Raw genomic sequence first — 241,550 nt, forward strand, 5'->3', positions numbered from 1 at the left:
AAAGACGATGACGATCTTGGAGACGATGACCAAAGGCCCACCACAGTGATTCCCATAGCGATAACATAGAAAAGATATCGAATTGGTACAAACAACGTGTATGACTTTGCCACGGTTACTTTCTACATATTTTCGTCCTGCCAACATCCTACGTCACTGTTCAAAGTATGTTAAAATGCATTTCAGGCGGAGCTTTTAATAGTGACAACTGTTGCTGTTATCACTGACAATCATCATTGAGAATTTCACGAACATGGTTTGACCCAATCGCATTGTTTTCTATATTATAATAGTAAAGTTGGGCCTCTGGAGTGGGAAAAGGGGGTGGAAGGGTTCAAGTAAGTCAGACGCCAGCCTTGATAAGCATTAAATGTTTATGAACACAAAGGTTGACGAACACTGTCTGGTGGTCGCTGCAAATTGGAAAAAAAAGTTATGTTTTTCAAAGGTAGAATAAATCTAGACGCAATCAGATGACTAAATGCTGTTTTACAACGACTTTATTTAGCAATCGATTTCGTGAAACAAAATATTTCCCAAAGGGGCAAATAATTTGGAATATAGTACTGACATTAACATGTGAACTATTCAGTTCACGATTGGCAAGCCGGTGCAAATACTACAGACTGAAATAGAATGAAGTTGCCATTGACGACGCAGTTCCCACTAACATGTGTATTAAAGGCATACAGTCACCTGTAATCTAAGTATGCCTATATATGGTCAAAGGGGCGTTCCTTGGTATTCAAAATACCCATGCGAGGGCGCTGTTTTTAAAAAGCGGCCACCCGCTTAAAATCTGTGATTGGTTAGATTTTCTCTTTCCATGGTAACTGTGGCAAAATTGGAACAGGTGACAGTATACCTTTAAGATAATACGGGTCTCCAAACTGCAGCTGAGTGTTTACACTCTTGCCCATTCTTTGAGAAAAGTTCGAGCAAAAGTTTAAATCAAAGTTTTCAGGCGAGTACTGTCTTCATCGGTGACCATGTTCTTGTTAATTTCATAAGTAACATTCGCTGAAAACAACCCAATATAATGTTATACCTTCTATATTTTTTCTATCTATTTCTTTGAGACTGAGTTTTCTTTCTCGTGATATTTTTTTATGATGACATGCATTTATTGTGACATAAAAAATATAGGGGAGTCTACTAATGTGCAAGAGAATGACAAAGATGTTCGGTCTCACCGAGACAATACCCCCCCCCCCCACTAAATCTTCTTCAGTCTCTACACGCACAACTGTAGAACCCATTAATATTCACACAATACTGTGTAAAAATTATTAACTCTCAACGGGAGAAGCGAATAAACAGGTAAATCTACAGTCGATGGATCATCTGTTATGCACATTTCAGCGATACAAATTAAAGAAAGACTGGTCCATGGGGGAATCGTTCAAATAACAGACCTGTGACGATTAGCACATTAAGCTCTCAATGTGCTTGCCATTATTTTTGTTCCGTTTGTCAAAAAAAAGTTTGTAAAAGGGACAGTAGCTATCACTTTTGATGATTTTTTCCCTGTTTTTGTAATTTCTTGTTCTACTCCCTAAAGCATGTTGAAACAACTATTATTTAGCTCGTCAACACAGCGTCTACATGTGTAAAATGAACAGTAGCTGTTTAAATTCAAATTCCAGTCTGGACCAGAATTCACTTGTCAACAATATAACAATGTAGTTTACACATGCACCGGCTGTGTATTGAGTATTTCAACATGGTTCGGGGGGTAAAATAAGAAATTGTTGTCGACATAAAAAACAAAAAAAATAGAGAAATAAATCATTAGAAGTTACAGCTATTGCCCCTTTAGCAGAGTCCACGGTCAAGTTGTAATGGCAGGCAATTATCTACATTACTACATGTGTGTAATGCAAACTGTCATTGTTAGGATGTAATGTTTTCCAGACTAGAATTCATTTGCCAACAATAATACTGCATGTTGTACGCAATGTCTGGTGTTTACAAGGCCGATAGCGTTGCATTTGAACATCAGAAGGAATGTGTTTGATTTGGCGTTTCAAAGACAAGAAATTGACCTTTCTAAGCTAACAATTCACTAGTGCTTAAGAAGCTCAGAACCCCCATGAATTATATAGTTTCGGAAAGCCTATAGGGAAACATTTTGGTTACCATAGTGTCACCATTGTTTACATAACTATCATGTGACAGGTAATTTGCATAACCTTTCAAAAATCGGTTTTCCCTATGTTTTGTTTCAATGCTTTGAGATATGTGGCTGAAATTTGTGTGAGTGCAAGCTGTCCTAAGGATCTTCCAAAGTGTGTCTCAGAATTTTTTAAAACTTTTTAAACAATTTTTATGCCAGATAAACTTCCAAAGCGGTGAATTCTACCCTAGTTGATTTCTTTAAAATTGTGCTCCAAAAAAATCTAAGCAAGATATAAAAAATCTGAGACATACTTTAGAAGAGCGTTGTAACAGCTTGCATTCCAGCAACTTTGAGTCAGATATTTAGAAGTATTGAGACAAAAGATAGGAAAACCTGATTTTTGAAAGGTTATACAAATTACCTGTCACGTGATAGTTATGTAAAGAATGGTGACACTGTGGTAACCAAAATTTTCCCCTATATGTGGGCTTTCAGAAAATGTATAATTTACGGGGGTTCTTATCTTATTAACTACCAGAGAATTGTTAGATTAAAAAGGTCAATTTCTTGTCTTGGAACCTTAATGAAAATACTATCAAAAGTTACCGTCAACGATATATCTGTGACGGTTTACATGGAAATGGTGACCTTTGACATACTGGCACGCAAAGCGCACACTAACACGTGACCCTGTGGCAGCCTATGCCTTCTTAGGCTTCACGTTCCAGTAATAAAGAATCTGGAAAGTTATGATTCCACTGCATGTGCTGGATACAGAGTTCGAAGCTATCAGGAAAGGGTCTCCGGTTTCCTGGATGGACGTGAATATCCTGGCAACCGATCCAAGGAACAGCATCAGGAATGTGGCAAAGGATAGCTGCCCAGTGTGTCCGTTACTGTAGTTGGCATACGCTTGAGTCATCTATAAAACAAACAAAACAAAACAAACAAACAACGTACATTAAATTTATACCAATGGCATTCAATGGGAGAATGCATCCTTATTCTAGGCGATCATCCCATCTAAACTGGTCTCATTTCCAATAAGATTTTGTTAAAATCATTAACACACTACAAGGCATCATTCAATGTCACGGTAGACCACTTCTTGAAACATTGTTAGAATGGAGTTCATGTCTTCTGTACATGTAATCCACAGGTTCTCGAAACGCTGCCTTGATAAGGTATCGGCGACGCCAAGCATTTAGTGTGCAGTAAAAGCTCACCAGTGATTTTTTGTGTATCACTGAACTAGCTGTTACTGCCAATACACCAAATACAAGGCCTCGTCCAGGACAGCTTATCTACTGAGGCAACGTTTAGAGAGCCTGTGCTGTAACCCAGGCGAATAAAGCACTGTATTACTTACGCATATGACGTCATGCAGTTAAATTTTATAACATAAATAAGTGGTTGATTCTTAATGCAGTACAATATGTCATATCATATATCATATCATATAGTTTCGTATTGTGCGTCAGGCTACATCACACAACGCCAAATCTTATAACATCACATAAAATCACATCATATCATATCACATAATATAGTATAATTGTACTGTGTATAGTGCCACATCACATCATATCAGCGTAGCACAGGACACGTGATGACGTCATAACACATATAATATAACATCTCAGGGCCTGTGCATCATATCAATATGTCGCTGCACAAATACACCAAAGGTGACTGTTATTCATGCTTGAAACAATGATTTCCTTACGCTGAATGATGGCTTGAAATAAAGATGACATCGTTTTTAATTACGGAGAGGGTAAGCATGCACCGAGCAGGCTGTTTCATGGTGATACAGTTTCTAGAGCTACTTACTCTTCCGCTGATGACAAACAATATATTCATTGATTGGAGGAACGCTAGTACTTCCAAAGGAACAAATCCGGACAGTAGAATATACATCGCAGACACGTACGTCAGAAGGAACGCCAGAGCTTTCGTGGATTTCCCGGCAAAAACCAAACACAGGACACCTACTAGGCAGGTCTGGATGGCCAAGAAACAACTTTCACCCCATGCTCTGGAAAAATTTAATAATAAGGAAAATTGTTCAATTATAAATCTACAGTACAGTTGAAGTAAATGCCAAATGATATATCCGACAGAAGGACAAGGCTTAAGTAAAAAAACAAAGTCTCCGCACAAAATTGAGGTAGAGGGCGCTGTTGATAGTTTCGGCTTTTAAAGGTCTGGCACAGTCCCTCTACACTCCTGTATATTGCCCTCCTTTGTTATGAACTCTCTCGGTAAGCCTTCACTGACATGTCAAGCATTTCGTTATTGATACTATAGGCATATAATCCATCTGAATTGCCGAACAACATATTACCGCGGGAACAATTTTGACAACTTCAGATCGGTTAAGTTCGTTTTATTGCACAACGAAAGTCTAACTTACACAAACGGGAAGCCGTTGGCAAAGCTGTAGGACCATAGTATGGAACTCGCTGATAACTCTAAGATGATACTGACCAGACTGATGCCAAGACCACTCTTGGCTGATAAAACTTTCAAAATCTGTGGAAGCTTTACTGAAAGAAGTGAACAGAAAAAAGATACTTCACAACCCATTTTCAGTGTCAGCTAGCATAAACTATTTGGATCTCTGCGTAAAAACCCATGCATCGCTAGGAAGAGTTGAAACTTTATACATTAAAAAGCATTTAAAGTCGAGTAGCATTTTAACTTTATTGTTCGGATATAAAATACATCACGCTTGTAACAAGAACTCACAGCGTCGTCACACAGGAAATCCGTTGAGAGTGGTTAAGTTGTGGAACGCTATGACGTAAAGAACTTATCTTAAGTTGGTATCTACGCAAAAGTACAGAAATCGTCATTTTAATTATGTTGCATAACTTCTAGGTACTGTGAAAAGACAAGGAATGTGAGGAGAAAAAGTCGTATTCTCGTTTTACTTTTCAGATACATTGAATAAAAATACACCATAGCCATTCAGTGACTTTGTGCAGTTCACAATACTCTATAACAAATGCCAGTCCTCAAACATGTAGGGAGCTTACTGTGGTATTGATATTTCATGTAGCATAGCCCTCTAAAACATTCCTTAACAAATAAATTTTGGATTACAAGTTTGCGTTGCTGACCAAGATAAAGAATGATATATTTATCAACAGCAAAGGAATTAGAACTTCTGAGTCAGCATTTTTCGCCGCTTCTTTTGTACGGGAATGAAAACTCTTACTATTAGTTACAAGATTAGAACTGAATTTAGGATAATTGGATTTTCAGATTTCTCAAAAGTGTTAGGTGCCGTATAGCTGAATGTTGCAATATTACAAATTACTCATAAAAACAAGTGTGTAGCTTGAAAAGGAAAGTAGATGAGAGTAAATCGACATTACTTCATCATCCAATTATCCAAAATTAGTTCCAATCTTCTTTATTTTGCATTCACTCACTGCGCATGTCAACTTACCAATTAGTGATCCGACGATGATAAGACTTCCAAGAGTTTTACTCAGGGCAGATTTCAGACAGGGAACTGTAAAAATAAATACCCACGAAAAGCGACGATCTTTTAGCGTAATCATATTTGTTTCGTTAAATTATTTTGAATTTAATGTTGTTATGATTTCTTTCTATATTTTTATGTCCCTATTTAATATGTTCGACATATCCTGGTAACCATTGCATGACAACTGAGCTCATGGTTTCACTAAAGACCGTGTTTCTCTTGGGTCTATAGTTTCATGTGGAGCTTATACGCGAGGGACAAAAGTTTGTTAATATTAGAGCAAGTTGAAATTCAACAAAAGAGATAAGAAATCATCTACTCTATTTCCATTTTCTGTCCTCTCAACGATAGCTCAAATATTTTGTCTGCCCTTACGTCTGACAGCCTTAATGTCAATCTTGAGTGCACCCTTCGCACTATCAAAACTTTGGACATTTCGCCCTGATGAAATCATTCGTGGACAGCGCCGTCTATGATCCATGGCCATATCCGATTCAGAAACGTAAACCTGGTTTAAAACATCGACCCTGGAACTACAGATCAACCTTTCACCTGTTCAATACTTTAATGCAGTTCTGCTGACCTTTTGGTGACAGACAACAAGTGCCTAAAATTTCAGAGACATTTTGTCCTATTGAACGCCATACGGGTGTTTAGTATAGAACACGAGGCTAGGATGACCCAGCTACTGTCGACATGATTCGGAGTGCACTGACCCCTTTAAGAAACACAGGTATTTTTGCATATTTGATAACCCGGACGGTTGTGCAGTAATATTTACACGGTATGCTGTCCACAACTATGAAAATATATTACAGCCAGTATCTGAGTATTTGCTGACTGGCATGTAGATAAATATGGGTACCTTCTTCTCTTGTAAAACGCAGGGCCGAGATGCTACATTTACTGTCATACAACCATACTAATGAATGCAATGCTAAAACTGAGTGCAACGTCCTTTGGGTCAAACTGGTGAGAAAATGTTACCCTGTTGGATTTATAGACTGACATATATCTACACAGTTCATCTATCGTCGTGCCCGGCTATATAGCTCATTTATGGTGGCGCCCAACGTCACTCGATTGATATGAAGAGTTAATATGGGCATCCCCCTGTTTATTCGAGCCTGAATAACTATAATGCTAACGTAAACGCACAGTCGCGAAGGCCCCTGTGTAGAATATTTCCCTTTTTCTATGCTACAAAGGGGCCTTCGCCGTGTACACGTGTACTAAGCGCCATGCACTGAGTCGATATACATAGGATTTGCCTCCACAAGCCCTCCACAAGTTGTTTACACTTTGTTTACACTTTTATTGAGCGGCCGAGTTACTTTACAGTAATTTTCATCGGGGCTCATTCAGAAATAAAATTTGAAATAACTACAGATCACAGAAATACGTACAAGAAGAGAGAAACTACAGGGAAACATTCATTCTGGTATAGTCTTTCAAGTTACATTTGAAGGTATAAACACTAGTACTTAATTTGATATCTATAGGTAAGGCATTCCATACTTTAGACCCTCGGAAGTGAAACCTACGTTGACTAGCTTTTGAAATACACCTTGGTACGCAACAGTCCTGGCGATATGCAGACCATGTATCATAGTCATGTATATGGCAGTTGAGATTTAATAAGCTGGTGTGTCGCTAATAGGCTCACCTTAAACATAAATATGACAAACTATGTATTTTTCCATCAAAAACGTAGAGCAGCGTATTTATATGGTAATCTGTGTGTGAAAAATCAACCTCTAGTTCAGAGTCACCAAACGTCATTTGTCGTGGTAATTATTGATGAGCATCTTACATGGAAACAACACATTACAGAGGTAAACGCGATGATAAGAAAGAAGGCCGGAACATTATTTAGACCATAAAGTATTCTCATTTTGCTCTCGTAATATATCATTATTCAACCCCATGTAACATAGAAGTATGGGGAATACATTTGCATCGTATCTTAATCCAATTTATGTCACTCAGAAAATGTGTATTCGCAGTATAACATTCTCTTAATTTAGAGAGCCATCTTCATTTTGTTCTAAAATCTACGTATTCTGAATGTTCATAAGCTCTACAAGTTGCTAGTCTGTACTTTCATGTTTTATTTACTCCATCAAAATGTTCCTTACTACTTATCGGATTATTGTCATATTGTAGAACATTGCTACGATACCCGCCGAAAGATGGACATGAATTTAGTATTGCGCAAAATGTATACATCTGCAGGTCAATCTTCAATCTCTTACACAGACGCAAAACTATGGAAACATTGCTGAATTCTAATAAAAATCAAACGTCTATTTTTTTTCTGTTGCATTACCCAATACTATGCAGCAATAGTCAAGAGCGCTCTGGAACAGTCCAAAATATAATACCATACGATACTCATAAGGGATATATGATCGCAATCTACGTAAAAGACCTATACACATACTTAAATTCTTACACAAAGTTTCGATATGTATGTCCCATAACAAAGTTCATCAACTTGGGTCAGCCCTAATTTTTTTTCCAGATTGAACTTGGAGAATCAAAATGTCAGAATATGTAACGACAACTGGTTATCAGTCCAATTCATGAGACTCAACCTGTAAGGGGTTGTAATAAAGACACTTTGTTTTACTAATATTTATGCGCATACGATTCGCCGTCATCCAATTTGAGATCGGACGAATGTCACTACTTATGGCCTCATTAACCTCGCCAATGCATTTACTCCTTGTAAGCAGTGTTTGATCGTCGGCGTACATATGTAAGGAAGAGGAGTCGACAAATAACGGAAGATCATTAATAAAAGCATAAATAGTAAAGGTCCAAAAATAGAACCTTCGTATGATCACAAGAAATCCTTGCAATGTGAGTGTTTTGTTTTGCTTTCTTTTGTTGTTCAGTTTGTTTTAATTGAAAAGATCAACAAGAACAACTTGAAGCTATCTGTGGAAGTAAACAAGAAGCTGTGAACAACAACATGGACTGACTAGAGAATCAAAACAAACAACCTATACATGTCCTCTACCATTATATGGCTAAGATATACTTCGCATATCTTTGCATTTGGATATACAATATCGAGCAACACCGTTGTTCGCTAAACAAGAAAGGGTTCGTCGACAATATATTAAGCGGGCAGGCGGGAAAGTCCACCAATTTTGCTTCGCGGACTACGGGGAACTCAATCAGTCTCCGATGATTTCTCGTTGTTTGTTTTTTTGTTTGTTGACACACAGAGGGCATAACACTCAAACATGAAGATGTATGTTTCATACTATGTTGCCATATATCTACTCTATGTAGATAATTTGTCAACAAGCAAACAATGGACGATATTGGAGACAGAGTTCCACGTGGGCGGACAACTTGCGAGAAAACCATTGTTGTTTCTCAAGGTGTCTTGCACTGTTGATATGTATCTTTCGTTTATAGAAACCATGATTTCTGGTGTCTAAGTAGGCTTTGCTGCGAAAAAGAGAAATGGGCGTCTTCCTTTACTTTTTACAGGCAAATCAGTCTCCAAAGATTCCATTTCTATATCTGTGGTTTATTTCTATGGTATTTAGGGAGGCACTAAATACTTTTAGTCATGGATGATCTATAAGCAGGGTAGGCCTATCGCATGATAATGTCCCCCTTGTCATGGGTATGTCCTGGGTTGTACGCTCCTCTAGTAAGCTTAGCATGTGAGCGGAACATACGGGCCCATTGACACAATGGACAATGACTGGCATTAAAAGTGAACTGTCTGCCAGGGCTGTGTTAATACTATTCTAGTTATCGTGGAGGTAGAAGCGGATCATCATGAGAATCTCGGTTACTAGGCAACTGCATGACTAAGGCCTCAACTTTTAATATTTTAAAGCTACACCCATCGATTTACCGCCATGAGCATGCATACACGGGGATCTGTCGTCCACAGTCGATAGCAGTCGTGTATCGGTTCACAAGTGACCGTGCTGTCGTACATGACTGCAGACCACGCACCCCTGAAGACAGACATGAATAACAGAACCTTGAGCTATAATATGGGCAATGCTCCATAGCCTATGGTTGATGCAAACCTACGGGACAAAGTCTAGAAATTTAGAATGATGCCCTACAACGTCCTAAATTACTTGGTTAGATTTTAGCTGGAGAAGGACCGTTGAGCCTAACAGGCAGCTACCACTGACCATAAGCCTGGGGATATTAGACCCACGTATGGAACCAGTGTGGAACGTCGGAACGTAGCATAAACCCACAGCATATCTCCACACTATTAAAATTGTACATCCATTACGCCTGTGATATCACCAGACACAGACCATGGATGGTCTGATTGCTACCGCTCCATCTGCTCAACAAAGGTGATCACCACACAGTCGAATGCATTACATTTCAAGTGCATGCAGAGGCGTTCACTGCCTTGTATCGAGCCACACGCGACTGTGACCCTTGCCGGGCGCTCGAGCTCAGAGACCCCGTCAGAGACAAAGGGTATAGAGTTGACGGGGTCAACCAACGACAAGCGCATCTACAACGCCTGATCATCATATTACAAACATGACTAAATAAACGCACGTGTTGTCTTGTCTATACCCTGATCAGCTCATTAGCGAACAGCCCTCTTCCCCTCGGGCACTTGCTGGTAATCATCTTTAAGATATAACCTTCGACCTTTGACCTTTGAATACATGCGGTGATGACAATGATATGTTATGCGTCGTGACAAAGTACATAAACAGAGATTTTGCCAGTCTCAAGTTATTTTGAATTATAAAAGATGGCTAAAATAAACTGTAAATACTAACCGTGCAGGAGATTATATTTGACGAAAAATTCATCGTAGCAGTTCTCTGGGAGAACCGAAAGAACAGCCGTCCGAAACCAACCGTTACTGGTGGCCGCCATTTTGTTGAAAAACGTACAGTTCAAAGGTCACAGTACAGCCTGTAAGTTAATGACAAATTTACCCTATTAAAGAACAATATTTTATATTAACTAAACCTTTGACGACGTCACATACTGGCTCAGTCTTTACTATTTGATCGTAAATTGCAGGTCAGGTTGTGCTAAAACAAGGGATGGACCACTCAACAAAGGGGGGGCAGAAAAACAGACTGCACTGTTCAACTAGAAGTTGCTCTGTCGGGCAGAAAATATTGTCAAGCCAGAGAAAATTCAAAGTTTTACAATGTCTCTTCTCATGAGGAGCTGTGACTTTCAGGCTTGTTAAGGGAAATTCCCCTTTAAGGGAGAACCATTTGATTTCTGGGGAGGGGTATGAAGGAAGTGGGTATGGGAACACATTTTTTTCCAGTCAGAGTGACAGCAAGTTTTTTTCTTCGGTCAGACCTGCATCAATTTTTTTTAATAGAGTAGCAGTGAAATTTTTATTAAATTGTTCATCAAGTTTGTAATGTGTTGTTCATAACATATGACCTCATCACTGGTTCACAACTGTACCTATAAAACAACTTGTTCTGTGCATGGTCCCTCCACGTGGAGGGACCGTGTTCTGTGGAAGTAGAAAGAACTAGCAGTTTGTATGAAAGATGTCTACCAACCATACTTCTGCTACTTAAATTTTTATGTACAAGAGGTAACTGGTAAAATATCCCTGAGGGCTAGGGAGTGGCACCTGACCCCTGTGAATTGCTTTCCTTTAAGCCATTATATCATGGTAGTACCAGGAACCAGAAGAAAATATCTAGCATGTGTCCCCTTTAGATATTGCCTATGCCATTGAGATATTGCAACAGAAATCCTGAAAATGATTTCTTGGGTCAGAAGAGGGAAGGAAAACATTGAGTGCACTGAGGAGCAAAGTAGACCTATATAGTGCATGCTTATATCATAAAGTGCTAAAAAACCCATAAGAATTGCTTGTGGTAAAACATTTGTGCCACCCATGGCGGCGCACCGGCAAAGAATATATAAGAATAAGGTTTCCAAATTTTGCTCACTTCAGGTGCATAGTGAATTTTTTTTTCACTTCTGTCTGTTATGACAATTCTTTTTTCTCAAGCCACTTCAGGATCATTTTTTTTCTTCTATTTCATCTGGTGACAATGTTTTTTTATCAACATATGGAGTGTACAGCAATTAAGCAGCTATTAAAAATGTTCTTCATCAGAACCAATTAGACAAATGGACAACTATATGCCATCAAAATTTCTTGCAAAATATTTCAGATGACAGCTTCCATGACCTTTAACCTACTTACAGGTAACAAAGAACTACAAGGGTTAGTTTTTATTGGATATTAAACAGAATGTTGGGAACAAACTTTTTTCTCCACAATGTAGGATGACCTTTCACCTACTTTCCTGTATCTCAGTAATTATAAAAGTCAGTAGTTTTTCTTTTGCATAGTGACCATTATGCAATAGAAACTTTTTTCGATACTGCTGGGATGACCTCAGATGACATTTGACCCAATTTAACATATATTTGCTACTATTAGGGCTAGAGATTTGGTTTATGTTGGATGATGACCGGTATGAGACAATCTTTTTATCTACAAGTGGAATGACCTGGGATGACTTTAGAGCTATTTTCATGTATCTCAGCTAGTAACTACTAGAAATTTGATATCTGTTGCGAATTAATATGACTAAATTTTTCCCACAAATTTTCTGAGACCTTTGACCTACTTTCCTGCATCTCGGAAACTGCAACAATTACAGGTATAGTATTACTATAAGGTACCTACGCTTGCTAATCACTTTCAGAACAAGTACATCTCATTAATTATGTGCATACCTGATTTGAGGCTGACAAATATACTAAGGTCTGAACAGTTTGTTATAATGTGTATGAAGCTGTGATAATAATTGCTTTGTTGTTGTCCCCGTTTAGGCCACACAACAGGAAAACTTATCACGACAGAAGAGAGAGAAGGAGAGTCCGTTTCAATGTCTTGTTTCATGTTGAGCAGTACAGGCCAAACATTCTCAGCTAACAAACTGGACTAAAACTTGCATTTGTTGCAAATTACCATCACACTTTGGCCCCAGTAATGCTGCTTGCAGCTTTAATTTTCGTCTATTTTTGTTTTGTATGCCAATTGCAAATTCTCCCCACAGCATTTTACAACACTAACTTGCTCACTTGTCAGCACAACATCTACACGTGTAAAAGCAGGGCTAATGTTTACATTTTAATCCTAATTTAGATCAAAATTCCATGTCAACAATAACAATGCAGTCTACACATGTACAGGCTGTGTTGACAAGCTGAATACTGTGTATCTCAACATGCTTTGGGGAGACGAACAAAAAATGTGATTGCTATGAACGAATGAAAATTGTGACAAAAATCACCAAAAGTTACGGCTACTGGCCTTTTAATGGTGAACAGAAGTCTTTCTAGATTAGTATTCTTTCTTTGTTTTCCTGTTTGTTTTTTTCAAACTCCTTAGTTTACCCTTGTATTGTTTATGATAAGTTTCTTCTATTCTGCAGTGTTGCAGCCAGGAACTTTAAGTCAGGGGACACTGTGTCCCACTACAGTTTATTTTTGGGGACATTCTGCACATTTTGGGGACAACAAGCGTCAGTTATCAATCAAATTTTGCATTATTTTACAACAAATTAGTTTCACTGAACAAATTTCAAGCTACTAGGACCGCGTCAGGCGATTGTAGCAGTCTACCGTATCTCCGTATCTGTCGCCAATCAGAACTCAGACGGACTACGGTCAAGCAAATTATGATATCAAGTGCAACGTTTTAATAACTTTTAACCATGGCTAGCTCCGAAAGTACGTATTTACTGTGCAAACCTGGAAATAATTATGCAAAACAAAGGTCATCGTTTAGTAACAGATATTACTTGTAGACTACATTCAACACAGTCGACTCACGAATGCGCCCGAGGTGACCCGTAGTACGCAAGAATGCGGGACAACGGGTTCCGTTTTGGGGACATTGTCGCAAGGGCACGTCCTGGCGGCAACACTGATTCTGTGTAACAATCGACTAGTACATAGAGATGTGTAAATTTCTGGTGAAATGGGTATGAAAATGAACAAGCAACAAACGTGAGTTCAAAATTCCAAAACCATTTTATTCCATCTGTCATAAACACTTAAAAAATTCTTTTGTTTCTGTGTTGTAATGACACAACAACACAGATAAAGACAATTAACAATCCCTGTGAAACAAATTCACAGATGTCAAATGAACGTGTACAGTATTCACCGCTCCAAACACTCTATCAACAGAAAAGCTTATTGTCAAAAAATAACATATGTACTTCAGTTTGCAGAATACTAAAACGAGCCATTATACTTGATGTTGTATTCATTGAAATAATAAAAGACTGACCGAAAAATTGGTGTCAAACATAAATGTTTATCGAAAAAAGTGTTCTTAGATTGGTTTGAAAAATATTTGCATGGTCCAGATGAACTGCCTTGTGTAGATAAATGTGAGTAGTAGTGTGTGTCCATCAATACTGAGTTTCTTTCAAACCATTACCCTGCAATATTTCTGGTTTGTAAGGTCAATCAAGATAAAAAAACAAAACTAACATTCTCTGAGAGTACTGTAATGTATATGTTATCAAAGAATCACTAGAAAACGTAATAAAAGTCAAAAATTTCATTTCTATTACTAAGGGTGACCTCCTGTGAACCCTGACCCTTGACCTTGTTACAAAGGTGAATTGTTTTACTGCTGTTTGGTTTTGACCCCTGAGTAGTACCAGATCTGGCCTAAGATGATTCCGTTGCATGTGGTGGATATGGCATACGTGGCAACCATGAACAGATCACCAGTTTCCTGAATTGAGGTGAATATCCTAGCTATGGACCCGAGGAAGAGCATCAGGAAAGTTATGGAAGACAGCTGTCCGGTGTTGCCTGCACTGTAGTTAGAATACACCTGAGTCATCTGTTCAGAGAGAAAGAAAAATTATTAAGGAAAGTTCAAATGAGGACAAAATATACTTTAAAACTTAAAATTTTCCCATCTAATTGCAGACATATTTCTATTTATCTATTGTTATTTCAATTCTTATGGGACTGCAAAAAAAAAAGGTTCTTGTGTATTTGTGTCCACATTGTCATCATGTGTGGACAAAGTATACCTCTTTTGTATATGTATAACAAATCACTGAATCACTGACAATTTTAACCCGTTCACCCCCAAATTCCCTGTGAACAGTTCCATGGTCACTACTGATACCAGTGGGTTTGGGTCAAACCATAGTAGTGAAAGGGTAAAGGGCCAGTAGCTGTAACTTTCAATGATTTATTTTTCGCCATTTTTAAAAATCTCAAGTACAGTTTCTTGCTCTACTCTCCAACACATGCTGATATACACAGTATTCGGCTTGTCAACTCAGTCTGTACATGTGTAGACTGCATTGTTATTGTTGACAAGTGAATTCTGGTCTGGACTAGAATTCAAATGTAAACAATGACAGTGCATTTTACACATATCAACAATGTGTTGACAAGCTGAATAGTGAGTGTTGAATTGTTGGTTCTCTAACATGCTTTGGGGACTGGAACAAGAACTTAATATTCACAAACAAAACAAAAAAGAAATCGAAATTCATGCAAAATTATAACCGCTGGCCAATTACATGGTCAAATGATATCTGCAAACATCACACAATGTATAGAGCAAAGGCAGAGGCAACAAATCTTACTTAGAGATCTACAAACCCACAGGCAATTCAGAGACAAAGAGAGATCATTCTCTGAGCCTCACTTTCTACATACCCACTACTCAACATTTTATTATCAGCTGGATGATTAACTTGTAGTGAAAACGGAAAAAAATATTGGCCCAGTCATAACAATTACCAGTAGTCAATGAGAATGGCCTTATGGATTTATTTCACCCTAAAAATGTTTTTATAACTACACTACAGTGTAGTTTTAATTGGACTTTGTTTATGCTGTATTTTCCTTAACAACCAATTTATGGGTTCAAAGTGATCTTTATGTTCAATTTTCTACAAGTGGAGGCTTCCATGAATTAGATAAATATATGATGAAAATAAGCAATCCATGGCTTGTTGTCAAGGTTACCAGTGCTGGCAGATTCCCTGTAGAGGCATAATGAATCAACGTTCACGTGTATTTGAGACTTTGCAGAATTATGTCATTTCCCATTTTCAGATCAAGTCGTCCAAAATCCACATGAAAATTCAAGTACCAACACAATCACTGTGACTGTGTCTCCTCTTGAAGTTGTAATAATGATCATTGATTTTATTTTATTAGAGTTGATAAATTGTTGTCAGTAAGACACCAATTTTCAACTATGTGTCCATGGTGATTTTTAAAGACTTGATATCAATATGACAGTGTATGTCACAGCAATGTTTGTCACAGCAGTGTGTGTCCTGTATGTCACAGCAGTGTGTGTTGTGTTGTGTGGTACACGACACACACTGCTGTGACAAACACTGCTGTGACATATATACACTGCTGTGACATACACTGTCATATTCAGATCAAGTCTTTAAAAATCACCATGGACACATCAATGATCATTATTACAACTTCCAAGAAGAGACAGCACATTGACGATGAAAGCTTTAATCTCATTTCAGCTGATAAAATCACTGATGCAGTCTCATCACAAGGTTAACCAGGGTTCACCATTTCTAACAACCTAGACTTGTCTGAACATATTTCAACCATTGAAAACAAAATCAATTCCAAATTGTTTCTATCGGCACACATCAAAAAATTTCTTCCTCTCCACTCACGCAAGCTTTTCTCTTATTCTTTCATCTCACCACACATCAATTACTGTTCTAATGTTTGGAGCTTTACTTCTAGTAGCAATATCTATGCATTGGAGCGTCTACAGAGACGTGCAATGAGACTTATTCTTGACACTGTTCCGCCTCTTTCCACTCATCAGATGTATACTCAGCTTCATTGGTTACCGATAAATTTGAAACTCTATCCAAACCGCATGGCCAAAACTTACAAAGCAACTCACAATCTAACCCCTGACTATATAACTAGTATGTTCAACACCTATATGTGTATATCCCTTCCAGATCACTGCATTCTTCCAATCAGAACCTCCTTAAAATTCCCAGAGCACGTACAACACTTTATCAAAACACTTTGGCTGTTGCAGGTGTGGATGAATATAACAATCGCCCAAAGCCATCAGCTACTCCGAGTCACTAACTAGTTTTAAGAAGTCTTGTAATAACTTTCTGTATTCTATTTACTTGTCTGTTGCCTCTTCCTAGTATTTTGCTTGTAGTTCAGTTTTTCATGTGTTTTCAAGTTTTATGCACCTATTCATATTTTTTTTCCTTTTATCTATTCGACGTCCATGAAAAGATGTGTTACACCTATGGAGTTATCGAGTTTAAATAAAGATTAATAATAATAACAATATCTAAAAACAACATGGTGAGAATCAAGTTTGTATGTGATCTTGGGGATTTGCACAAGGTCAAAAGTGTTCAAATACCGGTTATTGGACATATGCTTCACTGGTTTATGGTAAAATGTGCCTTGAGGACATATATTCAGACTCTCAAACTTTGACAACACTCCTTTAGTCTAACCATAGACAGTAGAGAGTGTCTCTGCTGTCTATGGTCTAACACTTGTAAGGTTCATTTTGAAGGTCAAGGAGTAAGCTAAGTTTTCAAAGGTTCATTTTTGTGAAAATCTAAAATTTAATTTTTCCCTGGGATGTCAGCCATTTTGACTTTAATGTGCCATTATTACGTACTTTGTTTCATTAGTACCAAAATTTGTACCGTGGCCCTTATTTTTATTTTTGATTTCGAAAGGGAGTGGTTTAAAAATTCCTTAGTTTGAGCAAAAGTTGAAGCTTTCAATTTAGAGCTACGTACTACCTCAAACTGACTTGACATGATAGCAACAGATGAACATACATGTAGCAAGAGAAAGGTTCAATGTGTACAGATTAAGTAACTGGTGACACTGACTGATATCAGCTAGTTGACAGACAAGAGAAGACATCATGAAAAGTAAAAGTTCCGCTAACTCTCTTTGATGACATGAAAAGAACACTTCCCTGATGTGTGCAAAGTCACATGATATTATTTGAATGTAAGGAATCCGATATTTGGTTTATCATGACAAGTGTTTTCATTTCATTTTAATAATCCAATGTGATTTTAAACTGGTTTTCTCTTTCCACTTTCTGAATTTTATGTTTCAAAACGTGTCCTGTATCATATTCGTGTACATGATCACGTAACAAGCTCTGCAATGTTCGAAGTTAATACTTTGTCGGAAAATTCACTGACAAAGTATATTACGTGGGTGTATGTTGACATCTATTGTGTACACAATGTGTATCAGTAAGTATACTGTGGCATGTATTGTTGTCATCAATTATCAAAACCATTGATTTCCTTGAGAAAATTACATACCGCTCACACAGTTTGGATATAATTTGAGATGCAATACTATAAAACAAACACGCACACAAAAATCCTTACCCTGCTTATAATTATCATGAGTATGTTCATTGATTGTAGAAATGCTATGAATTGGAATGGTACAATGCCGCTGAGTAGAAGGTACATGATACCACTGTATCCAACTGTGAATGCCCCTGCTTTGCCAGAACTGCCGCCGAAGTGTAGACACATAGCGCCGATGAGACAGGTCTGAACTGCTAGGAAGAAACTCTCTCCCCATGCCCTGCAAGATGACAACAACATTTGAAATAATTTCACTTTTTATCCTCCCAAGGGGGAGGGGTTAACTGAATTTCGTTGAAAGTATGCTCAATTTTTGGGGGACTTGAAGATTTTTAAGTACCTTCCACAAAATTCATTCAATTTGGTGAGTAATCTACTAAATGCCCATCAACAGTCTTAATACAGATGTTTACTTTTGAAATATCAGATTAAACAAGTTTGTTTAGCAGCAGTTTTGAACATTATCATTTTTTCAAGATGTTATGGGGTGAAACAAAACTTTTCCACAAACTTCAAGTACTGGATTAGTTAAAAACAGGACAAATATGTAGATAGCTCTAGAACATGCTATGAATTCTGTAGAGTCTTTCCATGAATTTCTCATGGCAGTTGTTGTGCCATTCTGACCAAGTGAAACAAGATGTGCATTGGTATGACAGAATAAGTATCATTTTGTATTGACTACACTCACCATTGGATTAGACTTGGTTACATAATTGAAAACTGTGATTTCATTACTTTTTGCATGGATGTAAAATACTATGTATAGGCAGTACTACAGAGGGCCTTCTCTTGGAATTGAATAGAAAGTTCCTGTGACTGGCAATGAGATTATCATGTAAGGTTTTTATCCTGGAACGTCCTGCTAAGGCTGAATATATATATATGGCAAAACGGGAACATGTACAATTAATCAGTGAACCACATCAGGCCTTCAAGGGTCAGCAACTTTTGATGACTTTTCTGCTATTTTTGTTTTGTGTGTCAATTGAAAGTTTTTTCCCACACCCCAAAAAATGTTGAAACATCCACAATTTAGCTTGTCAACACAGCATCATATGAGTAAAATCAACTGTCAATGCTTAGATTTGAATTCTACAAACAATGCAGTCTACACACGCACAGGCTGAGTTGACATGCTGAATACTGTGTATCTCAACATGCTTCGGGGCCGTGAACAAGAAACTGTAGTTGACATTAAAGACAAAAGTAGTGAAAAAAATCCTCATAAGTTACAACTACTGGCCCTTTAAGTTATGAAATCATAGAGCCCTCCAATCACAGTACGTGTTACTTGTGTCTATGAATCTTGCTCACCCAATCATCATGAGTGGACTTACGTGAATGGATATCCATTGGCAACACTGTAGGACCATGTTGCTGATATGGCAACCAGTTCAAAGATGACACTGATTATACTAATGCCCTCGCCACTCTTTGCTCCAAGTATCTTCAGAATCTGTGGCAGTTTTACTGCAAGAAGACAGAACATGGATTTTCAAGTTAGTAGCACTCAGTGATCAATACATCAATACTTAGCACACTTGCTTGTTTCCACTGCAATAATACATTACTCTGTTGCAAAGTTGTCATTTTTTCATTGTCTCTTTGTTTTTTTATTCATTTTCATACTCTTGCCGTGCTGTATTTCACATGAAATGATTGCATGTTGAAGCAGTAGCCAGTGTGTCAGGTGATCGAGTGAAACATGACAGAGGCAGAGCAACAGATACAAATCTGGAAATTGGGAAACACTGCTGTCTTGGATGCCAAATTTTAAGCCCAGGACAATAGCTGTAACTTTTGGTAACATTTTCATTAGTTTTATTGTAAAATACATTTTCTTGCTCCCCTTGCTTTCCCTAAAGTATGTTTATACCAATATTTAAGTGTTTTCCACAGCTTCGAAAAATAATTTGCATATTCTTTGGTTGTGAAAATGTATTGTTTTGTACATTTATTAACATATGACCAGACTGCTCTACAAACAGTGGGGTAGTCTACCCATGATTATTCCCTTGTGGAAAACCCTGATTAGCACTGACAACATGAAAAAGTATGTGACTATGAAATGTTATTGTTGATAAATGAGTTCTTGTACGGACTAGAATTCAGTTTTAAATCATGATGTTCAGTGTTACCAACGTGGTGTGATCTGTAAAGTTGATGTATTTTCAAGTATTTTTGTTCTGTTTGTTAAATGCTGTCTCTTATCCTACAGGTAAAAATATCTCAAAATACCCAGTATTCAACTTGTCAAGACAGTCTGTCTGTCTCTGATCTTAAATGTTCTTGTTGAAAAATGACTTATTCTCCTGACTAAAATTCATTAAAGCCCCATTAGCTATATCATTTGCATTTTGGCGTAACAAAAATATCATCCAATGTTCCGAGATATTTTGAATTCCCATTATTAAACCATATTGTCTAAAACAATGGAACTGTTTCAATCCTTTGTAACAGATTTGGTCTATTAAAATCAGGCACTGAACATAAGTATATTTGCGGCAGCCATATTGAGTTGCAACTAAACAATTGTTTAATTGGTGAAATCTAAGTTTGAAGAACATTCTGTGGTCACACATAGTAAAGTATTTTAAAATAAGTTATGTTTGGTTTCAAACCATCTTATTGAAAAAATGCAAAAAAATACAGCTAATGGTAGGATAACACTGCATACAGTACACTGTGCATTCTGTTGTCAAGGTTACACTGTGTATTTGAAACATATTTCATACAGGACAATAAGTAAATGTACTTGTTTGATGGCACAAAAACAAAGGAAATATTGAACAAAGTTAACCCTTTGAGCGCCAAAGTCTATTTTTGTCCCCTTTATAAAATAAACCCAAGTCAATTTTTCTCAGATTTTTGCCAGAATTTTGAGAAAAAACTGTAGCAAATGAAATGTGATGTCCATTTGGTCCAAAATTATCAAAAAATTACAGAAAAATTCATAAAGATTGGTAAAATTTTGCACTAAAATTTTGGCGGGAGAAAATAACAGCGCTCAAAGGGTTAAAGCTACTGTTCCTTGAACATTTGACTGTTGTGATGAATAAGATGAACACTTACCTATCACTGATCCAAGGATGATAGCCATGCCAAGTGCTTTGCTGACTGCCGCCTTGAGGCATGGTACTACCAACAAAACAAGAAAGAAATTTCACAAATGTTAATCACTGTGTAGAAACTTTTCAAGACAGCAACACAGCTAGTGTTCGGCCATCATAGAAGGGAGGGGTTCACAGGTGTTTCCTCCTTCATGGATGAGGAAATTTGTTAGGGAGGATGGCGTGAGGGAGGGAGGATACCCAGACAAAATGAACACTTGGTCAATTTATCAGTACTTGGTTGGAATAGAACACTCTGATTAATGCACAGAAAACATGTTTGACATTGAACTAATTCTGTCATCTTTATCTCTGATGTACTGGCACTGCCCCAGCATTGGCAAAGATGGTATTTTAAAAGAATTAAAGGGGTAGCAGCTGTAATTGTAGATGTTTTCACTATTTTTGATTTTAATATCAACCACAGTTTGTTGCTCCACAACCCAAAACATGTTGAGATGCACAGTGTTCAGCTTGTCAACTCAGCCTGTACATGTGAAGACTGCATTGTTATTGTTGACAAGTGAACTCTGATCTGGACCAGAAATCACATGTAAGCAATGATGCATTTTACACACATAGATGCTGTGTTGACATAGTCGGTGTTTCAAAATGCTATAGGAGTAGAACAAGAAATGGCACATGACATACAAAAAAAAAATTGCAAACAAATATCATCAAAGACAACAGTTACTGCTGCTGGCCATTTAGCCAGGTGTGTTGAAGTCTGCTCATAGAACATATCAACAACTGTTGTTGAAGCTGAAATTTTGATGAATGTCCTTGTGTACTGTTTTCCTGCCGAGGCCTAGACAGATGTTTACTTGAAGAGAAGCTCCTCGCAGCAGTTGGACAGATCAAACAGTGAAATAATTCATCTGCACTATGAATATTTAAAAAACACCTCTTGTGACATTTTAGCCAGTATCAACTTTTATAAAACTATATGCTGCTAGTCAATCCCTCTTGTAGTTGCATGGACGTCAGATCCGTCATGTTCAGCATCTGATGACCTGAGACCTTTAACTTTTCCCCAACCCTAAGGTATCCAATGATGTGATTGCCAACCTGCGATGACAGAAATAGGGGGGGGGGGAGGGGGAGGGCATATAGTGGATTTTGATGGCTGAATGCAGAATAAAGTAGTGCAGGTAGATAATCACACACATTAACAAGACATCACCTGCCTACAGAAGCCTTGAAAAAGCACTAAGACCTTTAACACTATAAAATAGAAATAGGAGACTAGCACCCCTAGTGGCCAAACTGTACAAATCTTTCATTTTTTCAACAATATCAGTACAAGAATTATTTTCAAAAGAAGGCTATTATTAGATTTAGTCATGGCTAATTATTGTTTGACAGTACAATCAAATAATTTCATTGCCAATTACAAACAATAACGTACTACATTGTACATTTTGATAATCATGTTCACACTTGTACACGGCCACTGCAGACAACAACCATGCCATTGGTACTTAATATGCTATGACATGTTGAGGGTGAGCTATTAAAATTAATCAAAACATGGAGAGAATATAAAAAACGATATCTAGGTAGGACTGCCGATGTGTTGAAAAACATAAAATTTTATGAAGGCATGTCAAGACTTATCAACGATGGTCAGGTTTATTTTAGGATTGGGTCGTGATTGTGATGAATATAATAGACAGACCTGACACTGAAAGTGCTAAGGGTATGTACGGATACTACTTTGCAGCAAAAACTTGAACCCCGCTGTGAACTGTAGGGTATTGCACCTGGCTGGCAATAAACATCGAAAGTAGAAATGTGAGTACATTTGCCAATCATGCAAATACTGTATGGCCTGTGTTTATTATGTTTAATCTGCTGGTAGACAGTCGGCAGGTTGTTTTGCATTGTAGCACAGCATCCTGACCCTGAATATAAACACATATCCATATGGGAGAAACAAAAACCATTTGTTTTAGAAGGTAGGGGTTTGGCTACACCAAACAAATAACAGTTTGTTTGATGGGAGGGGCGAAAGAACAATCAATGATAGAAATAGATATCTTTTCACTCAGACTGTGAGAACTAAACCGACAAAGACATAAATGAAAAAAACAAAATCTAATATAAATCAGATATTATATGAATAAATTTTGAAGCATTCAAACCAGTTTTGATGAGAATAAAGCATACAAATGTGGATGGTGTTATGAAAAGTGTATCTGTCTGGAGGTACGGGACCACTGTTTAAAGTAGTGATTTGTACTGGTAAACCTTTCTGTATGTTATGCTGGCAGACCAGCAGATTGCCATGACTCAGTTGGGATGGAAGACTCCCAGACAAGGCTGCAGGAAAGCTGCAATTACCTTGGTACAAATTTGCACGAAAGATTCCCTCCAAAAACCACATTCCCCTACAGTGAGAAGGCATGAAAATAATGGGCCAGGGCTCGAAATATTTTTTTCCAACCACTTGCCCACTGGACAAGTCAAATAAAAAGTGCCTGTCCCAGTGAGAAAAAGTACCTGTCCAGCATGGCATAATTTATTCTACGAAACTATACTAATTTCAACTCACCTGAGACAATGTCCAGAGAAATTGAATGTCATTTTTAATTAGTTTGATAGGAAGTTTTTGACAGAACACAACGAGTGAATCTGGGAAAGTTCAACAAACTCACGTCTGTAATTTATGCAAAATGGCGTAACAACGCCATCCCTGCCGAGATGGCTCTGAGAATCTCCTAATCTAAGAGATTTGAGACATGACCTTAGGTAAATTAACATGGCTGACTCCTGTAAACAGTGATTAGATATTATCGAACTTTCTTTTACTTTTTTCTGACAGGTAAATATCCAAACAATGATTTTCAAAATTTTAAAAGGTACATAAATTTAAACTTATGAATATTTGCCGTAGTCAATAGGTTGAAATACTGGTTGCAACTTGCAGGCTGAAAAAATCTACCTGTCAACTTGGACAAGTACTTTTCAAAACTACTTGTCCTAGGCCAAAATTTCACTTGTCTGGGACAGGCAGACAGGTATTACTAGTATTTCCAGCCCTGCCTGGGCTTTGGTATTTCTAAAGTCAGTGTCGCTAAGAGAACTTCTGATTAGTCATGATGGGATGTACTTAAAAAAAAACATGAATTCAAGTTGGGCCACAAAAACCTCAATGTTCAGAACATTTGTAGTCATGTAATGAACGCCTTTTGTGCAACATCAGTGAAGAACATAATTGCCCATAACTTGCCAATGTATGAATTAATGTTGAAAAATGTCCACGGTAAAAATATAACACATCCGATCAAGGCTACCATGATAAAATTGGCCAGAGTAAGAATGCTGAAACATGCGTTCTGATTAGGGATAGCCCCCCCCCCCACACCGTTGACCTTTGATGACCCGCACAGACGCAGCCTAACCCACTATCTGGGTTGACCTTTTGACAACCCGCATAGACACTGTCTACCCCACCACAGATAGCTGTGTTTCCACAGCTATCATCAAAATCGCCGTTTAGAGAACTCTGTGAGTTGGTGGGGCATGTACACAGTGTGTGCAGCAGACTAGCTGAGATTTGCAATGCTACAGGCCTAGCAAAAGTACCAACCAGAAATGCAGATGAAGAAATCAATACCTTGCTGTGAGATTAATTTGCCTATTTATTAGATAATTCATACCTGGTGTCTGCTGAGGTGGCTGGCCCTTGACCCTTTGCCTTTGACCTCAATAGCACAGTATTGGGATCCTGCATTACCTTAGAAAACAAAATTTTGGTGCCCAAAGAGTAAATTCATTAGAGGCCAGGCCAGCTGTGATTATGGACGTCTTGGAAACACGTACCTCAATGCTGTGATTAATCATGATAGCCTTGAAGCTAATGGCTTCAATGACTATTGTTAGTATCAAGTAAAGAAGAATATGCCAGCAATATTAAGTTTGATCTGGGTGGAGGGGCTGTTGATAAATCAAGTCCTTGATTGTCAAGTTTAGTTTTGAAGTATTGAAAAAAAGACTAGAATGGCATCATCCTCTTGAATCAAAACGTTTTCTGATGTTCAATCACACTTTGCATGCTTGGCTGGGCGTATAGTATTCTGCGCAATCTGTGGCACAATCACGCAATATGCAACATTGCATCAATGGAATCTAGAGATCCTGCTTGATACACTGTGCATGTTACACAATGGAGCATGCACATCAACTTTAAAATGATGCCGTCACGACAGTCGAATCCCATCTTGGCGCAAAAAACTAAAATTATCAACCAATAATATTTTACTTTGTCTTATCAGCACTGACTATGAGTGTGAATTGCTTTGGACTTAGATATTGTATGATTGGACAGCGTATCCACATGTCCCTATCCGTACCAAACTTGTCTATCAACATGCTGGTAATGAAAACGATAACCGACACCCTTTCCCCAATATCACTTATGATTTAAGTTTTTTGCAAAGATGCAAAGTTTTTGAACCAAGTGTAACATTTTCCTGTTCTTTCAATGCGTATAAAGTTTGAAGTTTGAAATTAAACCACAGACGTCATGCCTGATATTTTTATTCTCGTTATGTGGTATAATGTACAATGATAACGATATATTTACTTTAATGCGATAGAGTTAATACTCTTGAGAGGTCATTGAAAGTTCTGGGTCCATAGGACTGAGATTGTTGGATGTCACTTCTCTATAATCACTGAATGCAGGGCAGACCAGAAATGGTTCACTTTAAATACAGAGACCACTGAGCGCTGATTGTCCTAAAATTGATTACATAAACTTCATTTCTATTCATAATTTGAACTTATTTCACATTCAGCTTACCCCATCACAGCTTTTTTTCTGTCAAGTTGACAAGTACTTTGGTAGTAATTCTGTGCTACAATGACAAAAATTGTGATGGACTGCCAAGCTGAAAACCCTATTATTCATAGTATCACCCAACTTCGTTTGGCGCTGTGGTACAGAGCAAAATTATGGCATCCATAATTGACACAATGTTCTGTATTGCTTTATTGCCCCACAGATTGCGCCCAATACTACGAGCCAGTAGCTGGTCTATTGTAATAGCGCTTGACAAAGTGTCACGAAGCACTTGGCCACCTATTTGTAATTTTTACGGTGAAAACGGAGTCAGCAGCCACAGACGTGTTTTACAGACAGAACACTCAAACTAAATGTCATCAAAGGCACACTGCCTATTCAATCAATCCAACAAATCAAATATCCTGCATTTGCATCTACACAAACTTCCTTGGTCAATTGAGGTGGTAGCTACAGCATCAACCAAACAAACACAGCATCAAGCAGCTCAATATAGATTGCTGCCATCGAAATGCCAGTATTATACACCTTAACTATATCATACGATGCAATCTTCATCACTGTACGTCTATTATAAACGTCCAGATGAAATTTCGACGACAGCGAGCACACTGTTGACTGTTTGACCAACGGACATCTCTACCCCCACCCACTTACTACTCATACTAGTGTCAGGTGCGTAGTGTGCTTTTCCATTGACGCTATCCGCTTTTAGCATCAGTTGTTCTTCCTAAAGATGGAAAACTCTTGCTTCAGTTTGTAAGTTGGATAAAATCATCAATAATATTGAAATTTGGATTTATTCAATATTTTGGTTCGAAACTTGTCCTGGGTAGCTGAAATGCTACATATTTACTGCATCACGTTCCAAATTATTGAGCGTGGGGCATCCTAGCTGCAAAATTGTAGCTCTACGGTGAGGCGGTCGGTGAGTTTTGGTTTTTGCGACATCGCTCACCAGTAGAGCTACAATGCCGAAGGCCCTGTAGCATACAAAATAAGCGCGCCACACATGGCGCGGCATTTTCATGTAAAATCCCGCATATTTACTGCATTTTGTCGTACCAATTTATCAGTACTGAAGACTAAACACTATACTACAATAACCTTGTCGTTTATGGGTTTGGTATTAGCACAGACACGTCGATCGCGTTCCATAAACGTTAAGCGTGTTTCTGGGAGCCGCCATTACCGGAAGTTGGTAATGGCGGCTCCAAGAAATGTTTTTGGAACGCGATCGACGTATTTGAACAAATACCAAACCCCATACACGACCAGGTTAGTGTAGTATAGTGTTTTAGTCTTCAGTACTGATAAATCGGTACGACAAAATGCAGTAAATATGTGGGAGTTTTACATGAAATGCCGCGTCATGTGTGGCACGCTTATTTTGTATGCTACAGGGCCTTCGGCATTGTAGCTCTACAGGTGAGCGATGTCGCAAAAACCAAAACTCACCGACTGCCTCACCGTAGAGCTACAATTTTGCAGCTAGGGGCATCCGTGTTTCTGGGAGCCGCCATTACCGGAAGTTGGTAAAGGCGGCTCCCAGAAATGTTTTCGGAACGCGATCGACGTGTTTATACAAATTCTAAACCCCATAAACGACAAGGTTAGTGTAGTATAGTGTTTAGTCTTCAGTAGTGATAAATTGGTAAGACTAAATGCAGTAAATATGTAGCAATTCACATCAACACGCCTCACCCAGTGCGATACGCTGATTTTGAATTCACTCGTGCTCTCTATAGGGTCATCGGCATTGTAGCGCTACTGGTGAGCGAGGTCAACTAACCGACCGCCTCACCGTGGTATGGTGCGACGTGTTTTTGGTGTGAAGTGTCTGGGAACCCAAACAACGACTGTCGGTGACTATCAAACTCAAAGGCGCAAGACACGTCGCTTGGCGAGGCCCCTGGTGATCTGCAGAAGCGACTTGGCGACTTGTTTTGCGCCTGAGCACACGACACCGACCGCTCTGTATGTAAGGCGAACAAACAAATGTGAAAATAAAACGTAAGAATAGAAGGAGGCATTTCACTTACCATCTAAGAAATTAAACTCGACGAAAAATTCATCGTAACAGTGTTCGGTGAGAAAGACGAGGACAAGGCTTTTAAACAAGCTGGGAGCCGCCATTTTGAGAAGAGGGCAAAGGTCAGAAGCCTCGCTTTTGTCAAGAAGATCCAAAAGAACTGTGGACTGGACTAATAGCAAAGTATGAGCAAAGGAGCTCAGTTCAAAACAGAACATAGTGTGGGTGTATTTTATGTGAATTAGTCAGGTAAATATAGCAGCACGGTCGGAGATGTTTCTCTCTCATAAATTTTCGTGGGCTTTGAGCTGAAGAAAACACCATTACCAGAAAATAAAAACAGGTTTAGGGTCGGCGTGTAAAACAGTCGTACCCGGAACGTATACATTTTTGTATTCCTTAGTAACATGTTTGTTCATTAATAGGTTACTCTGTTCAACAGGATGTTGTGTGTGTGTTTTTTTTATCTGATTTGTGATTCCGGGATTTATTTAAAAATAAACGCCGTATTTCCAAAAGACTAACCTTGTGGCCGAAAGACCAATTCAAGCTGAGTCTTTGTCTATGAACGGTCCCTCCACAAAATCGTTTTGTCGAGGGACCGTGGTCTATGTAATAAGCTCTTGAGAACTTATCAGTGCTTAATAATAAGACTGCATATCAGGTTTATGAATCACATGAAAGAATGGATAGAAAAAGTCCCAAACAATCGAGGTGTATTCATTGAAATAATTATTTGTGGAAAAATTCGGACGATCGTTTATTCACCCAAAGAAAAGTTCACCATATACATAATACAGTAAAACAAGCGTTTCGAAATGTAGCTAGGATTTTATCGTCTGAAGGCGTATTTGGAAGTAGTGTAGAAGGGTTTGTTCTCCGAAATTCCACAATGAAAAGTTAGAGTGATTATCGCCGACAAAGTGGGTTTACTCCACATGTAAGACTTACGTCATCTGAGTATCTCTCTCTCTCTCTCTCTCTCTCTCTCTCTCTCTCTCTCTCTCTCTCTCTCTCTCTCTCTCTCTCTCTCTCTCTCTCTCTCTCTCTCTCTCTCTCTCTCTCTCTCTCTCTCTCTCTCTCTCTCAATCGCTCTAACCCTAGCTGCAACCTGCCAGTGGCTGTCGAAGAGCGAGGTGGTGGGTTTTGTGTCTCAAAATTACAAACATCTCCCTTAGCAGAGACGCGATAAGTGATTTCGTCTCTTTCAATATCACAAAATCTTTCAACCATGGGATGTGAATAAATACCCGCATCTTTTAAGCATAACAAGCTTCTCATAGGAAGTTTTTTGGACTCCGCAACCATGTTAGACTGTCGTGGTCGGCAATGACAAGGGTCATTGACCTCGAGTAACAAAAGCCGGAGACCTTTTTGCAGGTAATATAGTCTAGAGCTCATTATAAACTCACACACCTATTTCCTTAAGCTTATTCGTATTTGCCCTGGAGTACGTTGGATTTTTCAGGCAACGACTGGTAAACATGTTATTCAACGCAAGGCCTCCCACGCTAATGTTTCGGTCTTTCTCGATATCATTAGCAAACGATAACCTTTCGAGCAGTTGGTTTTACTCATCACTTAAAATAGAACGGAAAAAAACTGGGTCAATACTTTGATTTCATCCTGTAGCTGGCCAAACTCATGTTAACGAAAGTAAACGTTTTTGATTCTAGAACAACTGTAACACACGGCCTAACAGAGCGTTTCCTCGAAATTCTTCATGCGTACAATCATTGTTTAAGTCGTTTGTTTTTCCAGTCTATAGGCTATTCTGCAAATTTTCTCGTTCATTGACATTGTGTTTTACCGAATACACATTTGTAAATTATTAAGCTCATAAATTGTAATGAGTGCCCGTATTTGTTCGTCAGTTTTAATGACTTTCCATTTTTCCGTCAAAAGACAATCCGCACAGTTAGTCACTAGTCAATGTTTACGCATGAATTCCAAAGGCTCACTGGTTCTACACTTTCAAAAATGAGGAGTTTTCATGACCCTTGTTAATTACCCTACTTTGCGGTGATGTTTTATTTGGAAAAAAAGTAAAGCAAATGACACCAGTGCCAGTGTACCTGCTTCAAGGCCGGACATACTTGAATTATAGTATTTACCGAAAGCAATATGGCCTCCGCTTTAAGGCACATGTCAATTGCAGAGTCGGCGCTCTCGCTGACAAGTAAATTGGCGGGAAATAATGACTTCAATACATATCTAGATTAGAACAGATATGACAGAACATGCTGTAATCCGTGGCGTGAATTAAACCTTCACTGCACTTAATGTTTAAAAGTCAAAGATTACAGAGAGTAAAGCATATATTGCAGGCCTGCACGGCCGACAATATTGGGTTTTGGGATGAAAACAAGTATATCTCTCGGTTTAATAGCATACGACTGATTGCAGAGCTGAGTGCGATCAGCGCACCTGTTGTCGGTGTTTTTTTAAATGGCTAAATGTAAACTTCGATTTTTTTCACATCTTTGGATCAAGACTACATCTTTCTTTCGCCCGCTATCTTTGCCGGAGTGAAATGATACAATATTGTTTGGGGTCAAATGCAAATTTCTGGGATCTAGTTACCATAGAGACTAAATTCATAATTATGGTGAAATGGTTGAACCTATCACCATTTTCTTAATTTCTGTCATGAAGTGTTTTTCTGAAACATATATTGATATTCCTCAATCTTTATACTCAAAGAAAGTTTCAGAGTCCACATTCTGCCGAGTGAAGCATTTCAGATACTGGGGACTATCATCTGTTATGTAAATGTGTCCTTGACTACTCATCCGATATAAGACTTAAATCGTTTTTTCCCCGAGTGATATTGGAATTTGAGGTCAAAGTTCAATGGGTAATCAAGGGCTCTCCATGAGTGAAAGCACGTGATTATGACAGCACCAGAACAGTAAGGCACATTCTCTCCGTCCTTTTCTTCTTCAGATTTGAGTACGTGTACATTAAGTCCCCGTTTAATGGTTTCTTAACATTAAAAAGTATAACCACTCTCCCGTATAGATTTCAGGCTGACATTGGCGCAGTGTGCAGCAATCGTTATACACTTGAAAAGTGCGTGTTTTGGATTGTTCAGTCTGTAGGGGTTAATTGCTTATGTGGCGCAATGTCCTTCTGAGCAAATAATTTTATTGCAAAAAAAACATATTACAACTTATAACTTAGTGAAAAGAAAAGAAAGTGGGCGGCAATGTGGAAAAAGGTGAGATAAATTGTTGCTGATAACTAAAAAACCATCTAAACTTTGTCAAGATGATGAGTGATGTCAAGATCCAACTAGGAATGCATAGGACACAAACGAAGGCAAAGTCACAGGCATGCTTAATCCAAAGGACTGGACTTTTAAACCTTTTGAAAAACTGATGTCCCTTAGAGTTGACGGTGACTCTTAGATGAAAAATGGTATATGTCACAGCCGTCCGATAGTATGGTGGATGACAGAACAGTATGTAGCAACAATGGCGGTGGCCAATGAATCGGAGTGCAATCGGAATCCAATGAGCAGTACATTACAACAAGGGTGTCTCTCCATGCAGGGATGACACTGACGGGAAAATACCGGCATATCATTATCTGCATTGCGTGTAAAATCAGGGTGAGAGAGAGAGAGAGAGAGAGAGAGAGAGAGAGAGAGAGAGAGAGAGAGAGAGAGAGAGAGAGAGAGAGAGAGAGAGAGAGAGAGAGAGAGAGAGAGCACATATAGCTATACATAGGTATATGTGCAGATATAGGTTATTATATCATACCAGTATATTGAGGGCGCAAATGCAGCTATCTGATTGGTCGAGACGTGAAAATAACCGTGCTATATTCGCGATATAGCACGGTTGGCACACGCGCGAGCTCTCAACAAGAGCAAAAATGCTTTTTTGACGTTCCATGCCGGAATTTCAATGTACAGTTATGATAAGCAATAAACCCACACCCAGCAACGGTATACCACTCGGTTTTGACCAATTCAATTCATCGCTCGTGCATATATGTCGGAAACTTGTCCAAATCTTGTGGTACACCGTGGCTCTGGGTGGTTTAATACTGAAATATTATGTTATATTGCAGTGTATCGTAATGTATTACGTTACATTATAGGCCTACATAAAATCTACAAGCGTATTGAAAAGTGTTATATGCATAAAAGCGATCATTAAACAGATGAACCAACTACCCTGCTTCATTTTCCGTACAAAACGCTTGCCAGCAGAGACGCACCAACTCTTGACCTTGGGAAGGCTAGTCTTACTGGGTCTGCTTTGATGAAAATTGTTATTTTCAAATAGCTATAAAGGGCACAAGGTATGAATTTAAGATACTAAGCTTATACATATTCAGTCAGTGACCACTCGAAAATATGTCAAATCTACTTCGGATGAAAAAATATATCCCCACTCTGATCCACCTCTCCTACCGAAAGCCCTTAATATCGCAGCTCTTGTTTACCTGCTACACCCAGTGGTGGCACTGTCATTGAAAACGGTTCGTATGGGTGTTTCTGAAATCATGGAAAGGCGTGGTTTTTGTTCCTCATCACGGTCCGTGAAAACAATATAAAAAGATCACTTGTCCAAAAACTTGGCCCCTGAAAGAATTAGAATACCTAAGAAAATACACCAATTTCACAGAAATACAAACGTTTAAAACCATCAAATAGCTGCGAATTTTATGCATTATTTTCATGATTTTATTTTGAAGCCAAAGTTGGTTCGTGTTAATGTGCTAACTGAAGGACATGTATAAGTCTCACTACTCGCTGATCTGGACCATGCCTACACGTGTTTTTTTATTTTTTAGGTTAAATAATAAACGGGTGCAGCACTCATAAAATGGCGCCCCACGTAAAAGTACACAAAATGCAGTATTTCCTGCACATACACGTGAACATAAAGGAAACAAACGTGATGCCCTTTACTTGAATGCACAACACACGATGGCCAACATTTTGTTGTTGTCACATGATTAGTTTTTGAAAATGGCGGGAAATCTAAAATGATGTTAAAACGTTTGAATTTACATACCATTTTCGACAACTAATGACGGCGTGTTAAACTTTTTCAGTCTTTAATGGGTCTCATTCAGAGAAAACTTTTGGAAAACTGAGGATATTTTGAGATCGGTTTAATACACATTCGCAGCTTTAAGGGCTTTAAGTCACCTATTTTCAGAAGTGATTGACATCGGGGTTTCAAATGCAGTAAGCTCTAAAGACAAGAATAGCAACTACCATGATCTGTTAATATTGAACATTATCCTATAGCTCTGTTCTGCGTTGCCATTACTGTGATAGTGAATTTCTCTCCACGCTCCTAGAATTCTTTAATAAAGGGGTGTTTTTGGTATAACTTTCCCCAATATTTCTCAAAAAGGGCGCCTCTTTTGTTGCAAAAGTCCTGGAGTAGAAATCATCTTGAAATTTGTCAGGACAGCCATCCTTGGAGTGCTATCGCCAGGCGGTCACCTCAAATTCATGATTTGCATCATTTGAAAGAGCAGATGTGATATAATTGGGCAAGAGTGGCACTGATTGATACACGATTGCAATAAAAGTGCTGTTTACCACAGCATGTTGATATATTAGCCCATCAGACAGACATTTCGACTTCAGAAACAAATTGCACAGATTGTTTCCATCGATTTTTTCAATGCCTAAGTGCTTCCTGAAGGCTTACCTTATTTTGGCGCGTAAGGGCAAACATATGTGCGCCCAAACAGCGGACTGCATTAATGCGTTTTTTCACTGACAAATTCACATTCCGATACCACGTGATTTGTCAAATTGAACACTATCCTGATGGTGCAAACATAATCACTGACATATTTCCTGTAATTGCAGTTTTAAGTGACAAAGTATCAACTTCAGCTAAATTTTCGACCTCTATTCATTCATCTAAGTCTGGCCGTCCGTTCGCGCAGAGTACATTTTGGCACATTTTATGCAAGGTCAAATTTATTGCCTCAATTAAATTCTTCTACAAACCGGCTGAACCGACTTGAATGCGATGTAATTTCGTCAGTAAAATTTTAACTGTGATCCAATGGAGATCCTGGAGTCTTTGCTGTTAGTAGAGTGACCGCTGCAAATTATTTTATGCATTGCCGAAACGAAAACGAAAGTTCATTTCTAGCATATGCTCGTCCGCTGTGTGTCATGCGATATGTTTGTACACGTGCTCGAAGCGAAACTTCAGGTGTCTGTCACGGGATTATGGCATTAGCATTGTTAAAAACTGTTTACATGTGTAAAAGGCAGATAAGGTTCTAATCGCTACATTATGTTCGAAGTTATTCTCCGGGGAATATCAACTGTTGGTTATGTGATGAGGAAAAAAGGACTACGTAATGAAGCAAATGCATAGCGACGCAAACTATGAATGTCGCTCGTCTTTTTTCCTTTTACTTTAAAAAGTGAATGTTGTAATTCAGATCCCTGAAATTTCCCGCGCCAACCAGTGTATAATGTCCAACTCCGGTACAAGTTAAGAGTAAACTCGCGCAGCCCAATTTAACCACAGGCACCACCGTAGATGATAGCGCTACACTAAAAGCGTTATCGACTATACGGTGGTGCCTGTGAATTTAACTAACAGACGACAAGTATCTCCCGCCAAAATTTATGCGCGCAACCGACCTTCGCCGTTCAGTACGCGGGGTTCCTGGTTAGAATCACAGAAGAACATCGTGGGCGAGTTATTATTATTCTGATAACGAAAATTGATAATCACCGAAGGACATCAATAACCCGTTAAACGCTAATCAAATGAACAGGACCACTCAAACTTGTCGGGTTCAAAATATGATCGATGGCCAATGTGCAGTATGGTAAAATTAAAAAGCACATAAATATCGCAGATATATTGAGAAAGGCACCCTCGAACCAAACGGTTTGATGTGACCTCCGATCTCAAAGTGTTTTGTTATTCAAAACTGTGAACTTAGAGGACCCGGGCACCGTATGTGAGCTAATAAAACTCGCCACCCTATAAATTTTCTTATTGAAGAAACACGGCGATTTATTTGCCGAGATGTTCCTACAAAACGATAAATGTTAGTGTTTTGGGGTTTGGGTAATACTTATCTTCCTTTCATATGCAATAAGGAAATCAGCACATCGTAACGATGATCACCGCCATTTTTATTGCATATTGCCTGCGTCTCATAAAGTCTGACTACGTAATAGGCGTGGATCACACAGCTACAATATTTTAGTGTATTACTAATCAGCTTAATAACACAAGATTTACAAATTCTGTTGTATGAAACTCGGCTGGTTTGTTGAGTCATCACTGTTAAGAAGATGCATTGTTACCAAAACAGAAAGAAACACTTGACAAACTTGAACGGATAAACACGGCCAAGGCAAACTCAGATACAGACAAACGGGCAGGCGATAGATCGGTCGAGATTTTGGAAATTCATACCTGAAGACAGTCAGAAAACCCAATTTTGCTATAAGGAGTCTTGGCGACGTGCAGCTTAACTGTAATTTCGACAGCTCTTGTTTGTATCGCGTGACATTAAGCGACCCTGCCGATAACTTTCTTAGCAATGATTGATTAACCAGAGTTCGACAGTGATGTATAATGTTCTTAATAAACGAACTAATGCAGCATAGAATGTTTTGTAAGAGTTAATTTTGTCGTTGTTTGAATTAAGCTGTCAATAGTAAACATTCTTAATCATAGTCTCAATCTGCCAGAGGAAAGCTGGACGTTTCAGTATAGTGTAGGTGGCTTCAAGTAGATATCGTGTCATACGGTTAAAAAAGTGACAAGACGATCTTACAAAACTTCAGTTTTTGTCCATTGACATACACACACACACACACACACTCTCTCTCTCTCTCTCTCTCCTCTCTCTCTCTCTCTCTCTCTCTCTCTCTCTCTCTCTCTCTCTCTCTCTCTCTCTCTCTCTCTCTCTCTCTCTCTCTCTCTCTCTCTCTCTCTCTCTCTCTCTCTCTCTTAATGTGCGCGTTTCTGTCCCCCACAAAACACCGTACTGTATCTCTTATTTGAACCTGATCCGGCAGTGCATCATGGGTCCTGCATAACAAAGTATGCCAATATCAGTGATAAGTTACTTGACCACGCCCCTTTCTTGAGAACATTCAGTAGAAACAGCGATCATGTACCATGTGGCATTATCTTTTTCGCTCTCGAATGAGCTGCACCACCGCTATTCTAACGTGAGAGCAATGTACAGGGCATCGTCAGATCGATGTACGATACTCTGGAAAGCACTCTTCGAAACTGTACGTCTGGGTTTAGTGTTAATGACCTTGGGATGTGGTCGCCGCGGCTGGCACTGAGTAAATATTGAGTCTTGCAACTTGTAATAGCTGGTCGTAAGTGAAAATGGAGTACGAGGTAAAGTCTTTTCTACAGCAATAACAATGAGGGAGCTTTCAAAAATTTCGTCGGGAGGGCAAGAAGTACTTATAGTTTGGAGAATTGCATTTCATGCGTGGTGACCTTTCGCTATCAGGATATGTATCAGGCTGGCTGTTAGGGATTTCTTTGTTATTCAAGTGATCATTATCATTCAGTGAGAGGGAACCACTTAAATAATCTCGGTTGTTGTCATTTTCAATGTTGAAGGTCTGTGATTTGTTCAGTAAAATCATGAGGGGAACTTATCAGTTGCAGTTGAGGACCTAAAACGGACAATGACTGTCACTCTTGCATTGTGGATATTTTAAGGTTTTTCGAGGAATGTTTTGTACCAATATATCGACAACGATCGAAGATGAAGCCCCTTTGATAATAAAAGCAATATGTGCCATTGAGCAAAGAATGAAATGCATGACCCATTTACATTTCATGGAGCCCTGTTTGGCTTGTCAATCTCGTCTTCAGACAATTCATAAACAAACTTGATTCATTCTTTAAAAGTGACAATCACATTCCCAAGAATGCTAACAAGTTTGTGTAGCTCATCTGAAATGAAATGGGGCATCAAATGAATGGAGTGCGTTTTGAGGCCAAAATTACCCCCACCCAAATTACGACCGTGACATTATTTTTGAAGTCGGTACTGAAATGATTTGTAAATTTAGTTTTTCGCTTGTGTACTTGTTTGTTTGTTTATTCAATCTTCACTCATGGATCAAACCAACAGACTGTTTCAAGGCTATTTACCAATACAATAAATGAAACAGTACTCTAAAAGATTAATAATCAAATATATATGCAGATCACAAACCTGGTACATAAGCCCCATAAAAAGAATATACGTGTTTTCTGTAACTCCACAGAATTACCCTATCTAAAACCTTCCGACCCTAAACTTTTTTCTCAATTTAAAAAATCACGCACGATTTTGCTGTATTTTGATGGGTCGCAGTGAAAAAAGTTCCAATCGGCATACTCTATTTCCTGCGGGCTTTTAAACGGAAACGCACAATTGTTTTCTAACGCCGAATAAAACACGGTGAAAACCAGGAAGAGAAGAGAGAGAAATTTTTTTGAAAAGTCAATAAAAATCTTTATTTCAGTTGCCCATTTCGTGCTTGTTACAATCACTAGACACGGACGTATTCTGGGAAGAGAATGTGTGATTTTATTTTATTTTATGAGCATTCAAACAAGATCATCTGTCAATTGGATAAAAATTATTCACACGATTATGTCGAGGTCTAAAACCGTAAAAGCAGGCTAGGTGTTTAACTTAAAAGTTTATTGAAAGGCGGAACATTCACAGAGAATTTGATGAAATGGAGGAAAGGTTCCAAAATAGTTTTCAAAATTAAATGAAAATGTACTGTTTCATATAAATTTAGATGCTGATTTCACCAATGGTCGTAAAGATATTGTTTTATAAGCAGAAAAAGGTGAAAATTTATGCCAAAAACTCCGGTTTTCTGACAGTTATGATGATAGTCAACATAGAAACTAACACGACTTACATTGTATTGTACAGAACAAACTTAATGAATAATCTACGAATCACGTGCACATTGAATATTAAAGGGATACAGTCGTCGGAACTGCGCTCAAAGGTCGTATGGGACCCATACGACCAATGTAAACACTGTATCCAAAGTATGATGGTGATTGATGAAAGTTAAAACATGTCTGTCGCTATAATCTACATCGTATAAATTTAAATGTTGCAGCTATGATGCTGAGGTGCATCTAGATATCACGCACGAAATAAATTGTTTGTAAACAAGAAACTCGCACAGGCGTAGTTACGACGACGGTTTCCCTTTAAAGAAGACGATTATCTCCAATCAAGAGAAGATGTACAGAAGACGTTCACTGTGTTTGCTTTGTGCATGTAATTCTGTCGTTTTGGAAATAGACAGCGGACCAGGAGGAATTTAGGAATCGCGCCACGAAATCGTTGAGTCTGGCCACTGTTGTCGATATTTTGACTCTTTGGAAATGCGGTAAAATCAGCTGCAAATTTCTCCGCATCACAGTTCTCGTGTTCTTTATGTTTTTTTACTTGATGATTATTTTGGAAGAAATTCTTTGCTCTTGTGTCTGCCTTGATTCAAGTCTCCAAACATTGTGTGACATGATGTCATACAACCTTCGCCGCCGCAGTTGTCATGTTAACAATTTCGCAAAACAGTAATTTTTCTCTCTAGCCTTAAAATTTAAACGATGAACGGTATTTACAGGACAACATTTACACGTACACACATACAAAGACACGCACATACAAAAACACGCACATACAAAGACACGCACGTATGTAGACACACTCACATGAAAAAACAGGACATTTTGCAAAGCTACTTATCAGAATCAAATCGAACATATCAACCAGTGAATGTTAAAGCATGTTAAATAAATGTATAACATGTAAACAGAATTCCATCTAAGGACTCCACTTATACTTCCATCAGCTGTAACTTTTTGTCTACTTTTAGGATTTTGTTCTACTTGCTAAAAGTCCACTTAACGAACAAAAAGTATGTTTGCATCACGATAATTACACATGTGAAAAACAGGGATATATATATATATATATATATATATATATATATATATAATATATATATACGTATACTTGAGATGTACAGATAGCTCCCAGTGTTGTTCGTAGCGTGGTTTGTAATAGTAAATATACAAGCAGATCAGTAGACGTGTGCAATTTTATTCATCTACTATATATATATATATATATATATATATATATATATATATATATATATATATGATGTTATTTCTTTGCTGTATATTAATTGTTATAAACTAATCCTGCTGATGTCATATCTTCATCATTCATATGACACAATCATAGAGAACCCATAATGATCTATTGCTTGCACTTGCATGACGTTACTTTACATCATTGCTGTATTTATTTCCATCCGAGTGAATTTAAAGTGTTTAACTACTTTTGACTATATATATATATATATATATATATATATATATATATATATATATATATATATATATATATATATATATATATATATATATATATATATATATATAATACACACGCAATTTACATATAACCCCGGGCCGATCGCCTTCGTTGCATCACTGCGTTTATGTGACGCGTAACTCAACATGATCTTTCTATTTTCAGGTGAGGAGGAACCCAGCCGGAAATCGACTAGAGGAAGAGATCGGAAAACCGACGGGTGGGAGAGACGGGAGGAAGGAAGACGGAAGAGCGAGCCACGGTGCATTCTGAAAGGAAGGAAGGATGAGAGGCGCTTGGAGAACAGAAAGATACATGCATGAAGGAAAGGAGTTCGGCGAGGTTGAAAGAAACGAAGTAATGAAGGAAGGAAGCCTGAACCAGGCGAAGGAGAGGACAATTCGTGATGTGATTTCAAGAAAACGAAGAAATTATAGTCCAGCTTTCGTAGCTGCGAAAATTTCATAGACACGAGAACAAATTTATGTGCTGACTTTTATCAGTTAAATTGCAAAAGTGTAGTGCATATGACGATCCGATAGCCCAGTCTGTATGGGACAGATCCGTTAAACAATACTATGAAAGAGCGCATGCGTCAATGTTATTTTCCTTCATCAATGGCGGAGGAAAGTTGTCGTTTAGTACTATTAAGGCTTGAACGATGATTTGTGGCACCGTCTTATTTAATCTCAGAAAGAAACAGCGACTCCGAGGAAAAGGGCCCCCGCCTAAATTACAATAATAACGACACATAGGTCGCTCCGTCTTTGTGGCGATCTAGGGAATGAACGAGGGGTGTGAAGTAGAACTGTTTAATTCAAAAAATTACTACATGCTTACGGGAGCACAAAGAATCCCGATAACATAGGTGTTATTACCGCGGTGGTATTAATGGATTGGTAACGAATATTAGCTGTCACCAACGGGCGGCCTGATGTGCTCTGACAAGCCCGTCATTACTGGTTGTACGAATCCACCAGATGAATGATCACGCCTGCGGCGGCGGCTGTTCTAATCGCTTAACAGTTGGCGCGAAAAAGTAAAAAGAAAAAAAAGAGCGCCAATGATCACAAGAGGTGTGTCGTCTGCTCGACTGGCGCGGCTCACACAAACTCTTTTCACTTTCTTTTTTTTCAGAAAAAGTGGGGGGTTAGGAACGACAAGCTAGACGGATTCTTGCGAGATTGATGTGATACAGTCTCCCGAGACACAGGAAATATCAGTTTGATACGCCGCTTTAGCGTGATAAGTTTTGCTGATTGCAATATGGGCCAAGCGCGCAGACGTCTCGATTATGTTTTCTGCCCGGGGCAGAACGCCGCCAGCGGTTGATGGCTGTTAATGATTAATACTTAATATGCAAACATTTCTGTTACCGGGGAAACACTATAAATAAAATATACGCGGCAGTAATTTTGATGAATCCCGACCTACCTGTCTCTTTCTTCCTGGGAAAAAACTAATGAATCCTCGCCGATGATGAATTTCTTTTAAAATATGCCGAATGTTCTCCGACAGAAGGTCGAGCAAATAATTGCCTCATCGAAATTATAACACAGCTATGATGCTGCTCCAGTTGGAGTATACAAGTAAACGAGTAAAATATTTAGGTGACCTTTAGGGAAAGAATGTGAAGAGGAAATAAGGCGACGGCGAGAGAAGTACTCGTGTTCCTTCCTGAAATATCATGATTTTTCAAAATAAAGGAATAGGGCATGCTTTACTTGCGCTCTGTAACGTGTTGATAGAATTAATTCTCTTGTCAAAGTGATATACTCAAAGTAATCGTTGTTTGAATTTTTCGACACAGGATAGGACCGACTCGACTTAAGTAAGAGCCCTCATGCGTGCAATTTCCCGCGGCTCAGCAACACTCCTTCTCGCGGCGGCTGACTCGAGCCCTGGCGGAGATTGTCATTCGGCCCGAGAGTCCCTGAAATAATCAAATTAGAACGAGTGGCTACCGGGTACAGCTCAAACGCTGATGAGGACTTCTCTATTAAGTGTAGTGCGCCCAGAGTGCTCTTTCCAGACGAATGCATGGCGCCGAAATTAACAACGTATGCCCGGTTCCGACTCCGAATTTTGACAGACTGGCCAAATTAATTTGCGCCCCCTGTTTAAAGCCCGGGAGAGCTATGAATAATATTGTTTCCGCGGAAGTGCAATTTACAAAATCGTCAAAGTATAGCCGGGTAGAAAAAGATTGAAATAAACGAGATTTCGATAGCCAAAGAAATTGTAATTTGCATCCTTTTTATGTACACTTTGTACACTTCTTTCATATTTTGTTTTTAATTCGACGACGTTTTGATAAATTCCTTTGGTAAATTGTAATAATCCCTGTAGCTTCATCGAAAGTAACGAAGGTTCTCATGCACGGAAGATCCACCACAAGTATTCAGTTAATTGTAATCATGCGTAAAGCACATGTGTGTTCCCTACTGTCATATTTGTTGCAAAATAAACTGTTACGTTCGCAAACCCAGAGGGAGGATTTCTTAAACTTCAAGCAGGTAGTATCTACTTGAATTTGTTGTACTATGACACAAAGCACATGAACTCCATCTGTTAACATGAGTTGCAAACTATCATTATCCGTATCAATATTTTGCTTGTTTTGTGTTTGATCAGTACGATAAACCAAATAATCTTTCCCGCGATTTGTTGCAGAAAGCCAATACATAGATCCATTCATCCATCCAACCGTGCATGCATATATGTATGTATCATGCATACATACATACATACATACATACATACATACATACATACATACATACATACATACATACATACATACATACATACATACATACATACATACATACATACATACATACATACATACATACATACATACATACATACATACATACATACATACATACATACATACATACATACATACATACATACATACATACATACATACATACATACATACATACATACATACATACATACATACATACATACATACATACATACATACATACATACATACATACATACATACATACATACATACAAAAGTAGAGGTATACTTGCTAAGTAATTATATATGCTACTTAAGACAGATCTGCATGGCATTGATTACGACTTGTTATTTATTACTACAATGGTTGCATATTTCGATTAGTGAACGTCAATTCAAGTATTTGGTCGCAGAATAATAAGCTTTAAACTAGTTTCCTTGAAATACCTCTTTGCTTAACATAGAAAGAGTAATTTTTTAAAGAAAATAGCGAAAGCCGGAGTATATATATGTTTCTTCTGATATGTCGCTGTCGATAAAATGTGCATGACCAAAGTTCAGGAAGGAAAAAAGAGAGATCATGAATTATAATGAAGAAAATCGTATTCTAAGCTGTGCGACTTCCGTTGCCTTGTGTTGAAACCTCATCAGTGTCAACCTCGATGATCGATCCGACAAATTTCACCACTCAGTCAGGTGTTATTAGGGTTCCAACTCCAAACCACAGGCAAAACCCACAGTCTGTGGTAGCGGGTACCGGACTAACCCTCTATCCACTCAGTTCGAGTGTTTATTTTCGGCCGAGGTCGCGCGGCCAGGAAGCATGTCCACGTGCCAGAAACGCCATAGATGGAGCAAATAGTGGAGTCGAGCCAACAGGTGCAAACAGCAAAGTGATTAAAAACTACCTCCGAGCGTTTCCTGTTGCTCTGTCGCCTTGATCACATCTCTCTCGTCGTCACGAGCATTTTTTTGCATCTCGGTTGAATTTGTTATTGTCTATCTATAGTTCGGCAGGCGATTTGGAGGAATAGATATTTGTTAGCCAGGGTTTTTCGTGAGTAATTAAAGGAAATTACAAGATAGTTTCCGCATGACAAATGCAATATCCATAGCGGAGATACATCAAGCCAATATTATGACCCTCCATTATCTAGCTATTTCGGCACGAGTTCTTGATTTTGCTCGCCAACAGAAACGTACGTGCAAAGAGCTCTTCAGCCGGGCTCATACCCATGATATTTATTTCAGCACTTTTTTTCTGAACTCTGAAAACTTTGCATTTAATGGCACAAGTAGCCGGTGAAAATGAATCCTTTTCTTGAAAATATGTGACGTCGAAGCACGAAAGTTTCAAAATGTTTGCTGTGCTCTGTGATAAAGAAAATGTCGTGCGACCACTGAACCATTAACTTGTATGTCAGCCGACATTAAATAAACCTGCGCTTTTATTCCATTCGTTCAACTATAATATACTAAATGAGTCTCCGCTCTCATAGACCTCTGATTTGATATTGAACTTGACTTAGATTTTTATCACCCTTGCCATAGTTAATATCATTACGAGGTAATTTTTGTCGACTCACTGTGTACAACCAGCGTCAAGGTCGACTCTGACCGCAAAAAAATTGCATTGTGCGGACTCCCGCCTGATTTCGCCGTTCGCGTCAAATTAATCATTTTGACGGTATTGTCACCGCAGACGGAGCGTCGAGTTACAGGGTCGGTACCGACGATATGATTGAGTCGACGACAGCGTGACAATTCCGCTGTTATTTACAGAACCGATCTAACGATTTATCTCGTCAGCATTATCGACGGATGTCGGACTCAGGGACTAAAATCAAATTCCGGTAATTCGGGTTACAGAAACCGTCCCCGCTATACAGGCCCGCTAGCCTTTACATTAATTGGCAAGGATCAGTTTTGGAGAAAAGTAACAGAACCTTTCTTTAAAGGAAAGCTTTGAAAAATCTGGAAAAAAATATTCAATGGACACGTCAAGTCATTGAAACATGATTTTACATCCATTCAACGTATTGGTGGTTCGTGGAATTTGGTAAAATTGTACCAAATTTAGCAATTTTTTGCCATAAAGAGATCATTTCTTTGCTTTACGGCCTCAAACTCGGCGAGCTCGAGAAACGACATCAGGGTTTCCATGGAAACGAATAACGAGACTTCCAATTTTCCCTTTAATAGTCTAATTTTGGCAATTTTACTTGTACGTGAGTGAGAGAGACCAGTCCAAATATTTCACATCTTCAAGGATTCGTTGTCGGTCAATTCCTACATTCGAACTTGACATTTTCTATCACTTTTCTTGTCTTTAAGCCATACGCCATGCCTGTTTTCAGTGTTGTGGTTTATTCATCATCAACTCTATTTTTGTGCCGATTTTATTGCCAGCCTACCAATATGGAACCATGTGGAAATTTTATGGCAGCGAATTGATTCTGGCGCAAAAAAACGTTACATCTAGTTTACAGAGAGCGTATGGTTTAGTAATTGGCGACCGGCAAACGTGTAAAAATTTACTTCCAAACTCCATGCGGACATTCTCTATTTTTCAAGCGCTCTTTTTACTTTTAAGGAAAGATGGGCCATATTGATTGGATGTTTGTTTCACGGATACTAAAAAATTCACGACCAGGAAAAATGCGTAATTCCAGAAGCTGGTTTGAATACCCCGTCATTGATTTCGGATTTCGTGTTTTTTTTTACAATTAGTTCAATAGTTTGGAAAGAAACTTGAGAAAGAAAATTGTATATATCATCTATGTATGTATGATATATGTATACATACTTACGTAAAATTACATGTATGAATGATACTGTATATTTGCTTGTGATGTATATATACACATATAATACTTCTTTAGTATTATATAATATATATATATATAATTTTTAGTATATATATATATATATATATATATATTATATATATATATATATATATATATAATATATATATATATATATATATAAATATATATTTGAGTATGACACATCTGCCACTGCGACGTCGACTAGTCATCGTTCTGATGGCTTTGAAAAGATGAGGGTTGAAGCGATGGGTTGCATGTTTAGTTTTGTTATATTGTTTTCAGAATACAGCGAGTCATTACTCTGTTTCAACGGTCGAGTACCAGAGATTGAAATTAGTTTGGTTTGTTATCCGCCTCGGGGAAATTAATTAATATGCATGGGGCTTGTCGTCGCCATAACGTGGTGGTACAGCCAGTAATTTAGACATATAAACGACTGTTAATTATAAATGGTTAGAGCTTAAGTGAAACTGATAGCAAAACCAATATAGGCAAATGTTTTAAGACACACAGTAAATTGCACTAGCCACGGGGGGTAAATACAGTTTGATCTGTGTAACTTTTATTACAGACAAACCACGTTTCATGGACTCTCCGATTGTTCAGCCCTTCTGTATTTCTGTGTGTGTATCCCTTTTTTCTTGCGAAGCGCACACCGTTCTAGTCGCTATGAAATGAACATCCTATAGATTAACCCAGACGCCTGTATTTATTGGAGATTTTGTGGCATTGGTAATATACATTTACGGTTGTACCGCGGATTGTACGTAAGTGATTTTAAGTCTGATCTCCGGAACGGGTTTTTTTTGATTGGCATTTTGTCGCGTTAATTGATAAGAACGCATTGATGAATATAGCTAAGGCGGGGACCTAATCGCGCCGCACAATAGTTTTATTTGTAAGTCAATAAGCCCGAGTCGGTCGTAAGCAGACTGCAGGGCCCGGGGTCAGCTCACCCGAACTCGCTTTAATCCAATAGTGCTATGGAGCTCGCGATGAAATGAATGACTTCGCCGCGACCCAGAGCTATTGCGCTGTTAGAATACGCAACGCTTTGCATCAGTTGAAATGATATCGCCGCCATTGAATGCCATGATTGACGTTGTCACATCAGAATGCATGACAGATAGACGAAACACAGTCACGGACTACTTCAACAAAACTGATGAACCGAATTAGGGGATTGGTAACGAGGCTGCCTTAATTGGATGGCGGAAGACTGCAAGATTACATATCCCCTGTTATAAAAAATTCTTTCTTTAATCAGGGAAAACAGATTTCTTCTCAATTTTATCATTAAAGACATATTTTCTATTTAAAACAGAGATTTTTCGTTTGGGTAATTGGGCTGGGCTAAAGGAGCGGGCGCTTGAAGCCACGTTGAGTTCGCTGAATGAATGAAACTCAGCCAGTATCACTGGCGCCGTGTCAACCGATGGGAAGCCTGTATTTGAACGCGTACACTTTTTCCATATTATTTTTATTTGTTGTAAAACCTAAAGGTTAAATCTGGGTCATCTTCGGAAAATGGATTCGGCATTTAATGGATTTCGTCGATCTTTTTAATCAGTCGAAGCGTGTTCTTGTTGGAAGAATACCATCCAGTGTTCCGAATGTCGGTGGTAGTTATTTTTCAGACGTTGATTTGCGCCTATCTTGCAACAGGTCGTCGACTTCTGGGCCCCTGTTGAGCATCTCACTTTTTCCGTCGTTCGCGCTGTTTTGATCAGTTCAGTTGCCGTGGCGACCTCCGCTATGGATGCGTGGTCGCAAGGTGTTCTGGGGAGGGGCATGGGTCGGGGTTAATTGAAAAATGAACCCAGAATTCACGCAACAATGCCGGTTGGAAGACGATCGCTGATTGATTCATTAACCGAGGTGGCATGATTCCCTCCCCGGGGTATTGCATCCAGCCCCGATGAGATGGCACCGAACAAGACCCCAACAATCAAACGCGGAGACGAACATTTGCCCATCTCCGATTTCAGCCAACAAATCCATTAATAAAAAAAAGATACCGACGAAAGAGCAAGAGTTGTCTATTAGCGCTGTAAATCTTACGCTTAGAAATATGAAACACTGTAATAGCTACTATTAAACCCGTCCTCTGCTATCGCGATATTAAAAAATGCGGTCGTATAACTTTTAATTGGTCTTTGATCCCTTGGTGAAACGGAATTAGGACGAAAATATGACAAAACCGCATGAAATATACATATCTGAAAACAGTACTCCCTGAGTCGCTTCTTTTGAAATATCCGTATAATTCCCAGTAGTGGTCATATGTGTGTTATTTTTATACTTGGTTGTCAGTTTCCTTGATGCCCTTCACTGATAAGGTCTGTTATCAGTTATCAGTTTGGTCGGTCCGCTGACCACCTGTATCGTGTGCATAGCATCGGGAAGTCCCACAATTTATGCCGGCGTGATCGACTATAGCTAGCTGATGTCATTGAACGACAGGGAGATGTGGGCAGGGGTGGGGTGGGGGTGATATCACTTATTTGGTCTGGTATTTGGTGTAGCTTCTTCCATGGTGTTTACATGGCCGGTGTAGATGATTTAAGGCGAGCGGGAAAGTGATGATCACTGAATCGACTTTTGGTAGTATTATCTCAGCCATGATGGCAGTGATGCAGTGAGGAAGGCTGTTGGCTAGTATCATGAAGGTCTAGCTTCTACTTCCTCGGCTAGATTGGAGTGCGGTCCACAAGGCTGTGGATTCGCCATATTTCGCTTTGCTTGCAGGTGTGTTGACAACACTAACAAGCGGATCAGAGAAGTAAATCCTCGCTCTAATCCCCAGATTACTTATAATGACCATATCAGTCATCGGCTCCCGTAGCGTCGTTGTTTTATTTAATGGCCATTATCCCTCGAAAAATGGCCTTTTAAGTAAAAAGGGGGAGGGAAAATATCGGTTGAAACTGTCGCCAAGCGACCCGCCTGAGGTGCTGAAATCAAACGCGCTCGATGAACACCGGACCAGTATTTTTATCGGTACCGGCGAATGTCAGGTGTTGCCATTAAAATTTATGCACCTCATTTTTCATTTACTTAAACACCTCCGGTTGCTTGTTTTATATATGCCATTTTTCTCGCTGAATTGAGACGGTTTTGGGGGAAAACGCGGTATGCACCCTGGCAAACGGGCAGCCAACGTCTACCTGTTGTTTTATTGACTTTTAAGGAAGGACTACAATGGGCAACCCGCTGACATAGGAATTTACACCATTTAATATATTAAAATGCAAAAAAGATTTAATGCGCAAATTAAAAGACGAAATGATTATCCAAAATGTCAACCTCCGATTATTAAGTTTATGGGGAGACAATAACCATTGGGAGGTTATAGATGAGCTAGATCGAATATCTGTGGTCAGGCTTTTGTACGAGATGGCCGTCATGTCCCAGCCAAAACCGCTCTGTTAATAAGTTAAATTGTGTCGTAATTTTCTTTTATTTTTTGAATACCGGACCAGAGTTTCTGATGCCGCTGATAACGCGGATCGCTAGCACACGCACCGAGAGTCATCTGAACCCCTGCGTAATAAAACTTTAAATAGCTCCAAGAACGACAAGATCATCGTAGCCCGTGGTCAGCCACCCCGTCCACAACACTCACGTAACTCCCAGGCCTTCTTAAAATTAATTTTTCAGATTGAGTCTTATTACTCTTTCATCGATCTCAGGGAAATCTTCATCTTTTCCCCGTTGCCATGGTGACAACCCGCTTTAGTGATAATGCTCGGAATGTCACTCACTCACGAAGAGGATTCGACTCGCGCGAAACCCGTGATATAATCTTTAAAGCCCCAAAGGGGCACAAAACGACTTTAAGTTGAAATCGACTCAAAATTAAGCAGAGGACACGAAATTCGAGAACATTTAAACGGCAGTTGGGTCGAGAAGGGCTGTGCAAAAGAAAATGTTCCTGTATGTAAGAACAAGCAAAGGGTCACAGGGATATTGATGTGACATGCGGGCGCGAATTAAATTTTGCAATGAAATTTAAACTGTTCCTCAGATCGGATTTGCTTCAACAAAACACTAGCTCAAAGCAAGATTATCGCTTCTCCGAAGAGTGCATACTGCATGCAACGAATCTGGTGCCCGGCTGAGCAACTTATCCATCGAAAAAGAAGGAGGGTTAAATAGTCATTCAGGAGGTCAGGGACTTATGGGTCGAGGGTTCTTTTCGAAAGGTCAACGCGCATCTTGATGGTGATCTCTCCAGGGTCGATATACTTGCTAAAACAGAAAAGATGGCTTATGTGCAAGAAGGCAATGTGAATCTTTATTTTTTTTATTCCCACATTTTCCAATCCGTTCATTTAAAATTACATTTTCGCTGAAAATATTGACCGATTGGTCAATGACAATGCACTGACATGCTTTGTGAGTCATTCTTGCTTGCAGCTCATCCGTTATCCTGCATGATTTACATATTCCGGGAAATGTATCGCAAGTCTTTATTAAAGGCCCAGTATAGCAGTGATTGTTGGCGAATTTTTCAATATTTTTTCAATGTCAACAACCCTTTGTTGTTCTACTCCCTAAAGCATGTTGACATACACAATATTCAGTTTATCAACTCAGCCTGTACATGTGTAGACTGCATTGTTACTGTTGACAAGTGAATTCAGGCCCGGACTAGAATTCAAGTGTAAACAATAACAGTGAATTGTAATGTAAACACGCTGCGTTGACACGCTGAATAGTAGGCGCGTAACAACATTGAGCATTAGAACAAATATAGCGGCAAAAATGATCAAATGTTACAGCTGCCCTTAAACATAACTTGTTTTCGGTACGGAACTTCTATGCTGCAAGGGTATATCATATAGCATACATCCAAATCGAACACACATGCACATATACATGCACACTGAAAAAGCTGACAAACCATAAGAAGTCAGCTAGTCAGGAAAACCTGTTTGTTAAAAGGAAGCTATAACTTTCGATAACTGACATTTTCACTATTTTTTTCCACAAAGCAAATACATTTTCTCAGTCTTCTCCCCAGCGTATTTCGAAATGCAATCTATAAGCCTCGCAGACAAGATACATTGCGTTTTGTATGCTACGACATTGTTTAGTTTTAATTCTGTTGTCAACAACAACATTGGACATTCCTCAAGTAAAGGCTGTGTTGAGCAATGGGCATTAGGGCATGATGTGGAACAGAAACTGTATTTTAGAGACAGAACAAAGGCTATAGAAAGTACACCAATTTTAAAGTTTCAGTCAAGAGCTACATTATGCACTGTGTTGTTGTTTATATTGAAGAGACTAAGTATGCAAAGACAGTAAGTGTATCCAAAGTACAGCTTATCTATTTAATACATAAAAAAACGGGACAAAATCAAAAAAATAGGTACACGTTTCATGTATTTAGAAGATACTATAGCAATGACTCATTTTAGTGTATGGAACCATGTCAATTAATACCCTACCTCGCTCAATATCTATTACGACGTTTACGAGGTACACCAGCTATATTTAATTTCCAATTTCAGCTTACTTTGATAAGTAAATGCTTGCTCTCTTCTGCGTTGCAATTGTAAACAGCAAGAATACACGCGTTAAATATAATCTTACCGCCTTTCAAACAATTCATCCACCCACCAATCAAAACAGACAGAAATACACACAAACACACAGACACAAACCTACAAAGACACCGACACAGACAAGCATAAATGTATGTCTGTCTGCCTTTCTGTGCCTGTGTCCTCGAAATGGCGCTTTAACAGTAAAAATGCATTTATTAATATTTCAGTATTATACATACATACATACATACATACATACATACATTATATATATATATATATATATATATATATATATATATATATATATATATATATATATATATATATATATAGACATACACACACACGCTGAGCTAAAAATCCCAATTGTCATCTCGACTGTAACGCATGCATGAAGCGATCGAAGCCAGCGAAGTCAGTCATAGACCGGAAAATATCTCTTTATGATCAGCATTGGCGGTCGAATCACCATCGCCCCGAAACCATTTTTCGATTTTTTTCACCCTGCAATATTAATAATACGTTTTTACTGTCAAAGCATCATTTCGAGGCATAAAACGATATCTCTCGGCGATATCAGTTTAATATACACAAACTAATGAAGGTCCCTGCATATTAAGCTTGTAAATCGAGCCACACACTAATCTCTCTTCGTTTACGTTTCACGGCCGAAGATACACTCGGTATTAATTAAGCGGTTATTAATGACGCACGCGAATTCTCGATATTGTCGTCTGCGCCGTGTATGACACTCTGTGCATCGACATCGGATATTGTGGGCAGGGTCTTGCTGATTGGAACCCGTCACGCACGAATGTGTGTCAACCAACGAATTGTTATAAACTGTTTTATGCACAGTAACACTACCAGGCACAAAAGGGGACAAAAAACACGAAAAGTTGCGGCTAATGGTTCCTGAACTGGGCTTTGTGTCTACAATTACGCTCTGGTCATGGATCGCATGATCCTTGCTAAAAAGAAAAGGCTGATATGTAGCCGTTTTTTGTGTTGTGTCCCCATTTGCGGTCACCTATTATGTTATAACAAGTGTAACAAATACCACTATTGACTGAAATCTTTTCACATTGCGACAATGAACAAAATGAAGATGGCTTTTTACCATTCATTTCTCCATAATGAAAGCAGACAATCGAATTCCTTTCACGACAAAACAAACGATGCTCGCAAACCCGCCGATGATGGCGTTGCACGTAAACATTGTCTATTGATCGACGACAGTTCAGCTGTAGTTTTACGGGCTGTTTTCTGTGTCGACTCTAATCTCACTCAGTCGATACACAGGAACGCAAAATATCGATTTTCCCTGATGTGTCATAAATAAGCCAGTGCTTGGCTTTCACTTTGATTCTTATTGACCGACAAACGTAAAGCGTAGAGTTTATTCTTCCTAAAAGTGACACATGTGCTAATTAGGGGCCAAGCTACCGGCTGGGCCCTATTGGTTTCGTAGGAATTCAACTTCTTCTTCTTCTACTTCTTCTTCTTCTTCGCTCTTTTTTGTCGACCTAGAACTCTAACACCGCTTACCGCAAACTTCTAAAACTTGGAGGGCTAATAGGTACCTATGAGATCTCGTGCACCTGGGTATACAAATTTTGATTGGTCACGTGACCTGGCGGCCATATTGGATTTTCCAAAAATCTAAAAATGGCTTCTCCAGAATACCTAGGGGTCTAGTCGATTTGAAATTTTTTGTATAGCAAGCATGGCCTAAGGTCTTAAAAATTTGCCAATAAAATCGCATGCGGTCACGTGACCTTGGCCGCCATATTGGATTTTTGAAAAATACCAATTTAATCTTTAAAAATCTTCTTCTCCAGAACCAAAACACCGATTCGACTAAAATTTCACATGTAACATCTTAAGTGTGATCTCTTTCAAGTTTGCGAAAGGCGTTTTGATCGGTCGCGTGGTTTGGCCGCCATATTGGATTTTGCGAAAATCTTGATTTATCTTCAAAAATCTTCTTCTGCAGAACCAACACAATGATTCTACTGAAATTTGATATGTAACATCTTAAGTGTGATCTCTTTTAAGTTTGCGAAAGGCGTTTTGATCGGTCACGGGTTTGGCCGCCATATTGGATTTTTGCAAAAATCATGATTTAATCTTTAAAAATCTTCTTCTCCACAACCAACACACCGATTTGACTTAAATTTGACATGTAACATCTTAAGTGTGATCTCTTTCAAGTTTGCTAAAGGCGTTTTGATCGGTCACGTGGTTTGGCCGCCATATTGGATTTTGTGAAAATCGTGATTAAATCTTTAAAAATCTTCTTCTCCAGAACCAACACACCGATTTGACTTAAATTTGACATGTAACATCTTAAGTGTGATCTCTTTCAAGTTGCGAAAGGCGTTTTGATCGGTCACGTGGTTTGGCCGCCATATTGGATTTTTGCGAAAATCATGATTTAATCTTTAAAAATCTTCTTCTCCACAACTAACACACCGATTTGACTTAAATTTGACATGTAACATCTTAAGTGTGATCTCTTTCAAGTTTGCGAAAGGCGTTTTGATCGGCCACGTGGTTTGGCCGCCATATTGGATTTTTGCGAAAATCATGATTTAATCTTTAAAAATCTTCTTCTCCACAACCAACACATTGATTTCACTTAAATTTGACATGTAACATCTTAAGTGTGATCTCTTTCAAGTGACCTTGGCCGCCATATTGGATTTTGCAAAAATCGTGATTTAATCTTCAAAAATCTTCTCTCCAGAACCAAAACACCGATTTGACTGAAATTTCACATGTAACATCTTAAGTGTGATCTCTTTCAAGTTTGCGAAAGGCGTTTTGATCGGTCACGTGGTTTGGCCGCCATATTGGATTTTGCAAAAATCGTGATTTAATCTTCAAAAATCTTCTTCTCCAGAACGAACACACCGATTCAACTGAAATTTGACATGTAGCATCTTAAGTGTGATCTCTTTCAAGTTTGCGAAAGGCGTTTTAATCGGTCACGTGGTCTGGCCGCCATATTGGATTTTGCGAAAATCCTCATTTAATCTTTAAAAATCTTCTTCTCCACAACCAACACACCGATTTGACTTAAATTTGACATGTAACATCTTAAGTGTGATCTCTTTCAAGTTTGCGAAAGGCGTTTTGATCAGTCACATGGTTTGGCCGCCATATTGGATTTTTGCAAAAATCATGATTTAATCTTTAAAAATCTTCTTCTCCACAACCAACACACCGATTGACTTAAATTTGACATGTAACATCTTAAGTGTGATCTCTTTCAAGTTTGCTAAAGGCGTTTTGATCGGTCACGTGGTTTGGCCGCCATATTGGATTTTGTGAAAATCGTGATTAAATCTTTAAAATCTTCTTCTCCAGAACAACACACCGATTCGACTGAAATTTGACATGTAACATCTTAAGTGTGATCTCTTTCAAGTTTGCGAAAGGCGTTTTGATCGGTCACGTGGTTTGGCCGCCATATTGGATTTTGCGAAAATCATGATTTAATCTTTAAAAATCTTCTTCTCCACAACTAACACACCGATTTGACTTAAATTTGACATGTAACATCTTAAGTGTGATCTCTTTCAAGTTTGCGAAAGGCGTTTTGATCGGCCACGTGGTTGGCCGCCATATTGGATTTTTGCGAAAATCATGATTTAATCTTTAAAAATCTTCTTCTCAACAACCAACACATTGATTTCACTTAAATTTGACATGTAACATCTTAAGTGTGATCTCTTTCAAGTGACCTTGGCCGCCATATTGGATTTTGCAAAAATCGTGATTTAATCTTCAAAAATCTTCTTCTCCAGAACCAAAACACCGATTTGACTGAAATTTCACATGTAACATCTTAAGTGTGATCTCTTTCAAGTTGCGAAAGGCGTTTTGATCGGTCACGTGGTTTGGCCGCCATATTGGATTTTGCAAAAATCGTGATTTAATCTTCAAAAATCTTCTTCTCCAGAACGAACACACCGATTCAACTGAAATTTGACATGTAGCATCTTAAGTGTGATCTCTTTCAAGTTTGCTAAAGGCGTTTTAATCGGTCACGTGGTCTGGCCGCCATATTGGATTTTGCGAAAATCCTCATTTAATCTTTAAAAATCTTCTTCTCCACAACCAACACACCGATTTGACTTAAATTTGACATGTAACATCTTAAGTGTGATCTCTTTCAAGTTTGCGAAAGGCGTTTTGATCAGTCACATGGTTTGGCCGCCATATTGGATTTTGCGAAAATCGTGATTTAATCTTTAAAAATCTTCTACTCCAGAACCAATACACAGATTCGATTGAAATTTGACATGTAACATCTTTAGTGTGATCTCTTTCAAGTTTGCGAAAGGCCTTTTAATCGGTCACGTGGTTTGGCCGCCATATTGGATTTTTCGAAAATCGTGATTTAATCTTTAAAAATCTTCTTCTCCCGAACAAACATCTCATTGACTGAAATTTTGCATATACCATCTTTAAAGTGATGTGTTTCAAGTTTGTGAAATAGGTTTTGATCGGTCTCGTGGTTTGGCCGCCATATTGGATTTTCCGTAAAATATTAAATTCCAAGTGAAACGTACAGTAACTATTAGATGATGTTCAAAATCCTACTTTTTCAAGCTCGAATTTTGCACATAATATCATTATTGCAAGATTTTTCAACCATGTTCACCGCTTGGGCCCGCCAACGCTGCTTGCAGCTTTAATTCAAAATTGGATTTGTCATGATCATAAGCAGAGCAAGCAATAATGGCCGATGATGTATTCCCAAGTCGGTTTTTTATCTCTCTCATATTCCTCATTCTTCTTTTTTCAATTTTACTGCGATGGTTGATTGAAAATGACAAAATCTCTCGCCTTGGTGTGAAAAGAGAACTGGACAGAGATTAATTTTTTCCCCAAATTCGAAAATATCCGCGCAGTGTCGTCTTGGCGCGAAAACCCGCAACAGATCGTTTTATGCATACACGGTTTGATGTTAGAATTCACACTTGCCTTGCTTGCACAGCTACTACATAGTGCATTGAAAACCACTTTAAGTCGCGAATGATTTCGAGAAGAAAGAAGAACCCCGAGTGTTTATCCAAGGATAATTTGGTTTACAGTGTTACACATCGGTGCTGGATTATTCAGCAGTTGTAGGTTTTTACTTTCAGAATAGGGTATTTACACTGATAATGCGCCACTGTGGATAAAATCCCCCTTCTTTCTCTTTGATTATATAATGTTCACCTTATTCGTATCTTGTCATGGGTATACGCCAGTGTGTATTTAGTCGGATATGTTGTATTTATACACCAAACAAAATTACAATGCTTTTCAAGTGGATCTGCATTCTATGCTGTTTAGTTCGGAATGTTTACCGGGCAGCTGTGTGTATAATAATAATGGCGCCAGAACGACACATTTTATTGTTTCACAGAACTAGAAAATATGTTGATTTCAGCGCCGTGCGAGCGGGAAGCGCCAGTGCCGTGGCCATCGTTGTGCAACTTGCTCGGAATGGAAGAATATTCGATCTTTCCACCGTAGTAGAAGTAGTGAACTGTTTAGAATTGATGTACCGAATCCAAAGCACGTTTTAAAACCATGATGTCAATTTCAGAAAAAAATGACCCATTCTAGCAGCGATTTTAAAAAAAAGTCTGGTCGATTCTGTAACCTTGATTTTTTTCAAGTCGATAAACAAACAAGACGATACGTATAAAAGACACAACCTTATAAATCGAAACAGGATGCAATTTTTATCTTGCCCTAAAATAAGTCTGCATGTCAAACACGGCTCGGGGTTTCCATTATATCTACGAGTAAAGTAACCGAAATTCTTCATAATTCTGACCCTTCTCCACGACATGAAAGGCTGCAGTAAGCTTTACACCGAATGTAACATTTTCCGATGCAAGCGTAAAATCAATAGTGGATTTTCTATTCTTGAATGAGAGGGGCTAAGCCGATCGAACTTCGCATATAATTAACGCGGACTACAACATACAGTAATTCCTGCCCCTACATTTACCCATTTTAAAAATCAGCGGGTTGTTCTTGGACTGGTGGAGGTTTGTGATTCCGAGAATTGTGTCGGTTTTCTCCCTCCGTGACACCATCGTAACCTATACCGGACAGCACTACGCACACACACACACACACACACACACACACACAAAGAATTTAACAACGGTAGAAAATTCCGCGTGTTACACAGTACGGTGGAGTTCAATATGTAAGCAGTGAGGTCTGACGCTCCGATATACACACAGTAGCACATGTGGATATCTTAAACGCTATAGTCCCAGTGAGAGACTAAAGACTTTACCTCTATGGTTGTGAAGACTCATTTTCTGTAGACAATCTCAATGTATCGCAGTAATGTATAACAATGACACACTGCGCCCCTAAAGAAGATTTGGCATTATTTTCAGTGTCCCTTTTTGTCTTCCGGAGCTTTTCTTAGTTTGTTGTTGTATATAGGGGTATTGTTGTTTTTTAATTATTATTATTGCCACCATCATACGTTCCGCAACTTACCGTGCGGACACGTGGAGTAAAGCCGAGAACCTCAAAGCTGTAAAAAGTGAATGGAGGCTTGGTCCAAGCAAAACTGCCCGCGGTCAGAGAACATTAAAACGGAGCTTAAAGTCGGTTTCCAATTGAATTTCTAAAGCGCTATGGTATTAAGCAAATCTTTACCGGCGAGCAGCTGAAATTGTTTGGGGCGTTAATAAGACCCAGTGTGCAAAGTCGTAGTTTGGCGACACGAAACCATAACCGCCCTATTCAACTAGCATATCTTTCGCCCTCAGCACCGCTGATTAAAAGTAATTATCGTTTGCCTTCAGCGCTGCGACTCTCGACAGACAACGGGCAACTTTGTCTGGAGCTGGACTCTACCCCTGTACGAGCTACGTGTGTCTCCGATTTTATACCAGCTCCTACCCCAGCAAGGGAGAGGGCGACTGGGAAAGAGGGGAGTTTAAAGTTCAGAAGCTATTTTTTTCCAGAGATGTGTGTTTTGTTAGATAAGAGAAAAGGCAAAAGAACTGTGCGCTAACCTCGATAGTTCCAGCTCACAGTAATTGTTTGAAGTAAAATGGGAGAGAACACATACACCAATTGTTACCTTGTCAAGATGTGTACATTTCATCAAGTGTTACATTGTAGTTTCCTTTAACGACCATATCGAGAGCTGCAACCGGAATTACACACAGATACATGCATACACACATACACATGCAAACTCTGACAAAGCGTATCAAACATCAGAGGGCAGCGAGACCCAGCGCAAGTTAATTATAAACAGTAACATGTCGACTTTGACATACACAGACAAAACTATCAGAAACGACAACGCACCAAGGAAGATAAAAATAATAAAAACACGCAAGGAAGACACCACGTCGGAAATCGACAACTAGATAAAATATCGCGAATTAGATATAATGGTCCCAAAACGGGTTTTGCTAATAAAGTGAAAAATAGTCGTAAGCTCTCCCCCGGTGACAATAATCGCCGAGTGGCAATTTATCTTGTTGAGCGAAATGGGGTATCACGCAATGATTTAATTGTGCTTGCGATAGAGCGGCCATGAAATGCAGGGAGCCCAACCTCTGATCCGGAACAAGTTCGTTTTAAATGACATATAGATAAGTTATTACGAGGGGGAAAGTTAGCCGAGCAGAACCGATGTGAAAGAAGTAATGGATAGACGGCCAGTCTTTTTATGGGCGAACTACCGCAGTCCCCGTCCCGTCGACCTCCAGTTGCTCACCGATGATATATTTATTTCCGTGCGTAAAACCTTGCTGGCGTTGCCTTTATGGCTTGGTCGGTACTCTTAAAAGGGTAAACAGGTATGACGCAGAATGGGTTCGGGGCCACTCATGCTTCTCCCCTAAATGTTTACCACAAATATCACTCTGTTTCTGCGGAGATGAACTGCACAGTCCAGCTGTCGCTATACCAGGTGATCACAAGTTTACAACTTTTAATAGTAACAGTATCTCTCTCTCTCTCTCTCTCTCTCTCTCTCTCTCTCTCTCTCTCTCTCTCTCTCTCTCTCTCTCTCTCTCTCTCTCTCTCTCTCTCTCTCTCTCTGCTCAGAATAAAATTTCCTTTCGTGTGCTTAGTTCTATCTCCCCCGCGTTACATCTACCACAACAAATCTACCTTGTCGTTCAAATAAGCTAGTGCCGCCTGGAAATATGCTCGGACTAAAATTCGATAAAAATCTTGACTGATAGATAGATCACTAGCATTGTTGCCATGCCGTCACTATAAAAATCCTTGCCTAGAGAAAGCAATCTTGGCTTACAGCGGATTCACTTCTATTTAAATAATCGTTGCCGTATATACAGCCACTCATGTCGTGCATTTGTTTGTGCTCGACTTTTAACGAAGAGGGTCCTCAAAGTTTCAAATACTCCTACCACGGTTCCTTTCCTGGACACGGACTTACGAAGCAAGATGTATAAATCAAAAATCTCCACAATATATTACTGTATCCCGACTGCCTGACAAGACTCTCTTTAGATAAAAAAGTCCGTATCTCGAACACGTCAAACGCTAGTGATACAGGCCAAACTGATGTGTATCTATGTTTAATGGGGGATGGGTTGCCCGGCAACCGCTTGTTGAGCCTCAGTTATGCCCACCAGTTTACGGTCGCGCACAGCTGCAAAAGTTGGATTTTTTGACTTTAAGTAAAGACCGTGTGTGATTTTTAAGTGTGGGTGCGTGTGTTTGTGTGTGTATGTATGTTGTTGTTTGGGGGCAAAGATATCGTCACTCGGCGGTTCGCGGTGATGACCTTCGATGGGTTTTTCTGATCGGCGAAATTCGGGCATGCGGATCAACAAGAAGGGGGGGGGGGGTTAACAACACTTGAGAATAACCCAGTGTTAAAAACAATAAATGCAGTTCGGGCGAGTTTTATCGTTCATACATCGCCTCAACCCAGCGATAAAGCGAATTCTCCAGGCTCTTGTTCATCGATTTCCATCACAACATCGCGGGAACACGTTCCGCATAGTCCGCGAATAAAATCATAAAATGACACCCTTCTTTCTTTATAACAGTCGGTTGGAAAATCCTCCATCGTCAGAATCCTTTATATTTTTGTTCTAATTCCCGTCAATTACAGGCCTACTAGGGAACAATGTGTTCGTTTCCGGCAAATCAGTGAGATCATATGACAACATAGCGGACAAATAATTCTCAATTATACTCTCGTGTGTACAGGTCGAGACTTGGCGAGATCTGACGGGAAATCAACTTTAACACGTATAAAAAAATCGCGACAACAAAGAAAGATGGAACGATACAACTACACGGGTCAGTTAGACGTGTTTTATTTGACAGCATTGAAAACACAAAATAGCTAAAAATTGATGTTAATAGGAATGGAAGTGTTTATAGAAGTAAACTACCACGTTGATTGGAGGACAGCGTGCAAAACTCACCGTTTCTATTGTCTGTTTTTATTACTCCCCGCAGACATCGACTCTTACTTCTGTTTAATCAACTTTAGTCTTTCCATAAAAATTTATCGATCAGCTGGGTGATTTTTTATAAGCAACTAACACATTTTCAGAATGGACATCACATCGACGTCGTGTCTGAAAAGATTGATTTTTTTAACACCCGCTGAATAAAACCACAATTGGGGTTTTGTTCAGCGCCGCTGTAGCATTCTTCCTAAAATCATCACTGGGCATTGTGCTCAGCCTCTGAGCTGAATTAACTTCCCCTTTCGTCGGAGCTTCCGCGTTCTTCTTGACTTCCTCCTATGGAATCTGTGGAGAGAGAGAGAGAGAGAGAGAGAGAGAGAGAGAGAGAGAGAGAGAGAGAGAGAGAGAGAGAGAGAGAGAGAGAGAGAGAGAGAGAGAGAGAATTTCCCCTGCAAGCAAACTTATCCGAATCTTTTTAAGTTGGCGTGACGTCGAAAGATGCAATCTGTTTCACCAATCAAAATAAGAATAACATGCGCACACTTTCTTCTCATAGTATGCTGAACTTTGAACACTGGGCTGTGGCCAGTGATTTTCAGGCGCAATAAACTGACTAGTTTGTTGGTTTGTCTATTTATTTCCTTTGTCATTGCGACATCTAAAATATTGTGCTGTAGACAAAATAGGATGTTTTCGTTCGCGCAACGCGTCATATGTTTTCAGAATTTTGGTGTTTTTGTGGCCATTGAAGCCGCAAACTTCAACATTCAACCAAGTCGGTTTGGAAAAATCAACGACAACAAGGGCAAAGTCACGCAAATATGCACCTACTACCTCCTCCATTGAGTGATTAGGAGTTTTTTTGTACCATGGATTTCCACGAAGATAATGGCAACGTGGCAAGAAAGCCAAACGGAAACGACTAACAGTGATTTTATTTATTACTGGTTGGGGATGTCAGGGAGTTTTATGAGCCCAGGCGAGCGCCTACAGGCCGACTACTTATTGTAAATATTCCTCGGATCAGCATTTTAATAATGGTTTATTAGCTGCGCTGAAACTGAGAGCCCGGAGAGGGTTCAGGCAAATGCAGACATCTGAAGAGAGCGAGCCGCGTGGAAGCAGCTCAAACAGGGAAAACTGTTCGCTTGAAGCGTGCTGAAGCAAATTGATGGCAAATGGAGTTTTGTTTTCTTCATTCTCGTCCTTTATGACATTCTGGTTGAGTTGTGAACCAGACGAGAAATTTGTAAATGGATGTCAAAACGGATCTCTGCTCTCGTTACCAACTACCTAAGAATTACTCCCTAGGGACGCCCCAGTGAATCCAACAAGTGGTTCTCCTTGCTCACTATCAATTATACTGGCGCAGAGAAAACTGCCTATTTATATTGAGATAGAGGGTGTGGTTTGTTTAACTCCCAAAAGACACTGCAAAGTATTGAGTTGTACAGCACATCTGAATTCTACAGATATTTCAAATTGTTAATCCTCGACGTTAATTTCTCTTCGAAAGCAAAACGGTTGTTTACCAGTCTAACTTAAATCAAAATTGATGCCTCGAACTCAATTAATGCCGTCGTACACTGCGGATGAGAAATATAAAATATCGGTGCGTTCTGACGTCGCCATCTTGTCTGTATGTCTCCGTCTGCCATTAAGGAACCATCCATCTTCGAGCGGCTGACGTGACTGTACTTAAACGCACATGTTGATGACCGTTTGATATTATGTGCAGGGTTCGACATTCCTTGTCGACCCCTTTGGCGACATGCTGGTTATGTCTGAAATTCTTCTCGGGAGCCCAGCCGGTCGGGACCGTGGACTTTTTTACTGAAGGGATACCAGGAGGACTCGAACGGTTGCCTTAGGAACGTGGAGTTTAACATATACACCCTTGCGTGGTCGGTGCCAGTTGTGACGGGTCGTCACGGAGCGGTCAGCCATGTTGACAAATAGTGTCGATAGCATCCATTTGTAGTTCAAACACCCCAGACAAGTTGTATTAGGTTAGGTCTGCAAAATACGAATACAAAAATATCGAGCTGAGGAGAGAACAACAAAAACGAGCTTTTAGTTATAGTCGAAGAGGTGGAAAAAAGTTGTGAACATTGATTGATTTGGCGGGAAACGATATTCAGGGTACGACACAGCTGAGGTGACGTCATCGTTGAACACCTGTCATGCTAGAGGTCAACCTATCACGGTGAAACTTATTACACAGTGCGGGTCCAATTTAGCGAAGGCACGATAAATCATGTACAATTGTTGTTTTTTTAAATGCCCCGTTCCCATGACAACAACTCCACAAAATCACTGCAACCCCAGGGGAGGCAGCGCGAGGACGAGCCTGGAATCGTGTTGTCTTATTTTACGACCCTTTGAATCTCGCTGACTCTAGTTGTGTTGTGTCTCCTCTCAGAAGAAGACCACTGGAAAGAAAGCCGTTGTCCAACCTTAAACCCAGAACTTCGCTACAGAAGAACCGTTAGAGCGATTAGCGACGAAAGTGTATGGATTACGATCACTGAATTATAATTATGCGGGCATTGAGTGCTTTCAAAATCCGGAGAATCCAAGAGACGTAAATTCCCATACACACATCACTAACATTGCTGTAATGAAAGTGGGAAAGACGTCAATATTCAAAAAATAACTTCAAAACTTTGGGGGAAATTACTCGCGCTTTTCTTAGAATCAGAATTGGAAATATTCGCAAAAATGGTCAGGCCAGCCGATTATCTAAATCGCTATGATCAAATTCGACACTTGTTATCCCTGAAGTTGTTGTTTCTGTCTACTTTGGTGAGAATCTTAAATATATACACATAGATTGCGTTTTTCTCTCCTTCAACTTTCTCACACGATGATCTGTTGAGTTCACGCTTGAGTGAGCATCTAGCGCATTGTTTTCACTGAGGGCTATCAAAACGAACAGAAATAAATATTTATTGGGGGGTAATTCGGGTGCTCTGCTTTCAAAAACACGCAGTCCGAAAATTTGATGGAACAAGACAATAGTTCTTAACGACCGTGTGAGGAAGCTCTCTAAAATATGAGGCGGGCGCAAGAAAGTTTATTAGCACGCTAAGAAGACGGGTTCTGTGATTGACTGTCTTCAACGGTTTTGAACTTTTTTGGCCGTTGGGAGGGATGGTCGCGACAGTGGAAGTTCTCTCTTTGGGTAGGTTGTCAGCTGATAGAAAAAAAAATCGGTGTTTGAGTCGGCGCTGACAAATCTCCGCAGAAGGTGATTAAAGTTAGGTGGGGGCAGATCCACTCTCCCTGCAGCTGGCTCGGAACCAAGACTGCTCATAAGGCGTGACTCAACTGAATGGATTGGGTTCAGCCAGGCGAAACAAATAGCTACCCCTACATACCAAACAGCGCTTCTACCTATTCCCACGGGCTTAAAAAAACCGGACCCCTATTTGCATGCTGTTTTGGTGGAACTCAGCCGGGGCCACCCAACGGAGTTAGCACTTTTCAAGGTGGGTTCCAGAGGCCATCTTGAATCGAGAGAAGAGTGAGAAGCAGAGAAAAAATGGCGACCTCTTTTTGCGACGGCGATGGAACTTCTCTAAGTCTTCGCCACCGCGCTCTGCTCCCGACACTGCAATCCAGGGTGAATAAAGAAAGTAACCTCACCAAATCAAACAGAGCACATTGAGGGAAAAGCCGGTTTCTTTGTTCAACATTTCACCAAATTTCTATGGTGGCTTTGTCAGGTAAACACAGGCGTATTAGTGCTATGCTTGGTCGGTTTGAATGGACTCTTTTCAAATCTTTTCAGTATTAATAGCCGAAAGGTGCAAGAGACTGGCTTTGTTCTACCATTGACTATCGCTGACACGCTGTTGGGATTTACAAATTGCAAAACCAATGAACGCTTCTGAAGTTCCGTTATGTTTCCGCCGAAAACTTTTGGTCGAAATTTCGCCGCTTTTTTTACCCCGAGTCGTTGTTTTCGGCCACACCTGCGCCGCGTCCCGCGCTAATACATGCATGCCATTTTCGCTTGATTTGGTGCCAGGTAGAAAGTTGTCCACTCTAGATGTCGTCCTGTGTGTGTGCAGGCTGCTCACTCGAGCGTGAAAAACAACCCCACTTGCGATAGGTCAGTGCCTTCCCACAATGCAACGCTTTGCGTCAACTGGTGAAAAAAACGAGACCACGCCTCGGTATGGGCGGGGCTTAGCAGCCTGTTGAATTGTGTTCATGTCCCAACGCGTAGAAACATCATCACGAAAAAATGCGACTATTCCACAAGTTTCGAAGTAGAAGTGGTTTATTAAAACAGCACAGTTCCCATTCGGTTGGAAGATAAACGGCCGAAAGGAAATTGGAAAACGCAAAATTTTGAACAACACCCCACGACCTTTCAATCCTCCCACGTTCCCATACTTTATCCCCAACCCCTTTTTACATCCCACAAAATGGACGAAACTTTATCTATTTTGAAAAAAATGTTGAAATGTTAACTGTAGTACTAGCGTTACATTGCCGCACATTTTAAGGATGTTTCTTTCCACTCGCGCTAAAATTCAAAACTTTCTCCGTACAACAAATTTGATATAGTCATTATCCCGCTAAACGACAAAAATAATTCACTGCATCGTATTCATGAGGTAGATTAATGAGAACTAGTCCCGCGCCTGACAGCCAGTTTCTGGTATGTGTCGCCATGAGTCGACACTCCCGCCCTCCCGATAAGATGCATAGCCCGTTTCTCAGTGATGGGACGATCCAAACTGACGGTGACTGATCTTTCTGTAACGGCTGGCGACGGCGACACAGGGGCAGTAAAAAACGTTAAAATCCTGCGCAGGGCACACTCAAAATATATTTTATATCTTCGTAATATATATACACCGATTAAAATTGTTTGTTTGGGTGCCCCGTAGTCATGGCAGCGTCACCCTAGCGAACCGGGGGCAAAAAGTTTTCGCAAATGAAAAAAACAACAGTTATAACGAAGAAGACCTTGTTTCTCGCCGTCCACTATTTCGTTCAAAAAGAGAGAAAAAATTTAATAAGTGCAATAAAAAGGCCAGCCCGCGGGGGTACTGGGTGTTGGCAAAGATGCTATGACCTTTGACATTGCGGTCGTTCTTAAGCAGGATGGAGTATGTGGCGGCAGCGTTTCGCCTAACGCGTCGCTGCCTTGTAGGACTGCACCCTTGAGGCAATATTGACGAATCCGTGGCGTGAACTCATGCTATTTAACATAGTTTGATGTCACCTTTTCGATGGTCGGCTGTTCATTCCGTAGACAACGTCAGTTGTCCATTATGGGGGAAATCTTTATAAAAATAAAAGTCCTGCGTGTTGTAAAGTGAGCCGGTGCAAAATCGGATGGATCCCGTTGCGCAGCAGACCCTGCAGTTATCGAAATAACACCCGATGCAAATTATGATATTTTCGGCTGGATTCACGTGCTACTGACACATGGAAGACATAAAGCCGTCTATGATCAAGTACAAAACAAAATTTTAAAAAATCAATTTAAGGTCTTGGCTTGATGAGGAGGAGTTTTACCTCATTTTCTATCATTTTTGCTGAAGTGTTGAATCACACGTTTCTCCTTCAGCCCATCGTCTGTCGTTGAAAGCCGTTTTTTCATCATTTTCAAAAAAGTGAAGCAAATCGTTCTATGCGTCATATTATGTAGGCCTCCGGGGAAACAGCTAACACAAATGGACTGTCAAAAACGGAGATTAAAACACATAGTAAGCCGACTACACATAGTTAGCTGACTTTGGCTGAGTTATTAAAACTCACTACCAGGAGAATTTCGCAACACAGATCCCTGTCAGAACAGAAATTGGGTTGGATTTTTAATGGACTGGTTTGATAGCCTCTAAATCGCGTGATGATATCTATATGAGGGGGGAAAGTCACCCCCGCGTGGGGAATAGTCGTCCAAAGCAATCACTTTGCTATAATAGAAATCTTCTCAATCACTCACCGAAATTTCACAAAACGACATCATCTTGTCAATCGGCGCTAAAATTTCACCTAAACGATATCATCTTGTCAATTTCGCGCGAAAACATTAACGAACGACGCCGTTTGTCAATCGCCCGCCAAAATATTTCGAACGACAATTTTTATTGCCTTCAAATTTTCTTTAAATTTAAGTAATTTTCCGGCGAGCTAACGACGGTACACCTTGACCAATAAGTAGGTGTGCTTCGTCTTCGTTTGTTTTAATTAACCTTTTATTTTAAACGATAATTAGTTTCTGATCCCTGACTCACCCTGTAAAGATCACGAATCGGAGTAACCGTCTGTTCCGAGCGTGTAAGACAAGACCGCAAATAATTCATTTCACCGAATACATCGCACGTAAATATCGCGCAATTGTTGCGTGTTGGCCTGTCAAACACCAACCGAAGGAGAGTCAAGCGCCTTTGTTAGGAAAATGAAGAGTGCACCGTAGTGTAATGTGAGATACGACAGATGAAGTCGCCTGTTTCAGTTTCAGAATAAGTGCCATCACTCTAATGGTATTCATGAGTAGCTTCGGAGCAGCAGATTTGACATTTTTCATTAAAACTGCAAGTTTCTTACCAGCAATAGTCAATACATTCTGACTAAAACATTGCCTTAAAGCAAGAAATCACAGATTCTTGCATTGTTCATCCGATCAATCATATATGTTCCGCATCGCCCCTGAACTTATGGAAGGTGATATTTTTATCGTTTCATTTTCTCGTCACTCAAAGTCATACTTGTGAAAAGGTCGCCAGTTGTATTCATATAGGTGGATATAGATGTCTCCTCTCTTTGCTTTTGTTTTGTTTTAGGCAAGTGGTACCCCGGGGTTGATGGTCGGCGGTCACTCCATTCGGTTTTGTGGCCTGCTATAGCAATTGTTGGCAGATCAGCGACCTGTCCAATGGAGCTGACATGAAAGAATTTTAGACATTTATTGTCCGTGCTTGAAGGGGTTCAATGATTCAGGATTGTTGCTTGTGTGAAATGTTTTCGCACGAGCTTGTTGTTTGGCCTGTTTCAACAGCCTAAACCCAACCGGTTGACTGGTCACAGATATGTGGATGTCATTCGTGGGTGTTCAACTAGGTCCGCAGCCGGGAGGGAAGATGTGGGTAGAAGAGGTTACGGAACTTCAAATCCGATTTTTTTGTAAGGCTACGATGAAGAAGGTCTTGTTGAGAGATTGAACTTTTTATGGAACGCCTGAGGGAAAGCAGGAGAGTGCAGGAAGGAACGAGTGACGTCAACTTTATTTCACCACGGAATAGGTTCCTAAAGACCAGATATTGTGTATGAGAAGGGGGCGCGGGTGGTAGGTCAAGACTGGTTAATAGAACGAGTGAAAAATAATGCTACCATGGCCGAGATTGAGGGGGAAAGAGAAGAGGGTTTTATGTCGTTATGTCTGAAAGAGGCTAGTGATGCCATTGGACCGCAGACAGGTGTGCTGGGAGTTTAAGACGTAGACCAAAGGATAGGGCAGGATACCGGATGTTTTGTCAGAAGATAGATCAGACAGGTGTCGTTGACCGGCGACGGGTTTCATTTACAGACCTGAGAATGGGGGATTGGGGGAGATAGGCGAGTGAGGTTGGATATAAAGGGGTTGGGTCACGCGTTCACGATGAAATTAAGGTTATAAGTGTTGGCGGCCAAGGAAGGAAGGAACTTTAGATCACTAATTCAAAGCTAGGTGTCCGCAACACTATTGGTGATTCGTTCGGTGTTGGGTGATTCATCTAGCCTTTAGGTCAAATCTGATGCGTTTGAAGGTCTTAGACATGACTTCAGAAGACATGGTTTGATATGCGCTATTTATTTTGTAGGAGACGGAGGGTCCGGTGACATGTCTTCAGGCTTCCAAGGTTGAGAAACTTTTGTGTGAACGATGTTAGGCGAAACGAAAATGATTTTTGGTTTGGTATGTCATCGATCATACCCGAAGAACTGTGGGTATATGCACACAGACACAAATGAAGCAAAAGACAACTTTACTCTTTCTTTGCAGGATCAAGGTCATGAGAAATCAAAAGCAAAATATATTAACGAACTTCTTCGAAATGTATTTTTGTTGAATCTTTCAGATACATGAGTTGAAAGAAATATCTGCGTTACATGCATACAAGGGAAGGTCTCTCGGTTGACATGACGTCACTGATGCTTCTCGATTTCTATGGCAACGTGAAATCAACACGTTGCCGAATGCACAAAATCCCGTTAATTCTCGCGGGAGCCCCGTACAATGCGTTGCAAGCCAGCCGGATGCACACCGAAACATTTTGATTGTTCTACGGTCATTCGTATTTTCCATGCTTCACAGAGGGGCCTTCAAATGCGATGGCCTTCCCAAAACGGATGCCAGTTCGAATTAGCCAGGCGGCGACAATTTCTCTCCCCTTGTAGTAATGACAGCCATTTCCAAGGAATGATTGCGAAATTGTTTGATAACAAAATTACGCGGGTGCAAATTGTGGGAAAAATGATTGCAACAGTCGGGGAAATTTGTGTCATTTGGAGATGAAATTATCACAGATAATAACTCACAATCATCGTGCCAGTATGCAGAGTCCATCTTGTTTCCGGTGACCTTTGACCCCCTGTTCGCTGCGTCAAAATTCAATAATTTTATTTTCGTGGTACGTGGAATACTGAAGATTCGCGAAAGAACAGAAGACTGGTTGTCAGAGCGGAGTTTGAAATACAACGGAAAGCTTTCTCGGAAAAGCTGCGTTCGGTGAGAACGAACTATTCCGATACGATTTTTACTTCCTCGAATGGAATTATTCCTCATTGGAGTTTGCTGATGACGAACATTCGGATAACTTAGCGTTGTTTGATGTCTGAGTTTGCGTGCTTCGAAAAAAGTGCGCTAATTAAAATACATACGATGGAAAGGATTGCGACAGAGAGTGATGAATGTCACCTCGATGTCCGTTGTTAACCTTCAAAATTCATCTTTCACTGACATATATCTCTCGCTCCTTATTGTGTTTTGACGGATCGTTCTCTTTGCTACACCTTCACAACGAGCAACACGTCATTGTCAAAACAACAGACTGTCCTGCGAATTTTCTGACACATTGAAGAAAGTTTTCCGCTCGTTTCAGAATATTTGGTGTGTCTGCGCGCGTGATTATGGCGGGAAATGACCCACAACGTTTTTGAGTCATCCATCGTAGCGTAGCAGACCTCCTAGAGTGTCCGAACTTTTACTGTGACGGTTGAGCGGGAAAAGGCCTTGGCCCGCCCGCCGCCGTACAGTACGCGACCAAAAAAAACTACAAGCTCCAGGTTCTGGCGTGCAGTCGGGTGACCGAAGACAAGAAAATATGTGTTATTTGCACATGCCAGGTGCAACCAGAGTTCAATGTGATGAATCGAGAGATAGTGATATTCGTCCTAATTAGTATGCGCACCAGCTTGTTGTGCTGTTGTTGACAGCTGATCGCGGTCGTTACTCACACACGCGGTAGGCAAATCGGCAAATTTATAGTTGGCGGAGTCCCTTCACATTCAAATTAGTGTCGACCATGCCATTAATTTCCCCATAAATAATAAAATCATTACTTCTCGATATAAACTCGCCCCATACGGTTTCCTTTTTGTTTTAAACTAAGAAAACTGGGCCAGAAATTAATTACGGGGCCATCATTTCCAGCTCAGGAGAACAATGTCCGTTAGGAGACACATTTATATGTAATAATTCGGCGTTGTTTTTTGTTATTTTTATGGGTAGGAATCAGCTGTCTAAAACGGAAAGCATGGGACGTCTAACAGAGCGCTCTAGATTTATTAAAAGAGGACTACACCGATCATAAATATGATCAAAATGCAGTCTTTTAATCACAATGATATATTGTACAGATCGTCCACTCTGTCTGTATTAAATGAACTCGTTTCCAACGGCATTATGACTGATTGTCGTGGTCCCCTTATGCCTACACAGAAAGCCCTTCTTTTCACAAGTTTAAAAAAAGGCAAGGGTGCCTTTATAAACGCCAGTGTAAATAGAAAAATCCACGTCCGCATACAAAGGCTTGGGGATACCCCTCTATTTTTGTACTTCCAATCAATGACGGAGCTTTTATTACGTCTCGCCGGTACTGCGCAGATACCGTTACCGGAGCAATTGTGTGTCGGCCACCGTTGCACAATCGACGACCCCACCAACAAACAAGCGATTCCATACCACAATGCACCATTTATTGGAAGACAATCGCCGATATTTACACTAACCACTCACCGCAGATCGCTCAGCTATTTTTATTTTCTTTGATGGTTTTATAGCATATTATCGGATAATTGCAGCATTTCGACGCCTTGTTTACAGTGCGGTGGCCCGGGGTATCTTCGTCATTCACGTTTGCCAATACGAAAGAAGTGACCTGTATCGCCCAGTAGTGAACAGCATTTCGACGTTTCTTATCCGCATTGTTTACCTTAAATACACTCAACAACAGGCGTCATCGTTGACTGATCACACGAACAAAAAAATTAAACCACCGGTTTTTTCCCCTTGTACACGATGTGATTGCACGTGAAGGGTTCTTCATCAGACGAGCGGGAACCACAGACACTGCACTCAACCTAGTGTCGTTTGGAACAGTCACACATGCTGAAACGTATTCATTTTCTAAAACTCGGGTGTCTCTCCTTTTCTGTCGCCAGGACCGTGATGTCAACGAGCTGCACCGAGAAGATGGATGACACTGTCATCGAGAAATCCCGTAGTTATGGTGACAATATTTGAGTTGTGCATGTAGTGTTTGGACTGTTACCGAAAGGGCACAGGCAGGATTTTCTCCGGCCACTCGCAAACTTCCATCAACGCATTTTGTCCGGGAGGGAAAGAGCCGTAAAAGTCAGGACCAAAACCTACCCAGTACCTTCTCTGCCAATTATAGATAAGCCGCTGGGAGTTAACGTTTAATGGCTGCTTTTTATGACTCCGATTATCCGCCATACCCCTATCTAAAAGGAGTTACGGGCCATGCGGGCCCGAACATACACCCACGAAATAAAAAAAAAAACGCGCCTCGTCACCCAGCCCTCTGAACAAATTTGGAGAGGCACGGTAAACGACCGACAGCTTGTAGTCGTGCTATTTCTCCAACATCTGTAAGTTGCCCGTAAATAACACAAAATCACCATAACCAAAATCGATAACCGTTCCAACAATGAGAAAATGTAAAATCTGGCGTATGTTGTAGCGCATATTTTCGTTTCGTCCAGCTGAAGTGGGCCTGGTTGGTTCGGAGCACATCGTAAACACAGCCTCGTTGGCTAATAAACTGAGCGACTTTTCGCCTGAGCGGCCGTTAATTTTATTCCTGTCATTAAAAAGAAGACAAAAAGTTCGATGACTCGCAAGCAGGTCGCCGCCATTGTAGGGGTATGGCATCAGCGCAGCGCGCCGGCTAAAACCAAGAAGATAGCTTATTGTATTGAACGTGTGCCGTTGTAGTGAATGTCGAAGTGTCACGAGGGATCACTCAATGTGATAATAAATCGGGGTTACCTCCACTTCGATTGATCAAAGTAGCTCAAGGTAGCTGCTGTTGAAAATCGCCGAGATCCGAATGTGCACGTCATCGGGGGTTTTACAGAAAGTGGTACAACAACCTCTATACACTGGCGATAACAAGACGATCGTGATTGTTGAGTTCGAGGTGGCAGGCGTGTGATTGACAGCCACGGTGTGGTACCCACACTAGAAAAAAAACGATAATAAAAGGAATATGATCACATATGCTGACGATACGTAGAACCGGAAATCGAACAAAATATCAAATGGCGGGCGATGTTTTACCCGCGCTTATTAACAGCCACACCAAATGACACGGAAGAGTCTTATAATTAAACACGGCACATGTCTAAAAAGCAGAAATCGCTCCGAAATAAAAACCCGGCTAAAATATGAATAAAAGGTATTTTAACAAGCGATATTGTCAGCGTATATGACCAGGCATTGGAAAATTTGACGTGCTCGTAATTGCTTATTAGTTACTAACAAAGGGAAGTACATCAGATTTACCCGTAACCCGAACAAACTCAAATTGATAATGGGCAATTCCATCTGCCGAGTGCATCCCCTCCGGCAACCAAACTTCCGCTCATGATCAGAACGTAGAGAGACAGGAAATGTCTTCATTCAGAGTGGATTATTATTTTTAACGTGAATTGGTCTGTTTTCAGCCTTTTTCTACCGTTTCTGTTCTGCTGTTTATGTAGTGCAGCCAGGCGAGCACTGAAAAACGATTTTTCGAACACGTGTCCTTGAAAGGGGTGTGTTCTCTTGGAGGAAGTGTCAATCACCCGTATGTGGTGGACTCATCAGAAGGTAAAAGAAACCTTGAACAAAACCGGAAGTTACTTGAAAGGTCCCGATAAATAGAAAAATTAAATTCGTCGACAGATTTCCCGAGGGATGTGGCTGCTGGTTTTTACTTCTGACATATTCGAAGTGCCGTTTGCAACAGTAAAATACCCGGAATAACAAAAACACAACAATAAAAGTTCATGTCTAATTTTCTAAATCTTTAGAAAAAGGCAGACGACAACCTTACCTTTATTCGTCATTAATTCTTTGTGACGTCATATGGGTTTTCTCTGTCTTTCATAAGTGATGCTATGAGACACTCAACCCTACAAAGCGGAAATTGTGATGGAAAACGGTTTTTCTTATTTCACTGGGTTCAATGCCGTGACCCCGGTTTCTAGTCACCTCTGTTTAAATTGTTCTGTTAACTGCTCCGATGCGATGACCTTGCCAATAAAGTTTTTTTTCTTTTTTTATTCAATAAACTGTAGCTCACAGAGATAATAATGTTGTATGGACTGGCATTGGTAACTCAGGTGTGCTGCAAAGTCATGGCAAGCTATTTTGTATTGCGTGTGACGACACCAGATTGTCTTCGGGTCAGGATTTGTATTACTTACACTGCTCTCTAGCTGTTAAAAATGACGCTTTCTGTTTTCAAGTAGTGTCAAACTTTTGCGTCGCTTCAATTCTTTTAGGTCATAGGTCATTTCATTTTAGAATGAAGCAGCAGTCGGGCATGCAATTCATATTCTATTGTCCTCTCTCAGTCCGAGTCAATGCCAACTGCGAAAGAAAGGAATAAATATATCACGTGATGCGGCTGCCTTTGACCAGTTTATAAAAAAAGGCTTCTGTCTATCCTTTTCATAAAATCAGGTTGTGTTTGGTCGTATGTGGCCGGTAATATCGTGGTCTGTGATACATTCTCGATGCTGTGAATCACGCGACCCTCACATGCCGCCCCCGCCCCGCCCAGCCTCAGTGAAAATCCGCGATTACTACTTTACGCTTTTAACGTGTATTGTTCTGTTTTCAGCCTTTTTCTATCGTTTGTGTCCCTAATAACTTGATTTGGTCTGGTTATTTCTGTTTGTTTTGTCCTTTTGGACGTCAGAACTTATTTCGAAGGTAAAGCAAAAAACAAAAATATAGGCCTATAAGAATGTGCAATGCAAGTTTCCACCAAACATTCTTTCGGATACTCGGTGACTTGTTCCGCTTGAAAACAATAAATTTATATCTCCGAGTCTACAAACATCCACCCTTCTGTGCATTCACCCATCGTTATATCTATCTATATGAATATACATATATGCAGGTATGCACAAAGATATACATACATACATACATACATACATACATACATACATACATACATACATACATACATACATACATACATACATACATACATACATACATACATACATACATACATACATACATACATACATACATACATACATACATACATACATACATACATACATACATACATACATACATACATACATACATACATACATACATACATACATACATACATACATACATACATACATACATACATACATACATACATACGCGGCTCTAAAATAATTTTTTTATTTAAAATTTGTCAGGAAGATTCACATCGGTCAAGTAAGCTTTTATAAATCAAATACTCTTGCAATAAACAAAAATAAAAAATACAAATTAACTTAAAGTTGTTGTCTTTTCAAAAGCTTCTATAAATTGAGTTCTATTCCGTAATGTCATCTCTACATTATATCTTGTAACCAACTCGTGTCAGAACAGTACATTGATGAGTACTTTCCTAACACCGAGTTAATATTTATGAATTGACCATTTCCCAGGAAAATCAGTAATTCGATCACTTCTCCATCTTGTTTCCTAAAACATTTTTTTCTGAATTACAATTATAAATACGTCAATATTTGTTAAAGTTACATTTCTACGCAAAAAATTGCAAATAATCCATGTAATTCTTCCCCTTCCCTGACATTCCATAAACTTGCGTTCTAGAGAATCTTGTATCTGTCAAAGGTTGGCTCTTAAATAACTTTGTTCTGATGTCGTTTCTCTGTGTAATATGATCATGAGCTTCTGAATTCGCAGAATATTCAAAAAATTTTTTCGCAAATAAGTTCGAAAAAAGAAAGTCTTAATCACAGTTCTGTAAAATATTAGACTTTCATTGAATAAATTTGATCATTCTATGACAACTTTGAGATCGATGGTCAAGAAGTAGCCTGGCAATTACTATTTTGTGAGCATTTTTTTTTCCAGTGTGCATATTTTAGTTTACTTTTCGAGGACAACCTGGCTTATAATTGTCAAAAATAAAATCCTATCAATTGGTGAGAGGGCATGGAAGACCACTGGTAAAGTCAGAGAGGCACACGAGGAACAGTCGCCGACAGAATCAACAGGTGTCAGCATCCGGTCCAACAAGGCCCATGGACGCCATATAGGCGGCCTGTTGGCTTATAATTACGCTTAAAAGTACAAATTGAACAAATCTATGGGAACCATAGACCCTCGAGGGTCTATGGGGGAACTGACCAAACTTAATTGATATCTACGAGGAAATATTGAGCGAATTTAGGGGTTTTCCATTTACTTTCAGGTAGCACTAGACATGATGACAATTTTTGACCAGATGAGAAAGACCGTATACCCGTCACTATGAGTATAGACCCTCGAGAAAAAGTTTTTCTCTATGCTATGAGGCACCGTGATAAAGGCAGTAAAGTCTTGTAAAGTCAAAAATTAAAAATGCCTCGTCAAAAGGTTTGCATATATACATGCATGCATCTATCAGCCTATATGTGTGTATTCATAGATTCAGAGATTGATGGTTGTAATGGACGTGTCTTTGTCTTCGTGTAGGCTATGTGTGAAAAGTGAATAGATAGATAGATAGATAGATAGATAGATAGATAGATAGATAGATAGATAGATAGATGGATGGATGGATGGATGGATGGATGGATGGATGGATGGATGGATGGATGGATGGATGGATGGATGGATGGATGGATGATGGATGGATGGATGGATGGATGGATGGATGGATGGATGGATGGATGGATGGATGGATGGATGGATGGATGGATGGATGGATGTGGATGGATGGATGGATGGGTGGGTAGGTAGGTAGGTAGGAAGGTAGATAGATAGATAGATAGATAGATAGATAGATAGATAGATAGATAGATAGATAGATAGATAGATAGATAGATAGATAGATAGATAGATAGATAGAGATAGATAGATAGATAGATAGATAGATAGATAGATAGATAGATAGATAGATAGATAGATAGATAGATAGATAGATAGATACACATTACCCCTGATTTTCAAATTGATTTTTTTAAAAATGCCTTATTTGTGTTGACATGGCTTTTGATGAGATCAGGTATGCTCTACAAAACAAGGTCACGCTTTTCTAATTTCCTCGCTATTGTCATCTACATGCACGGAACCGCCGCCGCGATGTAGTGGGTAAATACGCACTCCGCACTCGGCTTCTGACACGATGTTAATTGAAACAGACATGATCTCAACATCGCACCGCGGGAAAGTTACGAAGCTTAATAGAAATCGATCGACGGGGATGAGCGGTGTGCGCCACGCTGAAATTACTCAGAACTTCGCCTTTGAAAACGACTTTGAGTTCGGTTTAGCACACTGTGACGCGCTGAAATCGGTGGGGGACACAACCAGTGGAGCTGTTGAAAGTATAGGACAGCGTGTGAGAATGAGTCCTTGAATTAAGTAACAACTTAACTCCTGCATCAAATTATTGTTCGCGCCATGTGACACGGTACCGGAGGCTTCCTTGACAAAAGTGTACTTGCATAATGAAACGGTGACAGAAGCAGCAGAATCCGTTACCTGCGTGCAAATTGTCAGTTTCTTCTATCCCATAGCAAGGAAACGTCGGTTTTCCAATCTCAAAGAATTCTGCTTCTGCTACGAGTGATTGGCGTTTCCAAGGGCCAGATATTTGTCCAGCGCATAAAGCGTCCCTGTCCCAATCTCTCAGATGTATTTTGGACCTTCGTTAGTTTGCAACTTACATAGATCCCATATTTCACCCTTAACACTTCGCATCCTTCATCGCTTGCTCTCTGTTCTCATTAAATCACCAAGCAACCCTGTCTCCATTCATTTCTCCTTTCTTGGGATGTCATCTCTGACATCCGCTTCGTTTCCGCTTCTTCCGTTTTCCAGTTCTGCCTCTCAAAATTACGCTCATTACAAAATTGTCACCTGTCGGCCACTCTACCCTCGTCCCGTATATTTTTTATCTTTCTCTCTTGAAGTTTAACCCGTTATCCTCCTTCAGATATCACCTTTGACCTTTGCAGCGAGATCGAGCGAGAGAGAGAGAACACTCATTGTACCCGACAGCGCACGATAATCGTCGACAAGTTTTCCCGCCCATTTCTACGCAAAAAAGATCGACTTCAATGTTGTGCCCCGCAAGGCTTTTCCCGCGCTTATTATTCTAAACATGACCCACTTTCCTCGTCGTTAATCGAAGATGAAATTTGGCTAAAAAAGTAAACACTGTTGACTATTTTTTTTATATCCTTGTCGGTCGACTTTCTTGAGTCGGCGATTCCTTGTCGGTGTTGGCCGACTTGATGAACGTTTTGCCGATTAGCACGTTTTATGGGGTATAACCGAGACAAACACGGTCTTTATTAATGTCAGTTATCAATCACAAAGAGCTCAATAAAATAAGGAAAAAATTAATAACGAATAAGGCATAGATGAATAGGATGTCAATTAGGCAGGTCCGTCGACTACGACTTCTGATGTCAATATCTAGGGATTCCGGGCGTAATGTCAAAAAACGGCCGTCAAAACACTGCAATGTAAATTCATCTTGGGAGACCTAAATTACTCTGGTGTATATGGATATATACTTTTATGTGTGCATGTCTAACATTGTGCCTCGCGCGCTCAGCAAAATTAAATTCACGTATCTCGTTTTTCTGGAGTTCATTTCCAGTGTGAACAAGCATATTTCTCCAAAATTCGGAAAAGAGTGGGCTTATTTAACATACGCGCTGGGGATGTGTTGATTTTAGTAATTTTCGACATCACATCCGCAGTACCTTTTAAAGACTTCTGAAAACCAGAAACGCAGGCATCAAATATTGGCCTTAGGTTTTACTTCCACTTAAAGTATTTTGGGTTTGTCCCAGCCTTTTCGGTTTGTCCTCTTTTCTCTCGTTTGTTACCTGCCGACAATTTTTTTCTCACTTTTACTTCCATAGCTGAGGTCACGTTCTCTCGCGATTTCAAACTTTCAAGTTTAGAAGGGATAACAGAGGGAGAATTCCCCGATGGACTCAAAATACTAATCGAAAGCTGTTTTTAACATTATTAAATCGTATCGGAAGATAAGCAATTCACATGGGAATGCACTAGACATAATGCCTGGAAAACTCTTTTTTACACTTTAAACTCCTGTAATACGTGATTCTCGATTTGGCTATTACTTTGAAAGGTCAGCAAGCGTGACTTCTAGATGATAATTTACTCGATATATATATATATTATATATATATATATATATATATATATATATATATATATATATATATATATATATCAGTTATATTTAATATATAACAGTTATATTTAACATATATATAACAGTTATATTTAAACATATATATTTATTATATATATAACAGTTATATACAATTATATATATATATATACACAACACACATATAAACATATACTATATAAGCGTACATTTAACAACTTTCGTTCATTTGCGATTTCCTCATATATATATATATATATATATATATATATATATATATATATATATATATATATATATATATATATTTACCCTAGAAATAAGATACCAAATTATTATACTAAATGTTGTACATATATGTATGATCTCCTTTACAAACTCTACGCTATGTGGAAGACGAAACTTGTTATTTTTGCTCAAAAGTACACGTTATATATGAGTACAAAGCATACCGAGTGTACCCTTACAAAAGCGATAAATTTTCTGCCGTCGACGCGAAAACAAACATGGAAACCACAAACAATAAAATTTGCAAAATGATTATCCTCAGTGCCACTATACTTTGTTGTGTTTTAATCGTTTAACATCCGTATGCATGACAATAATGATATTGTAACATGTAAATTTTATATTATATTGTTTTGTTTTAATCCTATTTCTTATTTCAATCAATATAACGGGAACTGGCTAGAGTAAAAGTCTTGCCGGGACTTGTTTATCATTTTTCCTTGGGGACCGGTAATATTAAAGAATTTATCAACAAAGGCATTGTACATCACTTTTGTTAGGACAAATGCTTACGACTCGGCGAGAGGTCATAATAACCCAGCGTGACGTCGTTACGCCATTGATTGACGTGTAAGTGTCCATTTCTACAAATTATCTTTATCCGTATTGTCCAATCCCAGAAGACTCCCATGCTGGGGCCAATCCAAATTAATTTCAAAAAAACGCGTCCCTTAAAATTAATTAATTAGACACGGGAACATTAAAGCGGTGGTATGAAAATTATTTATAGTCATTCATTTGTTAATTGTCTTGTCCGATGGCCTCCCTCCCATCTTGTACACGATTTTTCAAGTGGCAATTTCTCAATTTCATTTCACAGATGATCACAATTATTTTTCATATATATGATTAATACTGGTGCACCTTTCCTTATTATTTTGTTTGGTTCAGTTACAGCAAGACTGCATTCGGCCATAACGCCATATTCTCTCTAGAAAAAAAATCAGGTTTTAATGTGAGCAAAATGCGATTCAGGAAATATGAAAAAATGCGCGCAGATTAATTGAACCAGTTTGGAGACAAGTACATACACCCCGAGGTGTCTCTTCTAGCGACAAATTTGATCGTCTGTAGACGACAGAACGCCCCTTCGTCCCGATACAAGTTTTTATAAACCTCGAAAGAAGTGGCATCTTAATTGACTTAGACACTTGCTGTTTGACCATCATAATATATAATTATCCTTTGTGAATCATCGATATTATTATTTCTATCGTTTTTTAATTATAAATGCTGTGACAAGTTTACACTTCTTTGAAATACGGAACTTCTCGGCAAAATCTTGAAAGCCCGAATGACATTTTTTTCTTTTCCGAAAGGGAACTTACGTTCTTGAAAACTGCTTCCACTTTGTGGAAATTTGTTTTCGAAGAAAAACAGAGCAAACATGCCTGAGGATCACTGATTTCGTCACCATGGATACCGTGAATTGTTGGCTACAACAACAACATATATTGACATCATCATCAGTCAATCAAATATAGAAAGAAAAAGGTTATCTGGTCAACTGCTGGACAAAACTGAGATAGCGTTGTGTGCTTCCGCTTTTTCTTTTCAAAAAACATCCAAGATTTTGTGATGCAAGGCTCTCAACAACCTACAGCTTGAACCTTTAAAGAGTGGATAACATGAAGGGATCGCGTTTTTTTCCTTTGGCGCGACCAGAAAAGAAAATTGATAACTATCTGTCTTTGCCATTGATGACATCTATAGTTGAAATCATAAAATATGCCAATTGACCCATACGATGACCTTTAAATGAAATGACACTGCCCATGAATTCCAATTTTTTTAGGAAGTGACTGGGGGTTTGCTGTCGCATGCGACTTTTTTGTCAAGCGAATGTGAAGTGTGATGTGAAAACGGAGATGTTGGTGCACTCCATCAGGTCCTCAGCAGCTTTCACAATTGTCTTCTTCCCCAATGGAAAGTGTGTGTATTTTTTTTGTTATGACTGCGACGGTTCAGTGGTTGTCGTTATGCATTTCTTTGGCGTTGAGGCTTTTGTGTCTTTCGCCTGGAGTGCCCGCTCCTTCTCACCAATATTGTGTAGAAATACGACAAATTTTCCACTCCGTTGGGCACATTTTTCTCGCGGAGCACAGAAGAACGACCAATTTGCAGAAGTGAATAAACTGAGAGCAGCCATGCCTATCTCACCTTACCTCGAGAGCGTGCGACAAAGATGTGGCGACGAAGGGGGAGCTGAAGAGAGCCGGGGGCTTTAAACATCTATAGCCGTGGCAGAATTTCAACGACAACTTATAACAAAAAAGAAGTGAAATAAAATCTCCAGCACTCTAAGACATGCTTGAGTTATTCAACACAGGAAAATCACTTGACAGCGTTTATTTGCCCCGTATTGCCCTCATTGCGCTCCTTGGCACTTACCAAATTAAAACCTTTTCATGGGATCGTTACATATCTTTGATTCTATAATTCACGGGGCGTCCAATAGGTCACACATTGATAACTTTGGACTAAGCCCCTCGATTGAAATCGACACAGAACGCACACCCATACACTCACACATCACCGTGTTGAGAAAACAGCTATGGAAGTGTCGATGCGGAGATAATTGCGCCATCCTAGATTCTTTTAATTGGAATCAGTGAGTTCATACAAGAGGGCGATAAGTTGACAAAGATACTTGGACTGTGTCAAGTATTCTCTATTGTCTAACGGTGACTTAACTGGTTCATATACTCGTGGAGATCTGCACATTTTCTACGGCGGCGACTAATAACGGCAGAGTATATACTTATGCATCTCCGTCGCTTTTTGAAGAAAAAATAATAAAAAAACTACAACAAAACAAAAGTTGACGTTTGTTGCTCAATAATATCTGTAGATCTAGGCAACAGATCATGTCTTATCGCGCTTTGTACTACACGTTTTGAAAGTTTCTATCCATGTACGCGAGTTTTATCAGCACCACTCTATCATAAAACCACATCTCATCTCGCCTTTAACATTTCATCGTGTGCCGTTGCAAATTTCATCACGCAGGGAAAAAATATAGCCGACTTCTTTGAAGATAGGATGTACACAGTTCTCTTTTACGAAGCGCCGGGCGGGTAGAGAGATGTCATCGGCTATAATGGACGATACCGCGGGGAAATCAGCGAAGAGAGCCAGTTCGAAATTCATGTTAATTTGCTCGCCTATGAAACGCAATGCTTCTAATTGCACGTTAATGCGCGAGAACCCGCCACACTATGCCGGTCCCTTTTCCATAAAACTCGGGCGGCTTCTTAAAACAAAGGACATACTGGGCGTTAGTGGAAAAGCCGCTCTTTACCGTTCAGCACAGTGCAACTCTATTATTTTTCCCTTTATGCCAATCATAAACGTTGCTTGACACATCAAGCCAGCTAATTCAACTCTGCCCAAAGTTAGATATGGAGCGAGGAGAACTCACTAAAACCCCGGCTATAAATTATGCAGAAATAGGCAATTGCGAGACATACTCATTTATCCAATGTGTTTCTATATTTTACCGTAAATTTTGGTTTTCCGGACGGCCCATCAAAAATTTATACGGAAAACAGAGATAGAGCGGGATGGGTGAATTAAGAGCCGGTTTAATTGGCAAAACAATCGTCGGCGACATTTCCCTGGAGTCCACTATCTCCCATGTCATGTGCTCTTGTTGTTGGTGTATGAAATAAACATGAGACAGCAAGATTAGTGTTTCTCTACCCAGAGTAATTTGGATTACCCCATCTTCAACTCATCGCATCCAATACTTTCTGTGCATATATACTTGATCAATAATTTAAAAAAAACGCGCACTAGTCAAATCTTGCGAGGAGGGTCTCATCTTAATTCGTAGAGATATTTGGGAGGGATTTCCGAAAGAGCCGATCGCGTGGTTCGCTTTTTTCGGAAACCGTTGAGAGATGTTCATGAGCTCGGATGATTTCATCTTTGGCAACTTTTTGCTCGCCTGCATGTTGCCTAGCAACGGTTGGCGGGTTCTTAGCAACCGTTTCCGGGCCCGTAGCACTGTCTGCATCACTCTCATTTGTTCTGTAAAATACTATCATTATGGCGCACTGTCGATTCCCCGATTTTCATTTTTGTTCCCGCCATGCTTCCATTGTTTCGCGACTTTTGGTCGCCTCATCATTGGCACTTATTTGCCCTCATTAGCTTCGATTTTTCGCACTCTAGCGCGATTTTCCCCTTCCAGACCGTCCAACCACTGTCCATCTCGCCAGAGTTCAAAGGAAACCGCCAAAATTTCTGCCACTGCGACAAAAACCGGTATAGCCCTCTTTCAGAGAATTTGCGGCAATTTGCGACAGCCTCAACGCCCCAACTGTTAACCCCAGCTCCTTAAAAGCCTTCTCGTCATTGGTTCAAACTCAAAGGCAACGAAAGAAAGTATTGATATGAGCCTTCATCTCCTGTCTGGATAGTTCCCGCCACCATTTCGTCCCTTTTTGACATCATCATGATAACGTAATAGCAGAAGTCAAGCGCACTTAATTTATGCATGCTTTTGAAAAGCCGTATATTTTGTTTAAATATGTTATTTACGTTTAATGGACCATATTGGACGCTATTTCAAGCATATTGCGTTCCATATTTGAAAGCACGTTTGGAGGAAAGAAGTACAGAGTTTAGGCGGGAAAATCCATTCATATCGTTCTGACGACAAGGTCTTCCCAATCGTTAAAGCCGCGTCACTTTTAACGCGGGAATTAGATAAATAGATGTATATTTGGGTTCATTTGTGTGAAAAAGTTATGAAGCCATGGCCGTGTGGAAATCTGCTGGGGGGGGGGGCTGATAAAAAAACGAGATCGATTCGTGTAGACGGCCCATCTGCTAGAGGTATGTTGTCGTAAAACTACGGCGGTATTTTAGCGGCGTTCTATGTCGCTATAGCAGAGACACACGAACGGCCCCGAGCGGTTCGCAATCTCTGATCTCCATAACCACCGTCGTCGTCGTCATCATCATCATCGTCGTCGTCAATACCATTACGGTCGCCACCATTATAACCATACGGCAAAATACAAAAATACAAGACCGCATTTCTCGCTGAAGTGATCAAAGCTCTGTACAGACAACGAATGTAGAAATTTGTGGTTTTGAATCTGTCCGGATAGATTAAAGGATGACAGTCCAATTCATGTTTCTTTTTCGAGAACGAACACATTTTTCGAAACTCCTAGCCTTGCAGAGTCATGACCAGCCTTATAATTAGGGGCAACTTAGGGGAAAAATCCGCTTGCCTGTAGATGCATTTGAACAGAACCGCAGCAGGGTGGTTAATTATTTTGGAATATATTAATAAGCGTTATTTTGCTGATGTAAGTGTTCCTATTGCTAGGGTGTGATGGTTGCAAGGTAAGTGGAAAGGGAGAGATCGGCGCCCCGCCGGTCTACCTTCTGGCTACAGTCTATTTCACAATTGAGAGCCAACATCACTGAAATCGGACGCCAAGTCGACTTTCATTAAGAGCGAAAACTGGAGCGTGTGTCTCGCCTTTCAGAAGCTTAAAATGACTTGAAAATGAAGACTTGATGCGCTCTCGCCTCCGAGCAATATGACATTTTAAGCGACTTGTCTCAGTTCTTCTTACTTTGCCAGCGGGGCCAAAAAAATGAAACTTAAAACGAACTTGTTTTTTTTCCCTGCACAAAGGCTTGCATTTTCAGGAGGGCAGATAGGAATAGTCTGTGCTATATTTTGTCTCATTATAATTTCTACTGCAGATACCAGTTAATTTTAACTTTGGAGAGTGGTGATGGAAAATACACCGTTGAACGGAAAGGAGCATTTATTCATGCAGTTGGTGCAACTTTTTTTATTCATTCCAGTGACGCTTAATATCTACTTAAATCTTGAGGTACCTGTGTAGCTTGCTAAGACCCAACCGGTGTAGCGTGGGGCACGTACAGTACATAACACACACACCTAAAACGCCATATACCACCAATGTCAATATTAGCCGACGTGTGGTTACCAGGGCAACAAGTGTTTGAACATACGAAGGTGTGTTTGGAGTAGAGGAGTAGCGCGTCAAATGTCGCTGGGCGCCGGACCATGTGGCGTTGAGAGGGCCTTCAGCCAGCCGCTGGTGCTGACGACAAGCACGGTCAAAACACGCTCACAGTGCGTTGACGTTCTCCTTTCTAACCTTTCGGTTGAGTATTGCCATTTTTTTCACACCTAGTCATACCTGGAATTCTTTAAAAGGTTAAAACCGTTGCGCCGTCACCGGGTTTCCAAATCGGTAACACAGTCAGGATGAGCACCTATGTAAAACTCAGACAAGATCAGATGGGTTGCGTTTCGGCCCTTCAACAGATATGGAGGTTCTGACAGCCAAGTCAACACTACCCAATCTGGGCGTTGCGCTCTATCTTATTTGCCACAATGTATGGAAAAGAAAAGTAAATTGATGAGTATTGTCGATCAATTGAACGCCGGTATTACTTGATTATTTATATCTGTCTTTCCACAACGAACAATGGCAGCTTTGAAAATCGTCATTGTTGGAAGTGTATCGGCCTAGACTCTTGTATTTCCCTTTTGTTGGCATTATAAATTTTAACCGGCATACAATAAACAACCCGCTATTTAATCAATGTCTGGGTCGTCGGCCGCATTATGTTCGTTTCATTGAAATATGGCAACTTCATACCGAAGTAAAGGGAATTTTCTCTTTTCTCTTTTTTCGACCTTCTATATAAATACTGCTTTCCAATTTTTTGCCGGAGCTTGGAGAGCAATACACTCGTTGAGCGAACGTGTCCTATGAATGGGCGCTGGATAGTTGTGCATCGGTGGATGTTTTCGCCGAGTGAAAACATAGCACCCTCGCCTGTCACGAGATGGTTGTGGAAACTCGCCGCAATGTCACGTTTCGGCGACTGATTATCACCGCACCCGTACCTGACTCAATCAAAAGAGGCGTACGAGAGCCCCATTAGAGTCAGCGAAAGCTCGCAACTCTTAGACAAGGGTCAGGACCCTGCCCATATCGCGCCGCCGAAAAAGCGACGAGCACAACGCTCTGTTTACAGGTTTACGTGCCGGGATGTGCAGTTTGGAGGTGTCTCGTCGGTGGCTTAAAGGACAGTGGAACAAGAGCATCGCATCTTCAGAGGCTCGAGCAGCGCAGTTTTGTTAGAACACAGAGCCATCACTTCTATGCAGAGCTACGCCGCCAGGATAAACATAAGTGTACTGTTGAGTTGTTTTTTACCTTTCTGTTCATATGTGGCTTATATAAACTCCCGTTCAGGAATCGAGGAACCCAAGTATACGAAAAGGAGAGAGAGAGAGAGAGAGAGAGAGAGAGAGAGAGAGAGAGAGAGAGAGAGGAGAGAGAGAGAGAGAGAGAGAGAGAGAGAGAGAGAGAGAGAGAGGAGAGAGAGAGAGAGAGAGAGAGAGAGACAGAGAGAGAGAGAGAGAGAGAGAGAGAGAGAGAGAGAGAGAGATAAACGGAGCTGGACAGCATAATATCGATTGTAGTTGTCGAGATAGTCTTTATTACCGTTAAAAATAGATTGATATGAAATACTACATGCACGCCACGTTTAATTAATTAACCTATCTATCACTCATCTTCATATTGGCAGAAATGGTGGTCTGCTCATGTAATGGCAGCAACGAAGTACAGAAGTTGATTTCCCTTGACACTAACGACTTTTTGCTTCGGAACATGAAGACAGCATCTTTCAGATCTTCTGAATCGCGAGCTACTTCTCCCCTCCCCTTCCTACTTCCGCTGCCTCGCCCCACCAGCTTCCAACTGCACCAATTACACACTGCCAACATCAACGTTCTCTAGTCTGCGTGATTGGCGTGATAAGTAATAATAACCGATCGCCAAACAGAAAGTGAATAAGCCCAACCCTGTAGCAGCTGATACACCACGCTGTGCGTAACACGGTAGCTGCAATTGACTTGACCTCTAACCCCTACCCACTCAGCCTGTGTCATTATATGCAGGTGTGTGCATTGTCAGCGCTCTTTACGTAATCATACCGCTAGGCGAACACACTGTGCACGCTTTCAGTGCAAATAAATTTCTGCGTATCGCAAGGTCCATCAGCTTTTCAGTCTTCGTATGGTGACCCCATCATTTGTAGGAATCGAAGACGATCTAAAAAAAAATGAAACAGAGGAAGACTCAAAATAAAAGAAATGCAAGAGAGTGGTTTAAAAAACGAATTTACGGGTGTTTTTGTTTTGATCAGGTATCTTTTGTGTCATTCCGTTTCAATAGTAAAAGTCAAATTGTAACGGGAGGAACCCCTCCATGCGTCCTACTGGACTAGTGACTGGCAGCTTTCGAAGACGAAGACGCCGTTGCCACATTGGGGTCGACAATCATCGTATTCTCACCCCCACCACCACCACCATTCTTATGCACATATATACGAATACCTTTCGTCGGTGCTTTTGTGTTTGAATAAGACCCCTTCACTGGATTACCACAATTAAATTTAACTGAGCGAGACTGGCCAAATGATGTCGCATGCAATCAAGCACGGCATGAGAATACACACTCAATAAGTTCGAAACAAAAGTTAAGAAAATAAAAAAATACCGAATAGTAATAACAATAATAATGATAATAATAATAATAATAATAATAATAATACAGCAATTTGCCGTAACTGGTGTAATTGTACTAATTTTGTGCATTAACTTGACAAGACATCTTGTTATCCTACAAGCCGATTGTATACGCAGCATCGCTTCAGAAACCGATTAAAACTATATTGTAGGCTGGGGGTGTTTCATCCCCGTTGAAAAGTAAATCAATAGTTACCGTGGCAAAGGGGTCAAAGTTTACCACCTGTATGCCGGTGTATCAAATGAGCTCCATGAAAGCAAAAACGTTTATCTCGCGACCGCGATCCGGATCTAGGCCCTGCTACATGTTTTGCATGTGTGTATATATTTATCACTTTTTAATCGACTCTGGGCTGTTAAAATTAGGTGCGCCGTTTAAGCGAAACATAAAAGTTTGATACCCTGTGCCGTCGCATTTACAAAGCGTCAAAAAAAAACATGTGTAGACATGATACCATTTAAAATTAGCTTGACTTTAGTGAATAATAAATGAACTGCTGTAGGTGGGGGCATCGAATAAAACAAAATAAACTTGACATTTATGGTAGCCGTATTTTGGTGTGAAGTTTAGGCCCACTGTAAGGTGACTCCAGTTGGAGCAGAATCGCAATTTTGCAAATTGAAATATCATAGTGCGGGGTTGTTATCGCGATTGAGAGAAAAAAATACATATATTAAAGTCTCTGCGAGGTGACTCCAGTCGCAAACATGAATTAATAACTATCATTTATGGCCTTCAAATAAAAACCATATTACATCTATGAAACTGTTGGTCGGGTATGTTTATTGTTTCTCTATATAAATTATTCTTATTATTAATTTTAGAAAAAACTCCAAAAACACCAATTTGCACACTCTCACTCGACGAAGCTTGGTGTTTACTTGTACAGGCCGTTTTCCACTTCAAAGCCATTATTTTGAAAACTACCAAGCTAGCCCGTCAGAATGTTTTGCCTCGGGCCAATAGCAATCGCCCTGTCCGCGATTTACATACGTCACAAATTACGGCTTGGTTTTTGGCAAGTATACGATGGCCTCCAAGCCATAAGTGTAATTAACTTCAAATGCAAACCAAAGCACCCGTGAAGTATCCTGGGTGTGAAAGTAATATGGGGGGACCTCGCTCCGAGCTGGAAGTTTTTGATGTTGCTTGCAACATTTCATTCGTCTCATCCGATCTGCGCTGATCTATCCACACGTAATGGGAAAGGAGCCAGCGGTATAGCCCACTCGGTCGAGTCTGTTTTACAGCGATGTGACAGGGATATGCTTTATCGTCGGCTCAGGTCGATGACAAATTACTTTTTTATCTCTGAGAGGAGGCGGCAAGGCGTGGGCAACAAAGTCCTGGCAGTCTGAATCAGAGCTTTGATTGTGTGCGTAATACATATTTTGCTGTCTGTCCGCTACTCGAACAAAAAAACCTTCAGCCACGTACACCTGGTGTTAATATTAACCGACAAAGTGTGCCAGGTGCACCGTGAAGTTAGGGTTAGGGATTTCGTCCGGTAAACACTGCCTTCGCTGAACGAGTCACTGTATGGTGACTGACACAATATACCGCAGCAGATAGGCCACGTTGTGTTAATTCAACCCCGCTTTCTAGTACAGTATTCTTTGGTGTCGATTTTTTTTTCGAGAGAGGCTTACGTAACACGCCATTTTGGGTTTCCAACTTAAGGCCTCAGCAACATTACGAACAGTGCTTTTGTCTGTCATTCATTTGTTTTACCTCGATGGCGATGACAAATGCCGCGGCCGGTGTAAAGAAAACCTTTCTTGAAGCGCGTAACATTTTCAGGAAAAATGAAAGAATCTGCGGATCAGTGAACGAAAAACTGAGTCAACTGGAAGATTTTTTTTCTCCAAAACTCGCACCGGGCTTTTATGGATGAACTTGAAAGGTGAAGTCGACACCCATCACTCATACGTATTTCTCCGCTTGGGTTGCCGTCTGCAATATGCCGCGATGTGTACTGAACTGTCCGGTAAAGGGAAATGGAGCGAGATCGATCTTGCTTGAGCAAATGACCGGGGGGCGAAAGCGGCATCAACTACGCGTACAAACGAAGCAGCTCCGACTTACGTGCGCCCGGGCTTGCGCGAGAATTGTCATGTTGACCAGCGGAAGGGGAGAAAACACACCATTACGCTATTAAGAAAGGCAAACACCTGGTTCATCGAGCGCTATTAATTCACACATTTCACAAAAATACCAGCGGAGATGAAAATTTCGGCGAAGTTCACATTCTCTGGGCTCCTAAGTGCTACCAATATTACGCAGACAAGACCCCACTGGCTGGCTTACATTATACCTCCATTAACAGGGACCATTGCGTGAGTGTTTTCGCTGAGCAAACTTCATGCGATCGATTGGTGTCGGGCGCGTTTTGAAGTTCGCCGACACAATTTCCTCCGCTATGTTATTTTGTATGTTAGCAAACAGACGTTCAGAAATTGTTTTTACCCCAGCAGTTTGTGTGTACACGCTCACCTTGGACAGGAAGTAACATGAAAACATCAGCGGCGTGACTGTTTTTATTATAAAAAAATAATAATTATAATAAAATAATGGGAATGGGAAACAAAACATACACGTGCGTTGGTTATGCATTGTCGATAAGTTTTGCCGCGTTTGAAATCTCCGACAGTGTATAAACTGATATATTTCAAACGAACTTAATGATACATTTAAGATCGACTTGATTAAATGCTGGTACTCTTTATACATGCAAACATGTATGTATGTATATGTGTGTGTGTGTGTGTGTGTGTGTGTGTGTGTGTGTGCAGACGTATGAACCTATATACAGAGATTTTATATACATACACGTACACATATACTCGCATATATATATATATATATATATATATATATATATATATATATATATATATATATATATATATATATATATATATATAATACGCAAAGTACCATAGCTTTGAGTTACAAATAGTGACTTTTTACATTCATATTGCTCTCTCAAAGGCATTTTCGGTCGCTAAGCCATGACAAGCACCCCCTTACAGAGCTAAGTTTGACAATACTTTAATATCCGATAGGGTTATTAACCATTTAAATATTAAATGAGCTCGATCGTTGAAATTCCACTTAGCGCAGAAATTCGATAAAAACAATTGCAAATTAGTAGTATGTCATCCCGGACCCGCTTTTAGAAGGAGTAATTTTCTCTTCACTATGTAGACGTGATTCAGCGGCATAACTTGGTTCATTATGATTCGTCCCCGTCTCTTCTTTGGCCCGGGGTATTTTTTTTCTAGGTGTGGAAAGGAGAAACGCCATTGGAATAGGTATGGGGAATGGACAAGACCCCCAATGAAGAAAGGTATTGCCGTTGGAAGATGCGTATGGATTTGCAATGCGTGTGGCAGACACCTATACGGTTTTAAATATTCATCGAACTTCTCAGAGATCGAATTTTGCCATCGAGATTATGGTGTCTTCCCCTTCTTATTCTTTTTGTTATGTTTGTCGCGCTTGTCACAGTCTCTGTCATCGGTCATCGAGAATCGAGACCTCTGTTCTGAAAAACGAGACGAAAAGCGAACCCTTAGAATCCAATCATCCACGACCAGGCGTGCAGTCATATACCGGGACTTTCTGCAACCCGACACCGGCTTTAAAGTGAATTTTCCCCTATGTTTCAAGTTTCAGCGGCAAGTTTTGTCACATGGTGACAACCGAACCGGTGACTTTTAAAGCGTCAGTTTTTACCTCTGTGCGGATTACACGGCAGATGAACGAACTGCGATTTTTTTACATTCATTTTGAACATGACAAGTTTTGTTGAAGTCCCGTCCCCGATAATTCGAGTGTTCCCAAGGGCGGACGGTCAACTTTCCTTTAATCATTGGCGGTAGGTAATCGAGCATCGAGCTGGAATCACCGCTTCAGGGTCGTTATCCAAAACATTTTACGACAATCCAAAATCCTTATGCCTGCCCGTGTTTCATCAGATCAACAGGGGCGACTTGAAGGCCGCTGCAACTACGCTGGCGATATAACAGCCCTGTCTGTCTCGAGACATTTAAAAGTTGGCGCTTTTGAGCGCGGCCCTTCAACTTATTCAGGTTTCTTTAATCCCCTTTGTGAGAATTCGTTTGTTAAGATTTTCACACTCGTTCAGAGTAGTTGTTGAGTTTAGGCCAGTGAGTAATAAGACGATCTTTTTTACTTCTTCACTGAAGACAACCCTCCTTTTATTCACTGTATGCAAATGAAGCCCTGTTGCATCAACTCACAATATTAGCGAGGATGGGCTTCGCATTCTCTGGTCGCCGTAATCCGGTCGATTTTGTCTTATCGGGGCAAATCTGCAAGAAAATTCCGTGCTAACACCATCTCAATACCTTCAAACAAGAACAATGGCCGCCAAGTTTTCCGCTTCGCTGAGTCTGGAAGTTTACTCCCCAATAAACCCAATGACGTCACGAGATCGAAAGTTGAAAAAAATAAGACCAAATCGAGCGAGGTTGGACTTGTTTTACGGGAGTGCATCGTTTATTGGTGGAGCTGAGCAGTTTGTGGTCGGTTAGATGCTACCAGTCCACCTGGTACATACGCTATTGGAACGCGGAGCCCAATTTTTTTTTCTTTCTCCAAACTTACGCGTAATGAGCTTTTCGCATTCTATTGTGCTGTAAGAACCGCCAACACAAGTCTGTGTATAGATCCGGTCGGGGTTGCAGGGGCCACCGAATAAGAAAACTAATTAGCGTGCCTGCGCGTCAACATTTTTGGGCGGGAAACAGGGCGGAGTCTAAGCCCAACAAGCTTAGTGGGCGATAATTACAGATTTCCAAAAAAGAAAGAAAAAACCTATATCGCCAATTTTCTCTCGACTTGGGCATTTTTGTGCATTATTCATGAAATACCTGCGAAGCTTCCTAATTAAAGTACCTTGGCGCGTACCCAAAACGACAGACAGACATCCTTGTACAGAGAGGGGCAGACTCCTCCCAAATTGTTTGAATCCTTGCTGAGATCAATCGCATGACCAGCGTCTTTTCATTTGCCGTTGTTTCCCCACACAAAAGTTTTCCTCTTGTCCCTCTGAGATTGCGAATAGTTTTATATAAAGGTGCGGTTCTCTCTTTAAAGCCAAAACAATTAGGCCTCGAAAACCCTGGATGATAAAAAAAAAATCAGTCAACTACTGAAGGACTGAAGGTTTTTGCCCACTTAGGTCCGTTCTTTCGAGCACTTTCCCGTCCCAAATTGGTATTTGATCAACTTTAACAGAGCTTAGGTTGGACTAGCCACAAAGCGATAAAACGGAAGTGAACCGATTCGGAAAGGGCGCGGAAAAAGTTGTCTGTACAAATGTGGCGACCCTCTCACCTTGGGTAGGACGATGCAGTGCGAAGACTGTGAATCAGAGGTAAAATACGCTTAGAGAAAACAAACGAAGCACGTTGCTGGCTCAGACACTTAGGAACATCGCAAATAGCACCCAAAACGGGCAAAAAATCAGCTGTCTTCCCATGTCGTATCCACTTCCCTACATGAATTTGTTTAGCCGTTTGATAACACGCGAGGAAAAAAGATCGTTCCACTTAACAAGTCTAATTGCGCGGGAACGCGAGTGACATACTAAATTGCGGAACAAACCAGGAGGAACTTGTGAAGTGAGACTGGGGTAAATAGAAGCATGGAACAGGCCAGTGAAAAATGACACACGTGTGTTTTTCAGCACATTTAGTCCTTGCCGTACTACCGAATAAAGGCGAGTCGCTTATATCAGCACAAACCGCAGCGGACCTTTGTGTGAAAGTGTTGAAGTCGACGTTGTTGACAATTCTCCGTATTGTATGGAGCAGACTGCCCCGGTAATTCTCCTTTCAAGAACCGTTCTGAAAGCAAATACGGGACCACATCGATTCTTTCTATTTTTCAACACTCGTAGGCATTATCTCTCAGAGCCTGCACGCACACTGTTCTTTGAGGAAAGAAAGAACAAAAAAAACAACAACAACAACAGGCTCCAATGGCAGCATTGTAAAATGGACAAAACAAACTCCTCGCCTTTGGTTCGCGGTTATTGTTGGTTAGCAGAAAAGAAACAAACCAAACGTGTCCCGAGAAAAAGCCCCCCCCCCCCTCCAACTCGAAACAGTTACAGTGTACAAGTGAGTGCGATAAAAGGCTGGACGGAGCTTGGGGATGAAACTATGACATTCCGGAAGCGTATCTCACTGATAAGACTACGCGCGCGAACACGTGACCTACCATCACTTTTTCCGGTTTCTTATCTGATGGTTCAAATTTATCTTTCCTTGACCCCAAATCAGAGCAAATTCTGTGAGTTGACGTTGGGGAATAAGCAGGAAATGTTGATGATGGGTACGACCAAACAAGAAATAACACCTTTGTGGATTTCAAATGAATGGCATATAAAAATAAGATGTCATTGTTTTTAAACTTAAAATATTCAGGGGTAATTGATTTTAAAAGAAAGAAAGTACTGACAAGGTCAAAAGGAAAATAAACGCTTGCTTAGTGACGTATTAACCCCAACAGCTCATTTTTAGCAGTTTTGACCAGAAAATATACCCATATTAATGTGGAAGTCGTGAAGGTGAGCATTTTAATTAACTAACTACAACGTAAACCGAAATTGCTGTGTGGTTTGTCAATGAAATGAATCATTAATATCGTCGCGAAAAAGTAAAACAATTGATGAAATCAAGGTACTATTGACTGCTGTAGATAGTTATTAATAACAGGTAAACAAACGGTCAATGATAATGATAATGAAGACGACGACGGCGACGACCACGACCACGACCACGACGACGATGATGACGATGATGATGACGATGATGATGATGATGATGATGATGATGATGATGATGATGATGATGATGATGATGATGATGATGATGATTATTATTATTATTATTATTATTATTATTTTATACGATGTGTTGTCACCAGGCATACTATTATTTTAGAAAGGCAATTTCATACACACATGTTCCTTTCTCACTTCAATAGTTTAATTTTTCTTGTGAGATGGGTCGCGTTATCCATTATATTGACATTTTTACACGCATCAAAGATGCAACAGACCCGCAGTGATAACTCAATCAGGGTTGAAAAGCTCAGTCCATTCTTAACAGTTATCTCGTTAATATGCATTAATAACTGTGAGAAATTCACGGGTATGTTCAACTCTTGGCCAGTTAGAGAAATCAACTTCCAATATAATTTGTAGGGTTTGCGCAAAAGTTTGGCAACCATCGAGAAAGGAGAAAAGAGAAAGAAGTGGATCAATTATAAATGCCGAAAAAAGATGCTGTTCGAAAAAAGAGTTGGACCACGATGCGAAAAAGAGTGATTTTAATATTCATTTCATTCATTCATCCGTATCAAATGAATTTTATTTCATTTTGAGTAGAAGTGCTGTCCACTACCAGTAGCGTTGGCTAACATTCCACCAGCTAGCTGGTCATTGAAAATTGGTAATTCTTGCAGCGAGGGGATGACCGGTCCGGTTTAGGATAAACATCATTTATCTTACAATGCAGACTGTCGAATGGCAGGCGTGAGTTTTTTACCCTTTCATGAATTCTCGTTACTCAATTCGTATGACTGTCATGCCAAATCTTCTGCGAGTTTTTTTTATTTGCTCCCTTCGCTTTTAACACAGGTGTAGACAGACGCGCTTCGGTTTCAGCGCTCTCAAGAAATGTGCGCGATTTGCGTATCAGTCTGTAGGTCAGTATTTATCGAGCTTTTTACACTCAAAGGTCGCCCAGGAAGACAGTTTAAGGGAAAAGAGGCGGTATGGTTCTCACTGTATGCATCAAATCCAAACACCGATCGAAGTAGACATTCTGCGCCTACGAGCAATGACCAAGATTTTTTATCTATTTTAGTCAAAAAGCACAAAACCGGCGTAATCCTATGATCGGAAGTTAATTGATAACACTTTTACACCGAAACTAGAACGATCGAAAGGACAGCCCTAACCTTCTGTCCAAATATCCGCTCCTCGATCGTCATTAATCCACCGATAAAGACAAGTTTAAAAACTCCCAAAACCTGCCATAAAGGCGTTTGAGAGAGATGTTAGCCGAACATAAGACGTTTATTGGTGTTTCCCTTCACCGCTAGTCACACGTCAGATTCCAGTAATTAGGAGAACGTCGAAGACAGCTGGCGGAGACGAGTCGGCAAAAAATCGATCACTGAATTGGAGTAGTTTGTGAGGTTCGTCCTGGATGTCATCGATTACTTTCTACGTGCAATTACAACCGACAAATTTGACATCGAGGTATTCATTCAACAACACTGACTTATGATTTTCAACCAGACTGTCTCTTTCTGGCCCGCCGGCACCCTATCATCGCCCTGCTCTGAACACCTCTTTGCGTCTCCCGTGTTTTTTTAGTGTTCCGACGGTTAACACGTTTCCCCCTATCAACACTGGCAGAACACTTCAAGAGGCTAGGATCTTAACTAGCGTTTACCTCAATATTTGAGTATTTGAGTATTGGTCAACAGGGGAGGGGGACGAACACTTCGTCAACAAACCGAGAGAGAAAAAAGAGAACTGGAAATGCGAAAGGGAATAGTTTTCCCTTTAGAGTGCAAGCAAACATCCTCGACTGAAGCACCTTGGTTGGGCGTTGTACAGTCCATATCAAATTTCGCGACGGAGGTTGAGTTTTTTGTTTTCCAACAAAAAATAAACGCGAGGAGCGCGTTTTGAATTGTTTTGTCCTACGGCAACCAGGAATAGGGTTTCGAAGCCATTGGTACACGCGATAGTATGTTTTTCTCAGAGAGAGAGAGAGAGAGAGAGAGAGAGACAGAGAGAGAGAGAGAGAGAGAGAGAGAGAGAGAGAGAGAGAGAGAGGATATTTCGCAGGAGTGTGAACAAAAATAATACATTACTCGAGAAGGTGGTGAAAACGACACGAATCTAGTTAGGTTTAAGGAGTGGGTATCTTGCACATGCAGTATTTGGTAGCCGTCAAAATAGCGACCGCTGGTGATGGTGGAAATCATGGAAGCGCGCTGGCGACTCCTGACTTCAGCGAAACAGAACTTGGGATACACTATGGAGAAGGGAAAGTGGACACTGATGGAACACGAGGGGAACAGGGAGGAGAACAGAGAGGGGGTATGAAGAAGGATAGTAATATAGGGGATTATTAAAGCATCAGAAAGATTTGAATTGTCTTTTTCAGTGTATTTCATGAAGTCGAGGTCACGTGAATAAAAATCAGTGACAAGATACATCCGAGGTTAGGAAGATACTGCTGTGAATCAGAGAAGCGCGAATCTTCTTTCAATGAATCCATCTTTTGTCTATGTGACCGAGGGGCAAAGATGGTTCATGTATTTAACCATTGTGTGGCCACAATCCTAAAAATAATGGTCGTTGTCTACATGAAAGGAAAATTGCCAACGATCGGGTTTGGAGAATATGAACACAAATATGAGAGTAATTATTGACGCCTGTGTGTTTGTACTGCCATGTTTAGCACACTACCTCAATGGCAAACAATGACATAATGAAAAGCGGACCGAAAATATTACATTGTGTTTGCCGTCGAATTTGTTTCAAACGAGAAATCTTCAGTATTGATGGGCAGTTAATTAAAGCGGGTTGAATGCTGTGGAAACTCGATCTATGAGCAAACACACATTTCAATGGAACAACCGGATTTTGAGTAAATATAGCACACGGATAATAACACCTTATCGTAGGGGCGGGTATCCATTCTCCCCTCCCCTTTTCTAAGATGAGATGACGGTGTTCTGGTGCTGACTGCTCACGTAGTATTTTCTCTTTTTTCTATACTTTTTTTATTTGTTTCGTGTGTTGTCAGAGGCGACGGTAGATGTGGAAGGAGTTCATTTGTTGGGATGCTAAGCAGATCCATCGAAGCATTCACTATGAAGTGGCCCACGGTGAATGATGGGTGTGGAATGGCCAGGCAATGAGGCATGTCACGGACCCATCAACGCCAAAAGTGATAGAATCGCGAGCTCTTGTTTAAATATCAGGCCAAACACGAACCGCAAGGAGGCGGAAAGCGCGGGAAAATCTTAAAGATGAACTCAGGAACCTGCCCTCCCACTCGCATCATTTTCACACCGACCATCATTGGTCTTGACAGGCGGCGCACGTGAGGCAGCTCGGCTCGCCGCGTGGAAACTAGAAAAAAAATCGTGAAAACAATTGAATTCCAATCGTAAGTGACACTCTGAGGGGAGAGCGGAAAGATGATACCAACGGGCAGTTGAAAAATGTTTACCTGACGACATCGATGACACTACCGCCAGCGAAACTGATATATTCGCGCCCGAGAACTCCTCCTTGACATGAAAAACGTTCACTGCACACTGAAATCGGAGAGAACGCCTCTCGTGGTCTGATTCTTTTACACTTCCCCGTGATTAGAGAATAGCTGTAACCGCCGTTCAGGTAGTGTTACGTTACATTGCATGGTCTACGTGTAGTCTTCTTTCAGGGTATATTATGTTTGCCTCTACATGTCAAAAAAATCCCTTACCGGAGAGATACTACTTTTCCAAGTATTAAAATGTACTGATACTATTTCACCGACGAACGAGAACTAATATTGCTTGGGGTGAGATTTTCTTTGAGAGATTCTCCTGTTTTGGAATCGAAAACTTTGGTGACAGCGAGAAACGAGGGATATACAACTAAATGGGCCTGACTTGACTTTCTGAAGCCCGGGTGCAAAGCGCTGTTGTTCGACTCATAATTTTATTTGTACGGATGATGGAAAATGCGAATTATTGTCATAGTACCTTGATCTTGTGTTCTTGAGAATTCGTTCTGATACTTTTTTGAGAGCGCGTGTGTGTCGTCTTCAATCGCTAACATACAATACGTGTTTTCGACTCCCTCCCCGTGACGTTAACAGGGTCTTCTCTACTCTCAACTATCCCCATACCTTGCCCAATGGCATCGCAAAACTCAAGTTCAAAGTCGACTATTTGAGTCAGTGTAAAAAATGTATACGAATTTGCAGCGGGAAATGAAATAGACAACTGTACTCGTCGCATTTTTTTCACACACAAGCGATTAAAAATCAGTCAAACCTGTGTAAATATATTCAAATCCCTAACAAAAACACATTTGCTGCATTTGTCGACGCAAAAAAGAATATGTCTTTTTCGCGGTGGAAAGTGTGCTAAAACGATTGAAAAATGTGCTCAAACAGTGAAATGTAGCGGGATTTAGGTATTTTTCAGAGGTCAAAACCGCAAGTGGGTACTTTCCCTAGAAATCGCCTCGTTATTCGGCGCTAAAAAAACACCAACCAAAATCTATCATCTCATGGTATTTTGATGCGTGGGAACTCAATTGAACCACCTCTCGGGGCATGCCATTAATTAGAAACTGCTATTGTCTCTGGGAAAGGGTTAAGACAATGGACGAAAACCCATCATCACTGCGTCAGCGTCAAAAAAAGAGCCGTTAACGAGGGCTTTATGGCCGCTGTCGACATGGGCAACCACAGCGCGACACAGCGACAATGTAGCGATTTTCCCTTGTACCTCCTTTTTTGAGAGGGGGGGGATTCTACTTGTACCCGATTGATGGTGTACGCGCCCAAAACGTGTAATCCTCATTCTGCTTTGAAACAACACTCCTTTGAATACATGTAGTATACCTTTGGTTTGGTTTAGTCGTCTTGTTTATTTCTCCCTTGTAGTCTGTTTCAATGCGCTCTTTTCACCGGCAGAATCGAAGTGGAAGTTTCATTCATTGGCTATGAAGACCTGGTACAATTCTTTTCATCGGGGCTTGTATCTTTAAGCTTTTAAGCAACACTACACCACCCCTATCTTATATTTCTAAACCCTATATTAAACATTGATCCCTGGTTATACGGCCTTCCTATTCGACGAGCGGTGTACTCTTTTACCTTCGCGTGTATGTATGTTTTCTTTTTAATCGTAATGATTTTTTATGTCATTTAGGGGTATACAAGATCTAGGTATACAGATATTTTCTTCTGTTCTGCGTACAGACATTTCAAGTGAAACGTTGGTTTACTGTAGTTTCTGACGGTTGGTGGGCAAGACTTCGGAAGAGCCGTGGTTTCTTGCTTAAACTGAAGTGGTAAAGAAAGCGTCCGCCAAACCAACACGCGCTCAGATTTCGGTCGGGATTGGTAAACCGTATTGCTCGTCTGGCAAGCCTGCAGAAACGACTCGATGTTTTGTAATCAAACCTATATTTTCCACCAATGTTATTACACTGCAACGTAATGCACAATCTTCACGTTTCGAAAGCTTGGTTGCATTATATATATATATATATATATATATATATATATATATATATATATATATATATATATATATATATATATATATATATATATATATATATATAATTTGGTATAAAATGAATTCTATATAACAAGATAACACGAGAAAAACAAAAATTGAAATTTTATTCAAACATTATTTTTTTATGAATTTATATGAATTTATGTCTAGCATCTTGACAGAACAATCGTGCGACAGATGTTATAAAAAATAAAATGTGCTTTATTTTTACGAGGCTTGTTCATTTCAAATTGTCGAGGTACACAAGCACGTGACCAGGAAATCACTATCTGTTGCGGCTTAATTAATGCAGAACAGATTATGGCATTGCGTAATTATTTCTGATTATTAACGGTCAAATCTTTTCTTTTAAGAAGGAAAATGAACGATATTTGGCATTCTTCTGTTTAGCTTGATTTTGTTTCTTTCTCCTTTTTTGGCAAATACGTTTCACCACATTGCTGTCGGCGAGGCTAACTTGTCAAATGCAGAACAACTGTCACCATAACATATGTCCATGTGAGTCGCGGCGGGGAACAATAGCCTCATTAATATCCCATTTGCGTTAATTGTCTTAGAAAATATCTCCAACAAATTAAAAAACGTTTGTCAGGTAAAATTAGAAAGAGTAGATGATTGCGTAAATAACAAGGCGGCCTGAGAGGGAACATATTTCCCGCGTTTTCACTGGTTGGTAGCGGCGATATGCGACGTTCCGCTGATTTGGCTACCCGAATTACGCGTCCTGGCTACTGTGTTACGCGGGAGACAACCGCAACGCGATATATTGAATATCGGAATAGGTTTCCTCATTTTCCTTTCCTTTCAAAGTTTAACTCGAAATATTGCGCAAACACTGGAGTAAAGCGTGTTGATTTTTCGAGCTACTTGAAGTGTTTAAATGTTAAATTTAGAATAAAATGTGTTTTAAACAGTGACTAATGTAGGGACACTAAATTGCACATAAATCAAGCAGTGGATGACAGCTCGATACAGACCACACACACATATACCTACACCCGACTCAAAACCACGTTATTTATTTTTTCGTGATTTTATTATTGCTCAGGCCCTCGTCGCTTTCCCCTGTTCCTACTACAGGGTCGGAAATGCAGTAGCGATGAAATTAGTAAAACCTAATAAATTACCGATGAAAAGGAAGGGTTTCTAATTCAATCCTTTTGGAAAATCCACAGTGAAATGGTTGCATTCAATTCTGGCATTTACATGTTGGCAATCATCAAAATTCTCGGGAATCAGACCCGGTTCTTTTATCAACAAAAATATATTTAAACGCGACTTGCATTCTCTCCCCTGTACACACGTCTTCACATTATAAAGAACGTTATTAGGAATCGATCTTTTCTCTCTCTCTCTCTTTCCACTTCTCCGAAATTTCAACATAAAGCCGGGGCTCGGCTTTCCAAGGACATTATAATCTCGTCGGGTATTTTGGACGCGTCAATTTAGGTCGGACGTTTCGAGTGACGTATACATCCATATATGATACTTTCATCGGGTTGAACTATCCTCTAGTCAGCTTAACTCATCGCTGTAATACTCTTTGCCAAGATGTGATTTCCATTTTCAGATAAGCCAAAAATTTAATTCCCGGGCTTAATAATGTGATTCAAGTCTTAAGTGAATTTCCTGAACTAATGCGGGCAAGGGGCTTACACCGAGATACGCCATGCTCAAGACTGAGCTATCGCTCCCGTTCGGCGAACCCCCGCCTTTTCCCACTTCGCCGAGGCATAGCTGAACTCGACACGCTTCCCCGGGTGCAGCTGAGCGCGCTCGGCGTCGACAGCTCGCGTCAACGGGCGGGAAATATCACGTATCCGCACGTATACTAAGAAGGGGGAGAATGAGGGGACCTAAAGTCATCAATATTTTGCTAGGGGTCACATTTAGATTGTTTAATAGGAATATCGCATCAATTTATCCTCGGTGCTTCTACTTCAACGGGAGTTATTTCCTATAGCCGACCATCGTAGTCATTAAGCAGCGTGATTGCTGGACGTTTCTGAGTAAAATATTGCAATTACAGTTAACTAGTCTAACAAGCTGGCAATGTAGTTCGGCCAGAGACATCCTAAAAATTACCGATCGTGATTTACCGTCGTAATTGCGCTCTGCCGTGATCATTTCAGTCGACAACACGTCTGATTGATTCGGACCTGCGTCCTTCTCAATTTTGCCATGTAAATCTCCGTGACTAAAGAGCACACCCCGATTCATTTTCGTGTTGTAACAAATTTATCGGATGGGATTTTTCTCTCTTTTTTATATTTATTCTACTCCCTCCATGCCTTTCCTGAGAGAGGGATGACAACGTGCAATTGCAAAAGTGCTATTTATGACTTCCATCGGCGCACATATACCCATGCAGTTTATGCTCTCTGGTTTCCTATCTATTTCCAGGTATACGATGAACTTCACTATGCCGTTTGGTGTAATCGCGAGTAAAGCGCTGGCATATGTTGATGAGACGATGAAATCCACAGTATCACAAAAGCGTAAAAACTGTAAGCCGACTCATAAATCCAAAAGGTCATAAAACTGTGAAATATCGATGCTGAAACTAGTGAGAGTTTCAGCTGGTGCCTAACACACCCATTTTAAATGATCAAACGCGGTATTCTGTGTCGGCCGACGATCTATCTTCCTTTTTTTCGTCCTTCAGTCTGAAGGTTATATCCATCTCCATCATCGCGGCTTAAACTTTTCCCTGCGTGTGTGTGTGTGTGTGTCTGTCTGTCTGTCTGTCAGTCAGTCCCTGTGTGTCTACCTCTCCTTGTCTGTCTGTCCCTGTCATAGTTGTGCATGTCTGTCTGTGTCTGTGTGTGCATGTGTATGTGAGTGAGTGAGTTAGTGAGGAAGTATACATGTGGTGTGGCTGTACTCGAGTAACATGGAAATAAACATGACTATTGAGCCACAAGCTCTTTTACAAGATTAAGTGAATAGGACATGGCAAAACAAGAGAGAAACAAAGACTTTTTCTGAAGTGGCCTGAAGGTTGGCATTTAAGTTGCAGGAGCTGCGGGTCTTCACCGCGCATTTTTAAAGTTTTTTTTAAATAACAATAAACAAGCACACAATCGAGGCATGAATACCGCTGAGGTCTTCACGTACTTTGAACATACACTTGAATTTGATTTCAGCCGTACGATGTAGTAGGGGCATCAGAGTGTCAGAAACTCTGGAGCCGTGAGTGTGTCTTTGCGGGGAGTTGGAGGGGGGGCATCGGGGTGACCTAAGCGTGTGTTGAACTCTTGCAGCTATATTTGGACTGGTATGACTCAGAAGTTGGGTATGTCATGAGCCTTCCTGTTTCAAAAAGATGTGACAAAACGCGACCTCGAGGTTACAGCTCCAACGCCCTACCATTAATTTATCTATTTCCTGCGCTTTGGCGAAACTTAAAGGTGCTTGAACGAGATGCGGACGGTTTTACCATCACTGCAGGAAGCCACGATAAGACACTCCGTCTGGACATTTTCTGTCATCGAAACAGGGAGACTGGCAAGATATCTAGGGTTCATTTTAATCGTCCCGAAACTGTCCCAGTCCTGGCAGCGCGCATGGTGTCGCCAAAAGTACACGGAAATTCTTTGTTTTTGACAATGTTTTCCTCTCGAGAGGGAAAAGTATCCCTGATTTAACCAAACATTCAACAAAAGTTGCACAGAAACAAGAAATCCGGTGTCAAAGTTCACACACACAGATCAAAAGGATGTTGCTTTTTACTTTATCGAGCGTTCCTCTATTAAAGAAAATTATGATTTGTACCACGTGACGAGGAACCTTATGATTGTACTTAACTAAAGTATCCGAAAAATAATGTACAATGTTATCACTTGATAAGTATGTATGTATGAATGTATGTAATATATATATATATATATATATATATATATATATATATATATATATATATATATATATATATATATATATATATATATATATATATATATATATATATATATATATATATGGTTCTGCCATTCAGAACGTTGATACTACATACACAGGACTCATTTTAAGGTGACCTAAGGTTTACGATGAAGTAATATTTTTATATTATTAGTTTCTATGACTGTTTCACACTATGCGTTGAAGCCTAGTCTTGTTGTGTATTTGTTCGGCTTTCAAACTTTATTCTTTTCAAAGATGTAATTTCGAGGTGTTTTTCGCCGGTCGAGTTTCTAACTGGCTGGAACACTGCTCCCTCCATATATTCTGGTGCGATGACAACAAATGCAGAAAAGATGGGATGGGATCAGCAGTGACAGTACAGAGATTTCTAATGTTCCTTTTAACAAGGATTCATCGATTCGACACCGACCTCGTGGTAAGCGGTTTAGTATGTGGATATTGGAACAAAAAAAGGCAGTGAAGTTTCAATGGAAAATTTTGAGCTGCAAGGATTTTGCCCATTGTGCGTGCAATTAGCCTTAATTCACCGAAAATACATCGGAGAAAGAGAAAGGGGAAGAAACATGTCCGTGCCTGCATCGAAATTGGGCGTCAAATCACTCTCCATGCTGAGTCTTTGTTCTAATGAGTCTTGCATTAATGTAAACAGGTTATGAAAATTACAAACAATACAAACTTGGTAGAACATGTTTTTCATGTCTCGCTTCCGGAATTTCGCATGAGCTCGCTAACTTTCTGTCTCTCAACCAGAGCACGCTTTCCCACAAATTCATGGCGAAACCAAAAAACCCAAACCACTGTAGTTTGCTAAATCACTCGGGAAATACACCGTTGCGAGTTCGGAATTATACAGAGGTGAAAAAAATACCGTGAGCAACGACCAAGTTGTGCCAGCCTATCTAAATCATTTTGGAGAGCAAAAGGGGAGGGGAGCCACGGACAAAACAGTTAAAGGAAAGCGTCTGTTTTCATTAAAATCTGAAATTATACCCAAAGTACAGCCTGCGATATTATAACGCTAAAGGTGATTGGTAGTTAATAGCGAGGGGGAAAAAGTCGCATCCTGGACTGCCTGTCAAAGGTATCGTGTTACCATGGCTATTGTAGACATTTATTAAGAACAGTGTGTATCGATAAATCAGATGGTAATAGCTGGGGAGGAGAATATTGATCAAACAACCAGACGAATCTACTCCGCCGAGTATTCTCAAAGCCTCTGACACTCAGCTTTCACAAGTGATCGACTTTTTTGTTTACCCGTCTGTGCGTCCACTGTCTGTGCTATGGCTAGAATTGGCGTACCTTCGTACGCTTCAGCGCAGACGACACAAAACTCACTGACCCAACAAACAACAAATAAAAAAAAGCTCGATTCTTTGGTGATTAAGCATGCAAGGCCCGTCGCAGCCCAGCTTGTCATCACCGGAAGGGGTAAACTTTACCGAGTTTTCGACAATATTTTTACCACCTCAGTTATGGGACAGGTAAAAGAAACCGCTGTGAAGATTCAGCATTACTCGCGACTCAATGATAAAATAAATATAGGCTTTGTGAAAACACATGCCATCGGCACCTGATGAAACATTCCATGGTGTTGTTTTCCCACAAACTAACCCAAATACACAGTCGCCATCTTGGTTGCTACCTCGGCGAGTTCCCGTTGAAGGTGTCCGTGGATTGTGCTCTGAAAACTCGAATCCCCTGCCACGCGCGTCGCCTACTTACCGGTCCCTCATGACGAGGTTGTCCGTCGGCTTCAAAATTCGTTCGCTATCCCCAGTTTCACTGAGACGGGGCGAGAATTTCGTTTCGTCGGCCAAGCCCCGACCGCCTTGCACAGAACCCTTGTAACTGTATCCACTGTCAGGCGAGGTTGGCATTGACAAAACAGAAGTACACGCTTTACATCTTGTCGCCGAGTTTAGCTTTGACTTTTCGCGTAGCATGACACAACCAGACTGACACAAAAAGAGGGAAAAGAAAACCCTTTTCAACATCTCCCCGGCTTTACATCCTACATTGGGTGGCCACTATACGCAGCGCTCAGCAAGGCACAATGTCTGTGAGCCGCACTGCTTGAATGAAGTTATATTGACGGGGAATTTCCATGAAAATGCACTATTATGGGCCGTGTATAGCAAGCAACAATATGAGATCTACCTATACAAGTGTAACCAATCATGGATTTTAAACATGTTATACAAAATACTGATTTCAGAATAAAGACTTTGTGTACGTACAGTGGCGAGATGAAAACTGGCCCTTTCTAATTGGGTCGGGACACTTCGTTGAGCGTACAATTCAACTTTCCTTTCGTTTATTATATCACGACTTTCCCCTCATTAAGTGAGATTCTTGGTCAAACACAGGCAAGCCACCTGGCAGAATTTCACTCTCAGTTTTAACAATTTCTTTTTTCTGACGGCCAATCACAACAAGGGGAGTACACCACCGGGTGCAGGCGAGGCAATTAAATGTATAATTAAGAGATCGATATTTGTACGCTTATCAATATCCAAACTGTTATTTCTACGGGATTGAACTTTATTAACCACGGCTGGCAAAATAATATTCATTGGGCCCTGTACCTTAAACTCTGTATTTCGTCAACTTTGAAACAACATGATAGGCTCTACAAATGGAGTAGGCTTTCATTATTCGAAATCAAAGAATATTAATTCCACGCTTACACCCACTTCTATATTTTGGTTCCCTCTCAGAAGGCAATTGATACAAACCGCCATTTTACCTTGCGTTCGCATGTTCAAATTTAGCCTGAATGCATGTGCATAAAGTCGATAATTTAGGGTGTACAATTTTAGTAATCTCTTGCAAAAAATGATAAGCGCGAAGAACACAGCGAGAAGTACTGGTCGGTACTTTTGCGCAGACGATAATTTTGGCATTCTAGGGAGAGAGTGGCGGGTCAACTTTTAGCTACCACCCTTTTCATAAAATAATCAGTTAATTGCCTTCCCAGCCGATTTCTCATCAAACTCAAGAAACAGGTCACAACTAAAGGAAAACAATCTTAATGAATTAAGAGATCGGGATAGAAATACAGGTACCCTCTAACTCCATGAAGATTTTTTTATGTTCCGCCCTATAGATTTTTAGCAGAAATGGTGGTTGTTGGACAACTTCACCAAAGGGTGCCATATTGGGGTTTTTGAGTCTGAGCTCTGGGTGGTTCATGTTGTCCCAGCCCTCCTAGTGCGTTTCTGCTTGTTAATACCATACACAGTATTCATGAAGTAACAATACACTGACTAATAGAGAAAGTCTCCCGTTATCATATCCAAACGACAACTGTTCACATTTTCCCGCGCATTTACCACGATTGTGACCTTTTCAAACCTTGTCAGACGACAAGCACACCAATAACGGCCTCGACGCCAGCTGATCAGTTTTAGTCGGCGTTGTGGAGAAAAAAAATGTTGGAAAGGATCACCAAAACTCGGAAATACGAAATAACCAAGATGTAGAAATACGTAATTGGGAGTAATTCCACAAAAACCGTGCCATAGTCGACAAAGATGACACCATTATAATCGCAAGGGTGGAATATTCTTACTGTTAGAGGACAATGCACATAGATGTCCACAACAACGCTCTCATGGCAATAATGTTGTAATTTTTATTAAAGCCCCCCGGGCAATTGTGATGGGAGGAAAATCTATGCTCCCCAATTACAGGAGAAATTTTTCACAATTTAGATTGACTTGCACGGAGCTGATTACACTTGTGTCCAGCTATCAACATGGTTGTATATTAAGAACGAATGTTGTAGGTTGTAGAAAGTCTGTGTCCAGTTTCGAATCCTTTTCTGTTATTTTTCCAGAGAAGAAAGAAAGAAAAAAGAAGAGCGCGAAGTTAGACGCGCTATTCGCATGGGGGCACATTTGCTCTAAAGAAGTCGGCCCGGGACGCCGTCATAGATGTCAACAAGGGAACTGAGATACGACCAAGATCGCCTAAAAATGTGACCTCTTGAAGCTGCGGTCTACCAACTTAAACCACAAAACTAAAAAAAAGGGAATATAATCATTTGCTTTGATTTCCTGACAGCGTTTTACAGCGAAAAGCACACACGAAAACGGAACACGGACTTTCCGTCTGCACCGAAACTAAAGGATTTAAACTTTCGATAGTTTCTCTCATTGGAATGACGTCATACTTCTAGAGGTCACGTGACAAGAATAACACATGCAAGCAGAAGTTTCCTTGCTTTCAAGGTCTCACACCAATAAAAATGAAAGTGTCTCTTTACTCAAAACTTCCAGAAATATACAAATCAAAAATCCAATTCACATGGTAAATAAAAATATTCTCAGCCTGTCGTCTAACAAGTCTAAACTGTTTATTTTAAAAAACTAAAACATGTTGTTTTGTTTTCCTTAAAGATTGTGGACAGGCTTCGTCTAAAAAAGGAAACATAAAACAAAGATTTATATTTTTTTCAAAACTGAAATCTAAAATGTCAATTCTCCGCTACAAAAGAGTAATTGCTTTTGATACATTTTTTTCTTAAAAAGGTTCCCAGAAAATGGGACATATTTGTTTTCAATAATTTCTGTTCTTACGAAAATATTACAAAAAGAAAGACATTGAGCTTGAAGTGAATATTTTCGCCTAAAATTGTTGAAAGGAAATGTCTAGACAAATAGGCACTAGGAGACTCTGACTCGGCATGGAGACTCAGAGAATGTGACTTAAAAAGATTTTGTTTTGCAATAGTTAAAAAGTTCAACTTTCAAGACAGGAGTTTTCGTGTCAAGGATTGAAAACGTCCGCGTCTCAGTGGCTTGGGCTCCTCTCGCTACACTATTGTATAGTTCGTCTGTTTGCAAATTGATAAAATATTCTGCAGTGCTTTCTCAGTGTTATTTTATAGTTCTCGCTCGTTTTCTCTCTATCTCTCTCTATGTATATGTCCCTCTTTCATAAGTCGGTTAGAACTCGTCTTGTATGACAACTACACTTGTTCAAAAAAATAACTGGTGTATTCAGTATATACCCTGTGAGCTATATAGTCTGGCCAGGTTTGACTTCCGCTTCCTACATAGTGTGTGATCTCGCTTCAGTTTTAGTTCATACCCGAACTCAGGTGCATGCCTGCAGAAATGAAACAATTTTCATCAATATTAGATCACTATGGAAAATATGGTGAGGCGAATGGCTCGCCAGTTACAAATTAATGCTGGAGAGAGAAGTTGATGATGATGATCATAAACGATGATGATGATGGCGAAGGCTTGCCTAAATGTTGCCGAAATTAGAGTTAGAGTGTTCATCGGCCCGATGACGACATTCGAAAACCAACTAAAAAATTCATCTCCCAATCAATTGAGCTGACCGGCGTTCATAGTTTTAAGGGGGCTACACCGGCCATATAAACCATTATATTAACCCATCACAGACGGCGGTATGCTCTGATCCGCCGAGTTATTTCCCGTCCCGCCAAGGATAAAACGCACTTGGGGCCAACAAACGTCATTTTAACAGGTGGTCAATTAAAAAGCCCTCATGGGTGTGTACACCGAAGAATAAACAACGCTAAAAATTGGAGCTTACGTAGTACTCATACTTAAAAAAATACCGAGATTAAAATTTACATCTCTAGGGTTAGTAGTTAAGAAGCGAGCACACAGTAGGGAAGGCGAGTCGTTACGACTGAAACAGGCGACGTTTTACTTCCGCCTGTTTCCAAGTTTTAATTTTTAAGCAGTTAGGGTTAGTTGTCTTTTAAAGAGAAAGCGAGTATGTGAGTGTCGTCAAGCTTGTTAACTGTACTTCACTCTTACTAGCCACTGAGCCTTAGCTTAAACGAAGCCGGTTAGTGGGAAAGTAGACGCGCTATTCTGAACTACCCTATTTGCTATAAAAAGACGAGTTGGGCCAATTATTACTCTATATTTGCGTTTTGAAAAGAGTGAGAGACTAAGAGAGAGCGAACAGACGCTGAGAAACAGTGTATTAATTCAGTGTATTAACAAAAGCCGGGGACACAGTCCATTCAGGGAGGTTTCTTTGCTGCTCTTGTTTACTGGGCAATTCTATGGACGATCAATGACTCCCGCACAAAGCACGCAGTAAAGTAATATTGAAGCGACTTCCAGTGAACCACAAACTCCAAACACGAGTACAAACCAACAGCCCACCAAAACATTTAGACACACAGCTGATGTGATTCGCTGATTGCAAATATATAAGGTGATAAGAACAGAATTATAGAAATGATCTGACTAGCGGACAATGCATCGAGGCAGATTTCCTGACTGCTAAGTTGCCTCTCACAGTATTATACCTCTATGTACCAAACCAATAAAATTTCGAACACACGCGGAATGTACATAATAAAATTTATATTGAAATTCCTGTACTTCTCAGCAAACAGTACGACAGCGCACGCCACTGCTAGACTTTTTTTAACTTCGGAACTATTTTGGGAAGACATGTCGAGTGTTTCTGTCTTGTGGTTTTTTTAGAGTTCAACGTTTTTGTGTTTCGTCAATGAACTGGAGAAAGTACTAACATGACAGCCCGCGAAATGTTATGCAAATTATTACTTCTTTTTTGGAGGGGAATGCAAAATTGTATTTTTGTGATCGTTGAACATGGTGATTTTGGGCTGTTTGAGGCTTTAGACAGACCTGGGAATGGATTCTTGTAAAATGCAAGCTTATTCCGGTTTTTGTTGCCTTTTAATGTTCAAACTTTAGGCCTGCCTTTCTACAAAGCGACCCGCCATGCACCCGGGGTCACCCGTGTCGGCCACCTTCGGCTGACGGATTTCACCAGACTTAAATTGTACACGACCGAAATTGGTCGAGTTTCCACGGCCGTACCGTTGCCCAGAAGTTGAAAAATTGTGCCGGTGATAGAATACCTTGTGCCGGGGTTTGTGTTCTGCGCTGAAAGTATGCAATTTTGAAGGCATTAATCAGGAAAAGGCGTGAGGGAGAAAGACAGACAGTGAGAGCTAGATATCGAGTTAGTCATGATAACGTAAGTTTCGCTAAAAAGATCAGAAAAGTGTTAATAGTGCGTCAAACGACAGGAGTTTCCCGCCATTTCTGCTGTCTGCAATATTAGGGCCCCTGCTATCTTGACAATTATAAGTGTTTTGTCTATGATAGTTAAGGTGCAAATCTCAACATTGTGATCAACCTCAAGCCTGTAATTTCGTGCCACACGGTTGCAAACCAGTTTTACGCACGACACGACAGATTACACTGCAAGAAAAATAAAATCGAAAGTACAGCCAACCATATATATACCTTCATCAATTTTCAAACATTGGGGATCTAGTAAGATATGTTGTTGACATACAATCATGATCGCTCACAGAAAGTCGATCTTTAACGATAGAGTTTGGGCACAGAAAAAGAAAACCATTCACTGCGGCGTAACTGGCCGAACAATGTCGAAAACAGGAAAGAAAAAGAAAACACTTGCTCCACGCGGAAATTTGAATAACTTGTCGGAGTCAAGGGACTCTATCAGTATGCAAATTAGCATGGGCGAAATCTCGCTGGATTTCAATTCTGTCTATTAAGAACTGAATATATATGCTGACATATGTTCCTACACCGATAACCAATCACACATATGAAATAAACCATTTATATCGCAAAATCTCAATGCACAGTTTTAAGCTTAAATCAAACCCTGCCTGGGTGCATCGACAACGATTACATTGACGCTGTCACAGAGCGATCATCTGTATTTTCCTATTCATTTTACGAATTCCCCATTCTCCCCACTGTCCATATTAATGACCAACACGCCCCCTCAGCTCATTAACTGCACTCCACACTTCCTGAGAGACCTGGTTGCGTAACACTGTCATGCACCAAACATGTAAATAACGTAAACTAGGTGATCACCTTCAAAATGGGAGTCAGTGAGAAAAATTCATGCCTCTTCATGCCCCGGCTTAATTAAACGAAAGGGAGAATATTTTCTACAACTTAATATTTTGCGTTCCCTTTATTTAAAAACCGATCGCCACATGTTCAATCTTGTTTCTTTTTTCCCCTAAGTGACTTCAATTCGAACATCATTGTGAACAATCCCTATATCGCATTGTTATAGTAAGAAAACAATTGGACCAATTTTCGCTTGGCAATTTCCGCACTACTGAAGCAGTTTTCATCGCTGAGTGTTTGCTGCCTGCGCATGATAATCAGCTAACTACATATCTACGGGTCACAGTATATCCACATGGATTATGTCTTGCTAAGACAACTCGCGGGTTATTGGAAGTAATATATTGAATGGCAAAACGAGCGGGATCCAAAATTTCCCTCAAAATCAATAAAAACGCGCTAAACTTGGCCCTAACATATTAGTTAAAGTGTGTTTTAATGTAATGGCTTACTGTCGGGTGAAGCTTTATTTATACGCTCTGGAATCAGAAACTGCCCGCGGCTTAAGTGACGAGTCTTATTATTTTATGCTCACTTAGTTAGATGTTTGGCGTTGTCAAAAGTGCTGAGAGCCGGCATCTTCGATTTTTCCCCTCTGACTCGCATATTTTCACCTAAAACGATTCAGTATCTCGCTCTCTCTCATGGCTCTTATTGTTGATAGCGTTATTAATAGCTATATTGAACTCGCTGGATAACAACGCCGACCGCGAGGCCCCCTTAATTTCCTCCGATCGTTAATCATGGGACTGCCGCAAAAACGCCAACCGCGTCGTCGGTCAACGGGGTATTAAACCGTGGTCGAGGCAGTTATGTCGTATCTCCTAGTTTTCGCTCCCCGAAAGTAAAAGAACCAACCAACAGGCGCCGTGTCATGCCGGATAGCGATATCAATGTGGCATGTCACAGCTAAATGCTGCCCATAAGTCAGTACCAGAAAGTTTACACACCGACCAGGCACAGCGTATAATCACTTTGTTTAAAAATAACAGCAAAGGAGAGGGTACATTGAACTGTCTTTTGTCCATGTTGGCTTGCAATATGTGAGGTTTCTCTGTAAAATCCAAAAGCGTGACAGTGTGAATACTTGGCCTTTTATCCTTCTCTGCCTTTCAATTTTCGTTGACCACACTTAACACGATGACTGCGACACTGTCGAAGTTGGCACGCAATGTTTTACAGGTTTTATTTTGGTTGTTGCATTTCGGTGGGTTCTGTTTTAGTTTTCGAGTGTTTTGCCTCGGTTCTCTACAACAAAGCGTAAGGCAGTCTCTGCTCATGGCGCAGGACGATTATGTACATTGCAACAGTCGGTGTATTGGCGACCAGCTAACGAAGTTAAACTCTATAAAAAGGCCGGGAAATACGACGCCTCTGTCTGGATTGTCAGTCGTAATCAAATTTGCAAATTGGTCGAGTTTACACGTCACGATATTACAGACGATGTAAGCGAGAACACAGCAGACGAGCGACACAGAAACCCTCCCGTCGCCGATCATAGGAACGGACGCGCCAAACCAAAACAGACTCGACCTACACTACAAACTGACCTCTTGAACAAAAAAAATCACCCACTATTCATACCGAATACACTATGACTTTGCCACCGTAAACTTGTCCTCCGCGATTACACGCGAAAACTTATGATCAGAAGCAAACAATAGTCTAGTAAAGTACTTGATTATTATCTATAATTACCACAAAATAATTCTGCTCTACCTAATAGTCATACAAAGAGTATAGCTGTCACTCGTTTGGGAAAACTCGAACGTATTTAAGCCGAGCCTCTGTCAATACAAACAGAATGGGCCGGTATGATTAGAGTTACTTATTGACAGTAAGGTAATTTTCATTCAAACACTATGAAAGTCCACTTACTGGTCTCTCGCTACGCGTAGCCGTGGTATAAATCGTGTTCACCGAACATATGTTATTCAAATTTTGAAATATTCCGGCTAAATTTGCCTGAATTGCCCTGGTACGCACTACACCTATGTAATTACACTTACGGGCCCGGTGTAGCGGGGTTGCGTGACACGTAGACAAAGTAAACGGTATGGTTGTCTGAATTGCATCAACAGGTTGGCGTACGGCCCTCTCGCGAAACAAGCCTGTCGTTTCAGCTCAATACTGCTTTTAAGCCGTAGTTATGGGCTAGGGAGTGAAATGTGGTCCCGACATAAAAAACTAACAAATATGGCCGCCATTTGGAGACATAAACGGTTATGAGTAAGGCTAGTTGGGCGGGTGAAGGACCAGCACTGTGTTGTGGTGCATACATAACGAGGGTCGACAAGCTAGCAAGACAGAACTAGAACAGATCGCTGGCACACAACCAAAATTTCATGTTGTCAACGGGACATATGACAGAAAGGGTCTAAGAGTCACATTGAACGACCAGATAAGACTACAGACTTCCCATAACAACGTGTTACGCCTAAAAACACAACTTACAAGCAATGGCTTCCTGTGTACTCAGCCGATCGTTAAACACAACTTTTAGTGAGGAAATGTCATCCATGGGACGAGTAAACGCTAACTAACCCCTACTTGACCAAACCAACGCTTAAAAATTGACGATACAAACACACACTCAACGTGAACTATCAGACGTGTGTAATCAGTTTAGTTTGAATCTAATTCCGAAATCTAAGACCTAGGATCAGCTTGATACCGATGTATTTTGGCACCCTTTTTGGGTAATATTTGTTATGTACAAATTTCCTTTAAGTCCCTGAGTAAAGAAAGATTCACCAAGTCATCGAAACGGCCTATTTGGAAAATGTCTAAAGTCTTGGAAGTAAATGGAGTTTGGGAGGGGCTTAAGAGTGAATGGCACAAGCCTAGCCAATTGAGGACGACAACTGCATGTCAGGCACGAGTTTGATTGACAATCGGAGCACGATGTTGTTTTGTGAAAGTGTAGAGATGAGAGTGCTAGCCTAGCTGGACTTACCAAGGAGACAGTATATGCACACCTCTCAGTTCGCGGTCTCACAATAAACTTCATTCTTATACTATTCATAAGTGATACAATATAATCCATTGAATCCTAGACAATATCAGGCCATCACTTCCTATAGTGACACCTTGAACTAGTTTCCTTGTTTTCAGACGACGTACGAAATCCACACACAAGTTGTAAACGGCGGGGTTTTCACTCTCGTTGCAAGAAGTTGGTGGAAAGATGGCGGCAAGTTTGTAACATCACTTTCTCGGTGCAAACAACTTGAACCTACGTCATCCTCCAAAACTCACTGCGTTCGCGAGTGAAGCCCCAAATTTCCCAACCGGCGTGTAAATAAACGCAGAAACGAGAACATGTACTTTAAATCATTAATTTATTACCTCACTTTTCCAAAACGAAACGCGTCAAAGAAGAACAGAGTTAGAGATAATCGTGTGCATATATATACAAATCTCGGCTACATTGCGAGCCAAAAATAGTCTCCAAAATTGCTGACAAGAAAGATACTGAAGTTCAAATTCATAGGGATGAGAGAGAATAGGAAATAAACCAAACAATTTTTCAAACGTCTGAAAAACAGAAACAGGGTGTCCAAATGTCCAGTGAGAATCAGAACAGCTTCTATAAATAAACTCTCACAAAATACTTCAAAAGGAAAATTGTACGAAAACTGCTTCTGCGCGGGCTACTGGCTAAAGTTGAAAAATTTACCGCGCCACGTTATTACTGCGTAGGTACAGAGTCAACTGAAAGGCTTGTGCTAAGAAAGTCTAATTATTCTGACATTAAATAATAATAAAAAAATATTCAAAAAGAAACTTTATACAAGGACGTGTTGGGTTTTTGCAAGCATTTAAGGCTAGAAAGAGCTGCATTCTTTTACAGTGATCACCTGGTCGAGTGTGTTCACTTCTACTTTCGAGACACTAAGTTTCCGTGAGTTTTTACAAAAACTGCTTTTTTGCTTGTTTCATGATTTGGTTCGTTCAAAACGACATTTTATCAATCGCCTAGTATTCATAGTAAACCCCACTGCTAGAGTACAAAGGTGAATATTCTTTTAACACTATGTCAATACAGCAGAGGCCCATATAAAATAGTCTATATCAAAGGTGTGTGGATATTTTGACAAAACAAGATGAGATTTATACTACATATGCGTAAGGGGAACCGTACCGTTTACCCCGACTCCTGAAGATGGATTCTGCGATGCGTAATGTTCTTGTGCCATTGCAGAACTGTGTTGTCGATTCTGTGCGTTGGGGTCATTGGCATCGCCTGGTAGATACATTGAGATCATTTCCCGCAAATCGCCCGGACAACTCCTGCCGCTCCTGACCGCTGCCGCCTGTGCCGCGCTCACCATTGCCGGTTCTGACTTGGGTACACCAGCCGCTGCCGAAGAAGGGTGCATTTGGCTTGTTTGTTGTGTTGTGTAGGGCGCTGCCATGGTATAACTTGTGGATGGGTTGACGTATGAGCCGGCCGAACACATAGGTGTATAAATTTGGCTCGACATGTCATACCGCGGGTGAAGTCCGCCATTTGCCGGCGCCATTTGCGAAGGTGCGCCACCCAAACCATGATGTTGATATGTGTGATGTGCTGGGAGTTGTTCTGGTTGCATCATAGGGTAACCATTCATATACCCGTTTAAGGGATACTGCATACCTTCGGCCACCGACCGTTGAACGGGGGCTCCGGGCCCAGCTATCATTCCTGGCAAAGCATACTTGTCTTTCTTCATAAGTGTCTTGGTCTTTCGTCGTGGTCTGTATTTATAATCGGGGTGTTCCTTCATGTGAACAGCCCGAAGTCTCTTGGCCTCATCGATAAATGGTCGCTTCTCAGCCTCTGACAACAACTTCCACTCAGCCCCAAGTCGCTTACTTATCTCAGAATTGTGCATTTTTGGATTCTCCTGTGCCATCTTCCGCCGTTGACCACGAGACCACACCATGAAGGCATTCATGGGACGTTTCACACGGTTGTCTGGTATCATTTGTTTCGCTGTGGACGTCGTTGAGGTTGGTGTTGGCGGAGTGGCAGTTAGCGAATTATGTTGGACCTGGGTAATCATGCTGGTCTGTTTCAAGTCCGTTTGCTCCATCATTTTGTAGGTTTGGCTGCTACCACGTTATAAATGGTGTTGTAAGAGGTAGAACGGCGAATAATCTGGTGTAAGACAGAGCGAACGAGTAAAGCGTGTTGTCCGTGAGAATCACTCGTTATTTTTGGGCCAGTTCGCCTATCACGTCCATGTGTTATTGATTGGCAGAAGGTAGTGAGTAGCCAATCAGAGTCGAGTATTTTGACAGCCCTGATAGATTGTTATTTAGTTGTGTTAGGTAAATGACAGGTGACGTAGCAAGGTGACAATTGGTTGAATTTACTAAAAAAAGGGGGCGGGACGAGGCGTTGCTACCGTGCGTTTTATTGTTCTCGCAGCAAATCAAATTAAGAGTTGGCCTGTCATTTGTGCCAATCACGCGATAATCACCCCAATGAAGGAAGCGAACTGTCATTTCGGTAGTGATTAAAATTACTTGCAGCTGCAGATGTTTACACGACGAGCGGTTTGAATGACGTTCTGCCCACGTGCCAATCACCCTACGTTAATGAAAAATAGCCGATTCCGCTATTGTGAACAACCCGTAGTCGGGGAGATGTTGTGTGCAATTAAACGTACAGTCCGCTGTCATGTTGTCTTTACTAAAAAGCTGTGAAAAACTAGATCTTTTGGAACTTGGAGCGATTCGTAATAAAGTGCATATCCGAACCAAATCAGCAAGAGAGAGACGGGGGAAAATCGAGAAACATACACCGCTACCAGCCACTGTTACAGCATACTATCTTTGACTGCACTTTGCAACTTTGCGTAGTACCGTCGCAAAAAGGGACCATCGTCTCCGTGGCTTTCGGTTTTTTTTTCAACACACTCTGTCGCTCTCTCCCCCTCTTCGCAATGATTGAAGTAGGAAGCGTAACCAACAGTCCCGGTGAAATATGAGCCCGGTGGAAAAGACCGAGGCCCCGCCTATACAATAATTAGCATTTTATCGCGTATTGAAGTATCAACACGTCGTACAAGCTAGTATCCCTGGATGAATGAAAACCGATGTTTGCTAGAAATTCACCCTCAAGAAAACGACTCAAAAGACAACGCAAATTAGATAACCAAAGGCCAGTTGGGGAGAATGAAAACATTTTGCCAGGGTGTCCTATTATATTCGCATATTTACATTAGACGTTAATTTTTCTATGCGGTACATACAAAGGAAGGCAAATAAAATTCTAATAAAATTTACATTATCGTGGTGAAAGTGTCCAACATTGCTTTGTCCTTGGCACTATCAGGCGCCCGATCTCCGTTACTCAATACGGCGTTAGACCTACCGTCAATACCGAAATTTACCACTCATAATAGTTGCACGGTGTTGGAGAGATGCCCATTGTTTTAAACAGTCGACTGGTAACATAGAAGTCAATTGAGGCAGCCCTTTTATTCGGATAATACCGAGTACATAATAAAAACTATAGTAGTATAAAACACACTCTATTCTTTCCTTTTTTTCAAACAACACAACTTAACAAGAGAACAAACCAAGCAGAGCACTTTCACTAAAGAGAACGGTGCGTAGAAAGGGTCTCCTTTCCAAACCTCCGTCACTCTTACTCTCTACCTCTGTTCGGGACTTCGCCGAAGGACAAGTAACGTATGATTTATTTCAGTCTATTTTCGGTCCAACCGAACACGCGGAGATAGTTAGCCTAAGCTCATTGCTTGTTCACCAAATGCCGATGAAGCTGGACACTTTTAAATAGACAGGTAAGTGCTTATACACAAGCTGTTTACATCGATCGCGGATATTCCAGCCAATGCTTACATATATGTGTCCCTGTGTGTATGCATGTGTGTTTGTATGTGTGACTTAAACCTGAGCGAATATTTCATTTTTAGGCAGCTAATACAAACTACAGTGGCGTCTTCGACGAATGTAAAACACCTGTAATTGTCGGGGTCATCGGTTGACGAGTTTGAACAGATAACCTGAAGTTGTCAGAATTCCGTTGTTTTTAGGGGGAAGAAATATGTCAACGTATATCAGTACTTTCTCACTGCTGTGAATGTACGCGACACATGTCTGGATATGTTAGCAGGCCGTTAATGGTCCGGTCCATTCGCGGTGAGTTTTTTACATTAACGAGGAACTCCGTGAAAAAACGTGACAACGTGTGTTTTTGTTCACTCGGGGCGTACATATTAGCAAGTTGACAGTCTTTTCTCTTCGATAATTAGATTTCGATTGCCAGGTAGCTAATGCTTTTTCCATATTCATAAGGGCATTTTTTTGCCGCCCAAATAAACTTAAGAAAGTTTACATTTCACTTTGCATGTGCTGAAGAATGTTAAAGACACCGCGGAGTTTACATACGACAGGATCGAGCATTTGGCGCGAAATATTACGAGGAATGTCAGATTTTTCCTATAGTATGGAATAGAGAACTTTATTTTGACAGACTGACAGTTCATAGACTATGATAACAGTTGTACGGGACGTGTTTTGGCTGTGCGTTCGTATTCCTTAACACCTTATGAATATTAATCTCTCTTTTCACAGCTCTACAATCAGCTTTACAGTGAATAAATATGCAGTATTGTCGAATTTGTGTGCGTTGAAGATTTACTGTACACTGGAAAGGGGGGGGGGGCTTTCCGTCGCTTGTTCATTGGAGATACGCCCTAGACAGATGAAATCGACACGTTTCACAGTATATGTAGGCCAGCGACACTTTCGATCAAGCGAGAACAAACCGAAGGCAACCTGAACTCGCTGGTTGTAACTTTACGAGCGATCGGGTCAGCGCGGCGCTTCCGCTGTGAAAGAGGTTGCATGTTACATAAGTTTTTTATTCACCGGTAAGGGCGAAGAAAGGGAAAGTTTTTTTTTAAAAAAATACATATATATAAGAGTGTGAGTGAGAAAATGTTATAGGATTTGGTTAATAGACGCTAAGGTGTTGAAGTACACCGGGATGCTTTACCCCCTACTGTGACGAAGAACAATACGCCATTACGTTGCAAAGTAGGGAAAGGTGTTGAAAACAGCAAGAGAAGAACTCTCTCCTAATTAGCATCCAAATATGGCGAAGATCGGCTCCTCCCCCGCCATAACCTCGACAAATACAGATTATAGCTAGTCAAACCTCATATGCAATTCATATAAAAAAATAGCACACAAACGTATAGGATTAAAACCCTATTGGCGTGGCGGGAAATTGCGTTGGTAATCTAGTCAATGCATGTGGAAATCACGGTGAAAATTAATAAACGACTTGTTTTAAGTGCAACCCTTTTCCCAGGTGAATATTGTGAACAACGTGATGTTTTTCTCTAACATGCTAGTACCCCCCCCCCCTTCCTCGGAAAAAAAAATCAAAATTGGTCGATCGAAATGTGGGTTACTGGAAATAAAAGTTGTGATCGTTTTTTAGAAAGGGAAATAGAACGCTTTGACGTATACCACCTTCAATCAATGGAGGGACTGACCCAAGACGAACTGAAATTCAACTTGTACAGGCATGATTCATAATCGAGAAATTGTTCGGGTGATTGGCATCTGTTCTCTGAGCCTGGCACACAATCACGCACAACGTGATACAGGCAAGCCCGGGCCCCGGTGAAAGAATATCTGAAACGCCTGACACAGGATGGTCCTCTCCGATACTGAATGATATTTTGACAGTATAAGGGACGGGAGAAGGCTCCATTGCGACGAGCGAGTCCGCACCCGGGCCCCTAAAAATGAGAATGGTCTCTCCATTGTGAACAAGCGCGACCCCAATCTGTTTGCATTAAAAGGCGGGTTTTCAAGGCTTCTTCTTTCAACTGAATGGACCGGGACTACTATAGAACTACTGGGCGAGAAAGGGGACACATTATTTGCGCCGGAAAGTCGAAACAAAACCACTGTTATCGACGGGTCATTCGGAAGAGAAAAGAATTCCGCTATATATCCAGGCGGCAACGTTCAGTGTATCTATATATTACATCCACACATAAAGTTCACTTATATTAAGGGGATGCTTTGGTCGACTGGAATTGGAGTTCATGTTGTCTACGTCATTCAATTAGCAAAAAAAAACCATAACTGAAAGTGCAATTTAAAATAAATTTGACCTGTATTGGTGAAAGAATCGACCACACATGAGCGACCACTTTTGAAGCCACATCAGCGATAGTTCATAGTCTGACTAAATCGGTAATAGAACAATCCTACGGACGATTGTACTGTGAGGAAGAAAAGACAACAGATTGTGTATTGGCATTCGGAAAAAAGCGTGTAATGTTTAGACAACAGGCCCATTCAACAGTGGCTTGAAAAGTGGCCATTGAGGTGGACTGAACTGATCAGCTTTTCAGATGGAGATACTGAACTATACGGTAAACCAACAAAATAACATTACATACCTTTTATTCAGTGGTATTACAGCGATACATTTTACAATGGAACAACAATCCCCCTCGCACGTGAGAAAACACGAAGATGAAATGGTCCGAATATTTTAATCTGAAAGAGAAACAATATTTCCATATGAAAATTTTGCGTTATGAGTATGGTGTGTACATAAGTGCGAATTTTTGTTTGAAAAAAAACTAGAGGTTAAGATAAAATTAACGGTTAAAGCCCTTGAGAAGGTTTCCTTTTGAATTGAGGCGATCAAGCAAGGGTATAAGAAATCAAATAAATACAGCTAGCCACTGAGAATTTGGGGAAAGGGTAACCATGAGTCTTTATCTTACAGTTGTTATAAATACAATCATATTTCAGCGTCTTCGTCATTTACAAACACGAAATACGTCTTTCAAAGGCAATTAAAATTAACTGCTCTGTATTTTATTGTTTTGAGTCTACTTCAACTGTTTCCGACTCCATGAATTGTTTTGGGTTTTTTTTCAGGTAAATCGTTCGATAGATGGCGTAAACTAAACCCCGTGCTAATGAGGTGTTTTGCAATTTCGTCTTCTTGTGTGTATACACAGAGAATCTTGATTATTTCCTAGATTTTATTAAAATTCAGTTTCAATTATTTGATCGTCGCACAGCTGAATAACAACAACAACAACAACAACAACAACAACAACAAACAGCCACATATGCTCTATCTCAAGTTTATTTTTTGTAAATAATGATCAGCGACAAAATTTACTGTCTTGAATTTTCTAAAAGTATAACGGGAGTCCCCTTTATTGGAGTTTTATTGTTATTTTATGATTTAGATATTGACATATTTGCTTTGCGCGGAAACGCCACCAACAGAAACCACTTGTTGAGTACGTAAGGCGTGAATTCATTATATCAATTTAGAAATTTGGATTGAACATAGGAATACACATGTAGCATGACGTATCCAGAAGTGTCTCGGATTTCTTAAGCTGTCATTTTCATAATAAGTACATATGGATTTAATATTTAATTCAAGGTCTGCGTGTCAGACGAAGGATTGTGGCTGTCAATCGTCCCAACGATATTGGCTTTCACTGATTATGAGGACGAGAGGGGAGGTGTTGAGGGCTGGAGATTAGCTAAAATGCAATAAATCCCCTTTGCTTAAGTTCTCCAAGGTAAAGGCTAGGTCATATCAGTGTTATAAAGGAGAGAAAACGAAGGATGAAAAAATGCCAGTGTGCGAATGGGAGACTGTAAGTATATACCTTTTCAGATACGCGCGTTTCTAACGTGCAGGGTGAAAGCAACATGCCCTTTGGAAAAAGACAGCCAATCAGCGAAGGGAATACAAAAACGTATGATACTCGGAACTGCCATTCAAAAAGAGAAAGAGACTGAGAGAAAAATGCGTGATGTGACAAGCAATTTTGGCAGGCGTCCGTTTTCGAACTTCGTTAATACGCACATGCCGAACTGTCACCGCAACTCGTCATTTTTTTCCCCTCGTAATACTCAGAATTTAGTCCATGCAACATACCAATTACCACGACGAGGCTGTGCGCCGCGCAGTTAAAAAAAAAGGAAAATCGAGGATTGAAGCTGACCAAAAGCAAAACTAACAACAATGGTAAAACGAATCAAACTTGTATAGCTTCACAATTTCGGGAATAGAATCAAAACATAGATGTTTATGACATTTTAAACTTTAATATTTTTGATTTTCCCGACTCGTCTGTTTAGTCTTCTTTTCATATAATAGGAAAAGTTGATTGGCGTGGTCTTTAGGCATTAATATACACACATACTTAACTGCCAAATAGAATATGTCACATTTCAATGATGCAGATTACCAACACTCGTTAAGATTTTTTTTTATCATAAAACTCTTTTCTCGAAATCCCTAAAACATATGCCTACCGTCACGTAAGTGACAGCTGAAATTAATATTCAAATTTAGACTAAAAATGGTGCTTCTATGACAAACCCATCACAGACTGTCTTAATATGAAACATCGAAACAAACCTTATCGAAATATATATATATATATATATATATATATATATATATATATATATATATTATATATATATATATATATATATATATATATACATATATATGTACGTATGTGAGTGTTTGTGTGTGTATAATATGTAAATATGTAAATTTATGTTATATAGCAAGTATGTGTATTTGTATTCAGAGAATGTTACATATAACTATGAATTGCAAATATACATTATAATACATATGTGCATATATGTGCTTTACATAACATACGTACTAATGTATGTAATAAACATATGTTTATTGCATATGTGTGATAAAATATAAACGATATATATATATATATATATATATATATATATATATATATATATATATACTTTATGCACACATATATTCATATATGTGTGTGTGCGTGTGTAACTTAAAACACACTCACGTATACATGTTACCTAAAACTTAATAAATAAATAAATAAATAATAAATAAACACAAATATTAATACAAAAAGCGTTGTCTCTTAGTGCTATATACTGTTATATACACAAATTGATAGATAGATAGAAAGTAGATAGATAGGTAGCAGATAGATAGATAGATAGATAGATAGATAGAAGAGTAAAGATACAGAGAGTTATATAGGCGTGGAAGTAATGTACACATACACATCATACACATATTCATGAAAAGAGGTTATACATTGAGAGAATTGTATATTAATTTATTCATATATATATATATATATATATATATATATATATATATATATATATATATATTATATATATATATTACATTACATATATGCAAATGTATGATATACACATATAGATATATATAGATATATGTAATAGTTATACATGATCTTATACATGTTACATATAACACGTATTAATATTTACATATACTCATTTACATATTTATACGGAGAGTCATTGTGTAAAGTTAGAATGAATATACATATACCTGTAAATATCTATATACATACATGGGGTAAATATAGAAAACACATGAACAATCACACACACAAAAATTTATACATATATTTATACATACATACATATATATATATATATATATATATATATATATATATATATATATATATATATATATATATATATATATATTTATATATAATCTGAAAGTAATATTTGTAACATTCTAACCACATGATTAAAATATTGAAAATCGCTGTCCGATCTAAGCTCAGCAAAGGTCAATTCCGGTATATAACAATGATACGGAAATATTGAAGCAGAAAGTGATGTACTATTAAATTGCAGAGTCGTTTTCCACGGTTCCTTGTCTTAATTAGCCGACGAGAAATCAACAATACTGTCTTAGGTTTTACGGCTAGTTAGCTAGATAATGTAAAACAACTTTACTTTGAACGAAATGTATACAGTTTATTGCTTTTTTCTACTATTGTTATTTCCTGAGATGGCACTTTTCCCATGACTTTATCAGTTCATGGCACTTTTCCCATGATGTTGTCAGTTTATGATGCGTGTTCCTCTTTTCCTTAGGTCTTTCTGTGTTGCAATCTCTTTCGTTTACTTCTTTGTGTTTAAAATTTCCAACCTACTTCCCATTTTCGATTCTAAAGTGTTACGCCCACTTCCTTATTTTGAAACATTTTTTCCGCAACTTTCTGTTTTTGCGATAGTTGAACTAGCTTTTTTAGCAATGGCAAGCCACGGCTGGGAACAAGGAATGTGTTCAGTTTTTTCCTCAGTTGGTTTGATGTCGGTTTTCTCCTTGGTGAAACAGAAAGCGATCTATACAAATTAAAATCCGTATTGGCCCAGAATTAATGTAAAGAAAATATTTCTTTGAGTCGTTTTTTCCCCATTGAAGGGCCGCGGCCCCTGTTTCTTATAGCCTGGCACAAGGCATTGTAGTAACAAAAGAGCGTGATATCTAGCTAGGCAAACACTACAGTGAAACAGGCTTTCAAACAAATTAGTTCCATGCAGATTTCGACAAAGGTGAATGTGGCGCAACAACGTCGGAGGAAAGAGTCCAATTTCAAACAAACAAATACTAAACAAGGGATTCGGCGTGTATGTGTGTGTATATATGTTGTGAGTAAGAAAAGGCGTAGAGTGCGGAACAACAACGGAGGGAGAAAAAAAATCCACGCGGAGATCGGGCGAGGGGAAAGAAAGGAATGCCGCGCCACACTAACTCAACTTAACAAGGACTTTTCAAAAGACAATTTGTTAGGGTTTTTAAACGCAAACTAGCCAATAACAGGAAAATTGCCCACTGAAGCATTGAGAGAAAAGTTGAGACGGTCGATGCATTCAGGGCTCTCGTGTGAAGTGGGGAAGGATTTCTTATATGTTATATACCCTTTGCCTCGACTCTCGTGTGCTCATGGCTGATGAGCTCATGTCCAATGAAGCCATAGAAATGTACATTACATGGTGCAATTAACATTACTTAAAATTTCGCATGATTCCATCTGATTTCAGTCCACATATTTTTTTTATTATTATTTCCCCCCAGACTCTTGTCATGGAGAGATAAGCGAGTGCCTTTCTTCGTCTGCTTGCTGACTATCAATGGGCATTATTCACATGGTTTGACAGGAGTTTATGCTTGAGAGTGCGCAGGAAAACGACGTGGACCGGTGACAGGGAAGAAAAGATGCACCCAAAGAGAAAAGGAACGACGCGAGAAGACGTTTTGACTACGGCAAACCAATTTGTCCCGATAACTATCCGAGGAAAAAAAGAGAGATCTTTTGTCGGGCTTGCTTGGACTAACTATGCATGCAAAAGCTTGTCCTTTGAACGAAATCGTTTTTTTTTTCTCGCACAACCCCGTTGTTCATGTTGCTATTGTTTCCATTGGGAAGCAGTCTCATCTATACGAGTTAAAACTTTGAAGTAGGATTCTCGTTGTGTGTTGCAGATTACTGTTGTTTTTGGTGTTTGAAGGGTAAAGTTTAATTTATATGCCTACGTTATTGTGTTGTATCGCTCTACGTGCACACATACTGACAAATATATTAATAACGTTGGATTTTGCTCCGAGTATCTGAGGGTATTTTTCTACCCTTCCCGAACGCTGCCTTTTTTGTTTCACTTCATCTGCTAAATCAGTCAAGTATTTAGCTGAAATTGGCATGCAAGCCTGAGACAGTAGTGAAGACAGCGTTTTGGGAATTGAGTTTGGAGGGCAACACTTTCCGCAGCAGAAGACAACCTTGTAATATCGTGTAAGCGGCTCTACCTAGGGACAAGTTAATGAAATGCCGAGCAGGCAGTTTAAGGAGACAGCGCTTAACGAAGTATATTCTGCATGTATCAACTCGAGCAAAGACAAGGGTTCTCCATCTAAACCAATGAACAACCTCATCTGAAATTGAAGGGCAACACACTTCCACTCCGGTGAAATTTACAAATTCTCGCGCGCGCGCCCTCGTCGGACCTCTATCACCGCTGACGGACAGTTGACCGTAACTTTATTAAAAGTATAAAAGATATCCGTCTTTCGCCAATTAGATAATATTACTCCGGTCCGTTGCTGCTACTTTGATCTAAATTGTCTATAATTAGTTCGGATTTGAGTGTTATACGCCATAATTTGCCAAGCAAGTGGCTGCGATTGGGAGAAACTGTGAGCCGTACATACACTGGCGATTTTAAGCTGATGTATTTTGACATATGCAGTCATTCCTATAGTTTAGGCCTGACTTAAAATAAACAGCCCGCAGGAGCTTATCCCAATCAATGCCTTCTTATTCTTGCCTTTTCTGTCTCTCTCCTTTGTTTTTTCACTTCTCTTTCTCATTTTGCCGACACTGTTAGTAATAAGCGAGTCCCCCTCCTTTTTTTCCTTACCGATTTCAACGGCGCCAAAACAAAAGAGATCCGACTCATTATATTCTGCAAAGAAGAGACGAGGTGTGTATAAACCTATGATACTTTGATTCTACGATTCAGTGAACACATGGTCTACTGCCTCTCTAACAATGCACTCGGAGCAGAGTCGTCGCTATCCGTAACGTATTGTCTCTCAGCTGCATCAAAATTCTCTTCAGCGCCTTGAAAATATCTCCAAGAAGCATAAAAGTCATAAATGAAGTACATGGGATCCCTAAATTGTATATATATTTAAAAATATCTTCGAAGAAATACGGATAGGGTGCCGTTATACAAAAATTGCTTACGTATATATTCTTGTAGCTATTTGTTTATGACTTGGCGATCATTACACTCAAGCTTTTCCTTTATCTATGCATGCGTGAAGTGGGGAAAATAAGACAAGTGCGCATGATAATTACAGCTGACTTGAAAAAAACGGCGCGTACGGTTTAGAGATTTCCCATTTCCAATCCCGAAACATTCGCACGCACGCAAGCGTAGAAACAAAAAAAGAAGAGAAGAGAGAGAGAAGTATGCCATTTTCAAACGCTCTGAATCTGAATCTCAGGGGGATTAATTAAGCCCGAGAGGTAAACTCGACAATACTCGTTAAGAACCCGAAAACAACGATGTCGCGCTCAGGAAAGCGGGCATGTCCATGAAAACAGTTGAGCGATTAAGAGGAGGCAATCACAGTGAAAACACCGACCCTATCTCGGTTTAATACAGTGTTTGGGCGTCGCGAGTAGCCGTTGTGAGACAATTCGACAATCAATTAGGCGTCATCTACAGTTGTTAACGAGGCAAAATAGTAGCCCCGAGCGTGGAAGTGAAACTCCGAGGTTCCTTCTAGGCGAATCTACGCTAGTCTGTATTGATCGTTTGATTTCAGTTGTGAGCATCGATACGACGCGAGTTAAACCGTAAAATACGTGGAAATCAGCTCCGAGCGAGATTTCGATTTTTAACTACACGTATCTATTACGAGCGAGAGAAATATCTCGCCGTCTCGACTCTTTTTAATATCAGAAACGAGCCAAGGCCCTGAGTTGAAACCACTTAAAACAATGCAGTTACCAGGCTTCGTTTACCGCTTAATTTCTCAATTTATTCCAATTCTCTGGAGGAAAGTCGGCATTGCTGTCACGCAAGAGGCTGTCTGCATCGTCTGCAGATGTCGAAACAGTATTTTTTTTTTCAAAATCACTCTCTTCCCTTCATATCACAGCAGCGAATAAAATATGTGACCGTTCCTTGTTACACGCCGTAATTCGATCTTTACGCTAGAATTCACTGTAAGATATTTAGGTAAGCTGCCTAGATGCTTTGTGCTTCCTAGGTGAGACACAGAGATATAAAGAGAATGAAAAATGGGAGAAAAAATGGAAGCTGTAATGATAGCTAGGTGCGCTCAGAACAGAACGCGTGTGTTTATCCTGAACACCCTCTATGCGTAATTGTTGAAATTGCCGTCTTTAGACAAACGTAAAAAACGACATCATTAATGGTCGCAGCGCTGCGGCGCGTCCCTCCCTGCGCTGCAGCGGGCGAACGAAACGTCGAAATTTCGGTCAATGAAACACCGCAGAAAAAAATGGGGAAAATAAAATCGCGAATATGCACTCTCTCTTGAAGGCTAGCTCGAATCTTCAAATGCGGGGGATGGGATGAACGAAATGGCAGCAAGGCACACGACACATTCTCCTTCACAGACTCCAAACTTACTGGCCTCTAACTCTGGTAATGAATTGGATTTGTACAATTACCAAGCTGTAGTTAGGGAATTCTTTTTTTTTGCTCCATTCTCATTCTCAGATAATGCCGCTCGCTCTCCAGTCTCAATCAACAATTCTTCCACGTTACAAATCTTGTGTTACACGATACTGTGAAAGACAAGGGGTTTTGATATTTCATTTGTCACCGCCAAGCGCGAATGCTCTCACGTCTTTTAATGTTTTCGGCTTTCCCATTATAAACACGGATTATCATGTCATAAATATTTACATGTATATTTCTTTCCCTTGATTGTTTTTGAAGGAGAGGTAATAAAATTTAAGCGACAGTGATCTTCGAGGGTTTTATTTACTTATCTGGAGTGAACTACCGTGTTCTATTCTGTGTGTAGGCCACAGCTGACACGCGCGCCATCTCCATTTCAGACAGTCTCTTTCTTGGCATTCAGTCGCAAAGAAAGGGCTGCCGAACAAACACGAGAATAAAACCGAGGGATATATAAAGAAAAGGTATCAAAACAACTCGAACGTCTGGAGTTTATACAAACCAGGGCAGAGTAAACGAAAAAATATGTACTAGTGTTGCAACTAGAACGTATAGAGATAGCCTATCCGTTGCGCCATACTGTCAACCCAGCAAGCCACCTCGGGAGAGTATCTCTTCGCGCCCGAACGATATTTGCGTAATGTAATAGGCAGGAACGGGAGTTGGAACCAAGATTGGCCAGATCTGCACACAATAGGTAACTGATGACCAGACTGCTTTTCGCAATGCTGGTCAGTTTGTTGAAGATACAACACGTGCCATTGCTTCGACATGCCTGGGGGAACTCTGTCACGTTAGAAACAACCTGGGAAAACCAGACAAAATGGCGTTATATTCTTCATATATACGTTCATGTCACAACCTCGCACAGTGTTATATTTTTATCCTTTCCTTTACGTTTGCACTTAGAGGCCAGATTTAAGAACAGAACATGAATATGAAGTCTGTGCTTCGTCAAAAGCAACTACTCGAGTCTGTCAGACAACTTTCGAATGCAGTGGTATGTGCCCCCTTTTTTTCCAAGCGACTAAAAATAGTAGGTAGGTAAATAAACTCGGCAGTGAAAGGGAAAAAATATTACAGCGAGACACTTCTGTCGTACACGCAAGCCTCAGCATTGAGTTTGCACAGGTTTGCGGTCAGCCGATAGGTTTGTGAGTTGAGTAGGAAACCTAATCTGGTAGCCTCTACTGAAAGTGGATTTGGATGACGTGTCTTCAGACAAGCCCAAAACACGTGCACAGCGATGCCTTGCACAAACATATACTAGTGTTTCAGAGCTACCAAGGTATGCTGGCCAGGTAGATTGGTCGCATAAGGTCCCCGCAACTGATCCCTTTGTTTGCCGACCACTTTTTGGACTATCATATGGCCCGATCACCGGGGCAGCGGATACGCTTCGTGCGGCCTGGGCGGTCCCCTCTACCCTAAAACATGCCCGCTTCGGCGAGTGGCAAATTTCAAGTTACCTGAGTGTGCGGCCAGGTATATCGCGCGGTTCAGCTAACTCGTCCGTCGGTCCACTCAAGCAAACGCCACACACGTACGATAAACACACGGGTAATGCAATGCGACTAGGATTCGATTTCACGGAGGGGAAGTGAAAGCAAACCATGCATCAAAGCGTTGCAAAAATATTTTTAATTTCACTTTTCGTCCCTTGCCAAACACAATGACAAGCTTTCTGTCGGTCGACGAATGTTTTTTTTTCCAAATTCCAGCGCCAAAATCCAGACGACAGACACACAGACATAAAATGTCAAATTTGAAGGGCGTTCCCCTACAGATTTAGATAAATTCAAACAAGATTTACGACTGAGTTTTAAAAGTCAGAAAATGCCAGTCAAATTGATTTTAAAACATATAACAACATTTTAAGGTCAACCTTTCGAAAGGATCATAAAACCCCAGCCAGGGATAGTCGTTTACATTTTAATCGAACCACCAGAATCCACATCCCATAAAAATAAAACAAAATGCAATGCGTTTGTTTTCTATACATTTTTCATTTTCTGCTTTGTGTTAACTTCTCCCTTATATACCATGGTTTCTATTTTTAAGTGCAGTTGCTGATCATTTAATATAATGTCTAACTGGTCATCTTCCCTCGGAATGTCTCACACATCGGGTTAAGCAATAGTCACGCGGAAATTCAATCCCATAGAAAACTGACGTATCAACCCTCTATTCTCGGCAAAATAATGGGTTATACACAAAGAGTCTCTTTGGAAAAGTTTTCAGAATTCGCCTGGAGCCGACAGTACACATTTCGAACCTCGTACTATATGTATACATCTCGCGAATTTTTCGATTTTATTTCGGTAGCAATCGGGTTACGACTTATAACCTTTACGCTAACAGTGCAATGAAAATACAGTTCATTCAAAATTGTCCGTTTTTTAATCAGGCTAAATTGTCGGGTTTTTGAATCAGACTAACTGTGATCTGCGTCACATGCTATAACCTAAACAAATTCTCTAGCACTGACGACCTTTTAAAATGTTTAAAGATTTACTAAAAATTGCAGGCACAGGCACAAATGTGCCGACATGCCTGTACATTGAGGTCGATTTTGTCAATTATTTTTTCGGTGGTATTTCATTTCCTTGCACTTCTAGAAATATTTTTAAGGGGGAATATGAGGGGGAGAAAACATTCTATGTAAACATCGTATCGTTGATTTCACAACAGAAATGACTACCCGACATGTAACCATGTCGTTCACTGTTCAGCCATTTTAATTCCGGGAGAAAATTATTCCCAAAGCTCGTACGTATTTAATTTTACCGCATCGTTCTATTGTTTTGTGATTGTCTCTATTGTTAGGCAATGTCAATCGACATGTTCTATAAATACATCGTCGTGTACCGGGCTTACGCTCAAAAAGCGTAGCATACTGTACGCTCGCATAAGAACAAGGGATAGGTTGTGGATGAACCGCGATGCATTGTATAGCCTGGATTTCCCCTCGTCCTCTAATCTCAGTTCGTGCCGAGATTTCCCGGTGTGTCCCAATATACCGATTTCGTCGCCGATCCAAATTGATTCCATCCATATCCCAGTTGATTCCATCCATATCCCAGTTGATTCCCGTGCCTATCAAGACTCATCCACGTCCATTCCATGTCGATTTCACGCCTCCGTGCCCCGATTCTCTCGTCGGCTATCCCCCGAGATTTCAACAATATTGCGTGAACGATCCTTCGGTTGAGTGGAATCTTAGCTTCGCCAATCACACCCAACCCCCATGGTAATATTAAAAAGAAAAAAACATGGATCCAAACACCGCAAACTACACAGCAGGCGAGCAGTGCTTGTAATGATGTATCTAAATATATGTTGAAACTGACTCGGTAACGTCACCTTATGCCCTGATGAATTACAGCAAAATGAACCGATAATTTCAAGGGGATGGACACTCATAATGTTTTGCTTTAGGACCATTTAATGCCGTCATAGCCATATTTCCCCGGGACTACTCAAAAATTATGGCATTTTTATGCAATTTTAGGTTATTTTAAAAGTTGCAACGCCCGATTAATAATTCCCAAGAATGTCAGTGAAGGACGGCGGCGAATAAATTTTTACAATACAGAGTCTGTATATGTGCATTAGGCCTTGGCAGCCGGCCTTGATTTTGCCTGTGAACTTTAGGTATCATCGCCATACATGATCTGATAATATACGGCCTCTCGTGATGTAATAAAGACAATCAACGTCAGATTATCTAAAATGTAACAAACTCGACAAAAATAATAAATATAACATTTTTGCATTTTATGACTGACACTTTTTTACCACGTGTAGCGAATTTCTACAACAAGCGGCGAGAAGCATGAATTGCTGGTTTTATTTTTCATGAAGTAGATCTTCCGAAGTGCTTTGAAGCTGGAAATCTATCTAAATGGAGACATTTCTGTGGCTCAGCCGAAGAACCTCCATCAGTACCAAACGATAATTTCGGATGCGCAGATGTCAATGATATGGATGGGCAGAGTGTATGAAAAAGTTCCGTCAACTATGGTTGCTGCGATGCTGTGTTGAGAGTTCGTTTGGAACTGTGCAACGACTCGAAACTATGGGTTGTGTGGTGTAACAAAAAAAACCTGGAACATCAGCAAACTATTTGGTATTTTCTTCAAGTACAAACACGGCAACGCGTCAGAGACTCTCAATACAAATTATGGGTTACAGAACAAACTAAAAAAACCAGATCATTCATAAACAGAAATTCTCATTGAAAGCCATTGTTGTCCGACATTATTCATTGACTCTCGAAGAAGTGCTCAAACCGGTTACAAAGAATCACCCAGGCCAATAAAAACGGAGGTGTTCAGTCATATTGATGCCATGTAAGTGTAGTCGAACACAATCAAACGGTGGCTGCCAGTCCAACCTCTCATTCCACGCAGTCACGACGTCGGTGAGTTGTCCCGATTTTCCGCATGGTTTCATAATAATACACACTCGTATTTTTTGTGTGTAATATCGGGGGTGTTGGAGACCGTATGCGCCCGTACCCCCTGTGATCGAACGAATCTTCCGATTGCAACTAAAAAAGCAAAAAAAAGTTGCCTGTCGCCGCTGGTGTAGTGATCACCACTGAAACGACTTAATGACGGTCTTGCACTCAGCATGAAGATATAAAGAATAGCATCCAGATCGATAATTGACTAAATATTTCAGCGATAAATACTTGAAGTCTCGGTATCAGATACCCCTTTTTTGATGATCGGGGGCGGGTTTTCCCTTTCAAGAACGCCGAGCTATTGCCCGGAGTCTTCGCTAATTCAACCAATTTGCGACAAAACCACTGGGGGAGGGAGCTGTCTGGTGCTGTATTGGGCAGGAAGCTCATTTTCAATAAGTTTCTAAGCGTGTGTTTTGCCACCAAAAGAAATGTTTGAGCAGATGAAGGGTTAGCTAATATCAACATATTGCTGGGGATATCTTTTAGCACGCCATCGTGTGGTCGCTGCATTCGGCAGTTGGAATCTCTCTATGATGATTGTAGAGGCAAAGATATGATGATGACGCAAATTTTGTAGCTGTTTAATAGATTGGAAAAATAAGTCAAAATCTAAACTCTTTTTAATTCACTTTGAGCAATTTCTCAAACCAACATAGATTGGTTCATTGCGACAAAATCATAATTGTTTTCTCTTCCTCTAAAATAATTATTTCTCTCATCCAGTGTTCAAAGTTGATTTCTTAACTTGGCGGGAGTCGACGCAGACGACAAAATGTGGTCATGATTTCTCAGTGAATCAGAATGTTTCTCTAACCGTACTCAGAACTCTTCCCTTCAAAGACATGAGAAAATCAGGCGTTCACCTATGCAGTTCACCGATTTCGGAAAAAGCATCCGATTAAAACTAAATTTAGTCATAGACTCTGGCGAGGGAGACACGAATGACAAAAAAATAGGTTTTGAGTTTTTCAGGGTGATGCAGGAACCGTTTGATGTTTGTGTGACCATGTGTTGGGTGAGGAAAAGTGCGTATATGAAGAAAGGGATGTAATCAAAATGCAGTTGCTCACTGGATGGAACACAGCTGCCGGGTGGATGAAACTCGGAATCAGTAATTGGGCCTTTCCATTTTGGACGTGTGACTTTATTTTCTACGACTTCCGACTCTGAGAAGGGACACATGGAATCCAGGTGTTTTCTGTGGAGGGGACTTCTGTCGTCATGTGGGGAGCTGAATGGTGTGTATGTGTGCTTGCCTTCTGCCAGCATTTTGAAGCTCTCGGGGCCACGCCAAGCGTAACTGACATGAGCAAATTGTAGACTGGCTGACACCGATATACAGTCCCTGGTACACGGTTCACTTCATGACCATTGTGTTCGTCTATGTAGGTCATTAGTGGATGCGTGGTGGAGGAAAGAGTCAGGAAATACGAGCAATTGGCCGGCATGGAGACAACTACCTGGCCACTCAATGGGAAAAGTTGTACCGCCATCAACACAGGGAAGCGCTCAATGGATACACTAAATGGGAAGACAGTGGAAAGAACAGGAAAACCATATGCATCTACTAAATTTAATATCATATTTCCAAGTTGAACAGGGCCTCGTCAAATCCAGGAAGAGTCCCCTTGAGTTTTGTCAGACTGACCGATCCTGGCTTACATATACTTAACGTGCGACATAACTGAACCATCAGACGACAAAAGAACCCTTAAATCAGCTCAGAATACGATGATTACAGTACTATGCATGTAGGAAGTGTTCGGATACAGCCGCCGTAACGTTTTGAGTTCGTCCTGAATACCTAAACATGTATTTCATCATTGACACTGATATAAAAAAATCTTGGGAAAGGCGCGTAAAAGAATACATGAAGAAGATTTCAAACTCCCGGCATTAGGCTAATTATTTGAATAAGGGTTCTGAATGTTCAGGGACACTAACGAGCTCAAGTGGTGAGACTACCTTGGCACATCACCTACAATAGGGTGGTTTGTTTTGCGATCATGGTCGATCTTCGAAAAAAGGGAACTGTCGTATTTATTGGCGGTAGAATTGTGGCAATGAATATGACAGTGGATCGAAAACAAATAAATAACACAAGGCTAAACAATAATGCAATGCTGGTATCCTTCCCTTCAGGCAAAGAATGAACACTCGTCCCAGAGAACGACCTATTGTTTTGGCGCTCGACCATTAACGACAGTTCTTTCCCGCCATAAACTTTTCAAATAAAGAGAAAAATATGTGACTTTTTGGTCAATTTTGAACCCATTCTGTTCAGACATTGTTAAGTAATATATAAATCACATACTTTAAGTCTTGAGTACTCTTGTACTGCATTGGGAATGAAACTAACCAACAGACTAGTTCTCAACATGAAAAAAACTTAGTGTACAACAACGCATTGACACTATATTCCGTTGTCGCATTCAACTTCTATTCTTCAGAAAAGGATGAAGAAAAGGATGAAAAAGTTGGAAATATTCAGAAAAATATCATGAAAGATTAAAGACTACCCGCAAAGACGAAAGTTTGGTACAGGGAAGTTTTATATATGAGAAAAGCGCAGAGTTTTGAAGCTCCGAAGAGATTTTCTGACAAAACAAAGTCCATTCAAAGTTCGATAATTGGAGACTCGGTAATTGATAAATGTTTGTCAGTAAGACGAACAGAAAGCGAGAAACACTTTGATACAGAGGGAGTTAATTTTGATGTCTGGCAGTATCGTTTCTGGCTGTCGATATCATAATAATTGCCCTTCTTAATATCCTGTCACCCCTTAACAATTTGGTTCAACTTTATAAATATTTATTCAGTCTCCTAAAATTTTCATCTAAATTTTATTACGGCGCTTTAGTATATGCCCGCGTTGTGTTTGCTCTTTCGAAAAAATGGCCAAGAGTATGTCTTATTGCTGACGTAATGCTGTACCACCAGCAACCGTTATGGCAATGATGGTACGTTTCGCATTAAGAAGTTTCGGCTCTGTTGCGGTACCATTAAAAATGCGATAAAGCGCCATAAAAAGCAATTATTTTTACTTGTGTTATGGTGATGCTTTGAACCAAAATGCCGAAATAATGATTAATACTGGTTTCAACGACTTTGTAACATCACTTCAGCGGCCACAAGGACTTATAAAGAACTCTTTGCACGACAAACATGTATTTCCCGAAGCGTTCCACCCTTAAAGCCCCTAATAATTGTTTTTTTTAAAAATCATATCGATTTTTGAAAGCAGGTTTAAAAATCTTAAATGAGAGTCTTTACAACACGAAAAAATCAAAATTAAGAGAAGTACATATCAAAGTTAAAATCACGCAAAAATATTTGGTGAAACTCTTACATTTCGGGGACATTTTGATACATTTGAGTAGTGTTGGACTAAAATATTTTGATCAGTAAATATCGAACAACTCTTCATCATAGCAAACAAATTTTGACAAACGTTTTAAAGTATTACGTACGGATCTAACAATGATCTTAATTTGATGGCGCGTATTTTCGCTCTCTTCTGTTTTGTTTTGACTTTGCATGGTGAGGATGGGTCAACGCAAGCTATTTTTCTATCAATGACAGAATTACGTGCCCATCCTGACGACCAGGCTATCCTTTGAATTTGAAGGACTCGATCGGACAAACCAGTTTGCCTTATTTCTTTATTTCCTATTTAGAAACCTTTTTCAACATATTCATGACAAAGGAGCGGCCATCCTGATCAAAATATTCGAAATATGTTGTCAGTTCAGACCGCACCAGTCAAGAAAGTCGACTTCACATCAAATTTGACAACTCGTGCTCGACGACAGGACAATTTTTCAATTAGACGAAGTTCATCAATGCTCATGGGTAGCCCTTTTCAATTGAAACATTCTTTTGATGGTTTCTAGTTTCTTTAAGGAGTAAACTTTATCGGGGCGAATCTTTTAAATCGAGAAAACGAGGTCAAAGGTTAACTCGTCTCAATTCCTTCTCATACTATATAATCTTGCGAACTACTAGTATTCCGTTGAAGGGTTTTGATTGTGTTTATTTCGGAATGTGATACTTTAGAGGTAGCACATCAAAGTTTTCTTGGCCACACATTCAAAGATGAGTTTCCCTCCCTCCCTCCCCCTCCCTTCGGGGGTTGGCTGATTGGGTTTTCAGCGACGCAACGACGCAAGCTGACAGGGAGTAGTAATCGCGCTAACTAGAAACTTTCAAAGAGAGTGTATGTGTGTGTGAACTCTATACACCGGTTTTGGCGACAAAGACGCTTTGCCAGCTACGGTCCACTGCTGAAACACAAGAGAGCGCCCATAAGCGGATCAGGCGGACAGCGTCTTGAAAAAAGACAGCACTGCTTTTGCTAACGACAAGGGCTGGTCCCGGCATCCAATCATTGACAATGGATCCGCCAGCAGAGCGGCTAAATCTAGTTGATTGACATTCAGAAATCAACAACTCCACCGGTACCGTCGTGTCCAATTAAACAAACATATTGAAAATGGTTAGCTGAAGAGAAGGCACAAAATTCTGAGATGTTTTAATGGTGAAAAAACACAACTCTTGTGTCGTGGCAACACTCCTCATGTGGCAGAGACATCACAACGATCATCATTTCTGTATTCGAGCAAAGAGGTTTCACTCTCTCTCCTCTTGTACATGTTGGTTAGGCGTCTTTGCGTGACCTCAAAATACTATTGAAATGGATCAATTAGTGGTCGAAAATCGTAATTGCGCTCTCTCCAGAACAACTCGAAGACAAGCTAAGCAAACAAGCCGATTTGCCAAGGAAGGGGGAATCTTGTCGAGATGTTGTCTTGGCGACCAAAGTATATCAATTTCATTTGTGGACTTATCTTTTCAGCCTGTTGATTTGGTCATTTAGTTTTTGTGCTATTCACAAAGACCGCCTTGATTGGATTTCAAGCATAAACTTCGTATTGCCGTAGATAACATTGTGCTCATCAAAAGCCGTAGAAATGAGACAACTTTTTCTGTTCCGAGACTGGATTTGAAGATTAATCTCTGCAAATAAATATGTATATATATAATATAAAGATGACGTAAAGATCAAAGCATGTCTGGTTTCATATGCATTTTTCATTTTTCGTATCCGCCATTTTTGTTAATTTCGAAAGGTAAAAGAACTTCTTCAATCAGAGAATGACTGGCAAAAGTGATTAGATTCCACATGAAAAGCTTATAAAAAGCGAATTCGAAAAAAGTTGATAGTTTCCCTTAAAACTCACAAAAATAAAACCAAAAAAAGTGCAGAAAAAAAGATAGCAAAGGGTGGATCGACTCGATCGAACGCTGGGAGTGTCAAATTACACCCACTATAATCCCATGAATTCTTTCCTTGCAGGGCACACTGATCTTTTTTTCTTGCCAGTCGATAATGGTAGAAACATTATTCCCAAAGAATATATGATGATCGCTTATCGGCAATGAGAGGCCGAATTACCACTTGTGAACTGCAAAAGATACATACAACCTATGGACCGAAGTTGACCTTTTTGGCTAGACTCTACTGCTCCTCAAAGGTTTCGTTCCATTTCGCTTGTTACGGAGGGGGTGACTAGCCCTGAAGCGCTCAATGACTTTGTTCTTTCGGAAAGAGAGATTTGCTGTAATGAAGGACCGACCGTTAGTGATTTCCTCAGACTCCAAGCCTAAGCAGATATCTCCACGACTGTCCACACTTTCACTATTGAATTCGAAATGTACCAACAAGTTTTCCTTTTGTGGGTAGTTTTATAACGGTGTGAACAAAACGAGCTGGTGGTGTAAAACACTGGAGAGCGCCGAGGCGGGCAATCGACGTTTCACTACCCATCTTTGGCGCTTCTCGTCCATACGTGGTTGACATACTTTCGTAAACATTTTTTGGCTCTATTTGAAATTCATGAAAGTGGCTTCGACGAGGATGCAATCTCAGAAATTGAAATACCTTAGACTAGTTGAAAAGCAACAGCACATAACATTCGGTAAGAGTGTTGCTGTAGCAGTCTTTGTGATTTGGTGTATGTCAGAGAAAAAAGAAAAGGAATAACGCCGGAGGTAAACTGTTTAGTTCGACTCGCATACAGCAGGGAACATTTCGCTGGGATTTTTTGTCTCGAGCCTCGGGGCGAATATTTCTCCTTACAAATGGTCGAAAAAACGTGTGGAAATGTTCATGAAGATAATTCCGCGGCGAACAACCAGCTACAAAAAACCGAGCATGGAATGAGAGTACAAGAACTCGTAATAAAACACAATCTCCGAGACTTCGGTTTCAATGGAGCGGGAGGTATCAGGGGATGGGATCTCCATGCTGATAAGGAAAGATGGAAGACATCTCACAAGCCGTTGAGTGTCACGTGGGGTTTGTGGGCAATTCCGTGGGGACACCTTCACACACACTGCCGCTGTATGAAGATGCGGCCTTATACGCTCTCAATTCCACCGGGGAATTTACATATCTCCAGAATTAACTGACAACACGGTCAATTATGAGGAATTTTGCGAAACTCATATTTTTTTAGAGAAACACGATCCAATTATAAGTAAAGTTATCTTTCTTTTGAGATGTGCAGCAGCGATTAGTTTTCGTATTTTCCATAGCACCGAAAGATCTAGGGGGAACTTCACGATGACTTGCAAACGTGTCTGTTTCTGCGGACTTTGATGTTCTGACGTACAGCCAGACAGACTGGCGTTCGAGAAACCCCGCGCAAACGACAAAATCTAAAAAAGTATCGAATCGCGCACTTGACGACATGATCGTTCCCAGTCTGATGAGATTTCTCAAGAAGGGGACAATCTAAGATATTCAATTTTTTTAAAGGATGCAAACTCATGGAAACTCCACCGAACGAAACAAAATGTCCGAGAATCGCCTTTCAATTTGACCTCACAAATGTCTTTGTTGTGACCCATACCTGCCGTTTGCATATGATGAGCTCTGCATTTTCCAGGGGCCTTGTCAACCGTAGTTAGACGGTCTTCCACAGACGACAGTGTTTTTCTCCAGGGAGCTACATTCTTCATCCCACGCGATTAAACTTTTGTTTTACTCTACCTATCCTTAACGGAATTCTGCGATCACATCTGCTTCGTTTGTTTACGTTGCATCCATTTTTAACTGCCTCCCTTATTATAGACGAAATCCGTGACACGTTTGAAGTATTTATAGCATATTGTAATGTTGACGACTGCGGGTTGTGGGTTCAATGAATACAACAATCTGCTTCGGCAGTGTTGTTTATACTGCCACTTGATTCATTTTGTACTTCTAGATTTTTTTCTCTATTATTTTGTAATAATCTACATTGTTTGATCGAGTATACCAACAACCATTCGTTTTGCAATTCGAAAGTCTCCGAATGAAATGGCGAACTCATTTACATGAAGGTCTGCCTTCTGGTTGTTTACTATTTGAAATCCAGATCAAAGTGACTTACAAGAAGGGACATAATTCGACGAAGGCGTTTTCTTCTATGTTCTATTTTAGCCTGGACTTGATGTTGTACATCTTGGGGCAGTTGTATTGGAACACAAACACAACGATGTCTTAAAGTTGTGGTGTGTTCGATGCAATCGCCTTGTTTCGCACTATGCAAGCGGGTTCCGATTCGGAAGTCCTACACAGCGTTTTCACGTGTGTGTAAATGTGGATCTTTTGCGTTTTAATACGAATAAATTACAGGACAAACTTAGAAATGAGTATACTAGTTTGCTCCTTGCAACCCATACACATGTCTCGCTCTGTGTTTCCCTCCAACAGATCTGCCTTAACGCAACTAGAAGTACGAGAACACTCATGCCGTCAGCAGGACCGACGCTGAAATGGGAGCAAAACGCGAACATGTTTACAATCCCCAGATTGCATACTACCGTTGGAACGGGGCGAAATATTGTAAGTGTTCTGTCACCTATAAAATTTGACAAATTACTGAAAAAACTATATTTTTGGCGGGAATCGCCCATTAAAGTGTGACTTCACCTGCTCTTTGAGCTCTTACTACAACGTAATGTTTTCCAGTAAAAAGCCATTGTTTCCGGTTTGACAGTAGAATTCCAGACGACATCTCATTCTCAACAAACGTCGAACACAAAATCTCAATTTTCGCTCTTAAAATCTGTCGATTCATGCTTTATACATTGAAAGAAGAAACATTTCCTGTTGGGCTTTGTTTCACCACAGAAAAGCTAAATGGTTCGGCTTTTGTTTTGTAGATTAGGTGGTTATTAGTATTTCTTGTCGTGGCTTGAGACCATCCGCTAGGGGAGCATGTACACGGCTTGTTAAAATGGTTAGACATTCTCTGTCATTCAGCATATGGTTATTTTCTGCACACACGGAATATGTTAGCCATAGACCAACATACTCAAGCATATTTAAATATACTTCTTCCGTTTGAACACAAAGGAGAGCGTAAGGAGTTACCCTTCAATGTACACACAAACTTTGTTGCGCTGCAAGTCCTGTTTGGGCATGAATTTATTTCGCGCCATTGTTGCATTCGTGCAGGCGACGACGCAGGCTCGTCGTCTCTCCGATTGAAAAGATTTCGCGTTTGAGACAGTACGACATGACGAACAACTCTCACCGTCACGACAAGATGGGAGGAATCTCCGTGAAATCTTCAAGACGTTTGCTGCATGTCTGGTACCGTGTCTGTGCGTTGCGCCTGTGCTCTCAAACAAAATAATCTGCGATCACTTCTGGCGTATTTTTTTTCAAGTTTAAAAGCGTTTTGTTGATTAGTCCACTAAAAGATAGTTTATCGCTTGCTTTCTTCCCCACCATGAACCCGTACCTAAATCAGGTATTTATCGCCCGGGGCCAACCAGCTTCGGCTAACACACGGTATTACGAAAAATATATGTAATCGTCGATTGTAAGCCCCTCGATGGCGCGCTCTTCAAGTAGAACTCCAGCCTAGGTGTTGAGGATCTCTCTCCTCTCTCTCTCCCTCTCTCTACGCCCACTATGTTATGGTTATATGAGCCCATTATTGTTTTACATTATTTTTGCATATGAATAAAGATATTAGGCAAAAACCACATACTCTGTGTACAGTTAGTTAATATGACTGTTTAAACTCCCTATATAGCCACTTGTGGCGTTGTCTCTCGCCTTGAGAATTGACTTCTATACACACCCTCTGCCCTCGGTAACGAAATTGAGAAGGATGCGCCCTGTTTATTCTGAAAAACACCGCCAAAATGGCCACTTTTGAAAATGGGTACGACGTTTATGTATTTCGGGGTTCGAAACGGTCGCCATACATTGTCACACGCAGCAACTTCGTGGGCTGGCCAGCGCCGTAAATACGTGAAACGACAGCTCAGCAGTCGACGAGCGCGACGCGCCGTCACCAAAGATCACGTTAGGGGTCAGTTTCTGATTCGGCTGGCTCACGTGATACGCTAACAAGACGTTTGACTGACAGACTGGAATGACAGCACATCCATACACACGAAAAAGTCAGAAATTTCGACGGCGAGACTGCTGACTTACCCTGGTGACATCGCCAACACATCACGTTCGCATGGTAATCCAGTTCCCTTAGCTGGAAATCGAAGTCACGGGGTGGGTGCCAACAAGGAGTTCACCTCGCACGTTCTCTCTCTCTCCCCGCGATCGTCAAACCCAAACGTAGGAATCCATATCGTCTTAGCTGCCATGCACTATCCATTACACACAGAAAGACACAGATTCACGGTGAATCTCGGCGAGGAGACGAGCGGGACAGTAGCTACGTGGCGAAGAAAAAGCGACAAAATGTTACATTGAGGCTCAACCCTTAGGTTTTATTCTCTTTTTTACCTGCAAAGTGCCTCTCTAAGGCTAAGGGCAAGACAAAGGAGTCTCTTTCAATATTAAAAACAATATAATTCACTGAGTAAGATAAAGGGACGAAATGCTTTTTATTTTCGTATTCAATCCTAATATAGATTTTTCACTTGACGCTACAAAGGACGGTGATGACATAAGCTATAGAGGAACGGTGCTCGTCAATTTCCCTTTAGAACCTGGTCACAAATCCAACGGAGATCGTTTGTATGGGCCAGTCTGTCGCTTGTATTCTCAAGTGTTGCAGACTCCGATAGGAAATTGTGCCGTGTGAAAGGCAGAGGCGTTGAGATGAAGACGATAGGGAGGGCTGGAAGAAAGAAGGCACCCCGTCAATGGGGTTGTTAAGCGCCTTTGACGCTGGGGCACCGTTGTTGCATCGCAAACTGTACACATAACACTGAAAACACGCAGTTCCCCGCCATTGTGGGGCTTACACATGCAAATCGTGCAAAACAAGGCTACGGTAATTCACGTTTCCCCCTTCATCTTTACAAAGAAGAGTGAGAGAAAAGACTCTCATGTAAATTGGGATGTGAAAAAAAAATTAAGGGAAAATATCAATCACGAACAAAGTGAAGAGTATCGATGACGTATATTCTATTGACTCATAACAATCAAGGCAGGAGGGCATAGAGGTATGGAAGACCGGTCACGACATGCGACATGCGACCTGCGACTTCAAAACTGCGACCTGCGTCCCGCGAGTTTGAAACATGCGACCTGCGACTTCGGCATTTAGACCTAGGTGTTAACCTGCGACTTCACAACAGCGACCTGCGTGTTTGTCAAACTGCGACCTGCGACTTCACAACTGCGACATGCGACAACAACACGTAACGTTTCATGGTGTTTTCCTCAGTATTAGATTGGAGGCGTCTTGCGTGAACTTTAATCCTTTGAGCGCCAAAGTCTATTTTTGTCCCCTTTTAATAAACCCCTGTCAATTTTTCTCCAATTTTTGCAAAAAAAATTGGGAAAAACCTGTAGCCAATGAAATGTGATGTCGATTCGGTCCAAAATTATCAAAAAATTACAGAAAATTCATACAATTGGTAAAATTTTGCACTAAAGTTTGGTGGGAGAAAATTACAGCGCTCAAAGGGTAAAACGTGGAAAGGAGATTTAACGTTCAACATCGATCAATTAATAAGCCATTGCTTTCGCTTTGGTAAATCGTTCACAAAGTCTGGCAAAACTCAATTCATGTACACACCAGTTCACTCATTTTCATCTGGAGAGATAATTTTATGACGGAAATGTTGACAGTACGTGTTAATGCATGGAAAATATATGCTTCGTGATAGGCATTTAGATGTTTATATTATAATTTCAAATTATTTTAGATATTCTTCGTCTGCCTTACCTCGCTTCTTTCCTTATGTTATCAACAAACTTTTTGATTTTTAGAAATCTCTGGTATTTATCCTCATTTCACTGTGGTATAACCATCTAGCTGTCTGTTTAATTCATCAGTTGTCCCCCCCTGTATCATAACTGCGTCAGTGTCATTGCAAACATTCGAATTTTCAGTTATTGTCGTTCATTTTCTAACATTTCCAGTTTTGTTCCAATTCTCCAGTGATTGATCATCGGATGTTGCCATCTTTTCGTCTAATTTCATTTTTACTTTTCGTCAAAAAATCGAATTGATCCAACTTTTGTTCAGTTGGAAAAATAAAAATATTCTTACTGGTTAACTTCGGACTACATTTGTCTACACAAATAACATATGCAAAGTAAAGCAGTTAAAATAATACTGATATTGACAGAAGTGCAAACATATTTGCTAACCATGAATAGCCAGAGACCGACTCAAGTTCTTTATAGATAACGCGAGTTAAAACTGTAAAACAGGACATAATTAAACCCTCCTACAATCCTATTTTCAGTCTTTAAGCCTAATATGTACATACTATAATATGTACATATTATTTTTTGTGTGTATATAATATTTTAGATCATGTAGGCAGAAAAGTTCCAGAAACTATTAAACACTGATGTAGACGTTTAAAACCCTATTGCTATTGCATTATTTCAGATCGGTTTGCCTTCGTAAGAAGGAAAATAAATTTGTGCTCTTCGTTCTGGAATTCTCTACCGTCACAGCTTCATGCACTGCTATCGCTGGTTGAATTCTTTCGCTGGCCGATTTTTGCGTAGGCCAGCGGTGCGAAAATAATGCTCTGGTCGCGAGAATGCGGTAAACCGGCTGTTTTAATATAGTGCAATGGTGTCCCTCGTGTTTTTCAGGCTCGTGATCAGAGCAATGGTGCGAACAAATCAAGACTGATATCGCAGTTTGACAAACACGCAGGACGCAGGTCGCTGTTGTGAAGTCGCAGGTTAGGCCTACACCTTGTAAATGCCGAAGTCGCAGGTCGCATGTTTCAAACTCGCAGGACGCAGGTCGCAGTTTTGAAGTCGCAGGTCGCATGTCGCATGTCGTGACCGGTCTTCCATATAGAGGTGCTTCGAAAAAAGGAGGGGTAAAAATGTTGCGTGTACAAGACGCAGCATTTCTGCGCAAGTGTGGGGTTGGTCTCGCTTTCTCGTGAGACCAGATCACGTTGATGGTACAGAATACCCAATAAATCAAGCCTATATGCTAGCACCGGCGATTGAGTAGTCTCACCATTAAATAATTTGTGTAATGTAGCAAGCTGTGTATGTTGACAAATCAAGTTATGGGTGAAAATAGAAAAGCTGTGAATCCTCTATTGGAATTCTCTGTAGAGTGAAATTATTTTAAAACTGGATCACCTAATGCGATGTAGTTGAATCTGTCAAAATGTACTCTCTCTCTCTCTCTCTCTCTCTCTCTCTCTCTCTCTCTCTCTCTCTCTCTCTCTCTCTCTCTCTCTCTCTCTCTCTCTCTCTCTCCTCTCTCTCTCTCTCTCTCTCTCTCTCTCTCTCTCTCTCTCTCTCTCTCTCTCTCTCTCTCTCTCTCTCTCTCTCTCTCTCTCTCTCTCTCTCTCTCTCTCTCTCTCTCTCTCTCTGTTTGTAGATCACGCCAGCCAGTAACTTTCCTAAATGTTCTCGTCCAATTTATTACGGCTGTCACTGAGTCCCGGGTACCATGACATAGCGGAGTTGGATGAATGATCGGGCACTTGGCCGAGCCATTCGCCCAAACAAAAGACGCCCAGGTAAAAAAAATGAGAAGCATCATTTTAGTACGGCTGAAAAACAACCATAAAATTTTTATTTATTGATTCTGTATGCGGTGACAACAACGCTCCTTCCGTCTAGACAGCCGGAATATTCTCATGAAAAAATATGATTGAAGCATCCATTTGACGCGTCCATTTCAACAACAGAAAATGTAGTTATGGCGGGAAACGCGTCTTTCAATAGCGGCCATAGCTTTTTAATAGTAATATAAGGTATCCATTTGTTTCGGCCTACTTCCGCCCCATTATCAACATTTCTACCGTCATTTTCATATATTGACAATACTACATTTGCCGCCAGTCGACCTCTTGACCCCATCTTCCCGCCATTTGTTACGAGTAAATTACGCGCACCGACTGCCTGCGTAAATTTCTAGCGGTAACCGTATAATTAAACAAAATATCGGCCCTAGAAAACTCATTTTGCTAACAACAGGGCGCGATATTTTTGAGCGTGCATTGAAACTTAAATGTAAATGTGTCCACATGACTTTAGCTTATCGGAGCTTTTATTTCGAAGATGGAGAATACGACCGTATTTCGTAATTATTTCAATTTTGTGAAATATTCAGATAAAAAGTGCTCGTAACGCCCCTTTAAAAATATTCGGTAAATGGCATATTATGACAAAATATTTCTTTTACAAATAAATTTCGGCAATTAAAACGCTATTTTATTTAATGTTATTCCTCCCCTTTTTCTGCAAACAGATGACGGATTATAATTGATGGGAACGATTTCACTTAATATGCACAGTCCTTTAATACAAATTAATTCGACACTCCTACAAAATTTGAGTAAATTCTGCCGGAAAAGAACGACAAAGCGCGGGAAAATTTGGATAGAGTGAATTTACACCGATCAAAGACGTTCATAGCGATATCGCCCGCATGTGAGTACACAATCACTGGTAGCTGAGTATTGGCACTTGGGTTCGGGCAGACCTTAGAAAGGCATCAATCCCCTCCCCGACACAATTGGCTCGGTCTCACGCCATATGTTCGAGCTATCTCCGGGCGATTCATCATATCAGTATGTAATGAAGTGACTTGTCACCAAAGATTATAGAATTTTCCCGGGTTTTTTCCCTACCCTTCCCAATTGCATTCGGGTCACCGCGTTCCAAGCTGAACGACCGTGGCGCCAGATGCCGGTGTCCGAGTGATGTCGCCTCCAACCCTATAAAGCTTTGTACCCCTTCAGGGTAGGTTTGGCTGCAGAGGCTTTTAAGAACAATGAGACCAGATAAAAAAAGACAGGGTCTGGAATGTTGATCACCTATCTTACTATTTGGCAAACAGCCAAACCATGGGTCCGAGAGCCCCACTACAGACTTAATGAAATCTGCCAGCACGGAACGATTCGTAATGCACCGCCGTAATCGCTGTTGACAGCCTACCAGTACATTGTCTCACTCCCGACAAACTTTTACCTGACGACTTCCCCGGCGTTCGAGGTTACCATAGCAACCTCCTTTCCCGTCTGTTTGTTTGGTGCAGCAGAGGAAGGCAATGTTTCACCTTTGGCGTGCTCTGCCGGATGTGCGTTCCGGGTCCACTTTGCTGCCAAACTGAGCCCTTTGTATTGTACCATCCCAGTTTGTGAAAACTTGTTCTTTCCTAAATAAGTTTTGACAGTTTCCGCGATAAACTTTTGAACTATGTTTTATGCTGATTTATTTAATGATGCGAAATGCGACAGAATAATCCCGGTCGGTTTTATGAAATTGAATCTGTCAATTGGGACCACGGAAGGTTAGGGAAAATAGTTGGATGTTTCTTTTCGGCTGGAATTTGATGACCGTCATTTTTTCCTTATTTCTCTGTCACAGAATTTAGTTACTCAGCGATGAAATTCACAGATTACGGGCCAGTCATCATTTATCTGAGTGTCATGTGGTAAAGTCGTTCAATAACAGCCAGCAAAGAAAAATAGCGAATGCATGTCATCGGTCATTGCCCATCAACACCCGTCAGCACCCATCGACAACTCCACACCCCCCTCCAGCCGACCTTAAAAGGGTTCGAGTCCACAGAGTAGGATCAGACGATAGTCGTTTCCATGGTTTTGCAGAGTGCTATGCAAAGGTATAGAAAAATTCAACCCGTCATAAAAATGGCGCCAAATATGTGCGCAGACGACAGGGACCTAATATGAAATCTCTTTAATAACGTGTTATTGATCTGCTAACGATGACCTCAAAAGCTAAACGATGTAAAATCAAAATGGTGGGGAACTCAATTTTCGCTGTTTTAAATTTGGTAGTTTCAGTACTTCCGCGTAAATTGTTTTGGCAGCGCTATAGTCGACCAGCCTTCTGCTTCATTAAATTGCCATTGAGAAAAGGCTGAAAAGAAGCGAGAAAGAGGGGAGAGCGAAATGGAGTTGGGATGTAAGCTCCCAACGGTAGCCGGCCTCTGTTTCACTAATTAACCATTGTGTTCCAGGGAACCTGTAGCACTAGTAGGTGAGCTCTCATTCAATTGGAAACGCGGGGATTAAGCGAGACGGGCCACAGACGTGTCCCGAGCTGGGTAGATTGAAACTCGTACTCCTCAGAATCACTATAGATGCGCCGTCTCCGATTACAGCAGAGGATCTCGGGTTACCCCGTGGAGAATGGAAGCAAATATTTACTTGTGATATACCCATTCATCAACTATAATCGTAAAATAGATTAAGGTATAACTAAGGTGGCAGTGGTCGACAATTACAGTACAGGCTCTGGCACGGGCAATAGATTCTCCCAATCTTAATATAAAGGGAGGATAAACCGGACTATTGTCCTCATATCATTAAACTTACCATTGTAAAACCCCTACAAAGTTACTTTTCGGTTTAAAAAGATGAAAAAGGGAGTGTTAATGTAGTATATTAGCTGCGATAATCAGGAATCGTGGTCTCCCCCAAGACAATCCCGTCCGCACGCATTCCCATGGCAACTGCAGTGTGTTTCATTGAGAAATAAGGTTGTCAACTCGACTCAGCACGCAGATATTCTCTGGGTTTAATGGCGAGAGTGAATTGTTGACAATGACGACTCCTCCCAGCCCACTAACAGCCATAATAGAATGGATATTCTGTGTAGTGCAGGGCTAAGCGAGCTGATATTGGAAGTCTGAACGTTCGCACGTACTATCCTCTAAAAGCAAGTATTCTGACTGTGCGACTGTCTCACAAGCTCGCCTGGAAGGGGCTGACCCATTTCCCAATCGCCAGGATTTGCGATACTTAAAAATATCGTGAGGGAAGAAATATAAATCAAAGAACATTTATAATCTGCAAAGCTTGATTGAGATCTTTTGAACCCCCTTTCTGCTGCATGTTTAAATTCAGGAATATGAAATGGAGAGAATTTTGCAAATCTCCGCAGATTTTCTGATTGGTTCTGTGTAAGCGCTCGTTTGTTTTTGAGAGGGTTTGTTTGAGTGTTTGTTTGTTTGTTGATCGTTTTTATTGTCTCCATTGATTTCAGAATAATGGATCTGTGTGATCTCTCCATTCTTTCTCTCTGATACCGCTTTTTTTCTACCTTGTTCTCTCTTTCTCTGGTTGAAAAACCAGTGTCAGACAAAAGCTCACGGTATTGACGACATTGTTGCCTTAATTTTTAATAACTACTAGGCTGTTAATCGGCAATTTATAATAGCCATGACCGAATGCACGAGAAAATCCGTCCCGCAGCCTCCGGGGCAGCTTTGAGCTGTCGGTGGTGACGGCGTGGTGCCATAACTTGGTTTGCCAAGTTGTAAATTTTTTAAGCAGTGGTCCAAAAAAAAAGATGAAAATCGGTCATCGCGGGCAGTCAGCACCCGATAATTTGGGCAGTGACTGCGGTGGCTGTTATTTAAGGCGATGACACCACGGGTCACGGCGAAACAAACACCGTCAAATGAAGGTACCAGCGGTTATTGTCAGTTTGCAGCGACCCGCTGGGCGAAATTACAGATTTGTAGAGAGGTAGAGCAGAGAAAAAACGACCGTCTTCACCGATTTGTTACATTATTAATGAAACGTAGTAAATTTTGACAAGGGTAAAACGCGGCACATATTGCCGCGAGAGGAGAGGCTCTGCAACCCGTGCAATCAATCTGCAGCGAATATTGTAATCCGGACATATGTTACTCCTGAACAGTTAAGTACTAAAATATGTTTTAGTGTTAGATGATGGCTCTGAAAGATAGCCAGATGGGGCTGACGAATTTATTATTCACACCATGCGCCCCTTGCTCCCCGTGGTTCTCGCTGGTCGCTAATAAGATGGAAACCCAGAACGATGAAATCGGCTTCCGAAGGGTAAAAAAAAGTGCACTTCACTGCTACCGCCTGAAGGTGGAATAGAGAATTTAGACCGTATGGGAGAGCTATTTAACTTGTACCCCCTCCTCTCTATCGCGCGCGGAGCGGGATGCTGTTGCCATGGTTACCGAAATAAGCGAGGAGTCTGTGTTATTTTCTATTTTCGCACTGTGTATAATGTTGGTGTATAGTTGGGATGATTGGGTTGTCTGTTACGGCGGGATGGCATGGTTTTCGTCACCGCTGTCGTCACGGTCGGGACCACGTGAGTCGCAGCAACTTCAAGTGCACTGATATCAGGATACGATCAGGGACGGCATAAATCGAATCTGTCAGTATTCACATGACGCGAACAAGAAACGCCGACTTTACTTGAGATCTGATCTGAAATGGCGGGCAACTTGCCTGCACAGAAAAAAAAGATCCCATCCGTATCGTCTGTGAAATCTTGTTGCCATAGCTTCGAAATTGTGTCCTTAGTGTAGTGTGTTGGGGTCTAACGAGCGGATGGAGAAAGATCGCGTATATTGTGGGTTAACTTGAACTTCGTGTCATGATAAGCGTTGAAAAATATCTTTCGAAAACCCGAACCAATAGCAAACGAGGAAATACTACTCTCAGAATCTCCTTGCTAACATGAGTCTCGTGGCAATAAAAACGAGAAGCCACGATATATAAAAAAGCATTTAAAAGGGCTCTGGGCTACATGTGCATTTAGTGGCGTAAACGCGATGGGTAACGACTTCGCTAGATGTGTTCACACATCAAACACTCGTGAAGCGCTCTCGTTCCGAATGCAGTCGTACGCCTATGGCAACAGCCGGGCCTACTTCTTATGGTTTTATTTTGTCAGTAAAAACTAAATCCTCAAAAAAGCTGATCCAAAGTACAGAAGCAGAAAAAAAGTTCGCACGAGTATGATCAGGAAAAAATCGTCCTCCTCTCATTTTCCCCTGAACCGGAGCAAAAGCACAAAGCGCATGCGTAAAACCTGCCTGGCCTTGTGAGGAGGGGGTTGCTCTATCGATCCAAGGGACCGAATAATTTTGAGTTAAAGAGATTTAAGTCAAGCGAACACAGAAAACGTAATACGATAAAACAGTGAATAGCAAGAAAATCGCAACGAGCAGATAGCATCTCGGGGTATCTTCCAGCATCGATTTCTATTTTGCGAGTGACTGGATTATGGCCTAGAGCGTATGGAAAATGAAATACTACTTTTTTCCCTTCTCCCTCCCTTTTCTTTCACAGCTTTCTATCAACAGGAGGGAAAAAGCTAGAAAATTAGTAGGAGCTAAAATCGCAATTCCTCGAAGCATGCTAGCTGTAAATAATACGAATATAGAAAGAGGACAAATCTGGGATACAGGTTTTATATTCTGATAAAAATAAATAATGTTCTTTTTGTAAATTCGAAGGAGTTTCTGTGACTGGAGGCACTTTCCATCATCACGCTGCTGCTTTCGATTAAAAAGTAACTCTTCAAACTTCAAAAAAACTTTTGCAATTACGATATTTTTCAAAGCAGAAGGTTCCGCCTTTCGCTTGTGTGATGTTCGGCTGTCAGATTCAAGTGATGTTTTCTCAGTACAATAATCTACTTTTTCTCTATTTTTATTATTTTTAATAAAAATAACGCCGTATTGATTTAAAACAAATTACGCTGCGTATATTGCCATCTGTACAGTGACACTAACAAGCCGATGTCTCCATGGCAACCGCGTTCACGCTCTCCGGAGAAGAGAGTAGGTGTGAGCTTACACTTTAGTGACAGCGGAGTATTAGCGCGCACGCCGGGGAGCCAACTCATTTTTCGATGCATCACGCAGTCAAGTCCACCGTCGGGCCGCGCTGAAAAGAGACCCGCGTTTCATGTTTGCAAGGTAGCAACAGTGTTTGCCTTCAAGAGTTCGAGCTAGAGGTCGCCTCGGCTTCGGGGACCAGTGCGAACGGAAGTCGGTTGAGAAGTGTGTTTAACGCAAGGGAAATGGATACACACAGAAACTAGTTTTTGAAAACTGTACACCTCCGAGCAAAATGAAACCCAATACGATAATAAAACTTAAGCGACATTGCTGCAGTGTTGCCGCGCTTTACTCGATCGAAAAGATCTCGCAAAAATGTGCAGCAAAGTAAAATGACCGCAATTACTTGGATGTGGATAAACATATTGTTGTGGTGCGTATTGGTATGGGAAGTGTATTTCTGGGACATTTTTCGGTCGATGGTTTCGAAGCTAAAGAAAGCCTCGTCGGACAAGTACTGTATAAATATTGCGACAATCGTCGATGTGAACGTCAGTATTGGAAATTTTGCGCATAGCTATCAAAATAGACACCTGAATGCAGAAATTCGGTCGAATATCCTCGTAGTAGGGGAAATATCAACGCACTTACTGCCTCGTGCAACAGGATCTTCGCGCCTAGAAACGAAAACAAATAGAGAAGAACGGACATATGTTTCATCCCTAACTGTCAATCTTGACAAGCAATAAGCTCGTCTGTCGCTCGAGTTTTCCTCCTATCTACTGAGTGCGATTTCCTAGTCTTGCTTGAGATTGAAGTTCGACGAATTCGTGTCTGGAAGCCTTGTTAACAAAACTAGTTGTTCGAGTTAACCTTGAGGGAAGATGACAGACAGCTAGCCTCCCGTGAGCGCTGACGAGATCACAAAAGAATGCTTTCATTAATGGGGTGCGTCCGCAGTCAGGAACAGCATTGCGTGACTGCCTAACATTACGCGTAAATTGCAATCGCTGAAACTACAACTGGGTTTGGCGTGCTAGTTCCTCAGCTGAAGACGCTAATTAACCGCGTAACAAATAGTCAGATCGACGCCTCTTACCGACCATACCTTCCCGACGTATCAGATAATATTGTAGATAAATTTTATTTCATTTCTGTACATCAGCAGCCTCTCCTGAGACCCGGCCGCTGCATCTAGATCAGTAACCACTAGGGGGCGCTGCAACCACCTGTTAAGAGTCCGAGGCTGTGAGCGCGGGAAGCGGAATATCGGTGTCGTCGCAATAATCGCAGATACCGACTGGGGCCGTCCATACTTTGTTTCCCCTGCAGCAGGGCATAACGAGCGAGCAGATATGCTTCTCGGCCGCCTGGGAGCATAGACTGGGTTTAAGTCGTCGATATGCACTCTCACTCTTACCGTATTCAGCTGTTCCAACCAGCTGTTACATTCGGGTCGTTGTCATCATCGTCAAATGGTTTGGCCGATCGACAATAAACATTCCACGATGCACACAAATTCATGCGATCAACTTTGTAGCTTTAATAATTTTTCCACAACAAAAAACTACTTTGACCCCATTTGTTGTTCTCTAGTTTAATGTATCGACGTTTCATACAAGCAAGCAAATTTTCATACAAAAGCCATCATCATGTTAGGCGTCAAAAACCAGACCCGCCCATCCACCTAGTATTTTTTTTATAAATTGTTTTTCATTGGCGAATTTGGTAATCCCGAGAAATTAGACTACATACGTTTTAATTTGCGAATTTACTAAATCTCTGGCAGCATCTGTGTACACTGAATGTATTACTGGAGGGTACGGTCGCAACGAGAGAGCGTTGCGTCGGCAAACTACACACAGAAGAGAAAACATATTGGGATGCAGTCTGCCTCGCATTATCGCGACTACTCAGTCTCGTCCGAAAATATCTCTCCTCTCTGAAACCGTGCCGCATTTTTGTCTTCCCCGTGTCTGTCTTCGCATCTTGCTCTATCCGCCATCTCGGATGGATGGATGGCTAATTACCTCAAACAAACAGCCCCAACCTTTCCGGCGAGCTCTTGATACGGTCGCCACTTTCGCTAGATCAAATAAATTCACCATCAAAGCCCCTAAGTGAAATGAAACCAGATCGTGTTGGATTTTTTTAATATTTATTCTGTGAAGTTGCCACTGTAAAGTGGATTCTTCTCGTAAATTGTCGTTGTTATTCACCGCGTCGGCAAGATTAGGCCACCGCAATGAATTGAGCTCGATCTGGCGTCTCTGATTTGTATTACGGCCCTCGCTAATTGAAGAATTGTATTAAACTAAACGCAAAAACAAACCGTGTGACTCATTGACCATGTACCCCTTGAATCGGACACTACTATCATACGGTCACCATTTAATATCGAAGAAAAAAAAACAAACTCTTGTTATTCATAATCTAAGCTGCACTGTCCATGTCTATTATACCCAATAATTGGTTTTTCATTTCCAACACTGTCTTTTTTCAGTTCTGAGTACCGACCTTACGGTGCTTAAAATACAACAAGCATCTGCCGGTACAAAAATTGACACAAGCGCACGCGCCGCGCCGGCGACTGCAAGCCCGGATGGCGGATGAGACACCTACAGAATGCAGCGCCCTCACACACCAATGATTGTGACAGGTAGGCGGGATAATCCAACACGCGTTCGTCTCTTCTGCCGCCGCACTAGATCTGGTTTCAACTTTTATCAGAATTGGAATCGGGTCGCTGTAACACGTTTTGCACATATTGACGCAAGCGATAAGTGTGATCAGCTCTTCCACTTAAATATTCCAGCAAAACAACCGGGAAAATAAAACTGCAAATATACCCGGTTGGATAGGCAGGAATACACAGCGCAGCAGCACACACATGTAAATATTATTTGGCTTAATTAAATACAGACTCACACACACGGACGAATGAAGCGAAAATACGACCTCAGTGTTTAACAACAACGCTTTTTACAGGTCGTGTACATATTACAAATAGCATGTTTGGTTTGTGTACTTTCTCAAACTGGCAGTGTGAGCATTTTGACATTGCTATAATTTTCTATTTTCGATATTAACTGAGGTTTACAGACCCACACTAGTGAAACACATACGAGCGAACGCTAACGATTTCAATGCTGGTTAAACGAGGTATTTGGCGGCAAAGAGCGGTGTAAATATTTAGAACGTAAAAGCAAAGTAACAGGACAGGTGCTTCTAAAACAACCCTAGTTTTTCAAACACTTTTTTGAGTCACTAAAGTATTGCCTGCAGGCGAAACAGAAATTCAAGATAGACAACAAGCATCAATTGAGTGCTTTCAAAGAAGACAATCTCAATCTGAAACTTGTTTTGACTCTCTCGTGTCCTCCCGATATCATGCTTCTTATTTCACACCAAATAACGTCCCCCAATCATTTTTGGCGGGAAGTAAGTGTACCCGAGCGCGCGGTCCTCTCATAATCCTACTGCTAATAACAAACTATCATAATGGCAAAGACGAGACGACATGCTAGCTGCATCTGCCGAGGCTTTTAATTAGAACAGCCGTGCAGGCGAGATAGTTCGCAGCGGGGCCTCCATTAATTCATAAGTTTGGCCTGACAACAACAGACAGTTATTAATGTATAAATGTGCGACAAGGATTCATTTTGACACTAAGTATTGGCTGCCTAATATGCCGCGTCGTCATCGTAGCCTTTAACGCCATTTCTTCTGAGTTATAGGCTTCAAAGCAGATAGTCTCAAGTTTTGTTGGCACTCTGCTGGACAATTTTGGTCGTACACTTTCTTTAGTGAACTTCACTTTTACCGGCGAAAGGACTTCTTCCTCCCAGGAAGAAAATTAGTCCAAGAACCACTTGTTTTTGTAAATAATTGCTTTCCGTAGAACCTGAAAAGTCTACAGTATACGTCTGTGAGGTCGCGAACAATAATTGCAAAATTTTGGTTGGTGGGTCATTCGTATCTTTTAGCATAGTCAACTTGAACAGAGCTACTCTTTCTGTTTCTTGTATAACAGCGCCATCAACTTTCAGAAGCTGGTATCGCGGGTAAGAGTTTTTCGAGTTGAAAAATGTTATAGTTGTGAAATAGGCACGAAATTATGAAATATACTATTCGGGCGCAAAATATGCGGATGGTTTGGTCTGAGACGATGACATGCAGAAATCGGCATCAAGTCGCTACGTCAGATATTCGAGTTACAACCAAAGCAACGGCGCCATATTTCGACGCCATCTTTCTTTCTCCGGAGGTTTGAGTTGTGCTTCTAACCAAAGGAGCTAATGAGGCGCCAAAACGCTACTTTCACCCCGCCCTGAGAGGTAGAATATGAAACACAATAGCAAAATTTGAGTTCAGTTGTATGCACCACAATCTCATTCGTTCTTGCATGTCAAAGATCAGACCTGTGTGAAGGGGATGTGTTTTCGTTTCGACATCAGCAACAACAACTGCACATCAACAATTTCCCGCGAGCAACAAAAAGAAAAAAACCGTCAAAAGATGGCGACAGGGCCCTACCCTGTATATGAACAAACGTAGAGTGACGTGGAAATAATGACAGGGTTTGTGAATAAGTGTCTTTGGCCGGAGTTAGGACATTTTAGACAATTGTCATCGATCAGAGACGAAAGATAAGAAAATTAAAATTGACAAGAAGTACAAAATAACGTTGATATGCGCAATAAGAACAGTTTCACGCGACGATCGCCTCCACAAATAACAACATGCCAGGTAAACAGGCATTGTGCTAAGTAAGACTATTATACGGCCTTTCATAAATCGGTCCAACATTTCTTAGTAAACAAAAATATCTCTACTTCAAACAGAAGACTTTAAAGTTGACATAAAAGAGAGAGGGTATACTTGACCAATGCTAGTTGATACAATTCACATTTCAAGTCACATTGAATGGTAGCGATTTCATTATAAATTGGCATTTTGTATACAGATTTGTTGATCAGCAAGACAAATATGTACTGCCAGATGTACGATGGACCTGTAACAGGCCGGAAAGGGGACGCCTTCAAAAGTAGAATAAATCTCGAACAGCTTTGCCCTGGAAACGACCTAAATTTGACTAAATTCTAACTCGACTATGAATAGGTGTCAACTTTATTAGCAAGAGATGGTGACGATAATGATGCGTTTGGCATTATGGAGACAGCGGACGTCATCCAGGTTCTGATAACTGCAGGCAAGGTTCCATTTTTCATTTACCAGTTCTTTTATTTATTGGCGAGTGTTGATGTCAAATCGGGGAGGGACGAGTATTCGTGGCTGTTGAGTTAGCATCAGATAGTCCCTATTACGCACGGTGATAACATGCCGACGTTCGATTGAATTGGATCGGATTGGTTCATAAAGAAAAGGGGAAAGCAATCGTTCCAGAGCCGATTGGTAGATTTTCAACCCCCGGTTGCAATATATACAGGCTATGATGGTCATATTACTTTTCTAGCTCGATGAGTCTCCCAATTTTAGCTTGTAAATTTGTCGTCTGATACGCCACTTTTGCTCGCTTTACCGTGAAAAACAAGCGAGTTGACGAGGTTGTACTCACGCGCGCTCATCTGAAGAAGGATGGCGCGAACAAACGAGCAGACGGACGTACAAGAGAAATGAATGAACTAGAGCAGGGAATGAGGTGCAGGTTTACTGTGTGGCTGATCTGTCATACAAGCCGACAGATGAAGAGACAGATTAAACACATGCAAAAACTCTGATAAATTATGCCACTTTACGTGCGGTCGTCTGAGTAGCAAGAAATGAGATCTCCAACCAACAGTTATCATGGACCGTACCATGGCCGATAAAAGTCGGCATGCAATATATATTTGCCTTACGCGCCAAATTTGCTAGTCGGTGTTTTTTACATTGTGGTCAATTTGTGCGAACATCGCGAGGTTTATGGGTATCATTCCTTTGTCAAAATACGTCAAAAAACACGATGAAAATATTATTCAAACATTTTCATCGGTGGTTCAACTATGTTAAGTACTTGTCTGAGTCCTTGTTGGTGGTGATTATTTTGTAGTACTAGTTTATGGTAGCAAACTTCGCTTAGACCTGGCCACCATATTCATTTTCCTGTGTTGTTGCCTGCCGCCACGTAACATGGCTTTCCAGTGAGTTGGGTCATCATATTCAGTACCGCATTGACTTCCTAAAAGCAGTTATCTGCGACAAAACCAAACTGTTAACATCTTTCGATTTGTCCACGCTTTTTAATTTTTCTGAATCTGATTCAGCGGCTGACTGTATGAACTTTGCACACAAACCACAAAGTAATTTCAAACAATAAACGTGATAACACCCTTTGCTTGTGATTTTACTTTTTAACATACCAATCAAATTCCTTTTTATATTTTTAACAAATATTAAGTTAATGCAGTCACTGTTCTTTGCGAGACTGACCAATGACTGAGTCCGGACTTACATTTCCCGTGACAATATATAGATACAAACTGCAAACGCTTTCTAGACTTGGTGAAAAGTCTCCAGGTTTCAGAATGCTTTTAGAATTTTTTGAGGACGTCCACAGATTCAGTCAAATTCTTAAAAGTAATAACCAAATCCATAAAAGCAATGAAAAAGAAACCAAAATTCTCAGTTTTGGTAAGTTCCAAGACTCATGACCGTGACCTCTACACATAGATGATACAGTTCAGTAATGTAGGCGTATAGCATGTCTTGTGTTCAGCAAAAAGCCGAGAAAGCAGATGCAATCTTATTTCATGATTAGTGGATAATAGAGAAATTTTCTAGCAGCAAAATTTGACCAAGCGGTGAACAACGTCCTTGTCGGCGAATTCTTCAAAAAATATCCAAATTGAACTGCCAGTAATCGTTGGGTGAATTATGGCAAAAAAATTAGACGATACCTAGTGTTCGGTACCTAACAAACGATCTCTGATGAGAGCGGTGCAGTCAAAGTGCACAAAATGTTCTATAATCGCAGGAGAGAGGGCAATAGAAAGAGCGCGCGAAATTTCAAGTGGGGATTGTAATCACGGTAAAAGATCGGACATAATCAGTAAACGGTGACTCGGACGCAATATGGCGTAGATTCTTCGATGGAACGTCAAGCATCAACACTGGCGAACAGCATTTTTTTTATCCCAAGATACGCATATGTCCGATAAAATAGCAGAGTTGACGCGTACGTATACACGCACATACATACACTAACACATAGCCACAGGGGGGAGCTCAGAATGTTATTAAGGAATGTCAATCGGCATTACGGAAAATTCGGGCTCCTCCAACGTAAGCTATCCAAAACAATCAGACTAAAGGTGACTCTAAATCGATGGGACGGGGAGGCATGCAGGCACAGCGACCCCATTGACTCGTCTAAATGGCATCGGTAGATATGTTGTAATCACGCTCACTATAAATTTGTCGCAAGCTATTACCCTAATCGAAGGGTCGGCTGGAGGTGACACTTGCACTATTGATTACCGTACATCGGTCATGTGTCAATCAAAGCAGCAGACAATTTGCCTTGCGTACGCGTCTCGTCATAGCAATGACTTTAGCAAGGAGGGGGACTTGACATCTGACTATCTGCATCTTTCAGATGGATCACGACATTCTCTCCCAGATCCGTGTCACATGCACGGCTGCCAGGGATAGGTGACGATAAACGGGCGGGAAAACCTGTCGTTTGCTTCACTTCGACTAAAACCGTGCAAAGCGCAGCACTTAGGGCGTATTTAACCCCTTGCTTCACCAGACGATAGACAGGGGATTGAATATATAAAATGCCTTTGCACGAATGCCAGTTGGATGACTTACACAAAACAAACGAACCGTCCCATAATGCACCGTTCCGCGTGATAAAAACTATTTCCTGGACATCTTTTGTGGAAAAAATTAATAACTTTAATCCTTAGCAACCATTGTTGGCTTGTTTCATTTTCCACAAAGCTGCATTGTAACATCCGATTCATTTGATTGCAAAATTCTGACCCAGAATTGGAATTAATTAAAAATTTTAAGGACATTTTCGTTTGAGAAAACAACAGAGTTGATAAAGATCAAGACCAAAACCATTTAAGTTTGAAACTAACTCTCTTTATCACAAAAATAAATAAGCCATGCTGTTGTTTCGCCTTTCAGATTAAATTTTCTGTATTTTCCGGCGAGCATCCGAATGCTTTTATTTGGGTTAATTAATTACAAGGGTCCATTTTCATGTGAAAGTACTGCTGATCCAACGCAAGGATCGGAAGTGAACAAATTACGAACGTTTCCGTGAACTCTGGCCATTGGCGGGAACATCTGGTGTGAAAATACGTCTATACCACCGGCAGACACACAGACACAGAATCCTGGCACACAACCAAAAACCAGGAAATGATTGACACTTTTATAACAAGGAACGCGCGGGCAAGCACTCGCAGCAGGAGGGCAGAAGTAGGGAAGAGACCAAACAAACCGAAATTTGGCACTAACCTTTACATGTTATGAAGCAGCATCAAATTAGATAATCACATTGCGCAATAAAAGCAAGGAATGGCCTAAAATTTTAATAGAGTTTCCATAGCTTCAAGAATATTTCTTCAGAGAGCTTCATAATTTTGATACTGTGCTGAAACGTGTAAATCTATTGACTAGTTTTATGTTACAGTGGGTAATTTCAACTTTATTTCATTACCGCCCGACTTTCCAGACTGATTCTTTCCGCCAAACCAACTCCGAAATTCAAAAGACTGGGTCGACTAAATTGCGCGATCATTGCTTTAAAACGCCCGGAACGCGGAGAGTTCAAGTGCATAATGTGCCAGGAAAGAACAATGACAAATTAAACGTAGTTATAATTACACATTTTAGGGAAAGCATCTCAAAGAATTTTAAAGTACTCGAAATATAGGAGAAATGTAGGGACTTCACGAAAATTCTTAAATATTACAGATTAATAAGACGCCTTCATTGTAAAAACTTCCTGAGGGTCAAACACGAAAGAACCAAAAGTCATAATTAATCTGCTAATTAAGAAAATAGCCTAAAGTTTCTTCGGTTATCTGGTAAAACTAACTTTGGATCGTGTTTCAGTAAAAAGCTGCAAGGAAAAAGTTTGCATGTCGACAGCGCCATTCGCTAGCAGATCAACAGAGTAATTAATAATACCCTGTTTCTGTTTTGAGACTACAGATACCGGCTTTTCTCAACCAGCAGGCAATTTACACATCACTTTTTTATATTAAACAAAAAGTGCATGTATGACATATTGTGTTTCAGATGTTAAACAAAAGAAACGACCCGATACTACGATATTGGACTATTTTGTACTTTTCTATTTCTGCTTTTTAAATAGTTTTATATTTTATTTCCTCGTTGGTTGCTTTTGTGTTTACACGCATTCTTTTGCGGGTGGCTTGTTTCATATGTTCTCCCTGACTATATGAACGGTCGAAGCTTAATCTGCCTAAATAAAGGAATTGTTCGGAAATTCTGATGGTACGCTATCTCTTATGATATACGGCGGGGAGTTTTTGATCGGCCATCAAGCGTTGAAAGTCGATGGTTTTGATGAGTTGGGCATTAATATTTTGTGTTTTGTGGACGTATGCAAAGGAATCAGCGAAGTGAGACTGTCGTCTGATTACTGAAAACCGCTCATCGGTATAAAATTGGACGATAATTTCTAAACTTGTGTTCAATTACAGAGACTATCAAAGGAAATTTAGGATATAACCTAAACCCTTCGATGCTCCCATACGTGTTTAAATTAAAAGCTTGTTTGCCGTGTTTATATTTCATTTTCATTTCATTTCGGAAATTAGTTCATCTTTAATGCACGGTCGACTTTAAGACATATGAACAGTTCGTTGCAATCATATTTTTTGGCTTTCATTTTTTTCAAATCTGAATTCTCGTTTGCGATGATCCGATGCGTGCTATGCACATCTTACGGGGGATTTGTCACACGGAAACTGACCAACCAAAAATTCCGCTGAACGTTATTTTTCCTTCGAAAAAAGCGCGCAGAAATCGATCGTCTGCCACGCGTTTTTTCCCTCCAAAATGTGATAAGCTGAACAAAGGTCGTTAGAGAACACATAGCGACATACATCATGTTTAACTGAATTATTAATATTCTAATAACACAAATGAAATTCTAGAGTTGAGGCCAAGTGAAGAAGCTAACGTATAAATTATGCTGTTTCAAATTCGTTATTTTTATTTATTTATTGAAAAATATTCACTGGAGAGTTAGGCGTGCTAGAAATTCGTGCCTCAAGCCTTTTCTCTGATGAAAACAGTCATCGCAACCAAATGCCAACCTTAACAGTCACACTTTTAGAGACAACTTTCTTACAGAGGAGATGTTTTATTACTTTTCGACACTTTTACGGCTAATTGTACAGTTTACATTTCTAGCCAGGTCAAGCGTTTCGAAACAGCCCTTTTCAAGTCACCTACAGGGCCATCATGTTTTCAACTACGAAAATAGTGGTTTTTTTCATCATTCGCTTATTCTTTCCCTTAAATTCTAAGACAAAACAAAGGATACTGAGTAAATAGGCAAAAATTCACTCATAAAAACCATTTTATTCGATGAAGTTCTACTGGTAGTGTTTAATATCGCTGTAAAACGCGCTGATCGTGTTCCATGTCCACCCCGATCGCAAATAAACGCGGGAATGGTCAAAAAATAGCCACTGTGCCTTGTGTCTTGTTTGTGTCGACCAATTTTGGTACAAAGCCGGGCACCCTCTCGATTCACAACTGAACGCGGTTTTGAATAGGAAAAGAACATATCTATTCTCATAAAATTCCTACAAAAGACATCTCCATCGCAAAACTCGGCAACGGGTCGTCCGTTTTTATATCGTATTCGTCTGGATCCTACGATCACCCCACGGCCTGGCCTGTCAATCACTCACAGCACCATCATCCAAGAAGCGAATTATCTTGAGCTAATGAAATCGCTAACAACAGAAATGCAATAACAGACACGTGTCCTTTCCAGTTAATTCTCAGGTTCCGCCCGGGGTTTAAACCAACTGAACAAGGCTCGACCGCAACTGAGGTTACCCCTACGCCCCTCAAACAAGACACAGACAAACAAATTTTCTCAAAAGAGAATTCAATACTGTTTTGTCGCAGAAATTGACGTAAAACACATTTCAATTCAAAAGAACACACCTTAATTGGTTTCACAGTTGAATAAACTTGAAATAATTACCATTCTTCAATTAATTTACAAAACACAATGAAACACGAAGCATAATTAACTCTGAAATGGCCGCCTTCTCTTTTTTTCAATTTCGACTTGGCTGTTTATCTATATAATTTCTGTTCACTATTCAACGACCCGTGAATATGTTTCATATCATCGACATATTTTGGCGAGTAATCTTTTAAACAAACCAGAGACGAACTACGAGTGACTGGGGAGGCAAAACAAACAAAAAATAAACAATCCAAACGAGGCGAAAGGCAAAATCATCACAGCTTATCCACTGACTGTATTCGGAAAAGACATACCCTATAAGGTACGAAAATATTCCTCACGCGACAAACGTCTTTTTATTTATGGCACTTTTGCCCTATTCTCTCCCCCCACTTCCACCGTAATCCAGTTATCAACGGAAACACACTGGGGCGAAATGACACCCAGTTTATTATTTAGACGAGGAAGAAACCCGATTTTTACACGAATTGCCCACAGAAACCTTTCGCATTGTAATGTGCATGTTATTGCCACAATGAATACAGTGTGCCGCCAATAAGAATTCACCCACCTGCTGGAGCTCCCAAGGGCAATTGATGTTTCTCTTCGCTGTGACTGATTTAAAGGGACAATAGTTGTAAAGTTTGGCAATATTATCATTATCTTGATTCATAAAAAAGTTCATGTTTTTATTCGTCCCGGTACAATGAAATTGAAAAAAACAAGTATATCACATATGCTAGTTTTTGACGAAATAAAACGTGCTAAAAATCATTTGCCAACATAACACTGGACATCACAGAATGCGTCAACAATGTTGAACACTGACCATTTCTAGTATTATATCGTGAGAAGGACAAGTGCTGTCAAGATCCGTTCACGTATGAGAGAACTCTAAAAAAACGAAAACAAACAAGGAACAAACACCCTATTTACATGTAAAGAAAATGAATGTATTGGGCCAAACTGGTGTACTGGCACTGGGACCTAGTTCACGGTACATCCAAAAACGTGAAATTCTTTTTCTACTCTTACAAGAAGGAAAAACAGCAACATTATCTTTGAAAAGCTTTATTTACTTGGGAATTTTCTTCAGTGTTTTGAATTTGATGCTGGGTGGAACAGTTTCTCTGTCACTTCTGTCAGGAAACCCTATTTGGTAAAAAAGTTGTTCGAAACCCTGACATTAGACCAGCTTGGATACATATTTACCAAACAACATGCATGGGAAGCTACAGAAACGGGAAAGTAATGGCTTCATTGACGTCACTTCGTTGGATGTTTCACATGAGAAGACACCATTGCAGTTTGTCTTTGGGTCATTGCACTAGCGCTGACAGTTCGGGCGAAACAGTTTAGACGGTTAATTAAATATTTTAATACAAACTACATGAAAAACACGTTTGTATCTTTTTATATGAGTTTTAACGACTCAAAGTGATATTGTTCAGTTTACGTAAAGGAGGGAGAAAGTGACGTTTAGATGGGACAAAAAATATTGGAGAAATATAGGTAAAATGGCGGCCTCGCTTTTGTCGGAAAGCATTGACCCCGCGTTGTGTTGCTGATCCGACTACAATTATTGCCGAGACATAAAGCAATAACGCTGTATAAGTGAAATGATAATTTTTCACATTTCCCTCGTTAATGACATATGTCAAACGGACGACAAATGGCTAATTACGGGGAGATAGTGATTAAAAATTTACAGCGCGTGTTAATTAAAATACAATCATAAATCTACTCTTGCAATTGGTACGAGTAATTAGACATATATGCAACGAACAATGGGATCCCAGTGTTTGTTCTTAGACACAACAATAAACGACTTCTGATGATGCCATGGCAACAAAAAAAGGAGATTCTCTCCTAATTTGATGATACAAGACCTGTGCAAGGATGCAAGTCTCCGATCCACTTTAAAAATATGTATTTTAAAGGAAAAGCTACCTCGATTTTTCTTTCTTGTATATCCAATTTCGCTGCGATCATTTGGCGCGATATCGCTTTCATTAAGAATTGATGTTTTCCATGTTCCCGTGCACGAATTTAATTAATTGTACTGAATAAATAATAGGCAATCCGTCGTTACTTGTGCCACGGACTTGCTGCAGGGAATGTATTGCGAGGTTCTACCTTATAAACTTTACATCCAATTGCCCGGAAATAAACATTAGCGAATAGCAAGTTTATCTCTCTCTGCCAGACTTCTCCAAACAGTTTTGGTTCGATCAAATCCAATAAGTTGTCCTTTTCTTTAATATATCACACCATTTTTTGTTTTAAAATCTTTTCAGTTTGCTTTGAATTTTCGATCTCATATATTTAAGCTGATACCCTTCTGCCCTGTTGTATGTATATACACTGGCTGATTAGCAACACACTATAACAGTATAATACGTTTCCTATACAGAGCTCGCCTTCTCAATGGTGAGCTATTGTCTTCTCTCACGGCTAACCGCCTTTACAAATTTCATTCAAAGGAAGAAAACAGCCATAATGTGGATTATATGAGACAATGGAAAGACTTTTTCAAAACTGCATGCTTCTACTTTGCACGACCTCTCTATTATTCTGAGTAAGGAATGTAAATATCATTGTCATTACAAATACAGAGGCAGTTGCTTTTGTAGCGATACCTCAATGTGACACAGCAATCAATATTTCTTCCACCAACGCAGTAGAACAAACTCTCTAAGCAAACACAAAACTATCATGACAACATTCTAAATGGCACTTGTATCCGTTTGCGAAAAGGGTAAGAGGATCTACAATCAAGTAATTTTTAAAATGAATATTACATTATAATGAAAGCGCCAAAATATGACCTTGACCATGGAAACATATGCTTCAATACATAATTACATATGTATGTATGTATGTATGTATGTATGTATGTATGTATGTATGTATGTATGTATGTATGTATGTATGTATGTATGTATGTATGTATGTATGTATGTATGTATGTATGTATGTATGTATGTATGTATGTATGTATGTATGTATGTATGTATGTATGTATGTGTGTGTGTGTGTGTGTGTGTGTGTGTGTATGTGTGTATGTGTGTATGTATGTATATGTATGGTTTGATGGATGAATGGATATATGTATGTATTCATGCATGCATGTGCGCATATATATATATATATATATATATATATATATATATATATATATATATATATATATATATTATATATCCATACATGTATGTGCACTCGTGTTTATATGTGTATACGTGTACAGATACGTGTGTACACATCATCTATGTACACGAGAATGTTCGTGAACGGACTGAAAGAGAACTGATATTTTTGCCTAACTGGTGATACTAAGGGTGTATCCTTATACCTAACTGTACCCAGGCCTCTGCCAGTCGCACAAGCCCGTTTCGCCTAACTTTACACAGAGCGTGTTGGATTGGATTGGATTGGGCGAAACCGAATTGTAAGTGGCGTTCACAAACTTTTCGTAGCATTTTGAATTATTTTCGTGATACTATAGTTAATTATTTAGATGGTGTCTGAAAAATTTGCTGATATTTCCCGTAACTTTGTTTTATAACAACATGCGTACATTTTCTGCGTATCCTCTGTTCAGTGTGTTGAGTAAGCTCATTTGCTGTTCAAAGACAGGGCAGTGCGTACATATTCAATCTTCTTGCTCAAAAAACGAATTCTAGTCTGAACCAAAATTCTACTCCGAGCTAAAATTCAGTTGTGGGCAACAGATCACGGTATCATTATACAGGCTGTGTTGGAAAGTTAAATACTAGGTATTTCGTCACGATTTTCGGAGTAGAACAAGAAACTGCATTATTACTAGCACAGACAGAACAAAGACAATAAAAATATATCAAAATTAACAGCTAAATGAACGTTTAAAGCGTAATTGGCAAACCGTGAGTTCAGTCTAAGGTTGCGCTGACAGGACCCAGGGGATTTCGAGTCCATCGAGGCTAGGATCAACTCAGTGAGATGTTCGAATCAACGATGTTCTTTCCAGCTTAATGCAACAATTTATCCTAATAAATAAAGCTTGGCTGACAAAAAATGTCTGCGACATTGCTATGCGATCGCAATCATTAGCTCTTCCTACACCGTCAGAAATACAACAATGAAAATTACCAAACATCATGAATTTCACCTTTGATAATTGTTGTTCAGAACATACAAATTAGATAATTTAAAATAACACTGTTGAAGCAACATCTAAGTCCGTTGCAATTAAAGATTGAAATAACAAAAACAGAGAGAATTTAGGATTGATATTTCGATTGGACTGTTTTCAGTCGGTCTTGGAATTGACCGCTGAGATGGAGTCTTTTGACATCAGTTTACACATCAGGTCATTACCACAACAAATTGGCAACGGAGAGCTCTAATGATGCATAATAAAGATTATCGACAAAATTGTTTTAGAATAAATTCAAACTAATCTGCCATTTAATATTGCTTTTGATGGAAATGCTGAAGCTTTGCAGTAACCAGGGCGGTTTTGTTTGACGCCACCATGTGGCGACTGTAAATCGAAAACCAACCTCAACTCTTGGTGGCGCCATTCCTTATTCTGGATTTCAAGTGATGCTGATGGCTTTCATAGTTGAGGTTGATAGATTTTAGGTGAACGCGCATTTTTGCCCTTTTATTAATATCAGCTGCTTGCGTTTTTCTGTGATTTCATCACTATGTTTGTTTGTTTATTTGTTCAGTTCAGTTCTTTGGTTTTAGTTGTTAGTTTCTTTCTTTTTTTCTTCTTTATCTGTGTTGACAAATCTCACAAGGGCAGGTTATTAGCTTCATCCCAAAAAAAACAACCAACTTAATGAAACGTAAATGGAAAACTTGGGATTAACATAACACAATGTAATTGTACTCAATGTAAAGACTGCATAATGTGAGAACGGAAGATTGAGGACTGCTCCTTAAAGGAATACTGCCACCTGTTCCAATTTTGCCACAGTTAAAAGAGAAATGTAAACAATCACAGATTTTAAGCGGGTGGCCGCATTTTAAAAACAGCGCCCTCATATGGGCATTTTGAATACCAAGGAACTCCCCTTTGACCATATATGGGCATATTTAGATTACAGGTGACTGTATACCTTTAAAGGGAATATCATTGTGATTGGATTCCACATGAATTATTTACTAAAGGGAAAGGAGTGGGATCACTGTGTTAAAGTACTCAAACAGTCTGGACATTCTACATCGGAAAACAGCAAGTGACAATTCTAGTAAGTCGACAATCGTGAATGAATAGAAAATCTTATATGGAGCGGACTCATTTGACTCACTGGGTAACTGTACAGAAGCATATATGATGCTCTGCTTGGTCAGGCGTTCTCTCGTATATGTCAAATTATTAAAATGGATGTAAGTTTCGCGTCGAACGACCTTGTCATCTCGCATGGACAGGCCGTGGAATCACACAACGTGCATAGGCCCGGACCCTTAACCGCCGAATATTTATTCTAAAGAACGAAGAGGGTTAATATAATATCGCTTACTGTGAAAAGTTACGTCATTCTGCAGCCAGAAATATTATGACGCAGAGTACAGTAGCTGTACAATCGAATCGGGGATTCACCAACACACACGCGTGACCAACACAATAGTTGTAACAGCTGTGATGACGTCATTTCCGGTCCACATACCTGCACCACTCAGGTTCTGTTGTATTGGCCGGCGGGCTTCTTGGGCAAAGCATTCACGCCAGGTAACTAAATCTCTCGGTCAGCAAATAAAAGAAATCTCTTCAAAGCAAAAATTGCCATAACCCTATACATCAAAAAATTACCATGCCAAAAATATTAAAGGAGCCAGGCCAAGACCGGATGGAGATTTAGTTCATCGCTTTAATGCACACGTCACAATGCGTCTACCTCAGCAAAAGTATTGTAAATCTGAATATACCATGTTTCATAAGGGGTGGTAACATGGAGTTGAAGCGTAAAACATGACGCCCTCAAACATCAAAAGTTAGGGGTTTCCAGCTCTTCGTTTTTGTTTTTTGTTTTGTTTTGTTTTTCATTTGTATTTTAGCAGCTTGGTTTATCTCTTTGTTTCCACGTCAAACGCAACACGATTGGAACTATTTTGGGATAATTGGATCTTCATATTTTTCAATTTCTCAAAAATCTTAGGTGCCCTATAGCTTAATGTCTCAATATTACAAATTAATCATAAAAACAAGTGTGTAACTTCAAAAAAAAGCAGATTAGCTAACATTTGCAGATTTTAAAGACTCACCATCCAATTATCCCAAATTAGTTGCAATCGTGTTACGCTCAGTCGAGGAGCGTTATCTTCCAGTGGTAATGTTTTGCAATCGTGAAAGAAAGCGAAAGCTGTAGTTCTCGAAACCTTACCACAATTATTGCGGCAGAATTTTTCCCAAAAATCAATTTGGTTGTCGATCAGACGGGACCGTTGCTTCTGTGACGCTAAAATTCCAGAGGAGGCCAGAGTAATTGATTGCGTTCACTCAAAATGTTGAAAGGTAAGCAGTTCAAAAACATGTGCAAAAAGATTTACACAAGCAAGTTTTATATTTATTTGATTGTTTCCATGTGAATGAATCAAGGCAGAACATATTTTTCACCTCTATAATTTACACTAAAATGTGACATTCTTCTAGCATGCAAGCGTTTTACGTACATTTCACAACATTTGTAAAGGAAGATCAGTGGGCAGAAAAGCTACGCGGTAAAGTCCAATTCAAATATTTTTTTCATGAATTAATTATTCCGGCTCGACAATAGTAGATGTACACAATCTCTGTGGCGAATAACAAGTGATCTGGATGCGAAGGTCATCGGGCGATAACTTTGAGGAGCAACACTCCCAAATTTAGGAAAGATAACTGGAGCCTGGACATTAGAATGTCTTTCTGGAAATGTTAATTTCTACCATAGATCTCGAGAAAAAACGTTTCTTGAAGGACAAGGAAATGAGAATGACGTCTGGTCATAAACCCTCGAGAAAAATGAGGGTCTATGGTATGATAAACAAAACAACGTCACGTTAAGTTTGCATGCATAGTCCAGTTCGTCGTTTCAAACGTTGTCAACCTTCGCCGACAGAATGCACAGCGCCCTCAAAGTTCAGCAATGCAAAACCTAGATGGAAAGTGTCGATTTACGGCAAATCATGTACCTGCTTTTTAGCACATGAAATAGTGGTGGTATCATAAAATAATAAATATAGTTATTAGTTTATAATATCATGCAAGAAGAATATGTCTGAAGAGAGAACTCCAATGAAGAGCTCGAGAGTTTGTGCTGTCAGGTCAGGTAGGTTGTTGGAAAGACAAGCAATATAGTGAAAGTGAAATTTGAACGAGTTAAAACTCAAAATCTATACTTTTACTGGTTATCACGTGCATCACTTCGAAATCTGCCCCTGATTCAAGTCTAAATGTCACTTATAACACTTTAAGTCCGGACAAGAATTCGTATGTCAATAATTTTTCTACAGTTCTGTATGGTTTGGCGGTAGCGGATTTAACTCTAACTTTTGATTACTTTTCACAGTTTTTGTTTCAAATGTCAACCAGAGTTTCTTATTCTACTTCCCAAAAGTATGTTGAAATACCCACTACCAACCTTTCAAACATAGAAGATTGCACTGTAATTGTTTACATTTGAATTCTATTCTCGATCAGAATTCACTTGTCAACAATAACAATGCAGTCAGTCAGTACATGTACAGACTGAGTTGACAAGCTGAATACTGTGTATATCTACATGCTTTGGGGAGCAGAACAATAAACTATGGTTGAATTTTTTTTAAAGAGTGAAAAATTATCAAAAGTTAGAGTTGCCGGCTTTCTAAATCCACTACCTACCTCCCATCCATGCGAAACTGTGAAACAATTCAACAAGCCTGATTCGCAGTTTCCATTGAAATACTGCCCTCTCTGTCAAAAACTTCAAACACACTCCCTGGAGATGCTCGTGACAGACACTCAGTGGGTCCCGTCCTCTGCTCAGGTAGAATTCATCTTGTTCGGAAAGGGGCTTTTATAATCGACAGATAAAAAATCACCTAAGCACATATTTATACAAAGGTTAATATAGGAGGATGCAGAGTGACCGGAGATGATGCCTAGCATATCGTCATCCAACTTACACTGGAACAGATATCGAGCCATGGAAAATCACCCTAGAACAGATATTGAGCCATGGATAATGTAATCGCGAGAAGGGATCGGCCAGAATCTTTAGAAAGTGAGATGAAAATTTGAGTACTTTTACGAGAATGATGAGAAATTCATGGAACATCAGACAGGCCAACTTGCAATATTTCCTAAACTTTACCTTTAAAGGGACAAAGTCGGCCATTTTTCATGAATTTTGTTTGATACGAGATATTATTTATATTGTTTGACATGTTGAAAGATACTTAATGAATGGGTGACAGTGCATATATTCGACCCCGGTTGTAGACACGATACACGAAACCATGGCGAAAATGAATTAATGGTCATGACCATTAATTCATTTTCGCCATGGTGATTAAGTAAGTATGACTTACAAATTTGTTCCCGACCGGTATTACTAGGAGTGTGACGTGTTTTGCGCTGTTCAATTTACACGGGGTCGGACTTCTCACTTTTCGGAGAAAAAAAGAGACAGCTGGAGGGTACATGAACTTCAATGTATTACCTTACAGTGATGTCATGCAGATCATCTGAATGGTAAAATTCGGCAGAAACCTATCCCGAAAATTGTTCATGTAAATTCATTGACTGTTTAGTTTTTTTTAAATTTTGTTCTTACTCTGTTCGTTATGTTTTAGATAAAATAGAGAAATGATGACAATACCAGCGCTCAAATAAATTAAGAAAAGCATTTACAGCTAGTGACAAATAACCGCTGACTATGGTCTACAAAACATTTTTTACAGTTCCAACGCAACAAAACGCTATTATGTTCAGGTAAAAGAAATGTCTGAATGTGAATCAGCAGGAAAGGGGAGACAAACAATATGACTTGGCAACAACGAATAAGTGATTCTGGTCGCCATTGTTAGGATACCATAAAGCAAGTTGGCAACACTGACTGCCATGAAAGGTTGCAGAGTTGCTTTTAAACGAACGGGGTACGGCGAAAAGCTTCTTGACTAAGCTTTTGAAATCAACATCAACCTTTATGGATTCTGTAAAGAACTTGACAACAATGCTTTCTTCGAATGCAAAACGGGACCCTGAAATCTACAATGGGTCGTCTAATTGACACGACATCACGGGGGAAAACAAGGGCAAGTGGAACTATGCAGCCATCGATTTAACAATTTCTGATTTGCTTGATAACAAAGAGCAGGATGTCTTCAGTTGAGTCTTGGTTGATTACGTTGGCTGCTGCAAATGAAAGATGGTGACCATATGGTGTGATTGGATGATCGGGGAAATTAGAAGCAAGAAAGAAATGAATGTCGCCGATGCTGCTGCTGCTACTGTTGTCGATAATGATAACGATGATAACGATGATGATGATGATGATGATGATGATGATGATGATGATGATGATGATGATGATGATGATGATGATGATGATAAAGACAACGACGGCAACGATAATGACTACGGCGATTGTTGTGATGTGGTAAGATGATGATGATGATGATGATGATAATGATGTGATGATGATGATTTTGTGATGACGATGATAATGATGATGATGATGATGATGATGATGATGATGATGATGATGATTATGATGATGATTATTATTATTATTATTATTATTTATTGTTGTTGTGTTGTTGTTGTTGTTGTTGTTGTTGTTGTTGTGAAAGACCATGATGGTATTGGTGGCGGTAACGACTGAAAAATAATGCCTTACGTCCATGTAATTGTACATGTAACGTAATTGTGTTTTACCAAGGACAATTTTGGCTCTAAGACTCTCCCTCGCTGTGACGTCGGCTGGCATTTTGACATTTATTTTCTCACGTACACGGGAAATGTTCGAGAGACAATAATTAAACCATTCAACCAGAGAAACAAGATTGATTAGGTAATTATTTTTTATTATTGTGCCAAAGAACCTGTCGCAGTCGGCGAGAGTTGAATTTCTGAACACGGCCTCGGCCTGCAAACGAATTGAGAATTAAGTATACCGCCCTCAATCGGTAGAAACATGAGAAAGTCTTATTGAACCAAGGAAATGAAAGGACTCCGCATCAAATAATGACGTCATAAAATCGGTAATTTGCATGTGAAAAGACGCTCATGTTTTGAACTGAACTCCGTTCAGAAATACTCGTATCAAACGGATGCGATTTTCGATAATATTCCGATAATTTGTGCCGGATGACACAGATCTGGTCCAATCTTCCGAAAGGAATAGCAAGGTTGCTGGTATTATGGTGCAAGAGCGACAAGTTTACCGCTCCATCGACTGTTTAGCAGCAGTAAATTGACTATGGCTAATAACATAAAGGTTTTCAGTGAATGTAACAATGCTCGCAGACGAAGCGATCTATCAGCTATTGAAAATAGAAAAAAAGCGATGTAAAGGAGCAAACGCTAGCGCGGCCATGTTGGCAACAGTTTTACCAGCGTAATTCAACCCGTTCTTTTTTAAGGCTACCGCTAGGGCGAAAGCTAACGCCCCGAATTTCGTTTGACGCTGCCGGGGGATAGAGACTGTGCGACACGCTAGATTTACGGTGACATGCAGGTGAAATGTCAACTCTCAAGAGAACTAGGCCATTCGCTCAAAAAAAATTAACTGAAAAACGAAAACTGAACACTTGCTGTCATACGGGATCACCCTGTTTGCTTCCATGAGGACATGGCTAAGTTGAAAATGTGCCCGCTCGACAGAGAACCGGCCCGGGGGCAAATTGATCGCTATTGATGTTTAATTTGACGCTTACGGGCAACAACGATCCACCAGCTCGTCTCGTCTGGGATACGCCTTCAACCCTAGATAAACATCCCAATTAAAACACTCGACAAAATACCCCTCCACTTATCATAAAATACCGGCCTTTTTTGCTAGAGGTTCAGTGGAAAGGTTGTCGGCGAGTTAAATGTCGCTTAAGACGACACGAGGACAGACCAAGCTACTTGTGGGTTCCGTTATAGTCGGGTCTTGCCCATTTATTAACGGGCTTATCTCTGACATCAACACCTCCCACCCACCCACCTAAACACCTGATTTGGACAGACCATCTCCGCCGCCACGAACACACGCTCAGAAAAGCCAACGCTTTGAAAATAACAACAAACCGTTCACACTCACCAGGACATATCACTAGGACAGCTGGCTTCGCCACGAAAGGGCGGCAAAACACCCTGGAACCGTCTCCGCCTGTATGTCCGTGCGACGCACGTTGTCGGTCGAAGAGGCTGGTGTGCTCCGTCATCGCGGACAGCGCCGAGCAGTACTTCAGATTTCTGCCTGGTCGCTTTTAAAAATACACACACACACACACGAAGCTCGAAAAGCCACGCCTCATCGTCTTCCGTCGGCACACGATGTTTCTTTGGCATTTTCTTGACCGCGTAGAAACCATGAATGGTGCCGGAGTCCCGACATCACGTCTCCGCGCACCGAGCACTGGCCACGAATGACGAAGGCAGAACTACCGCGGTAATCTTGTGACGGGGGGAGAGACAGAAACGACCACTAAGCAAAATGGGTCTTTATTGTACAGAGACAGTAGGAATAATTTAGTAGTATTGTTCAATCACCAGATGGTTGCAAGCACAATGGAACTGCATGCTTTGTACACTGGTATTATAACAAAAAACACCTATTGAAGATTGAATAGTGCTAGAGTCAGTTGGAACGACAAAGGCCCACTTCCAAATAGCTGAGGTATTCATCCCTGTATTTACTCTCTCCTTTCTAGCATGTCCTTTCTCAGAGTGAATTTCCCCCTCGCAGTCGGTAAAATGCAGCCGTGTGGGCCCCCTTTTGAAATTCGAAGTCGACAATTTGTATAGGTTTCTTTTTTTCACCGGGCCTAATGGTGTTAGTTGAGGTAGGCAAATGTTGCAATTGTTGGGTATAGAATAAAGATATCAACAAGACATTCTTTGATTGGGTGACAATGCCTGGCATCGCCGACAATTCGACACCATTGTGCCCCGGTTGAAATCTATTTGAGCACTGCTTTGACGCCGGCCACTGAGAGCCAACAACGGCAAGCCTATCCGCACCTCAAAAGACGCCTATTTAGCCACGTTGCCGTGGCAACAAGTGAATAGGTCCCACCATTAGACCTTCTATAACAAAACCTACATTAGAAGTACACGATAAAAAGAGAGACTGACGTATATACGCTACTCTATTTCAGTTCAATATCGTAACAAATAAATGCAATAGGTAGCACTGCCAGCACGTGAAAAAGCTGTCGCCGTGGGGGGAACACATCTCCGCCAACTTCACCATGTTGACAAATCCCCTCGTTTCGTTCTTCCTTATCAATTCTGTGTTTTTAAAGTGAGTGTGAACGATTTTTTCAAACGGCCCCGGGGAGTTTCACCCGAAGGAGGTATACAAACGTAATGTGACCCGAGTACTTGACCCTACAATAGTTAAGAATTCCAGCACTACGGCGCGCCAGGGTCTTCGGAACCCCTCTCCAGCCACGCACCTTTCTAACTTCCTCCCCACTTTTTCTCCATCAGCTGTCGTGAACAAAGAGCTCGGCATGAACTAGCTAGCCCACCTGACGGAACAAGTCGTGGCATGCAGTTACTCGCTGTTGTCTTTTTTACCGCTCAGATTAAACAAAATACAAGCCTAATAAATAAAAGTATCACTGTCTGCTACCCCACCTGAAGAAAACCACCGAGAGGGCAAAGGTCAAAAGCCATCACAACGCATGCGGATTGCTCTTTGCCGGTGACAAGTTGCGGTACACCGAGTTACGCTGTTTCCTGCGGAGGCATTGTTAGGAGTTGCGCTTTTCAAGGTGGTATGAATATGCAACTAGCAATCCGGTCATAGGTCAAAGAAACCAGTGCTAGGTACTTCCAGGTATTCGAACGAACGAGGTGTGTCGACTTCAAGAATCAGCAGACAGTGTTTATGAAGTTCATGTTTGCTTTTCACCTACGCAAAACATTTCGTATCGGTGTTTTGGACGATACAGGTACATATCCTTCATCCGTGCCGACTTCTCGCAGAGTAATCCCGTTGACATGACAAGGTGTGGAGTGCGCTATAATTCTAATGTGCATGGCCCGATAATGGGGCCTGGATTAGCAACGATACAATAACAAGGTCGTCAGGGGGTTGGGCTTTTAGGAGATAATGGTGATTATTGCATTGACTAATCCGGTTTTGCTAACGGTTTTAATCACTAAACTTCCGTTTACTTCGATTAGCCATGACAGTTATTTACATTGGACGTAGAATGTTGAACCATTTACACATAAGATGCGTGTCGGTCAAAGTGCATCCTTCCATTCTGCCTAAAGATGTTTTCGGAGACATTTGTTTACTTTTGCGTTCGACACCACAGCAAACAAACAGTCTTAAAGGTACACGGTCACCATAAATTTGCATATTCCATATATGGTAAAGGGAGCGGGGCTTAACGTACAACCCCGTAACACCTGTAGCTGTCGGTCCTCCATATTTGATACGTCAAAGATCATGCAGACGCACGCTGCTAAGCAGGCCATGGCTGGTCATGTGGGGCGCCCTTTTTAAAAAGCGGCCACCCGCGTAAAATCTGTGATTGGCTAATAAAAAACAGGTGACCGAATACCTTTAAACAAGACTTACATCATAAGAAATGAACTCTAAACTTTACAATTTCTTTGCGCGCTCTCTCTCTCCCTCACTCTCCCCCCACCCTCTCTCTCCTCTCTCTCTCTCTCTCTCTCTCTCTCTCTCTCTCTCTCTCTCTCTCCTTCTCTCTCTCTCTCTCTCTCTCTCTCTCTCTCTCTCTCTCTCTCTCTCTCTCTCTCTCTCTCTCTCTCTCTCTCTCTCTCTCTCTCTCTCTCTCTCTCTCTCTCTCTCTCTTTACGTTCAAGTTGAAATGAACTATTATGAGTAAATTTGTAAATTTATTGACGGATGAGACTTACAGTAACACAGTCTTTGAACTCCTGTGGCGGGAATTCTGGGACAGGACATCATGGTGTCCTCTCCTTCAAACGGGCGATGCGCAGTACGTGAGCCCCTGAACGAGAAGCTGTAATCAAGCGCATCCGAGGTCGAAAATACAGTTGTGCGTATGTGTGTCGAATTAAATGCCAGGCAGTTGACCACGTCGCCCCGGTCACGCGCATGCATGAATGTGTACCCTGTTAAAATCAAATATTCATATTTTGCTATTGTTCCTGACAATGGTTCTTTGATTCTATTTTCGTATGGGACGATAATTGTGCATTATTTCATGTTAGCGGCAGATGCATGGACCATGTTTGTATCCGGGACAAAAAAAAACCTCTGAAATACGTGATAGACAGATGTCGCAAGCACAGAATTGGTCAAACAAAGCAGCCCTTATTGACAGCAAAACTTGTCCTTGAACAGCTTTTACGCAATCCTAAATAAAAAGTACCAATAAGATACCGTCCCCTAATTTCGCAATCCGTGGAGGACACGTCGGTCGTCGGAAAAGGGAAATGAAATTTGACCGAGGGTCAAAATTTATTTTGACCGTGATCATGCCGTAACCTTGGTGATGCTTTTGAAGATATGTGATAACAAAATCACGGATATTGCGTTGCTAAAATAGAATCATTTTGGTCGTTATGGGAGAGAAAATATGCAAATATTCGAATTTCTGTCAATACATAGTTGGATATTATTGTCCTCATTTTAGCAACTGGGCCCTACATATAATACAGCTTTCATTTGATACAGCTTATGATAACCTTCATTGTATAAACGGTTTTATTATTATCCTCCGATCCGAAGATAGAACGCACGGTTTCATTACCACGGGCCTCATTACAGTTGATACAGTAGTTGTCAATGAGATAAACATCAACTTCACCAACATCATCTTCACCACCAACATGCATAATCATCATTATCACTGATCCGTTGTGCACCGTGACATTCATGTTTTTTATGATGAGATCATGTGCCTAGACGTAACCGCGACTACGATTGTCGGAATTGCGACAATGCTGCATGATAATGATGATGATGATGATGATGATGATGATGATGATGATGATGATGATGATGATGATGGTGGTGGTGATGATAATGATGATGATGATGATGATGATGATGATGGTGATGATGATGATGATGACGGTGATGATGATGATGATGATGATGATGATGATGATGATGATGATGATGATGATGATGATGATGATGATGATGATGATGATGATGATGATGGTGGTGGTGGTGGTGGTGATGATGATGTGGTGATGATAATGGCGATGATGATGTGGTGATGATGATGATGATGATGATGATGATGATGATGATGATGATGATCATGATGATGATGATGATGATGATGATGATGATGATGATGATGATGATGATGATGATGATAAATACAGCCAAGGCTGTTGTGGCATGTGCGAAATCGTATTTGGATTTATTTACATGTCGTTGTACTGCGTTTTATTCAGTTTTAAACGACAAACACACTTTTATGAAAGCATAAATGCATACATATATACATTGCCATTCTATTTCAAAGGAGTAACAGCTCAAATACGTTGATCAGATGTAATAATGTCAATTGATCTGACAATTCTTTCGACTTTATTCAAAGGACACAAATCTTAACTGGATTTCAGTCCTAGCGACTACATGTAGTTTCATGAGAAACGGCTTTTCAATCGCAGGGACCTAAGTGTCGGAATGTTCTAATATTTCTCGTGGACGAGAATTATTCCGAAGAACTTAGAAGTCACCAGCATCCCGTGGCGGTGTAATTGTTTAATTCACAACAGAAGGGATTCGCCCCTTGGTCGCTGCCTCAACAAGATAATCAAGTATACTTGTGTAGGTATTGTTATTTTTTGTTGTTGGAACATTCTTATTGAATTCTTTTTGCAGCTTTTGTTTTTTAATGTCAATAATTCTACTTTCCAAAAGCATGTTGGGATTCAGGTTGTCAACTCAGTTCGTACATGTGAAGAGTGCATTGTTATTTGTAGACAAATTAATTTAAGTCCGGACTAATATTCAAATGTGAACAATAATGCTACATTTTACACGTACAGACGCCATAGCATGTATTTCATCATTCGGTCGGAGTTGTACAAAACTTGAACTTGACATACAAAACAAAAAATAGTGAAAAAAAATCACCGGAAACTTTACCATTGCTGCCTTTTTAATGTGCTAAATTGTCGAGGTTTTCAGTTTGATAAGAAATACTTCGGCATGAACTCGCGCATGTCAACATGGTCGACGTCTAAGTGAAGAGCGACAATCGACCAATCAGATATAACCTTGCAAACACACCACAAAGAAGCGGCTTCTCAACAAATCAATCTGTAGTGCACGTCATCCGGTAAAACATGGCGTCCTTGCTACAACGATAAAGTTGATTCCATTTGGCAAACGCTGTGATAGACTCTGCGCACAGTGAGGGCGTTTTCCGATACTTACAGAAAGCTTATGCCGTTGAATGAAAGACAATATCTGATTGGTCGATATACCTGAGAGTTGCTTATTGTAGACGACGTACTTCGTTTGTAAAGAAATTCAAATGTGTAAATTATATTTGTTATAAAAAGTCGGAGATGTGCAGACGTTGCATTAAGTTACATTATAGATAAAGTAAATCTTCAACAAACCGCCTCGTATTATCAAAACATCAATAAGCCCTTATCTGTGTGCCTGAATGAACATGCGCTGTTAGGTCAAACTTTAGCGAAAAAAGATGTTCATTTCAACTTTACCTCATCCACAGTCCAAGACGGGGAACTATACCTCACTTTTAAAACTTTTTAATCTGAAGCTGTCTCATTGGTTGTCAGAAATTCATGAATCACGATTAGATCATAGTTAAACACCCCAAGCAGCGTCTCGATTCCGACTCACTGGGCGAATCACACGAGTGTTTACTCCGGGGCACAGAAGTCAACGGTTGTAACGCCCTTTTTAATTGGTCGCACAATAAAAACAACAATCAAATAAGATTTGGTCCGGCTTAGAGTCGGGACAGTTTCTTTTGTCCAGTAAGTTGAGGAATGAAAAACCACCTTGAGGCGTAAACAGTGAATTTAGAAGATTAGAGTCATGGCAACGGGAAGACAAACAACCCATAGAGGGAAGACAACTACTAACTAACAATTGCTCTTTATTTCTCGTGTGAAAAGGCGAGCTCTATTCTTTCATCCACCGCGGGCTTTGTACTCATCTGATACTCCAAATACGACCTCAAGTAATGTGATAGAGTAAATACTTGGAACCACTCACAGGGCGATTATTAGGACGAAGACCGATGTCAACGCCGTTTGTTAGAGTGTCAGAACCCACTCCATCCCTGGGGTTTCACAAGAGGAAAGAAACAACCACCCCATAGACTTTTGCCATGGTGCTACCAGATATACCTGAAAATATCCCAGCACTGAATTCTTGAAGTGGTAGACAGCGTGATAATAACGATGCCATCTCGCGATCTAAAGTAATTTTCGCGGCGGGGAGGTTTCAGAAGGTGCCGTCGGTTGGCGACGACGTTGAATAGCCGCGCAGTGTTCGACATTTGTAGAGATCACGTCCGACCCCTGGTAATTATGGCGTGTTAGGATGACAACATGGCGAGTGATTTAATGACGAACCGGGTTTACAGAATACATCCAGGACTGGACAAAAGGAGACCAGATAAAGAACGGTGATAGTCCGACTGTGACGTTGTTTGCGTCGAAAAATCCCCATTCAGAGCTATTGTTGCAGCCATACTTGAAAAATGATTCGGACCCAGTTAAGATGTATTCAAATCCTTCAGCATAAAAGCTTTAAAAGTCACTCCCATTTGAGATGTTTGCTGAGAGTAGTTTTGAAGCACGCCGACAATTTCCTGTCGAGATCCGACAGATCTTATTGACTACCTGTGTTATCTTTTATTTGTAGGGAAGAATCAGAAAGCAGTTTTAGGTGGAATTTGCAATTCAAAGCCAGGCTAAGACGGTCTTTCAAAAAAACAGCAGTAAGATGGGAGCTTCAGAACGCGACTGTATCATAATGCTCTTTGTGAGTCGACGAATATCAAAGGAGGGAATACCGTTAACGATTCTGTCGGCCTGGACGAATACACAAAAAGTGGAATGTTATAAAGCAAAATGAAGGTAATGCTATTTGTGAAGTAAAATGAATCAGTCACCGAATTCTTCTAGAAGAGCTCATCTCCATGGAGTCCCAGATGCGCCGTTTCATACTCACATTAGTTAAAGCCATGAAAACCTCCATTCGAATATGTCTCCATACTTCTAAGAAAATGCCTATTGACAAAGAGACAAAACTCACCGCTGCCTACATGAGGTCTTATCGCGAGAGCGCGCGCCAGAAATTTCAAGTTGGCGCCAACGACAATGAATTGGCATAATGCCAACGATATTAGAAAATATGGAGAACAACAGACTATATAATAATCGCACAATTTCAGTTACCTTGCATTTAAACAATCAAGCGTCGTGACAGAGTGTGGCATGCAAAAATGCTATAAATGAATCCAACTATGATTTTAACCTGATGGGGGAAACATTTATCGATGACGTGTAAATGTCGTTTCCCGCCAAAACATACCGCAACACCGTAATTTTCCACGATACATCATTCATACGTCTGTGATAATAAAATATAATTTGTGTCAATTTGCAAATCTCATTTTGAATGATGTCGATGCTTATCGAAAACTTTTACCTGAGCGAACACTTCTGATAAGATTACATGTTAGAGATAAGTGGACACAAATTATTAACCTACGTTGCATTTTTCATTTTTCCGACATTTTAAATACGCGTCCAACATAACCGTAAGTGTCGCATCGCTCCTTTGCCTACACTGTCATAAATTCCACATACTCCCATTAAAGACTTCACATGCTGACAGAAATCGCCTTTCAGTGCTAATTCAAGTAGAAATGAAATCATGATCAAACACATATCCGATCACTTTCGTGAAAACTGTCGCGTTACAGTTACCGTCCTATTAACCATCGGTCAGTCTTTGAGGGAGAAAAACACCAAGCATACTAGTTCTTTTATCACCTAGGCACTGTAATCGCCTAAAACCAGGATAGATTTATCAATTTTATTTGAATTTCAGTAACGAGCTTAGCGTCGTGCAGAATCTCTACCGTTGGGAATACCGTCAATTTTCTCAGCGAAAATGGTAAATGTTGCTTGTAGTATTTATACATCGATGGCAGAAATGTTATGGCAATGTCTTCCATTCAACTATATCATTAATATCCCACGCCATTCATTTCTAACAGGGAACAAAACTTTTAGAACTGGTAGATTTGAAACGGCAACGTAAGGAGGTCGAGAGAAACGTTATGCTTCACAGTTTACTCTAGATATAACGTACAACTAACGTACAGCATACATAACTGTAAATGTGTGTTTAATTTAATGAATTATATATATATATATATATATATATATATATATATATATATATATATATATATATATATGACTATATATATATATTGACTATACATATTTATTTATTTATTTATTTATTTATTTTACACAAATTACTTCAAATACAAAGTAATAATATTTGTTACTTAATATCCATGCATCTTAAGTAACATACATTATTACTTTGTACTTGAAGTAATTTGACGTTCTGCTTTTAGCATCGAGCATTGTAATTTCCCACGACACTGCTGCATACTTATATATATATATATATATATATATATATATATATATATATATATATATATATATATATATATATAATATGATCATACAAACTGAGTTCAAAAGACTCTACAACAAACACACACGGCTACACAGTGAACGGAGGAAGAGATCTCACCAAACACGTGACATACACATGCTGTAGACTCAGATCTGAGCTATTGACTTACATGGAACTAAGTTTGAATGGAAATCTCAAACATAGTTTTTTATATACTTACAGTTTGCGATTTATTGTATTTATGTTCCACTGTGCGATGGGATCTCGAAATCCGGTATGATTCCATCACGGCCTTCCGTAGATAGGTTGCCCCGTGTCATCTCACTCTCAGACACCGCTGAGTGTGTTTCACGACGTTGTGTGCAGTAGCAGTCACGTTCAAAGCTACCCGGCGGCGACTAAACTCGATTTTTGCACACGTCCCTAAATCCATATACCTGTCCGCGCATCCGAGGTATCCGTATGGTTTCCATGGCAACTGCTGCACATCATACCCCCGACAAAGTCACAAACACAACCTGCTGACTCCAGAAATGTAATACTTCCGGGTATTCGGTCAGATGTATCCCAGGGCGTTTTCGTAACTCGAACTCAAGTCACAGTGGCCGGCGTTCCTCTGGTTGTAGGCTCGATTCCCAAACCCGTCACTTCGAGATCATTCATTCATCCTTTTCCTCCCTGTATTGTCAGTTGCTAAAACGCATCAACAACAAAAAAATAATCACATCAAAGAGAGAAGAGACACTGTTTGGAAAGCCAGTGATCTATTTGAAGGTAGAAATCAACGATATAACGCCACGCTGCGTGCAGATCGATAGACAAGCTGGTGATCATGAATAAGGTCAACCTTCTATGTACTTGATCAATTTAAGAAATATCCACACTGGTTTAGATCGACTCGGGCGCACCATTAACAAGGAGTGTGTTTTGACAATGGGATCTAATCCCGCCCTAATCTCTCCTGATAAATCTTAATCCAGACCTCTTTCATGGAATATAATAAATCACAAAAACGAATGCTTTGATACAATGAATCGAAGTGTCATGAATTGAAGCACAAATGTCACAACATAGCGAGTTTTTTTATCGCTGAGTATTACAGTATAGACTTTCGTAAAAGAAGCCACTGTGTCCTTGTCATTCGTTTGTAAAACGGACATCAAATTAATTTTGACGGAATGTTGTGATGAAGTATAACCAAGTATTGTATGTTATGGAACAAAGCACTGAATTGTTTGTCACACAACGATGTCCAAGGAATTGCTGTGGATCTCATCGTTCAAATTCCCATTGGTTATCTTGACGCAAAAGTCAAGCCAGAACACGGCGATTTAGAAAATAACTGCTGTCAACCAAAATATGCGAAAACAAATTAAACAAGAACATATAACTTTTCGTTTCATGCGGTCGACGGCCCCTCCAAAATGTAGAGGAGGGAAATTTGGTTGGTTGGTGTTTACGAACTATGCACTGGTGTTCACAAACTGCCCTATCTAATTTGCATTTTGTACACCTACAGGTCACCAGAAGAATTTTGGCGCGGACTTAAAATTCACGAAGCGATAACTATTTGATCTCCTTTGGAGATTTTATTGATGAGATGCATGTTGAAATATGGGCAAAGCCTTGGAGTGCAGAAAGCACGAGCAAATAAACCAACAAAATGGCTATATTTCACATATATCGACAGAACGTGTCCATTGCAAGTTCTTGCTGCCATACGAAACATAACAGTATCACTTCCGTCAATCTAAACCATGATATCACGCAACTCGTCATTTTTTGACCAAATTACAGGATCCTCAGGCTTGCCACGTTGTAAACCAGAAACAGCGATGGTTCAAATTTATCATCTGATTGTCGCGTAGGAAAAACTTTCAGCAACAAAATGTCAGTGGTCACAGACTCACTCAAGGTAATTCTGACAAAAACTCTGCTTTTGTGAAATAAAAGTAACTGTATCTCTGAGCATCTAAGAGTACGTACGCTTATTTTCACTCGTAGGCGTTTTCATGTCACGTGTTCGAATTGGAACTACCAGGTTGCAACCGTCGACACAGTTTTATGTATCCGACTGTATATAGACACTTTGGTATTCGTTTCAGCGAATATATCACTTCGCCCCGTGGATGATTTCGTGTCGTCCGACTCACAAATAAGTTTTGAAGTCCAGAAGATCCCCACGCGAATTTCAGTTTTTGAAGACATTTTAGGAAACAAATAGTGAAACGAAATAGCCAGCTGTTCAAGATATTTATAGGTAGCCACAGTCGAAGACATGATTCAGTCATGGATGGTTCAGTGCTCTCTGAGAGGGCGTCAAAGCATTTGCGATAGTCATTGCGCATGACTTGTCGTGGTCGCGCGGCCTGGCAGCGGTTGGTAAACATGATTTACGAAGAAATCTCCTCGGTTTACACTTGTTCACTTGATCAGCCCCTTTTTAGCGACACATAGATCACAGAAAATTGAAGACTTTTCACACAACGTTCCCCGCTTTTATACAAAAGAATGTTGAAAGTGAAAATTCTTAATGTTTAATAAGTCCTGGTCATTCTTACAAATATTACATTGTCGCTATTCGTACCCAAATAAAATCCTTGAAATGTAGAAATAGGCTCGGAAAGCGTTAGGCATTCTTTCAATTGAAGTCAAACATTTGAAAACTAACAGCGCCAGCAAATTACGCCTAAAATTGCTGTTTAAAGTAAATTCGCTATTGCATTAAAAGACACAAAGACTCTAGACCGTTGAGGTAATGAAGGACCCAGGTGCGCGAAGCCGAGAATTCAATGCATTTTTACCGCCTTTTTAAACCGCGGGGTAACACATGACATTTGTGTTATATTGGCGATCGTTGCCGACTAAAAATAATACAGCGTTGAAAGGTTTACAGTGATTGGGGAAAAGAATAAACGCAACGTACTGGCGGGGTTAAAAAGAGAGGGGAAAAATTAAATCTGTGAGAAGTCGTTGAGTCGAGATGGATCGGCGCGCTTCACGAGGATGCTAGCGTAGTCTGTATGAAACTTTTGAAATTACATTTACGCTATTATGTCAGCGAAACTTGTCGAGTTGAGCGTTTGAGTGGCGCCAAAATCTTTGTCGTATTTACAGCAGGCGTTACAATTAAAATTGTCGGGGCTTGTGTTGCCTTGATATCGGCAAAATGGATCAAAAGTCGGAAAGCAGACAGTTTCCGTGCCTGTTACCCTTCTTTGTAAAATTCTTTGACTGTAAAGCGGAGTTTTAAAAGCAGTGCGGAGGAATTCCCGAGAGGTCACGAAAAATGCTTTAGAAACTGTGCCATTGCCTGTGCGATCGGGCACCGACAGGTATAGGGCGCGAATTATGTTGTCTAACAGCGAGGTAGAACGCTTCCAGTCATTTTCATCAAATCGTAAATGTATGATCCGCCAAAGTCGTGCCCTGTATGATACGGTATTGTATATAAGAGAGCATTCGTTTTTTCGAGGGGTCGGTGGCCGAGAGGTTTATTTTTTTTGGGGGGGGATCAAATTTTACAATAGTTTATATAGAATTAAGGCAAAAACAAGAGAATTGACCGAAAAGTATATAAAACAGAATACGAACATGGCTTTATTCTGTCGGCACAGATGATAACAAACAGAAAAGAGCACTTTTGTTCACAAAAATAAAAAATTCGGGTTGACAAAGAGAAATAAGTGTCTAGACAATGTTCACGATATAACTTTTATAATAGTTTGAATACTGTGAAAAATTGCTAAATTGCTAACAAACAAATATAGGTAAGAACACCAATGGGACAAGTGCTTTTTAATAAGTTATTCTGACGAGTCACTTTGACTGTCAAGTTCATTGATGTAAATTGCATCTAATCGGTTCTGATTGGTCGTTTTGACTGATGGATGGTAAGCCAGTCTATTTTCTGTCAACTATTCATTCACCATTCGCAGGACAATGGTGTACCTGTGACTGTTTATCAGTATGAAATGAGATATTGGGACCATGTAGATGCTCCTATTTTTTGTCTCCAAGTATAGTAACCTTTTGGGGATGTATTACAAAATGTAAAAAAGGGCTTTACACAAATACTTTGAAACAATATACTGCAGACAGTTTTTCTTTTCAGAGTAACTTGTTTTATTGTAAAACATGCAAGTGAAGAAAGAATTAGCTTTATTGTATGCGATTTGTAATCGAGAAACAATACAGTAAAGTTAACGATACTGCAGGCATTTCTGTTTTATTTTCTCCAGAGTAACTGTTTTAGATGGACTAAGGAAGGCGGCAGGGAACGACATGGATACGTCAGACAATGAGAAAAGACAGCGACATCATCAATATCGACAGCGTTATATATTTATATTAAGGCCTATGTACATGCGACAAAAAGAGCCTTTCTTTACATTACACTTCATAAGTCAGAATAACACAATATCAGAGTATCTTCACAATTGATTTTACAATTTTATGGCAGTCTATGCTGATTTGACAGAAATCAATGGTTTGACCATGTAAAATGATGAATTAATGAGAATCTCTTGTGAAATAAATAAATGTGGAAAAAAATACAAATTTTTTATATGTTGGCGGCCATTTTGAATATTTAATGAGGTCCATGACTACAATTTGCATATTTTGCGAACAAGTGGTTTACGGTGATTCTTAAAATACATGGTTATGGGGGACAGTCTTTGATTATTTCAGAAGTCAGATGTCATTCCACATGGTATTCCAAATGTCAACTCCAACCCAGGGTTTTGGGGTTCAAAGGGTTAATCAAACCAACCAGATGAATAATTGGGGATCAACATTTTACGATTGATGAATTGTGGGGTCGTAATGTAGAAAAATAATTTGGAGGGGTCGCTTTTGGCATTCCATTTGTAACTCAAATTCCACCGACCTCCCCCTCCCCACAAAAAATGAATGTTCCCTCAGTTATAAACTTTTGATGTATTTTGAAAGCGTCTGAATGAGCATTTTCATTCCGAAAACAAGAGCATTTTCAGTATCGTTGTTTCATCTTCACGACAAAATATCGACATCAAAGCTTTAAATAACTCTCTGATACACCCCAATCACTCAGAACGGAAGTGACATGTCGTCCCTCGAGCGACGAGTCAGTTTAAGCCATGAGCTTCCGCCTAATTTCATCTTTAATTTCAAAATCAGCGCGCCTTTGAAGAGAGGGCGGACTCTTTGAAAACCTCTTGAGCTTTTATTGCTTGTATGGGAAGTGTGGGATACCATCAAAGGCGCCATGTGCTAGCATGTAGCTTGAGCATGCTACAGGGGCGATTTTTAGCATATTTTAAGTGTGCCGGTATATTTGTACCTGAAACTGTCAAATGCATGAACAAGGAGATTGTTTGAAAGTAAGCTAAAATTCATCGACTGAAAGGGATTTCGAGCCACCAAATGTAGGTGGCTAGATAATGTATGTTGTGTTAATGCATATATATATATATAATATATATATATATATATATATATATATATATTATATATATATATATAATATATATATATATATATATATATACATATATATATATATATATATATATATATATATATATATATATATATCAGTGATGTTACAGCTTATGAAAATCATGTCGAAATGTTCAGTTTTGCACGATAAAAAGATGGTATTTTTCAGATTATCATAATAAAATCTGTCAACCCACGTTTCAGGCATTACAGCGACCATCATCGTCTGTCGCCTGCTGACCCTTGTTTTTGTGCAAAACTTAACATGCGACGTTATCTTCATGGACATTGTCACTTTGTTACACGGAGACGGAGAAGGAAAATAGTGACCTATAACGCAGGAAATGACTGAGAGGTGATGGGGTTGGAACTATACTTTGCAGTCACAATACAAGTGATGGATATAAAGTAGATCGTCTCATTGCGCCTTAGGTTTCGCATTATTAACAGTGTGCTGATTTGAAAGTCGGGTATAGTAACGGAAAGTTTAGAAATGCATTCAACCGCACAGGGAGAAAATAACTACCAAATGGCAAATGATATGTAAATAATTCAAAGGTATTATTTATCTCATTGTATAAACGCTAAAATACATCAATGTAGATGATATGAATTTTTTGTACTCACATTTTCCATATCGGGTGCTTTTTCAAGTGAAAGTAAGCTCCTCACACACGTTATTTCCTCGGATGTGAATAAAAAACAGAAGAAAATAATCATGAACTCAAATCGTATGAACTGAAATTATTCTTATGCTTGCAATGGACTATGGGAATTCTTATTGACGGGGAATATAGAGGTCTAGGATTGAATATGCGAGAAATGTGGAGTTTTTGAAATTTTAGCGGAAACTGCAATGAATCATGGGATTGCGTCTTGTTGTAGGCAAACTAGAGAATCTGCAACATCTTGTTATTTGTCATTCTGGAGTGGATTTGTAATTTTCATGGCGTGGACCTTAAAGCAGACGATAGAATCATTGATATGCCTCGCGTTTTGTTTCTTCCGGCATAATTTACATATTTCATGAGTGGAGGATAAATCCTCAATAGGTATTGGTTGGCTGGAGATTTACATATGAAATATTGTTTGAGTGAATTTACCATAGTGTTTAATGATCTTAGTTACGGCAAAGCCGGCTGTGAATTCTCTCCCGGGAAACTAATGATGATTCTAGCAGAACAGAGCCGAACTGAAAGTTAAAACCTGCGGGGAAAAAAACATACGTTAATAAATCACTGTGCTGTAAAACCGAAATCGTCCGCCATATCGAAAACTCTGTCAACATAGTCTATAGTCGGACGCGAATGGCAACTGCAAAACTATAACACGTGAAAGTCACGTGATAGGCAAATGATAACAATAAAGCCTTCTTTTTATCGGGACATTTTGGTGTGTTGGATAATGAATGTCCCAAAGTGATGACTTGTTATATGAGAGACCAAGAAGCTGCACTTTCAGAACCTACTGCCTTAAAACATAAATTACGAAATTGGTGAGAATTAGAATGCCTCTTAATGATAAGGTTAACAAAGAAACCACTTCAACGATGGTCATTTGACCAAACTGACATATGTGAAAGGACGAATCATATCACTTATCTCGTATTCGAAAAACAGTTTCATCTTACTGTTACTTAGAGTGGTACGCGCATGCATCGGCAGTGAAGTTTTAAAAATTACTTGATATTCAACTCAGGGTGAATTCAAACCATTCTATTTTACGGTAACGAATATAATTCAAGTCAGGTGATTAATTTTTGAATCAGCGAAATAGAATAACCGAAAAAATATTACAGTTGGTCTTGTTAGCTCCATTGAAAAAATTATATTTTTGATTTTCACAAGAACATATATGTCCATCATAAAAATTTAATTTTCTTTATCGGTTTCATAAATGAGACTTTACAAACTCTTGACCAGAATAAAATCGTTCGATATTAAAGGTTGAAAAATTAGTCCCACGTATAGCACCTTGTCCTTAATTACGGCCAAATTTAGGATTTAGCCGACTAAAACCGAAGAAAACAGAAGGTAACCCTGCTTATCCGCTGCATTGGCGGGTAAGACATGACAAAGATCGACAGTGAAAATCAATCAAGTCGATCAAACATGTCCAAAAATTGAGGGGTTGCTTCACATCGGATTGATACCAGAACACCTTACTCCATCAACTCGATATAGTTTACACAACGCGGACACCGCTAAACAATACCCAGAAAAGAAATTCTTCCGCATACAGGAACTTTCTTTATCAATCGGCCTTTGAGAACGCCTGTCAGGGAATAGAAAAGTTGTAATGCTCAGGCCCCGACATTTCAAAAAAGGTACAACAAAAGGAATCTCCATTTAATTTACATAAATGTCAAAACCAATCAATCAAACGCTAACACTAACATGTACTTTTCCTTTTCCTTATTTTTTACGCTGATAGAACTGTTTTCATTTTTCAACGTCAGTCGACACTCAATTATTAATCATTCACGCACAATAAAATGCAGGAGTTTGCCTCTACCTACGCTATTTCAATGATATTTTGTAACTTTGGTTCATCGATGAGCTCTCAACAGAATTTTAGCTTTTTCTGTTAAGTTAGCCCTGGCACTTAATTGTTGTCGTTGTTGTTGTTTATTTGCTTATTTCTTTATAATTCAACACCTGCCTGCTGATCATTACATATAAACCCAATGGCTAAAATCCAACATCGACGAAAACATTAATGTCTTGTCGACTTCCAACCATAAAACCTTCAGTTTGATGTAAAACATGTTATAAAAAATTTCACATGTAGATACGGTAATTTTGACCATGACAATATATCTCAAAACAGGTACAATAGACATGGACATTAGGAATATACTATGGAGAGAAATATGAATTGAGAGGGGAGGGAAGATTTTACAGTACATTATTATCGACGAACCTGTCTAGAATTGGCGGAAATCCCTGCTTTTGTGAAATGAGGTTTGGTTCAGGCAACTGTATGTCTCACTCGGAAAGCGGTTGCTGTGATATTAGTCTTGCGACGTGAATCCATCACAGAGCTGACCGGAAGAGTAATTTGGCGGGAAAACTCGTTGACGAATTTCATATCCTGATTCGCCCCTAATGGAATCTAATTCGTCACTTTTTATTCGCTTAATGGAAGGCAGGTATGTTTACCCGGCATAAAGAGAGTGCTGTTTAAGTCGCGCATTTCAACTGTCGGATTTGTCAGGAAAATTAGCTCAGAGGAAAACGCAATTTGAGGTTTTTCTCTTCTCCCACATTTACTTTATACAGTGAGCATGCGTGGTGGGCGTCGTTGACTCTGAACGAGAGCACCTAAAGAGTCTAATTTCACTCTCCGTTTTATAACTATTTTTTAAAAACGTCTTCAGGTTTAAATTTTGACAGATCTTAAATGTCACTTTCTGGAGTTGAAAAAGAAACACTGAGCACAACTTAGCAGAAAACAATATTTAAGGCTGACAAAGCCTATTGCCGCCATAATAATATTTTTTAAGCAATTGCAAACCGTTTTCAATTAACTTGTGGTTCACGGACGCACCGGATTACATAACTAAACATGGCAATCTGGGTTAATTTGAAAACACAACCAAAGATGTTCTACATTCCCTCAATTTTGAGGGAAAAGTGCGCAGGTGTAACTTATTTTTTGAAGGATAGACTGGATTAGAGAATAAAATGGAGATTTAGCATTTCTTGCAAACGTGGAAAAACAGTGCAAGTATCTTATTTTTTCACACCGGATTCTCGGCTAGGTCTGTACATCACATCTAGGCTTATTGAAATCCAGACAAAGCGAGGGCAAGTTAATAAGTCCGAAATTCGCGTGTGGATAAAACTTTGACCGTTAACACGTCGTGTATAACGTTCTCTGCTGAGATGCTACTATATATGGGAAGAAGACAAAATCTTTGCTAAAATAACGACATGAAAGTAGGATAGTTTTTTAACAGTGGAGAACATAATTTGTAAAATGTACCGGAATGACAAACTTACTTTGTTAAAATATACACCTTATATTTTGCAAAAAACATGTAAATCTTACCTTTCTCTCGCAATTGTCATCAGAGCCATCAAATAGCAAATACCTGCCATATGCCGGTTCCAGTAATCGTAAGACGGCTCGAATTTATATGTGCGCTGCCCGATTGCAATTTTGCCATCAAACCTGATTTTTTATCTCATGATATTAAGTAGTATGCGGATGAACCGAGCTCCAATGACAAAAAGTCGGATAGACCAGTGTTTGTCACATTTTCGGGCTCGCTTCTCCTTTTTGGTCGTCCCTCTCAAATGAGTGATACTGCAACTTTTAACTGTTTGGGCTCTGCTGCGTCGCACGCGTGAGAACGTAATTGTCTGATTTTGTTAAAAGAATAAGTATCGATGACAACTAATAGAATATTCATCATTTTTACGACAGATCATTTTTTTCCGGTTCGATGAACAACACTGGAATAGGTCGCCATAAACGAGAAACGGGCGTCGAAATCATCAAACAGACTCGCGGCAGCTCAGGTCGGTCGTTACCTTCGCACAATGGCTCCAAGCGACAAAAATTTACACAAATTAAAGCTCTCTTTCTACTGGCAGGTCAAATGTTGCCCATATTGTTTGCGTGACACCGACAGTAATATCCTGCTTGCTGAACACGTTAAAGCCTTTCTCCCGTATAAAAATATAGACCCTGTCAGCTTGAACGCGATATAGCGATAATACATGGTTTGCAGCGATAAAAACCTCTAGTGGGCAGACTGTTCGCTCTCGTTGTCGGCTCCTCTGCGCAGAGACGAATGGACTACAGTCGTTATTTGTCTATTGATGAGTCGCTATCGTCAATTGAAGCAGGCCTAGTATATATTCCTCCGTCTCTTTATGAAACCAAATAATGAAGCATTGTGAGCGATTTTCACAGGCTACAAAGGACTAGAGATTTTATTTCAAGTTGGATAAGGTTCGACGAGCTATCAGCAAGCAGAAACAATGCCAGCCACGTCACATCCATCAATGAGATTGAAAAATTAAAACCCAGCTCTCAATTCACATACAACGGCAGTGAATAAGCCCTTTGAATATTCCATCGTCAAATGTGATGGCGCACAGTCAATAAAAAGAAATTCCTCTATTCTGATTACAGTACTTATTATATTTTAACAATGCTACTTCCCTAATAGCTTGCATCGAACGATTCATCTTGCTGTAATAGGGGTTTTACTCCCGACCTGGCTTACACTGCATTACTCACGATTACATGGTTGTCGGATGTGCTCGGAAGCCACCGGCGGGCGCGTTTGGTGCCCCTTCTTTTCGTTGGTTCCGCGCGAGCAGTCGACCTCATCATGTCTCAGTACAAAGGGATTGTGAATGCAGAACACTGAAGACTCGACATCCAACTCTATTCATCAAGACAGAAAAATAACCAACATATTCTTGGACTAAATTTCAATTCCCCTTGTTTAGAAGAATGAATCGCCTATTGAACTCGCTTACCAGATAGACTTGTCGACCAAATATTCGCAGCAAATAAAGCACGCCTTGGAAAAGACAGCTATCCTCCGTCGCTGAAAAACAATCCTGCTAGCAAACTATCAGTATCTTCCGCAAGACTTCTCCTCTATGACTAAGGGTTAGCCACCAGGGATGGCTTCTATCTTTCCAAACATCTGGAAGAAAAAACAACAGAGTTGGGAGGAAAAAATCAGCATTTCATCGCGATGACATATATGAGTACATTTCATCTTCCCTAGAGATCAAAAAATCCCAGATAAAAAAAGAGAAATAAAATATTGAGCGATTTTGGATAATGGAATAAAGATAAAATGTCTGTATCGGCAAACATCTCAGCTTGGTTAATTATTTCGATCGAGTTCCCCTTTTCTATCGTCACCTCTCGGCGTGTAAAGCTGGAAGTTAATTGGATAAGCTTGAGCAAATTTTGTAACGAAATAGAAACTGTGACGATGAACAATAAAGACCAAGTATTACTGCGCCGACTATGCTAATTAGCAATAAGGAATAACAATCACCTTTCAACGAAGTCATTCAATGGCGAACAAAAAAGCAATATCAGCCATGCTTTCGTTGATAACTCTTTTGTGATTTTTAAATGACCATTAATTTTTTTCTCCCGGTCTTTACTTGGCATTCTTTGACCGACAGTCTCCTTGTCGAAAACCAAGACAAACAACAGAGACAGAAGAGCTTAAACTTGAGTCATGCGCTCTTTGTCGTCAAATGAATCTAAAACTAATGATGAAAACCATTTGTATGTTTGTTTGTTGTTTCTTCTAAGATTAGTGTTGTTTTTAAGAAAGGGCAAATATTTCATTATCGTACGATGAATGCTGACTCGTTGAAGAAGTGAGAAATGTTTACTCGCAGAATAGAGTGCAGAAGTCAAGTTTATCTCTGTGTGCGGCAGATAAACCAGCTGCTATATTTAATATGTTTCCATAATTTTTTTGTTTAATGCAGTTTCTTTTCCTACAGAAGAAACATCGTGTCAAAATTCCTTGTGATCAACATAGTGTGCGTAAACTCTGCCATTAAATCGTGAATGACTGAATTTTAGTGAAGAACACATTTGCCTGCGATGACGTTGCTGCGCATGCGCATTAGATTTAGTTTGTAACATATACTTTAGGGAAAAATGGAAAACAGAAATGATGAAAATACTATCAAAAGTAAGCGATGATGCTCCCTTAATATCTCGGGAACAATATCTTTATTTCAATTTTTACTGTTTTTTGGGGTTTTTTGGGGGGGGGCTGAGCACCCTACATGAAAGATTAGTGGGTAAGTCTGTGTTCTAAACTATGTCAGAAATGTTCATTAGCTCGCTTTGTATAAAGATGCATATATTAAAGTGTACCACCATCATCGTCCTGTCTTCTTGCAGCTAATTCTAATAGCGAGATGGTTTGCTATTTACTTCAAGTCTTATGAGCTGAGGACATTAGATTTTTCTATTTTGTCAGCATCGTATAGCATGAAGATGATTAAAGCATTATATTTCTACTTTCAAGATCATGATACATCGTCCTGTACTTGGTAGTTGTACTTGGTATTGCTGTATTGTTTATTAGAACACGACACATATCGTTGGACTTATCAAATACGCAGCCTAGATTTGATTGTAGTCTTCATTTGATCAACGTTCACAATTCGCTCTTTAACACTTACTGTCACGTTAAAAGTGTCAGGATCGTTTTATCATCATCATTTCTATACCAATACCGGAATGGTCAAAAACGGATTACTGTTTCTCACTTTTGTTGATTAAAACACGAGACAAGTCAAAATTGGGTGGTGAGTTATATGTTGTACTTAGAGAATTCATAGACCCTCATGCTGTCGAAGGCGACCTGGAACTACATTACATCATGTAAGGGACACTATTGTGCATTAAAGGGACACTATCGTTGCTTTGTGTTTTTTATTGTTTGTATTTTTTTCCTTTTTTTAAATTAAACGATGTCGATGAGGCATGATAAGATTCATATCAAACATTTGCAGTTTGTGTAAGGAGCAGGTAGCTCATTTGCATATACTTCAGTAGATGCCGGAATTACCGTATTCTCTTTGTCTATACGTTGAATTGAAGATATATTTTACTGTTGGAAGTAGTGGTGGCTCTACTGTCAATGGTTTTTGCAGATCACTTCGTCACCAAGTTTTAGGGCTCTGACAATATAAAATTAGAAAAACTCAATGCTCAAAGAAATCGACTCTGTGTCTTTAAATCACTAAGCGACGTTTTGGTCTTGTGAAGGCAAATGCTGCGAATCAGTTCCAGTGTCGCTATTGATTTTGACAGTTTGAACGGTAAAAATGCCGCCATATCTTGCCATTAGCCCATTTTCTATCTTTTTTTCGTCCTGTTTTTCGTCCGTCCTGTTACGCCCATGATGCGAACGGAACTGGAGTTTTTCAAAACCATAGGCAGCATAACAAGTAGATGCCGATACAAGTTTTCAATGAATGCATTTTTTCTTCTCTTTAGAAGTAAGTTTTGCTATCGATGTCGAGACTATTATCGATTTTGTCTCGACAAGGCGTAAATATATACTAGTATTTGGGAGACAGAAACACGCCGACATATGTGTAAAGAGAAGAGAGCGCCTACAAACAAAATACTATGGATTTAAAATCTTGTCTTTAATTTCATGATCGCGTTTTGGTTATCGAGTTTTGGTTACGAGGCCGAAACATTCTGTATGTTTGGTGATTTTGTCGGGAAAAAATTATCAGTTCTGAAACTGAAAGTGAGACCACTGCATGGACAGTTATTGTGACTAATATGGAAGGGAGGGGTGGTATTGGTATGATAGGACAAAAGTGACAGTTTGAAGTTCTTCCAAATAGGTAGAGCTATAAAGCATTAAAACAGAGGCTGAGGGAATCAGTGTTTTTAGAAGATTAATACGAAAAAAGCAAAACCTGGATGAGACTCCATTAAACACGAGAACAAAGGGAATAAGTAATAAGTACATTTTGTGAATTCTTAACGTGGCTATCAAAGTGTATCTAAGTTGTAACTCTCATATTGACACAATGCTACACCCTATCTTTGGTACTTACAGCCAAGATGTAAGTGCTATGCTTTCTTTAAAATGTTGCTTTCAAGGATGAGATTTTATGAATATTTGTATATTTAGAGCAATTTTCGTCACGTGACCAAGATTGAGGCTTCAACTTCCCATAATTGTTCCCTACAGGCTTATTATCTAAGGAATAGATGGGAAAATTACTCTCCAATTTAAACGCGTTAAGTCAGATATACAATGCGTTGATTAAACTAAATAAATAGATGAGCTTATTTGGTTCCTTAAAGTTTTCAAATCACCCGCCATAATAATGAATATTATGTCTTATTCCTATATTTGCAGTCAGTTGACGGAGTTACAAAATTGTCAATTTAGGTTCTCTTTTGATGAGTCATTCGAGACATTTTAATTATATCGGTGAATTTCAAAGCCTTAAAAAGACACAGACATTAAATGTTTTCAAGTCAATCATTAATTAAAACACTGTTCACAGCAAATGTGTCTCTTTAACAAGGCATCGTGCCCTTCACACGTGCTGTTGCAATTCTATTGTGGTACATTCTATTTTTAGTAAATTCAGGCAGACCTAAAAATATTATTTGTAGTGTTGTGTTTACACGACCGTATAAGTGATGTCAATTAGCACTGCTTATTAAATTGCTCTAGAGTGTCACTTTATATCTCTGCTCAGTATTTGTGTGTCAGACGATACCAAACAAAGAATCATTTATTCCCATTAAAACACCCCATAATTTTCCCCCAAGTAATCATGTTAACTGCGCCGAGTTGATGCATGAAACAAAATTAACTTTGGGATACAGTCATCGGAACTACGCTCATAGGTCCTATGGGACCCATACGACCAATGTAAACACTGTATCCAAAGTACGATGGTGATTGATGAAAGTTAAAACATGTCTGTCATAATCTACATCGTTAAATTTAAATGTTGTAGCTATGATGATATCACGCACGAAATACATTGTTTGTAAACTTGAAACTCGCACAGGCGCAGTTCTGACGACGGTATCCCTTTAAATTTGTGTACGACTTATTGTAGGCCGACTTGTAGCGCCGATTCTCTGACATCAGAGTTTGGAACGTTTGTTCCACAAGCCGTCTTTTTTGGAGTTTCTCAAATATAATTACGGTCACGCAAACATACCTAATACCGGTGACAAAGGATACTTTTCATCGCCCCACCAAAATCCCTAAAAGAAGGAGAAAAGTGTGAACACTCGCTTACTAATAATGATTCAAACTTGGAGTAAAATCTGATATTCTCGTTCGAATGAGAACACACGACGATCACACGATAGCACGTGAATACTCGGAACATTTTGATTGGGCCCTCAACATCGATTACTAAAGTGTCTGGCACAACAGCCCCGAGAGAAATGCACGCGCGCTTTAAATGCGCGACGCGATAAAACTTTTATATGATGTGTTTTCTATATTCAATGATGGATTCGTGACTTACCGTAATTTGAGAGAAGTTTAGCAAATCTACCATCTCCAACCCTAGGCGGGTACATTACGCTCTACAAATGGGAACCCAAAATGTTGTCTCACGAAGCGCATTGAATGCTAGCTTCCTGTTCAGAATCTGAGTGGATCTTCTAAAGTAGAGACCCATAGCAATCGATACTGTGTGTGAGTAAACATCGCCATTTTTAGTTGACGGGAAGACAGGGCACTGGGATTGCAGTCTCTATGCAATACCATACATCAATGGCAATACCATTTGCGTATTTATAGCCTGTACATCGCCGTCCCAGACATTAAAAACTGAAAATATGATGTGAAGCCATCTCTTCTTAGATGTCACGGCATATGACACCATCTTCCCGCAAAAACATCACTCTACAGCAGACCCTTTGCATCCCTTGCTACGGATTAGGCGGGAAAAGTATATTACATATTTTCGTCTCCGTAGTGAACCTGACTATGTGATGACTTGTGTGTATTCCGTTCTGCTAAGGGCACAGTACCCTCCCTCTCACGAGCAACTTTTTTCTCTGTTGCACAGCTCACGTGTCGGCATTGTATCAATTAAACATCATTAAACACCAGAGCTATTTTGAACTCTAGAACTCTCCTTTCTAACGATGGTTCATTATGCTGTTAAAAACATACGTTTCTTCGAAAATCGCAGCCACGAAAATGTTTGTTTTAGAACTTCGATTTACCCCATGTACATGTGTCACAGAAACTGTCAGTGATGATGATTTGCGCTTCGCAATGAGGAGATGGGTAGCTCACGTAACTTCGTTTTGTTTTAAACATTGTTGATACACAGAACTAGAAATAATTCGCTGGAAAGTTGTTCATGCGATTTTTAAACGAATTTGCATGTTTCAGTAGGCACTGAAGTTGAACTTAATTTTTTCCGACCATATAGGCTACAAGACACCAACGAACGTAAATAAAACAAAAAATCCATATTATTAGGGTGACAACTATGGCCTGTACTACATTATTTTGATAAAAAATATCCAAATGCCTTAAAATGATGATATCACTGTTTTAAAGACAATTTATTTGATGTTAGGGCTCTTTCTTTTTAATGGTAATTTTTGCCAGTTATTTGCACCTCGGTCTTCGCCGCAGTCTGTCACGTAGTGAATGTTACTTGTTAAAGTCATAATCAAATGGCCAACTGGTATGTAAATGTTTGATAATTAAATTTCCAAACCAAAATTAAAGTAATTGCCTACGCCTTTTTGCGCTGAACTGCAGGCAAGTATCGTCATTATACCTGTCATTACCCTCTTGTTTGCAACTTCGTGAAAATTTCGCCTTTATGCAGCACGATCGAACAAAGGAGATCTTTTCGTGTATGTGTCTTATTTATGGCTGTCGTAATTTGGTCTGTCACAGCACGAATAGATTAATTCAGAACACTATTTGAGATTTTCAAAGAAGTTATTTACCGGTTTCACACGACTGAGTACCTTGATGGATCTTCTTGAACATGGAATCCGACAGAAAAGTAATAAATGCCCATGCAAAATGGCGGGAAGCGGAGTATTAGTGCACAGCTGTAGTACACTCTGCCGCACTATGACGGTTATCGTGGCTATAAATTGTTTGTATTGATTTCACTGACGACATGGTATATGCAGGTCTTTCCTCAAGCAGCGTCATTTTCCCGTTAAAATTACTGAAATTTTTGTTGCCATTTTCCCGCCGAAACTATAAGTCTTTTTGTCGCGAAATCGTGGAATCTCGATCCACATTTTATAACTGTTCATTTCAAACATAATTGCGGAGTATTTCTCTTTAGTTTCAGAGTATGAAATTTGACTTTGCCTACTGTTTTTCCTAAAAGTTCTCAGACGGCAAATATTTTGAGCGGGTCTGTTGTTTTGGCAACAGCCGCAACATCGTTTGTGTTCTTTTTGTGCACAGATATCGATGTGAAACATAACTAATATGGTCTTGAAAATAATATGAATTCTCTTTCCTAGGATGACAAAAATTGCTGCGAGCAGCAATGGTAAGTTGACCGACTTCTGTAATACACTTAGCAATGTGTTGAAACTCCATTCATTCAATAGACGGAAAATATGTCTTTCCTCGATAAACTATGAGGGATTTTGATACCAAATTATATTATGTAGCGTGATAAGTTGAAATGATTTAAGACTGTAATAAAATTTTCCCTTCTCCTCAACGTGGAAATCGTATTAACGTACCAGTCGCATTTAATTGCGATTTCGACAGCGATGACGATAAAAAACCATGGTAACTGGGCAATGAGTTGACAGATATTAGAATTTTGCATTCATGTTTACGTGACCCGCAATAAACGTGCGATAGCAAATTATCTCTACGTACCAACGCTTAGATTGGAGCACAAAAGGAAATCTTCGGTTTGTCTGTCATCGTGCACTTCCCATGAGAATTTGGTTGCGGTGGAATTATTCCAGCGAATTGTTCCGTATGAGACACATACATCACTGTAAATGTTAATTTAATTTTTACGAACATTGACGTATATGGTAATGCTGGAAGGGCGAATGGCCGCGTGCCATCGTAACCGCGTTGGTGGTGCGTCTCCTCGCATCACACTGACCTTGTAGGGACTGGAACTGAAGAGGAAACGACAGCCAGAGTAAACACTAAGCAATTTATTTGTACATCATCCGAAAACACAACCTGAATCAGTTGCATGGTCAGCGTTGTGCCGTGCTTTTACGTTTACAGCATGACAGAAGGAGCGAACAATGGTGCTTCTGTCTATGGTTACATTCAGTAACTTATACGAGGAATGGATCGGCAAATGGCGGGCAATGAAGTGGTAGAAAAGTTGCGTTCGGTGAACGAACTGGCGATCAGCGTGTGTTATTGGCATGCCTGTATGTGATGACAATGACAACAACAGTGACGAGGGATAAATTTAATTTAGGCGAATTGGTACGCAAAAAGGTTCCACTGGTGGCTCATCATGGGTGTACTCGGGTACAAGTTTTCGGACTCTTAATTTTTACGATGCTCTTCTGATCTACTACTTGTTGGACCCATTTAGAAGCTCTAAAAGCGAAAAACAATTTCACCTATTGGTTTTTTAAGAACATCGAAAATTTCATATTTTTCCCATAGAGTTAACAAAGGGATGGCGGCCATTTTGAATTGCAAATTTATTTATTTATTTATTTATTTATTTATTTATTTATTTATTTATTTATTTATTTATTTATTTATTTATTTATTTATTTATTCATTTCTTATTTATTTATTTATTTATTTATTTATTTATTTATTTATTTATTTATTTATTTATTTATTTATTTATTTATTTATTGTATTGACATCGGTAAATGTTGGGCAACTTGTTTCTCTAAGGCCAATATTTTCACAGTGACACCGAATATATTTTCTTTATATGGTAAGAAATAAAAATAAATAAGGTTTCATTGAGAAAATTTTGAGCAACTGTTTAAGTCTTTCACTTTCGAGTCGCGTACTACGTTAAAGGAATCTTTTAGAATATATAATGATGGGTAAAATCCAACGTAGGAGTAGCAAGTTTAATTCAGTGTTTGGTACACACTGTGATAGCTTGCTGGTTTTCTGTAAAGTTAGTTTAAAAAAGTAGTAGGTGTCCATGAGTTATAGTGGGTGTATATCTGAGCAAGATGCGGGTATGCCAATTCAATGAGGATGATTAGTGTCTGATATGATGTCAAGGGTGACAAGTGGATCCGTTGGAAGATGTGCTTTTTTCAAGTAGGTAAGGTGTTAAAACGTACAAAGACGGCTAGGATGTCGCAAAGGAAAAGTTGGAATGGTACGCTTCGATAAGGCCGAAGTGATTAAATTATTTGTTTGCGTCCCCGCCCGAGTAATTTTGGGGTTTTTGTTTGTTTGTTTGTTGTGGGGGTCGCGGAAGGAAACACGGTGCGTTTGAATTGAACTAATTTTGAATACTTAAAACGTCTGCAGAATAACAAATGTCACATTGTAGTGTAAATTAAGGAGGCTAAAAAATAAGTTTCTGCCTAGAATAGCACTCATATTACATGGAAACAATCAAGTAAATGTAAAACTTGCGTGTGTAAAATTTTCGGTGTGAGTTTTTGAACCTCTTACTTTTCAAAATTTTGAGTGGACGCAGAACAGAGAATTTCTCTGGCCTACGTTACACTGACTGGACACTGGACTACGTTACACTGACTGGACACTGGACTACGTTACACTGACTAGACACTGGCCTACGTTACACTGACTGGACACTGGACTACGTTACACTGACTGGACACTGGACTACGTTACACTGACTGGACACTGGACTACGTTACACTGACTGGACACTGGACTACGTTACACTGACTGGACACTGGACTACGTCACACTGACTGGACACTGGACTACTTACACTGACTGGACACTGGACTACGTTACACTGACTGGACACTGGACTACGTTACACTTGACACTGGAATTATGTCACGCTGAGTTTCGGACAACAGTCCGGTGCAGATAGATGCTGAAGTGCATTTATATGCAGGGATGGGATGCAGATGGATATAAGTTGGCGGTATTGAAGGAGTGCAGTCTGGACAGATATGGGTGATGAGACGTGTGGTAAGCATATAGGTGACAAGGCTTGAGTAGATTGTGCGTTAGGTCACGCTCTCATTCTGAGTTTGTAGTCACAGTGTGATGGTAATATGGATAAGATGAATCTGTTGTACGTGGGTGAAATCTGCCAGTCTGACTTCTGGGCTGATTTATTGGTAATTAGGTGGTGGGCTTTGCATCTACACTGCTCGGTCGATAACTTCAAAATATTATTCCTATCTTTATTGCATTAAGTGCTCGTTACGTAAAAAGACGCTATTTTCTTCTTTCATCGCTTATTTCCTTCGTAAAAGTGTCCCCTCGGTTAAAGAGCACCCAGTGAAAAAATGTTGCCTGGGGTGAAAGGCATTGTGGGTAGATTTTGCTCAGGTACACACCAGCTGTTGGTAGCTATATCGAAACAATTTAGGTCATATGTAAATTAACACAGGTTGTAGTAGTTATTTCACCATGGAGGTAAAAAAGAGTACCCCAATGATTTCAGGTAGAAGCCTCGAGGTGACACTGACATCATCATGGCACTTCCTGCCGTCACCCATCACCCTTTGTCAAGCCTTTGTCGGTACCGCCAACGGGAAATAGGCGCATGCGCCAAGCCCGCTTCGCGTGACACATGGCGCCAGTTGAAACGCTATTTCCAATTTAGCAGACCGATTAAAGACGAGTAATAGCCCTAGCAAAATGCAGTATTCGTCCTGGTGTTTTTTGTCCGATAAAATTGAGCATTTGCTGACGTTTAATGGGACAAAAATATCCAATTTTAGGAGATTTCCAGTTATTTCATCATGTCGTCTGACAAGGAGTTTGCTTCTTTCTTTCAAGCTTTCTTCGCGCCTAATTACCGATAGCCATTTGAGGAACTTCTGTCGACATGGCTTTCATTGGCAAGATAGCGTTTATTGCTGAACACTGAGATAACAATGTTTCATTTGCGAAAGAGAGAATTATATCACCGGATTGCTCCACACTATACGCATTGCGGTATTCTGTCTGATTCTATTTGGTGGCAACTTAAAGCATCGTCGAGCTTTACAAGCGACAGGTGATAGGAAAATTTCAAATTGGTCGAAGTCTTTACTCTTCTAAGAAAACTGCTCGTCGGAAGAATACTGAACGAAATTATATCCGTGGTCGCCATGTGTTTGTCTTTGGGTAACCTTTGCAATAGCTGAACATAAATATTAAGCAACCCCCACCCCCCCCCCCCGCCGACGAATGTTAAATTGTGTCATAGATAGTTTCTGCTGTCTATGATTGTGTGTAATACTGTGCTGGTTGTATCGGGCCCAGTATTCTGCATTCTTACAGAGAAAGGAATATCTCTGCATTTTCCACTTCGTTGTAATTCACTAATACTCGCCGGCAACGATATTACGTCATCGACACAAGACCTTTATCAGGGCGTCCACGTTGATTTCGGACGTCGTGAGACATGACAAGAGAAATGATAATTATTCAAATTATTCAAACCTGGGTTTCACAACCGTTGCAACGAACAATAAGATTATATGAGCGACTTGTCTGTAAAACAGAGTGATTTTAAATGGCATTTAAAGGTTTCCTTGTCTCGTGACTAACAAAAATGGCCTTTGAGTTTTATACGAATTATTTCACACTTGAACCCAATGATAATACCACTAGAAGTATCACGAAACATTGATGAGAATTATATTGACAGGGAGATGAATTTCGTGGTCGTCGAAAATATAAAATTTGGTGACAAAATGAAGTGAAATTATGAGCAAGTCTGTCAATATCAAATGTACGCATTTTTCAGTCACTTACGTACTCTGCGGACCAGTCAATGATATTCGCTTAATTAGTTGGCGATGATGATATAATGATGTGACATTTTTATGTTTTGATAATTTCGTCAGAATAGGTTAACACGATGCATTTTGACACTTCCTCATTTCTAAGAAAATCCCCCGCGGACGTAATTGAAACGATTGTCATCGAAAATTTGTCAAACACGAATGCACACTGTTTTCGATGCGATGAAAAGAATTCTCGCTCAAGAAAGGAATGATCAAAATTATCAAGAAAAAACGTCTTGTATGTATGTATGTATGTATGTATGTATGTATGTATGTATGTATGTATGTATGTATGTATGTATGTATGTTTGTATGTATCTTGTATGTATGTATGTATGTATGTATGTATGTATGTATGTATGTATGTATGTATGTATGTATGTATGTATGTATGTATGTATGTATGTATGTATGTATGTATGTATGTATGTATGTATGTATGTATGTATGTATGTATGTATGTATGTATGTATGTATGTATGTATGTATGTATGTATGTATGTATGTATGTATGTATGTATATGTGTATATGTGTATGTGTGTATGTATGTATGTATGTATGTATGTATGTATGTATGTATGTATGTATGTATGTATGTATGTAACTAAATAGTATGTATGTATTTATTTAACTATGTATCTATGTATCTACATGTGAATATGTGTGAATGAATGCATGAACATCGTGACTGTACAAATTGAACTACATTTGTCTGCCTATATTTGGCAACTTATCAACCTATCGATGGGTCAGTGTGTTTGTCTATCAATCATTCTGTACATCTTTTCTCTCGTATATCCATCCATCAATCGACCACATACACTCAATAAAGCCCAGAATTATTGGTAACTTGTCTTTCTAATTTGTCGAGGTTTCATTACCCTAATTATGCTTATTATGGGATTATGTAGATATCCTGATATGTTTCGCTATTAAAAAAACATTAGTTATATCCGAGTTCTGTGTTTGCATTGTACATGTTGATCGTGCAGAATTAAATATTTTATGAAGTGTGTCTCTGCAAGCATGCAGAATGACACAGTCACAGATAGACAGATAGACAGGTACGCAGACGGACGGACGGACGGACAGACAGATAGGCAGGCAGGCAGGCAGACGGACGGACGGACGGACAGACAGACAGATAAGAACATATACTTGATTTTCATGAACAGGAAGTGTAACAACATATGCATTTGCCACGGTTATCTTCGATTTTCAACTTCAGAAAAACCATCTGAAATATACCTTTCCCAATTCTCATTTCTACTATGTTATAATTCGAAAAGAACAGACGTGGTCGCTAAACCAATGGTGTAAAAGTTCTTCTGAACTCACAGAAAGTAACAACAAAAGAAACGAACACCGATGCTATTTTTAAGCATTCATTTCCACAGAAATCAATTACCCGCCTTATGAACAGCAGTCTGAGGACGTCATCAAAGTATGCTCAATATTTTCTATTGTCCTGAATTGCTGCGGGCCCTTACTTTGTTCATATTTACTGGAGATAACTGTAGATCAAATGATATACTTTAGCTTTGAAATGAAGATGTTTTACAGCGCGTCAAAACAAAGAACGTCAAACCTGGTGCATTTCCTTTTGTTGTAACGCTGGTTGTATAAATGTCGCCGGCATGATGGAGTCTCTGCATCGCAGGTTCTTACAGATTGCAATTCAAAAGAGAAATGTTTGTGTGATACTGTAGGAAGTTCATAATGGTGTTACACTGAGTAAATTTGCAGCGTAAAATGTTTTACCACGATATGTTCGGTTCCTGGAAGTGTGTTTTCTAAGTGACAGATAGTGTTCTCTCTCTCTCTCTCTCTCTCTCTCTCTCTCTCTCTCTCTCTCTCTCTCTCTCTCTCTCTCTCTCTCTCTCTCTCTCTCTCTCTCTCTCTCTCTCTCTGCAGTAAGTTTTGTAACTCTGTCTACCTTTTGTTTCTCCGAGCCTGTTTCGCTGCCTAACCGATCTTCTATCCGTCTTTCAGTCCGTTACGTCTGGTCCTTGTTTTCTGACAAAACAGCTAATACCTGACGCTGTGTGAGTCTTGTAAAGTCCATGTTACTTTTGTACAAACACGTCCGTATACGATATTATCTGCCTGGACCAAAGTATACTAGCAACCACATAACAGACCAAGATACAATAACCCACCTGCTTCACAAGAGATGAAGACGGCTGATGAGAGCGAAAGCCAGACTTCGTTTCGATCGCTTTCCCCGTTGCCATGGTAACTCGGCGCTAAGAGATACTATTATCTGGTCGACATTGTTGATTTAACCTCGGCGTTGCTTTCTATAGCGCTACCTGTCATCAAAGCATTCATCACGACTTCTCCGTATTATCAGGGAGTTCAGAGCTTTTCATCCGAGCCTGTTTCTTTTGTTTGAGCGCAACTGCGAATGAGGAGATGTGACGAGGAGTACCCCCTCAGTGTGTGAATGATGGTGATTCTTCAAAGTTGCCCGATCAGCCGTCGGCCATATTAGCAAAATCATGGCCCTGGGAGTACTCTCAATAAACTAATCAATGCTCAATTCAAAACGGGTTTTTCTCTCTCTCTGGGTCTCGTTTTTTTTTCCCTTCGCTTTTGACATCTTCCAAACGAACTTGAAATGCTCTCGGTCGAATGGATACAAGTTTGCGTGATAACGCTGCTTGCTCACAATTTAACTTTAAAGATACTCCCGGTGAACGATTTGACCTCTGTGATCATGTTCGTTGCAACTCGTAAAACCCGCCATCTTTTTTAGTCTACAATTTTTGATCGTGTACTCTCTCTTCTGCGAAAATTTTGTTCTGATTGATCCTCTGAAAACGCTATTTTGATCCAAAACATTGCAATTCATCCTTCTTCTCCCCTTCATCTCTTTTTTTTAAAATTTTAGTTTATTCAGTCTGCAACATTTCATATGTTTTTGATTTGGATACACAGCTATATAACTAGAATGCTCGTCGAGCAAGTCGACGTCAAAATTCAGTGACTGTTATGGCTTTTTTTCGCTGGTTGCATCTTGTGTTGACTCATTTTAAAACGCTTGAGACAAAGGGATGTTTCCTACGACTATTTTTGTGTTTTGTGTTTTGTTTTTATTGTTTATGAATCTTATATGTATTTTCCTCCTACAGTCAGCACTAAGAATGATATCGGCTTTGGATCTTACATATCGAGAATTGAGAAAGGTTGATAAACACTTTCATTTTTGAAATGTATATTACCCTAGTTGAATTTCGTTTCGCATTTTTTTTAAAATCTGCCTAGTCCTGCTTGATCTAGTTTGTTAACTAGGCAAGTTCATGACCAAGTTTGATCGCAGCGCTGTACTAGTTATGCCAAGCGTGTCCGGGGAGGGGGTGACCAGTCTGATAGTACACAAAAATTGTTTTTAAAGTTCATTAGCATTTCATTATGCAAATATTTGACACCTATATCACCTTGATTAGGGTGTTTTTGACTAAGCTGTCTTGCGCGCTCAGATCTCTACACATCAAATACCCACAATGTAATGTTAATATTTTTAACCTCCAGCAATGACCGGACAATACACCTGCAGTGTTTCTCACATAATTTTCCATTTTATTTAGTAATGTTATATTTATCGTGTAAGTAAAATATTTTCGGTGAAAAATGAATCGTAAGCGCGATGTTTACTGAGGATAGTAACCCACATCTGCGTCTCGATCCCAGTGTTGAAATGCGAGTGTTGGGGGGGGGGAGGGTTACGCCTGCACGTCCTCCTCAGAAGAGTTAAGTATATGTTGTTATGGCGCCGTCATATTTCACCGCTTCTGTCATTATTTCAAAGCAAACTGCATAACATATATACGCAAGAGAAATAAATTAGTAAACCAGGCGAATAGGATCCAAAGTTTACTAAAGAACCGTGGTAGATCGCATGCTGTTAACGTGTCGCAATCTACGTTGACTCGAGTCACATGATAACCACGTGAGTGTCGACTCGAATGGCACTGTTATTGGAATCTTCTCATGATTGTTCATCCTTCACACGTTGCTAAATGACACAGTATCTAAATCCGAATATTTGATTAAAAAAACCCCCAAGTTTACTTTTTATGAAAATGTGAAGCCCTGTTTAAAGGGAGGGGTAGTTCCGTCTGCGGCTGTACGTACGGGATCCATACGACGTGTGCGTTGCGGTATCGCAGCTTCATTTAATGGAAGGGACCCAACAAAAGTTTATTCGGCAAGTGATTTTGCAGTGATTGGAAAGCTACAAAAGTGAACGTAAATTGTGAACATGCATCAAATTCTGACTTTGCTTTACATTTGCTTCGCATTCCAACATTTTCAAGGAAGTAGCAATCTTTATCAAAAAGAAAGTCGCACATATAGTATGTATGTATGTATGTATGTATGTATGTATGTATGTATGTATGTATGTATGTATGTATGTATGTATGTATGTATGTATGTATGTATGTATGTATGTATGTATGTATGTATGTATGTAGTATGTATGTATGTATGTATGTATGTATGTATGTATGTATGTATGTATGTATGTATGTATGTATGTATGTAAGTAAGTGTGTATGTGTGTATGTATGTATGTATGTATGTATGTATGTATGTATGTATGTATGTATGTATGTATGTATCTATGTATCTATGTATCTATGTATCTATGTAGGGACGGATGGATGGATGGATGTATGTATCTATCTATCTATCTATCTATCTATCTATCTATCTATCTATCTATCTATCTATCTATCTATCTATCTATCTATCTATCGATACTATCTATCTATCTATCTATCTATCTATCTATCTATCTATCTATCTATCTATCTATCTATCTATCTATCTATCTATCTATCTATCTATCTATCTATCTATGCTTGCTTGTTTGTTGTTTGTTTGTTTGTTTGTTTGTTTGTTTGTTTGTTTGTTTGTATGCATATCCGTGATCATACGTGAGTGTACATGAATACTTCACGTGTTTAATCATTTGTACCCTAGCATGCCAACACTCTTTCCTGTAATGCAGGCCCTACGTATATTACTTTGAAAGTATCGACTGTCTGCATGTGTTGCTATGGTTACTACGAGATGATGAAAACATAGACAGTTCCCAAAATTAGCAAACTGAATTTTGTCTGTATTGAATGTTTTTAATAACTGAGCGAAATAAGAGAAAATGTATCATTTTGAACTTGAGTAAGACTGTGAATTGAAAAATAATAGCACATTGCCTCCAAAAGCTATCTCACATGAATTGAATACAACAGAAAGACCATAGCGTGACAGTACTCACTCAATACAAGGCTTGGTGGATGCAGAACAAGCATGGTGCATAAAACTCAAATAACAAAAGAACAGAACTATGGTATCATTAAGGAAGCAGAAAACAAACTTTAGTCGATAAAATATTGCGTGAGCAAATGTAGAATGGTAGTGGAAGAGAACCGATTGTACTCAGAATTGATGAGAAGATAGCGTGAAAGGAAGTTTGGAATATTCGATTAAACTTTTTGTAAAATTTAAACCCTCCTGAGTTAGAGCCAGGAAAATAGAGCATAGCTTGGTTGTGATGTGGACTGATAACAGGGTGACTAACCATAGACAGTAGAAGCGAGACTGTCTATGGTGTAACATAGGAATGAAACATCGAATGAATGGGACGAATATGAATGTCACGTGACAGGGCTTACAACAACGCTGTACGGAGAGAAGATAGCAAAATGTTGGCGCGGTTAGAATCATGGCCCGAGGACATGAGGAGCAAAGAAGGGAGATTGTAGAGTGACAAAGCACAGAAGACTTGGACAAAGAAATCAGGATATATGTAGCATGGGATAAATAAACGGTAGAGAAAACTGCATTGGAAACATAGCGTGTCATGGCAGACTAGACGAGAACATATACTGTAACACAACAGAATTGAAGACAACATCAAGACTAGCATCTAAGAACAGTAAAGTGCAAGACCGAGGAATACCGGGTTCCCACCGGACAATTTGCAAATCAACATAGTCCAAGAGGTCCAGTTGGTTCACAAAGCTATGGGAACCCCCCCCCCCCCCCCCCCCCCCCCGCTCGAGTAAACCAATTGGCTCAAAGAGAAGGATTAGGTCAAGTGTGGTCTTCGGATGTGCTCAGTGAAGAAATGAATTCGGAGTGGCATGAAATCATACAACGTATCACCGCATGTCGGTTGAGTTCGGACAGTATGCGACATGCTACGGTAAAACATAACGCCGCACGGCGGAGCTGTGTAGAACACACAACATAATGAGACACAGCAGAACTAAAACAACGAATACAGGATGTTGCGAACTGCACTTAAAAAAACGAGAGTAAGGAGAACAAACTTTTTACTGTGAAAGTGCTGAAATGATAGAATACAACAGATTCGACGGTATAGCTGTCATTGAAACGTGGAAATGGGTTGGGACGTGGTAACACCGAGCAGCAAAACAGAGAATTATAGAAATGAAAACATTGTATGTAGGGGACACTAACAGAAAACATGCTGTGACAAGATAATCTCAAGTAGAGCAAAATGTCATATCAGAGATAAATAGCACATGAAGTAAAAAAAAAACGAACAGAGAGCAAAGTATGAACGCATCGAGTGTGACACAGCCCAGTGTGACGCAGCAATGTGTGACACAGCACAGTGTGCCACAGCAGTGTGACAGTACAGCGTGAAACAGCACAGTATGGCAAAGCAGTGTGACACAGCACAGTGTGACACAGCACAGTGTGACAGCGCAGCGTGACACAGCACAGTGTGACAGCACAGTGTGACAGCACAATGAAATATAATTCAGCATATCATGCAGGGTAGTGAAGAGCATGTAACATGCAAAGCAGGAAAGAGGAGAATATGGCACGGATATCGAGAAAAGAACATAGCAGGGAACATAATGACTTACATAGTACCAACATAGTATGACATGGGAAAACAGAACAGAAGGGAAATTGCCACGTGATTAAAGAGATAAGCGTATAGAACAGAACTTAGCAACAACAGAAAATAGTGTAGCGTGCTCAACAGAATAAATTGAGAACATTACATGTTTCAGATGAACAGAAAGGTACATAAAACATAATGTGCTGTACCAGCAGAAAACAATATTGTAGGATATTGTGTGCTGTACATAACAGTACAGAAGAGGATAGCCTATAACATCTTTAACGTACTGGAAAAGACAACATTGATGAGAACTCATGCGGAGTCGACGAGAATATAACGTGACATCTTCACCAGACTACGTGAGAACACTGTATGCTTACAATTGATAGAGGAGAACGTGACATATCATGCAGACTTGAACATAGTGTGACATGCCGGACACTTAGTGTGACATGTGGACACATATTGTGACATGCTGGATACATAGTGACATGCTGGATACATGGTGCGACATGCTGGACACTTAGTGTGACATGTGGACACAGTGTGACATGTTGGAACATAGTGACATGCTGGATACATAGTGTGACATGCTGGACACAGTGTGACACGCTGGACACATAGTGTGGCATGTTTGACACACAGTGTGGCATGTTTGACACATAGTGTGACATGCTGGATACGTAGTGTGATACGCTGGATACATAGTGTGACATACTGAACACTATAGAAATGAACATGAAGCGCTTGAGATGAGAAGTTCACGCCATCAGAGGAGAATATAAGAGAATTTAGACATTTGCAGAATATGATTGGACAAAATGTCAGAGAATAGAGTCTCGATAAAAGGTCCGAGACGGCACGTTCGATGAGAATATAAACATTTAAAATCCGCAAATAGAAGAAAATGTCTTAACTGTGTAATAGATCATGTAGCGCACAAATAGACCAACATACAGTTTATAGTGGGTGTGTATGCCTAGCGTTGCACAGTGCCACGATTAATGAACTTAGCGTAGCGGGGCTAAAACATTGAGGAAATACATTGTATGGTTGATCTTGATAAAAAATCAATTAAAGTAATCAAAAGATCAAATCATCGATCCATAAAAACAACTCACTTTTGATTGAGATCTTGATTTGAAATAAGAAAAGCGTTTAAAATTGAGGTGACAAGGTGCCCGCGGAAAAAAGGGAGATTTGACTGAATTTAAAAGTGTGAGTAAAAAGGTTCCCTTCATCCGATTACGGTCTATGGAAATGCTTCTTTGATGCGAAGTAAATGGGGACTGATTTGCCTTTGTTGTGATATAAAGACAGACGTCCTTACCTTTCAGTGCTCATCTTTGGCTTCGCTTTGTACGGGACATGTTTTTTATCTTTTTCTGTAACGGATGCGAGAATAGCCCCGATCATCATCATCATCATCATCATCACCATCATCATCACCATCATCATCACCGTCATCCTGGTTGTCGTCTTCATCGTTACCTTCACTATCGTCCCGATGTGACAAATGACGGGAATCATCCAGCCAAAATAGCGATCTATACGTCCGAGTCGTCATCGAGCCCGGATTACACTGGCACAGAGCGGCGACAAACCGACAGAAATCTGAGAGTTGTTGGGTTGCCAATGTCAACAACTACAATGAACGAAATGATATCATTCCCCGTGGTGTTAAGGGGTGAAAGGTCACCGCAGCGATAAATTGTGAGTATTAACTGAAGAGTGTTCATTTCAAAGGACCTTTTCAATTTCATGAAATACCCCAGGAAGTGTATAGTAATTGCTTGGTGGCTCTTTTATCTCGCCCTGTTTACAATACACCGGTAAAAATTAACTTTCCCTTTTCGCCTTTGTGCAAAATCCATAATGCACGTTATTGTCGCTTTCATCTGGTCGCCATGGCAGCCGATTCTTTCAGATATTGACAAAAATAAGTTAAAATGATTCTCGTGTAGGGAGTTTTGAGTCGATCAGCAACGTGTCAAGTCCCACAATGAAGCGATTTGACGTCAGCCGTCGGAAACCAAATTTAATATTTTTGCGGTAATTTTTCTGTAAATTTTGCCTTTTATCAAGTTGGGCAAATGGAATTTCCAAGTCATCATTGAAATGTACACAACGTCGTGTCGAATGATCGTCAGGGCGATAGAACTCACCATTGTAAGAGTACATTTTAAATGACAGTCTGGTTAGAGCATGCTGCGTTCTCAGACCTTGACATCTCGTTTAAGAAACCATGAATTTTTGCTCTTTCATAGTTCCTTCTTTCGTCTTTTTTGCCTTCAAAGGCAAACATAGATTGAAATATCTATTCACAAGACAATGAGGACTATATCATCGTCTGGTATTTCGAAAACAAATTGTATTTTGTTGTTGTTGTTGTTGTTGTTGTTGTTGTTGTTGTTGTTGTTGTTGTCACCGTTAGTTCTATTTCATCTGCTGACCATGCTGAGGCATATTCCGTCGACAACTCAAAGGCCAAAAATCACAACCTTCTCGTCAGCATGATATGCGAATCTTTGATGACGTAATGACTTAAATTTGAAATAAATATTCAAATTTTATGCAGGGATGAGCAGGAGAAGACATTTAATTGGTAATCAAATTAATATGTATTTCGACAAAAAGTCACGTCAGCTGCACTTATAGAACAAATGAAAACTACTTGACAAACAAATACTCTCTTTTGGTGATGATGCTTTAAAACTAGCTACAGGTCTAATGCTCTAAATAGATCATCGTAGAGTATCGAGCAAACAAGTGTTTGGTCTTGAGATTGCTTTATTCCGGCGTTATTTTCGTGGGTTCTGCTTTTAGAGTTCAAATCTGTCTTTGTGAATGCTTTTTGCGCATTCAGCGCACTCCTGTCGTCGTACGACCATACCCGGAATAGTCCCAACTCATTTCCTGATCTTTTCTCCAATCTCACCAGTTTCTGATGTTGACCGATGTTTCCACTGTTTCACCTGTAGTGGTCGTCATCTGGTGTCTTTCAGTCAGCCTGTCAGTCTTGTCCTCATGTTTTACTTGCCAAGTTGTCAGCGTCTATCTATCTATAAGTGTACCAGTCTATTTTTATTTTCTGTCTGTCCTCTCTACCTATCTATCTATACTATCTATCTATCTATCTATCTATCTATCTATCTATCTATCTATCTATCTATCTATCTATCTATCTATCTATCTATCTATCTATCTATCTATCTATCTATCTATCTATCTATCTATCTATCTATCTATCTGTCTTTTCGTCTGTGCCTACATATCTGTTTTTCTCTGCTTCATCATTTCAGCCACTTGCTCTCTCTCTCTCTCTCTCTCTCTCTCTCTCTCTCTCTCTCTCTCTCTCTCTCTCTCTCTCTCTCTCTCTCTCTCTCTCTCTCTCTCTCTCTCTCTCTCTCTCTCTCTCTCTCTCTCTCTCTCTCTCGGCACTGTTTCATCAATCCCATGTGCATCAATCAACAACACTCGTTTATTAAGTCGACCTTCCTGAAAACATCTAGAAAAATCGATCGATCAATTAATCAATTAATTGATCCAGAGATAACTTATCCGTCTGTTTTTCGCAGTTGGACTTCCGCGTCGTCGTCTGCCATGCTAACTACATTTCACAAGGCTGGCAACATTGCCTAAGCGACGATCGGTGCATCGGGCGAGCCGTAATTCACTAAACGGTCGTTGTTTGCGGCGTCGACGCTATGGTGATGAAAGGCTACGGTGGAAATGAATAGGGAAATAAAAGAAGACGAAAAGACCATAGTGTGGATGATTGATGGCTAGAAGTGTAATTGATACACGTGACAAAAGAACAAATCGACACTGTTTCGTTTGGCAGTGACAGTGCATTCAATATTTGGAGGACCTGCAAACGCGTGCGTCAATAATATAACGGCGTGCTCTGAGGCACGGATCGATGTTTTCTATGGGGGATGACGGAAACAGTCCGTCCCCTCCCCGCGGTTGATTTTACAACGTTTTTTGTCAGCTCACAGACAAATAATATCACTATCTCTGTGTTCTCCAAAAGGTTTGCTGCGGAGGTTAAGGTATATGACACTTTCTTCTTGTTTTACGTATTAGAAAAAATTCCGCCTTTTTCTTACGGTCATGCCGAAAGATAATTTCTAAAACTTTTTGAAAACGACTTCTTCGTTGTCCGGGGCGACGTTTTAAGGATCAAGAAAATCTTCCGTTTTTTTAAAGCTCGTGTGATATTCTTTGGTGTATTATTTAATGAAATGCTCAAACGTCAAAATAAGAAAGACTTTAGCATCTCTGTACATTCTAAAGCAAGGAACATTTCACTAAAGATTTTACAAACATTAATACCTTTATTGAAGTATATTATGTAAATCGAGCACAAGATGGGTCGACAAGATTGAAAAAAGTGCGGTCCACACTGAATACTTTTACTAATCGACATAATCCTAAGGGTTTAATAACTGTAAAAGAGCTACGGGAGCCCCCAAGATACTTGCGTTCACGATTGAGGGGGGGGGGGCGCACCGTTCTTGAATTAGTATCTCTACAAATCTGTCCTCTGATGCTACAGACTACAGAGTGTTCACCTTTCAGGAGCTTAGTCGTATTGGAAGAACTGCGCATGTCCTTTGCAAGTTACTACGCAAACCGTAGAGTACACTTAAATCCTCGGTACCTTAAATACGATTTTGAAACCTAACTGAATCACAAAGTCCCAGGTAGCCACCATTTTTTCAACATGGCGGATTACTACGGTAAAACACATAAGATTACAGTATGAAAATAAAGTTTAAGATTACACAGGAATTTAGTGCCAGAAATGCCTAAAAAGATGGAAAAATGATGAGTTTAAATAGTTTTACGAATAAACAGAACTTTTTGCCGTGACACCGATTACATTTGTGTCAAAAGTATCTGTGAGCTCACTATCTCAAAACTCCTGCTGTGGCGAGAAGTCGACTTTTTACCCACAATGCATTTTGACATGTAGTTTGCTCCCCAACTCAAGCACAAGACAAAATCCATTTAAGGTAGCGAGATTACATACATGCCAGCGCCAAAATTGGCTTTGTAAAATTAACAAATTGTTCCCGCGGGTCTCTGAGCCTCGACTGGTCTGGTTTAAAACGCGTGTAAGAAAATATTCAGCCTGACAACGGGCCATACAGATTACTAAACCTATAAGTCTTATCAACAGAATGAGCTGCCACACGCTCTTTCTTGAAAAGTAGAAACGTGCGTTGTGATTTCAAGTGCCCTGAATCAAGAGGGAATTTCGAGAAAAGGTTTATTGTCCGTTATTATTCACACAACGGCTGTAAGGCTACGAAATGCTTGTACCAAAACAACACGCTGGAAGTTCCATGAGTTTTCAAAAATGAGCTCCAGATAGAAAATGCGGTATAATACTGTCAGACCAGCGCGGATTCTTAAAACGTTCCGTCAGATTGTTTTGTCGCCGTTTGGGTATTTCTACATCCAGCGTACTCAGCATCTCTCAATCTCTCTCGATCAGACATTCATCTACACGGGAGCGATGGTGTCAACACCAAAATCATAACTTTGTATGATTTTTTTTCACTATTTTTTCTTTTAAAGTCAACCACGGTTTTTTGCTCCACTCCCCAAAGCAAGTTGAGATCCCAGTGTTGAGGTTTCCAACACAGCCAGTACATGTGTAGACTGCAATGTTTTGTTCACGACTGAATTCTGGTCCGGACTATTATTAAAATATAAACATAAAGAATGCATTTCACACGTATAGATGCTGTGTTGACGAGCTAACTACTTGATGTTTCAACATGCTCTGGGGAATAGAACAAGAACCTGACATTCACAACAAAAATAGTGAAAAATCCGTCAAAATTTACAGTTACTATTACAGAGAACAAAATCAACCCTTCCTTTATTTCTTGAATGAAATCAGTTACCTATGCACTTGCTTTGCCCGGTAGTATTTGGGTACTGAGTTGACATCGACGGTGCTCACGGACAATTTTTAAAAATAGCCATTCAATTTTCAAAAAGGATGTATAAATTGTGTGATTCGCGAAAGTCACTACGGTATTGTGTTAATTTTGAAAAATTGTAAGAAAGTCAACGAGATGACGTAAACGCTAGTCAAAAAGGTTTTATAAAGGACTCTTGAATTTCCGAGAGGAAAGATTTTGGAAAAATGACATCAAAACACATTTGTGGTCGCTACCATCCAGGATTCAGAATACATCATTGAACAAATCACTTGGAACCTCATTTTTTGTCGTTGGAGTTTTGAACTCTGTGCACAGGGGTGTTCCCATTGACAAATGTCAAAAATCCCAAAGATGCTATGTACACCAGTATTAGTGGACGGTTTGTGGTTCAGAAGATATTATCTGATTTTACACCAGTTTCTTTCAATTACACCTTTCAGGCCATAATACCGTGTTAGCGTAGACTTTCTCCTCTCTAATAGTGACTTTATTAGTGTATTATATATTGGGCAAATTCCAAATTCATCTGCCATTTTCGAATTGCTACTATTACAGATAAAATGCTGCACTTAGATAATAACTTCAGAAACAACAAATTTTAACGTAAACTTGTTTTTCGTGAAAACAGAAGGATCAGTGAATAATATCGATATTTGTGATTTTTTCACTGACAATGCTCACAGTGTTCAAAAATCGAAGAAACATTTGCCCTTGTGACCTATTTGAAATTAATGTCAGGAAGACAGTCAGCCAAAATTACCTATACTGTTCATACACATATTACAATAATGATAAAGATGTCCTCCCCAGTAATATTTCATAGTTTTCTCTTGAAATTGTGAAAATAATGCATAAAATTGCAACTACTTGGCAATCGCGGTTCACTCTTTCAATCATCGACATTCACTCAAAACGGTTTCCCTCGCTTGTCTGATACGCAGCATTGACAGGTTGGGCGCGCTTAAGGGAACGGTCAAATAGTGTCGTTCGCGCGGGAATACAAACATGGGCCTCCACATGAATAACAAATATGGCGGAGTAGTCATTGTTAACATTGTTTTGTTAATAAGATTATAAAGAAGCTCGAGGAGAATTTAATGTCACCAACTAACCCTAATAAATTTTATAATAACCTCGCTGTTTGGGTGCTGTGACATCATTACCTCGTATAATGACTTGTCGTTCGAGCTATTGTAATGGAATTTAAACTCGATTTGCTTTTCATTAGACAGTTTCAAAAGAAGAGAAAGTAATTCTTTCAATTTACGTACGATGTCGGTCTTTCAATTTCGGTTCAATTTTACGGAGATGTTCATTCCATGTGTTGGATTCTGTCACCTGTAAAAATCAAGATCGAGGTTGTATTCGTAGGGGAACTGAAAGTCGTCTGCTAGCCATCACACAGTATTGTATTTTCATGTCTGTCGAGTAAGCTTGAACCGTATCAAACAAAAAATCCTATTCAAACAAAACTTCAGCAAAAAATATGAAAAATAAGTACAAATGTGACAACGAAGAAAACAGATTCAGATTCGGGCAGAATGTATTTATCAGTTTCAAAACAATAGCGTATGTGTTAGTGCAAGTTGCAGTACTTCTAAAATTTGATGTCGTTGAACATTCAAATCCAGCCATTTTAACTTATGCAAATTATTTTTTTTACAAAACAAACCCATGGCTTTGATAATTTGATTTCTGCATGGAAATTGTGAAAATGTACAAAATGGACACATGGGTTTCCCCTTCATTAGGGTATATATATAAATTTTACGTCTTTGCCTCAAGCTGACAACAAAACCCGGGCAATAAAAATTGATAGCCTCTTTAAAGCAAAATTATAAAATTTTAGTTTTGCTATGAAACAATGAAAAATTCATCAACTGCTTATTTGTACCAAATCTTGCTATTGACTCTACCTTAATGTATGTACATGCAGCGCTGTATTTTGCTCAATTATATGTTATAGCATCTAGGGGCGAGTACCCGCTTAATAACGTCTTCCATTTGAAGTGTGTCGTTTGTCCATATGTATGGTAATGATGTCAAATGTACGGGTTTACTGTCAATAGAAGATTTGCATGACTTTTGAATAAAAATAGAAAATTGGAGTAAATTGTGTCCCTTTTATTCAATCCCTTTGGTGAATTCAAAGTAAGCGAGGCTGTTTTTTCCTTTTAATGTATTGCATTAGATTTATCGAAGAGATCAAGCTTGTATTGTCATATTTTATAAGACACTCAAATGAATCTTACCTTTGCCAATATTTTCTTCGTCGCACAGGTCACCCATTTCACCGTGTTCCACAATTATAACGTAAATATCGACAAAAAAATCACAACAAATAATTCCTTCGGAATATCGCAAATCTCTTACATTTTTTGTTTTCTACAATGCTGACTTAAACATGAAGTTCAACGAAAAATATTCTTCTCCGAATCCCACGAGAACGATCTTTGCCCCACGGATAATACGTAGATTACTGTCTTCACATGTTTGTATGAACTGAACCCCAGAAATACGACCTATGACCCTTGAATAATTCGGAGATTTACTGTTTTCATGAGTTTGCATGACAGAGAATGTCAGTAAACGGACTTTGATCATGGAATGCAAAGATGATAGCCACAGTAAATCAGACCCAGTAAATGTTGCATATCTCGCCGAAGTATAGATGCAAAGTCGCGAGCGTAAACCCACAGAGAGTAATTAGATGTCAAGGAAATAAAACCTGGTTGCTGTTTTGCTTGTTTGTTCATTTGATCGTTTGTTGTTCTTTGTTTTTACGTTTTTAAAATGTGACAATAGGTTTAGCCGTTGCGAATCATTCAATCATGACGACATTTCAAAACAGTAATTCTGATCTTCTAAATTCCTGAGAGTTAAAACAATTATGGCAGTCAATTTCTTAACATTTAATTTTTGGCATATCATGTGTGCAAGTCATAGACATACACAACAGACATAGATATATAGATACATAGGCAGATACAAACATACGTACGTTCGTATTTCGTACGTACGTAAGTGTACATACATACATACATACATACATACATACATACATACATACATACATACATACATACATACATACATACATACATACATACATACATACATACATACATACATACATACATACATACATACATACATACATACATACATACATACATACATACATACATACATAAAACATACATACATACATACATACATACATACATACATACATACATACAGACAGACAGACAGACAGACAGACAGACAGACAGACAGACAGACATACATACATACATACATACATACATACATACATACATACATACATACATACATACATACATACATACATACATACATACATACATACATACATACATACATACATACATACATACATACATACATACATACATACATACATACATACATACATACATACATACATACATACATACATACATACATACATACATACATACATACATACATACATACATACATACATACATACATACATACATACATACATACATACATACATACATACATACATACCTACATACATACATACATACATACATACATACATACATCATACATACATACATACATACATACATACATACATACATACATACATACATACATACATACATACATACAGGGAGGCACCGTGGGGCAGTCGTTAGGGTACAGGACTCATTATCAGGCATGGAGGATGGTGATTTCGAGACCTGGTAGGTCCAGAGTAACATCCTCACTGTCGGAGGATGGTAAGTTTGCCTGTTGGCTGATGTGTTGAATAAAATAAAAATAAATACATTTATGGCAGTAAATTTCTTAAAGAGAAATTAAACGTGTTTTACTTTTAAAATACATAAGTACATATTTCGTATGAATTGATTTTTCCATTGCCGATGGTTTTCTTGTCGCTTCCGTGATTCACGCCGTGAGTTCAGGAAGACAAAAACACCAAAATATGCTGCCAATCCAGGCCTGAACTCACCCCGGACGCCGTTGGGGGCTCACTTCATGGTAAAGTTGAACTGTGTAGGCCCTTTGTGCAGGCTCCTGCTGTGGGGCAAGAAAGATGGTATTTTTCGTCAGCTTTTGGTCAGAGTTATAAATGGTTCATGTGATTCGATGCGGCCTCAAGTCACTTTTCTCATTTATTGACAACAGTTGTGACTCTTTTTTCTTTAGAATATAGTCAAATAAACACCTAGTTGCCGGGAACATCACTAACCATGGACAGCCTGAGTAGACGAAAGATCTTCAGCCTCTACCTATGCCCTAACCTTAGTTGACATTTAAAATTGGAGGCAGTTTGCCCGCGAGCGAAAAACACACGAAAAGGCACGTTCTCACAACAGACATACAATGAAAAAATTGAGGTTTTTATTTGGTTATGATTTATTATGTTATTGGCCTTTTGCTTCATTCCCGAACAAATAAAACAGAATTAAGTGGATTACATCTAAATCAAAACACTGAACGAATGTAGAGCAATCTAATCACAGATCAGTACGTGTAAAACATGACGACATTTATATTTTTGTACAGTGCATTGTCTCCGACGATTTGGCAGACAATCGTGTCATACTAATGGAAAGTTCTTAAAATTTATACTGCCACAGATGGCAGTAATCCGGCCTTGTTCGCTTGCCTTATGAATATGAAAGAAGTACTGGGGGTCAAAGGTCTACTCAGATAACAGTAGAGACATACCGACAGATAGTGATGGAGATATTCAGACAGGTAGACATTTAATAGATAGACAGACAGGCAGGCAGGCAGGCAGGCAGACAGACAGACAGACAGACAGACAGACAGACAGACAGACAGACAGACAGACAGACTGGGTCTTATGGCAGATGCAGCCAACGAACAATTCACTTTTAAAGGGGTCCTTATTATGATAAGATATATTGTACAGGACAAGTAATGTAAACTAACTAATTTAATTCCAGAGGGTAATTAATAATTAGCTGTTCATATTTTGCCCTCCAACTGAAAATTTTTCGACTTACCCTCCCGCACTCAAACTTCATTTTTACCCACTCCCCACATATTTTTGGCTGTTTCCCCTCTTATTGTGAATTTTTGACCCTCTCCTGCCCTGTGGCGAAAAAACTTGTCGATTTCCCCTGCCCTGGAAAAAAATGTATCATTTCCTGCAGACATGAAGCTCCCCTACCTTGTGATGAAAAAACCTGTCGATTTTCCCCATATTTAATTTATAAAGAGCCTAACTTCCCCAATGCCCGGTTTACAAGTAAATTACCCTCTCCTCGATTTTCCCCAATCCCGGTTCCCAGGCCAATCAACCGGTATCTGCCCTGCCCGACAAAAAAATTAAAATCTGCTCCCTGCCAGCTAAGAAATATGTCCCCTGCCCAAGCGAAATTAAAATTTCCCCTGCTTCAAAAAATTGCTCCCGGAATAGCGGTTTCGATGAATAGCTCCGTTGGCTGCACCTTTTATGTTGTTTGAATTTTGTGTGAGATTTTTACTAGGCAAGAGCGCCACTTTGCCACGAGTCCTTTGACAGGAATGGAGGCAGATGGAATGGATAAAATGTATCAATGCTCGGAACAACAAGGAAATGGAATGTCGAAATACAAAACCATATTTACTTCACAGAAATTTCCCAGTCTACCCAAACGGCGATAACCGTGGAAAGCGTGTTCTTGAACTCAAACAAATCAAAGATCATTACTAGTAGTACAATACGACTTAAAACATATTGATGACCAGATTTTCTACCGATTACGAACGATTATTTTAGTTCTTTCCTAACTGTATTAGTACGAGCACTTGAGGCATAGCTTTGCAATTTTTCCCAAGGATCGATTAAATTGACACATATAAATAAGTGACATATACACAAGATACATGCAGAACGATACGGCTTAATTGTTTCAAAGATAATGTCTGTTTAGTTCTCGATCAGTAAATTTTGGCACATTTAACAGTTCCTTTGGGTAAATTGGCTGGAACAATTTAAATTATTTCCCTCTGGTCAAAAGCCCGTATGGTTCTGGTGTAAAAATGCAATTTTGGAATCCCACAAATTGAACAGCGAAGTAAATAGACTTGCTACAGTCAGATAACGATATAATTTGCTCTGGTTGTTGCGCTAATCAAAATCACCAAAGCATATAAACATGTGCATAAAAAGTATGTCCCTGAGATAATAAGGTGTCAAAAGTGTTTATAAACGATCATTTGCGACTTTAAAATCAATTCTTGGCCAGAAATTACCGTCAAATAGGCTGTCACCAGACTGTTTTTTCGCTTTCCTGCTAAATGGCATTCGTTAGGCTTATTGTCCTGTCTTACAAGCACAAATGATGCATTGAAAATTAGGAAACATTGGCTTACAGCGACGACTCTAGTGCTTTTCTCTCAGTATCCGGACTGTTGAATATCTTGTTTCTTTCAGACCATCAGTGATGACTGCAAACTACCATGTCGCTGTTGGAACTGTTGACGCCTATTCAACCCACTAAAATGTGAAGACATAACTAAATAAATATACAGACACACAGACACAGAAAATACACACACATATATGTGTGTATATATATATAATATATATATATATATATATATAATATATATATATATATACATACATACATACATACATACATACATACATACATACATACATACATACATGATGTATGTATGTATGTAGTATGTATGTAGTATGTATGTATGTATGTATGTATGTATGTATGTTTATGTATGTATGTATGTATGTATGTATGTATGTATGTATGTATGTATGTATGTATGTATGTATGTATGTATGTATGTATGTATGTATGTATGTATGTATGTATGTATGTATGTATGTATGTATGTATGTATGTATGTATGTATGTATGTATGTATGTATGTATGTATGTATGTATGTATGTATGTATGTATGTATGTATGTATGTATGTATGTATGTATGTATGTATGTATGTATGTATGTATGTATATGTATGTATTATGAGAAAGGAATTTAATTTCATATTGCACAATACATATCAAAAATGATGAAATATCGATTTTTGAAGACGAAGAAAAGTGATCAAAGTAGGATGAGGATGACTTCTTTTGTGCATTAAATGAAGACTGACAGTGTTTGGAGAGGTTAAAGAAACGCACTTGACCTTGGGAGTGACTTTGGTATCACTGAAATTTTAAAAGTTCAATTAATAATAGTAATGAATATCAAGCTTGATTATGAATAACTACAAAGTACTCATCGAATGGAGGGGGACGATAATATTTTGATGACAACTCTGTGTTGCCAAGGGCAAAGACCCCACCTTTCATCGCTGCTTCTGAAAATACTCATCCCGTGCTGCCGTAAAGTGGTATTACCTTTCGATATTTGAGAGTCTTCTTCCGGTACGCTTACACCGTTCTAAGGTTTTTCACTTTCGGCTTCTCAGTGATAGCAGGGTACCGAAGGACAGTTCCCATAACAACGTCACCAGTTAGTATTTGGCCAGGTTTCATAACTCGATGAGTTACCGTAACATTTCGGCTGTAACAGCGGAAGCGTAAGTTTGGAGATAATACAATGTAACTCGAACGGTAACAACCGACTACAAGAAACCTCAAATGTAACGACAGACGAAAAATATGACTTCTGAGAAGACAATGGAGTTGAGGATACAGACAAGACAAAAACCTGATGTGTAATCGGACTTGTCCTAGTCTGAAAAACAGCAATTCTATGAATGCTATCGATCAGTTCTCTTACCTGCAAACGATAAATAAACGGACGCAGGTATGTGGGATGGCCACTTCCTCTCGTCAAAGAATGCAGTAAGTAAACAAAGGGCTGCCAGCGGAGGAAAAATGCGTATCTAAAAGCTGCAATAAATGGCAAGTTTAAGATTATTCTATTTTCTAATTACCTTTTTTGTTTGAACAGTTTTCACTCGTAAGTAGGTGCTACTTTAATGGAGACCTCTGAGGGCAAACTAAACATTTACACAATAATCAACTTGACTCCAACAGGTGGTTGAGTACAGCGCCCCCAACGTCGTCCTAGATAAAATGACATCGACGGGAGATAATATCTATGCATCTCCACGTGTTCGGCAACTTTATGTACACAGTTTCGCCACTTGTCGCCCGGGGTGCGGTTTGTACTTGCATTCAGGTTCGATGTATTGTCTTATCCTTTAAATTCAAAATAAATTCGACATGACGGTTTTCCGGAACGTGAGGGCGACAAAGGTCTGTATACTGCTAGGGGTTGTTGGGTCCTCACTCGTCGCAACGACTGTCACAGACAACCTAACCGGACAACCTTATCACTGTCAGCGTTCTATGTAGCCCTTCGTTTTAATTAGGTTACTGTGATTAAAGAACGTTTGGAGCCCACTCACGTTTGATACAAACAGCACTTGAACCTTACTTAGGACAGGTCAGGTCGATACAGAATTCCGTTCAGGAAAAACATACAACTAAATAATTTAAATCGACAAGATAACCGCGTTCTCTAATATTCTTTGCTCGAGATGAGGATACTCCATAATATAAATGATAAGATCTGAGATACTTCACTTAGCAGGCAATGGTTCAATATTGTTAATTATTGCCATAATCGGTGCTTAAGTCAGGTTGGATACTTAGATAAAGTACAATAAAATAATAGTTCAACTTACAGTACAAAGTACCTATCTTATCCCCTTTTAGCGGCTGTTAGGTACATTGATCATTTGCTTATTGCAACTGACTAATACTATATAGCATATATTTGTTGGTTTTATCAGAGCTTAGAAATACACTACTGTTTATCTTCGCTTAAGCAACACATTTTTGCTTTATTTTCAACTACCTGATCAAATATCTACGGTAAATACTTCTTCCATAGCGCAGAGAACGCCTGGTGTCGCCACTATATATGTATATATATATTATATATATATATATATATATATATATATATATATATATATATATATATATATATATATATATATATATAATATTATATATATATATATTCAATCCTCAACAATGTGTAACCGTACTCTCTGTGCCCAAGTTCAGAGGTTGCCATAAAGCCATTATGGTGATAACCGGGAGGGCACATTGTATACATTTGTGTGTGTGTGTGTGTGTGTGGTGTGTGTGTGTGTGTGTGTGTGTGTGTGTGTGTGTGTGTGTATATATATATATATATATATATATATATATATATATATATATATATATATATATATAATATATTAATATATATATGCGTTTCCTCTGAAACTTTGATGAAGATTACATTCTAGACTACAGTCCAGGTACAATATTAAGCTGTTATTTCAGCTCTTGTAATAACCATGTGCCCGTGTCACTTCATGTGGGTGTTAGGGCCATAGTTCGAACCGATGTTTGCGTGCTGCCTCAAGATGTAACAGTTTCAACACTATGAAAACAGTGAGATGGAACACGTGAAACAGTATCACATAGAACTGCACAAATATCCAAAGGCGACGTTATTGTTTCGCGATTTCACGAGGTCGGGGATTGTCACTTTCTGTACAACTACCGAAAAATTCTACCGTAACTGCATCAATTTTTTATTTCACATGCCTTCCGTAGCACAATCTATTTGTGTTATTATTCTTGTGTTTTGGTATTCATTTGTTTCGAAAGTTTCCTTGCAAGCACCATGTAGGAATTCCTTGCCTACTGTTCCTCTTCTGAGACAAGTTATATGATTCGCTGACGTCAACGTTGGTGTCATCAAGCGTTCTTTGACATTCGATTCCTTGAATTATTGAGCTAAAAATTCTACGTTATCCTTTTTTGGAAAAAAAAATCCACCGCAAGGTTAAATTACAGGACCGATTAGAGAGCACATGATGCCCTTGAATTTCTCAGTTGGACCACTTCTGTTTTCGAACGTCCAACCATTTTAACCATTGTTTACGTAAGATGCAACCTTTGTTTTGTGATGTGTATGCATGGTATGGTATGTATCGACAAGTCTCCTTCTAGTCAGCATGGTGCCCCTACCACCTCCGTGTATTCACAAAGGAGTTTAAAATTCTTTCAAGTTGTAATGAAATGGCCATACAAAATTTGAGACCTCGTCACACAAATGCTTGACTCGTGAGGGCGTAATCACAATCGCGATGGCACAGGCGTTGTGAGAAGTGCAACTTATAAAGGAGCGTTACGCCGCCAAACATTTCTAATCGTTTTTGCAATGAATAGAAAAGCGAAATGTCTGCTTTATATCATGAAAACTGAATAGCGCACTTTTTTCCAACTCCTTAGGAAGATCCTACACCCACCAATTCGTAGCTTAGGGCTACCTCGCATGCGCAATTTCCAGTAGAAATCTGCTCCCCAGACAAACACCGAAAAATGAGACATATCGAACGCCGGGCACACGGCGTAATACCTGTTTACTGAAAGGCGCGAGTGTTGGTTTCTGAAGTAATAAAGGCATTCATGCCTTTTATGTAGACACGGCTCTAGCATTGTTCCGATCTTGACTAGCTCAATAACATCCATTTCTACCGGCGAAAAATACAGTGGAACAAGAAGGCAGCCCAATGACAATGCTGGCTGCATTCCGTGACACATTGAGGAGCCAAACCACTCTTCACTGTCTTTTCAAACCCTTTCGCAAAAAGGGCCTTGTGTGCACGACTTATAAAGAATGTACATAGAGGGGTCTTTTCTTCCTATTGTGTTGCGAAGTGTATTGAAGGTGTACTTACTGACTTGACAAGGATCAAGTGGAAAGAATAGAAGATATTCAATCTTCTGAGGAAGGGGTGGTCAGTAAGGGATTTTTCAGTGTCGTCTGGCTCACTTGTTTTGCTCTGACTGACATCCATCATCCCATGTTCGCTTGTCTTACCGGCGCTCAGAAATTCACTAGGAAAACGTGACCCACAGCTTCTGAGCACACACCTTAACGCGTACAAAACCGCGTGTGTTAGTGGTCTCTACCATGATACCAAACGACAAACTTTACAGAGTTTCCGCTCTTGCTGAAAAGCTGCTTGCCTTATTCATGAACGTGATATCGGTGAATTTTAAACCAGTCTGCATCTGTCCATAATTATACAATTTCTGTGATTCCAGACTTTGTTTTCTATCGGCTTGCAATTGCCTTATTTCGCTTTACGTCACCCCCGACCTTTATTTTATTATTTGTGCTTTTGCTACGTCCCTCTGGAAAATCCTCATTCTATTATGTCATCCCACTGACCTCGCATTCTCTGCTGCTCCCCGAGGATGCCTCTTTGTCGAGAAATTGTCAGTCTGGTTTTCCATTTTTGTCTTGGTCGAACGACAAATCCCTCTCAGAGAGAAAAACAGCGGAAAAGTTCCGCTTTAGTCTGAGCACGTGAAAACTGCGAACTTCATTGTTCATTTAATCAATTTGTTGCGGAAAAAGCTTGTACGAGAGAAAGTGAATTTGTCGCTGTGACATGAGCGCAGTAAATATTGCATGTTACATATTTCGACATGGATCTTCGTTAATGTGAACTGGGAGACAAACACGTATCGGGGAGAAATCTTTGCAGACAAATCAATGAAAATGTTGCCGCATGGTCTCGAAGGCACAACCAACAAGATGTGAAATCTGTGCCATTTTTGTCGGCCACGTCTCACTATTCCGCTGCGTCCAGATTACTTTCAGCTTAGCATTTCCAAAGCCAAGAAATGTATCTTTGCAAAGCACTTCCTTTTCAACGGCTTAGAAATCTCGAGATAATGGTTGATACAGCAACACGGCAGTTTACATAAAGAGCAAATAAGATCTTCGGATATCATAGTTAGATATTCGATAATGGAGCCGGACGAAAACCGCGAATTTAATTTCCTGACATTTTCAGAGGACAAAGTTGGGCTGTGAATAAAACATACTTGACACATTCTTTATCGAACTAAATAAAACAACCATCAAGTGATTCTTAAGAGCACCGCAGTTCATAAAGACAATTGAGTCCGATCACGTGATCATTCACTTTCGATCAGGGTGGTGCCAAGGTGTTAGTGATGTCAAAACAAAACATTAACTCTTTTGACGAAATACGATTTGGCAAAGGATTAGTTACATGAGTGTACAATTATTGCAAAACGCACTTCAGAAGTCACGGTGGGTCGCCCCTCTCTTTTCGACTCAAGCTTTCAATTCTAAATTTGTTTATAAAGACGTTAATTACTTTTGTTGAGAGAGGATATCGTCTACTGTGATTTGAAAAAAACATACCAGTACTTTCAAATGTTAAAGTTCTTGCTTCTTTAGCATGCTTTCCACGTTGATAAACATTCGATTATAGTAAGAAACCAATTTAGACATTTCAAATTTTCAAGAACTAGGCAACTTTCCTCTCCAAACACAGACAAATGAACAAAATGGGAACAAATAATGTCATTAATTTGATGGCTTTTCAAGTTGAAGTATAGCTGATAGTTGCCTTAACCAGTTTATCTAAAATTTCAATGTCAGACGAGAAAATAAGATATTGCGGATGCCTACAAATTTACGCAATGGGATGGAATCAAAGTGTAATGTATGCTATTTACGATAAGCAGAACGTTAATGTCTACGGCCATAGTGTCATCCATAGTCGTACCAGAGGACTAGTGTTCAAAACAACATACTCAAACAAATTTAAATAGAATGCTGGGCTTCCTTTCAAGTGTGCACACGCCCACGGCTCTCCAACAGCAAACACAAACCATTGTGCGCGATACTTAAACACACGTTAAGAAGGAAATCGTTGGCACTTTTGTCAAACTGTTTTTTAACAAGACGACTGTTTTTGAGGTTGATGACTCAGGGTGTCCGTCTGTTTGTACTTCACGTTGAAAAGCTGAGTTGACCCAATCTGGTTGTTACAATTTCACGCTTTTGTATCTGCCGCCGAAGGCCTCACATCGGCGTTGCGCCGCTCATCAAGCTCTACACCCAAACTTCATCCCGCAGAAGAGCAACTCAGACGAAATTCACTTCCTGCAAAGAGGCACCAAAGCTCAGCTGGGCCTGCCCTGGACCCGGGGACATGCAAACTTTTCATCTTCTAATCCAATGCTCAGATAAATTATGAAATTTCATGCGGTATGCAACTGCGACATTTTACGCCAGAGAAACAACTTCACGACGGGCAAACTGCATTATTAAACTTCGAAATATCGACAGCGAATCCACCCCTCGGCTAGCACAGTTTCAATTATATTTTTTAGTCAACCAGATATTTAGTTTAATCCCCACCCTACGAGCACGATGGAATAGCGAATTGCTGAATGGTCCGATACGGCAGAAGCTTAAAGCAACCGTTACACAATATAAATTAACAAATTTTCGCGCAAAAGCCGTGCAAAGCCGTCAATGAGAATACTGGGTGTTATTTTTTGCAATTGGTTGTATTTCAAATAATTCATTCGCTAATAGCAACCGCAACAAAGTCAATGTATACAATGGATTGCTCTGCAAAGTGTCAGTGAATGGTAAAAAATGAACGGAAGAGGGAGGGCAAAGACAGGAGTCAGTTGTTTTCTCCACTGTCCCTTAATAGGACCAGTTTCAATCACTGCGTTTTCAAAACTAATTGACCGTTAATCATAGAGGTTATCTTGTCAATAACACTATAATCTGTGACGGAATCGGTAGTGTAGTGTAGTTTGATGTAGTGTAGTGTAGTGCAGTGTAGTGCAGTGCAGTGCAGTGCAGTGCAGTGTAGTGTAGTGTAGTGTAGTGTAGTGTAGTGTAGTGTAGTGTAGTGTAGTGTAGTGTAGTGTAGTGTAGTGTAGTGTAGTGCAGTGCAGTGCAGTGCAGTGTAGTGTAGTGTAGTGTAGTGTAGTGTAGTGTAGTGTTGTGTTGTGTTGTGTTGTGTAGTGTAGTGTGGTGTACTGTAGTGTGTGTGCATAGTGTAGTGTAGTGTGGTGTGATGGGTGTACTGTAGTGTAGTGTAGTGCAGCGTAGTGTAGTGTAGTGTAGTGTAGTGTAGTAAAGTGTTGTAATACACTACACTACACTACACTGTACTATGCTGAACTGTAATGCAATGCCATCACTATTCTATACCGTACTATTCTTTATTGAAAGTGTTGTGCTGCATACATACATACATACATACATACATACATACATACATACATACATACATAATAATACATATATACATACATACATACATACATACATACATACATACATACATACACACATACATACATACATACAACTACATACATACATACATACATACATACAATACACATACATACATACATACATACATACATACATACATACATACATACATACATACATACATACATACATACATACATACATACATACATACATACATACATACATACATACTGTGTCTCTGGTTCAGGTTTATCAGAAAGAATAGTGACTTTTATCTCTATTATAACCTGAGAAAACGTATTGAAACATGATTCTTTGAAAACAAAGCGCATAATGCGACGTCATTTGCCATCCACTTGATCTTAATGAGCCCATTGTCCATGCTATTTGCATATCAATAGGAACACAGCAAATGTTGCATATTCTTTCCTTTGAAGGGAAAAACACGATATTAGTGATCTTTGAATTTTATGAATGAACTATAAACAAACATTGAACTAGAAGCAGGTCCATTTCTGATGTTAAAAGAGTTGTACAAAATACTGGTCGGGTCATGTCTGCTAGTTCAGATCTATCTATCTATCTATCTATCTATCTATCTATCTATCTATCAATCTATCTATCTATCTATCTATCTATCTATCTATCTATCTATCTATCTATCAATCACTGTTCATGGTTTTTCAGTGTAGCTATCGACGCATACCGACGTATTTGTATGTCCATGCGGCGGACCACTCACAAGTCCGAATTTTTCCTCTACTTTCTATCCGTCTTCATCTGACTATCAACCTGCAATATCACACTCCTGTCTGTCTGTCTGTCTGTCTGTCTGTCTGTCTGTGTATCTGTCTGACTCTCTTTATATCTCTGCAGAAAGTAACCTTGTCAACTGTATGTCAATTCTTCCCTTCCGACTTTTTTACACAATGACGCCGTCTCTTTTCTGTCAGTGCGTGCCTGTCAGTCATCTGCCTTCCCAGTCCAACAGCCTTTGTCTGTCTCTCTGTCTGTCTGCATATCTATCGGTTGAGAGTACTACTACGAGTACTATTACGCGTTCAAGTACATGGCACATATCATAAACTGCCACAGTTGTAGTTGTCTGGGATGACACATACATTCGTCTATTCATCCATTGATTCGCACACATCATGAGCTTACATCCTCTTTATTTAGTTCTAATTATCTTTGTGCCACATCCATGAACATATATAGACATACAGTCAGACACGAAGACACACACACTCACAAAATGGATGAAGGATGGGGCTTAATACAGAAATTCTGGCATTATTTTATCATGGCGGCTTAACGGTGTTTAATGTTATGTTTGATGAATTATCTTAATAAGTTGCAGCCTTCCTTCCTGTTCTAAAGCCCATCTGAACGCAGCTGTTCGGCACCAATGTCCACCGTGAAAAGCCCCCTTTTCATCTGTGTCTGGACGAAATGTCAAAGCGTTACAATTTGCGAAACGCGCACAATTATCAATAATAAGATTTGTATAAATCACGGGAAATCATAAAACGTTCCCAAACTGTGAGCATTCAACTGCGGACAGGCATTATATACCACAATACAAAACAACGCGTTTCTGGGATCCATGCATTGCGCATTTACCACAATTGTGTCGGGCTTTTTTATGATAAATGCCAGGGTAACAGACATTTGCCTCTTCAATACAAATCCTGGGGTCATGCTTTTCTTTGAAATAAGTAAGTGATTAATGCGTAATTTTTTTTCTGATGATGCAATTTTTCCACCAAATGACGTCATCGTTTACGATATTGTGGTGTTTGCATGTCTCTCTCGGCATGTAAGATAGAACAACCATCGCTTAACGAGTCGGTATTATTACCAACATAAATGTCTAAAAACAGGGGATAGTGTCTTACCACGGCCGTATATTTTTTCTGTCAATATTTCATCTCTGTGACGGCTACGGCAGCTGGTTAAACATAGGTGGGTCAATCTTTCGGTACTTGCTGGCCGACTGTAGATGAACTACGCCTAGAAATCAACATTAACACTGGCTGTTGATGTTCGTCACAATTATAGCATCTTTGTTAGAGTGCAACCCCGTATTCCAACCAAGAAGTTCAACGTGTCATAAGGAATCATTTTGTCTGAAATGATCTCTGCTGAGGTATATTATTAGTCTCAATACAAGAAAACATGGTAATTTGATGTAGATGACTCGACCCCTTAGAACCTTCCGTGTTCGGCTTCATGGACGCTGTTAAGCAAGCCATCAAGACGTTTCCGCTTAGTGTAATTTAGATCACGTTGAACAGACAGGGACAGGAACAGAGAGTCGAAGATACCGTTCTTTAGAAAGGCAGGTCAGAGGAATCACTGCACGGGAAGATCAGGAACTGAATGAACTTGAAAACGACCTCATTAAGATGTCTAACAGATGAGAGACAGAAAATTGAGCAAACTGTCTGCAGCGCACTGTGTGAGATTGAGAGCGCGCCAGAAAAATATAACAGAGGAGCGAGGTCGCAAAAGGAGGGACCGTTTAAATTCACAGACAATTTAGCCATAGCTGGGGAAACCTTGGATTAATCTTGACAGTGGCAGGCCAGTTTATTCAGGCACCGTTTAAACAATTAATAAAACACCAAATCGATGACTTTCACATCTAATCGATTTTCCTGTATCCTGGAATGTGAAGGTGTTGTGAACACAGCAAATTTGCATAATGGATGAATGACTTTCATTGCAGAGAAAAAATGCAAGGCGATTGAGCGCAGAATTTAAGATCGACGCAATTAGTTTTTCATTCATCAACGTAAATCCATCCCGTCTTTGTCATTCAATTCAACTCAATCATTGTCCGAAGCACATCGTTATCGTTTGTTACATAATTAATAATAAAAAGCGCCAAAAGAGATAATTTTTATCTGCGGCAATTACAACGGACGCTAAATTGACACAAATCAGAGTACGAGGACAGTTTTTCCCCTGTGTTCCAATTAGCAGTTATTTGAATTTTTATGACTTGGCATTTAATTTTTAAAGTGATGCACATCGCAATACGCATGACAGAGCGAGTATTTTGCTACGAACAAATTGGGGCAAATCGGTTCTCGTCAATCAGTAAAAAAAAATCAGTGTTTGTTGAACATCGATTCCTCCAGCATGTAACTCTGGTGAAACCGAGCTGAAATACGCGGGAAGACAGACCTGCAAGGCCGGCGAGTCACCGCGACCGCACGCGCCCTTTACAGACGCACGCGTATATGGTGCGAGTGTGCGTATACGCTCTTGCTGAATGTAGCGCCACTAACTACGTAGAACTTGTTTATAATCCCGTCACTGTTCCCTTCAGAGCAAGACACGGGAGATGCGTCTGAGGCTATAGCAAAGATGGCAACGCCAAACGGTATATAGCTTGATAACGCGGGAAACCTCGAGGTGTACTTTGTTCGTCTTCACACTTTGCATTAATGTTGTTGTCCATTCACTCAAAAACATGGCTTGACTAGACCTCTCAATAACGCAATGTCTGTGTACTTCTATGTTATATATATATATATATATATATATATATATATATATATATATATATATATATATATATATATATATAGATAGATAGATATACTCGAAGCAAAATTGTGACTAAAAGAGACGAAACGTTACAGTTTGTTACGAACACATGACAAGAGAATTTCTGTCTCCTTTTAGTTCAAATGAAATCTTCACATTTTCAAATAAGAGTTTCAGAACACAAGTCAAAAATGTTTCTCTTTGAAGACACGTACTCCATAGAAATGAAGTCTTCGATGCAATGTCGTCAACGACAAAAAATCCCTTTGAGCCATAAAACCCCCTGTTCAGCATACGATTTTGTTGTGAACGTCTTTGTTGGTTTTGTATTTTCATTTTTCGTGTCGAATATGTTAGAGGGTGAAAACGTGGGCAGTTGTCGAGTTGACTCAATACACCTTTATAGCGCGTGTCCCATAGGGAATAAAGATATGCGTGGAGGTATACATGGCATATTCGTAATCATAACAAGGACAGCATCAAAAGAATATAGCCTACACAATAAATTAAACATTTTTTCATGTTTGTTCTGTCGTTTTCTGAGTTTTCTGAAGAGATCTGAATCTTTCAATTTGGATTTAACAGTCTGTAATTTTGACTTGCACGGAGGTTAACTCGAGTTGTACGGTACAGAACCAATTGCCCGGCACTGTTAAATTTGCTGTGATTAGATGGAGCCTCCTGCAGCAAAATATGGAATTAAATTTAATATGGTGCTACTGGTCGCTCTGTAATTTTTTTCAACCTCCATTTTTAATTTCGGAAGAAGCTCTTGTCGATCCTTATGTACACATGTTTGAAATATACTAATACATACTGAACGAAAACAAAAAAAAACACTATAAATTCGACATATAGAATTTGATTAAAGAATCGGATCTCCGGTCCATGGTAGATGTTAACCTATGGAAATCTGAGTCAGTGGCTGCTGAAGGTGATGTTGGGGACTGGGAGGTAACTCAGTCGGAGGCAGAAGGAGAGCCAGGGGGAGAGGTGAGGTGCTACGGGTAACTTAGATCTGACGGAAGACTGAGGTACAATCCATACAAACTGAACTGGCAGTAGTTCGATTTTTGTTCGGTTACTTGTTAAGACGTAGGGAAAGGGGCTTAGCCTTGCTGTGTATGCATCATGATACGTGAACAGAAATTTCCAAGCAGATGTGCACCTAAGCATTAGAATTCTACTGAGGCCGTCGGGTTTATACGTTTATACATTGCAGTTATATCAACTGCGTACACTTGGTTGCACTAGCCTATTCAATTACAGCTAAGTTTGACGCAGCCCTCTCATTTCCTTGTTAAAATAATGACAACAATCGACATGATGCTTCAGTTTGCAAATTCGATTGTCTGCAACCCCTTTGATCTTTTTCACGAGCGGAATTGCATGGAGAGTACACATTATGAGTTCGGTTTACATATTTGTCTCCTTAAATTATCAACAATGGCTGTCAAAAAAACCTATTAGAAATGATAGTCAGAGTTACTCCGCACGGAAAATCGAAGCATAATTAAGTTTGCATAATGCTATTTGCCAGATCTGCTCTGAACGCGTCGTTTCCTCGTTGTACGGCGCGATGACCAGAGCTTTTCGCGCCAAATGATGTGAAACGGCCTAAAAGTGATTTCTCTTTCAGGTCGGCGTGAGCAGCATCAAAAATGGCACAAAAAGGGGAGGCAAACTTCGACAATTGAATAAGGGGGCAAGTCATTACAGGATTTCAAATTAACGATAATGTTATTTTATGCGTAAAATGGCGCTAAATTGACTTCAATATAACCTTTTCGTTCGCGCCACTAACGACGTATTCATTTTTCTATGAAATACGGCCAATTTTGAAAAGAGGCCTTTCTCTATTTCACTTGCAATTTGCAAAAAATACCGCAATTAGCCTGTGAATGTCAAATTGGTCTGAAAACTCCGGTTCACGTGAGTTCTAAGAGGCATTTTTTTGAATTCTGGCGGGAACGGACTATGTGTAGTACGAGGGGGCGATTTTTGTGCCGCCGGCTATTGGCAGTGAAACGACGCGGAACGTAATCTGACTAACTATCTGATTTAAACAACGACTATCAGCCAATGTGACACTTGACATATCTGATTAATCCCTCTTTGAAAACCGACAAATTGTACGTCGTAATATGACAAGGAAACCTTTCCCAGTTTCGAATTTCCCTCTAGGGCTTGGCAGAAAACACAGCAACCATCAACCAGTTTGCTTAAACCGGTGGAGACAACCAGAGCGTGAAAATCTCGCTCTTTTTTCGCGGACGTGAAGAATCCTGAAGAATATTTCCAAGTTTTCGTTGTTCTGAGTTTTAAAACCAATATTTCATCCCATCAGTACCATTACATAGCGATATAACAGTCAAAACTTAAACAAAGGCATACACACACAAAACACAAACTGAACGGTACCTTACCACAATTTGAAGTGTGATATCTGGACGATGATTAATTGTCATCGTTGGGCATTTTATCAAATTCTTTGCAGGATTTAATGTTCACACCTTAATTGTATGTATGTATGTATGTATGTATGTATGTATGTATGTATGTATGTATGTATGTATGTATGTATGTATGTATGTATGTATGTATGTATGTATGTATGTATGTATGTATGTATGTATGTATGTATGTATGTATGTATGTATGTATGTATGTATGTATGTATGTATGTATGTATGTATGTATGTATGTATGTATGTATGTATGTATGTATGTATGTATGTATGTATGTATGTATGTATGTATGTATGTATGTATGTATGTAACTATGTATGTAGGTAGGTAGGTAGGTAGGTATGTAGGTAGGTAGGTAGGTAGGTAGGTAGGTAGGTAGGTAGGTAGGTAGGCAGGTAGGTAGGTAGGTAGGTAGGTAGGTAGGTAGGTAGGTAGGTAGGTAGGTGTGTCTCTCTCTTTCTGTATCCCTTTAGTCTCAGTCTAATTGTCGGTCTTCTCTGTCTGTCTGTCTCTGTGTCTCTCTGTCTGTCCGTCCGTCTGTGTCTGTCTGTCTGTATTCTCTCTCTCTCTCTCTCTCTCTCTCTCTCTCTCTCTCTCTCTCTCTCTCTCTCTCTCTCTCTCTCTCTCTCTCTCTCTCTCTCTCTCTCTCTCTCTCTCTCTCTGTATTTAATTTTGCGGTGATGAAATAATCACAAATCCTGTGTGCGAATGGAAACCTTAATAATCCACTGAAAAAGTAACCCACCCCCAACACACATATTATTATGACACTGTAGACAATGATTAGTTGAATCCAGACAAGGAAACTAAGTCTTCTTAATTTTACTTCTTAAATATTGTAATATATCTGGTAAATAGAGGAGACTATTCTCTGATATGGGTTCGATGATGCACCACTGACGTCACGATGTCTTTTCTGTGCATTCTTGTTAGTCATGTACAAGACAATATGATATGCTAGAGTACAGATCCATGACTTGCAGTCGACGTTCTCTGTGTTTTGTTTTACAGCGTGTCAATTGATAATTGTACATTCGTGAGATAGAGATGCGTAGAGACAAGGTCACACACGAATCTTGCAAAAACAGATATTTTGCCCGCTCCCAATATACTCCGAAAAGTGGTTTTTTTTTTCTTCTTAGAGATACTTTCTATCCCTTCAAAATGTATTCTGAACTTAGGATTTACCATCTCCTGTCTTTTTCTATGCAGTTTAAATCAATCAGTCGATTAACTTCATTGTTTTTAGGTAATTAAAAAATATTTTATCTTATTATCTTATTGCCAAGTGACAAAAACCTTATGTATGTAAATATGTACGATTTTAACAGAGATTGGGTCAAATATAAGTAATATTTGTGTGTTTCCAGTAACATGCCTCTAAAATTTACTAGTTGGTCGGAGGTTTTTTAAAATTTTCTCTTTGTTGGTCGAGACCTATAAAGTACGGTAAAAGTTTGAGAGTTTACTCAATGGAAAAATGCGAAAAAAATGACCAAGGTCGATGGGATTTTCTAGGGTCAGGTTATCTGAAACGCAAATATTTTTTTTCGGCATCGTTAAACTTTCTCAAGAGTCTTGTACTTTTCTGCTGTCATTCACCGATTAAGAGAATTACAATTAAATAAACAAATGCAGTCAATCAACACAAAAACATCGATCTGTTTAAACTGCCCATCCGAAGTCAATAAAAGTGATTTCACGACTTCATGAAATCACGTGACAATTACATAATACATAATCTACTGATCAAAGCTGAGCTTTCACAGGGAATTATTGTTTAATTTTAAAGAGGCCGATCACATTACAACGCCTTTTATTGCCGCGCAATGCCTTTGATCTCCGCCCTAATGTACGATTCTCAGTCATTTTATTAATGTTCATTCTTTGCGTACAGACAGGTAGTACAAGGATGCCTTGTCTCTTATTTACAGGCCGCCATTGCATGATACACTCATGTACAGCATGGCAATAAAGCATTGCTCTAATTTTGGGTTGATGTCCTATCTCCGGATGGCTTGCTGTAATTATCGCCCAAGGATATGTCAGGGAAATAAATATGACCAATGTTCATTCAGGGTTTTCTACTGGCAGATCATACGTTAATCAAACCACGATATTGCAACACAGTCTTTATACAAAATTACAGTCCCTCAATCATGGAGGGACTGTGACAATACCAAATGTGCAATAAAAGCACTAACTTTCAAGACGGACACTCCTCATAATTAATATTGTCCTAGTTGTTGACAAAGGTTCACTTTAAGCGCTCGTTGTTTGTCTTGAAGACCACATTGTCAAAAGGTGATATCTCGCCTTCACACCAGCGCAGTCGTCGCTAATGATACGCGACTCAGGTTTTATGCAGATTTTCCCCGCTTCATACAAAAGAGGTGAAAAGGATTTTTTTGTCTTTACTTGGCAATGTAAAAGGCACATAAAAACGATGACCGGTGGACAATTCCGGTCATTGACCCTCAAAGAAAATGAGGGCTGGCTTGGATGACGGTTACTGGGGCACACAAAAAGGCATTTGTTCATGTTATTATGTAGAGATTCAACCACGTCCATTGTTTTGAAGAAAGAAAACGAAAACAGCGAGATAACAACTGAATACCCGTACCAAGATCATTAGTAAACAAGAGGCCGCCCCTTTGGTAACGCATCAAGCACTCATTATGCGTGAATATGGAGACTGAAATCGACTGAAAGTGGCTATTGGGTCAAGAAGCAACAATTAATTAAGTTGACTGGTCTTTGAGAGTACACCCACGTTTAAACAAACAGACATTAAATCTTTTCTTTAAGAGTTTGGATTGCTGATTATGTAGCAACAGGTACTCCTCTCAAGTCCTAACCATTTTTTATTTGTTGTGTACTTGTCACTTTTCTTTGTATTTACCTGTTAGTTTGCGATGTTTGGTATTGTGCTCACGTTGCATAAATATCCGTAACTGCCTTGAGGACAATTTGCTCAAAGTGGACCAATTCAGAATTTTATCGCATGATAAGCTAGCACTCGGGTGTAAAAAAATTCAGAAAGTCACTGAAAAGTATGCAGGTTATGTAACACAATGCTGCCAGTTTGTGATTTACAAGTATTCGATGCTGATCTCTGTCAGGGTTGATATTTACTATCGTTTGACATTACGAGGGGATGTGTATATCATGTGAACATAGGATGCACCTTGGGGACCGGGACAAGTTTTTAGACTCTCAAGTTTTAAAATATTTTTTTAAACTGTTCATGTAGACTCACGTTGAGGCTTGTGAAGTAGGTGAACTTTCCAACGTCCTAGTTTTGTCACAGTCCCTCCACTCTCTGTGAGTGTCAGTCTCTCCACTCTTTGTGAGTGTCACAGTCCCTCCACTCTTTGTGAGTGTCACAGTCTCTCCACTTTCTGTGAGTGTCACAGTCCCTCCACTCTCTGTGAGTGTCACAGTCCCTCCACTCTCTGTCACGGTGAGTGTCACAGTCCCTCCACTCTCTGTGAGTGTCACAGTCCCTCCACTCTCTGTGAGTGTCACAGTCCCTCCACTCTCTGTGAGTGTCACAGTCCCTCCACTCTCTGTGAGTGTCACAGTCCCTCCACTCTTTGTGAGTGTCACAGTCCCTCCACTCTCTGTGAGTGTCACAGTCCCTCCACTCTTTGTGAGTGTCACAGTCCCTCCACAGGGAGAGTGGAGGGACTGTGGTTTTATGGAAATTGAAAATTTAACCCCTCCATTCTGCATACTTAAAACATGGTCTATCGGTCATTTCGAATTTCAATTTTTTTTCGTAATTTCTTTCTGTAAAACCCTAATTAGCGGATGTCCATGATTTTCATTCTTGATGAGGAAAGAGAATGGTTTAAAATTTCTTTGAGGAAAGTTTGAACAATAGTTTAAAACTTTCGGTATTGTTACGCGTATTATACCTGAACGATCTCTGTGATTAA

General features: G+C 39.8%; 3 protein-coding genes and 3 long non-coding RNA genes across 22 annotated transcripts; 1 reads left to right on the plus strand and 5 right to left on the minus strand.

The window, feature by feature from the left end:
* Positions 1-1,063: 1,063 nt before the first annotated feature.
* LOC139118451 (mannose-P-dolichol utilization defect 1 protein-like) lies at positions 1,064-10,517 on the minus strand. The gene is made up of 5 exons (XM_070681749.1): positions 10,409-10,517; positions 5,577-5,642; positions 4,536-4,668; positions 3,953-4,157; positions 1,064-3,041 (listed from the first exon to the last, which is right to left on the minus strand). Exons 1-5 carry the CDS (start codon positions 10,506-10,508, stop codon positions 2,820-2,822), a joined length of 726 nt encoding a protein of 241 aa, XP_070537850.1. The 5' UTR covers positions 10,509-10,517; the 3' UTR covers positions 1,064-2,819.
* Positions 10,518-13,645: 3,128 nt separating this feature from the next.
* LOC139118450 (mannose-P-dolichol utilization defect 1 protein homolog) lies at positions 13,646-28,159 on the minus strand. Of its 2 annotated transcripts, none has more exons than XM_070681747.1 (5): positions 28,009-28,159; positions 21,122-21,187; positions 19,387-19,519; positions 18,062-18,266; positions 13,646-14,493 (listed from the first exon to the last, which is right to left on the minus strand). In XM_070681747.1, exons 1-5 carry the CDS (start codon positions 28,100-28,102, stop codon positions 14,272-14,274), a joined length of 720 nt encoding a protein of 239 aa, XP_070537848.1. In that variant the 5' UTR covers positions 28,103-28,159; the 3' UTR covers positions 13,646-14,271. The 2 variants fall into 2 exon arrangements, with proteins under 2 accessions (XP_070537848.1, XP_070537849.1); XM_070681748.1 differs by lacking the exon at positions 28,009-28,159 and adding an exon at positions 27,671-27,748.
* Positions 28,160-59,869: 31,710 nt separating this feature from the next.
* On the minus strand, positions 59,870-72,246 carry LOC139118452 (uncharacterized). Of its 3 annotated transcripts, XR_011548718.1 has the most exons (4): positions 72,017-72,246; positions 71,501-71,692; positions 61,515-62,027; positions 59,870-60,327 (listed from the first exon to the last, which is right to left on the minus strand). It is a non-coding gene; the product is annotated as an uncharacterized lncRNA (long non-coding RNA). The 3 variants fall into 3 exon arrangements; XR_011548719.1 differs by having other exon boundaries at positions 59,870-61,998; XR_011548717.1 differs by having other exon boundaries at positions 59,870-62,027.
* Positions 72,247-85,652: 13,406 nt separating this feature from the next.
* Positions 85,653-213,081, minus strand: LOC139118453 (transcription factor Sox-3-like). 12 transcript variants are annotated; one of them, XR_011548724.1, is made up of 9 exons: positions 212,806-212,820; positions 193,626-193,798; positions 189,231-189,333; positions 188,755-188,811; positions 182,867-183,339; positions 142,053-142,290; positions 120,438-120,537; positions 104,792-108,181; positions 85,653-86,296 (listed from the first exon to the last, which is right to left on the minus strand). XR_011548724.1 is itself a non-coding variant. In XM_070681750.1 (2 exons), the coding sequence occupies exons 1-2, from the start codon at positions 116,076-116,078 to the stop codon at positions 86,250-86,252; spliced, it is 984 nt and encodes a 327-aa protein (XP_070537851.1). In that variant the 5' UTR covers positions 116,079-116,219; the 3' UTR covers positions 85,653-86,249. The 12 variants fall into 12 exon arrangements, 2 of the variants coding, with proteins under 2 accessions (XP_070537851.1, XP_070537852.1); XR_011548721.1 differs by having other exon boundaries at positions 188,755-189,333; XR_011548722.1 differs by lacking the exon at positions 212,806-212,820 and adding an exon at positions 206,523-206,537 and having other exon boundaries at positions 188,755-189,333.
* On the plus strand, positions 117,264-135,240 carry LOC139118455 (uncharacterized). 2 transcript variants are annotated; one of them, XR_011548731.1, is made up of 3 exons: positions 117,502-117,794; positions 124,940-132,505; positions 133,526-135,240. It is a non-coding gene; the product is annotated as an uncharacterized lncRNA (long non-coding RNA). The 2 variants fall into 2 exon arrangements; XR_011548732.1 differs by lacking the exon at positions 133,526-135,240 and having other exon boundaries at positions 117,264-117,794; positions 124,940-126,169.
* An 8,273-nt stretch (positions 213,082-221,354) lies between the features above and the next one.
* LOC139118216 (uncharacterized) lies at positions 221,355-225,504 on the minus strand. 2 transcript variants are annotated; one of them, XR_011548639.1, is made up of 4 exons: positions 225,371-225,504; positions 224,829-224,994; positions 223,829-223,952; positions 221,355-221,518 (listed from the first exon to the last, which is right to left on the minus strand). It is a non-coding gene; the product is annotated as an uncharacterized lncRNA (long non-coding RNA). The 2 variants fall into 2 exon arrangements; XR_011548638.1 differs by lacking the exon at positions 225,371-225,504 and having other exon boundaries at positions 224,829-225,275.
* Positions 225,505-241,550: the final 16,046 nt, after the last annotated feature.

Source organism: Ptychodera flava, chromosome 19, assembly GCF_041260155.1.
Source record: "Ptychodera flava strain L36383 chromosome 19, AS_Pfla_20210202, whole genome shotgun sequence".
In the NCBI taxonomy this organism is placed as follows: Eukaryota; Metazoa; Hemichordata; class Enteropneusta; family Ptychoderidae; genus Ptychodera; species Ptychodera flava.

Bases quoted from the DNA above. Each gene is read 5' to 3' on its own strand.
- LOC139118451 (XM_070681749.1), bottom strand. From the start codon at position 10,508: ATGGCGGCCACCAGTAACGGTTGGTTTCGGACGGCTGTTCTTTCGGTT. The intron at 4,669-5,576 runs GTAAGTTGACAT...CACTTCTTTCAG, and splicing joins CATCGTCGGATCACTAATTG to TAAAGCTTCCACAGATTTTG. The intron at 3,042-3,952 runs GTAAGTAGCTCT...TTTGTTTTATAG, and splicing joins TGTTTGTCATCAGCGGAAGA to ATGACTCAAGCGTATGCCAA.
- LOC139118450 (XM_070681747.1), bottom strand. From the start codon at position 28,102: ATGGCGGCTCCCAGCTTGTTTAAAAGCCTTGTCCTCGTCTTTCTCACC. The intron at 19,520-21,121 runs GTAAGTGTTCAT...GTCTTCTTGCAG, and splicing joins CATCCTTGGATCAGTGATAG to TAAAACTGCCACAGATTCTG. The intron at 14,494-18,061 runs GTAAGGATTTTT...CTCTCTGAACAG, and splicing joins TCATGATAATTATAAGCAGG to ATGACTCAGGTGTATTCTAA.
- LOC139118453 (XM_070681750.1), bottom strand. From the start codon at position 116,078: ATGATGGAGCAAACGGACTTGAAACAGACCAGCATGATTACCCAGGTC. The intron at 86,297-115,141 runs GTACGGTTCCCC...ATTTTTTTTTAG, and splicing joins TTCAGGAGTCGGGGTAAACG to ATCGTCTTCGATTCCTACAA.